Here is a 288,358-nt window from a genome sequence, read left to right as displayed (position 1 = left end):
ACCCAACAAATACTCACTGAGAACACATAATACTGAGCTCAAGCAGTGGGAATGAGACGTTGAGCAACATGGTCCCTGCTCTCAGCGAGCCTGGAGTCCAGGAGAGACACACAAGTCAACAGGCAATACTGAAGAGTGAGCTCTGAAGCATGAATATGATGTGGCCAGCTGGAGAGAGGGGGATGCTCAAGGAAAACTAGGCAAACAGCACCGAGAGCCGAGAGCCGGAAGGCATGGTGAATTTGGGGAAGTGCGTATGAGTAGTTCAAGCTGTAGAGTTTAGAGCTTGAGCTTGAGGAGGGGACTTTTTTTTTTTTTTTTGCTACTCCCCACACCCCCAGCTTTATTCAGATATTATTAACATATAACATATGTAAGTTAAGGTGTACAATATAATGATTAGATACATGTTTTTAAAATTTATTTATTGATTTAAGAGAGAGAGAGAGGAACATCCACTTGTTTCACTTATTCATGCAGTCATGGGTTGATTCTCCTATGTACCCTTACCAGAGATCGAACCCGCAACCTTGACATATCAAGACCATGCACTAACAAACTGAGCTACCTGGCCAGGGCTAGATGCATGTTTATATTTTAAAATGATTACCACAGTGAGGTTAGTTAACACCTTCATCTCCTCACATAATTACGATTTTGTGTGTATGAGTGTGGTGATATCACTTAAGATCTACTCTCTTAATAAATTTCAATTACATAAATACAGTATTGTTAATTATAGTCATTATGCTGTACAATAGATCCCCAGACCTTATTTATCTTATGGCTGGGAGCTTGTGCCCTTTGATCAGACACCTCCCATTTTCTCTACCCGCAGCCCCTGGCCACCACCATTCTGCTCTCTATTTCTATGAATTCAGCTCTTTTAGATTATGCAAATAAATGAGAACATACAGTATTTATCTTTCTCTGTGGAACTTATTTCACCGAACAGAATGCCCTCAAGGTCCATCCACGCTGTCACAAATAGCAGGATTGAGGAGAGGAGTTGGCACAGACAAGGTTGGCAAGATAAGCAAAGGTCCAATAATGAAAAGCCATATCATCCATGTGGAGAAGACTGAGTATCAACATGAATGCAGTGGAGGTAGGTTGGATGAAGTGGGCACTGAAACTTTAAGCCATGGAGTGACAAGATCAGATGTGTCCTTTAGATTTAGAAACGCCATTCTGACCCTGTATGCACCATGGATGACAAGAAGTTCTGATCAGAGGTAGTGAGATCAGTAGGAGGCAATGTCATTCTGGATGGAGATCATGGGGCCTGAGCTAGTGGGTGTGGACAAGGGTGAATCAATTAGAAAAAAAATTTAGAAGGCAGTATTTGGTGATTTGATGGATAGAGACAGTAGAGTAGAATGAAGAATGTGGAATGAAGACCAGGCTTTTGGAAAGTAGGGCCAATTACTTAGATGGACATCATCTAGGAGCAATGAGAAGATAGGGGGAAATGAGGAGAGCTTGAGTCCCACAGGCACAGTTCAAGAGAAAGAATAGCTTACTGCTGCAGTAGGATCAAGTACTACTACGTTGGAAGTCATGGGCTGGATGTGGCAACAGGAGTATTTCAGTGACCTTGGAGAGAACCATACCGGTGGAGTGATGGGTGAAGAGGCACTGGGGTGGTGGTGAGTTTAGGTGTGAATGAAAACTATGGAAACAGGAATATTGAGCATAGGTCGCATTTTTCAAGACAGAAAAGTTGAAAGGAAGGCCTGGTGAAGAGAGGGCCTGAAGATAGGTGAGCCTTGAGCATGTTTAAATGTTGATGGGTAGAAACAAAGAAGTTGAAGATAGAGAAGGGATCGCAGATGGGAGAGTGGGGGGAGGGGAGAGGGGGGAGCCCCCTAGGGAAGGAGGTGGCTTAATGGGAGCACAGGAGAAAGAAGAGGGATCCCTTTTTGTCATGGCAAAGAAAGGGGAGTTCCTGGGAGTTGAGGTATCAAGATGTCTTATTAGGAAAAAACAGAAAGCTGTTTTGTCCTGAAGTGAAATGCCTGATCGCTCCAGAATGAGAAAGAAGACTGTGTAGGACGCAACTGCAGTGGACATAGAAAGTTATAAGTTCTGCAAAGGGAATTTTATTCGTCACGGTCAAAGCTGGCTCAGGTTTGACGGATTTATTTATATGATTTTCAAAAAGAGCTTTAGTATCAAGTATACTGATGCAAAACTAGAATTTGCTTTTCCACTGTTAAAATGAGAAAAGTATCGTCCTGGCCAGTTTGGCTCAGCAGTTGAGCATCCCCCTGCGGACCAGAGAGTCCCAGGTTCAGTTCCCGCTAGGGGCATGTACCAAGAGAGAGAGAGAGAGAGAGAGAGAGAGAGAGAGAGAGAGAGAGAGAGAGAGAAGTATTGGTCTGTCCTTAGCTTTGTGTTTGGTAGATAATGGTTCCCTAATGATAGCCAAGGCCCAGTCCCTGGAACCTGTGAAATATGTTAAAATTTACATGGTAGAAGGAACTTTGCAGATGTGATGAAGTTAAGGACCTAGAGATGGGGGAGATTATCCTGGACCATTTGCTGGGCTCCAGGCAGTCACCAGAGTCCTTATAAGAAGGAGGCAAGTGTTTCAGAACGAGAAAAAGGTGATATGACAATGGAAACAAAGAGATTGGAATATCCTTCACTTTGGCTTTGAAGGTGGAGAAAGGAGCCAGGAGCCAGGAATGAAAAGGGCCTCTAGATGCTGGAAAGGGAGGAAATGGATTCTCTCCCAAAGCCTCCAAACTGAACCAGCTTTGCTACACCTTAACTTGAACACAGTGAGACTAATTTTGAGTTTATGATCTCCAACACTAGATGATCATACATTTTTGTTGTTTTAAGCTCTTGAATTCATGGTAATTTGTTAGAGCAGCAATAGGAAGTAAATACAAGGTTGTAAAGGTTATTCTGACCTCTCTGCAGCCTAGATAACAAAGATCCTTCTAAGGTTCATGCTGACTTTATTACATCCTTGGTTATTTAAGAGAACAAAGTTTTCTCACTTGGAAAAAGCTAAGAGCCCTGGCCAGTTTGGCTCAGCGGTTGAGTGGACCAGAGTCCTGGGTTTGGTTCCCACTAGGGGCACGCACCACACACACACACACACACACACACACACACACACACACAGCTAAGATTCTTTACAATCATGTTATCACCTTTGTTATTTTAAAAATTGTTTGTTATCACTTTAAGGCAAGTATTGCTTCTCAGAAACTCATGATTCTACCTTATTCAGACGTTCAACTCTCCTGACACCTTTTGATATTTTGCCTTCCTCAAATTGATCCTTAATAATACCTTTTGTACCTAAAACTGTCTCTGAGATTTCCCAAAGGAATAAAACCACACAGGATTTGTTCTTTCATCTCGTGCAAAGAGAAATGCTAGGAAATAATGAGATGTATTTGATGATTACTATTGATGAGTTGCAAGGACAGACTTGTTAAGTCAGGAGACATGTTGCCTAGCTCTCCCTGGTTAAAAAGGTAAAATGCAATGACATTCTGTTTCAGGAACTGTGCCATATGGGAATCCTAGAGATTTCTCACTGCTGCACCTGAGTATAGGCAACCACAGGCGGTGTTGTCAGTCATAATTTCAGCTATTTCCTTTTTAAAACTTTTTATTGAATTTATTGGGCTGACATTAGTTAATAAAATTATATAGGGTTCAGGTATACAGTTCCATATACATTATCTGTGTATTATACTGTGTGTTCACCACCCAAAGTCAAGTCTCCTTCCATCACCGTTAATCCCCCATATACTCTTGTCTACCTCCCCTGACTCCCCTTTTTCTCTGGTAATCAGAGAGTTTTTTTCAGGTATTTCTTAAAATGGTAACTCGGTTACAACTTTTTTTTTAATTCCTCACCCAAGGATACTTTTCTAGTCATCATCAGATAGAGTGGGAGGGAGGAAGAGAGAGAGAGACAGAGAGAAACATCGATATGATAGAACCACATCGACTGGTTGCCTCACGCACAGCCAGACCAGGGCTAGGAATGAACTGCAGCCTAGGTACGTGCCCTTGATCGGAATCGAACCCATCACTCACTGGTCCGCGGGCTGACACTCTACCCACGGAGCACATCTCCCCTGTCTCCTGTACTCCGGAAGTCCCTACAGAATGGCGCAGGGCCTTGTTTAGGGGCTGTTGAATGCAGCCACTGGCCAGTTGCTGGTGTCCGATCATGCTGGTGGTTCTAAGAGTGCTTAACTACATGTTTTCCCCCAGAATGGAGGAGCTTCCTGAAGTTAGGATGGCCTTGGCTGGCTCCTGTTATTTGGGCTCATATGTAAGCTCTTTATTTTGTTGAGTGGTTGCTGAGACTAACCGAAAACTCCAATCATTCAAAGTCAAGTGCCCACCCTGAGGCCAAGACTATGTTTTCTTGTCTCTTAGAGTTGTTTCCAGCTGCCGTGGTCTCTCTTCAAGGCTCACTGATGCCAATGAGTTCATCCCTCCAAGCCTTCCAGCCCCTTTTACTGCCATTCGTATTCTGAGAGTTAGCTTTGAGCAGAACTAGATATTTAAAAAAATAAGCCCAAGAGCAAAAGTCGTCTAGCAACATGGTGGCCCCACGTACGTGGTTGGAGGCTCCAAAGCCAGGGGACCAGGGTGGGCTGACTTAGGATAGGCTGGATGAGGGCAGAAGAAGGCAGGTCCATGGTTTCCTGGGGATTTTTGCTCATTTTGGGGGTCCAAGCAATTCCCTCCCCCCTTTTTTTGGTACATGCCCCTGGCGGGAACCAACCTGGGACTCTCTGGTCCGCCGGCTGATGCTCCAACCACTGAGCCAAACCGGCCAGGGCATATTCCTTTTATTTTGAGGAAGTCCATTGAGAAGTTGGTGATGTGAAGGTTAGTTTTTGAATACTCACAATAATCAGAGAGTTTTCATTGTTCCTGGTGTTATAGGGTATGTCACTTAACTGCATGAACCTGGTCAAGTCAACTTCAAGTATTTTCGATGTATATCTGGGGGAGGGGACAACATGTGTTGTAAAGGCAGGGTCCAGGAAATAACCAAAGGTCAGGATGCCAGCTGTGCATGGCTTCACATCTGGCCGGGAAACCTTGGAAGATCACACCTGTGAGTCCTCAGCATCCACATGGGTGGGTGAGAACTCGGAGGATCACCAAATACCTGGACTGGTCCAAGCAAGTCCAGAGGTTTTCTCTGCAGGCCCACAGGCCCACAGGCCCACATCTGAACTGTTCGTCCTCAGATGGTCCTGCCTTAAGAATGGACTGGCTCCTCTGAGTTGGCTCCGTGAGTTGAAAATGATCAGAGGCGAGTAGTGGTCTCTTATTGTGATGGTCCTGAGCAAGGGCCACCAAAGCAGGGTCTGGGCCCTGGGGAGCAAAAATAGACCTGAGGGTTTGATGGTTAAAAGTATTTACCTGGGGTTTGTGCAAATATGCTGCACAGTTAGATCCCACGTACCCTTCCAGATGGGCTTCCCTAGGGTGGCCCCAGCCCGAATTCTGGGAAGTCCTGTGTTAGCTGCAGCTCCCAGTTTTCCTTCATTACAAAGACAGCAGTCCCAGTGGATGTGGTAAAAAAATGTGCTAATTCCCTACAGTAAGTTTCTTCCAGATTGTCATGGCTGAAAGACCTGACTTCAAAAAAGGAACATACCCGTTTAGCCATGCCTCTGGTATCGTTACCATTGTAACCAGCCAGCTAATATTAAACTAGGAAGAGAGCGCCTGGTCAGTGTGGCTCAGTGGATTGAGCAATGTCCCATGGACTGAGAGGTCTGGGTTTGATTCCCGGTCAGGGCCCATGCCTGGTTGCTGGCTCCATCCCCAGTAGGGGGCGTGCAGGAGGCAGCAGATTGATGTTTCTCTCTCACATCGATGTTTCTATCTCTCCCTTCTCTCTCTCTCTCTCTAAAAAAACCAATAAAAACATATTTTAAAAAATACTGCAAGTGCACGAAATCTTGGAAGGGTAAAATCCCCCCGACAGAGGAATTCTCCCTCTCAGCGCTTGCGTTCCCTTCTCACCTGTTCCGTGACCCGCGCTAGCCTGCCACGTGGTCCTACAAGTCCGCATGGCCACGTGGACCCCACACACGGACTGCAGCTGGGAACACAAGCTAAGCTAGTCCCATGCTGCACTGTGCTGGACCTCGATGTGGAGAGGAAACTGGGCACTGGCTTTAATCCCAGCTCCATGAAGACAGAATGGGACTTCTCCCGCGGCAGGACACAGGGAGATGGGACCTTGGAAACTCAGAGGTTTAATCCCACAGAAATAAAGCTTTCCATGATACCTCCTCCTCCCGTGGGGGCCTCAGGAAATTCTTATTCCCGTGGCGCCCCAGAGCTCCACTTCCACCAGCAACAGGTGGGGACACGGAGAGGACACCGCCAATAACAGCGTGATCTGGGTGGAGGATGTCCATCGGAAGAGTGTTGGTTGTGGGAAACAGATAAGGTTCCATGTCCAAGTATCCAAATAAGTCTGAGACCGAGGGTTTCCAGTGAGGGGGGCCAGGAGTGGTGGGGCTTCCGGCAGGGGTTACAGAGAGCAGCCGAGGAGCCTGTGGGCATGTTCTTTGCAGCAGTGGGCCCCCGATGGCAGGGACCCCTCTGTGCTGCCTTTCTTCGGCCGTGTTCTTGTCAGTGGGCCAGACTGCACAAGGCTCTTCGACACCCTGCAATCTGCTGCGACAAAGATCCCAGTTACCAGCAATTCTCCAGCTAGCCAGATCCTTTCTGCCCTCAGGGTGGAAGGCTGGGTCTTGGTTCCTGGTGAGTGATGTCATAGGAGCTGGGAGGAGATAGCTAGAGAGGGGCATCAATCAAACTGAGGAATGTGCCACGGTTCTCTTGGCTAGTGGGAGCATGTGTGTGTGTGTGTGTGGGGGGGGCATGAATGTGCATAAATGTGAGGGAGGTAAAGTGAGAGTTAGCCTATAACACTTGTTTCGGAAACCCTGACCCACCCCAGACAGTGTGCGCTGGACTGGTCAGGAAGGCAGGAAGATTTAGAGCTCTATTAATCTGGTATCTTCTGGCCAGTTCATCCCCTACCCTCAAAATTGGATTGAGCCTGCCAGGAGGGACGACCTTCAGTACAGGCATACCCGACTTCCCCCTGACAGGCAACCGGGGACCTCTGTCAGGGTGAGCACTTGCTTACCTTCTGGAAGAAGAAGGATTTAGGGGTCAGGGCCACCAGGGAATGGGAATGAGGCACCAGGACCACACTCAAACAGTGGCCTTGGCTAGAATCCAGCCTTTTCAAGATTCTGCTACAGTGGAAGAGAGCCCTGGGAAGCTGCCACCCACTGCTTCCAGAAAGGATTGTCCAGACCTAAAATGGTACAGAAGATGGGCTTTCTCCAGTTCAGGTGTGGACAGCATGCCATGGCACATGCCCAGACTGAATGTAGGTGATAGCACCTGGATTGTAGGTGATGGCACCTGGCTGCCACTTGCCAGCAGAGACCCCAAGAAGGAGCTGCAGTATCTCCAGCTATCTTTGGATAGATGCAGAAGAGATTATCTGTATTGCCACAGTGTCTGAGGAACAGAACACAAGGCACACAAAGTGCGCTGGAGATGACCCAGATCAAATTCATCAAGCTGAAACTTAACTTCTTCCAGGCTGGGGATCCATGTGACTAGTCACAATCTCAGTGCAGCTTCTGCAAACCCCGGTGCACCCAGCCCCACTGATTCCACATTCCCAGCATGCTCTGCTAGCCACCCCTAGGACCATTCACATCAGTTTCCAGTCCCTTCTCCAACCAGCCCAGGATAGGGACTGGCTATGCTGTAAACAAAGTTTCAAATTAAAGAGATAAAAGTTACTTTCAAAAATGTATAAAATACAAACAATGTAACTTTTTTTTTTTTTTTGAGAGAGAGAGAGAGAGAGAGAGAGAGAGAGAGAGGAAGGGAAAGACAGAAACATCCATGTGTGAGAGAAACATGTATTGGCTGCATTCTGCACGTCCCCTACTGGGAATGGAGCCCACAACCTGGGCATGTGCCCTGACCAGGAATGAAACGAGACCTCCCAGTCCATGGGATGATGCTCAATCCACTGAGCCCCACTGGCCAGGCAATGATATAACATTTTTATTAGCAGTGTCTATAGTCTGTAGATCTGAATTTATCACAGGTGTTCAGTGGCCCAAGTCTATTTTATGGTGATTACACCACAAATCACACCAGAGCACAGGCTAGGTTATGAATAGATGAGATATCTCTAAAAACAAAATCCCATCCCACTCACCAATAATTGTTGCATGTCCCTGATGAAAATTACTAAGCAAACTAACCCTAACACTATGGGATGTTTTTAATTAAAATTACATTACAACCAGCCCAATTTCTACCTCAGCTTTCAAATGTAAGTTCCATCACTGACTGCTTTAACAAAAATTATTTCTAAAGAAGTCATCTTGATTAAATTAAAGGACAAATTACATCATGGAAAATATTTATAAACACGGTGCTATTTGCCAAGCTATCTTACGATCAAAGACTCAGTTCTGCATTTTTGTATGATCTGCATTTTTAAAATGTAAATCTGCTATACAACTCTATACCTTCACTTAGCAGAACTGGCCACACTTATCCAATCAGCTACTGAATTACATACAAAACAGCATTTTTACAATTGCTCTCTTCTGCCATAGAATTAAGATGACAATTGGCAATTCTACTCCCAAAGCAATTCGTTAATAATTCCCTTCCCTTAAAATAATGAATGTGGGAGTCACTGCTTTCCTAAGTTTCTTTGTAAGCTTATTATTATTATTATTTTTTTGTCCTTACCCAAGGACATTTTTCCTTTTTTTTTTTTGTTGTTCAGATAGAGTGGGAGGGAGAGAGGAAAAGAGAGAGAGAAACATCAGCGTGAAGGGGACACGTTGAGTGGCTGCCACCCGCATGACCAACCAGTGCCTGGGAAAAACCGCAACTGAAGCACGTGCCCTTAGCAGGAACTGAACTCAGGTCTCTCTGGACCGCAGGCTGTCGCTCTAACCGCTGAGCCAAACCGGCCAGGGCTGTAAGCTTATTCTTTAACGTCCTTCCCTGATTCTTATCATCCCAATCTGCAAAACCATAAACATCTGACATCCTGCAGAACTTCTTCAGATCAATACAGATCAAACCCTGATTTTCCTTTAAATATTACCCCACTCCATTAAGAAATGAAATCCTGGTGGGGGGGGGAGGTAAATAGTGATGGGGGAAAAAAAGGAAGAAATGAATTTTTTTAATAGAAAGCATTTCAAGAACCAAACTAAGTATTAAACTCAAGTACAAATGCCCAGCTACACACTAAGACAATTCTAACAAAACTGATACAATTCAAATTGGGCGAATCACTTGCGGTAGGAATAGGGGTGGGGGTGAGGATGGCCTGGATTCTAAACCAGAGATAAATTTTGACATTCTTTCCAAATCTACTCCCATGTACCTGACAGAGTTCCTTCATTTCTTTAAAAATCAGTGGGGAGCTGTGCCCCGAAAGTCTCTATCTTTCCAACTTCCAACGTTATACTAATCCAAGTTCACGGTTTCTCAACTCTTCTGGTCTCTGGTTCTCTGAGGCGAAGGGTTGTTTGTTGTCCTGGATGGTCTTTGCTCCTTGCTGAGTCATTCACCAGGCCTGATCTCTCCTCCGGGCTCTCTGCCTTTCCCCGGCTCGGAGCCAGCATCTCTTATAGTTCAATTTCGATGGTACAGTTCCAGTGAGGTCATCGATTCATATGGTTGCCTTTCATTTATCTTCTCTCTGCGTTCTCTCTCCCCACCCTTCCACGCCCCCTCATCCAGCCTTTATTCCAGTCCCATCTGCAAAACTAGGACACTTCACCCAACGAGTCTTGCAAGATGCTTCCTAAAGCCCATAATGACAGTGGTACAGAGTCCAAGGGTAGAAATCAAACGATTCGCAAAGACCTGAAGACTGGTTCTTTTTTATATCATGAAATAATATGTTTAAAATAGCAAGAACATGTTTGAGATTCTACTATGCGCAGGTCCTATGCCAGAAGCATTACCTTTGTTAGTAGTTGGTCCTAAAACAGAAAGGAAATACTGTGTTTTATTGACTATCAGACATCGGACATCGTATGATTCATTGTTACATATTGTAACATTAAGGGAAAAAAACACCCTATAAACTATATTGTAACCTGCCATTGATTACGAATTGCACCCTCATTTCAGAGATGTTAAAATGGGAAAAGAAAGTGCGTCTTCGAACCAATGGCAAGGAATTAATTTTGCAGACCAGGAAGCCTAAGTTCGGGGAAGCCCGGTCACTGTGGCTGCGACCAGAGCCAGTGAGAGGCAGGGCTGGGCTTCGATGCTTCCAGAGCCCGCTGCCTCTCGGAGGTTTGAAGCCTTGTTTTCCCGAGCAGTTCCTTTTCCCTTGCCTGCCTGTTCTCAGGAACCTGTTTCTGAGCCCTCTGTCCTGGAAAACAGGTCGTCCCCTTTCAACGACCAGACAGCTAAGAGCTGAAACAACTGCCTTTTAAAGACGGCTCCCCCCTGGTGGCGCCTAATTACAGAGCCTGCACACTCTGCTGTGCTGCTACTTTATGTGTGCGGTGACAGGGTCTGAGGGGAAGGAGTGGGTGCTGGTGATGGCTCCGCAGCTCGCCCCTCTCCCCCACAGCTCCCCGCTCCCCGACTTCTTCCCCAAAGCAGCCCAGGGAGGGCCACTGGGCTTGCAAGTGAATTAATAAGTGCTGGGTTAGGGAGCTAGTTGCTGCTGGGGAAATCTACCCAGACACCTTCTCCTATCAGGTCTTTCTCTTCGAGTTGCCCCCGCCCTGGCCGGTTTGGCTCAGTGGTTAGAGCATTGGCCCTTGGACCGGAGAGTCCTGGGTTCGGTTTCCGCTAGGGCCACGTACCTCAGTTGCAGTTTGTCCCTGGCCCAGTTGGGGTCATGTGGGCGGCAACCACTTGATGTGTCTCTCTCACATTGATGTTTTTCTCTCTCTCTTCCTGCCTCTCTCCCTCCTGCTCTATCTGAAGATAAATGCAAAAAAAAAAGAGCTGCCCCTCTGATTGCGAACTCAACTTTGCCCCTTAGACTTCGGAGTTTTGTCCCCTCTGAATTGATGTTGTGTGTCTCTGGAGGTGAACTTTCGATTGCTGAGCCCTCTTGGCCACTTACTCAGTTCATTCATTTGGTGATTCAGTCAATATTTAGCGAACCCCTACTACACACAGGTATGCTGAAGATGACCGACAAACCAACACACACACACACACACACACACACAGTTTCTTCTCTCATGGGGTTCATAGCCTATGGAGGACAGATGCTATCAAAGAGGCTTTTACATAAATGTAAAATGACAATTGTGATAAGAGGTTCTCCGGAAGAGCTGTGGCAGAGATGGGCAGCACTTACCAAATATTCTGTGTGCTACATCCTCCCCACCCCCTTATAGTTCTGGGGGCCTTGTGATTAATATTGGCTAAGGACCTTGAGTGGATGTGATGTGGGTCACCTCCAGGGAAAGAACTAACGAGCTGCTGTGTCTCTTTCAACCCTCTTTGCTCTGCTTTGATGACCCCGGGCACCACGTGGATGGTGCAGCTCTGAGATGAATGTGGGCCACCCAACCCACATTGAACTTGACATTCAGGGGAAATAAACCTCTGCTGTGCTTGCTCATTGAGGCCTCCGGTTTGACTTGGTAGCTGCTGGTATTTTATTACCTTAACTAATGCAGAATTACTTCCTATGAGGGAAAGCAGGAAAAGAACGGACTAGGCAAAGGGCCAGGGAAGGCATCCTCATCCTTAGGAAAGTGATGTGTAGGCCAAGGTCCAAAGGAAGAGTGGGCGTTGACTTGGAGAACAGTACAGGGAGGAGCATTCTAGTCTATTCACATAGACTGACAGCTTATGTAAAGGCCCTGTGGTTAGAGGGTGTGTTTGATGGAATGGACAAAGGGCAGAGGAACGGGAGGAGCTCAGCCACCCACTATCTGGCTGATCTAAGACAAAACCTGACCTCCTGCTCACACACTGGGACACCTCTGGACTGCCATGGGTTTGAAATAGGGACGACTTTGCCCTCCCATCTCCTCGGCGCCCCGCAGCCAGTTAGTGGTCACCAGGGCAGTGTCTCGCCCATGGTTTGCCTCTGTACTGCCGTCTATACTGCTCACAGGACCAGGGAGCCCTGGGGCGGGGTGCGAGCAGGAGTCCTGGGAAGCTCTGACCCAGTGTTGCTGGGGATAGAACCAGAATGCGAGGGAAGCCCGAGGGGAGCTGGCGAGAGGGTCCGCGTTGAATGAGAGGACCGGGGTGGAGACAACAGGGCACGGAGAAGGGGCTTGGGGTGGGGCCCCGAGGCCTGTGAAGGTCACATGGGACCTGAGCTCCCTCCTGTGAGTTTCCACCGGGCCGCGCCTTCCTCTCGTGAACAAGGCAGTGTGATGGGCAAGCTGGTTCGCCCAGTTCATGTTTCTCAGGTGCCCAGAGGCCTAAGGGGGTGTGGGAGGCTGGGCAGCTCCTGCTCGCACCCAGACGGGTGCTGCGGTCCTCCCCTGCGCCACCTTTGTCTGACCGCAGCTGCCTCTGCGAAATCCCCGTGTGCAGCCCAGCCTGTCACACTCCTGCTCAGAGCCCGGCCAGCGGCTCCGCTTTGAGCACCAAGGAAACTCGGGTCCGGAGTCCAAGGTCCTCCAAGCGCTGGCCTCTGACCACCTTCTCATCGCTCCCCTTCACAGTCCTGCCCTCAGCTGGACCGAACAACGGTCCCGCCCCCCAGTGGCCTGAGTCTCAACCCCTTGGGACAGGGCAAGATTGCTGTCCTGGCGCAGAGGACCTCTTGCAGCAGAGCTCATCTTCGCCTGACCAATGTCCAGTTCCCCCTTCTTCCTTGAATTTGGTTCCGCGCAGCAGTGAGCCCAGCTCGGGGTCCAGCTCTGTCGCAGCAGCCTTGTCCTCATCCTCTTGCATTCAGGAAAGGCCGTGTGTCTCACTTAGTTCTCTCAAGGAGACCGAAGCGGGAATCTGCTGGGGGTAAGGAAATGCTTCCTGGAAAAAGCACTTGTTTCCTGATATCAGGGGACGTACATGGCTGGTATCATCTCCTTCCTTGGCTGTGGGTGTGATGGCTGGAGCAGGGGCAGCAGCCATCTTTGCACCATGAGGAAATAGATGACAGTGGCCATCCTGTCTTCAAAGGTGATTGAACTATTACCAATATCTGTCTACTCCGGACTTCTTATTATGTGTACTCCTTGCTCATGTCTCCGCTGTAGTCATTTTCTGTCTCTTGCAGCTGAATGTCATTCTCACCTGATACTCCTATCCAGGAGCCTAGCCTCGGATTTCGTTCTTCAGTGCCAGTGACTCTTACCACTGCTCCGTTTCAGCACCAGATCACATTTCAATCCTAGCCCTTGTTGTCACCTTGGACTATTCCTTGCCTGAAATATCGGGTAAAACTGCTAATTTTCTGACCCTAGCTCAGATGCTTCCCGTTCCTGGGTTGACCGTGGAAGAGCGCTTTTCGTTTAGAATTGGAAAGTTATTCTGGACTCTCTTTGGAAAGGGTCAGGATCCGCAGGTACGCGCTCATTTACATTTCTTTCCAGTGCTTGTCCTGGGCTGAGCCCTGCGACACCTGCCATCATCCTGCTTTTCCTGTTTCACACAGACCTGCCCACCTTCCCTGCCCCCAGGATGAGGCATCCCTCCTCAGGGTCACATCAGCCCCTCCCAAGTGCACTGAGTGTGTTCCCTCTGATGCCTCCAGGACTTACTCCACCTCCTTTTACCTCCCTTCCCCCAGAAACATGCTCAAGCTTCCCCCTCCTGCGAAGCACCATCCTTGGATCCTGTGTCCCCCCTCTCCCCCGCCATGCTCTCCTCCCCTCCCTTTGCTCTGAGCTTGGTAACAGAGCCACCTTCACTGGGACATTCTATCCCTCACCGCTGAATCGCTCCCACCCCACAGCATTCTGTCCCCACCGCTCCACTGCAACTGTTTCAGAGTCTCCAGTGACTTCCAGATCATCAAACGACCTGGGTACATTTCCGTCCTTATCTTTCTGGACCGCTTCACTGATCTGACACGGGGCCACTCTCATTTTTGAGACTTCCCATGTCCTGGGCTCCCGAGACAGCCTCTCACCTGGTGTTCCCTCTACGCATCCACTGGTCCTTCTGAGACTCCTTGATGGAGGCTGGGGTCTCGAGGTCCCAGGCTTGCTCTCGGGGTCTCTGCTCAGCACAGTGCTCTTCTCTCTCACTCCGCCTCAACTCTCCGAGACATATAGTCGCCCTGACACTGCACCTGAGGTTTCAGATGTTTTCCATTACCTATGGAATCAATCTGTAGCTGCTCCATGAACATTGCCACGTGGCTGGAACCCACCACCAAGTCCAAGTTTGTCCACATGACGTACGTGCCTTTGGGTCTTGGCGCCTGCTCTTTCTTCAGTCTTACTCCCTGTCGAGTCATCCCCGACTCCCAGGGCCTCCCAGGGCACGCCACGATGCCTCATACCTCGCCTTGGGATACATGCAGCCTGCACTGCCTTCCGCTCCTTGTTTCTCAGCTCATCTTACTCATCCTCGGTGCTCACCTTAGGTGTCGTCTCTCTTTGCCAGGAAGCTCTACCTGTCTGGTGTCCTCAGGCAGAGCCACATGCCCCTCTTCCAGGCATGCCTCAACCACAAGTGTATCTCAGCACAGTATCTCAAACAGCCAGACCCAGCCTCTCTCTGTCTCTCCGTCCCTCTCTCTTTCCCTTTCTCTGTCTCTCTTCACCTGTCCATCTCTCTGTCTCTGTCTCGTGAAGGCTCTACCCCTCTGCCCTTTGCACCCGCCCCACCCTCCCTTGGCAGTGGGGGTAGCTTCCCTTCCCACTGGCACTGACTCCAGCCCTATGTTAGTCATTTCCCTGCTGCGGTTCCCAAGCGCCAGCTTCCAGGCGGCAGCAGCACCTTTGGGACTCTGGGACTCACTCCACATCCCTGGGAGAAAGTGACTGGACCCCCTTGGATCAGAGATGACCCATGGGCAAATTAGGGGTGGGGGTAGGAGAGGGATCTCTCGGAACACTGGGTTCTTATCTGAGCTGTGGCCCGGAAGAAAAGGATTCTTATCCCTAGTATAACTGATTAAGAAAAATAAATCATGAAATGAAACTTCTGGAAAACAGTACTCAAGCTGACCCTTCTTCCCCGTGCCCAGAGCCAGCCTCCTTGAGTGGACTGTGGTTCTTACTCTCTGGGCAGGGTTGTCTTCTAGGACATCTGGCTGTTAGCGCTGCATTGGGATTCATACGTTCATAAAAATATCAGAATTTTGCATTCATTAATTCTTTGCCCGAAGTCCCCTTCTTTAAGGAACAGTATTGGCTCGAGGCCCAGATTGGTTTCGAGAAGACCTGGGCAGCAGGGGTTGCTGGGGCGGCCCTGGAGTCCTGTGGACGCCCTGCCTTGACTTTCCTGGACCCTCACTACTTGGAGACCGGTGGGTCTCTGGGGAGGCAGAGGTGTGGGTTTGGACACTCACGGGATCTCCGGGCCCCCAGGGGGCAGGTGGCCATGCATGCGGCAGCCCTGGTGGAGAAGGTCCCTCGGTCAGTACCCAGCTGGTCCTGGGGTCCAAAGAGAAACACACCAAATGCCTGCCTTCAGGAGCACCTTGTGAAAGAGACACTCACAGAAACGCTCTCCCCCCGGCTCGTTGCCTTTGCTGCTTCATTTAATCCTCACAGGACTTCGCATGGGACCGTGCCATGTGGTTTATTTTACTTATTTTCGGTCTCCCTTCCACATGCTGTAGAAAGCAGAGTCCATAAAGGCAGGGCTTTTTGGGTTTCTTTTGTCATTGCTGCATCCCAAGGATCTCGGACGGGTGCATCGCGGGCACTTGAGTGTTTGTCGAAGGAATGGGTGCAATACCAGGAGTCAGGTGTGTGTAGGGTGTTGGAGAAGTTTAGTCCAAACCGGAAATTTGGAGATGGCTTTCTGCAGCTGGCGTGCCCAAGCTGCGTCTCTAAGCATCAGCCAGGTGAACCCGGGTTGAAGAAGAAAGATGGCACCTCAGGCAGACTCAAAAGGAAGGAGCAGCCTGGCACACGCTTGGGCTGGCGGCCCTCAGTGCAGGAAGCCTGCTGGGCGTGGCTGAGGGCGGGGCCCAGGCAGGCAGGTACCGATCAGATGAAGTAGAGCTGAATGAAGTTCCAGGCGTCCCGGTGTTGGGACTCAGTGCAGGACCAAGAGGGGGCCATGGTGTGTGATGGCCTCTCCCAGGAACCGAAGAGCTAAGCCCTTCTGTAGTCAATCACACTGGACCACAGAGCTGGGGACACTTTGGTACATGTGAGAGGCTCAGGATCTTGGTCAGCTGAGGGACAGAAGGGACCAGGACCTGGCGACAAGCCCCACAGATGGCACAGGATTCCAAATGTCAGGGGGACAGAGAAGGGGTGGAGGCTTCAATCGACGCCTCGCTTTGGCTCCATGGCTGCTGGAAGGGCCCCGCACAGAAGAAGGCTTCCTTGTTCTCACCGGGGAGGGTGCCGCTGCTCTGATTTCAGCCGAGGGGCCCACCCTCGGCCTCCCGCGGTCTGCATGCTCTCTTTACACTGTCTTGCTCAGCTTTGGTCTCCGAAAGCCACTCTGGGAGAAGCTGGGTCAGTCCCAGGCTGAGCCCCACATCCTAAGCTTTGCTGTTGAACCTGGGCCCTGAGTCCCGCTGCAACCTGTTCTCGTGGGCGAGTTCCCCTTGGAGGCCCCTCCCGCCACCAGTCCTCATTTGAGACAGTCTCATTTCATCAGAGATGCTCTTTGGTGCTGAAGTTCAAAGGCCCAGGGCCAGGGTGTGGGTTGCTTTTGTTCGGGGAGGCTCCTTAGCCTCTATACAAATGTGCCCACCTGTTCCAGGCCAGCTCAGTAGAGCGAGAGGACAGAGAGGTGACCTCAAACACTATGGCCCCTACATTCCTGGAGACCAATGCCTTCGGCAGCATCGCATCCCTGATTGCCCCGCCAGCTGCCCTGGGGCAGAGGCCCCGCTGCGTAGGCCTGGAGTTTGTACTTGGTTCTACCTTTAGTGCGTTGTTTATACCTCCCGCCCCCTGTACCCCCACCTCTTTCCTGGGAAGCTCCCAATCTAGACGGACAGCTCCTTCAGAGTCTAGTCCATGATCCCAGGAACCAAGGGTGGCTCAGCCAGAGCTCAGAGGTGGGGTGGGCCTCGCCTCAGGTCGGTGCAGCTGTGGCTGCATCCCAGCCAGGTCCGGACAGCCTCCCCCAGAAGCCTGGGTAGGGCGCAGGGCTGAGGTGGGGTGGGGAGAGGGGGAGACGTGTCCTCTACTCGCCGCCTGCTCTTGTTTGCATCCTATAGGCCTCCCACTAATTGGGACAACTTTGGACTGCTTTGTCCCCCTCCCCTCTCTCTCTGCTCACTATTTCCTGGGCTTGGGGGGGGAGGGGAGGGGGGGCGCAGCTCTCCCTTTGCTTCCAAAAGGATGGGGAGAGAGCATTTTGTTAAAAGTTAGCTTGGGGTGGAGGGGAGAAAGTCATTTAGAATGACTTTTTAAGGCCGTAGTCTGATATACAAGGCTCATTTATTTTTTGCTATAGAAGTTAAATAGCCCCTAGCTATTTTTTTTTCCTTTTTAATTTAATTTCTGTAACAAATTCTAAAGTTTCCCCAGGCAGACAAATGGAGCACAGACTAAGGTGAAAATTCAAGGTCTCATTAATCTTTTTCAAACCCACTGCCCACTTTCTATTCATTCCTTCCTTGTGTACAAAGTTCTTGCTCAAAAAAAAAAAAAGTTGCGTTTGGCTGTTGGGGGAAGAACTAAGCTCTTCGCGTCCTTCTTCGTATTTCTGGACGATGAATGAGACATGAAGAAATCTGCTGGGGGTAGCCTTTGTTCTCCCATCTCAAGTTCCACCACCCCCACCCATTTCTGGCCTCCCTTGTGTTCCACACAGCTGTCCTACATACGACAGAAGAATGTGGGGTCTCTGTCTCCGGTCGTCTGCTGTGGAAAATGTTCCCCGGGGGGACAACGCCAGGATCGCAGACACAACTCGAGCAGTGGGCAGCACGCTCCCTGCGGTTGTCAAGGGGACACAAATGGGCAGGGCTCAAAGCTCCCCTCACTCTGTCATCTGGACTTTTGCTTGAGGGATGATGAAGGAGAAACAAGTCACATTTCTGCATACCTGCTGTGTTCCTCTGAGTGTGTCTGGGCACCTGTTGTTTGACATCCAGGGAGGAGGCTGGCCGAGTGCCTTGCTCTGTGGGATGCCCCGCCCTCCAGCCTCCCCCATGTGTGGGACCCCGTGCAGCTCCCTTGCCCGTCTTTGACATCTAGTGGTAAAAAATCTGAGACCTGTTCCTGAGTGACCCATTCAGATCCCGCCTCTGTTTTACTTACTTGTTGTGCTACTTTGGTGAATCGTTCTGAGCCTCAATTTCCATATCCGTAGATTGGGGTTACACTAGTACTCACATCCCAGGGCTTGGTGGAGATGAGATGAGACTGTGTTTCAAGGGGCTTAACTCAGTGCCTGGCACCCATGCGTCAGGGATGCTGTGGTGATTCTGATGTTCACCTGCCCCGAATCTAAAACCAACTGGCTGAGAGCTGAGCTGCAGGGTTAGTGGGGGCGGGGGGAGGTCTTGGGCTCTGGCTGAGAAATAAGACTAACCCATGGGGGGAAATAGGGGACAAATTAAGAGCCAAATTGGAATACTGGCCAGAAATATATGAGGGATTTATATAAGAAGAAAAACTGGGAGGACCTGGGTGGCTAAGGAGGTCTGGTCTCAGAGTAGCTGGAGCTGGTGACCAGTGGACCAGAGGGACCTCCTTTGATTAAATAAAGGCCATTCTTGTTCTTCTTCTTTTTTAAGTTTGAAGCGGTAAAGGCCATTCTTGCAAGGCCAAGTTAGGGCGGTGCGTGCTGAGCCCCGTGCACGCTGAGCCCCGTGCAGGCCCGGGGACGGGCCCTGAAGACGGCACTGCCCCAGGGCAGTTCGCACTTGGTGTTATGAAGCACCGACTCTCTGCTAAGCCCACGTCTGTGGAACAGCTCCAGCTTCACAAGACATCGTTCGCGAAGGAGAAACGTATGACTTGCAGGCTGCTGTTAGACACACACCTGGAGGCTTCCGGGGCAGGTGTCTGGCAGAGCTGAGACACTCTCTTGTTTTTCTGTGATGAGAACCCAGTGTAGAAGTTTCTCGGAACACAGCTAGGTGTGGTTCGGTACAGCTGTCCTCTGTAACCCCTGACCCTCCCTTATTTTGCTAGCCTTGCAAAACTTCTTTATTTAGAAAATAATATTAGGTACAACTTTTATTTATTTATTTTTAATTCAAATCCCCACGCAGGCTGGTTTTGTGGTTATGTAGGAGAACAGATGACTCTTAGGAGATGCAGCTGAAGCCTTTAGGGCTGATGGCTCGTGATGTCTGGAAGCACCACTGAATGTTTCAATCCAGGGAGGCAGAGAATGAGGCAAACTGTTCACACCTGTGGACTCGGACGGAGGGCTCGTGACTGACTGCTGTCCTGTTCTTTCCGTTGTGTTCTGTGTTTGGAAACTCTGATGAAAGGGTGAGGACAACCTGCTGAGCTACGAGAGAGAAAATGAGGTAAGAACAGCCTTGCCCTCCTGGCTGGTGGCTTTGGGCTCTGGTCTGGGGCACTTCCCTTTCCTGTCCGATGCCGGAGTTTCCTTGCCACACCCGGTTCTTCAAAACTGGGCACCCCGTTGCTCGCCACAGCCTCCGGTCTCTGCTCTCGGCCTTGGGACCACCTCTCGGCCTCTGGCTGACTTTGTCCTCAGCCTGCTGGACTTTCTGAGGACCCCCGGACCCTGCCCGACTGCCGGGGCAACAGAGAAGCCGCCAGAGGAGGCTGAGGGGTGGAGAGCCTCTCCCCTCCGGTCTCTGGATGTGGGTTCTTTCAGGGACAGGTTGAGAATTTCCGAGCCAGCACCTGTCAGTCCCAAGTCTTGGACAGCGAGCTGAGAGTGGGGGCCGGGGATCAGCCCCTCTCCTTGGTCGTCGGTGGTGGTGGTGAGGGCTGGGGCGTGAGGAGGCAGGTCCTGTGGAGGAACTAGGTTTGCCCTGGACTTAGACATTTGTGCCTTGTTGATGCGTTTCAAGGGTGCCTTAAACTTCGCCCTTTTGACCTTATCTGCTAACTTTAGACCTACCCTCCACGGACCCTGTGACGGCACGGCACTGTGTAAGCAAGTGCTTGTTCAGCCGCCCGTTCATTCCACCCGGCTGACCGAGTGCTAATTTGGGGCCTGTGCCAGGGACAAGGGCTCCACTGTGCCTTCCGGCAACAGTTGCCCCAGACGCTGGGGGAGAACGGCTCTTTTTGGGAGGTAGTGGTCAGGGCAGGTTTCCGCAGGGGGTGGCACCGGGCAGGGGTAAAAGAGGGGTTGAAGCGAGACAGAGGAAGGTGCTTTCTTAGGGTGTAGGCGTGGGGGACACCATGAGTGAAGGCACCATCTGACCAGTGTGCATTCTCTGGGTGGATGGAGATTAGTGGGCCTCGGTCAGGCTGAGAAACACCTAAAATTAGCGCCACCAGCTGGGCCTGGGCTACGAGGGACTCCTCCTTATCCCCCTGGCCTCCTCAGGTTTCAGAGAGCACGAGTGTGTGCAGGGACAGCGTGCTGTGCCCGGGTCACAGCAGGCAGAATAGGTCACCCGGGGCCAGGCTGAGCGGGGTGCAGTGCCCAGCCAGAACGGGTCTCCCGTGGGGGCTGCCCAGTGCTGCAGGGCCTGCCCGAGGGAAGGGGCAGCCCCTGTCCTTTCCCTCTCCTCAGCGGCACTTCCTCTTTCGTCTCCTTGTTCCCCTTCCAGGGCCGCAGGCCCTGCCGTGTGGGGAGGAGCAGGCCAGAGCGCTGTCTGGGCTGGACTGCACGGGGCAAGCCCGACCAGGGGGCAGAGGCCTGGACGGGCAACTTTCTGGGGCCCTGAGGGAGCAACCAGAACACCTCATCCTCACGCACCGTATCCTGTGCCAACCTCCTTTCTGACCTTGTGGGCAATTCCCTCTATTAGTCACCACCAGCCAAGAGCGAATGCTGTTGTTTGGGAGACTGATCTTCCTTAGAAGGCTCTGGAGCCGATCTGGGCAGATCAGAAGCAGAGTGTGGCATGGCATGAGTTGGGGGATGTGGGAAGTCGGTGGTCCAGTCTGGTGCTGGTGGCATAGTGGGGGCTGGGCAGCTGGGCAACCTTCTGGTGTCTCCACTGCTTTCCCAGGACTTGCCCCTCCCCACATCAGACTTCTACCACATGGTTCCTCCTAGGGCTGAATCGTGTCCCCTCCCAGTTCATTTGTTGAAGTCCGAAACCCCAGTGCCTCTGAAAATAGTCTTTAAAAAATAATTATGAAAAAAAAAGGTTATTATGTTGCCCTGGCTGGTGTGCCCAATTTGGTTGGAGTGCTGTCCCATGTACCAAAAGGTGGTGGGTTCGATTCCCGGTCACGGCACATACCCAGGTTGTGGGTTCCATCCCGTGTCGAGTCACACGCCGAGGCAATCGATCGATGTTTCTCTCTCTTTCACCCTTTCTCTCTATCAAATCAATAAAAACATAAAAATGAAATGAAAAGGTAATTCGGTTAAGAACGAGGGTGGCCCTGACTCAATGGGACTGGTGTCCTTGAAGGAAGAGGCGACCAGGACGCAGACACACACAGGGTCACTGGAGCGAGCACACAGGGCGAAGACACCACCTGCACGCCAAGGGGAGAGCCTCGAAGAAACCTACCCGGCCACCTGGACCTGGGCTCGCAGCCTCCAGACCGAGGGAGTCAGGTGGGCCGTCCTTGGTGTTGCTGCGGTGGCCCTGGCCGACTGACACAGCCCCCCACCCCGGGTGCCTGCTGTGCCCTCCTCTCTCATCTCCCTCCTCTCTGGGTCTTTTCTCCTGGCGACCCATCCTAGCTCTCACCTGGCTCTAAATTTGCAAATGCCACCCCGTCCTGAAGGCTCCTTATCTCTGCTCTGCCAGAAGCTTCTGGAGAAGGAGGTGTGACTGAGCAGGGGCCGGAGGGCCCAGGAGGGCTTCCTAAGGAGGCGTGAGCAAGCCTCCCCGCCCTCTCACGGACCCTTCGCCCTGAGCGAACAGGATTTTTAATTTGTTGAGTTAGTTGCCAACATTTAAAATGGGGAAAGTTTACATAAAATTACAATTCCTGGCCTCTCCTGAAATAGTAAAAGATAGGGCCTTCATTTAGGGTGAGCAGCCATCTCGGTTTGCCCGGCACCCTCACAATTTCAGCACTTTCTGGACTTCTGGACTCTAGAACTAGAGACTAGATCCCCGCCGCAGTGCTTTGCCAGGGCCGCCCTAGTAAACTCGCCCAGACCCGATCAGTCCCTTGGCTTTGGTGGCTCAGACTCTCAGCTGGCCCGCCCAGCCCCAGGAGACACCTGCATTTTCTTTCACCTGCAGTAAATCCCCCAGGAGTTAAGCCAGATGTTGACAGGATCGTTCTAGGTGTCCTGGGAAGGCTGGAGGGAGATTGGTCCCAGACCCCAGGTCAATAGCACTGGGGGTCCTTGAGCAACAAGGACCCCACTACTCCACAGCAGCCAGAGGGAGTAGCCAGGCCTGGTGTGGGGGCTCTAGGTGGGGCACCTGGGTTGGCTTCGGCTTGCCGAAGATTCCCCCACCCCGAAGGGGCACTGGGTGTTGAGGATGGGGGGACACACCCAGTGAGCTTGGACAATAAAGAATCCAGGGATGACCTTGACATGCAAAAGATATAGGCGTCACAAAGCCTCCTGGGTTCTGATGAAAGGAAGAGGAGGTCCCAGCGTGGAGGGAAATGGAAATCTAGGCCAGCCCTTCAAAACAGGGTCAGCCTCAAAATCCACTTGCTTTAAGGGCGATAAAGAGAGTGTGTTCTTTACCCCCATTATTCAGATAAGGAAAGTGAGGGCTGAAATAGTTCAGTCTCCCAAGCTCACACCTTTAGGAAGTAGCAGAACCAAACCACCCCCAGCCTTGGCCCCTGGAGCAGCTGCTTCAATGAGGTCATCCAGCCCTCCTCCCCCCCCCCCCCGTCACGGCCCCTGTGAACCCTGTCATTCTGTCGGGCCCCTGTCCTCACCTCTGCCCTCCTCATCCTCAGCCTGGCTTTAGGGTGAAGATTTCACTCTGATTCTCTCATGTCTCTCAAAGTGCTTTTAAATATATATATATATATATATATATATATATATATATATATATTTTATCCTCACCTGAGGACATTTTTCCATATTTTGTTCAGATAGAGTGGGAGGGAGAGAGAGAGAGAAACATTGATGTGAAAGGGACACATCGAGTGGTTACCATCTGCACGATCCAACCAGGGCCGGGGACAAACTGCAACCAAAGTACGTGCCCTTAGCGGGAACCGAACCCAGGTCTCTCTGGACTGCAGGCCGACGCTCTAACCATTGAGCCAAACCAGCCAGGGCTCAAAGTGGTTTTAAGAAAGAGAGTCTGAGGAATGTGCCTAGTCATCAAACACAGAGGTTAACAAGACAATGACCCCAATGCCCATTCCTAAGGCCTCGTGTTCATTCATTCATTCATTCATTCATTCACTCACTCATTCTGTTTATTCACTCAACACATATGGTTGAATACCAGTTCTAGGTGTCCGAGAGCCTGGGAACTGGCACCAGGCAAACTGCTCAGCCGTTACCTCGCTTACCCAACCTAAACTCCCTCCCTGTTTCAGGAACTGTTTGCCCCAAACTCATAGATCAACTCCTGTCCCATTCTCCTGTCCTAGTCCAGGAACTGTTTGCTCCAGGACAATAGACTCACATTCCAGGGGCCCCCATGCGTAGCCCCTCAGGACCTAACCCTAACAACAAGTTCCCGCTGCCACAGGCGCAGACATAAAAATCACAAACCCCAGCATCGGGCGCGGCTTCTCGGACTCGACCCCCCGAGTCTGTGAACCCGCCCAGAGTGTACCCAATAAAGCCTGATTTCTGCTTATTCGGCTGTTTGGCTCTCTGGTTTCTTCCCACCTCCCACCGGCGGCACCTGGCTACCTTACACTAGGCACTGGGGGTATAGCAGTGGAGAAAATAGATCTGGTCCCTCCCTCCAGGAGCTGGTAACTGTTTTAGGCGGTGACCCTTGTGTGAAGAGAAAGCAGGTTGGACAGCAGGCTGGGGAGCAGTGTCTGGTAACAGTTAACACAGGAGGTCAGAGAGTCTCTCAGGTTGGTGTTACCAAGGTCTGAAGGGGTGAGGGAGTCACCCGGTGCTCTGGGTGAGATTTCAGAGCAGGAGCCCACCCCTGGAGTGGTGGTGTGGTGCTGAGGTCCTCAGGAGTCACGTGGTGGTGGTGGTGGTGGTGGTGGTGGTGGTGGTCATGCAGGCAGGAGGGGCTGTCAGATCGGATGTGGGGGAAGCAGGAGAGGAAGAGGCCTTGAGGAGGACTCCCCGGTCGGTCACGGTTTGAGTCCCTTGCAGAATGCAGGAGCGGCTGACTGAGAAGCGGCTGGTGGAATCGAGTTTGCTTTGGGATGTGCTAAATTCAAGATGCCCACCAGGCATGCAGGTGGAAGCTTCGATGAGGACCGGGGAGGACGCGCCACCTCCAGTTTCCGCCTTTGGGCTCATTGGGCGATGGTGCTGCGGGGCGAGGGCAGGCTTTCTGTCCCCCTGTTCTGCTTGCTGCCTTCATCCTCTCCTTTACTTGCCTTAGCCCTCAGGCTTTGGATTTGAGGGTCCTGAGGATGCTCCACAGCCCCCACCCTGTCAATCCTGGGTGGAGGGTCGGGGTTGGGGTCGCGGTCGGGGCAGTAGAACCTGGAAGGATAGTCATTCTTAACACGCAACCCAGTGTCCAGCTTCACTTCTCTTTGGCAGAGTGCGTGTGTGTGTGTGTGTGTGTGTGTGGACCTCCGAGAAGCAGCGATGAGGGGCAGTTGCCTCCCCTGCTCCCATGGTACCATGCTCATAGGTCAGAGAGACTCAGGGCCAAGTGGATGAGAGAGATAAGAGCACCAGAGTCTCTGTGAAGATGGAGGCTTCAGACGCTAGTCCACAGAGGCCCAGTGTGTGTGAGTGAGACAGTGCATTGCTAAGGAAGGGAAAAAATCTGCCTGCCACCGGCCGGCCTACACCATGCACTTCCTCCAGACCCACAGCCCAGGCGCTGCCCTTTTCTGCTGTGGACTCTCCTGCCAGTCGTGGGGCTCTTGCTGCTGGTGGGGGTGGTCCCGCACCAGGCTCTGACCCCAGTGCTGGCCTTGCCAGGGTCTGAGCATCACCTACTCCGTTATACTGAGCTCTGCTCAGGGCGGTGTGCTAGGCCCCTGCCCAATGTCTAGCCCCCCTTCATCCTATTAGCAGGGCCCAGTTTTGGGGGGATAGCAATGTGCCCAGCTAGAATACTTCCTAGGATCCTTTGTAACTAGTGGTGGCCGAGTTGATCCAGTTCTGCCCAAAGTCAGAGGGTACATATTGAAAAAGGAACTGACTCAATTGGCGTGTTCATCAGCCCTTTATCTCTGATCACTGACCTCACCCCTTCCTCTTCCTACCTTACTGGAAGGCAGTCTGAATGCCTGGAGGTGCAGCAGCCACCTCTCCACCGGGAGGATAAAAGGCAGGAGCTGAGTGTGCTGGAGGAGGAAGCTAGAAGGAGTCTGGATCTTGGTCAATAGACACGTCAGCCCTGGACTGCCTACTCTGACCTTATTTTTCTGCATGAGATAAAAAAGTTCCTTTTTTGTTGAAACCCCCATTACTTTAGTTTTCAGTTACTTGCAGTTATACATAGTCTTAACTGATATACAGCCCATCCCTCTGAGATCTCAGCACCTGCCCCAGCCAGCCTCAGAGCAGCCCTGCCTTGGATAGGCATGCCTGGACCGGGCCCTCACCACACAGAGGCCATGGCCCAGAGGAGTGCCGTGTGGAAGCACAGGCTCAGAGAGGTTAAGTCACTTGCCCCATAACACACAGCTAGTAAAGAGCAGAGTCAATGGTCAAAGTCAGATCTTCTGTCTCAGGGGCACCATTTTCTCCTCTGACACTAGAGTGGGTGGGGATTGGCAGAGGTGTGGGGGTTCACAGCCCAAAGAATCCATTGTGATTCTCTAGGAATAATAATCATAAATAATGCATCACCTTGCTGAAGGCTTTGTTAAATGTTGCTTCAGTGAGGCCTACCCTGACCACCGTATCCAAAGTTTCAACCCCTGCCCTGGCTGGTTTGGCTCAGCAGTTAGAGTGTCAGCCCATGGACCAGAGTCCCGGGTTCGGTTCCCGCTCAGGGCACGTACCTCGGTTGCAGTTTGTCCCCAGCCCTTGTTGGGGTCATGTGGGTGTCAGCTACTTGATGTGTCTCTCTCATGTCCATGTTTCTCTCTCTCTCTTCCTCCCTCTTTCCCTCCTGCTGTATCTGATGATAAAAATGCAAAAATGTCCTCCGGTGAGGATAAAACACACACACAAAAACAACAACAAAGTTTCGACCCCTGTCTCCTGATGCCCCTTATCTTGCTCTATTTTTTCCTCCCATAGAACTGTTCACTTTCTAGCATACCACACGATTGCATCGCAGTGTGATGTTTGCCACACTCTCCACCCCCCCCCCCCGGATTAAGGGTCTCAATCTGCTTTGTTTATTAATGAATTCTAAGAGCCTAGACTAATGCTGGCATGAAGAAGGTATTTGTTGAATTAAATTAAACAGCACCCGGCCAGTATGGCTCAGTGGGTGAGAGTCAACCCAGGCACCAAGAGGTTACCAGTTTGATTCCAGGTCAGGGCACATGCCCAAGTTGTGGGCCTGATCCCCAGTGGCGGGGCGGGGGGGGGGGGGGGGAATGCAGAAGGTGGCCAATCAGTGTTCTCTCTCATCGATGTTTCTATATCTTTCTCCCTCTCCCTTTCTCTCTAAAAAAAAAAAAAAAAAAAAAAAAATCAATGAAAAAAGAAAAATCAATAAAGTGGTTTTTTGTTTTTTTTTTTTGTTTTTTTTTTTTTTAAATTAAACAGGGATTTTTTTTTTCTGAGCACCAACTTTATGGGCTGAATTGTGTATTCCCCAAACTCATGTTGAAGTCCTAAATCCCAGCACCTCAGCACTGTACTTGGAGATAGGGCCATTAAAGAGGTAATTACAATAAAATGAGATCACGGGGGTGGGCCCTAATCTAATCTGACTGGTGTCTTTATAAGAAGAGATTGGGACATAGACAGAGTGGACAGACCACGTGGAGAACACACGAGGGTGGATGGCCAACTACAAGCCAAGGGGAGAGAGGCCGCAGGAGAAATCTATCCTGCCAAGACCTTCATCTCAGACTTGTAGCTTCCAGAGTCATGAGAAAACACATTTCTGTAGTTTAAGCCACCCAGGCCGAGGTCCTTGGTTACGACAGCCCTAGCCGACTAATGCAGCGACGATGGCTGGCTTAGTTTGAAGGGTTTTGTACGGGTTGTCTCATTTGATCTTAACCACAACGCTGAGATAATACTTACATTTCAGATGCGGAAACTGAGGCTCAGGAAGCGATGCTCAGGGAGCCTGGGGAAGGCTGTACTTGCGGTGCGAGGCCTCCTGAGGCTGGGTAGAGAGCTTCAGCGCTGACCCACCAGGGACCTGTCTTTATTAGGAGTTCCACGGGAAATCAGGCCTGTCCCCCACCCTGCCCACTCATACCCACCCCTAAATGGTTCTACGCTGGACTTGTTGTACCCCAACCTGCTGTACTAGCAGCTTTGTGCGGAGCCTGGTGAGCTGAGACGTTGCCTGGTACAACCCAAAGCGACAAGTCTCCGTGATGCGATTTCAGACATTGAGGCCAACGGAGGGAGGAGAGGTCAGGCAGCTTCAGGCAAGAAGAGTTTCTTCAGTGACCCTCAAAGCACTTTGTCCTTGTGCATTGACCTGGGACCTGCCCAGAGAGGCAAATTCTCCAAGACGAGGTGTGAGGAGTCCATTGGTTCTGTAGCTACCAGGCGTAGTCAGGACAACAGCAGAGGCTAATATTTACTGAGGTCCTCCCAGGTGCCAAGCCTTGTCCTAAGGGCATCATGCTGAGTTTCTCCTCTAGGCAGATCTGTAAGATGGACATTGATATTATCACCATTTTACAGATGGGAAAACCGAGGCTTAGAGAGCTCAGGTGATTTGACCTCCCAGCCAGTAGGTGGTGAGTCTGACCCCAGTGCTGTTTCTCTTCATCATTAACAGACCCTGCCTCATGCTACCTTAGGCTGTAGTTGGTCAGGCATGTTCCCCACACCCCAGGTGCTGGGAGAAAATTAGGAAGGAAGCTGGTGGGGAAGGGGAAGGAAACCGCCAACCAGTGTAACAGAGATCCGACCTCCGGAATACGTGGTCAGTTACCCCTTCCCTTCTCCCTCCCCCACCGACTGCCTCTCCCTGGGAGCTGAGATTGTCCCCTCTGTTTGAGTCCGCCCTCTTCAAGGCCACCCCGTTCATCCCAGCCTGGTTCATGAGGGAGGCGAAGGAGCCCCTGACACCAGTTATTTGTCACGGGTCAATCCACAGCAGAGGAGGGAGAGGAAATTTCCAGGCCCTTCCTGGAGGAACAAGGGCACAGTCTGAAAGTGGCCTGTGGGCACTGGGTGACAAATTGCCTAAGATCTGCTCTCAGGACCACTTCCCTCTGGCCAGGGCCACTTCCTGTCCTCATTAGGGACAGTGTGGGGCTGTTTCCCTTCTGTGCTGAAAACCCCCAAGGAGGTGCCCTCTGACCATCCCCCGAGCTTTGGGAGTCTGGCTGGGAGCCTCCTCCTTCCCCTGCTGGCTTCACAGACACTCTGAGCTCAGACTCCGTAAGGTGAGCCAACAAGCCCTTCCCCACGCCCTCCCCAGGGCCACCTCTCCCCTGTGCCAGTGTGTCCAAGCCAGGTGCCGATGGCACGTCCCCCATATCTTGTGTCTTCCGTGTGTGGGGGTGCGGGGGTCGGGGTGTGATGGGGAGGGTACATGTTCCCAGGAATACCACTTGTGCCTATTAGTGGGCCTGCCCCTGTCACGTGCCCAGGTGGCCGGTAGGAAGGTGGTTGGCATAGGAAGAGGGCAGTGATGTCAGTAGGCTGGGCATGGAGGTGGGTGGGCTGGGTGGCCTTGGTGGGAAGCCAGAGGACGTGAGGAGGCTGCCCCAGGCCACGCCCACCCCCCCGAATCTGAGGAAGTGGCAGGGCCCCAGCTCTGAACTCACAGCCACAAGCAGGCACAGGCCTCTGACTGCACATCCGGGGCCCCTTGGGCTGATGGAGGGGGTCAGTGGGGAGGGCAGCTTGTCGTGTGTCCTGGTACCGCTCTCACCTCCTGACCACACTGATCCTACTTACGGGCTGGTTTCTGGGCTCTTCTGAAAAAAATTAGTGACTGTCTTCCCTCTGAACTTCCCTCCAACCTCCAACCCCTCTGAACCCCTACCTTACTTATCAGACACCCAACACCTTGTTTCTCATTTTCTGGATGACTCTGCAGTTCTAGAAGTTAGGACCTACTGTGTTCTTCTTTTTATTACAATCCTCACCAGAGGAAATTTTTCCATTTATCTTCAGATAGAGTGGAAGGGAGAGAGAGAGAGAGGGAGACCCATGTGAAAGAGACACATCGACTGGTTGCCTCCTGCATGGCCAGAGACTGAACCGAAACCGAGGTACGTGCCCTTGACTGGAATCGAACCCAGGCCAATGCTCTAACCGCTGAGCCACACCGGCCAGGGCAACACCTGCCGTGTTCTGAGAAATGCTTTCTGTCTCCCTGGGAAGTGGTGACACAGGCCTTGTGACTCCAGGGGACGCCTCTGGCAACCTGCAGCTGACGGCGGTGGTACGAGAGGACCCACGGCCCGGAGTAGGTTTGCTAGGCAGGTGTGGGTTACTGAGACAGCTGTGGGCGCTTCGAGAAAGCTGCGTGGGCAGGGGGCACGGGGGGAAGTGGGCGGGGGCTGGGAGGGGAGCCTGGGTGTATTTCTGACAGGGTGGGGGAGTGGAGAGGGGAGATGGGAAACCAGGGGCAGGTGGGTGGGGGAGCTCCAGGGCTGGCAGCAGAAGCCAGGCTAGAGTTGGGGGACCCACCAGGCCAGGCAGAGCTGGTCTCAATGGGAGCCGGAGAGGGGCAGGTTTCCGAGGTGCGGCCACGGCTCCCCGGGACATACCTGCGGCAGCCTCAGAAAGGCCCGCTTGGTGCGGGTGCTGTTTGCTCCACATCAAGGCTGTCGAGGGGTCACTGGAGGCCTGGGGGAAGCAGGGGGCCTGAGCCTTTGTGTGCATGACAGGTGTGCAGGTCAGGTGTGCAGGTCAGGTGTGCAGGTCGGGTGTGCAGGTCAGGTGTGCAGGTCAGGTGTGCAGGTCAGGTGTGCAGGTCGGGCGGTGTCAGAGGTCGGAGGAGGAGGCGCTTCATGGCGGAAGAGGACATTGCTGCGGCAGGGCCTGGGGCTGCAATGGGAGCTATACCTGGAGGGGCTGGTGGCCAGGGGAAGGAGGCCCAGCAGGCCCAGGGGAGGGTCCTGTGGGGCGCCGGGCACCTGGTCACCACGGGGCTGTGGCAGAAAACCGCGGTTTGGACACAATGTCCACCGAGAGGGCAGCCACCTCAGTTCGGAGAGCAGAGGTTACTGCTCCCCCATTGCTCTCTTTGGGGGACCTCCACCCGGCAGAAGGGCCAGTTTTTTCCCTTCACGAAGTAGCTCCTACCAGAGGCCCAGCAAGAATGTGCAGGAGGGGAAGGTGAACAAGGCAGACCCCTTCACCCCAACAGGAAGCCGAGAGGCCCTTGCACCCGGAGAAGCAGAGACAAGGGCTGGGCTCTGAAGCCACTGAGCAAGCGGCCCTGAGCCGGGCCTTGAGGCTGTGGGGCCACTGCAGGGAGCACGGGGGCAGGATGGGGCAGGAATGCGGGAGGAGTGTCAGGGAAATGACAACAGATCACAGTGATCGGAGTAGGAACCGTATCTCTGGTCACTCTGGGCATGAAACCTGCTCGCAGTGCCGGCTCTGTCCTGGCGTCGAGCCAGCGCTCAGCACCAGTAGCTGTCAGCACGGCGGCCGGCCTCCAGCGAACTGTGAGAGGTGCCTTGAGGTTTGCGTGTCAGCCTATCTTGGAGCCAAATTAGAGGCTATTGCACCCTTTCTGCCCCAGTCCCTTCCCTGTCCCTACGGGCAGGGCTGGACCCAGTGGACACAGCCCTCGCCGGCCCTGTGCTCAGAGCCGAGACCCTGTGCGATGGCCGGGCAGCCCCACTGCCTTGCACCCGCCGCTCCGTGGACGCCCCACATCCGCCCCACCCGCCGCAGTGGAGTAGCTGAATTTTCACTTCGCCTGGGTGTTCCCACAGGGAGAAAGCAGGAGACTACGCTCAGGGACACAAGTTCCCTCGAGACCTGAGGGCCGCTCTGGGGAGCTACCTTCACTACTCCGTGAGGGATCCGGGTGTCATTTCAGTTACTAAAGTGTGCAAATCAAAAAAGAAGTTTTAAAATAATTTTTATTGCCCGGCTGGTGTGGCTCAGTGGTTGAGTGGCAGCCTATGCACCAAGAGGTCGCTGGTTTGATTCCCAGTCAGGGTACCTGTGGGGGTTCTGGGCTCAATCCCTGGTGGGGGGGCATGCAGGATCCATGTTGATGTTTCTCTGTCTCTCATCAATGTTTCTCTCTCTCTCTCCCTCTCCCTTCCTCTCTAAAAAAATTAATTAAAAAATAATTTGTATTATTTATTTATTTTTATTAATACTCACCTGAGGATATTTTCCATCGTTTCTTAGAGAGAGTGGAAGGGAAGGAGGGGGAGAGAGAGAGAGAAACACCCATGTGAAAGAGACACATTAATTGGCTGCTTCCTGCGTGACCCCTGACCCAGGCTGGGGATGGAACCTGCAATCCAGGTACATGTCCTTGACTGGGAATTGAACCTGAGACCTGTCAGTCTGCAGGCCAATGCTCTAGCCACCGAGCAACACCAGCCAGGGCCAAAAAAAGAGTTTCATAATCCTACAGCTCAATCTCCATCTTGAGCCCCTGCCTGCCTCATGGCAGATAATGTGGCCAATTCCAGGAAATTCATTTCTGTGATCTCCCTCCCCTACAGTCCAATTGATGCTTGACTTGTTCTGTTCTCCTCCGCCTCACTTCTCTAGAAGAATCCACATTGGGGTGCCTCTCTAAAGGGTCCAGACACAGGGGAGGGGGGAGCGATGGGTCCTTGGGGGGGCATCCTTAAGCTGGCCTGCACGCTGTCCTTTGTCTTGCAATGAGCGTTTGTCCCCCAGCCTTTGTGGAGATGCATTCTCAGCACGTCGCAGGAGGCAGAAGAGGACAGCCACTGAGCACGTGTGTTGGGGTGCTGGGGGCTTCAGTCTATCAAAGAGTCACTTCCTCCTTGCAAGTGGCAAACCACAAGATCTTGCCTAGAGAACCAGGAGAAGGGTGGCTAGGCAGTCATGTATCTGTCCACCTTCCAGCTCCTTCCTCAAAAGTGGAGAGGGACCCGAAGAGGCCAGGCTGGAGGAGCACAGCAGTGAGTCTTTGGATATGCAAAGCAGGTTGGTGGTGGAAAGTAAGGAGCCTGGAATTGCCCTGCGTAACAAAGTGGGAGAAATAGTTTTGGAGTCCGGGGTGGATCAGGGCCTTAGCAAATGGAGGGAGGGGGGAGTCTAGAGTAACTGCTGGCTGAATGGTCAAAGGGTCTGTAGGAATAGGGATGCCTACTTCGTCACTGAGCGAGGTGGGCTGTCTGTCTGCTCAAACTTTCAGTAAAGTAGGCTGACTCAAATTGGAGTTCACCCTGGAAATGGAAGGGAAGTTCTTCTATTCCCCAAATCAAACTCCCACCCCCTTGCCCTGGGGGAGGCCCTGGGGGAGGCCCTGGGGGAGGCAGCCACACTTACCGCATGTCTGCGATCCTGGTGTGCCCAGCAGTGATCAGTGGCCCCAAAGTTCTGGGAAAGGGGTCACCTTTGAGCAGCAGGATCATGTGGACGGACCTGGGGTATGGTGGGGCCCACTCCCACCCTCCTCTGTGAACACACCTGGCCCTTAATCAGCAGCCCAGGGGGTTTTTATGTATGCCAACAGCCTCTCAAGGAAAACTTGCTCCCAAGCTGGTCCGGCACAGAACTATTCTGTGTGATGCCATTAACAATTTCCCTCTCAGAAGAAACCAGCATTCTTGACGAAATGCATAAACAAGCACATTTCTGATGAACTTTAACCAAATGAAGACCAGGGGGAAGCCAGAGCCCGGCCGCCCAGCTGCCCATAGAAAGGAGCAGCGGACAGGCCTGTGTTAGGCGAGGAGCCGGGCAGACTCCTCTTTCCCTGCTCCTTCCGCACAGAGGGACTATCACATCCTCAAATGCCCTAAAATAACAATGAAATATGTGGCAGAGGGTCCACTTGAGTCTAAGCTGCGTCTCCAACAGAAGCGGACTCATCGCGACCTGTATGATCAGATGGGTCTTGGAGGGGAGCTGGACACAAGGAGCCTGGCCCGCGGTTTCCTCGCCCATGCGTCTGATGGTTGCCCTGTGCCGCGCCCAGGCTGTGTTGATGCGGTAAGATTTGGAAGAGTAGAAGACAGCTTGCAAGTTTGCCATTATTATCAGCATCAAATAATCTTCAGGCAGGAAAAGCTCAGGATGCAGTTTCTACACTGGTCTTCCCAACATAGGCTTTTTGTTTTATCCTCACCCGAGGACATTTTTTTTTTGCATTTATCTTCAGATAGAGCGGGATGGAGAGAGGGAAGAAGAGAAAGAGAGAAACATTGATGTAAGAGAGACACATCAACTGGTTGCCACCTACCAGTTGCTTTATATAAACGCCCCCAACTGGGGCTGGGGACAAACTGCTACCGAGGTACGTGCTCTTAGCAGGAACCGAAACTGGGTCTCTCTGGTCTGCGGGCCGACGCTCTAACCGCTGAGCCAAACCAGCCAGGGTGACAGGCTTTTTAAAAAATGATTTTGAGAGGGAGAGAGAGGGGGAGAGAGGAGGAGGAGAGAGAGAGAGAGAGATTGATTTGTTGTTCCCTTTATTCATGCATTCATTGATTGCTTCTTGTATGCACCCTGACGGGATCAAACCCACACAACTTGGTATATGGGGACAATGCTCTAATCAACTGAGCTACCCAGCGAGGGCCTAGGCCTTGTTTTTAATGGCACTTTTTCAATCACCCACCTTCAAACTACATCCCACCCTGTGCATTTTTCTGCAGCTATGCTTGCTCCCCTGAAGCCCCGTGAAGAGCACGGCTTCCTTCCCTGCGCCATAGCTTCCGCCTGTCCTGGGGTCCTACCCGGGCTCCCCCACATGCAGACCAGCACGGGCACTTCAGTTTTCAGCAAAGCCGAGGCCCCCGGAGCTGGGGGTAGAAGAAAACATGAGTCGGCTTCCCGGCCCATGGCTGTCCCTACCCAGCCTCTCCCCACCCCCAGCGCAGGCACAACAACGTCTGTCTGTCTGCTGATTATGGGATAGCTCATGGCTGTCAGGTCGGCTTGAATAAGCTCTTTTGTCCCAGAGAATTTTCCCATGTCAAACATTTAGTCTGTTGTGTTATGGGTCAGTGAGCAAGGAGATAAGTCTGAATTGTTAAATAACCTTGTGAACACATGACGTCTGTCTGAAAGGCAATCAGACATCTGTCACACTGCCCCATCTTTCCAGACACTTTCTTGAAAAAGAAAAATTGTTATTTTATGTTTTACATCCTAAAGAAAGACATGTTCTTTTAAAAGCTCAAATACTACAGAAATATATTCTTTGGAAGATGAAAGTTCCTCATAAATTTGCATCCTCCTCCCCCCTCCCCCAATGCCAGAAAACTATTGCTAATGCTTTGGTATATGTTGCTCAGATTTTCTCCTCTGCCCCTGCTAACACAGACAACATTATCATCATCATCACACTTATCATCGTTACCGTAAATATTGGTTTGCTACTCGGTTTTCAACTTCACATATCTTAACATTGTTTCATTTTTTAAACACTTGTACAGTGTTTGTAGTGTGTATAAATAGTCATTTATGTAATGAGTTTCCTATTAATAGATACTTGGAGTTCAACCCCTTTCAACATAGTTTTTGCTTTATATAAATAGTACTCACACATCTGTTTTTGTATACTTGTGAGTGTTTCTGTGAGTATAGAATACATTTCTAGAAGCAGAAATGCAGGGTCAAAGATACAAAACACTTAAAATGTAGTAGGCGTTGCCAAATTGACGGAACCAAGCATTGTTAGGTTTCAGTTTGTAGATTTCTTATTGATTTTCTTTTTAGAGAGGGACAAGGAAGAGAGAGATGGAAACGTTGATATGAGACAGAAACATCAATCCGCTGCCTTCTGCACAACCCCAACTGGGCCAGGGATTGAACCTGCAACCTAGGTATGTGCCCTCGACTGGGAATCGAATCCCTGACCCTTCCGACTGTGGGCTGATGCTCTATCACTGAGTCAAACTGGCCAGGGCCAATTGCACCATTTTAATTTCCCACCAGCAAAGTATGAGGGGTCCAGTTTTGCCACACCCACACCAACACTTGTAACTGTCTTTTGGATCACAGTCATCCAGTGGGTACGAAGTGGTATCCCATTGTAGCTCTGATTTGCTTTTCTCTGATGGCTAATGTAGTTGAGCATCTTTTCATGTGCTTATTGGCCATTTGTAGATCTTCTCTGGAGAAAAGTCTGCTCCCCATTTTAAAATTGGGTTGTCTTTTATTGAGGAGTTATAAGCATTTTTTAAATATTTTAGATATTAGCCCTGGCTGGTTTGGCTCAGTGGTTGGAGTGTCGGCCTGTGGACCAGAGAATCCGGGGTTTGGTTCCACTAAGGGCATACACCTCGGTTGCAGTTTGTCCCCGGCTCCAAGTTGGGGTCATGTGGGTGGCAACCACTTGTTGCATCTCTCTCACATTGATGTTTCTCTCTCTCTTCCCCCCTTTCTCCCTCCTACTCTATCTGAAGATAAATGCAAAAATGTCCTCAGGTGAGGATAAAAAAAATAAAAAATTAAAAAAAAACCAAAGAAAATCTTAAAAATATAATAAATATTTTAGATATTAGACCCTTATCCCAGATAAGAATTGCAGATATTTTCTCCCATTCTGGGGTTAAGTTGGGTTTTCAAGCGATCACTCTGGTTACTATTCGGACAGCAGATTGTGGGGGGTGGGGAGAGCTGAAACCTGGGGAACAGACAGGCTAATGCAGTCATCCAGACAGGAGATGGTGGTCAGGATAGCTGCTGACTCTCAAAGGTATAAGGCAGAGCCTGGCATCGGCTCTAAAGTCTCTCTGGTCCGGCTGTGGCATTACCTTTGGCTGTCCCCGGCTCTGGCTTGTTTTCTGCCTGCAGCTTTGCTCACCCTGATTTCAGTTTATGTCCACGTCCCATTTTCCCTTCACTTTCCTCAGGTATTAATTTCATCTTTCCAAATGGCAGGAAGTTTTGTGAATCAGCACACTTCCCCTCTGTGATGAGCACAAGCCATGGGAAGATAAAGAGGTGGTAGATGGGGAGATGGGTGCCCAGACTCACAGAAGCTGGGTCCCACTCCTCCTCATGCCTGCCCTTCCCCAACCATGTGGTCTGCTTTCTGGTTCCCTCTTGGACTCCCAGTTGCCATGATGCCCTGGGAGCCAAGGCGAGTGCAATGGAGAGGGGTGCAATAGAGAGCTTTAGGGACAGTGCAGAGGTTCCTGGAAACACAGACACTCCATTCCTTCTTAGTCTCTGGAGCCGCACTTCTGAATCTGCCTGCCACTGCGCTCGATGGGCACGAGTCAAGACATGGGTGCCCCACTCTCCTCTCTGGGTGCTAAGAGTCAGGGCTGCAAGGGTTGCTGGATACAAATCTGTATGGAAGAATCAAATTAGCCCTGGCCAGTTTGGCTCAGTGGTTAGAGTGTTGGCCCGCACCAGAGAGTCCCAAGTTCGGTTCCCTCTAAGGGCACGTACCTTGGTTACAGTTTGTCCTCGGCCCCAGTTGGGGTCATGTGGGTGGCAGTCAGTCGATGTGTCTCTCTCACATTGATATTTCTCTCTCTCTCTCTCTTCTTCCCTCTCTCCTTTCTGTTCTATCTGAAGATAAATGCAAAAATGTCCTTGGGTGAGGATAAAAAAAAAAAAAAAGAATCAATGAATTTTATACTCTAGAAAAAAATTAATAGAAATTAAAAATTAAATTAGTATCATGAACCACTAGGGGTGGGAGTAGGGAGAGACAAGCGAAGAGTCTTGGGCACAAAATTTAAGAAGGTATTCTCTCTCTCCCTCTCTTGCCTCACCCTAGTTGTGGCTTCAAGAAATTATCAGAAAGTATCACATAGCAAAGAACAAGTCTAATAAAAGATGTCAAGATTTCTACAGCGAAAACCCTGAACGTTTCTGAGACAATTTAAAGAAAGCCAAATAGCCCTGGCCAGTTTGGCTCAGCGGTTAGAGCGTCGGCCTGTGGTCCGGAGAGACCCGGGTTCGGTTCCCGCTAAGGGCACGTACCTCGGTTGCAGTTTGTCCCCGGCCCTGGTTGGTCGTGCGGGTGGCAACCACTCGATGTGTCCCTTCACATCGATGTTTCCCTCTCTCTCTCTTCCTCTCTCTCCCTCCCACTCTATCTGTACAAAAAAATGGAAAAATATCCTCGGGTGAGGATAAAAAAAAACACAAACAAACAAACAAAAAAGAAAGCCAAATAAGTGAAGAGCTACACATGGTTTATAGATTGGAAGACTATAAAAATATTGTTATGAACTAAATACGTCATTTCTTCCTAAATTAACCTAGAGATTCAGGGCAATTCCAGTAAATATCCTAGTTGGTTATTTTGTGATAATAGAGAAGATGATTCTGAAATGTGTATGGAAATTCAAATGATTTAGAATAGCCAATGCAATTCTGAATAAGAGCAAAGTTGGAGGATTTATACTACCAGATTTCAAGATTTACTCCAAAGCTGCAGTAAGTAAGACAGTCTGCTAGCAATGCAAGAATAGACAAATAGACTGATGGAACAGAAGCAAAACTGTCCTCACATACGGGACCTGAATTTATGATAAAAGCTCTATGGCAAGTCAGTAAGGGACGAATGTTTTTTCAGTAAATGATGCAGGTCAATTGAACATTCATACTGACCCCCTACTTCACACAATATACACAAATTAACTTGGGATGGATCCTAGTCCTAAATGTGAACGTTAAAACAGGAAGCTTGACTGTTGTAGTGGCTGTAACACTGAACTTGTGAAAAGTTGGTCTGCTTCATGACAATTCATCCAGCTGTATATTTGTTTTATATCTTTTAATCTATGAATTATACTTCACAATAAAATTTATTTTAAAAGCAAACATGTCAGAACTGTACATGAAAATGATTGAACGGTACTGTGTGTAAATTACACTTTGATAAGAAAGTATAAAAACAAAGTAAGTAAGGCTATTGGGCTGTTGGGAGCTAGCTACCCTGACATAAATCAGCCACCAACCCCAACTCTGTGAACTGTGCATCATGCAACATGTGCCCCCTGTGCAATTCATTCTGAGCCAAGGGCATCATGGGAGGAAGTGGAAAGTTCGGTAGGCAGGAAAAAGTCAGAACAGTTATGTGATCAGTATCTGACTCTATTTAGATTTAGTTTCAAGATGTGATGAACATGCAGAAAAGAATGGAAAACCCCACTACCCCCAGTCCTCAGGTTTTAGGCAGGAAACTTTATTTTGAGTAAAAACCAGAATGCCTGGGTGATTCACGTACTGAATGGACAAGCAGGGAGAAATTGTTTTTTCTCCCAATGCTACCTCCAACCTGCTCTTTGAAATCAGCTTATCTTTTCCTGCTGTGTTGCTTTGGGTCTCCCCAGAAACAGACCCTTAGGCACGAATTTGAGTGCAAGCAGTTTAGATGGAGGCAACCCAGGTCACACAGGTAGGGGAGTGAGGATGTGAGGTAGGAAAGGGAACATGAGCCCAAATCCCAAGAAACCCCAAACACTAATTCGAAAGAATATATGCACCCCATGTTCATTGCAGCAGTATTGACAATAGCTAAGTTATGGAAGCAACCCAAAGTGCTCATCAATAGACGAGTGGATAAACAAGCTGTGATACATCTACCCAATGGGATATTGCTTGGCTGTAAAAAGGATGAAATCTTACATTTTGTGACAGCATGGATGGACTGAAAGGGTATCATGCTAAGTGAATTAAGTCAGTTAGAGAAAGACAAAACCATATGATTTCACGCATATGTGGGAATCTAACGAACAAAACAAACAAAATAGAAACAGACTCACAGATACAGAAAACGGACTGACAGCTGTTAGAGGGGAGAGGGGTTGGGGGGGGCTGGGTGAAAAAGGTGCAGGGATTAAGCAGAACAAATTGGTAGTTGCAGAACAGCCACAGAGATGTAAATTACAGCCTCAGGAATATAGTCAAAAAATTGTTATAACTATGTACGGGGCCAGGTGGGTATTGGAAACATTGGGTGGACCACTCTGTAAAGTACACGATCTTCTAACCACTATTTTGTACATCTGAATTTAACATGGAATAATATTGAATGTAAGCTGTAACTGAAAAAAATATATATAAAGAGAAAAAGCAAAGCGAGTTTTCAGCATCGCAGAGCTGTCCCCACTGGGGGCTAGGGAGCTGCGGTACTTGACCGCCACCTCCACTCCCTCATTGGTGGAGGACAGTTTCCCCACACCTGAGCTCGGCAGTACTTCCCGTTTGCCTTGCTCCAGGGTTGGGCAGATATGAGCCCTTAGCCAGAGTCGCAGGTATCCTCAAAACACATCAGTGCCAAGGGGTATGGGCACGACCGTGTCTGCTAAAACTGCTTAGAATCTGGGAGGGCTCACTTTCCCAGGCTCCTTTAGTCACAAGAAAAGATTCCTTTTAACGATCAGAAAAAGTCTGATCTGCACGAATACTTGATATTTGATTGTACTCAAATCCTCTCTCCTACTTCAGCTGGCTCTGCCTTAGACTGGGGACCAGCAAGAAAATGGTCTGGCCCTGGCCAGCTTGGCTCAGCTGTTAGAGCATCGGCCTGCGGTCCTGAGAGACGGGGGTTCGGTTCCCGCTAAGGGCACGTACCTCGGTTGCAGTTTGTCCCCGGCCCTGGTCGGTTGTGCGGGTGGCAGCCACTCGATGTGTCCCTTTCACATCGATGTTTCTCTCTCTCTCTCTGTTCCTCTCTCTCCCTCCCACTCTACCTGAACAAAAAATGGAAAAATGTCCTCGGGTGAGGATAAAAAAAAAAAAAAGAAAATGGCCTGATTTTCTTTCTGACTCATCTTTTTCCTCCTCTGCTCCTTGCTCTCTCTGGTCTCTGCAGGGCTAGACTGGGCAGGGGAGGGGAGGTAAGGGGCAGACAGGCTTTGCTTGACTGATTGCGTTGTAAGTTGGCCCTGGTGTTCTCTGCATTAGGCAGAGGCCCAGCTACTGCACTCTTTTCTCTGGGAACACTTTTTGGGGGGTTCTTCAGGGATGCTACCATTGCTTATCTTGCACCTACAGCTGCCCTGAAGTGGGCAATGACTCCTCCTGCTGGCCAACTGATTACCAGCACAGGGTTCCCCTTTCTGCTTTGATTCTTTCCCCTGCTGGGCAGAGTTTCCCTCAAAAAGACCTGTCTGGCTCCCTCCAGCAAGCCCACTTCTGGCCAGTGGGGGATGCAGTCATCCTTGTCCCACCAGGCTCTCAAAGAGAAGGCCATTCCCACTCCAGTCGTGCCGTTTCTTTTGGCTTCCAGAATCTTACAACTCGCAGCCTTCGGGTTCTGTGGGTGTGGTTCCAGCCTCGAGTCCTTCGTATCTCATCTCCACGGGGTTCTCTTCAAGCCCTTCTCACTGGCTTGAGATGGTGCATACTGCTTTGTGATACCAGCCTGTCAGCTAGGAAGCTTTGGGTCACAAGGAATGCCACATCCAAGTTCACCTGGCGAAAACTATAAAGCCTGTAACTGTAGGATTGGGGTGTTTCAGGGCAGACTGTCTAGTGCTTTAAAGATATCTCTAAGGACCCGGGGTCTTTGCATTTCTCTGTTCTGTTGCTTGCCGGTTGGCTGTCTCTGAAGATGGGGGAGACACCCAGCCTTCGTGTTTTCTAGTTTACATCCAGTGGTCTACACCCCTCTCTGGAGATCCCTCTGTTCAACTGTTCTAAGCAAGAAGCCTGCGAGCCACTCTGATTGGCCCAGTTTAAGATACATGTCCATCCCTGAACCAATGACTTACGGGTGAGGGATAGGACGACGCTGATTGGCTAAGCCAGTCAGGGTCTGGCCCGGTAACGGAGGCCAGTCACTTCCTCTGTGGTACAGGGATCTCCTGCTTTCCAGAAGTTCTCATTATGCAACTTCACTTTTACGAAAGACCCACATTAGTACTACCTGTTTTGGGGAATAGAAAGAAATCTGAAGACGATTTTCATCTTGACACACACACACACAAAAGATACCACCACACTAACGCAGGTTTTTCTAAAAGCAAAGTGACGTAATGTGAACTTTGGGAAAGTGGTGGATACTCTTCACTGTACACCGCGTGGGCTGGTGAAAGGCCTCATGGGCACGTCCTACCTTCCGACAGTAGGGAAACCTGTAAATGGTGAGTGTGCAGAAGGCGTACATACACAAATGAAAATCTGTATATTGTTAGAAAGATGGAAATGGATGCTGAGTAGACAACCGTATCAGTTTTCTTTGGCTGTCGTAACCAAGTACCCAAACCTGGCTGCGTAAAACAACAGAGATGTGTTGTCTCCCAGCTCTGAAGACTAGAAGTCTGAAAGCATGATGCTGGCGGGGCCAGGCTCTCTCTGATGCTCTCTCTCTCTCTCTGATAGAGGCCACTCCTTCCTTACCTCTTCTAGCTTCTGATGTTTATGGCTATCTTGGAGATCCTGGCTTGTCCACGCACCACTAGTCACATGGCCGTCTCCTGTGCGTCTCCACTTGGTTCTCTCTCCGTGCGTGTCTATGGTCACCAGATGTTCTCTTACCCAGACACCAGCCGTATTGGATTAAGGGCCCACCCTGCCTCTGTATGACCTCATTTTAGCAAATCTGCCATGACACTCTTTCCAAATAAAGTCACAATTCTGAGATACTAGGGATTAGGACTTTAACATATCTTTTTGGGGGACACGACTCAACAATAAACGTAACAACAACAAACATCTGCTGAAAATTATTGTCATAGCTTATTTTGTGCATGAGTTAATTTGATCATATAACTTATCCATCACACTTGAATCCCAAATTAAATTTATTTCTTATAAACAGTTTCATTTAAAGAAAAAACAAAGAAACATTGACCTTCTCTGAAATTATTCGAAGGAATATGTTATCTATTCTGAAAACGAATTTCAAAGAGGAATATCAAAACTATTTTTATCTGGACAGCAGCATTAGAATATAGATGAAACCTCCCAAGGAGAGTTTGGTGAACACTTACTCACTTGGACGAACATCTTCTGGTGAGTTTGGGGACCAGTCACTCTCACTGTCCTCCTCTTAGAAACTTAGAGGAACCTAGAAAAAGCTCAGAAGAAAATCTCAGTGGAGTGATCTCTTCAGCTGCTCATATTCCAAGTTATTCCTTTACTGATCTGTCTCTCAGTGGTTACTCTTATGTCTTATATATATCCTGCTCTTTCTCTCATATACCTGTCTGTCATCCATCTATCTATCTATCATCTATCTATCTATCTATCTATCTATCTATCTATCTATCTATCTATCATCTCTTATCGATTATCTACCTATCATCTGTATTTCTATCTATACATATTTAACTTTTTTTTTTTATCCTCACCTGAGGACATTGTTTTTTTTTTTTTTCCATTTTTTGTTCAGATAGAGTGGGAGGGAGAGAGAAGAAGAGAGAGAGAGAAACATCGACGTGACAGGGACACATCGAGTGGCTGCCACCCGCACGACCAACCAGGGCCGGGGACAAACTGCAACCGAGGTACATGCCCTTAGCAGGAACCAAACCCGGGTCTCTCTGGACTGCAGGCCGACTCTCTAACCGCTGAGCCAAACTGGCCAGGGCCATATTTAAATTTTTAATTGCACAAATAAATCATGTTTACTGTAGGTCAGTGGGTAAGGTGAGGGGCATGATTTTGGCAATGTCTGGAGACAATTTGATTGTCATAATTGGGGGGATGTTATTGGCATCTAGTGGGTAAAGGCCAGTGAGGCTGCTAAACATCCTACAAGACACAGAACAACCTCTACCATAAAGAATTATCTGGCCCAGCCCCGCCGGTGTGGCTCAGTGGTTGAGCGTCAACCCATGCACCAAGAGGTTCGATTACCGGTCAAGGCACATGCCCAGGTTGTGGGCCCAGTCCCCAGTGGGGGGCATGCAGGAGGCCACCAATTGATGTTCTCTCTCATCAATGTTTCCATCTCTCTCTACCTCTCCCTTCCTCTCTCTCTCTAAAATCAATAAAGAAAAAAAAATTATCTGGCCCCAAATGTCAATAATGCTAAGGCTGAGAAATGCTGCTGTAGAAGAATAAAACATTCAAAGAACACTCAAATGGAAAAACAATTACCGCTAGGGATTTCCACAATTAACATTTTGGCCAAGTTCTTCCAGATGATTTTTTATCCTCACCTGAGGACATTTTTTTGTTTTTTGTTCAGATAGAGTGGGAGGAAGAGACAGGAAGAGAGAGAGAGAGAAACATCGACATGAAAATGACACGTCGAGTGGTTGCCACCCACACGACCCAACTAGGGCCGGGGACAAACTGCAACTGAGGTATGCGCCCTTAGCGGGAACCAAACCGGAATCTCTCTGGACCGCAGGCCGATACTCTAACAGCTGAGCCAAACCAGCCAGGGCGTTCCAGATGTTTTTTTTATGCACAAATACACACACACACACACACACACACACACACACACACACGGAAATAATACAGATGTATAAAGAAAGAAATGTGATCATCATGCCCATGATGTTTAGTAATGTGATTAAAAAAATACGTTTTTATTGATTTAGAGAGAGAAAGGGAGAGAGAGATAGAAATGTCGATATGAGAGAGAAACATTGATTGGCTGCCTCCTACATAACCCCCAATGGGGATAGAGCCCGCAACCTGGGCATGTGCCCTGACTGGGAATCGAATCAGTGACCTCTTGGTCCATGAGTTGATGCTCAGCCACTGAGCCACACCAGCTAGATGTAACTTGACTTTTTTCTCACTTAATAATAGTGCTCCATGTCACTAATTTCATATCTATCACATCATGTTTTTCTAAATAAACAAAGTTTTTGAAAAACAAAAGTATTACATTCATGTGGCTCAAAAGAAAATTTGCAAAAATTTGTAAAGTAAGAACAATGTTCTTTCAGAGTAGTGAAGTATTTTTTAGTAAATGCGAATTCTTAAAAATAACTCACAAATTGGATTATGCGATAACACGTGTATATTTTGCTTTCATCACTTAATGATATATCCTAGGGCAATTTACATATTGACACATATAGATCCACCCCATGCTTATACTGGTGCTTAGCATGAGTTATTACCTATTGATGACAAGTTGGCTCTTTCCATATTTGTGCTGTCACAACCAGTGATGAATGGATATTTCTATACCACTTTTCAGTAGATTCCTGGGAGTGTACCCCAAATAATTGGAATTGGTGAATCAAAGGATATGCACTAAGATTTTTGGTAGCTATTGCAAAATTACTCTCCAAAACGTTTGTCTCATTTATATTTTCACTATTGCTCTCCCCATAGCCACACCAATAAAATATTTAAATTTTGCAAATCTGATTTAATAAAAATGGTATCTAGTTGTTTCCATTTGTGTTTCTTTAACTATTAGTAAAGTTGTACATTTTTTAATGCTTAATGGCTGTTTATTTCCCCCTATCAAATAGTCCTTTTTTTTTTTTATCCTCACCTGAGGACATTTTCCCATTTTTTGTTCAGACAGAGCAGAGGGGGAGAGAGAGGAAGAGAAAGAGAGAGAGAAACATCAATGTGAGAGAGACATATTGATTGGTTGCCTCCTGCACTACCCTGACCAGGGCTGGGGATTGAACCACAACCAAGGTATGTGCACTTGACCAGAATCGAACACACGACTCTTTGATCTGCAGGCCGACGCTCTAACCACTGAGACAAATCAGCCAGGGCAATTTTATTTCTATTTTTTTTCTTTATTGTTTTTAGAGAGAGAGAAAGGGAGAGAGAGAGAGATAGAAATATTGATGAGAGCCCTGGCCAGTTTAGCTCAGCAGTTAGAGCATTGACCCATGGGCCAGAGATTCCCGGGTTCGGTTCCCTCTAAGGGCACGTACCCTGGTTGCAGTTTGTACCTGCCCTGGTTGGGGTTATGTGGGTGGCAACCAGTAGATGTGTCTCTCTCACACTGATGTTTCTCTCTCTCTCTTCCCCACCCCTCTCTCCCTCCCACTCTATTTGAAGATAAATGCAAAAAGTGTCCTCAGGTGAGGACAAAAAAAAAAAAAGAAATATCAATGAGAGAAAACGTCAACTGGCCGCATCCTACATGCCCCCACTGGGGATTTGGTCCACAACCTGGGCATGTGCCCTGAAGTGTGTGGGTTCTTAACTTCATGTAGGAAAGATTTCACAACATGAGTCTAGGTGATTTTGAGAGTACATTTATTAAAGCTGGGGACAGTGAAAAAAAGGAAGGACTTAGAATAGAAGAAACAATAGGAGAGGGAATAGGTAGGGCTACTTGGTCCTCTAGAAATGGTGTAGGAAAGAAATGAGCCACACAGGACTGTATGGACTCAACTGAGAAGTAAAAGTCAGAATGACAGAGGCGAGCCAAGGCAGGCTGCGTTTAACTCACTGAAAAGTTAGAAAAAAGGGGGCCTTGGAGACAGGTCCATGGGGTTAGCCCAGAATGAGCTGCCACTTTCCATTGCTCTCCTGGCTACAAGTCTCATGGGTGCCCTTAGAGTTTGGGAGAAAGAGAACAGGAAGTACATGCCTGAGAAAATGAGGGGTGTGAGCTCCAAGGAGAGCATGCACTGGCTTCCTTTATCTTGAGGGTTTTTGTTTTCTAAAGGCGGCAATTTTAGGATAGGTCTCAGGAAAGGATCTCAATAGAATATTTATCAGCTTTCCAGGTGTGCTGTTCAGTATGCTGATTCATAAAAATGAAAGTGTAAGGGGTCTGGGCCATTCTCTGGTCAGTTTCACCTTCAAAGAATGTCACGGAGGAGGGACCAGGACCAAGGCAGGTCAGCCCTTGCAGAGTCTGGAATGTGTAAATCATTTGCTCCTAAGTGTCCTTGGATAGGGAAGATAAGACCTTGGGATTTATTAGCTGGCTGTAAACTACTCCACCAGTTTGTTCAGCTATCTGTCTCAGCTTCCTCATTCCACTTGCCAAGGAATTTTCTTAGCTTCTTACTATCCTGCCTCATGTCCACTGTTCTTGTGCATCTAGGTTAACACATTTTTTTAAAAAAAATATTTTATTTATTTATTTTTTTATCCTCACCAGAGGACATTTTTTGTTCAGATAGAGTGTGTGTGTGTGGCGGGGAGAGAGAGAGAGAGAGAGAGAGAAACATCGACATGAAAGGGACACATCGAGTGGTCGCCACCCGCACGACTCAACCAGGGTCGGGACAAACCGCAACCCGGGTCTCTCTGGACCACAGGCCGATGCTCTAACCACTGAGCCAAACTGGCCAGGGCCAGGTTAACACATTTTTGAAATGCCAGCAGTAATGCCCCTTGAAGGGGGTAATCAACCCCAAAGAGAACACATAATCTTGTTAACTATCCAATCCACATCTTGCTTTTTCCCAGCTCCAGGTACACCCCCTCCTTAAATTCAAATGCATAAAATAAGCTGTGAAACTGTTATTCTCCAGAACATTTGAGAACTTGCTCCCCAGCATATGTGTCAGTTTGGTTCAAATACACTTACAAAAATTCTCTCCAGGTTTGGCTGCTTCTTACATTGACAATGGCATCGAGAAGTAGCTGCCCCTGTGCCTCTGCAGGTGCCACTGCCTTTGCCCTGTGTTGTGATTCCCAAGATCATGCCAACAACGTGGCTCAGACTTGCAAAGTGGATACTTAATGCATTTGACATTGTGAAGTTATATGGGTATTCTTTTTTCTAATCCTCACCCGAGGATATTTTCCGTTAATTTTCAGATAGAGTCGGGGGGAGGGAGGGAGGAAAAGAGAGAGAGAAAAGCATTATATGAGAGAGACACATTGGTTGGTTACCTCCCGCAAAAGAACAACCAGGGCCAGGGATCGAACTGCAACTGAGGTACATGCCCTTGACCAGAATCCAACCCACGGCTCTTTGTTCTGCAGATGGACGCTCTAATCGCTGAGCCCAACTGGCTGGGGCTATCTGGCATTCCTTTTTATGGTTAGATGCCTTTTTAATCCAAAATATAGAGACAGAGTTGTATTTCAGAAGTCTCACTACTGTGTGTGCTGGCGAGGACATGGCTCGAAGCCTCTAAAGGTGGTGACTGCAGAGACCAGCAGTGAGGACAGGGGAGCGTCGGGCACAGAAAGAAGGCAGAGAAACAAATGCTGCCAGAGTAGAGGGGACAGATGGGGCTTCCGGGCATTTACCAGAAACAAGTCCACCGGGAGCAAGAGGGAGAAGCTGAGATTAAAGGGAGGCAGGGAAAAACTGGGACAGATGAATGATCCCGGGAAAGGAGAGACAGCAGTCTGTGCCTTCCCTGCCTGATCGAGTTCCCCAGCCCCGCGGGCGCTGGCTGGGCTGTAGGCAGGAGGACTTGGAAACTCTGAGCAGGACTGTCCCCAGGGATAATCCAAGCAGGGTGGATGCGGTGAGCACAGGGCGCTGCCACCTCCTCCCACGTTGGGCGGGTTCTGGAACACCCTTCAGTTTCTCAGAGTTCCCAGCAGGACGGAGCTCAGAAGTCCTCTGCCCCAGGAGCAGGCCATGGGTTGGTGTATTTTCCCTCCCTCATCCCACATGTGTGTCCTAGTCTGTCTCTCAGATGAATGCCTTGTCCCCAGGTCCTTGCCTCACTCCCAAGCAGGGGATGCAAAAACTTACCTGCACCTATTTTAGGTTTTAAACTGGGGCTCTTTCACAATAGATTAACAAGAGGAAAACTGCTTACTGACTCATGCAGCGAACACCACGTGGTGAGAGGTAACTCCAGCAGGTGGCTTAGAACCCTGGTTTATTAGCTTCTTCAACGAAGAGCAAAAATCTGCAGAGAAATGACAGCACAAAGGAAAGTAGTTTTCCGCTTCTGAGGTGGCTACTGCGGGAAGGTAATGTACAGGAGGCAGCTGATGGGCAGGTTCCTCTGGTGCAGATAAGAATCTGGGTTGATAAGAGTCTGTCTCTGGTACACGAGAATTTATATCCTGCCTGTAGGCAGAAAGGGGGAGGGCAGACAGACCTTTACCTATGTTTGCTGCTTTTTAATTACCTTCAGCTCAAAATAATTTTTATGTCAAAGACACGTAGGGGTTCAGAACAAGTCACCTAAAACGAGCCTCTTTTGAGATGTGGATAATTTTGAGGTAAAGGCAACTGAGACCCGTGGGCTCGAGACCCCTCCCCCTAAATGATTTAAATTAGGGACCTCGCCCATAATGATACTTATCACCAGAAATGACTTTCTATGACCTGTACAGGGCAGGGTAAACTACTAACTACTAAACGTTTGCTCTTCTTATCATTCTGTAATGACTTTCCTCCCCGCTGAAGTGCCAAGGCATCTTCCGCATCCTTAGCTCGGAATGTCATATAGACCTTGTGGATGAAAAAGGGGTCCTAAGGAAAGTCTCCTCACAGGGTGATCTGATGATAATTTCCTAGCTGGAGGTCATGGTGGGTAGTCATGCCCCAGGCATATAACTCTTTTAGTAAAATGTCTATCTTTTCCTTAAGTAAGCCTTGGCCACCGTTTGTATGCATCTAGGTTAACACACCTTGAAAATGCCAGAGTAATTCTTTTAAAAAGTAGTTTTTCTTACCCTGGCTAGTTTGCTCAACAGTTAGAGCATTGGCCCTGAGGACCGATGAGTCTTGGGATTGGTTCTGGTCAGGGGCACGTACCTCGATTGCAGGTCGTCTCCGGCTCTGATAGGGGTCTTGAGGGAGGCTGGCAATAGATGTGTCTCTCTCATGTCAATGTTTATCTCTCTCCCTCTCTCTCCCTTCCTCCTGCTCTATCTGAAGACGAATGGGTGAGGATAAAAAATAAAATAAAGTAAAATTCTCTTTTAAAAAAATAATTTCTGTATTAATTTTTAGAGAGAGAGAGATAGAGACATTGCTAAGAGAGAACATGGATTGGCTGCCTCCTGCATGCCCCCCACTGGGGATCAGGCCTACAACCTGGGCATGTGCCCTGACTGGGAATCTAAATGGCAACCTCTTGGTGCCTGGGTCAACGCTCAACAACTGAGCCACACCAGCCGGGCCAGAGTAATCCTTTCTTGAAGCTTCAAGAAATCAATTAAAATATGTTTTCTATTTGTTCTAACTAATTTTATAGCTCACTTTTTTTCTCTTAATGTTTTATTTATGTATTCATTCATTCATTTATTTATTTGTTAATCCTCACCTGAAGATATTATTTCCATTGATTTTTTTAGAGAGAGTGGATGTGAGGGAAGGTGGGACACACACACACACACACACACACACACACACACACACACATCTATGGGAGAGAGACACATTGATTGGTTGCTTCTCATATGTGCCCCGACTGGGGCGGGGGATTGAACTCGCAATCCTTCATTGCTAAGGGCCAATGTTCCAACCACTGGGCCACACCAGCCAGGGCTGGCATTTTTTTTCTAATTGTGTGTGCAAAATAACAATTTAGAAGTATCAAAGAATCCTCATCTCAGCCATCTTGGTATTAATAGGAGGCTGACTATCCCAGGCCTCCGAGGCATAATTTCCCATGCTAATTTTAGTTTTCCTTTGAGATCTGTAGAGTCTGAACAAGCTTCTAGGGAAAACTAGCCTTCACGTGCCGTCTCTGGACGAGCCAAACGCTGTGGAAATCCCTATAGGGCTGCTTCATGCTCTGCAGGGAATTTTCCCTCCGGCAACCCCTCAAAGATTCCTAGTCATCTAAAAATACCCGAGCAAGGACCAGCAAGAGCTTCCCGAAGCCACCAGAACCACGATGCTCCCCAAGCACGGGTCCCTCTCTCGGGGTGCCCTCCCTTCCCAAAGAACTCTCCCCCAGGGCTCCCACTGGCTTCTCCGGACGGGTTGCATTACTGCCCTGGACGCCTCACAGAGCCCATCTCCACCCTCCGGACTGGGATCTGCAGCAACTGTCCTCAGCATTGGCTCTCGGGCCGGGGAAGCAAGTGTCCTTCCTCTTCTGGAGCTAAAGAGAGTTCTGTCTCTCATTTAACCTGCACAGATTTTGTTCAGAGACCTACCCAATTAAAAACGGAAATGAAAAGCAGCCAGTTACCCTTCCTCAACCCTGTCTCCCTGGGGAGATTTTCTACCCAATGCGAAGTAGGGGCTGGCGGGGCATGGTGGGCCCATGCTGGTACCTGGCACTCGGTCTGGGTTCGCGTCCAGGTTTCCAGGGTGGTCCTGGTGGGCTGATTACGCCAAGTAAATGTATGAAATTCTTTCAAGGTTTTATTTGAGCCAAACTGATGACAACGCTGGGAAGCAAGATTTCAGATTCTCCCCAGAATGACGGTTTGTAGTCCTTTTGCACATTTGGAACCGCGAAGGGAAGGAAGCTTGACCAGGGTGAGTGAGAGCTGGTGAGAACTGGATTACAGGACAGTTCACCGGATTGTGTGCTCTCTCGAGGGTGGCCATGCTCCAGGGGGCTGATTATCCTGCCATTTCGAAGGTGTGCGCAGGAAGAGTGCGCAGCGCTTGTTCAAACAAAGATAAACCTTTTACTAAAAAAGTTATAAGCCTGGGGGGTGATTACCCTCCATGACCTGCCCAGTTAGGAATCTGTGATCAGATGGCTCCGTGAGATTACTGTTATGGACTTGTCAGTTTTATTATGTGTGTGACTCTTTTGGTCCACAGTTAGCAGGAGAAAATATTTGTAAAACTAGTTTCTTGGGCTTAATGACTCTTGGTTGTTTGGTGTGAGTGCTCATGGTTTTGTTGATTTTGTTTTTCTCTGTCTCTATGTGGCATCTCTCCTTTTGTCTCGTTAGGCCTGAGAACTTGGTCTTTCTGATCAAAACCTGTCGATAAAGTTCAATGGAGGCTGTAGTTAAGAATGTAAAAATTGATGGAATTAAGATAAAAATGTACTGAATTGGTAAAGGCTTTAGAGGAAGTGGCTGTATCTCTTTTACCTGATTGTATTGTGGAGCAGATGCTGGGGAACATTCCCTTGACTAAGATTGTAAACAGAAAACAAATCCACCCTTTAGGCAATATTAATTGAAATGCTAAAGAAAAAAATAAATAGCTTCACTGAAAGATAAAAAGTATCTACAACAGAAGACTATAAAACTGACTTTACTCCTTACAGGTGATTGTTCTTGGATATCTTTCACTCCTTGGTCCAAGGTCAAGTAATATTTATAAATTTGCTAATGTAAAAGACAGTTCGTAATTGTTTACTTCTTAGTTTTTATTAGAATTTAAGGTTTTTAAAGGTTAAAAATTCTAATAGATTCTACTGGAAATAATAAAAAGTGGTAACTGTAGGTAAGAACAGTAGGGTGTGTTTTTAGCTGAGAAAAGTTTCGAGAGGAGTGAAGATGCATTTTTGCTAAGGCAAATGAGAGTAACTGTGTTTAAACTAGAACTTATGGTTCCCAAGGGCAAACTAAGGGTACACAGAAAGTGGGAGAGAAAAGTTCACCTGTGTAATCAAACTGACTACAACTAAAGTGTTATTAGTAGGGTTTTAAAATTAATCTTTAAGATCAGTGGTATGCTGTGTAAAGCTAACACTTGCTTTTCTTTTATCTACTGAAAGATGTTTCTTTTCTAGTCATCTGCTGAGAAAGCCATGATTCTGCATTTAATCAAAATACTTTGTGTGTGTGCGTGTTTTGTTGTCTTGATAGGGCCCTTGATTACTTAAGAAAACGGAGCCTCTTCAACAGGAAGAGCTAAGTTTTGCAAACAGTTAGTTATTTGTCTTTGGAATCTTTTATTGTTACTTTGGTAAAATTAAGTATTTAATAATGACATGATCCCATTTTGTCAAATGTCCAAATCTTTTGATCTATTTTGACAAACTTCCCCCAAATTCAAATTACAAATAAAATCTTTTTTGACCTGGAAATCACTTTGAGCTATTCCAGAGGACCCATGGAACACCTCAGAATATTTGTTTTCTCTCCTTACAAAAGAGATATAAAACCAGTTGGGTTTATTAGATGTGTTAAATTGCACGGGAAGAATCGTCCAATCACTGGAGGCTGCCCAGTGAGGAGGATGAACTTCCAGGGTATACTATTGTATGGGGAAACAATGGTTGTAAATTAAATGAAGAGCTGGGGCAATGGGAAACTCAAGATGGCCATCTGTTTCTTCCAAGCTTCCTGGCAACACCCCCTCGCCCCCCTCCCCCTTTTGTGCGTTCCTTCATCCACCATAGTTCATTTGAGCTGGACTTCATCCCACTGACACTCAGTATGGCTTATCGAGATGTTCTCATTGTGGTATGTTTTCTGGACGGGCAGAAGCCTCCCCCTGCCACAAGGCCGATGACCTCACCGTGGCAAAGAAACTGTCAGAAAATGTGTTTCCCACTTGGGGTCTGCCTTCCACTATCTCCAGTGACTGAGTCGCCCGCTTCACTGAGCAGATCATGTGAGCCTTGATGAGCAGCCCTGCAAACCGATCGGAAGGATCACAGACCCATCGCCCCCAGACACCAGGCAAGGTGGAGGGAACTCATGCAAGCACTGGGTTGGAGGCAGTGGAGGGGAGTTCTCTCAGGTCCCGAGCCTGGAACATCTCCATTGTCCTTCTGCACGGGGCTCCAGCTGGCAGGATTATTGCTACTCTCCTTTCTTTCTCCCCCATCATCTGCTTCTTTATAAAAAAAATTTTTTCTTTATTTATTTTAGATAGGCAGGAAGGGAGAGGGAGAGAGAGATAGAAACATTGATGAGGAAGAACATTGATTGACTGCCTCCTGCATGTCCCCCACTGGGGACCAGGCCCACCACCTGGGCATGTGCCCTGACCGGGAATCGAACCAGCGACCTCTTGGTGCAGGGGTCGATGCTCAACCCATGAGCCACACCGGCCGGGCACCATCAGCTGCTTCTTTAGAAAGCGAATGTCTTCCTCCAATTCATGTCTTTTCAGACCCACCAAACTAAGCTTGGAGACCATCTTTCCATAGCCAAAACCTCACGCATGTATTCCCTTACGCCAAAGAACACCTCTCTCCTCCGCGTCTTCTAACCCTTCCGAGCGTCGCAAGGCCCCGGGAGAAACCCTGCACTTTTTCTTTGTCCCATGGGCAGGGTTAACTTTGTCGGCAGGGTTGCTGCTCTGCACCCCACCTCCCCACTCCTCCCCAACAACCCCACACATCTCAGAAGGCAAAATGAGTTCAGTGAAGCTATTTTTTCTTCACTGTAAAAAAGTCTTTTCTCAAATAAAGCAAGAGTGTACACAGGTAGAGAAAGACACTTGCAGAACCATCCCTGGGGATCACACTGAAATGATCCGACAGTTTTGACTGCAGGTGTCTCTGGTCCGCATGGCTGTCCTAGGTATTACCCGGAGTGTTCTCGAACTCAAGGCTTCAGAAAGACAACAAAAGAATGAATGGACTTGGAGATGCCGAAGATGAACTTCTGATTCCTCCTCCTGAGTGAGAACTTCCCTGAGCAGGGCTCTGGAAATTTCCACGTCTCTGGTCCCACCTGGATTTCTCTTTGGTTCTGTTCCAGTTCAGCTAGTTCTGCTTGTGTGTCCCACCCGGAGTGTCCCGCTGTGTTCCGCCCTGTGCAGCTGCTCCCCCTACTGGGGACTCTGATTCCACGGCAGGGTCGGCTGGTCTCTGCACCTGTACCTGCTCAACGCGGCAGAGATGAAGTGTTTTGCTCAGTGTGCTCTGCAAAAAGACCAGTTGTTTATAACTTTGAAACTGATTTCCCCCCTCTTTGTTCCTTTTTTGAAAACCATAAGTAAATACAACCTATTCACCCCCCTCCCCAGTGGATTACTTTGGGGTCAGCTGGGCAGAAGAGACCTCGTGACACACAGGTAAGGAAGATGCTACCCAGGGACACTTCACATGGGGCGGGGCAGTGGAACATCGTGGTCCGCAGTTAACTTCAAAAAGCCATATGGGCCCGGCCGGTGTGGCTCAGTGGTTGAGTGTCGACCTGTGCACCAAGAGGTCACCGGTTTGATTCCTTGTCAGGACACATGTCCAGGTTGTGGGCTGGATTACCCGGTAAAGGCATGCAAGAGGCAGCCAATTGGTGTTCTCTCTCATCAATGTTTCCATCTCTGTCTCCCTCTCCCTGCCTCTCTCTCTCTAAAATCAATAAAGAAAAAGAGAAAAAAAAGCCAAACGTTTGAAAGAAGTCACAATATTTGTTCAGTAAAACATTTAGGCTTTATGAAGGGCTCTCGGTGAGCATGCGGAGGAGGAACATATTCCTTTGTTCTTGGGATTTTACCTTTCAGGACTTGTGACACGGAGATCTTTTGTTTACGGGGCTGCTTTCCTCTTCACAAGGCGGGAAACGGGCACTGCTCCCGCTGCTTGGTTGCCCCCGGTGGATGCTCTCTGTAGGTATTATTTCCTGGGGCCACAGCCACGATGCCATCTTAGTTCTGGTTGTCAGTTTGACAAGAGCCACCTTGTCCTCTGCATGGGACCCTCACGAACACACACAGTTTGGGTTCTGTCTGCCAACGGCACAGGCCTCAGATGAAGCTCCCACTGGCAGGGAAGGCCCTCTTTTTAAATTTTTTTTTAAAAATTAATTTTAGAGAGGAAGGGAGAGGGAGAGAGAGAGAGAGAGATAGAAACATCGAAGAGAGAGATCATTGATTGGCCGCCTCTTGCATGGCCTCCACTGGGGATTTGGCCCACAACCTGGGCATGTGCCCTGACTGGGAATTGAACCGGTGACCTCTTGATGCGTGGGTCGACACTGAGCCACACCAGCCGGGGGAGGGCCCTCTTTTTGTAGCCTCTGGCGTGGAGACACTTCAGTACACGTCACCTCCAGAGCAATGGTCAGACACTGCGTACTAACTTGTGCTCGAAAATAAGCCTGCACGGCCCTGGCCGGGTTGTTCAGTGGTTGGAGCATCGGCCTGCAGTCCAGAGAGATCCAGGTTTGGTTCCCGCTAAGGGCATGTACCTCGGTTGCAGTTTGTCCCTGGCCCTGGTTGGGTTGTGCGGGTGGCGGCCACTCAACATGTCCCTTTCAGGTCGATGTTTCTCTCTCTTCCTCCTTCCCACTCTGTCTGAACAAAAAGTGGAAAAATGTCCTCGGGTGAGGATGAAATAAAAAAGAAAATAAGCCTGCAAGGATGATGCCCTCCCAAGGGTGGTGTCCACTTACGACGCCCCACCTCAGGTCTCCCCTGAACGACAGCCACCTGCCGTGGGTATGCTCACCGTCATGCCCAGCCTTTCCTCCTCTGATCAAGCCACCTTGCAGGGGGCACTCGGAGTGCAGACCCGGGAGGGCAAGCCAGTAGCAGCCAGCAGGCTCTGCACTCTGGAGATGGCTGTTGAGGTGGGTGTCTAGGTGCCCCCTCGTGGCTCTGAAACCTCAGAGCACCCCAGCCTGTGGGGGAATCCCGAGGGCGGGCTGCCTTGTCCTCGGGGCACTTAGGCCCAGTCGAGGTCTCAGGCACCTAGGAGACTGGGCAGCTCAGAGAGGAAGCGGGAAGAGTCAAAGACACAGGGTCTCCCTCACATCTGAACTAAACCTTCTCTGTCTAGGTCATACATTCATCTATGGGCATATGAACCGCCAAACAGGAGAACCACGTCATGTACCAGTTGTTTATGTTATTTCACCCTTATCAAGAAGGAAATGATACTTCTGATTTTGATTTTGAACTATTTGGTTAGAGGGTTGAAAAGAGAGTTCTCAACTTTCCCCAGACGGACTGCACGGGATGAATTCAGAGGGGAAAAGGGGCAAAATACGTCTCAAGGGGACAGTGCAATAGCAACACTCTGTCACCTGAGGGCAGTGTAGACCACTGTAGAACCCGGACAGGGGACAGTACCTAGAGAAGCAGACGTTAAAATGCAAATTTAAAATGAAGTTTCACCTGCTAAAATTAGAATAAAAAATAACTGGGTTGCAGAGTTTGTACTCCTGATGAGAACTGACGCCTACTGTTGAAGACAGTTCCTGTAGGAGTTCCTGCCGTCAGGTCAATGATAGGGGTTGGTCTCTGGGGTGGGGGTGAGGGACAGGCACGGGGCCCTTGAAGGGCCCAGGGCAGCGGCTATTCACCAGCTGGGCCATGAGCATGTTCAGACTTTAATCATGTATATGGCTTTAGCAGAGACCGCGTTCTGGCTGAGGTCAGCCTGCAAGGCAGAGAGAGGGTGCTCGGGAAAGTGGCTGGGCTCCCAGCCAGCTGACTTCCAGTAAGAGCCCTTGTGCAAGAAGGAGGGGGCCCGCTTGGGGTTCATCTGGTGTTTACTGGGGCAAAATCCCTCTGTCTGACCTTTCTGTTGCCCAAGCGCCGCTGCTGCTTCCGTGGCTCAGCCAGGGTCCCGGGAAGGAACTGGGTCACATCAGGACTCCCTCCTCTGGGGAAGAGGGAGGAGCTAGGGACAAGCTAGGGACAAGAGTTCCTCCTTATTCTGAATCTTTTCACTTTTGTTTTCTGTTGAACCATTCAGCTCCACAGCCAAAGCTAGTTTCTCGCCAGGGTATGGCTGAGTCTAGGGAGGAGAGGAGCGGAGCCGGGGAGCCTGGCCTCAGTCCGCCGACCGACCGCCTTTGCCGCTGTGTCTTTGTACAGTCAGAACCTGCAGAGTAAGACGCTCACATTGTGGCCTGAAAAGTTTCTGATATTTGTCGTGATACTAGTTACCTACAAGATCTCACTCTCCACTGAGAGTCCCCCCGCCCCCGATTGCTTTCTGTACTTTTCTTCTGGATAAGTTTTTAGAAGAGGAATTGCTCGGCCATGTGGCATTCTGTTTACTCTTTTGAGGAGCTCCCAAGCTGTTCCCACAGTGGTTATACCACTTTACATGACTGCCGGCAATGCATGAGAATTCCAATTTCTCCACATCATCACCAATACTTGTAACAACAAAAAAAATGTTTTTATCGATTTTAGAGAGAGAGGAAAGGAGAGGGAGAGAGAGAAACATCAATCTGCTGCCTCCTGCATGCTCCCTACTGGGGATTGAGTTTGCATTTCAGGCAAATGCCTGGGACATGTGCCCCGACCGGGAATCCAACCAGTGACCTCTCAGTGCAAGGGACAACACGCAACCAACTGAGCCACACCAGCTAGGGCAATACTTGTTACTGTGTGTGTGTGCATGCTTTAAAAAATTAAAAAAAATTTATTATAGCTACCCTAGTAGGAATGAAGCGATAGCTCATTGTGGTTTTGGTTTACATTTCCATATGAGTAATAATATTGAACATCTTTTCACGTGTTTACTGGCCATTTGCATATCTTCTTTGGAAAAGCGTCTACTCAAATCCTTTGCCCATTTTTAAATTGAGTTGTTTGTGGATTTTTTTGGTTTTTAATCCTCACCTGAGGACATTTTTTCTTTTTTTCTTTTTTCTTTATTCAGCTAGAGTGGGAGGGAGAGAGAGGAAGTGAGAAAGAGAGAGAGAGAGAAGCATTTATGTGAAAGGGACACATTGAGTGGCTGCCTCCTGCACAACCGGAACCAGGGCTGGGGACAAAGTGCAACCAAGGTACGTGCCCTTGACTGGAATTGAACCACGGGCTGACGCTCTAACCACTGAGCAAAATTGGCCAGGGCTGTTTGTGATTTTGGTTGTTACTGAGTTTGGGGAGTTCTTTGTAGATGCTGAATACTAATCACTTATCAGATATATGAATTGCAAGTATTTCCTCCCATTATGTAAGTTGTCTTTTCACCTTCTTGATACTGTCTTTTGGTGTACAAAGTTTTAAATTTTGATGAAGTTGAATAATTTTTCTTTTGCTCTCTGTGCTTTTGGTGTCACATCTATGAAATCACTGCCAACTCTAGTGTCATGAAGATTTCCCCCAATGTTTTCTTCTAAAGGTTTTATGTTTTTGCATCTTCATGTTATATCTGTGATCAATTTTGAGTTAATTTTTGTATATGGGGTAAGGTATGAGTCCAGATTTATTCTTTTGCATGTGGATATTTAGTTTCTATAACATCAATGGTTGAAAAGACTCTCCTTTTCTCATAGAATGGGCTTGGCATCCTTATTGAAAATCTACTGACTATATACAGGAGGGTTTATTTGTGGTCTTTCTATTCTATTTCATTGATCCATATGTCTGTCCTTTGGTCAGTACAATACTGTTTTAAATACTGTAGTTTTGTCTACATTTCAAAGTTGGGAAGTGTAAGTCCTCTAACTTTCTTATCATTTTAAAAAATATTTTTGATTTTTTTTTGAGAGAGAGAGAGAGAGAGAGAGAGAGAGAGAGAGAGAGAGAGACTGATCTGCTGCCCACAACCTGGGCATGTGCCTTGACTGGGAATTGAACTGGCAATCTTTCGATGCATGAGATAATGCCCAACCAACTAAACCACGCTGGCCAGGGCCAATTCTCTTTTTTTTCAAAATTGTTTTGGCTACTCAGGGTCCCTTATAAATTTTAGGATCAGCTTTTCCATTTTTGTGAAAAAAGCTGTTGGAATTTTGATAAGGATTGTGATGATTCCAATTGAGTGCTTTGAGTAGTAGTGACATCTTAACAAGGTACGTCATCTAATCCCTGAACATGGGATATCTTTCTATTTACTTAGGCCTTCTTTAATTTCTTTCAGTGATGTTTTGTAGTTTTCAGCATGCAAATCTTTCAGGTTTTTTGTCTGATTTACTCCTAAGTATTTACTTCTTTTAGATGCTACTGTAGATTGAATTGCTTTCTTCTTCTTATTTTTTAATTGTTGAAGACTATCTCTGTGCTGGGGATCAGCTGGAGGAGGAAGCTTAAGTTTTTTTCAGAGCTTTTCTGAGCTTGCATCTGTCTCTGGGCATGTGCAGTGGCTCTCTAAATTCCCCTGCATGTGTGGTTCATATTGAATGTCCTAATCTTACATGGCTGGCTTCCAAAAGGGAAGAAAGGGAAAAAAGAAAAACAAAACAAACCAACAAAAACAAAGAAACCCAGGTACAGCTTCCTTTTGTTCTCTTTCTTTCTTTCTCTCTCTCTCTCTTTCTCCTTCCTTCCTTCCTTCCTTCCTTCCTTCCTTCCTTCCTTCCTTCCTTCCTTCCTTCCTTCCTTCCTTCCTTCCTTCCTTCCTTCCTTCCTGATTTATCTTTATTGTTGAATGTATTGCAGATGTTCCTCATTTTTCCTCCATTGACCCCCTCCTCCCCACTCCCTGCCCCCATCCTGCCTTTTCCCACACTTGTCTGTGTCCATTGGTTATGCATATAAGTTCTTCGGTTTATTTCTTCCCACCCCCAACCCCCTTCCCTTTGAGGTTTGTGACTCTAGCAACCATTTGTACTTCTTAATCCTTCACCTTTTTCACCCATTCCCCCAACCCCCTTCCCATCTGGCAACCAACAAAATGTTCTCTGTATCTAAGAGAATGTTTCTGTTCTGCTTCTTCATTTTGTTTTTAGATTCAATTGTTGATAGGTATATATTCATTGCCATTTTGTTTGTTCATATTTTTTATCTTTCTCTTCAAGAAGACCCTTCAACATTTTATATAATAATGGCTTGGTGGTTTTTCTTTAGCTTTTCCTTGTCTGGGAAACTTTTTATATGGCCATCGATTCTAAAGGACAGCTTTGCAGGATAGAGTAATCTTGGTTGTAGGTTCTTGGTTTTCATCACTCTGAATATTTCTTGCCACTCCCTTCTGGCCTGCAAAGTTTCTTTTTTGAGAAATCCGCTGACAGTGTTACGGGAACTCCCTTGTAGGTAACCAACTTCTTTTCTCTTGCTGCTTTTAAGATTATCTCTTTGTCTTGAACCTTTTGCATTTGGATGATGATGTATCTTGGTGTGGGCCTCTTGGGGTTCATTTTGTTTGGGACTTTCTGTGCTTCCTGGACTTGTATGTCTGTTTCCTTCACCAAGTTAGGAAAGTTTTCTGCCATTATTGTTTCAAATAGGTTTTCGATTTCTTGTTCTCTCTCTTCTCCTTCTGGCACCCTCAAGATGTGAATGTTGGCACTCTTGAAGTTGTCCCAGAGGCTACTTACACTATCCTCATTTTTTTTGGATTCTTTTTGCGGTTCTGATTGGGTGGTTTTTGCTTCCTTATATTCCAAATCAATGGTTTGCTTCTTGGCTTTACCTACTCTACTATTGAATCTGTGTAATTATTCTTTATTTCAGTTAGTGCCTCCTTCATTTCTGAATGGTCCTTTTTTATGCTCTTGAGGCCCTCACTAAGTTCACTGAGCATTCTTATAAGCAGTATTTTGAACTCAGCATCTGTTAGGTTGCTCATCTCCATTTCACTTAGTTCTTTTCCTGGAGTTTTGTTCTGTTCCTTCATTTGGGACCTGTTTCTTTGTCTCCTCATTTTGGCTGCCTCCCTGTGTTTGTTTCTATGTATTACTTAATAAGAGATATGGTCCTAGCTGAGACCAGATGTTGCTTGTTTGAAAGAATTTAGGAAAACCTGAAGCAGGATCCAAGACAGGCCAATCCTATGGTTAAGCAACTGGCACAACTTGGGTGGGCCTGAAAGTTGGGTGGGGCGGGGCCTCAGGGAGTGGGCAGGGCGGGGCTACCAGTGTGAGCCAGGTTGCTGGAGTCCCAGATATGGCGACTGTCTGCCGCCCCAGGGAAGGGCTCATCAACGGAGCAAAGGCCTCTGACAGCACCTCTGACCCGGAGAAAGCCCCCTCTCCAGCCCTGTCTCCAATGCCAAACAGCTCAGTTCTTCCCTGTATGTCTCTGGTGCCCCTCGAGCTGCCTCCCCTCCGAGCTTAGAGGGAGAGAGTCCGATAAGTCCGTGCGCGGGCCCTTTAAGGAGCTGCCTGGGGCTCCAGCCGCCTCGGCCTCCCTGAGCCTCAGTTCCCGCTGGTTTTTCCAGCCAAAAGTGATGGGGATTCTCTTCCTGGCACTGGAACCCTGAGCGGGGCACCTGGTGTGGGATGGGGACCCTCAGACCTCAGAGAGGACCCTCCCAGCCGAGGTGTCCTCCTGATTTTTATCCGCCACACGTGGGTGTGGGACCAGCCCGTCCCCTCCGCCCTCCTACCGGTCTCGATGTGGCTGCTGCTTTAATTCCGTTGTTGTAGGACTTCTTCAGCTCGAGTTCAGGCGGTTTTGAATGATGGTTGTTCTGTAGTTTAGTTGTAACTTTGATGTGGTTGTGGGAGGACGCGATACCGCGTTTACCTACCCGCCATCTTGACCGGAAGTCTCCCAAGTGCAGCTTCTTTAAATGCCTGGGAAACCACCTCAGCCAGTGCGGGTTGCAACCACGGCTGCCTATCTCTGTGCCTGTACCTCAGAGATGAAAAGCAGTGACCAGCAATCAGAAAACAGAACGCTGATATTTGGGGAATGAGTACTTTATTGTCCACCCTGGCACCAAAAAGCCATATCAGGAATTTGAACACAGTTGCCTGTCACTGGGCTGGGGGGTAGGGGATACATAACCACTACAGCACTGAAGGCTGAAATTAGCCAAAATGAACCACACGTTACCAGTCAAACTTCCTGCTCGAATTTGAAAGCATTTGATCGGAGTTCCAAAATCGTGACTTCAGACACTTGCTGCTAGTGCAGTTGTTACCTAAGTGGAGAGACGGAGTCCTGGTGCTTCCTACTTGGCCATCTTCCATGACATCGCCTCCCATTATTAAGCCTTGGATGTCTAACACCTCTTGATTTCCACTTGCCCGTTGAGCCTGTGCTCTGGCACACCAATGGCGAATCAGTGTTGGACCTGTCTCGGCAGGTGGTTTCACTTATAACTGGCACCTCTCTGAGCAAAGATTATGGCTATGTATCTCATTTGGTTTTTGCGGGGACTCAAGGGGGCCCCATAATATCCCCTTGTATGTGCTTGATTTCAGAGCCACTTAAGAGAGAGAGAAGAAATCAGGTAGCTGGAGAGCATAACATCTGTCTTATAACGAAAGAAAACTGGATTGTGAACATAGGTATGTGACAACAGTGGGGTTCCTCATACTGGGCACAATAATTAGGGACCCTCCCCAGACAGGCAAGACCAAGGCCAGCTCTTACAATAACTATACATGAAGCATCAGTCTAGATGTCTCCTCTGTTCCCCCAGGCTGGCTTCAGAGAGATAGGCAAGAAGATACCATGCCTCTTAGCTGGCTTTTCTTTTCCAGAAACATCTAAGAACTTACCTGTCATGGGGAAGAGGACAATATAGGGAGAAACCAGGCGTGTCACACTGATTGATGTCCCCCATCCTGGAAAAAAACATCAGGGGCTGGGAATAAATGTTCCTACCCGAAGTTCTCAGGCACCTACTCTTTGTTTCCAATTCTCATCTATAGGAGAAAGCCCAGGCTGTCTGTTCTTCAACCAGAGTGGTCACTGCTGCCACCACTGCCCCTTGCCTTAGAATTCAGGCCCAGGAAGGCTTCTTCTCTGAGTGATAAACTGCTGGTCTCAGCTCACACTCACCCCTCAATACAGAATCCAGAACTGAAACCATTTTTTGTGAAGTTTGCAGAGATGCTTACCTCTGAGGTGCTTTCCCAGTTTCAAATCTTCCTCTGCTTCTGAGTGTTTCAGGCTTTGAATAATCAACTCTGTCTCTGTGGGCTCAAAGTGTCATACGCCAGTCCCTTCCCACAGCCCCACAGCCGTGAAAAGATCTTGTTATGTTACATATGTCCTTCAAGATGATCCAGCAGGACTTTTTAAAGTTCAGCCTCCTTCTTAGGTTAGTTCTGCCCTCGTCTTCTCTATGTAGGTCTGACGATCAGAGCACCTTTTTTCTTCCCCACTCTTCATGTCTTGGCCACTAGACCAATACCTAGCCTCTACACCGATCTACTATTTATTTATTTATTTATTTATTTATTTATTTATTTGTTATTATTTTTAAATCCTTACCTGAGGATATTTTTCTATTTATCTTCCGATAGAGTGGGATGGAGAGAGAGGAAGAAAGAGAGAGAAACATTGATGTGAGAGGGACACATCGACTGCTTGCCTCCCATATGACCCCGACCAGGGCTGAGGATGAACCGTAACCGAGAAACGTGCCCTTGGCCGGGATCAAACCTGTGACTCACTGGACGATGGACTGACACTCTACTGCTGAGCTAAACCAGCAGGGTGCTTTTTTATTTCTTTTAAAGCCTTTTATCTTCACATACTGAGTTCTGAAGATTAAAAAAAAATGAGTGTCCATCAGTAGATGAGTGGGTAACAAAGCTGTGGTACATTTATACAATGGAGTACTATGCAGCAGTAAGAAAGAAAGATCTCTTATCCTTTGAGGTGACATGGAGGGATCTGGAGAGCATTATGCTAAGCGAAATAAGCCAATCAGAGAAAGACAAATACTGATCTCACTTATTTGTGGAATATAATGAACAAAATAAACTGATGGACAAAATAGAACCAGAGACATAGAAAGGAGTATGGTTCAGACTGACAGACCTCAGAGGAGGAAGGTGGAGGCGGGGATGGATGAGATAAACCAAAGAACTTATAAGCATGTGTGCATAACCAATGGACACAGACAATAATGCTGGGGTGGGGGGGTGGGGAGCAGAATGGGGAGGAGGGTGTCTGGGGGGGGGTAAAGGAGAAACATTTGTAACAAAAATAAATTAATAAAAATTGGAAAATTAGTTGACAACTTATTTTGTTCATTATATTCCACAAATAAGTGAGATCATATGATTGTCTTTCTCTGATTGGCTTATTTCACTCAGCATAATAGTCCCTAGGTCCTTCCATGTCATCTCAAAGTATAAGAGATCTTTCTTTCTTACAGCTGCATAGTACTCCATTGTGTAAATGTACCACAGCTTTTTTATCCACTCATCTACTAATAGACACTTGGGCTGTTTCCAGAGTTTAGCTATTGTAAAGAGTGCTGCTATGAACATAGGGGTGCATATATTCTTCCTGATTGGTGTTTCAGGCTTCTTAGGATATAGTCCAAGAAGTGGGATCACTGGGTCAAATGGCAATTCCATTTTTAATTTTTTGAGGAAACACCATATTGTTTTCCATAGTGGCTGCCTCAGCCTGTATTCCCACCAGCAGTGTACTAGAGTCCCCTTTACTCCACATCCTCACCAGCACTTGTTGTTTGATGATTTGTTGATGGCGGCCATTCTGGCAGGTGTGAGGCGATATCTCATAGTTGTTTTAATTTGCATTTCTCTGATGATTAGAGATTTTTTTTTCATATGTCTCCTGGCCACTTGTATGTCCTGTTTGAAGAAGTGTCTATTCAGGTCCTCTGCCCATTTTTAATTGCATTGTTTGTCTTCCTTTTGTTGAGTTGTATGAGTACTCTATATATTTTGGATATTAACCCCTTTTCTAGTATCCCAGAGAGTGAGTTCCCTTTTCATCTTGATGCTGGTTTCTTTGGCCTTGCAGAAGCTTTTAAGTTAGATGTAGTCCCATTTATTTGTTTTTTCCTTTGTTTCTCTTGCCCTAGGTGATGTATTAGTGAAAATCCCACTACATATGATATATGAGATTTTTTTGCCTACATTTTCTTCTAGGACATTTATAGTTTCACAGCTTACATTTCAGCCTTTTATTCATTTTGAGTTTATTCTTGTGCATGGTGTAAGTTGGTGGTGGAGTTTCATTTCTTTGCATATAGCTGTCTAACATTTATTTTCTCATTCTATTTTTTTCCGTGAGGATGTTCCCAATTGTCCAGCACAAGGAGACAATTTCCCACGAAACCCTTCTGAATCACTTCATGAAAAATAAGGTGGAGATAGCAAATGCAATAACGAAGCCATTTCCTTTCCTCGAGAGCCTCAGAGACCGCTCCTTCATCACGGAGAAAATGTACAATGTAAGAGAAGTGGGTAGAGCCCCCCATGCTACCCTTGCCTCACACTGACTTATGTTTGGCATCCTGGATTCAAAATTGAGACCTTTTTGCTTTTTATAGCAAGACTCCTTTAAGTTAGTTAAGCATCCTGTAAGGTTGAGGGTGACAGGGTAAGAAGATATCACTAAGGAGACTTATATTCTTTTTAAAAAATATGTTTTTATTGATTTTTTTAGAGAGAAAGGAAGGGAGAGAGAGATAGAAACATCAATGTGAGAGAGAAACATCTATTGGCTGCCTCCTGCACGCTCCCTGCTGGGAACTGGCCTGCAACCCAGGCATGTGCCCTGACTGGGAATCGAACTGGGACCTCTCAATCCACTGAGCCACAGCAGCTGGGCAAAGACACTCATCTTCTAATGAAGTCCTTGTCTTCTGTGGGACATGCCGGAGTGTGTGTGGGGTGGAGGGAAATGGTGATACGGCAGATGCATAGCCGTTTACACCACATAACAAAATGAAACAAAATTAAAATCATTAAAAGACTTGGGACAATATTTCATTATAACATCCACTTATCTCAAATGAAATTCTCAGGGAATTTGCGCCATTACCAATCAAATTTCAGCCTGGTTGCCGTCTCCTCCAAAGTGTTTAAATTTTATTAGGCTGTTCGGGAGTCTTGGGATTCAAGCAGATTTGATTAGTGCGTCCTCTCGGGACACAGAGAAGGAAGCCGTCTCTTTGCCGTTCTTGGTGCTATTTCCAGCAAGGGAGGACCTGCTTCCTGAAGCCTTATCTGGACTTCGCACACCCAGGGCGGCTGTGCAAAGATCCGTTCTCGAAACAGCCTAGGCAGAATGGACGTGCCCAAGTCAAGGGGAAGGCTCCATTTGTGATGTTAAGCAATTGATCAAATATCTTAGAAGTTCTAAAATATGACATGAAAATGGCCATCTGCAGCGAAAAAGCGGACCGGATATTCTATGCAATTACTCCCTCGATGTCTGTTTAACTTTAAAATGGTTACTTTATATAGTTATATATTTTTTTCCATTGCACTATTTTCAAGGACTCTAAAGAAGCCTGCCAACAGTTGGTCCCTGTAGGGAGAGTGGTCTATCATATTCTCTGCCACCTTGAGAAGACATTCCATCAGTCACTTCTACAAACGCTGTTCAGCAGGGTTCATCTGAAGGAGTACCCTGATTTAATTCAGATTCAGAAAAGCTTCAGAAATGGTAATTTCCTCTCTCCCTTTTGGGGTCCAAGTCTACTTTTTTCCTTTCCTTTTTTTTAATTTTTGTGTGTGTTAACCTTCACCTGAGGATATTTTTTCCCTGTGATTTCTAGAGAGAGTGGAAGGGAGGAATGGAGGGAAGGAGAGAGAGAGAGAAACATTGATGTGAGAGAGACACATCAATTGGTTGTCTCTGCATGACCCTGACCCAGTTGGGTATCAAACCTGCAACCCAGGTACATGCCCTTGACCAGGAATCAAACCCGAGACCCTTTGGTCTGTGGGCCGATGCTCTAACTGCTGAGCCAAACCAGCCAGGGCTCAAGTCTACATTTCATTCATTCATTCATTCACTCATTCAACAGTATTTAAGAAATGCTTACTGTGTCCCAGGCCCTGTGCTAGGCAGTGTGAATGTAAGTAACTGTGGACAACACTGCCATGTAAAGTAATCTTCCAAGTGACTACTGTGCTAGGGCCTAATTTGGGTTTCATTATGTCATTTTTCTCCCTTCTGGGAATATCTAGCCCTCTCACTGAGAACATCCCTCTCTTCTTCCCTAAGGTTTGTGCAGTTCACAGAGAATTCATATTGAGATAGCTTTCACTCCTCTCCGATTATCCTGTGGGTGATTGATTACTTTTGTAACTTTATCCAGTATCCTTAAAACCACAGAGGCTCATCACCTGTAGAATTTCAGTTTTTTTTTTCCTCTTCACTGTCCCAGGGAAAGGGACAAGCAACACGAAGTGAGAAGCCACTGAGACTCAGTGACCCGATGGCCAGGAGTCCCCCACTGAAGGACATAGATTCATGAGTGGCTCAGATGTGTAATTAGGAGGTAGTGTCCTTCATCACCTACCTGCAATCTCTAATTAATTTTTTCCTCTGTTCAGTGATCCAAGACAAATATTTTTCCTGGAAAAGTGATAGAGAAGAGACATGCAAAATGACCAGCACTCAGCCAAGCTGCGAGCGAGGTAATTATGACAAGATACAAACTTTGTTTTCTGGTTACTAAGAGGAAAAGTAGACAAAGGAACCAAAAGGAGACTGTGGTGCTGGGGAAGGAATACCGGAGGAACATGGGGCGAGTAGAGGAGTGTCGCTGTGAATCCGTTCCAAAGTGACTTGATTCCGTGTAGAATCCAAGGGTATTAGCAAGAGGTGGCAGAGAGAGACTCTCTTCCCAGTAACCCGGAGGATGAATTATGAGTTTTCATAGGAGACCGTCAGTGTGAAGCTGTGAAGGGCTAAGAACTATGGGCCCATGGTCAACATCAACCTTGATGATGGACAAAGGGACAGATTTATTTTATTTTATTTTATTTTATTTTATTTTATTTTTTTATCCTCACCCGAGGATATTTTTCCATTTTTTGTACAGATAGAGTGGGAGGGAGAGAGAGGAAGGGAGAGAGAGAGAGAGAAACATCGATGTGAAGAGACACATCGAGTGGCTGCTACCGCACGACCAACCAGGGCCGGGGACAAACTGCAACCGAAGTACGTGCCCTTAGCGGGAACCGAACCCAGGTCTCTCCGGACCGCAGGCCGACGCTCTAACCGCTGAGCCAAACCGGCCAGGGCCAAAGGGACAGATTTAAATGTGGGTGATATTATTTAGGAGCAGAAATATCTCAAAAGAAAGACAATCATATAGAAAAAAAGGAGTAAGTATAGAGGTGTGGGGAAGGGGATGTGGGCACTCAGAGGGAGAGAAAGAAAGGGAAATGAAGAGTGAGAAGGGGTAAAAACACAATAAAAACAACAATGTCACTAAGAGCTCATTTGATTGAACATCTATTCTGGTAGTTGTGGGTTTAGTGCTCATAGCTACATTGAGAGGTTAGTATTACTATGTGCCTATTATGCAGATAAGAAAACTGAAATCTAGAGAGACCATGTATGTAGTTGGCCTGGGGTCAAATAAACAAGGATGAACCTGGGCATTCTGAACCCAGAGCCTGTGTTCTTTTTTCCTTTTTAAATGGAGGTAAATTACCCAGGCAGTGTGGCTCAATTGGTTAAACATCACCCCATGCCCCAAGAGGCTGCCAGTTTGATTCCTAGTCAGGGTACATGCTGGGTTTGGGGCTGGATCCCCAGTGGGGAGGGTGGGGAAAGGAGGCAGCCAATCAATGTTTCTATCTCTCTCTTTTTTTCCCTTCCTAAAAAAAAATAATAATAATAAAAACATTAAATGGAGGTAAAATTCACATAACATAAAAGCAACCATTTAAAAGTGTACACTGTTCAGCAACCAGAACCTCTATCTAGTTGCAAAAGAAGTTCCATCCCCTCAAAAGGAAACCTCTAAGCTGTCACTTCCCATTCCCCTCTTCCCACTGCCCAAAGATATTGATAGAACTAAAAGATGTATCTCTTAGTTTCTGTGGGCTGAGTGGGGGGAATCACAGAGCAGAGGGAACAGGAATGGAGCCGGACATACAGGGTGGGGGAGGTGCGGGGGGAGAGCTGGGAAGGAAAATGAAGACATCAAGGACTGAGCTGGAGAGCATCGCTGGAAGGGAGAGAGACAAACGCGTGACAGGAGGAGCCAGGGAGACACAAGCGGCTGGCGTCTAGGACGCAGACTCAGCTTTCCTAGGTCAGAAGCAGCAATGCCCGGAGAGTGCATCCTGGCAGAAAATTGAGAAGGGGAAAGAAGAGGTAGAGCGGGGCTTGGTTGGACTCCAGGCGGGGGTCCTTGGAGTGGGAGTGTGTCTTTACAAGGAACAGTTGACTTTGGTTTCAACCTCAGGGCTCAGTATGGCCACACACTAGTCTTTCCCGGCCACTGGCTCTGGTGTTTCCTTTCCTTTGATCTCTCTTTAGTGCCTGGTAAATCCAAAGCTCTTGGAATCAAAAAATAGAGAGAGCCAGAAGAGTTGCCTAGACTACAGCTGAATGGTGGACAAGGTAACTGTGATTGAATCTACATTTCAAATAACCAGTCACCTGGTTAAGTTATGTGGAGGGAGGAGGGACACACACACACACACACACACACACACACACACACGATCTTTGGCTACTTTCTAAGGTGTGAGGGAGGCAAGCAGGCTGAGGCATGTGGAAGGCTTAGGGTACATATATATATATACCCTCAATAAATGTCTTTATTTATTTATTTTAATTCGGGAGATAATTTTATTCAAGCTATGGTAATAAGAACATCCATTAATGAGGAACATTGCAAAGGAAAGGAGGAGGCCTGGGGTTTTATAGAGGCAGGTACACAAGGAAGTTATCTTAGAGTCCTGTGGGCATCATGAGGAAGGGTGGAGATGAGACTTCTTGCGGAAACTCTGAGGTCCTTTCAGATTAGTTGGTTTGTCATTCATTTCTGAAATACAGAAGTCGGGGTGGGGGCAGATTTCTAAACTATCACTGCTGAGGTTGCACAGGGCTCCAACAAAGTGCAGCCTCATCAGTGCCCCCTTTTTTCAAGATGAATATTGTTTGTCAGAGGTAAGCATAGACCTCCCAAGTGGGATGGAGCAGGGCCTGAGAAATAGTCTCTTCAGGATTCTTGCCGATGTTGCTCCTCTAAAACTATTTGAACCATCTATTGAGAGGTGGTGGCGAAGGTCAGTTGTGTTAGGGTCCTGGACATTAGACATCTTAAAAGATGGATGCCTAAAATAGAGAATAGTACAAAAGTTGTATTAAAGTCAAGAGCCAGAGTTGAACCTTGAGAATTGGCCAGTCCAGCCCTGGCCAGTGTGGCTTAGTTGGTTGGAGTGTTGTCCCGTGCACTGAAAGGTGGTGGGTTCGATTCCTGATCAGGGCACATACTCAGGTTGTGGGCTCCATCCAAGTTGGGGCATATACAAGAGGCCATTGATTGATGTTTCTCTCTCACGTCGATGTTTTTCTCCCTGTCTCTTTAAAAATCAATGAAAAACATGTCCTTGGGTGAGGATTTAAAAAAAGAGAGAGCCCTGGCCAGTTTGGCTCAGCGGTTAGAGAGTCGGCCTTCGGTCCGGAGAGACCCGGGTTCGGTTCCCGCTAAGGGCATGTACTTCGGTTGCAGTTTGTCCCCGGCCCTGGTTGGTCGTGCGGGTGGCAGCCACTCGATGTGTCCCTTCACATCGATGTTTCTCTCTCTCTCCCTTCCTCTCTCTCCCTCCCACTCTATCTGTACAAAAAATGGAAAAATATCCTCGGGTGAGGATAAAAAAACAAAACAAAACAAAAAAAAGAGAGAGAGAGAGAGAATTAACCAGTCCAGTGCTACCAGAGGCCAGCTCCAGGGAACTGTGTAGCACCTCCCTGAGCTCCATTTTACCCAAAGGGACAGGAGATCCAAACTGTTCCAGACTGGTGGAGGGTTGGCAGGGAGATAATTTTCGTATCCCACTTATCAGAAGTTGTCATGGAAATGTGCAAATAATATGTTTGATTGTCAGATTGGCACGTGGGAAAAGACAGTTGCGGAAGGCCTTTAGGGAGAAGGTAGGGGAAGTGTTCTAGGCAGCGGTTCTCAACCTGTGGGTCACGACCTCTTTGGGGGTCGAACGACCCTTTCACACCAGTCGCCTAAGACATAACAGTAGCAAAATTACAGTTATGAAGTGGCAACAACAATAATTTTATGGTTGGGGGTCGCCACAACATGTATTAAAGGGTCCCAGCATTAGGAAGGTTGAGAACCACTGTGTGGTATGGCTGAAGCCAAAGGAGAGGCCTGTAGTGACGAGGGAGAAGGGCAGTTCATAGGAACACATGACTGGAAGAGACGAGGCAGACAGATGGCCAAGGTCAACCCTGGAGAAACAGAGACAGAGGGGAGGAAGTGAGGCAGACAGCAGAGAGGAGATAAACTGACAAGGAACAGTGACAACAGTTACATGGAGAGAGAAGCATTGGGGGCAAAGTAAATACCAAGAAAAGAGAAAGTGGGGGAGAGGCATGAAGGAACCCTGGGGACAGAGTGTTTAAGGAGGGTGAACGGAAAGTGGTATAGGTAGGTCAGTGTGGCAGGGAGAGAGGGGACATGGAAACATTTAGAATATGAGGGAGGGTCACTGGACAAGCTGCTGGTACAGGGGGTTGTCCCCTTTAACAGTGAGTTTTCAAGGTAGTGTCCCCATTTTCCAAAGCGACATTTGTAACCTGTTCAGGTGAAATAAGCCTCTCTCCAGACCGTCCACCCATTCTGTCAATATTTATAGCCAACTGACCCCAATACTAATGGCCAGACCAGATCTGTCTTCTCAGCTTATCCATCTAGGAGCCCAAAGGACACCCCACTGGGTTAGCTTTCAGGAACCTCAGACTTTGTGCTTCCAAAACGGACCTCATCATCTTCTTCCGTGAAACCACATCCTCCTCCTCCTCCTCCTCTGCCAGTTTTCTCAGGCAGGAAACTCAGCGAAGACTCCCCTCGAGCCCTTTTCTCCCTGAACCCCCACAACCCATCGGTCACCCAGGCCTGTGACTTGATCTTGGCAGTATTTTCTTTTTTTTTTTTAGTTAAAAAAATTTTTTTTTCTTTATTGATTTTAGAGAGAAAGGAAGGGGGGGAGAGAGAGAGAGAGAGAGAGAGAAACATCGATGAGAGAGAACATTGATCGACCACCTCCTGCATGCCCTCCACTGGGGCTTGGGCCCACAACCTGGGCACGTGCCCTAACTGGTAATCAACTGGTGACCCCTTGGGGCATGGGTCGATGCTCAACCACTGAGCCACACCAGCCGGGCGCTGGTGGTATTTTCAACTTGAACATTTCTCCATTGCAAACGCCGTGATGTTAACCAGATCTCCGCCAGCTGCCCCGGACTGCAGTGGGTGGAGGTTGCAGAAGCATGGGTGTGTTCACGCCACTGCCCTATCTAAACCCCACGGGCGTTCACAACTGAATAAGTCGATCTCCTTCCTGAAGCTTCCAAGGACACAGGCCACAGGATCCCTGCGGTTTCTCTAGCCTCTATTCTCTCAGTCAAGTCTCACTCATGCTGATTTCTTTTATCTGCTTGAATCGCCTTTGCCCATGCTCTGTCCTCTATTTGTGTCTATTTGCCTTCTCCTCATACTCTCCCTCATCTGGCTCCCTCATGGTTACACCACAGGTCCTCCAGAAAACCATTTTCCGTTTCTTAGATGGGACGCGTTCTTCTGTCTGTCCCCGGAGCACTTAGTACAGGCTGTGGGATAACACTCACGCTTCATCATCATAAGGTAGTTTGTGCTGTCCTGGGTAGACCATGATCTCGAGGCAGGGCCCACGTCGGTCTTGTTCTTGCTGTGTCCGCTGACCTGAGCACGGTGACTGGCACCTAATAATAAGAGCTCAGTGAATATTTGTCAGGAAATGAAAGCGCTCGTATTTCTGTGCTCTAAAGGCTGAATGTATGCTTTGGCAAACTTCACATTACTGATGTATTTATATGGAAGTTTTATCAAGTAGGTCTCAAGATTGCATTTATGTCTACATGTAGTAAGTGAGCTACCTTTGTAGAAAAGAACGCAACTTACGAATAAACACAAAGCTGAGCCAAGATGATTATTGGCTGGTGAGTAAGAATAGCAGGCAAGGGGAAAGAGCAAAAACAAAAGGTAGAATTCAAGGTCAAAAGAAAAGCACTTGAGAAACGAAGAGAGACAGACACAAATGCAGAGCCAGCCGGGAGGCAGAAGGTGAGATTCAGCACGACAGTAACCTCTCAAGGGACGTGGGGAGAGGGGAGGAAAGGGTGCCAGAGGCTCTTTGAGGGGGACAGATGAAGCGTCTTCACCAATCATTATTTATTTCAGGGGCAGAGCTATCCACATACGAAAACCGAGTAGAGTCTTGTGCTGCGGGTCTGGTGGACATGCAGAAGACAATTTCATTGCGTCATCCCCAAATGCACCAAGCGGGCCAGCAAGCAAGGCCAGCAAGTGACCAAGCCCCTGAAATAATCGGTAAGGCTGGCTAAGGGAGTCTTGTCATACGATGACACTGTGTGTGTCACTGCAGAGGTGACAGGAGGTGGCCCAGGAAGCACGAGATGGGTACAAGAGAGAGAGAGACTCTGGTGCCCCGTGCAGGGAGCTTTTACCGAAAAGTGGAGGAAAAATGGACAAGAACTGGAAACCTGGGGGGGAGACTATGTAAGAGATGTACAGAGCAGCCAGCACCAGGGCACAAGGAGACAAAAGACACCTCACCAAGTGCTGGGAGAGGACATGCGGAGGTCAGGAGGACAGAGAGGTAGGCGCCACAAGAAAGAAGCGGAGGCAGAGAAATGGGGAGAGACAGCTGGAAGGGGAAGAAGAGATGAGCAGTCAGAAAATGGGGAGCAGGACGAGACAGCTGTCCACATGGTCCTCGGTCCTCACCCAGCGTCCTTGCGAGTGACGGCAGCACAGGGACCTGCAGGCCGCAGGACTCCGCGGGAAGATGGGGACCATTTGGAGCAGGGACATTCCTAGCTGGGAGTTCTGCCAGCTGCGTCGCTCCTGGTGTCCCTTGGTTACGGGGTTTCCTGCTGGCTCCTCGGCTCCACATTGCGACACCTCAGGGGTTTTGTTCCTTTGTGCAGAGATCAGCAGCAAATCCTGTGGGCAGGAAGCCCCCCCGGGAGCCCAGGGCTCAGCACCAAGATGTGGGCCTGGCGAGGAGAGTGAGGACTGCCAGCCGGGGGCTGCAGAGGCTCAGCTGTCTGGATGCAGAGTTCCTGTTTCTTGACGTGTTTCACTTGGAGCGCACTCCACTGCCAGGGTACCCCGAGCCCAAGAACCGTCCTGGGGACTGTGGGAGGCAACGCTCCCTTTATGGAGCATGTGTGTTCATCCAGTGACATCAGAGTAGAAACAAGCTAGCATGCCCATCGTGATATAATAAAAAATATGTATTTGGCCTGTCTCTAGTTCCTGGCACAGAGCTTCGAAAATCCTTAGATTTGCCCGAGTGATAATGGTGCCATTTTTTGGTGAGTTCTCTCTCTCATTTTCCTTTTTTGCTCAATCCTCCCACCCCCGCCAGAGCTGAATAGCAACTTTACAAATCCAACCAGCCCTGCCCAGTGTGGTTCAGTTGGTTGGAGCATTGTCCTATACACCAGAAGGTGGTGAGTTCGATTCCCGGTCAGGGCATATACCCAGGTTGCGGGTTTGATCCCTGGTTGGGGCGAGAGCAGGAGGCAACCGGTCCATGTTCTCTCTCACATTGATGTTTCTTTCTCTCTCTCCCTCCCTTCATCTCTCTGAAATAATAATAATAAAAAGATAAAAATAAAAACCAACCATGTGATTAAAGGATTAGAACTTTCAACTCTATTCCTTGACCTCTGGGGAGAAAAGAGGTGAAAAATGAAGTTCAGTCACCAATGGCCACTATTTAACCAATCAATCTGACATATTGAAACCTTGATAGAATCTCTTAAGCAGCATATAGACCAGTGGAACAGAACAGAGAACCCAGAAATGGACCCAAGGCAATATGCTCAATTATATTTGACAAAGGTGGCAAGAGCATACAGTAGAGTAAAGATAGCCTCTTTAATAAATGGTGTTGCAAAAATTGGACAGCTACATACAAAAAAATGAAACTAGACCATCAACTTACACCCTACACAAGAATAAACTCAAAATGGATGAAAGACTTAAATGTGACTCGTGAATCCATAAAAATTCTAGAAAATGTAGGCAACAAAATTTCAGACATCATACGCAGCAGAATTTTCACTGATACATCACCTAAGGCAACAGAAACAAAGGAGAAAATGTACATATGAGACTACATCAAACTCAAAAGCTTCTGCACAGCAAAAGATACAATCATCAAAATGGAAAGGCAACCCACTGTATGGGAGAGCATAATTGCCAATGATACATCAGATAAGGGGTTAATTTCCAATATATATAGAGTGCTCATACAGCTCAACAAAAGAAAGATATAGAATCCAAATAAAAAATGGGCAGAGGAACTAAATAGACACCTCTCCAAACAGGACATACAAATGGCTAAGAGACATATGAAGAAATGCTCAACATCACTAATCATCAGAGAGATGCAAATTAAAACAACAATGAGATATCACCTCACCCCTCTCAGAATGGCCACCATCAACAAATCATCAAACAGCAAGTATTGTCTAGGGTGTGGAGAAAAGGGGACTCTAGTACACTGCTAGTGGGAATGTAGACTGGTGCAGCCACTATGGAAAATAATAGGTTTTTACCTCAAAAAATTAAAAATTGAACTTCCATTTGATCTAGTGATCCCACTTCTAGGAATATACCCTAAGATGCCTGAAACATCAATCAGAAAGAATATATGTACCCCCATGTTCGTAGCAGCACTATTTACAATAGCTAAGATCTGGAAACAGCCCAAATGTCCATCAGTAGATGAATGGATAAAAAAGCGGTGGTACGTACACACAATGGAATACTATGCAGCTGTAAGAAAGAAAGATCTCTTATCCTTTGAGACGACATGGAGGGACCTGGAAAGTATTATCCTAAGCAAACCAAACCAAACAGAAAGACATGTATCATATGATCTCACTTATTTATGGAATATAATGAACAGAACAGTCTGAGGAATGGGGTAGTCCTAGAGACATGGAAGTGGGGTACAGATTAACAATCCCCAGAAGAGAGGGTGCGGGGGGAGAGATAAACCACAGAATTTATATGCATGTATGCAAGAATAATCGACATGGACAACAAAGCTGGGGACAGGGCGAGGAGGGAGGGGGAATCAGGAATCAGTGGGGGAAAAAGGAGAAACATCTGTAACAAAAATAAATAAATTAATTAAAAATAAATAAATAGAAGTTACTGTACATATTAAAAAAAAAAAAAAGAATCTCCTAAACAACGGCGCTCAGGAGCCTCTGCGTTGGTGAATATACTTGTGCTGGGAGGGTGGTGTGCTGGAGATGGCATGGATGGTCTGGGCCTCCCCCCTCCCAAACCTTGCCCTGTGCATCTCTTCCCTTTGGCTGTTTCTGAGTTGTATTCTTTACAGTGTAGAAACTATAATCTTAATAGAGCACATTCCCGAATTCTGTGAGTCTTTCTAGCCAATTGTTGAACCTAAGGGAGGAAGCTCTGGGAACCCCAAATTTGTAGTGTGACAAGTAGAAATGCGGGTAGTTTGGAGACCCCATTTGTGGCTGGTGTCTCAAGTGGGGGCAATGTTGGGGGACTGAATCCTTGACCTGTGTGGTCTGTGCTAGTTCTGGGAAGTTAGTATCGGAACTAAATTTTTGGCTATTAAATGTTTGGGCCTTTATAAATTGTAGGTTGTTAATCAAATCTATTGTAAAATTCTCCAAGATTGGCAGATTAAGGTCAATCAGGTTATTAAGATAAAAGACAATGAGGCAAAATGGATGACTGCGTGACCTGATTCTTTATTTGTGATTAATTAAGGCCCAACTTTGTGAAATGACCTGTTCATTTATAGATTTTTGTCTAGTAGAGATGCAAATTATTTGTTTGGTAGAAAGATAACCCCAAAGATTATAGTTTTATTGCCTTGAAGGCCATTAACTGGTTTTGGCTCTAATTTAGGAAACTTGTTTCAGTCAACATGACTTTCCTGGCTAATTTTATAAACTTTCTGTTTTTTCAGTTCTGTGTGGGTGGGTCACACACGTTACAATTAATAAGGACACTCACTAATTAATTCAGAGAACATTAGTGACAACTACTTGGAAACAAATGTTGGAAGAGAGAACCAGGAAGCTTCTAGCTCACCCAGAACTGGGTCGGGGAAGACATGCAGACCTTGGGTTGGAGGAGTCCAGGAGTCTGAATTCAGAGCAACTCCCTGAGGCTTTTTACTTAGAGCAGCAAACACACACAAACGAATCAATGACAGTCAACTCCCACTCTTCGCATTTCCTTTACTACCTGTGTAGAGACAAGAAGTCACAAATTCATATTTAGCAGAATGAGCATTATTGATTAAATAGATGTGCTCAGATTTCGATGTAGAAATATACTCACAAATGACATATGTTTGGTGACCTAGGGACATGCCTGTTAATATGGAGGGTTTTGAATTTATACAATGATTTCCACCAATTTTATTTCCACATCTTTATCTTTTATGGAGCACAGAATGCTAAGTGTTCCTCCCTAGGGTAGTAATAGTATCATTTGCTCAAAAACCTGGAAGAGCTTAGAAGTCCTGCTATATCATTATTTTAGAAGAGAAAGGATTCAAATCAGCCACTTGCAAAATCAAGTTTCAGATTTTTTTTTTCCATTTTTTTGTTCAAATAGAATGGGAGGATGGGAGAGAGAGAAACATTGATGTGAAAGGGACACATTGAGTGGCTGCCACCCGCACGACCCAACCAGGGCCGGGGACAAACTGCAACCGAGGTACGTGCCCTTAGCGAGAACCGAACCCGGGTCTCTCTGGACCTCAGGCCGATGCTCCAACCGCTGAGCCAAACCGGCCAGGGCCAAGTTTCAGATTTTGATGGATGTCCTTCAGCAGGTTGTCTTGAGTAAATCAGCCCGAGATACTGGGACAAACAAGTCTGTAGTCTGACAGTCAGATTTATTGACTCATGGCAACAAGGGAGAGGAACATACACCAGAGGAACCATGGGAAGTTTTGCCAAACGAAGAGACAGAGTTATTATAGCTTTTGGAAAGGGATGGAGTTTATGTCAAATTAATAAGGAGCAGTGATTTGCTAGGTTCAAAGCGAGCCCCAACTGTGTGTAAAGAGGTCAAGATCAAGTGTGCGTCAGGAAGTGGGCTCAAGGTCCTGTTTGCTAAAAGAAAACGTGGCACGTTGTGTTCAGAAATCCCTTATCAGATGCTCTGCAACTGGATTAAAAATCAAGGTTCCATCTCTATCAAAACAACAGACCCGCCCTGGCCGGTTTGGCTCAGCGGTTAGAGCGTCGGCCTGCGGTCCAGAGAGACCCGGGTTCGGTTCCCGCTAGGGGCGCATACCTCGGTTGCAGTTTGTCCCCGGCCCTGGTTGGTCTTGTGTCCCTTCATGTCGATGTTTCTCTCTCTCTCTCCCTCCCACTCTATCTGTACAAAAAATGGAAAAATATCCTCGGGTGAGGATAAAAAAACAAAAAAACAAAACAACAACAACAGACCCTCCAAGCAGGCATGAGATGCTTTATTCTTGTTGACATTTCAAACAGTGAGTTTCTGATAGTGTGTGCCTGTCAATGATCAAGTTCCTCAGTGAGGAAGGAAGCAGTAGTCATTCAAAGAAGGGTTGTTAGGACACGTGACAGACGCAGCAAGTTCTTAGGAAAAATGTTGTTTCCTATTAACTCTGTGGCTCGCTTTTGCCGATCTGTCTTTCCAGCCTCATGAATGGTAGGGCTGATATTTGCTTTCTCAGACCCAGATAATTTCTACTTTCCCAACATCATTGAGTATAGGGTAGTTTATCAAAGGATTTTGCAAACAATAAATAAATGAATAAAAAATCTCATATTAACTTTACAACAAGCATGTGATTCGAAGCAGTATGATGTTGATAGCCCTGTGTTATACAGGAGGACCCCAAGGCAGGTACATGTTTAAGGTTATCCCCTTTTCTCTTTTCTGCTAAATGGAGGATTGAAGAGCTAGAATTACCATCCTTGATTTCTAGAACTGAGTCCCACCGCTGTCTATTTTCTTGAGAAAGGTAGAGAGAAATGGTCCAATACATCTCAATCCTGACTGCGAATTGTGTGACGTGTCAAGACTTGCCATGTTATAACGTACAAATTACTGTTTCCTCTCATTGGGCTATCGATCTTGTGGATATTAGAAATATGTCTGCTCTGGACTTGAGGGTTAGGAAAAAAGATATGTCCAAATCAGGAGTCTTGATATACAAATGAGACTTAAAAATTTTTTTTCTACTAAACATTAAATCTAATTGTTTTTTAGATCATTCACAAATAACATGATACATTTTGAAGAGTCCAGATTAATCTTTTTTTAGCTAGTTAGGATAGGTTATCTACTAGATGAAATAGACCCTGAACATTTGTAATGGCTAACAGAAAAATTGTTTCTTGATGGTGGGAACAATCTATGGTATTTCAGGCCATGAGTAGGAGGAGGCGTATTGGGAGAGAGGACAGGGTGGCTGTGCCCCACCTTATCACTCAGAGACCCAGGATGCTGAAGGCGACGTCATCTTCAGCACATACCTTCCAAGACTGGTGGATGCGAGACAGAGTGAGAGTCTGATAGATGCACAGAGACAAGCAGGAAGAGTGAGAAGCAGTGACAGTAAGATGTAGGAAAGTGGAAAGTGAGACAGAGCAGAACTGCTAATTTCCAGTAACCTTTTGTGTCTCTGGCAAGAGCACAGCAGCAACATGAACCCGCGGAGGTGAGATGCTTCTGAGAGTCTCACCGCGGTAGCCTCAGGTGGGCATAGTCCTGCCCCCGAGTTTCTGGACCTTCCCTGGTCATCCCAGTCCTCAGAGTAGGTGATTTCCTTTTCTGCTGGCTCCTTGGGCACCCACTAGGATCTCTAAGGGATTTCATTTCTCTGTTCAGAGGTCAGTTCTCTGGAAGTGAATAATAGAGACGATCCTTACAAAGCCTGTAGCTCAGCACCAAGAAGTGGTCCAGATGAGGAACCAAATGTCCATCAATAGGTGCTTAAAGCCAGAGCTATTGTCTCCTGATTCATTTCACTCTGATCACCATCCATGTTATCTGGGTATTTGGGGAAATAACAGTAGACTATAAATAACTATAAGTTCGTGTTTAGCAGTATTATGGTCACGATGGTACTGGAGTCTCTTTATCTCATTGTCAGCTTGAACCCCTGTTCAAGAGCCCATGACTGGGCTGGCATTCCCCTCAGATCCACAGGTGATCTGGTAAAAGGCTTGAGGTCCCTGTGGGGAAAAGGTTGGGAGTTATTCGTTGTACATATTTGTGCTGCTCAGAGTCTTCCAAGGCTGTGACTAATTCAGATAGAAAAACTGGGTGAGTGATGTCAGTTTCCCTTTGTGGTAGTGGACATACACTTTCTTCTTGGAGCACAGTGGTTATGTTGCCAGCGATGCCCACGAATCAGGGTGTCCTCATTGCCACTCTACCTTTCTGCCCAGGATGGTGATTTTGTCTCCCTTGCCTCTCCGTTGGTTATGTGGTGCTAGCTGGCCTTACCCTGCTGTAATCCTATCAGCCCCATTCCTACCAGGCTGTTTGATTACATGGAGCCGTTTCTTAGTGTCAACTCCAGTTTACAGAGGACAGGAGAAAGTGAGGCTCTCACAAACGCCAGCACCCCCATCAATGCATTTCCTGTTGCTTGAGTGAAAAGACTGTCCTTGGGGCTCATACAGGTAACAAAGCCATGTGGCATGTTTTCTGGCCTCATATAATATCTCTAATTTAACACTGCTACCTCCCTGACCCCTTCTTCAATACTATCCTGAGACATTTAGGGAATTTCCACCTCATTTACTAACTGCTGTCCTTTGGCCAAGCTCAGGGAGCCAACTCGGTTATAGATAGGGCCAGTTCCAGATGCCCTTACAGGACCTTACACCCCGATTTAGAGGAGAGGGCCTCCATGACAACAAAGTCTCCACTGTTCAATTTTGTATTCTCCTTTTCGGGTCTAACACCCTAAAATTCCACTCCTGTAAGTGTGTTCTGTTGTGTTCAGTACCAAATAAGCCAGGACTTGCTGGCTTACGTAGTGGCAATAAACCACACCCAGTTCCACTGGCTACACAAAGAGGTTTACTTCTTGCTTACTCAAAGCCCACAGTGCATCCAGGAGCCCCTCTGGGGTGGTAGTAAGTAACGGTCCCAACTGTTTCAATCTTTGGTCATCCAAAACCAGGCTTCCATAATCACTGTGGCAGAAGAGAGGGGACATGGAAAATTCTTATTGCTCTTTCATGAATCAGTTTGCGAATGACTCATGCCATCTCTCATCATAGTCCCTTGGTAAGTGTATTAGTCACTTGGCCCTGTCTAATACAAGGAGATGGAAAATTCTTGAGGGTATATGTAATATTTGGTGATTACAATGGTCTCTGCCACAAATAAAAAAATGGTAGGAAAACACCAATTCTAGATAATGATGCAACAGCGAAGCCACATCACTGAATTCTCTTAACCCAACAAAGCCAACAAACAGGAGTTGCAAGGAAAAAAAAAAGGTCAAAATTTAAACTGTAAATCTAAATGAAAAATATAATTTTATTAGGAGCCAAAGGATTGAAAATAAAATATGCTATGGGAGAGAGCTTCAAGGATAAAATATTTTGCTTGGTTTGTGATGGAATGTATCCATTTCTCTACATAACTGTAGTTCCAGAAAGTTTATTTTCTGGCAGGATCTCAGGACATTTTTCCTATATAGGTGACCATCCTTTTTCAGTCATAACAGCAATAAAGGGAGACAGAACTTCAGACACGTTTGTTTCGGAATCATCCCTGAATAATTCCATCAATTGTAGTAACCTTTTTTTTTTTTCCTCCTCTCGCTAAATCTACCATGAGACAGAAATTATATCTAACACCTAAACATCTTCTGTTAGACAGGTCATTATGGTGTTTCAGGCCCCTAGAATTAGCTGAAGATTCTTGTTCAATAACCCTTTAAGGACATGGGAATTTCCCTTTGTCCAGCACAGCATTAACTTGGAAAGCAGACATTGGTCTCTGGGAAGGGTTCGGAAATGTTCAGCCTTGGTTTTCATGGCCCCCATTTGCTCTGGTTTCCATCAGCTAGCGGGCCAGACAACGGGAATTGCTGCCTTGTACTTGAATGAGCACTTTGAACACGGAACCCCTACTATGTGTAGCCACAATGACACATTCATGTGTCTCAGACATGGTTTTAAATACTTTACATTCATAAATTCATGTAATCTTCAAAATTTTCTATTCCAATAACTAAATTTCATTCCTGGATGGTGACATGGGGTGTTGGAGACTCAACTTTGGCGCCGGCCTAGAGACAGTAATTTCAGAGGCTGAGGTACTTCCTCAGAGGGTGTAGTGTGTACTCTGAGCCAGCTACCAATATATGGTGCTCTGAATATTTCGTGTCGGAGAACCTGTCAAGCAAAGCTAAAATACTGGGCTGGTGAAGAAATGATCCACCCTTTTAATATTCAGTTACTTTATTACTTACACAGACAAGAAGAACAAAGGTACCAGCTTCCCACATCCTCTGTCCCACAGGGTGGCCCCAAAACAGAGGGGGTGTGGGTGCCCTATGGTGCATGGTCCACATGCCTGCTGCAGCTAAGCAGGTGTATGGCCTACAGCTGTGCCCTGCAGAGAGAACCAGGAGGCCCCATACCTCACCGGAACTTGGAAAGAAAGGAGAGAATCATGATAGCATCTGGAAGATGAGGCGATGAGTGGAAACGGCTTTGCAGCAGCTCCTCACAAGCTTCCCACGCGCCCATGTTTTGGAAAAATCACAGGGAATTCTGCCAAGACCTAAACCAGATCATCTACTTCTAGGTTTTGCCGGTGTGGGCCGTGTGGAGACGTGCCAGGATGCCCTGGCTGAGCCATTCCCCACAGAACCTAGTGTGGTCAGAGGTTTCAGTGCCAGGGTGAGGATGCTCCTGTCAGCGGTGCCAGTCAGGATTCTGACTCCATGACTTAACACTGGAAACAGTATGCATCTACTACGTGCTTCCTGATGCCACGGGGTAAAAGCAAAAAGGTATTCAGTGTGTAATCAATAACCAAACTATATAAATAGGAGTAGCTTTACCAAAACATATAAATAACAGTTTTCTTTCTTTGAAAAAGATGTTAAAACATTGATTTTTAGAGAGAGAGGAGGGGAGAGGAAGAGAGAGAAATATCAATGTGAGAGTGACGCACTGATCAGGGATCGACCCCGCAGGCTGGGCATGTGCCCTGACTGGGAATCGAACTGGCGACCTTTCATTGCACTGGACAACGACCAATCAACTGAGCCACACTGGCCAGGGCAACAGTAGTTTTCTATAACAGGAAATAACCAGTAAGAAACTGTAATGGAAAAAAGGTCACCTGCACAATAACAAGAAAAAGTATAGAATACCCGACAGTGAAAACAAAAGAAAGAAGTGAGTAAGTTCTATGTGGCGAGGAGGAGAGGAGACAACTTCACTAAGAACAAAGTAAACAGACTTCTGGTCAAGATGGTGGTGTAGGAAACCGCAGTCCTTGCCTCCTCCCACAACCACATCGAAATAACAACTAAACTACAACACAGCCATCCTTCAGAACTGCCTGACATCGAGCTGAACGGAAGTCCTACAACTATGAAATTAAAGAAGAAGCCACATCGAGATTGGTAGGAGGGCAGAGGTGGACGGGCTGGTCTCTCACCCACGTGTGGCAGATAAAAATCAGGAGGACACCTCGGCTGGGAAGGTCCTCCCTGAGGACTGAGGGGTCCCTGTCCCACACCAGGCTCCCAGCTCAGGGTTCCAGTGCCAGAAAGAGAATCCCCATAACTTCTGGCTGGAAAACTGAGGCTCAGGGAGGCTGAGGCTGCTGGAGCCCCAGGCAGCTCCTCTTAAAGGGCCGGTGCATGGACTTACTCAGACTTGCTCCCTCTGAGCTCAGAGGGGAGGCAGCTCGAGGGGCACCAGTGATATACAAGGAAGAACTGAGCTGTTCGGCCTTGGGACAAGGGCTGGAGAGGGGGCTTTCTCCCGGACAGATGTGCTAGCAGAGGCTGATGTTCATTGGTGAGCCCTTCCCTGGGGCAGGAAATGGCCACCATATCTGGGACTCCAGCGACCTGGTTCACACTGTTTGCCCCGCCCTGGTGATTTCCTGAGGCCCTGCCCCACCCAACTTTCAGGCCCACCCAAGCTGTTTCCAATGGCTTTGCCATAGAATTGGCCTGTCTGGGATCCTGCTTCAGAATTTCCTAAAGTCTCTCAAACAAGCAGCATCTGGTCTCAGCCAGGCCCATACCTCTCATTAAGTGGCCCCAGGCCTGGCACTAGAAGCAGCCAGTCTTGGTTCACAACTTGGCTTTCCCTGTACACCTCCAAGCCCAGCACAAGAAACAGCCATCAGCAGATCACTTTGTAGCTTATGCCAGGTGCCCAGATAGAACACAGGCAGTGGTTGACCTTTCCCCAGAGCCAGCACACCCAGTGGACAGCTTCAGACCACCTCGAAGCACCACCAACCAACCACCTCCACAAGGGACACACTCAATGAACGGAATCAGTGAATACCAGAGCCCTGCTGAAGTAAGTCTTGCTCTGTGTGTTGGGCCCCTACACAACTGATCCTCTAAGGTAGTCAGAGGCCAGTGGTCAGTGGCACAGCCAGTCCTTGCAGCTGATCAGCCTGAGTAAATCCCTCCCATTGATGTGCCAACAGCAATCAAGACTCAATTACAACAGAGGAGTATACAGACCACACCAGGGGTGCACCTCAAGGGCCCAGCTGGAGTGATCAGGGAGGCTGTGCCACTGGATCCTACAGGACATTTACAATAATAGGCCACCCTACGAAGGCTAGGAGACATAGCAACTCTACCTAATACATAGAAACAATCACAGGGAAGCAGCCAAAATGAGGAAATAAAGAAACATGTCCCAAATAAAAGAAAAGAACAAAACTCCAGGAAAAGAATTAAACAAAACGGAGATAAACAATCAATCAGATGCAGAGTTCAAAACAATGTTATAAGGTTTCTCAAGGAACTTATTGAGAACATCAACAACATAAAAAAGGACCAGTCAGAAATGAAGGATGCACTAATTGAAATAAAGTATAATTTACAGGGAATCAATAGTAGAGTAGGTAAAGCCAAGAAGCAAATCATCAATTTGGAATATAAGGAAGCAGAAAACACCCAATCAGAACAGCAAAAAAAAAAAAAAAGAATCCCCCAAAATGAGGATAGTATAAGGAACCTCTGGGACAACTTCAAGGGTGCCAACATTCGCATCATAGGGTGCCAGAAGGAGAAGAGAGAGAACAAGACATTGAAAACCTATTTGAAACAATAATGACAGAAAACTTCCCCAACTTGGTAAAGGAAACAGACAAAAAGTCCAGGAAGCACAGAGGGCCCCAAACAAGATGAACTCAAAGAGGTCCACAACAAGACACATCATCATCAAAATATCAAAGGTTAAATACAAAGAAAGAATCTTAAAAGCAGCAAGAGAAAAGCAGGTCCTTACCTACAAAGGAGCTGTCAGCTGATTTCCCAAAAGAAACTTTGCAGGCCAGAAAGGAGTGGCAAGAGATATTCAAGGTGATGAAAACCAATGACCTACAACCAAGATTACTTTATCCTGCAGAGCTATCATTTAGAATCGATGGCCATATAAAGAGTTTCCCAGACAAGAAAAAGCTAAAGGAGTTCATCACCATCAAACCAGTATTATATGAAATGTTGAAGGGTCTTCTTGAAGTAGAAGAAGAAAAATATGAACAATAAAATGGCAATTAATACATAGCTATCAACAATTGAATCTACAAACAAAATGAGCAAGCAGAGCAGAAACAGACTTCTAGATACAGAGAACTTTTTGTTGGTTGCCAGATGGGTGGGGGTTGGGAGGAAAAAGATGCATGAAAAAGATGAAGGAATTAAGAAGAACAAATTGGTTGTTAGACTGATGAAGCTCAGAGGGAAGGGGGGAGGGCGGGTGGGATGAGGTAAACCAAAGACCTTCTATGCATATATGCATAACCAATGGACACAGACAATAGTGTGGGGAAGGCAGGAGGGGGGTGAGATTGGAGAGGAGGGGGTCAATGGGAAAAAAAAAGGGAGGACATCTTCAATACATTCAACAATAAAGATGAGTTAAGAAAAAAAGAACAAAGTAAATAATTCAAGCAGATGGAAACCCACAATAAGATCCTTCACAGAAAGACACAATATTTTCTATTGTAAATTTCACTCCAAATTATTCAATAAGAGAACTGGACAAAGCAATTTTAAATTTTATTTAGAAAACATATCGGCAGGCACCATGGTCAGTGGCACCTCGGGCGCTTGACTGTGCACTTATGCCGAGGCTCTCTGAAGGGGGAGAGAGAAATGGACAAAAAAAAAAAAAAAAAAAAAAAAAAGAGTTTGGACCGAGAACTGTTCTTGCTGATTTACTGAATGGCAAAAACGTTTTTGAAATTATTCTCAAAGTTGGCCTCTAGTTGAATTCCCATCCTGATGAATTTCTGATCCTGAAAAAGACAAAAACAATAATAGCCATTGCCTTTGAGCTTAGACTCCCAAACCCCTTCACTTGGGGGTACATCTTCCAAGCCAGCTTTATCTTGATTTTGTTTAACCACATGCATTTCAGATATTCCAGACCTTCATTTTAGGCTACCCCAAATGTTAAGCGAGACTTTATCCAGTTTAGAACAGCTTACGTTCCCTGAGAGCTTGAGCGTTTCTCTTTATCTGGGACACAGAGAAGCAGCCTAATTCTTCGTCAGAAATGGATTGATTGATCTAATTTGACAAAATTCAAGTTACTGAGTTTTGCGCAGAGCACAAGTTACTTGAACAATATGATAGTCTGAAAATGTCTACGGCAAACTCACGGTGCCCCCCTTCTGCCTCCACTCGCACCCCTTGAGCCAATCCTTGTTACATTTTTGGTACGGCACTAGGGAATTTGGATGTTAAGAGATCCAAGATTTTGAAACTTGAGAAATTTGATTTGGTATCTTTCTTTAGAAGAGAGAAACACTGGCTGCCTTTAGAAAGCACGTCCGTTCCCTGTGGAAGCGACTAGGTCTGCAGTCTACTGTTCTCTGTGGGAGGAAATCTCTAACAGCGAGCGGACTCTGAGGTCCTAGGGCAATGTCTGCGGTGACACCTCTGGTTTGTTATTCTTTTCCCCTCTGCAGACCAGAGGGTTTTAGAACCCTTCCGGAATTTTTACTTGGGTGGGCTTGCAGCATGATGGGGGAGCTGTAACACTGACCTACTCAAGAAGATGAAAGGCAAAGTGACAATGGAAAGAGAATGGGAAGCGGGGGCCACCTACCTTGCAAAATGCCCTGAGGTTCTCAAAGATGAGGCGCATGTCCCGCACAAACCCCTTCACTTGGGGGTACATCTTCCAAGCCAGCTTTGTCTTGATTTTGTTTAACCACATGCAGTTCTCCTGGACCTGAGGTACCTGCTGACTCTGTGGACGGACGTGCCAAAGGGCAGGCCATTAGCAGGGGTCCAAGTCTACTTTCTTTCTTTCTTTCTTTCTTTTTTTTTTATCCTCACCCGAGGATATTTTTCCATTTTTTGTACAGATAGAGTGGGAGGGAGAGAGAGGAAGGGAGAGAGAGGGAGAAACATCGACGTGAAGGGACACATCGAGTGGCTGCCACCTGCACGACCAACCAGGGCCGGGGACAAACTGCAACCGAAGTACGTGCCCTTAGCGGGAACCGAACCCGGGTCTCTCTGGACCGCAGGCCGACGCTCTAACCGCTGAGCCAAATTGGCCAGGGCCAAGTCTACTTTCTATAGGCTCTCACTACTGTGGACTGGCTGTTTATGTCCCAGCCCTCAAACTCATATGTTGAAATCCTTACCTCCAATGTGATGGTGTTAGGAGGTGGGGCCTTTGGGAGATAATTAGGTCATGAGGGTACAGTGCTCGGGAATAAGATTGGTGCTCTTTTATTTTTATTTTTTTATTTTATTTTTTATCCTCACCTGAGAACATTTTCCCATTTTTTTGTTCAGGTAGAGTGGGAGGGAGAGAGAGGAACACAGAGAGAGAGAGAAACATCGACGTGAAAGGGACACATCGAGTGGCTGCCACCCACACGACCGACCAGGGCCGGGGACAAACTGCAACCGAGGTACGTGCCCTTAGCGGGAACCGAACCCGGGTCTCTCAGGACCGCAGGTCGACACTCTAACCGCTGAGCCAAACCGGCCAGGGCAAGATTGGTGCTCTTTTAAAGGGGACCCCAGAGAGCTTGCTCCCTGTTTCCACCATGTGAGGACACACCATGAAGTTGTCAGCCTACAATTTAGAAGAGGGCTCTCGCCAGAGTCTGACCACGCTAGCACCCAGATCTTGGACTTTCAGCTTCTAGAACCATGAGAAAAAAATTTCTGTTGCTGAAGGCACCTGGTCTGCGATACTTTATTATAGCAGCCCAAGCTGCTAAGTGCTGACTAAGCTGATTAAGACATCCATCAACAAGGCAATGCCAATGGCATCTTGTACCCATTGCATTCATATCACAAATCTGACAAATGCCAGTTTGGGGCTTTGTTGTTGTTACTTACATAATATGGTTCTGAGGCAAAAAAGGAGCTTTCTGGACAGCGATAGGCTTTCAAGAGGAGAAACACACATTTCTGCAAAAGACAGAAGAGATCTTAAGTGAAAGGCAGCTTGGAGAGAATGAACTGTTATGCCTGTCCAGACAGAACGCACAAATCCCAAACCTGTGGATTCTGAAACAAACACGGAATGAGGATTTCCTTTGGATATACATTTTGGTGCTAGGTCATGTGATCAAAGCACAGCGTCTTGCCACTGGGCACCATTCCCCCAGCTCCTGCAAGACTGTGCTTCTTCTCTCAACTGAACAGAAAGAAGGAGGCTTCAGCTTCACATTGCAACTCACCAGATACTCCTCATCCAGCATCTCCCTCTCCAGGACCTCTGATTCCTGATGACATGATTGATTTTCTGGGTTCCTTTCCTGAATAGCCCTTATCTGGCAGAAGATGCAACTCCATGGGCTCCTGAGGGCAGGATATACAGTGAGCAGAGGCAGGTTCTCCATGAAGCAGCTACCGTTCCTACAGCTGCTGAAGTCCTCTGTTCAAGAAGGACTATTGGTTTTCACCTTGAGGCCAACTTCACTCTTGGAAGCCCCTCTGCATGAGAGTCCCATTTGGGCTCAATTGCCAAAGACACCCCTCCCATTAGTAGTCTGTTGAGTTAGGTGCCATGGTGGGTGATGGAGTCTCATTCACCTCAAAACTTAAGTGAGTGTGGTAATGAGCCCTGTTGGCCACAGTTGAGTATTGGAAATAAGTACCGTAAGGACTGGAGACTTGGGCTTTGACAAACAATCAGGCCACACGAAAAATCAGGAAATCAGCACTGTTCTCTCAATTTTTCTAAATAAGCACAGAGAACATGCCACAGGTGTCCTCCCCTCTGGCATTGCCTTATCTATATCTAGAATCTGTGCTGCAGAGACTTCTTGGGAAGGAAACCTACCAACAGAGTGTCAGGTATTCTGTTTGCCCCTAGCGTCCTCTCTACCAGGCGCTCTGTGCTGCCAGGCTCTTGACAATCAGGCGGATACAACAATTCATCTTAGAGATGTCATTTAGCCTCTCTCCTGGGCCACTCCAGTCCTTTCTCAGAGGCCCGTTACAAATTAAGATGTACCGATTGTGAGTTATAAAAGTAGTCATGGGGATGTGAAAACAGTTATAAAAATAGTCACGAGGATGTACAGCATATGGAAAATAGTCAAGAACATTGTTATAATTATGTGTGGTGTCAGATGGGTACTAGACTTACTGGGGATGTCAGCAGGTAAATTATATAAATGTCTGATTAAGTTGTACATCTGAAACTAATACTATAATGTTGCATGTCCATTGTAATTGGAAAAAAAAAAAAAAGGCCTGTTACAAAGTACCCATGGTACAGGAATGGGGACTATTTGTGGGTTCAACAAAAAAGTGGACCTGTCTTCTCCCTCTGCAGATTGCCTGACTGACTACAGAGGTTTATGCCTAGTCTCTGAGGTGGCACCACTGCCTGGGAGCTACCTGAGAGCCGTTGGGTTATGTTAGATTCCATCACGGAGGCCAATGCTCTGTCCTCACGGGGATGCACACATTCCTGGTTGACATCCTCTGCCCACACCACCACTTACAGATGCCTTATCAATCTCTGTGTTAGCCTGTGTACCCTCTCCTCTGACCAAGGATACATTTTACAGCAAAGGAAATGCAGTAGTGGATTTACCCTCAGAATTCATGAGTTTTATCATAGACCCTGTCACCCAGGGTCTGCTGATTCGATAGACTGTGGGGATGGCCTTCTGAGGACTCCTCACAGCCCCAGCTTTGCCAACTTTGTGGTGTTCCCAAAGCAGGTGTCATAGGCCATCAGCCCATCCAAGGGCACGGGGAACCAAGCAGGGGAGGTGGTGGTGACACTTCTCTCTGTTCCACCTAAACACTTGAGGAGTTTTCACCTCCCACGAGTCTACTGCTGCCAGCATGGTTAAATTGCTCTGGATCATATTTCTGGATCCTGATACTTAAGGACCCTTCTCCCTCTGTATCAAGACACATAAAACCGGAGACAAACTTTGCAGGCTGAGTGTGCAAGGTGGGAAGAGCTGCACCACAAGAGGGAAGGACAAGAGGGGTCCGGGTTTCACTAACCTGTCAGGATCAATATGTTGTAAGTGGCATTTCTCATGAAAGGACTGTGGACAAGTATCACAGCAGAACAGTGTTCCTCCTTTACGGCACACCTCACAGTGATTTGAGTTTTCTGGCTAGAAGGGGAGATAATGTAAACATCACTAGGATCATTGAAACTCCAAAAAAGGTTGACACGTTGGGACTCTAGAACACACAGACTTTGCTTGTACTGATGGGACACTTGTAAATTTCTCCCCTCAAAATATTAAGGAACAACATTGAGCAGAGATCTTAGAAGAAGACATTCTGGTCTGCAGTGCAGCTCAGGAGGAAGTGGCTGTATTAGATCAGGAAAGTTTTCCTTATGAAGACCAAGATTTGGCTAGCAACAAAAAGGATGAACTAAAGATAATCTGAGAAATTTATTATTCTGCTGGAAAAATCTGGCTCAGAAATACAATGTCTTATCTGATTGTCTATGTTGTATCACCTAAATGAACTCACCAAAGAATGATTTACTGAGATATCACTGCACCCCATTTTCTCAACCACAAGTTCCCCATGAGTTGAAGGTCCCGGGAAGGAATTCCTGGACTATGGATTCTGTGCCTGGAGGGCCCCCGGGCCTGTGAGAGTACCTTTGGGTTGCAAAGACCAAGGACACAGATGACCAGGTAAATGTCAGGGAAGACCAAACTCTTCAGCTCTGGGAGCCTGGGAAAGATGCCTCATGACTCAGTTTGGCGTGTAAGGCGTAGAAGTGCCATCTCTGAATGGGCAGGAATTACGGTAATGGCAACCACTGGGTCCATGGATGACCTGGCACTTTGTTTTATATACGGAAGATGGAGGAGCCCACAAAATTGGTTGATGCTAGAATTTCCACCAATCTTAATATGTGGGATCTTCAGTCAGATTTAATTTAATTAAGTGAAGTAAAAAATTTGACAGTGTGTGCATCTAAGTATTGTGGAATCAAAAAAATATATAGTAAGAATGGTAAAAATTAGAAATAAAAATAGGAACTGGTCAAGGAATGAGCCCAGTGAGGGGTGAGAAAAATCCCATTTTTTTTTGGGGGGGGTGATAATCTATGTGGCAATAACATGTAAATCCCTACATACTAAAATTTCTATGTATGAGGGTCATGTGTCTGTGATGGAGAAATGTCCAGAGGTATTTGGCTCCTATTCTGGGACCATCTGAGCAGAAAGAGGGCTGTTTGAGGAGAACTGTGTGTGGAGGAAATGTTTCACCCAATGCGTAGGTAACAACTCTATACCTAGATGAAAACAAGTTGTCTACATAATGGGTTAGAAAGAGGAATTCATATTCTCCTGTGACAACATTGGTACAAAATAATGCACAGACTTGGGGACTGGCCCACCCAGTGATGGGTGGTTGAGACACTGGTGGGTGGTGAGGAATTGAGGAGGTGGCAGGGAGTGTCACTCCACTTCTTCCTTCTAGAAACACTATGCTTTGTTCTCTGACACCCTACTCTCTTGGAATCTACCCCCTGCCCCCCCCCCCAAAAAAAAAACTCTGCTTCTTTCTTTAAAGTTTATTACTTAGAATGTGGGAATTCCTTGGGGCTCTGTCCTACATCTCCTGTTCCTTTCACTACTCCCATGACCATGCCTACATATTTATCCCTAGACTTTGAAACATGTGTCTCTGGTCTCCTTCTGAGTCCCTAAACATCCATACCACAATTTCCATAATCTCCAGTTAGAAGTTTTTCACTGAGTCTAAAATCCACCCTGTCCCCAACCATATTCCTTATGTTCCTGTCTGGAATCTGGTTCCCTTTTAGTTCTCCATCTCACCAAGCACCCACCACCCTTCACCCAGGAGCCTGGAAGTGAACATGGATTCTGCCTTCTCTCCGTCCAGATTTCCAATCGATCACGAGTGTTGCAGATCACAATCTTTAAATATCTCATCTCATCCCTAGTGCTTCTGTGAGGTCTGCTGCTACGAGGGTGTAGAGACCCTAATCATAATACCATCATATTAGAAAGAAAAGGCCTTCTACTAGAGTTACAAACCATAACAGTCAGAATATCATCTTTGGGGCCAATGAGCTTAGGTGCATTGGACTACACCTTAATCTTTAAACTCCTTTCGTTTATAAATTTAATATAAGAAGAAGAGACACAAAAGTCACATATATGAGGAAATTTTAAGCTGCAATATGTCTCTTGCCCATGATCTCCCTTTCAAGAAGAAAACTTGTGGAATGGCTCATTAGGGACATCCTTGGGCACATCCTCACATGGGCCTGGCTTGCCCTGGCATGAAGCCTTGTAACTGTTTTTCCTTTTTTTTCATAACAGATGAGACCCATGGATGCTGACCACTATTGTTAGGCTGCTCAGTCAAGGTTTCTGAACCTTGGGTATCATTAGAATGACTTGACTTCCTTCTAGTCTGGAACAATGACTGCCTCAGCTTTTACCTCCAGTCCAGGGACAAGTGGCCATAGACAAAGCACCCAGTGTGATCCAAAGCATAATGACCTGAGAGGTAGGGATGTCACTGCCTGCTTCTCTGGGTGTCCTAGAACCACCACCCACCCCATTAGTTATTCTCTCATGTTAGACAATGAAGGTGGGATGGGCTCCATGGACTCCATAAAGAATGCACTTGCCCTGAGTACATTTCTCTGCAGGACTCATGGCAGGGTCTACACCTTGAACTCGCCAGCTTGGCCTGGCCTGTTTCTTCTGGCTGATGTATGAAACCATCTTATAGCTTCCTGCACCATGGAGTGGATGTTTGGGATTTTCCTTTCCTTCCCTTCTGCCTTCTTTAAACTGCTGATTTCCTCTCATATTTGCTCCTTACCCCTAATCCACAGGCCAGCCTTACCTATTTCCACTTCAAGACCCATCTCTAGAAACCCCATATCAAGAGCTCTGCCTCCCATACTACTAAGGAAACAGGAAGGTTTCCACTGAACAATGGAAAGGATGCTTTCATGCTGAGACACCCAACTTCAGAACCATCTACCTGGAGTAGGTGATGCATCTGTTGTTCTCTGCTCATCACACACAGCGACATGTTCCAACTGAGAGTGACCATGCTTCAGGGAAAGGCAGCAATGACACAGATAATGTACCAAGGGAAAAGACCTGGATTATTCTGGGGCTACAGGTGGGAGTTGGTACTTACATAAGGGTCAAACAAGGTCTTGTCATGAGACTTCACGACTCTCGGCTAAAAAGAAACATTGAGTGACAATGCTGAATGTGATGTTTCTATCCATCACTTATTTAAATAGCCATTTTTTAAGGGATTCAGTCCAACGTCTGTCCATTATTTTATACATATTTTTATGGAATACATATTTATAGGAGAATTAAAAGTGCCAAAGTACTACTGTTTGGTCCAATCTAGTTGCATTCCCTGTTTCTCGGACCTAAGGTGAGCCTTTGTGAAGTCATGTAGGGAGTCTGGCCCTGGTTTCCACAGGTGGAATTGTGGGGACTCCTCTGGTTCCCCTACTTTGAGAGGCCCTCAGGCACTCTTCTGTATGCACACATTAGCACACAATGAACTGTTGTTCTTGAGGAGCATGTTATTAGGAAGTGTCATCTCAGCAGAATGGCTGCTCTGAAAGAATCAAGCTGAGGACTCATCACCAACAGCCTCCTGCAACCACAGAGGCCAGAGAAGAATTCCACCACCTTCTGAACTCTTCTAGGGTGTAGCTTCCAAGATTACATGTGCTCAAGGATCCCAGTGTTGCAGCTCTTCTTCCAGAAGGTCACCCTCCTCTCCTCTCCATTCAAATCCCAAGAGGTCAACGAGGTGACATTTCAGAGGTAACTGACTACTACACACTAGACTTATGTTGCTTGTGCATATTCAATGGGATGACTTGATGTTTTTCCCTTCTGTATTCAGGCAGCCTTGGCCTTTATCTCCAGCCCAGGGTAGAGAGGTTACAGACAAATGTGACCTACAGGACAATCACCTGAGAGGTGGCCATTCACTCCCACCTCTTTGTGTGGCCTAGATTCCTCCAGCCCTACCCATTAGTTATCCTTCCATATTGGACAATGAAGTTGAAACAATCCTTGAGGTCAAGAATATTGTTTGAATCTTCTTTAATGGACATTGAGCATTTAGTACGTACTCGACAATTTTATGTTGAGCAAGTGAATAAATGAGTGTTTTACTTAGGAAAAGAAATTACATGCTAACTTCTAGGCAAACAGTAGCATGCAATAAACGATTGTTGTTGAGGAGTATATTATTTCACAAAATACTGTCATCAAAAGATATTAGTGGCCCTCTTCAGGAGCCAGTAAGCTGTCATGTGGTGCTGAGAGTGACGCTGACGTTTCCAGAAGCTCCATTAGCAAGAGAGGTTCTGAGAGACAGAGAACCACAGAGGTAGTTATGGGTCCTGAGATTTGTTCTGTTCTTCATCAAGGAGACACAGAATATAGAGGCAGCTGCAGCTTGTTGCTGAAAAGTGTTTGACTCATAAATGAGAGTAGACCCTAGTGTTTGACACTTGAGGAATGATATAGATGCTGGTCTTTAAAGTACTCACTAAACAAGTCTAATACTAGTTTCTAATTAGAAAACTCAGTGAATAAAAAGACAGACAATTTAAGCCATTCAGATAATCAGACAATATAAAGGCTTGGACCTCACGTCCCCAGTGAAAGATGGGAGTCTCATTGGCCAGCTATGTGTGATCTATCTTAGGATTCCGACAATGTCGTGAATGGCCACTTCTACCTGATGTATGTAAAAATGGTATTTCTTTCCTCCCCTTCTACTTTAAGTTCTCATTCATACTCAATCTTGAAAATGTCATCACTTTGTCCTGAATCTACATTGCATATTATTATTTGTTTGTAGCCTCCATTGCATTCATTCTTTCATAGAGGGAGAAATCAGTTTCACAGACAGAAATGAGGTCTGCCCAGCAATTCTGCTGGAGCCAAGGGACAGCATCAAAGTAAACAAATTTCCATGTCAGACCCTCCTATACACATGTACCTCCCAAAAACTTCCTCTCCAAAAGCACTATCTCCATGAAGAGCAAATAATTCCCTCTTGAAAAAGAATTCTGTGTATCTCAGTGCACATTTTGTTGGAAGGTGAAAGAGGATATAAAGGATCAGAAAAGAAACATGCTTTTGGTTGCTTATCTCCTGAAATGGTGCATGGTTTCATGTATGTCTCAAGATAGACATGGATGATGGTGAGCAAACTTTTGTTCCATCAGATTTCAATAGTTAAAAAATAGTAACCTAATTTAAAAAAATCTAGGCTTGAGATGAAGATGACCCTGTGATTTTATGAAGTGCTTTTATGTATTCCATAATCATGATTGCTTTTACAACTTTGACAGCCTTACAAAATCTGCACCTATAGCTAAAACTTATCTATGAGATCTATTTTGATACCACCTTATCTTCTCCATCTCAAGTGGTTGCTATTCAAAGAAGACCTTGCATAAAACATAATGTTCAAAGTAGTAACTCTGAAGGTACATGCAAAAAAATTGATAATTATAATTATCCAACTGAGAAACCATCAAAGAACATACTACATATGTAAAATCAGTTATGCGGTGAAAACTTGTAGAAAGTTATATAATCATTACCTTTTTTCTCCTTCCATATATTCTTGGAGGATTACATAGATGTCCATTCTGAAAAATAAGAAGATCCATGTATATGGTTAGCCTGCACTTCTGGTTTGTGAGTCTGGCATTCCAACCTCCTTCCAAATATTTCTACTTGATGTCCCACTGTCAGCTCAAATCACGGTGAGGTCTCCCTCCCCTCACCTGTACTTACTCGAGAATTCATCAGTGCTGCCCAGAAAATCACCTTTAGAACCTTTTTCCTTGTTCTGCTTTCCCCCCTAAGTTTTAAGAGGTTTTCCTTCACAATCTCTTTGACACCTCCCACCTCCTTTCTGTTCCCACAAGTGCCACTCAAACTTATGTCCTTACACCAGGACTACTGAAACAACACATGTATCCCACACCTACAGGGGGTCAGACACTCTGGACAATGTTGGGCACAGAAAGATGTGCAAACCTTAGAGAGGTCTAGAGAACACAAGGGGTCACATGGAAGGATAAGTATAAACCACTGTGAGAAGGGACTTAATAATGAGGTCCGGGGGCCCAGGGAAGGGATGACGAGGCAGGTCAGTCAGGGAATATTCAGAGAGGGTGACATAGGAGCTGAACGTGGGGGTTGACTAAAGGTTTCTTGGGTAGAAAGACAGTGAAGTCATTTCCAGGCCCCATGTTGTCTGAGATGCTGTTTTAAGTATGTCATTTCATACTTCAGGAGACTCCCTGGTTCTGCTTTATCTATGCTGTGAGTTTAAACTCATTAGCCTGGCATTAAATCCTTTCACAAACAACCCCAATTGATGGATTATGCCATCCTATCCCATGCAATCCATCTACTTCAACCCATGGAGCCACATTAGTTGTGGTCCTGGTGTTCACACCGTTCTTTCTCTGGGGTGCCTTCTGCCCTCTGCCTGCTTGTCTGACTGTAGACTATGTCTTCTTTCTTTCAAGTGCCTGAGTCCGAATGACCTTTTCCTCATTATCTGTTTTAAAAGATTATTTTCACCTCGAATGTTTTAATGCACAAAGGAGTCCTGGACTCAGACACTGTAATGTTTGAGAGCAGCAAGTGAAAAACATCATATTATAAAGTCACGTTTTATTAGAATTAGTGTTTTTAGAAACTAGAATAAGGCCAGAGAAACGGAAAGTCAACAATACGATAGATGAGGCATTGGAAGAAAGTCATGTGATAATCAACCTTCCTCTTGTTCTTGGCGGGTCTGGTAGAAATCCCTTCTGAAACGGCAATGACATTAATGCTACGAGAGGTCTTGGTGTCCACGATGTACTTTTGTACTTCTTTGACTGTTTTGAGCTTGGTGTTTCCAACTGCCTCTCAGGTATGTCCCATTGTCAACAATGCACATTCAAGATGTGTTCATGGAAAATAACTTCCCTCTCCAGCTCTGTAACATGCTGCCTCTGTTATCCAGACTCAGCTTTGAAAACTGCACCCTATCTTTTGCTCTTTTTATAAAGCCTTTCTAAGTTTTCCTCTACAATCTCTTCTATACCCACCACTTCCTTTTCATTTCCCTCAGTGCCCCTCTAGATTGTGTCTTCATACCTCACAGACTTCAGCTAATCCATTGGCTCACACCTGGTGAGATTAGATGTCAGGTTCCACCAGTGACCTTGGGCACACAAAGGTATCCCAAGCCTTTGGGGAGACAAGGGGGAGAAGCCGGCATGTAATAGGTAAGGAAAGTAGAGTGTAAACTGTGCTCTCACAGAGTGGTTTGGATTCCAGAGGTGGGGGAATATGGTAGGCTGAATAATGGCCCCCAAAGGTGTTTACATCCTAATCCAGAGAAAGGGTTCATCCTCCTTCTTCTGGCCTCAAGACCTGCACAATCATCCCAGCCCATGTATTGAACCCCATTACCCACAACTTCTTGATAAATCATGGGGAGGATTTTCATGCCATCCTTTTTATGTAAAAAGCTTTTTGTCAGAACTATTCTTCCCTTAAGACCCAGCTCAGTGCAAACTGTTCCTTGGAACTGTCCTCAACTTCAAAATCAGAAAGGACCTCCTGTCCCTAGAGACCTCGCATGGCTTCCTGCCGGTGCCTCTTGAGGAGAGGTCCTGTGGTTATGAATGTGCACCCTTCCTCCTGGTTAGGGAATGGGGCTTGCACCTTACCGTCCCTGTGGCTTTAGATGTATCTCAATAGGTACTGCTGAGCAAAGGGCATTGCATCATCATTAGAACGGAGCCAGGGAGGGCCATCTGGGGTGAGTGGCAGAAAGAGTCAGAAGGCACAGGCTCATGTGCTTCAGAGACCAGGCCCGCTTTGTGCAGGGGGCTGATATGAGGGCCAAAGGAGATAGTTTATTGATTTTTTTTTTTTTAATCCTCACCCAAGGACATTTTCCCATTTTTTGTTCAGATAGAGTGGGAGGGAGAGAGAAAGAGAGAGAAACATCGACGTGAAACGGACACATCGAGTGGTTGCCACCTGCATGACCCAACCAGGGCCGGGGACAAACTGCAACCAAGGTACATGCCCTTAGCGGGAACTGAACCAGGGTCTCTCTGGACCTCAGGCCGATGCTCTAACTGCTGAGCCAAACCAGCCAGGGCCAAAGGAGATATTTTAAAATGCAATTTATTTATATTCTCTTTCAAGAATGAATTTCAGATGGCTATAAAAATAATGATGAAATATTCTATAAGCCAGGAAACACCCATACTGTTGTATTATTTTTCTTCAATCCTCAATTGAGGATACTTTTTCTCAAATATCTTCAGATAGAGTGGGAGGGGAAGAGAGAGAGAGAGAAACATTGATGTGAGAGGGACATATCTATTGGTTGCCTTTCACATGACCCTGACCAGGGCCGGGGATGAACTGCAACTGAGGTATGTGCTCTTGGCTGGAATCGAACTCTCAATTCTTTGGTCTGCGGGCTGCTGCTCTAACCACTGAGAAAACCAGCCAGGCCAGTGTATTATTTTTAGACACATCTACTATGCTACTTTTTATTTATTTATTTTTCAAATCCTCACCTGAGTGTGTATGTGTGTGTATATATATATATATATATATTTTTTTTTTTTTACAATTATCTCCAGATAAAGCTGGGGGGAGAGAGAGAGAGAGAGAAACATTGATATGAGAGAGACACTTCAATTGGCTGCCTACCAAATGAACCCAGCCAGGGCTGGGTATTGAACTGAAACCAAGGTACGTGCCCTTGACCGAAATCAAACCTGAGACTCTTTGGTCTGTGGGCTTACACTCTAACTGTTGAGCTAATTGGCCAGGGCTATACTACTTTATTTTTAATTTTTTAAATTGATTTTGAGCGAGCGAGAGAGAGAAGCATCGATTTTTTGCTCTACTTATTTATGCATTCATTGGCTGATTCTTGTATGTGCCTTGATCAGGGATCGAACCCACAACCTTGATGTATCGGGAGGATGCTCTAACCAGATGAGCTATCTGGCCAGGGCCAATGCTATGCTGTTTTAAACATTGGCCCCAAAAGCCTAAGACCACCTCTTCTGCCCCCTCTGCTCCCAATTTAAATTAGTTTCCTGTGACCAAAGTACACAGTGGCAATTACTAGTGTCAGAGTCAAGGCTGCAATTTAATGTCTACCTTCAAAGGGGGAAGAGTTTCTGCACTTAGAGGTGATGCTGTGATAAAGGCCGGCCAAGATAACGCCGGAGTGGAATGTTAGTAATAACATGCATTGTGACCTGAGCAAGGGAGGTCATGATGGTTTTCTGAACACTGCTAGTCTGAGAGTTGGTGAATTGTGACACTCCATCCTGGATTTCAGCCCTTTGTCATTAGAATACCTGAATCAGGTGTTTCAGGGGCCATCCGCCACAGCGCACACTCAGCTTCCAATTCTTGGATTTTTCGTGATTTCCTTCAATTTCAAATTCCTTGAGGGTGAGCTTCTTTCCATCCTTCATCTTTATACACTTTGCCGAGATTCCTGTGAGACCCAGCAAGACAGGCTGAGCTCCCTTTGTTGGCAGGGAGTGACCCCAACTGTGAAAACCCCAGAACTTGGCCTCCCACCACGTGGTTCTGGGCCACCCATTTTGGACTTAGAATCAGCAACACGGGAGAGCTGAGTTCCCTCACAGGGGCCCCACCGCAACCAGAAGGCTGAGGGTAGACAGGGAATTCCTGCTATGCTCACACTTTGATCATGCAGTGAAAAGGGCAATCCTTATTATCAACATTTACTTTTAAGAAGCATTTAACTATATTCAAAAGAGAAAAAAAATGCATGTCTAAAAAAAAAAGAAAAGATCAGGATTCTTTCCCTTTCCTTCTCTGAGACTCAGGATCCAGCCGGGCTGAATTCAGAAGGGGCAGATGAGGACACACAGGTGGCAGTGTGGCAGCTGTGACCCCTGCCACATCTGTCTCAGCTTGTATAATGCTGACCATCCAGCTCATGGCAAACAATTATTTCTCATATTCTGGACTCATGGCTACTTTATGTGGAAAGTAATTATGGAAATGTTCTGTAGCAGGAAAAGTTAGTGACCATGTGCAATACAGTCACAGGGCACACATTTATACTGCTGTGCCTAAAGGACTCTGTTTTGGGAGGAGGGATCAATCATGGCAGCTGAACATTTGTGCTGTGCTTTTACAATGATAATTTGCAAATTATTTTATATCTGTTATTCTATTTTTTTTCTCATAATAATACGGTGAGGCAAGTTTTACTATTATCCCCATTTTGTGGAGGAGGAAGTTAGGGCGAGAGAGAAGAATGGCTTGGTCCAGATGAAACAGAGACTTGGTAGAGCTGAAACCTGAAGCCAGGTGTCCTGATTCTAAATCCTGTGTTCCTTCCAGTTAGCACAAGGTGGTAGAGGGAAGGCGTCTGTGAAGTTGCTGTTGGATTTCTCCAGTGTGTGTACATTTCTGCCCTGATATTGAAGCACTTGTTCTTGGATTGGATGCTGGATGGGTGTCATAGGGACCTTTTCCATGGGGGGAAAGGGGGTGGCCTGGTAGGCTAATGTTTGTGAACTTTAAAAGTATAGAAATGCCATCTTTCCTCCAGTGTATCTGGGATGCTGTGCAGAGAAGACCTAACGGAGCAGACCTGAGACAGCTGTCTTTAGAAATGTCTGCTTCCAAGGCTGGCTCTTGGCTGGCATCTGAGAACCTAGATTTTGGGAGAGGTCCCACTGTTCCCATATGGCTTATGCTGAACACCTGCTTTCCTTCTGGGAGTCTGGAATTTTGGCAGGTGTGAGGTAAAGTGTGCCAGTGTGGCTACGTCTTGATAAAAACCCCCGGGACTCCTAGGCTTAGGCAGCTTTCCTGATAGACAACACCGCACACGTGTTGTCCTAATTTGTTGCTGGGGAATCGTGTGTCCTGTGTGACTCCACTGGCAGAGGACCCTTGGAAACTGGCACCTGGTTTCCTGTGGACTTCATCCCTTGAGCCTTTTTCCTTTCTGATTTTTCTCTGTATCAATTTAATAAATCACAGCAACGAATTTGACAATATGCTGAGTCCTGTGAGTCCTCTTAGTGAATCACAGGACACCCCGACACGGGTGTCCAGCCCCTGAACAATATAATATCCACATGGGTGGTTTCCAGTTGAAAAGCATAGACCAGGAAACTCACCTTGTTTCATTTTCTCCTTATATAACATCCCCTCTGCCTGACCACAGGTCACGCGAAGTATAGGAAGTCGAAAATCGATAGTTGTATCTCTGGGAATTCTTGGAACTGCAAGGAAGCATTATTATTATTTTTATTCCATCTTTCTACAGCTGTGCCCTTTTTCCCCTTACCCATCTTGAGACCCTTCTTTTATAACGTAAAATATAATGGAGGGAGTGTCCTCATGAACTAGGTCTTTCTTTTATGGCAGGTTAGACACACAAAGATACTGTCATCCTCCATTCCCGTTCTCTGAAATCCTGCAAAGGAGACTCATGTGAAGGACCTGAGCTCCCAAGCTTGCTGGCCACGACCACCTATGGTGCAATGATTTCCCCTCTATCTCTGAGGGAGATTTCTGGCCATATTATTGCTTAATGTGAATGAAGAAAAACCCCTCAGCTTTTAGTTTGTTTCCCCATCTGAGGCACCTGTCGGGGAGCAGAGAGCAGGATGACAAGGGGACCTAGCAGGAGCAGTGGCTGCCTTCCCTCCTTGCTCTCTGCCCTGTTGCACTTCTCCGTCATGGGCCTCTCCCTGTGGCTTCCCCCTGTGAGGCCCAGAGCAGGTGATTGAGAAGAAACTTCAGAGTTTTCAGGAAGAGGGCCTCTGTACATCCTTGGGGTGGGGCACCGGGCTCTCCTTCTGTTGCAGCGGGTGTTGAAAGTCATAAAATAAACTTCAGGCTCTGGCTGGGTTTCTCAGTGGTTAGAGTGTTGGCCCACGGACCACAGAGTCGCAGGTTCGATTCCAGTCAAGGGAATGTACCTCGGTTGCAATTTGGTCCCTGGCCTGGTAGGGGTCATGTGGGAGGCAGCCAATCGATGTGTCTTTCTTACATTGATGTTTCCCTCTCTTTCTCCCTCCCTCCCACTCTATCTGAAGATAAATGGAGAAATATCCTCAGGTGAGGATTACAAAAAATTAAAAAATGAACTTCAGTAGCAGCAGCACCTGCTCCCGTCCTTTCGGCCAACACAGAGGGGCAACCACACTGGGACTTCTGTCTGGGAGGGGCCTTTCAGAGTGACTTCTATTAGCACTGGGGTGAGCCTGGGAGGCCACTCAATCGAATTCATCTGCCACTTACCCATTTACAGAGGACGAAATTGAGGCAAAAAGAAGAAATGACAAGTAAAAGTCACACAATCAAAAGAATGTTAGGAATTAGGACACAAATCTTGTATTACCACCCATGGTGACTGGTGGCTATGTGGTCAACTAAAAAGCACGTTAGTCACACACTTTATATTTTCCTCCTCAGAAGCTGTCAGTGCAGTTAAGGGAGCCTGGGAGAGGCCCACGGAGGCCTGTGCTCTCACAGATCAATGGATTAACATCAATAAAGTGGGTGTTATCAGCATCCTGTCGCATTGAAAACGACCAAGGCTGATGACTACCCTAACGTTCGTTACTGGCTCTATGAGCCAATTAAGAAATTGATTGGCCACTCAGAGAACAGAGTATAAAATAAAAATTTAGATGCTTAATTACTAAAAGTGTATCAATCACTTCTTTTCACCTCTTTTTCTGCTTCTTTTTGAAGGCCCGGTACTGACGGCTTTCATCCCTAAGGGGTAAAGAAAATAACATAAATGTCTTCTGTTCATAAAATTGCATTGCAAATAGTAGTGTTGCAGAAAAGCACCGTTCAAATGAAAACTCCTCTGGAGCCTGCCTAGCACTTCAATAGCAATATCAAGTGCCTAGATCAGGAGCTACAAACTTTTTTCTGTAAAGGACCAGATGGTAGCTATTTAAGGTCCATGACCTCTGCTGTGATGACTCAGCCATGCCGTTGTATTGTCAAAGCCTTTACAGGTACCACACAAATACAAAGAGGTGGCTGTGTTCCAATAAAACTTTATAAAACAGTCAGTGGGCTGGATTTGCTCCGTAGGCCATAGTTTGCTGAACCAAGGTCTAGATTTAGTTACAAAAATGATACTTAACTGAGATTTATCCTACATTTCTTTTACTAACATCTCCAAATTATTCCAAGTACGTTTGAAACAGTGTTTTATATCTTTCCCAACACCAAGGTGAGAAGAAAATGAAACTGGACATCTGTTGATTGCCTGTTACGTGCTAGGAACCATTCTTAGACCTTGGCTCTACTAACTTATTTCTTTGGAATAAATTTATCAAATAGGAACTAACACTATCTTCATTCAATACATGAGGAGACAACCATGTAAAAAATAAAAAATGCAAATTAAATAGAGTGTTAGAAATGTCCTTTGATAAAGACACAGAGATAAAAGACAGAAATATATGGTCTCAAGGGTAGACCTCATGGTGGACTCTACCAATCAGATAGCTGCCACAAACCTAAGCTTGCAAGTACATTTTTTGCACTAAGAATGGTGGCAAAAATAAGCAAGAACTTCCAAACTAACCCAAATGAAGGGGAAATAATAGAAATTGATGCCAAAGTTCTAAAATGCATAGGAGTAAAAATAACACAAAAGGCTGACAAAAAGATGTCTCATAAGATTGAAGCATACCCCTGACAATAACCCGAGTCTGTTCATCAGTAGCTATTATCGGCAAACATACATTCTCTTGCTCTTAGTTTCTATCTGTTTAAATCCTCCTGGGTTTAGTGGGTGAGCTAGACTCCCCTTTCATTAAAATCTTCAGGTTTTCAGACGACTTCAGGGCAAACAAACAGGAGCTCAGTGTTCTCTAGCTCAGCATGAAGACATTTGGGCGGAACACCAAATCATATATGTCGAAGTGCTGATGAGTTTTGCTTTGCAGTGGTTCTTTGTGTGTTAGCATGTTCCAGCACCTTGTCATTATCTCACACCCAGGAAATAAGATATCTGGATAAAGTAGGATTTACCTGTTCTTGGCTCTACTGTCTTAATAATACTAACATACCAAATTAACCCTTATAAATAATAATGTGATCAGAAAAATTAAAACCAATTTAAAAATAATTTTCTGAATAGTTGAGACTAATCATTATGGGCAAAAAAAGTATATCAGGGTATTTAGGTGACTTTTTGCTCCCCTCAGAATAGCAGAAGCATCGCCCTGGCCGGTTTGGCTCAGCGGTTAGAGCGTCTGCCTGCGGTCCGGAGAGACCCGGGTTCGGTTCCCGCTAAGGGCATGTACCTCGGTTGCAGTTTGTCCCCGGCCCTGGTTGGTCGTGCGGGTGGCAGCCACTCGATGTGTCCCTTTCACATTGATGTTTCCCTCTGTCTCTCTTCTTCTCTCTCCCTCCCACTCTGTCTGTACAAAAAATGGAAAAATGTCCTCGGGTGAGGATAAAAAAAAAAAAAAAGAATAGCAGAAGCATCAACATCCAAGAACAAGACAATAGGAGGAGCCTAGTACATCTATATCTTAAAGCAAGATGCTAGTCTACCTCTGATGCACAGAACATGGGAGGGGATAGTGAGGCTGGTTCTGCCAACATAAGCATTCCCTATCATCAGGTCTAGTGAGAGAAGCTACACTTCTTTGGAGAGAATTGTCAGGCACCTCTACTTAATCCAAGAGGTGTTAAAAGACTCACACAGAAGGACCGCTGTCCTTGGGGATGTCAAAGAAGAAGAGACTATTAGACTCATCCCTAAGAAATATAGAGGTGAAGGTCATAGCTAGCACATGCTGCAGAGGGAGACAGGCTGAGCTGGGAGCCAGTATGGGAATCAACGAAGAAACATGATTTCCATGGCCTGTGGGGGCCCTGTGGATGGGACCTGAACTGGGTGTTCCTGAAAGATACTCTGCCCAAGAGAACCACCTGGAGTGATGAGGTAACTGCAGCGAGGTGCAGACCTTCCAGAAGGACTGTCTGATAGCTTAATGCCCAAGAAAGTTGGCCACCATTCAGCTTCTGAGAGATAGGAACATATATTGAGTCTGCTACACTAGTAACAAATTTCTAGCTACATTTCCTCCCCCTTCCTGTTTTTCGACCAGAAAAAAAGAGTTTCGGACTGTAATTTGTCTATAATTTCACATATCTGTCTGTAGATTTGAGCCAGGGACTGGCTGGGTGGGAAGTAGAATCACGATGAGGCAGCCTAACAGGAAATAGTGTCTGTCTGATCTACCTCCCTTATTGCTCCTTCACACCAGCTTTCTTCTGGTTGAAAGGGAAGCTCGGTGGAGTGCTAAAGTCATGTGCAAATGGCAAAGGGACGAGGCTTTGCCTCTTAGAACCTTTCCAAGGTGAGGGTGGGGTGCGGCGAAGAACTGAGAATCTGACTCCATAGAAACAGATGTAAAAGTCTTAAAATGAACTTCAGAATGATGAGCTGCTGTTCCTGCCCTTCTAACCAGCACTGGAGATTAGGGGAATCCACTGAAGTCGCCTCCTGGGCTCCCTGTTCACAGTGCAGAAGAGGGAGCCGTCCATGGTGCAGAGGGAGATCCACAGGATGTTGGAGCTGACTGTGAAGCGGGGATGAGCCTTGGAGGGCAGTCAGTCTATTTATTATAGTATTACCATTTATTATTCTTTATTATCTAATTTTATTTTACCTTACAGATGAGTAAACTGGGGCAGAAGAAGGGAAGCAACAGACCTACGTCTACACGATTACCTCAGAGTGGCGGGACATGGGGAACATCAGCTATGTGAGTTTCAGTGTTTCATGGCTACTTCCACCCAACTGAAAATCCGGGTACAACTTTTGACTCTAGAGTTGGCCCTTCACACACTCAGATACAACCAATGGCGAATAGAAAACTGCATTTTCCATCTGCTGTTGGGAATCCGTGATTGGGAATGCAAAAATTGTTTTTGATCTGCATTTGGTTGAATCCCTGGATGTGAAACCTGAAAAAAATCAGTGTCTACATGGACAGGTGCAGTTCAAACGTGTGTTGTTCAAGGGTCAGCTGCATTTCCAGCCTGAACGTTATCAGGTCAGCAGAGGCAACCCTGCAGTGTCCCCGGGCCCTGGGTTCTGGTTGTAGATTTATGACCAAGTTACTCATTTGTAGTGTTATCATCTTTCAATCCCTGAGCATTTTGGAATTGCCTAAGTCTATTTCTGTACAGTTAGTAAGTCACATAAAGTGATTAGAGGAATAAGTTTGTTACTAAAAGCAAAGAATAAAGCATAAAAATTTAGACATTTAATAAAATAATAATAATAATAATAATAATAATTTACCTGTTAGTTTTCTTCTTTTCCATGGAACTCTTTTTCTCAGAGCTTGGGTTTTATATCTGCCTCTGCCTCTCACTGAAAACAAAAAAACAAAAGATACTGTGAAAAGTTGCATTGTATATAATAGTGTATTAAAAAAATTCCATTTTATTGTAACTTTCCAAGAGCCTACGGCATAAAGAAAAATATATAACCCATAGCCTTATACCTATCAAGCCCTAAATGTTTAACCTAGGTTCACCTTAGATTTCATTTTCTTTATCCTCACATTAATCCTAATTTATTTATACCCACATTAATTAAAAAAGAAATTTAAGACAGAGTTTCATTTGTAGTTTAGGGAACACTGTGAGAACTAACAGTTGATATGTGCTTATTATGTGCTAGACATGAATATAAAACACTTAGAGACTTTTACTATCCCCATCACCAATAAAGAAACTGAAACATCCTGAAATTAAAATATTTAAGTGTAGTGATTTCCTTTGATTGAAAGGTAGAAATCAATAGCAGCAATGCAAGGCCCGGCCGGTGTGGCTCAGTGGTTGAACATTGATCCATGAACCAAGAGGTCACCGCTTCAATTCCCAGTCAGGGCACATGCCCAGGTTGTGGGCCTGATCCCCAGTAGGGGGCATGCAGGAGGCAGCTAATCTATGTTCTCTCTCATCGATGTTTCTATCTCTCTCTCCCTTTCCCTTCCTCTCTCTCTAAAATCAATAAAGAAAAAAAAATAGCAGCAATGCAAGAATTTGGATTGTCTAGAGATGCATGATGGTAAGCTGCCTAGATGAAACACTAACCATTGTCTTAGCCTGGAATAAAGGACTTTGGGCTGAAAATATAGTAAAAGTGACCACATGGGTTTGGACAAAAAATTAAGATAAGAGAAACTAACCAAGAGAATATTACCCAAGGAGAATTTGTTCAAAGAAATTCAAAGGATTAAAAAATGTACAAATAAAGAAAATATTCCTCAGTTGAAAAAAAAAGGATTTCAAGCCCTAGAAAGTCTTAGGGGTAAACATATTGAAGAAGAATTGATTGAAACTCTTAGGTGAACATGTTCTCAGACTCAGCAGGTGATTTGGTGTGCAGGTAGACCTCCTAAGTGCCATGTTCATACATAGTACTCTCCAAGGCAGAACCATGAAGTGATCTTCCTTCCTTCCTTCCTTCCTTCCTTCCTTCCTTCCTTCCTTCCTTCCTTCCTTCCTTCCTTCCTTCTCTCTCTCTCTCTCTCGTTCTATCTATGGTGGGACTACAATTTGAGCTTACTCAGCAATAGACATCTCCGACAAACACATTTGCTATGTGTCCCTCTGTGTCTTTCTCTGGTACTGTTGAGTTTGCCTTCCATCAAAACTGTTGAGGCCATATAAATTAAAGGTATAAAAATAGTTTAGTTCAGCTTCCCAGAGCTCTCCTTCCTGGCAGATTCGGAGTGTCAGAACTACTGATAATATAGAACCACTGGACTTTTATTTAAAATTGTTCTTTGTGAATTTTCTTGCTTAATTACCCCGCAGAAGTAGAGTGGCTGTACTTGGGTTCGCTGTTCAAAAACAATCGACACCACAGACTTCCTATAGAAGTTGAGTAAGGTGCTCTCTCATCATCAAGGCAAGTGAGAAGGCTTCAGCCTCAAAGTAATTGATTTATGTCTCCAGGAATTTGAAGGTGGAAGAGAAATTTAAAAACTTAAGCCTAGAATGTCTAGAGAGGATGTTGGGAGCCAGCTACTCGTTCACTGACAGCAGGGCCATAAAGAGGCACGGTTCTCATGGGTCTCTCTGGGGAAGGGAGGAGTTCAGTTAGTCCTCCTAAGAGATACTCTTTCTAGGAGAACCATTTAGATGAATGAGGCGTGAGCCTCCTCAGAACTGGGAGACGAGGAGGGAAGTGGTGAGCAGGCAGCTGGAGTTCTTGCATAAGGAGAACTGCAGATGAGAAATTATCTCTGAAGAGGAAGTCTCTGAAGAACCCTCAAATATGGCTCGTGCATCCACCATATCTGGGAGACATAAAGGATATATCCTAAGAGGCCCATTTCTGCTCCTTACTACTTCCTTCTCTCCTCCCTGCCTAAACTCGACTTAGCTAAAAGCAACAGATATTGATTGGAATTAGAGAAGAAATGTGGATGAGAGAAGAGGTTGGCCTCATCCAACTTCCTCACTACATATTTTCCAGTTTTAATATAGCAGCTCAGGGTGTTTACTATTGAATGAGAATATGTAATGCTGCTGACAGGGACTAGCACAGTTCTGGGGTTTATTTAAGACATCAGCCTGGGGCAGAAAAGGACTATTTGAGACAATATGTTTCAAAAGGAAACAGGAGAAAAGGCAAATGTAATTTGTGATTAGACTACCATTTCCAATTATTTTATTTCATTTTATTTATTTTTTATTTATTTTATTTTTTATTTATCTTCACCAGAGGATGTTTTTCCATTTTTTGTTCAGACAGAGTGGGAGGGAGAGAGAGGAAGAGAAAGAGAGAAACATCGACGTGAAAGGGACACATTGAGGGGCTGCCACTCGCACGACCAACAAGAGCTGGGACAAACTGCAACCGAGGTACATGCCCTTAGCGGGAACCGAACCCGGGTCTCTCTGGACCGCAGGCCGACGCTCTAACCGCTGAGCCAAACCGGCCAGGGCTCATTTTATTTTATTATTTTTAAAGCTGGAACTGGAACCCAAGTAGCCTAGATCCAGTGCCCAGGTTCTAACTCCTTTTATTTTTATTATTTTTATTATTTTTTAAATCCTCACCTGAGGACATTTTTCCATATTTTGTTCAGATAGAGTGGGAGGGAGGGAGGGGGGAGAGAGAGAGAGAGAGAGAGAGAGAGAGAGAGAGAGAGAGAGAGAGAGACATCAACGTGAAAGGGACACATCGAGTGGCTGCCACCTGCACAACCCAATCAGAGTCGGGGATAAACTGCAACCGAGGTACGTGCCCTTAGCGGGAACCGAACCCAGGTCTCTCTGGACCGCAGGATGATGCTCTAACCACTGAGCCAAACCGGCCAGGGCCATTTCCAATTATTTTAACAAAGCAGGTAAAATAAAGAGGTTTCACAAAAACTCAGAAGAAAAATCTTTGACCTGAGTAAGTATAACCTGGGAAGTAACCAAAATGATAAAGATAAGCATGGAGATAAAATGATAGAGATCATAGAAGTATATGCATATATTTGTGTTATATTTAAATGTTTATATTCATTATATATATATATGAAAGCTCCTCCCTTCCCCAGCGAGGCCCATGAGAATCATGGCTCTTTATGGTCTTATTATCAGTGAGCAAGTAACTGGCTCCCAACATCCTCTCTAGACTTTCCAGGTTTGAGTTTTTAAATTTCTCAGTCACCTTCAAATTCTTGGAGCCATAAATCAATTAGTTTGAGGCTGAAGCCTTCTCACTTGCCTTGAGTGAGGAGAGAGCACCTTATTCATATATATACATATATATGAATATTATGCATAGATATAAATATAGATATAAATATCTATGCAAATGTTTATATATATATACACGGTGACAGAAATACTCAGAAGAAATGGGTAGGTTCTTTCTACCACTTCTGGACTGTTTGATGAAAGAGAAACAAATTATGTGATTTAAGCTACTGTATTTTGGGGTCTCTGTTACAACAATGCAGTCTGTACTCTAGATAATCCATTAGCTATGAAGCCCACAGAAATTTGGGGGCTGCGGCAAAGAAAGGGTCTGCATTAACCTCACAGGTGTGAATCCTCACATTTATTCTTACCTCTTTGGATACTGTTCAGTTTACCTTTGCGTCTTCTCTTTCTTCCTTTGAACATAAAGCACAATAATTATTTAGAATTATAAATAGAGATTTGCAAGCTTTATATGTCAGTAACATGCAAGTATTTTATTTTTGTCTTCATTCAACTTTTGTGGGGCTACATCTCCAGTTACCAACACACCATCTTGGTTGTCACCACACTGAAGCAATAATAGCAACAAAAAACCTACTTTACACAGCACCAATTATTTACAGTATGCTTTTACATAGTCAACTGTGGTTCTCTCATATGTAAAAAGCAGCTGAAATCAGGCAGAAGCTGACAGCAAATAAGAGGGAGGGTCAAAGAGACCAAGGAACGTCTGAGCTCAGACATCACCAGCAAAGTGTACATCCTGAATTCAGAGGCGTGCCTTGAAAGCTAGCCGAGTTTGGTTCCTGAGGTTTAAGGCAAGAAGCCTCTCCATAAAAAAAGTGCAAGAGGAAGCAGCAGTGTTAATGTAGCAGCTGCAGGAAGTTATCCAGAAGATCTAGCTAAGGTAACTAATGAAGATGGCTACACTAAGCAACACATTTTCACTGTAGAAGAAATAGCCCTATCTTGAAAGATACCAATGCAGGACGTTCGTAGCTCGAGAAGAGAAGTCAGTGTCTCTTTTCAAAGCTTCAAAGAATAGTCTGACCCTCCTGTGAAGACTCTGCTCAGTTAGTCAGCTAATGATTAGACAGAAATTTCCTTAAATACCGAGAACTAATAGCTCTCCTCGCCTTTGTCAATGGGGCTCTATGCAAGTGTTAACGCATGCCGTCAACATACGGCTGGGCAGTTTACAGTTCCACCTTAGCTCCCACTTTCTGCGTGCACAGCCTCAAGGCTTGGCCAGGTGAGAGCTCAGGGCTTTCTTAGGCCTTTCCTGCGTGTGCACAGGCCTGGGAATGTGCACTTCCCTGGACATGCATGTGGCTATCTACATGGTCAGAAACATGTTGGAGTTTCATATGTATGTATGTATCTACAATCTATATATTGCATACAATATATATATGTATATGAATTTATTTGTATAATATATATTTGTATTTTAGATATTTATTTATGTATATAAACATTTCATACAATATATTTATGTAATATATATTTTATTTATAACTAATATATTTACTTAAATATAATATATATTTATCTAATAAATATTTCTATATTATATATAAACACATATATAATTAATAAATTTTATTCATACAATTATATTTTATAAATAAATAAAGTACATACAACATATTTATATATCATGGAGTATTGTGTGTGTGTGTGTGTGTATGATTGCATACATGTTTTCAGAACCCACCCATTTTCTTTGGTTAATCCTCACCCAAAGAAATTTTTGCATTGATTTTTATCTTTTGAATAATTGGATACTTTATTTAAATAAAAGCAAATTAAACAGAAAGGCTTAATCTTGGTTAATCTTTAGTTAAGAATGTGAGTGACACTTAGCTCCCTTCCACCACTGCTCCCCACACTTGCTGCCTGTCCCTGCCTCATCCATCAGGTCGGCAGGGCCACTCATCTATGGTCATTCTGCACAGTCCTCCTGGGAACATGCAGTCTAGAGGTAGCTCACCCCCTTAAGGAGATCTACGGAGAACCCTCATTAGCCAACAACATCACTATCTATGACAAAGAACCAACAATAAAAAATCATCAGTGTTCTGTTTAGTAGTTTCCTAACATTTCTTTATCCTCTCTTTTATTTTAATTTTTGCTTTAAGTAATTTATTTTATATAAACATATATTTGGATTAAACTTTTCACAAACTGGTAGAATCAATTTATTCATCTAAATTACTCATCCGACACATTCTTGGATGCATCAGTATGCAAAGGCTTAATTATTTCTAATGTAGAGTCTCTTGTTATTGGCCCCTCAGCAGCAGGAAGGACTTTCTGGGATGTTAGTACCCTTGACCTGAGGTGAGGACAGTTAGAGGAGAAAAACACCCTATGTTGTAGAAATACAACTCTAATCATTCAAAATTAGTTCTTTTCTGTTTCATCATGGTGGGAATATACAGAGGTTCCTACCTTGCATTTAACCCCTGAGGTTGCTAGACTGTAGGGCTGTGACAATAAGTACCTGTGTCACTGGGGACCATGTTGTGACCACACCCTGGGCTGTTAAAAATGGATCCTTGACTCTTTGCCTTTGGGCGAAACTTAGAGCTTGATAAAAAAGAAAGCTGTGGGTCCACCACCTGATTCGGTGGAAGTAAGGGTCACCGTGGATTGTCCTGCCATGTCCTGTAAATCTGAGCTATGGGAACGTGGTTTGCATAAGTTACCGGCATTCTAAAAAGTCTTCAGTATGGTAAATAGACACCTCTCCAAATAGGACATACAAATGGCCAAGAGACATATGAAGAAATGCTCAACATCACTAATCATCAGAGAGACGCAAATTAAAACGACAAGGTATTATCTCACACCTGTCAGAATGGCCGCCATCAACAAATCATCAAACAACAAGTGTTGGCGAGGGTGTGGAGAAAAGGGGACTCTAGTACACTGCTGGTGGGCGTGCAGACTGGTGCAGCCGCTATGGAAAACACTATGGTGTTATCTCAAATAATTAAAAATTGAACTTCCATTTGACCCAGTGATCCCACTTTTAGGAATATACCCTAAGAAGCCTGAAACACCAATCAGAAAGAATATATGTACCCCCATGTTCATAGCAGCATTATTTACAATAGCTAAGATCTGGAAAGAGCCCAAGTGTCCATCAGTAGACGAATGGATAAAAAAGCTGTGGTACATATACACAATAGAGTACTATGCAGCTGTAAGAAAGAAAGATCTCTTAACCTTTGAGACAATGTGGAGGGACCTGGAGATATTATCCTAAGTGAAACAAGCCAAGCAGAGAAAGACAAATATCACATGATCTCACTTATTCGTGGAATATAATGAACATAACAGTCTGAGGAACAGGGTAGACCCAGAGACGTGGAAGTAGGGTACAGACTGACAACCCTCAGAAGAGGGAGTGGGGAGGGGGAAGAGATAAACCACAGAACTTATATGCATGTACACATAACTAATGGACATGGACAACAAAGCTGGGGACGGGGTGGGGGAAATGGGGAGGAGGGTGTCAATGGGGAAAAAAAGGAGGAACATCTGTAACAAAAATAAATTAATTAAAAAAAAAAGTCTTTAGCATGAGCACGAGCTTGGCCAAAGTCTTTCACAATCTTGACCTTTCAACTGAAGCCTTCCACACTTCTATTTGGGAAGGACACCCCTTCCTTCCACAAATTTTCTTCTTCCTTTTATTCTGCCAAATTTCCCATGCTACTCCATTACTGATGGACAGTGTTGAAGTCTGTTTGTATATCTTCACCCAAAATGGGTACGTTGAAGGAAGACTGAATTTTAGCAGTCATTAGTATAAATGCGGTTTGATTTCCAAGGAAAGAGAAGTTGTGGAAAGCTTAGGAGTAGGAGATGGATAAGGAGAGAAGTAAGAAAGGGAGTGTGATGGGGCCATAAGGATGAGTCTGGTAGGTGGAAAGCATACAAAGAAGAGTCATCCGTATATGAAGATGAAAGGGAAAAAATGTGGAAAGTATTTTAGCAAAGCTGAGGATAATGACTGGCCTTTAGGTAGTAATCCTTATAAAATATTATATAAAATTTAGTCTTTAAAAACAGATATAATAAGGACTTCCGGTCAAGATGGCAGCATAGGTAAATATCTCCTCCTCCCACAACCACATCAAAATTACAACTGAACTACAACACAACCATCATTCAGAACCGCCTGAAATCGAGCTGAATGGAAGTCCTACAGCTAAGAAATTAAAGAAATAGCCACACTGAGACTGGTAGGAGGGGCGGAGGCACGAACGAGTTGGTCTCATGCCCACATGTGGCAGATAAAAATCAGGAGGACACTTCGGCTGGGAAGGTCCTGCCTGAGAAGTGAGGGGTCTCCATTCCTCACGAGGCCCCCAGCTCAGGGTTTCAGTACCAGGAAGAGAATCCCCATCACTTCTGGCTGGAAAACCCAGCGGGAACTGAGGCTCAGGGAGGCTGAGGCTGTGGGAGCCCCAGGCAGCTCCTCTTAAAGGGCCGGTGCATGGACTTACTCTGACTCACTCCCTCTGAGCTTAGAGGGGAGGCAGCTTGAGGAGCGCCAGATACATACAGGGAAGAACTGAGCTGTTGGGCCTCAGGACAAGGACTGGAGAGGAGTCTTACTCCTGGACAGAGTGCTGGTGGAGGCTGATGTTCCTTTGGTGAGCCCTTCCCTGGGGTGGCAGACAGCCCCCATATCTGGGACTCCAGCAACCTAGCTCACACTGTTTTCCCTGCCCTGGTGATTCCCTGAGGCCCTGCCTTATCCACTTTTAGGCCCAACCAAGCCGTTTCCAAAGGCTTTACCATAGGATTGGCCTGTCTTGGATCCTTCTTTAGTTTCCTAAAGTCTCTCAAACAAGCAGCATCTGGCCTCAGCCAGCCCCATACCTCTCATTAAGTGGCCCCAGGCCTGGCACTAGAAGCATTCAGCCTTGGTTCACGACTTGGCTTTCCCTGGACACCTCCAAGCCCAGCACAAGAAGTAGCCATTGGCAGATCACTTTGTAGCTTATGCTGGGTGGCCCCGGATAGAACACAAGCAATGGCTGACCTTGCCCCAGAGCCAGCACACCCAGCGGACAGCTTCAGACCACATCAAAAACACCAAAACCCAAGCACCTCCACAAGTAACACACTCAAGGAGTGGACTCAGTGGGTACCAGAGCCCTGCTGAAGTAAGTCTTGCTCTATGTGTTGAGCCCCTACACAACTGACCCTCCAAGGTAGTCAGATGCCAGTGGCTAGTGGGCACAGCCAGCCCTTGCAGCTGATCAGCCTGAGGAAATCCCTCCCATTGATGTACATTCAAGGGACTTAGTGAGACCTTTAATGAACTTAAGGAGACCTCCAAGGAACTTAGTGAAAACATCAACAACATTAAAAGGACCAGTCAGAAATGAAGAATGTGCTAACTGAAATAAAGAATAATTTACAGGGAATCAATAATAGAGTAGGTAAATCCAAGAAGCAAACCATTGATTTGGAATATACGGAAGCAGAAAACGCCCAACCAGAGAGCAAAAAGAAAAAGAATCCCCCCAAATGAGGATAGTGTAAGGAGCCTCTGGAACAACTTCAAGCATGCCAACATTCACATCATAGGGGTGCCAGAGGAGAAGAGAGAGAACAAGAAATTGAAAACTTATTTGAAACAATAATGACAGAAAACTTCCCTAACCTGGTGAAGGAAATGAACATACAAGTCCAGGAAGCACAGAGAGTCCCAAACAAAATGAACCCCAAGAGACCCACACCAAGACACATCATCCTCAGAATGCAAAAGCTTCAAGACAAAGAGAGAATCTTAAAAGCAGCAAGAGAAAAGCAGTCCATTACCTACAAAGGAGCTTCCATAAGACTGTCAGCCAATTTCTCAAAAGAAACTTTGTAGGCCAGAAAGGAGTGGCAAGAGGTATTCAAGGTGATGAAAAGCAAGAACCTACAACCAAGATTATTCTATCCCTCAAAGCTATCATTTAGAATTGATGGACATATCAAGAGTTTCCCAGACAAGAAAAAGCTAAAGGAGTTCATCACCACCAAACCAGTATTATATGAAATGTTGAAGGGTCTTCTTGAAGGAGAAGAACAAAAATATGAACAATAAAATGGCAATTAATACATATCTATCAACAATTGAATCTAGAAACAAAATGAGGAAGCAGAACAGAAACAGACTCATAGAGAACTTTTTGTTGCTTGCCAGATGGGTGAGGACTGGGGGATGGGTTAAAAGATGAAGGAATTAAGAAGTACAAATTGGTTGTTAGACTGATAAACCTCAAAGGGAAGGGGGGAGGGAGGAATGGATGAGATAAACCAAAGAACTTCTATACATATATGCATAGCCAATGGACACCGACAATAGTGTGGCGAAGGCAGGAGGGGGGCGGGATTGGGGAAGAGGGAGTCAAGGGGAACAAAAAGGGGGAACACCTGTAATACATTCAACAATAAAGATGAGTTAAAAAAAAAACACAAATATAATAAGAATCCTCATCCAAATACCAAAAATGTCATTCATGTCATGTATTGAGGTGACGACTAGAAATAAATCCGAAAATAAAAAGATAAGAGATCTCAAGCCGATTCAGGGTTAAACAACAAGATGGGAAACTATAGTAAAAAAATCAGTATACATTCTATATTGCTATTTTTAGGTAAGATCCTTTTCAAGCCTTTCTCTATTTTTGCCAACAAAATTGAACTCTATGGGTCTGTGTTTCTTATATGGCTAACTAATGAAATTCCAGATTTAAAAAATGTAAGTTTTCTATGAGGTATCACCTCACACCTTCCAGAATGGCTGCCATCAACAAATCATCAAACAACAAGTGCTGGTGAGAGTGTGGAAAAAAGGGGACTCTAGTACACTGCTGGTGGGAATGCAGACTGGGGCAGCCACTATGGAAAACAATATGGTGTTACCTCAAAAAATAAAAAATGGAACTGCCATTTGACCCAGTGATCCTACTTCTAGGAATATATCTTAAGAAGCCTGAAACATCAATCAGAAAGAATATATGTACTCCCATGTTCATAGCAGCACTATATACAATAGCTGAGATCTGGAAATAGCCTAAGTACCCATCAGTAGATGAGTGGATAAAAAAGCTGTGGTACATTTGCACAGTGGAATGCTATGCAGCTACAAGAAAGAAAGATCTCCTACCCTTTGAGACAACATGGAGGGACCTGGAGAGTATTATACTAAGCGAAATAAGCCAGTCAGAGAAGGACAAGTACCACATGATCTCACTTATTTGTGGAATATAATGAACAAAAGCTGATGAACAAAATAGATCCAGAGACAAGGAAGTAGGGATCAGACTGACAAACCTCAGAGGGAAGGGGGATAGGGTGGGAAGAGATAAACCAAAGGACTTTTATGCATGTATACATAGCCAATGGACACAGACAATAGTGTGGGGAAGGCAGGAGTGAGGACGGAGCAGGGAGGAGGGGTCAACGGCAGAACAAAGGGGGGGGCATCTGTAATACTTTCAACAATAAAGTTAAAAAAAATTTTTTTAAATCAATGGAAAAAATATCGTGGGGTGAGGATCCACAAAAGGAAAAAACAAAACAAAAACAAACTCATAGAAATAGAGCAGACTGGTGGTTGCGAGGGGGTGGGGAGTGAAGGTGGTCAAAGGACACAAAAGGTCCAAACTTCCAGAATAAATTCTGGGGATGTAATGTACAAAGTGCACACAGTCAACAGTAATGTGCTGTGTATGTATCTGAAAGGTGCCCAGACAGTAAATTTGAAAAGCTCTCAACATACGTATAAAAAAACCCATACCTATGTGAAGTGATGGATATGTTAAAAAAATAAATATGTAAGTTTTTGTAACAGGAAACAATGACACAGCATTCTGTGACAAGGAGTTCTATGAAGAAGTAAAACAAATGACCAAAACAAATGAAAAAAATGCTCAACTATACTAAAAATGAAAATAGTGTATGTTAAAGCATCCTTAAATAATTTAAGATTTTTTATAGCTCTGAAAAATGTTAAATGTTTTTGGCCTGGCTGGTGTAGCTCTGTGGATTGAGCACCGTCCCATGGACTGAGAGGTCCTGGTTCGATTCCCCGTCAGAGCATATGGCTGGGTTGTGGGCTTGATCCCCAGTAGGGGGCGTGCAGGAGGCAGCCAATGGATGTTTCTCCCTCACATCCATGTTTCCATCTCTCTCTCCCTAAAAAAAAAAAAAAAAGAGAGAAACTAAAAAATGTTTTTATTGTCTAGGTATGACATATTAATTTTAAAAAGCAAGAAAAGGACAAGTATGCACAGAATTAACTTATTTAGATAAATAAAACTATATTCCAGAATGTACTGATACATACATAGAAAAATTCTGGAAAGACATATACCAATGTTTATAAACCACATATACTTCAAAATCGAAATAAAAACCAACATGAAGATATGAGCATTTTGAAAAAAATAGTTACTTTAAAAGACATTTTTTTTTTGGTCTTATGAAAGGTATAGAAAATAATGATAATAAACATTTGCATTACAAAAACAGTTAATTTGTAACATAAAAATCAAGTAAATTCTTATTCACTCTTACTTCTTTTCCGACTGTGTTTTCCCAAAGTAGACTTTCTTCCAATATCCATGTTGTCTAGAAAGTAACAAGTGGTGGTCAGAGAACTGTAATTTCTTCATAAAAGTTACAAATCTAAAAAAAAATGACAAATTTTGCCTTGGTTGCTTTGGCTCAGCTGTTATAAGTGTCGGTCTACAGACCAGAGTCTCGAGTTTGATTCCTAGTCGAAGGCACATACCTTGGTGGCGGGTTCAATTCCCCGGTCCCAGTTAGGGCAGCCAATTGATGTGTCTCTCTCACATTGATGTTTTTCTCCCCCCACCCCCTCTCTCTCCCTCTCACTCTATCTGAAAAAAAAAATCAATAAAAAAATATCCTTTGGTGAGGATTAAAAAAATAAATAAAAATTACAAATCTTATGACAGTTCACATTGTGGAAGGCTTGAGTTTATAATGATGTCTGAGTGTCTAAATGAATCAGATATACAAATTTATATCTAAGGTCTTTATTTCTCTGAGACTTTGAAAAACTCTTTGTTACATATATGCATCCGTTTCCTCATTTATGAAGTGGGTAGGGAGTAAAAGTTATCCTGTTCAGGCTTTAGATTTCTTAATGAAAATGAAATAAGGTCTTATTTGTGAAAGTTAATGACTAATTGCTATATAAACCAACAGCATGCTGGAGGGCAGCCTTCAAAACTATATGTTGAGCCTAGGAATAGTTAGTTGAGGTCTTTTTCCTGACAGATAGCAGTACCATTTATTTGTCTTTTGAGGTCTTTTCAAGGTTGTGACAAGGTGACACCATTATCTATCAACAGAAGAACACTTGGATTTCTTTGCTCCATGAACAAGGGTGGAAGTAATTATACAAATCCAACATTTTGGTATTGATACGCTAATAGAGTACACAAGATACTGGTTTTTGTTTTTTAAGTCAGTGTGTTTCTACTACATCATCCATGTAAAATCAGCAGGACCCATTTTGTTAATCACGACTGTGATCATGATCTCCTGCCTCCCAGTTGTTCCCCAAAGCGTCAGGTCAAGCAAATGCAGAGCATGAGATTCTGACATGGACTAGGCCCCTTCCTTATCAAAGGGTTGTCAGAGTCAAGTGCATCAGGAAACAGAAACTCTGATTTCAGACACCTGACATCCTGCAGCCTGGGTCCTGTGACTCTCACCTTCATAACCGACCTATTCCCTGCTGGTGAGCAGCTTCACATTGTCCTTGAACCTTGATACACCAAGGATCTGCGGTATCTGCTGAATCGCCTCCACCCCAAGACCCTTGGGCGGCCTTACCCATCATGTCAGATGCTTGGGTACTTTCAGTCTTTGCTTCTTGGCCTCTTGGCACACCTTTGGATGAACACATGACACAGGGACACTCCTCATTTCCAGTTCCTTGGAGCTCTGCTCCTATGTTATGATTTGTAAAAAATTTTAATTTGCAATTTTAATTTGCATCCCCTGCCCTCCAACCATCTTCCTTTTCCCCAACATCAAAGGATGGCTCTACCTCTGAAATCTCTTTGTCTATTGTTGCTTCTCATTGTCTCTGTCCCTTCCTTTCAATCTGGTGTGTTTTTTTTTCTCTATTTTCTTTTTCTCTTTGCCCAAAATCTGCATCTTTGTTTTTTTTCTTTGTGTTTCTCCCACCCATTCGCAGACATTTCGCAGACATTTGTATTTATTTTGTGAAATGTTATTATTTTCCAGAAATACTGTTACATTGACATGTCTACACATATGTATATATAATTGTTAAAATAATTTTTGTAAACCTACCATATAAATACTCGAATAAACTAACTTTTGCCAGACAAACTTCCAGATGTCGGAAAACAGAGAGTGAACAATTCTTTCCATTTACTCAACAAATTTGTTAAACCCTTATGTGCCAGGTGCTGAGATGAACACTGATAACAATACAGGGCATAAGACTACTGAGGCATCCCTGCTTGTCAATCTTAAAAGCAACCATGACATTGACACATAAAGAAGTGAATATATTGAAAACTGAAGAATGTTAGAACACAGATTGCACAGAATACTCTGGAGGTGGTGTTGGGGAATAAGACAGGAAGAGCTAGCTTAGTCTGAGATGAGGGACCCCTCCCAGAGGAAGTATCATGGATGCAGGAGTTATCCCAATTATGGAGAAAAGGGACCAAGACAATAGTCCCAAATAAATGGAGAAGCATATGCAAAGGTCTACATTCAGCAAATGCAAGTAACCAAGAGGGATTTAGAATGTCTGAAGATGGAATAGGAAAGTTAGTGGCAATGATGACGATGGAGAAGGAGCAGGAGCCTTGAGGTAGGTGGGTCTGGGGGCCACATGAATCCTAAAAGAAAGTTAAGGACACTGGATTTTATGTAGGGTAGCAAAATGGACACATCTGCATTTTTGAAAGACCAGTTTGACTAAGTCACTTTGAATACGTTTGGTAGGAACAAGATTAGAAGCAGGGGACAAGCAGGAGCCTGTCACTCTAGTTCCAGTGAGAAGTGATATAGACAAACTTCAATGTCTACATTGATGAGAGTGATAGCACTGGGGATGGAGGTGCATGGACAGGCTGGAGACATTTAAAAGGAAGAATTAATAAGTTACAGAGGGCTATCTTGATGACTCTGAGAATATGAACTTGAAAGAATGGATAAATTAATAGTGTGTTTCAGAGCTAGAGAACACGGGAAGCAGATGCTGGTTTTAGGGGAAAAGGTGATGTGCTCAGTTTTGGAAGAGCTGAGTTTCAATCTGAAGGAATCTAAGTGGAGAAGGCTCAAGTCTTCAGGACCTTGACCAGAGGTCTTCCTGACAGTTGGACGCATGAGTTTAGAAGCTTAGAAGGCTGGGCTAGAGATGTATGTTTAGGAACCAATAGGTTGTAGATGGTGATTGAAGCCACAATGCCTGGTGACATCTCTGGTAATCTGGGTGAGTTACAGGGGCTGCTTTTGATACCTGGGGACACCATACCCTGAAAACGCACTGCTGGTGTGAATCACCCCTTGTGCAGCCATTGCTTTTGTCTCATGGTCATCTCAGATCCCGCCATTTCTTCATCTCTCTTCTCTCTCCCTTTCCTACTGCCCCCTCTTACGTTTCTCTCTCATTTTAACTTTCTTTAGTTCTTTTTGTGCCTCCTAAGTGCCTCTCCATTGATTACCCCCTGTATGTATCTCATGCCCATCTAGTTCTCTGTGCCTCTATCTCGGGACCTGGTTTTATTATTGAAATGATCCTCTCTCCACTGTCACTTCCCGTCTGTTTCTTGGCTTCTTTGCTTCCTTCTCTCAATCTTGATCTCTTGGCTGTTTTTCCAGTTGCAATCTTTGTCTTTATATTTTCTTTGTCTATGTGGGGCTTAATCTTACAAATTAGTACTTTTCTCATCACCAAGCGCCTGCCCTTTTGACATTGACCTTGATGTTGACCGCTATTTCTGTTGCCAGTTTCCTAAGAGCTTTCTGCATTGCCAGTCTGTCAGTCAGTCATGAACTTCTTCACTACATTTCTGGTAAGCTTCCGAGACGTGTCTTGAAAGTCATCCTTCTTCCCCTACAGAACCCCCTTCTGGTTAGATTTGGATTCTATGTCCACTTAGAAAAACTTGAAACTTACTCAGATACCTTTTCCTTTGATGACCCCAGCCTACCTTTTCCACTCTTCCTCCTTACATCATCTACTCAGTGTCCCCTCCTTGCATTCAGGAGCCCTGCTCTTTTTTCTCTTCCGTTTCCTCAGATGGGATGATGCCGTCCTAATCTGTGCCAAGTCTGTCTGTACATGAGTGTGTGTTCATTTGTGTGCACATAGGCGGCAATGTTTGGGGGGAGAAGTAGGGAAAAGAAGGAAGAGCTCTCTCTCTGTGCCGACAGGGAAATAAAGATAACTGATAAGTGGTATCACAATTGGCTTCTCCACCACATTCTAACAGGCTGGTATCTCTTCTGACGCTCTTCCTCTCTATTCATTTGGAGAACTTTGAATCCACAGGGCACTGAAGGGAAGTAAGAAAATGACACACAATACATGGTGACCAGGAACACACTTCAAGGTGGTCATGCTGAATTATGCTCACAGCTCAGATGCACTAAGGAAAGTCACCTACTCCAATGACTACACCTCACATACAACAGATAGTTGTCTCTTTTTCTTTCTAGCCATACCTCATTCTCTTCTTACTTCTCCGTGTTTTTCTCATTGTTCTGCCTTACACGTTTCTATCTCCACCACATTGGTTCTGAGATCTTCTCTGTCCTTAATTTATGTTTCTCTCTTTTTAAATCAATGATACTGTTAATCTGTTTATTTTTATTTCTCTGTTCATTCTTTTTAGCTTTATTATTCTAGGTGTTTTGTATATCATATAGCTGGCTCTATTCCTACCTCTTTGTTTCTTTATGATTTTCATATTTCCCTCTCTCTCAAGATACATATATATTAACATATGAATATCCACACCAATATAGGTGGTTATACATCTAACTAACTATATATATATATATATATATATATATATATATATATATAAATTGTTGTTGCTAAGTAAGTTTTCTTGTATCAGGCACCTGTGACTACACCAGGTCCCTTGTACCTCCTCTTTGGACTTTGATCATATAACATAGTTCTTATCTTCCTGCCTGTTACATACAACATTCACCCTTTTTGACCCTTATAAATTGGTACAATTTCCTCATCCTAAAATGGGGATAGCAAGAATTAGCCTGCCTAAGTCTTAAGAATTTTGTGATGACAAAGTAAAATCCTATTTGCCAACAAATAAGATTTAAAATACTTACTTTAAAATAACATGATATGATCCAATTACAATGTGATGGAAATCTGTCAAAAACTATACTAAAGTTTGAGAATGGTTGATCTGAAGCTTTTATTTCTGTCTATAATTACAAAGTAGAACCAGTTCTCTTTTACAATCACAAACGACATTAATGTGAACCAATAGAGATCTAAGATCTTAGTGTTGGTGGGCATCACAGAAGGTATTTAAAAAGATATTATAATTTTGCTATTTATTTCTTCTAAAACAGCAGTGTATAATTATATACATTTAGTCAATAGGATTCATCCTATTAAACACGAGTTTATAGTACTTTCCTTCCTCCTTCCATTTTCTAAAATGCTGAAAGGAGTTACCAGGAGTAACTGGGTATAATGTCTTCAAGGTGCTCTGAATAAAATGCATCTGGAAACAGTAGCTTTTAATTCAGATTCCTGACATTCGCAGGCCAAGGCTTGGCATCTTAATCTTCTTTACCTGACCCATTTCTTAGGGCTGAACTAGACGTTTCCTGAGGTTCTTCTCCGTTACTCAGTTCTGAAGAGTCATCACTGTTGATTCCTGCAGAAAGAAACAAAATTCTGTAACAGTCTCAGTCTGCATCCTAGGAACCAATCCATCATGGAATCGTCAAAAGGAAAGTTGGAAAAGGGAAGCTCGTGTAGTAGGGGGAGGAGCATTCCTACTGCCAGGCCACCCAGGGCCTCCATCTGACCTGTTGGTAGAGCCACCACTTTTTGTCATGGAAGGCATTCCCTTTTGTCACCATTTCTTACACTTTTTTACCCTTTCCACTTGTCTGCACACATTTCTTTTTCTACTCTGTTTTTGTTTTTTTTTTATCCAGGGGAACCGTGGAAGTAATATTTTCAAGATGTCAGAGCTTCTATCATCTGGGCCCTCAATGACTGTGTGGAGCAGAGCATCCCTCCACCCCAGTACTACTTTAGTTTTTATGTGAGTAAAGAAAAAACTCGTATTGCTTTTGTGCCATTGAACTTTTATATCGATTAGCCCAGCCCACCCAATGCAAAATGTATAATGTGTATCATCTAAAATCCCAATAAATTACTTTTTTTTATTTAAAAGATATCACCAAAAAATTGACTGAAGCTTTTATAATAAAGAAAACTATTTGTTACATCAAGAGTTTTAGGACTTCCGGTCAAGATGGCGGGTAGGTAAATGCGGTATCGCGTCCTCCCACAACCACATCAAAGTTAAAATTAAACTACAGAACAACCATCATTCAAAACCGCCTGAAATCGAGCTGAATGGAAGTCCTACGACTACGGAATTAAAGCAGCAGCCACATCGAGACTGGTAGGAGGGCGGAGGGGACGGGCTGGTCCCACACCCACGTGTGGCGGATAAAAATCAGGACACCTCGGCTGGGAAGGTCCTCTTTGAGGACTGAGGGGTCCCTGTCCCACACCAGGCGCCCTGCTCAGGGTTCCAGTGCCAGGAAGAGAATCCCCATCACTTCTGGAGGTAAAACCAGCAGGAACTGAGGCTCAGGGAGGCTGAGGAGGCTGGAACCCCAGGCAGCTCCTCTTAAAGGGCCCGAGCATGGACTTATCAGACTCTCTCCCTCTGAGCTTGGAGGGGAGGCAGCTCGAGGGGCGCCAGAGACATACAGATATGAACTGAGCTGTTTGGCACTGGAGAGGGGGCTGGAGAGGGGCTTTCTCCGGGTCAGAGGTGCTGTCAGAGGTCTTTGCTCTGTTGGTGAGCCCTTTCCTGGGGCGGCAGACAGCCCCCATATCTGGGACTCCAGCAACCTGGCTGACACTGGTAGCCCCATCTGGTGATTCCCTGAGGCCCCGCCCCACCCAAATTTCAGGCCCACCCAAGCTGTGCCAGTTGCTTAACCACAGGATTGGCCTGTCTTGAATCCTGCTTCAGGTTTTCTTAAATTCTTTCAATCAAACAGCATCTGGTCTCAGCTAGGACCATACCTCTTATTAAGTAATACATAGAAACAAACACAGGGAGGCAGCCAAAATGAGGAGACAAAGAAACAGGTCCCACATGAAAGAACAGAAAAAATCTCCATGAAAAGAACTAAGCGAAATGGAGATAAGCAACCTAACAGATGCTGAGTTCAAAATACTGCTTATAAGGATGCTCAATGAACTTAGTGAGAACCTCAGCGAACTAAGTGAGGGCCTCAAGAGCATAAAAAAGGACCAGTCAGAAATGAAGGATGCACAGTCAGAAATGAAGGAGACACTAACTGAAATAAAAAAATAATTTATATAGATTCAATAGTAGAGTAGGTAAAGCCAAGAAGCAAAATATCGATTTGGAATATAAGAAAAAAAACAACAACACCCAATCAGAACAGTAAAAAGAAAGAATCCAAAAAAATGAGGATAGTGTAAGGAACCTCTGGGACAACTTCAAGCATGCCAACACACGCATCTTGGGGGTGCCAGAAGGAGAAGAGAGAGAACAAAAAATCGAAAACCTATTTGAAACAATAATGGCAGAAAACTTCCCTAATTTGGTGAAGGAAACAGACATACAAGTCCAGGAAGCACAGAGAGTCCCAAACAAAATGAACCCCAAGAGGCCCATACCAAGACACATCATCATCCAAATGCAAAAGGTTCAAGACAAAGAGATAATTTTAAAAGCAGCAAGAGAAAAGCAGTTAGTTACCTACAAGGAAGTTCTCATAAGACTGTCAGCTGATTTCTCAAAAGAAACTTTGCAGGCCAGAAGGGAGTGGCAAGAAATATTCAGAGTGATGAAAAGCAAGAACCTACAACCAAGATTACTCTATCCTGCAAAGCTGTCATTTAGAATCGATGGCCATATAAAGACTTTCCCAGACAAGAAAAAGTTAAAAGATTTCATCACCACCAAACCGTTATTATATGAAATGTTGAAGCGTCTTTTTAAAGAAAAAGATAAAATATATAAATAAGCAAAATGGCAATGAATACATATCTATTGACAGTGGAATCTACAAAGAAAATGAACAGGCAGAACAGAAACATTCTCATAGATACAGAGAACATTTTGTTGGTTGCCAGATCAGAGGGGGTTTGGGGGAATGGGTGAAAAAAGGTGAAGAGATTAAGAACAAATTGGTTGCTGGACGGACAAATGTCAAAGAGAAGGGGGTTGGGGAGGGAGGTGTGAAGAAATAAACCAAAGAACTTATATGCATAACCAATGGACACAAACAACAGTGTGGAAAAAGGCGGGAGCGGGGCAGGAGTTTGGGGGAGGAGCTCAATGGGGGAGAAATGAGGAACATCTGTAATACATTCAACATTAAAGATTAAAAAAATAGAAAAAAAAGTTTTAATTGTTCTCACGTTTTTTCTTATTGCTCCTCATCCAAGTAGGTTGGTTTTCGATATCTGTAGAATCTAGGAGGTAAAGGAGAACACAACCAGTAATCTATAACGAAAAGAGTTAAATCTTATGACTCCTCACACTGTAGAAAAATTTAGACTATAAAGATAGGATGATGGTCATTCTTGTCTCTTCCCAGCTAAAGAAAAGAGATAGCTACCAAGTGACGCGAAGACCCATGATCCTTTAGCCCATATGTAGTATCAAAGAGGTTTTGAAAACCAACATTTTTTCATAGATTGGCAGCTAACTAATTTGGCAATGAATCTGGACTTAGCTACCATAAGGCTGTGTAAACTCTTTATCACATGTTTTCCCACAATTTGTTGTTTTGAAATATCACTATATAGGCCAATGTCATGTTGGGGGTCATCTGACAAAAGTTATAAATGGGATTTGATCGTAACAACCAGACGCTTTTCCTTCTGTCAATAAATAGAGCGTATGACCAGAGTCAGTTGAGGTTTGAACAAGTTTGTGACAAAACTGAGCCAGAGCTGACCGTCCCTCTGTCCCTGCTCTGCACAGAATGGGTGGGGAGTGGGGACAGCACTGTGTGGCCCACCACTCTGAGGGAGGACACGTCTGCGAACATGGAGTGAGACGCGCTGCCCTCCGACTGGAGCTTCCTGTGGAGCCCGAACTGTCTCCTTTCTTCACAGGTTGGAAAGTGACCACAGAGATGGAGGCGGGAATGGGCTGCAGGGCCGTGGTGTGTGCTCAGAGCAACGGGAGCGACTCAGACCCTGCGGTCCTGGAGCCTGGCGATGGCAGTCCTCACCCTCCTCGTCAGGACTTCTCTCTGCAGACCTCCAGAGCACTGGGGGCGTCTCGTCTGCGCTGGACTCCGAAGACCCTTCCCGACTTCTCCCTGCGGAAGAGCAAATGGCCCTTGGAGGTCTGTGTGTGAGCAGGACCCGGGGAGGGAGAGTTGGGAAGCTCTGAAAACCCAGGGCTAGAATGTCCCTCCCTCAGACCTCCGCCACCTGCCTTTCGTGTTCACCTGACCTGTAGGTCGGTGCTATCCCTCCTGTCCCCTGAGCCTGGGCTAAGGTACTTCACCCCCGGGGGCCTCTCTGCTTTCTCTTGGACCTCTGTTTCCTTACCCCAGATTCTCTTTCTCCTGTTACTCGTCTCTTTATGGATTTGTTGCTGTTGGATCTGTATTCACACTTATTTTTAGCTCTGCTCCTCTCCTAGGGATGTCTTAGAAATGTGGTGTGGAAGAAGGCGAATCTCCCACTTGACTGTTTCCCAGAACGACTTTGCAAAATAGAGCCCCACCCTCCCCCATCTAATACTCCTAGGGCTGTTTACTGGAGAAAAAAATTAAATTCTATTGTGTCTGAGTCTTTGACTTCTTTGTGTTTATATGTTACCATTAGCCTAACTTATACAAAGGTTAAAATCCAAACTGGTCAAAATTAAAGCAAATTTATATTTTACTTTGAAGGACATAAAAAAGGTTAGAATTAATATTTTGTAGGACATATTGTTCACTTATGACTATGAAGAGTTCTTATTTATTCTTACCAGTTTTCCAAAGTCTTTTCCTGCACACAGGTGATTTTCTGAAATCCACAGGCTCTGAAAATAGGAGGAAAGAAACAGCTATCTGTACACAAAAGTCTTAAAAATTCTACGATAATATTGATGTTGAGATGATCATTTTTCATCTTTTCTTTTTTTTTATCCTCACCCAAGGACATTTTTCCATTTTTTGTTCAGATAGACTGGGAGGGAGAGAGAGAGAGAGAGAGAGAGAAACATCAACGTGAAAGGGACACATCGAGTGTTTGCCACCTGCACAACCCAACCAGGGCAGGGGACAAACTGCAACCGAGGTACATGCCCTTAGCAGGAACTGAACCCAGGTCTCTCTGGACCGCAGGCTGACGCTCTATCTGCTGAGCCAAACCAGCCAGGGTCATTTTCATCTTTTCTTAAACTGAATCAAGTTCTGGTGCCCAGGCTCATAATGCTGGGTTCCTGTCTGGCTCTGCTTTCTACTCTCCTTTAAACTTTATTACCTCTGGTTTCTCCACTCTAATGCTGGGATAACCTAGTTATCCTATCTCCCTATTAATGTTTTTGTAAAAACAAAATGAGCTTTTATTTATAAAAGCCCTGTGAAAAATCACAATGTAAGTTCATGATTTAACTATCTTTTGGGTTCAAGAGTAGTTGCGCTGAAGTTATTTCTATGTCAATAATTAAATAGCAGCACAAATTATTCTTTGAAGTCTTTCTAAATTGGGGACTAATGACAATATTGTCAACAAATACAGAAGTACCGTGATGATGCAGTATAAAATATAAAGCATGTTGGTAGAAACTAAGCATATTACCTCAACTCTTTAGCATTAATAGATTCGATAGTGTGTAGTAAAAAAGACTGTCATGTACTAGTGTATTATTGGTACATTTGCAATATATCAATTGATTGAAATTGATATATCAATTGATTGGGCTTATCCAGTTAAACAAAAGTTGACAATGTCTTTTTGCCCTCTTTCATATTCCAATAGGGTCAAAGAAGTTAAGTGCAGAAAATGGTGTGCTGCAAGTAATCAAGTCAATGAATATAGAGAATGTCTGAATAAGATTCATCAGGAAACAGAGCTCTGGATTTAGACTCTGGATATTTTTTCCAGGAATGCAATCCTAATATTCTTACGTGCTGCAGTGTTGGGTGCTGAGCAGGTGGCTTCTTGGGTATCTCCTTCCTCGTCTGATTGTAAGTAGTGAAGGTTATAATTGATCACTGCAAAAACAAATAGGATTCTTTAGGTGTCTCAGTGTAACCAAGGGACTGATGCAGCAGGAAGTCCCCTAATACAACTTGAAAAATCTTGAAAACCCATGTATACCACAGCCTATACACAGGCACTTGGTTTGCCCTTCGAAGTCACCTACCAGAGCAGAGACAAGTCACTGGCAAGGGGCCCCTCTGCTCTCTTTGAATCTTACCCTCCAGCACTTCTCTCTCTTTCTCCTCTTACCCCTTCTGTCATCATTTCACACTTCCTCCTCTGCTGTTTCTTTGTGGGGAAATCTTGTGTTAAAGGCAGAGAGCCTCCTGCACACCCTGGTGTCCACTGAACTGTCAACAAAGCTGGGAACTAATCTTCTCTTGTGTCTGAGACCTACAGACCTATACTGGGACCACCTTTTAGAGCAGTTTGCCTACACTAAGACACAAGTTAGAACGTGTACTTCCTAGAAACTGAAGCAAATTTACATTTTACTTTGATAGATCTAGTGAGCAACTGAAAGAACATGTTATTTGAAATACTGATCTTTTGTAACATCAAGACCAGGTTACATTTTTATTTGTTCTTAGGCCTTTTCCTAGTGTGTTTTCCTATACAGGCATGTGCCCAATATCCTCTGAGAAAGTTGAAGGGAAAACCAGTCACCAATCTGTGCACTAAAGAGCCACAGAGCTTAGGACCAGTCATGCTGCCCATGGGATTGAGGGAACAACATTTTGTCAACCACTCTGAGCTCTGATTTTACAAAAAATAAAAAATAAAACAGAATCCAGGACAGTAGCTTTGTCTTTCTCTTAATCTCCAGGGGACTTTGTAGATGACCCGGAAAGATTTATGTGATTGTATCTTCTCATCTGGAAACAAGGACACCAATATCTGTCCTGCTTACTCTTCAGGGTTGTTGTAAAGGAAAAAGTAAGATACTATTTGCAAAAGTCCTTTGAAAAATCACTCTATATGTCATGACTTGCTGGAGAACTCTGTCAAAAATAACACTTTGGGTTTCAGAAACCTATCTTAAGTCTTTATTTCTTCTAACACTGGAGAGTTGGATGAATTGTCTTCAGATATGATTCAAAGTCTGTAATCAGATGACAACATGACCTAACGAAACATTAGGTTTCTGTTCTCTATAGAAATTACCATAGAAATCCAACACTTTATAGGTGTTAGTTTTAAAATAAACTTATCACCGTGCTAGCTCATTTCTACTATACAATCAATATAGGGTCCATATGTTGACTAATAGGACCCATCAATAGATGTCATCCTCAAAAATATGTATATGTTTATTTAATAACTCTTTCTATCTAAATCTATCTATCTATCTATCTATCTATCTATCTATCTATCATCTATCTATCTATCTATCTATCTATCTATCTATCTATCTATCAATCATGATTTCTTCCTATCTATCTATCTATCTATCTATCTATCTATCTATCTATCTATCTATCTATCATGATTTCTTCCTGCATTTCCCCCCAAAATCAAAGTAAAATAAATGCAGAGAATGGGATTCCAGGATAAACTGGATCCATGGTACAGAATGAACTCAGAACTGATGCCTCAGGAAACAGTAGCTCTTAATTCAGGTCCCAGCAGCCCAAGCCTTGTGCTCCCACCTCCTTACCAGGACTCCTTCTTTGTTCCTCAGTGGGGCTTTTGGGTTGTTCATCTTCATCACTGCTGATCACTGCACAGAGGAGAAAAACTGCTTAGTGTCTCAGGGTGGGTTCAAGGAGCCCATGGATGGGAAACCCCATACCAAGAGCACCAGAAGACCTAGAAACTAAGTTAACTCAGGTGCCCCTGGTCTGTGCCTGATGCGTGTGACCTGCAGGTTGCTCCAGGTCCTACCCAGAGGTGGTGGATTCCATGCACAGCGGGCAGCTTGCCCACCTGCAGCGCCCTTCTTACCCACACGCACCCCACCTCCTACCTCCATCCTCGGTCCGCCTCCGATCCCCACCCTCGTTCTACCTCTTCTTTCATTCTCATTTTACTTCTTCACTTTCTGCTCAGCTCAGCCTATTTCCCCTAATTATGCCTGTCTTTCTGGGGATGGTATCTCTTTCTATCTCTCTTTCTCTTCATGTCTTCTTTCTCCATTTCTCTCAGAAGTATCTTGGCTCTCTGATTTTTTAAAAAAGGGATTTTTCTCTTCTCTTCATCTCCTATCACCATAATTTACTCTCTTGGTTTAGAAATAGTCTCTCAGACATCAATACTTACATCTGCAATTGCAGGCTTTGGGTATTTTTTTCAGTTCCTGGGAACCCTTTTCTGCCCAAATCACTGCTAAGGTGCTGGCTCCCTCCTCTCTTGCCTCCATCCAAGGTCACCTGGATCTCCTCAGTGGACCCTGAGGACGTGTTCCAGACCCTTTCCCAGTATCATCCCACATTCTTTCAGTCAGTCTTACCTATTATGTCAGATGCCTGGCTACATTTAGTCCTTGTTTGGGTTTGCTTTTCAACTTCTGAATTAAAATATGGCTTTTCCTTCTTTATATCCACCAGATATACTGAACAGGAATTTATTTTCATTTCGTGGCAAGGTAGCTGTGATCCTGGACAAAATTGTAACAAATGAAGAACTTTATTTGACTCCCCAGAAGGGAGTGAGCACTACAACCAACAAGCCTTCTTCCTGTGATCTCACTGCAGGGGGAGCTCCCCTGACACCCTTCTTTCCTGCTGCTCAACTCGGTCCTTTCTTCGTGTCTCTCTTAACTCTGGGTTTTTAAAAAATTTACTTTCTTTTTACCTAATCTTCTCATTCTTTGATATTTTTTTTTTTTTACTTTTCAAAAATAAAAACCATAATTGAAGTACACATACATGGATAAAAATGGGTAAATCAAATATTTTGAATTATTACAGAGGAGGTACATTTGAGTAACCATCACTTTGGTCAAGTAATAGATTACTAACACCCCAGAATCCCCTTAGTGATGCCTGCCACTAGCTGTCCCACTGATCTTGCTCAAGTCATCCATCACTTTGACTTTGAACATCATGGATGATTAATTTTATCAGTTCTGAAATTTATATAAATTTGTGTAAATGGAATCATGCCTTCTCTCTCTGCCTCTCTTCCATTTGGCTGTGGGGATATGACTTCCTTTCTCAACATTACATGTGTTATAGTCATCTGTATTGATTTTCCATATTCATTTTCACTGCTGCATAGTATTCCATTATAAAAATTATCCATTAAAAAATAAAACCATTGGAGGATTATATCAAAGTGTTTTCCAAAAATATATGTAAAGGCAGAGATGTAGTTATGAGAGCTTGGAAAATTCAAGTAACTAAAAGGCGTTTGTTCAGAGGGAAGGTGACATGAAGGGTGGGTAAGTGTCCTTTAATCTCCGCAGCACGCAGTGTGGACCTAATGCCGAGGGCTACAAGATGGTATTGGGTTTTAGACAGTAGAGTCATATGTCCTTGTTTGAATTTTTGAAAGGCCCTTAGAGCTGAAGTGCAGAGAATAGATCTGAGGGGAGCAAGAGATGAGGAAGGAGCCCAGCCAGAGACTGTTCCTCTCTTGAAGTGAGAAGTGATCTGGATTAGAGTGACTGTGCTGGGGGTGGAAAAAAATGGACAGGTTGGAGATTTTTTTAAGGTTAGAATCGACAGAAGTGGCATATAGAATCATGGTTGTTTTAATCCACTAAGTTTTGGGACTGTTTGTCACTCAGCAGTAGCTAGCTGACACAGCCTCCCAGAGAGATGTCCATTAGCTGTCCCCATAAAGATCTGTAGACACTTGGTGGAATGAGCCTAGGTGACACGTCTGGGCTGCAGATGTGTGTTTAGAAATCAACAGATCACAGATGGTGCCTGAAGCCATGGAAAGGATGAGATGGCTGGAAAGAGGCCATTTTTAAAAAATTTATTTTTTTTAATTGAATTCATTGGGGTGACACTGGTTCATAAAACCATACAGGTTTCTAGTGTAAAACTCAACAAAACATTTTCCTCAGATAGAGGATGGATCAGATACCAAACTGATAAAAATAGATATTACACCTGATCAGAAGGCCGAGAAGCCATAGAAGGCCTGTTTTTATCTGAGAGGGGTCCAGGGCCACTCTGATCACTGTGGACACCTTACTTCTTTGTGGTATTTGAACAGCCCCCTGTGCCTTTTCTTCTGTGGCTGTCTCTCAAAGAGGACAATGTCTTGATTTGTCTGCTCTCTCTGTTTATTTGGTCCACTCTCTACCAGTTCTTTTTTTAAAACATGTTTTTTATTGATTTTTTTTTTGTTGTTGTTGTTGTTAGAGAGAGAGGAAGGGAGAGACAAATAGAAACATTGATGTGAGAGAGAAGCATTGATCAGCTGCCTCCTGCACGCCCCCTACTGGGGATCGAGCCCACAACCTGAGCATGTGTCCTGAGCGGGAATCAAACCGGGACCTCTCAGTCCATGGGACAATGTTCAATCCACTGAGCCACACCAGCCAGGCTCTACCAGCTTTTTTATTCAGTCTTTTTTATGCACGTCTTTACTCAGTTCTACGTAGTTCTCTTTGTCCCCTCTCCCCCTTTCCTATGTACTGGTATTTATTTCCTTCTGTATGTGTCTTTCTTCATTCTGTTTTCCTCCACAGTTTTATAACTTTTCCTCAGGGCCCAGCAGGGTCTAGGGTGACGCAAATGAGGTGCCCAGGACACAAGAAAGTGCTGAGAGTGAGATTCTCCTTATCCATGCCCGAGGGTCTCCCTCCTCAGTCTAGACCTGGCCCTGCTCTCCCCTCCTGGATTCATCAGTTCACCCGCCCTCTGTCACGGCTCGCACTTTCTTCCGTCCTAGCCCATTTCCTAGTAATGTGACCCCTGTATGCCTCTTCTGCGCCAGTTTCATCTTTCCATGTATTTTCCTCATCTCCAGCATTCAGAACATCACCAAAGTCGCCCCCCTGCGCTTTTGTTCACTGCACCAAGTCCCTCCACCTGCCACTTCATTCTACAGGTCCTTCACCCAGGCTTCCTCTCCTGAAAAACTACCCAGCAGCATCGCCATGACTTCTATGTTTCTGTTACAACTTCTCAAAAACAAAATGTAAGTTATTTCTTTTCACCAACTCCACAACATGGCACAGTCTGGATTCCACGTCAATTTAGGTAAACTCTATCTTACTCTTGCACATTACTGTCTGGTGTTCCCAGTCCACCTTCTCCATAGTCTCTCTCCCTGGTCTCTTCTACCTGTTAAAAGTGGCCAGAAGCTGTGCACAAGTGTGTGTCTTGGGTACTGTTTAGGTGGGTGGGGGAGATGGTTACTAAGGGAGAACAAAGAACAGCCTTTGCTCTCCTAGAAAAACAACGATATACTTAAATGACTGGTAAGGTAGGTAATAATTACTTTCTTCATTAGAGGGCCATGGGTTGGGTGTCTCCATTCTTGCATTTCCATTATTTCCTTGGGTGCGTATGTGGTTGCAGGACCCTGAAATAAAATAGACAACAGCTGAGGTCCTACAGAGCCTTGCTCTGCCTATTACCATGTTGTTGTACCTCCCTGGCTTCTTTTTTCTTCTCCTGTCCTGCTTAGAGCCTGACTGCACATATTGTCACCTCGACCCACGAAGGTGTTTGTGCTTCACTGGTTCCACGGCCAATCTCTCCCTGGCTTATTCTGACTTTTGTTTCTGTCTGTCTTCCCCAGTGAGGCTCTGTAGTTCTTCACTTTTTGCCTCTGAGTATTTCTCTCTTTCCTTCTCCAGGTCTCTCCTATAAATATATCAGTCTCGCCCTGGCCGGTTTGGCTCAGCGGTTAGAGCGTCAGCCTGTGGTCCGGAGAGACCCGGGTTCGGTTCCCGCTAAGGGCACTTACTTCGGTTGCAGTTTGTCCCCAGCCCTGGTTGGTCGTGCGGTGGCAGCCACTCGATGTGTCCCTTTCACATCGATGTTTCTCTCTCTCTGTCTCTTCCTCTCTCTCCCTCCCACTCTATCTGTACAAAAAAATGGAAAAATGTCCTCGGGTGAGGATAAAACAAAACAAAACAAAACAAATATATCAGTCTCCATTTCTGCACTCTGTGCATCTGTGAGATTTCCCTCTTTGTTAATAGATGTCTCCTTGAATTGTGCCTACTTCACTCTGCCCCCTGCAAGTACCCCGTGGCCCCTCCATACTCACCAAGCCCAGCCACCCAGTCTTACCTGCTGGCTCACACTCTTGGGCACATTGTTCATTTGCTTGGTGGCTTTCTAGTGCATCGTTGTTATCACTGGTTGTACCTGTTTCATTCATATTTATCTGCTGTGTTTCACGGAGGTGTTCTGAGAGTCCATTTTCAGGCGGGGCTGTACCTAAACCATGTTTTGATTCATAGATATTTTATTTGCTTCCACCATCAGTCAGGGTCCAACAGGAAAATACAAAGCTCTATAAGCTTGTGGAGCAGAAGGAAATTAACCCAGGGGATTAGTTATACAGCTGCTGGGAGAGCTGAGAAGTCCAGATGGAGAAATGTGGCCACCTGAACAACAGTCAACAGGAAGCTGTGGGAGGGACCAAGGGTGAGCTCATGTGCCAAGGTCACTGGCTAGGCAGAGGCTGGACCATGGCTGGCCTGCTTGGTGGGAGGTAGTCATGGGGGATGCATCTACTGCCAGAATTGCTGCCCAAGACAGTGACGGGGAAAACCTGGCTTCCCCCTTGGTCCCTCTCTCCAGTCTCTTGCTGGTGTCTCCCAGGTTAGGAGCCCAGCAGGAAGCAATGACAAGGCAGCTGGCAAGCGAGGCTGCAAGGGTTTGTGGCCAGAGACAGAGGGCAGAGCGAAGCAGGAAATGATCAGGCACGAATCCCTGAGTACACCACCCAGGAGCATCACAGCCCCTTTCCCGTGGTGAACTTCTCTGCTCATTATTGATTCCATCGACCCATCCTACTCTGTTCCCACCAACCTCAATAGTGTATGAAAAAATATTTTTTTTTAGTGCAGTTTGGATTTTTTTCATTTAGTGCTATTTTCTAAGCAAAGGAATTTATGTACAGTATGATTTAAAAATAATTCTTCTAATTTTAATGTAGAATGTGGATCCTGGCATATTTTTATACCACATCCATAGTTCCTTAGAGCCTCCTCTTGGGTTGTGGGCACGTAACACAGCCCTTCCCTCGCCTGTGCATGCCAGTCAACCATCCCTGCTTGTTTTGCATCATTTGGGTTGTAGGTTGAAATTTCTTTCTTTATATATACCTTGTTCCTCATCAGTGAGATGCTCTGGGGTTTCATTTCCAGGCAGGGTTGCTCCCAGAACACATTGTGAGTTATACTGTCATTGCCTCCTCCCCCCACACCCTACACACACCAAATCCCTTCTCTGCTCATTACTCGTCACAATTCCTTTCTCTCCCCTCTTCCTGTTCCCACCAATTGCACTGATGGGTACATGGCTAATAGGGATTCATACATTTAAAAATATATTTTTAATTCAACTTTTTGAGTAAATGTAATTTGCTAAAAGTATAACTATGCTTTCAAAAGTCACTCTGCAAGTTTGTCGTTTATAAAAATGTGTTGCTAATCTGGCTCCTCCTTTCTTACGTATCACATCCCGCTGGAAGCTGCCCTGTAACGCGTCCGTGTGCGGGAAGTTCCGGTCTCTTCCACGTCACCATCTCCAGAGGAGGGTCATGTGACAGGCAGGGGGCTCACAGACTAGTGTGCTGCAGGGTGGGCATCCTGAGGTCCTCTATTTATTTTCCTGGGTCCTAGGTTGGTATCACTCTTATCACTGCTTTTGCAAATATCCCAAAGTTCACCGTAGTGGTGAAAAGCTTAGACTCTGGCACCAGATACAAGTAGTAATAACACAAATTCAGCACAGGAATATTAACAAATGCGAGGCACACTGCCGAAGTACCAGGCATGACTGTGAAGGCTTTACAGGACGACACTCGTTTAAAATCCATCCCCTGTGAAGCAGATGCTATTAGCACCTCCATTTTTTAGATACTGGAAGTGAGGGAAAAGAGGGGGAGTCACTCCCCCAAAGTCACAGGACAGAGTTTGAAGCCAGCCGTGGTCACCAGACCTCCTGCTCTGACGCCGCCCTGTGGCAGGGTTCATTCCCAGTCTCAGTGGCTGCACTTGCACCAGCAGCCCAAGTCTCCAAGCTGATTCTCTGTGCTCTGAGATACGTGCATGATACGCCATCACTTTATTTTATTATTTTTAAAATCCTCACCCGAGGACATATTTATTGATTTTAGGCAGAAGAAGGGAGAGAGAGAGAGAAACCTCGATGTGAGAGAGGAACACTGATTTGTTGCCTCCTGTATGCGCCCCAACTGGGGACAAAACACAAAACCTAGGTATGTGCCCTGACTGGAAATCGAACCCTTGACCTTTCCAAGTACAGGATGACACTCCAACCAACTGAGCCACACCAGCCAGGGTGATATACCATCATCTTAAGTGTTTGATAAGATTACACAAAATATTGTCTGTATTGCTGTAAGGAATATTGTGGTTGATCAGAAAAATGAACTCTTTATGGTTGTCTTAAATGTATAATATTTTAAATAATTTAATAACATTATTAAGATTAATATAGCTCAAGGGAAGGTTAAGAGTTGTAAACAGTGGTTATTGGTGGCTTAAGTGCCAAAGTGTTGTCCTGGAGGCTGGTCAGGTGTTTGGCGGGCAGCTCTAGGCCTGCCGCCCTGGAGATGATGGGAAAAGGTTTGCACCAGAGGCACATGGTGTCCGTGGTCCTGTGTGAGACCCAACAGCAGAGAGACCCTGGCCCAGGAGGAACACACTTATCTCCCCTACCCCGCCACTCTCTCTGCGGTGCTGGCCACCGCTGGACATGACGTCAAAGCAAGGCTACAGCCAGCGTCAAGCAGGACAGAGGCTAACAAGGGAGGCCAGGTGCATGGGGAATGGGTCCCCGCCCAGGCGGTCAGGAGCTGGCAGCACGTCCATGAAAGGCGTATGGAAGCAGCGACCCTCCCAGGCAACCAGGAAAACGAAGACTCTTATCTAAATCCCTGGAGGAACTGGAGACTCAAAGGCTGACTACTCTGGGCGATCAGCACTAAAAAGAAGCAGCCCTCACACCACGACACCTGCCAGAATGGGGCAAGCAGAGCAAAGGACCACAGAATAGCCAACAGGAACAGACCATCACTCTCTGAGGGATGAGGGAAGATCCAGGTCAGGCTTTGACATGAGTGTTCACCAGTTCCTGGGGGAAGAAATGAGAAGAAGTTTATTTCATAAATTGAAGTTTATTTCAGAAATGCCAATCTCCTCTAATCCCCTTTTAATCTTTATAACGTAGGACTTGGGTCCCCCCCCCCCCCCCAAGGTATCAACACAAATCTCATCTGGACCTGGAGGATCCCACCTGACTCTTGCCATCAGACCCAAGTCCCTCTTTGGGCTGACAGGGCCGTGGCCAGTCCCTCTCACTGAGCATGTTCCATGAGCACCTGGGGTAACTGGCGAGGGCTTTTCATGCCACCCATTGCCATAGTGAACCTGTTTGTGTCCCCAGAACTGCCCCAAATGGTGGCCTTGCCGTAGTTCCTACAAAGTCCTGGTGCTTCATCCCAACCACCTACACACCACACCTCCCTCCGCATGACTGTTTCTCTGTCTCATTGACCTTTTTATGAGGTTCAGTGTCTGATTCTCCTGCACGTCCTCCAGATCCTGGTATTCTCCTTTCTTACGTTTCTCTCTGCATGTATTTCCCTGTTTTTGTTTCATCTTCTATCTTTTCCACGAGATTATCTGGGTGTGTAGAGGGTAAGAATACTAGCTGTACCCTGGCCGGTTTGGCTCAGGGGTTAGAGCGTCAGCCCACAGACCAGAGCCTCAGGTTTGATTCTGGTCAGGGCATGTACCTTGGTTGTGGTTTGTCCCCAGCCCTGGTCAGGGTCGTGTGGGAGGCAACAGATCGATGTGTCTTTCTTACGTCAATATTTCTTTCTCTCTCTCTCTCCCCTTCCCACTCTATAAAAAAAAAAAAGAAAAAGAAAAAGAAAAGAAAAGAAAAGAAAAAATACTAGCTGTGAGTTCAGGATGCTTGGGTTTATCTTGCTAATTTGACCCACGCCAACTACATACGTGGTCTCTGTAGACTTCAGTCTCCTTTTCTGCAAATGGGCAGATAGTGATACTTCCCCTCAAGGGCAGCTATGAGCCCTAAGCCCACACCTACCAGAGTAAAGGTCCAGTAAGTGAGCTCTTAATAATATGGCTATTTTTACTGTGTCCTTTACCCCTTTCTCCTATCTTTCATTTCCCCTCCTTCTTCCTCTCTCTCTCAAAATACCCACACCCCCCCCCTCCACATCTTACCACTTCCTCTCTTCTCTCCCTACATGACTGCCCATCTCCTTGAATATTCCTGCTCTTGAACAGCACCCCCACATTTAATCAGTCCCTTCTACGGTCATTATCAAGGACTTCCTCTGTGATGTTGACCTTGGGCCCTTAGTTCCCAGCTCTGCACAGCTATTACCTCCAGGCCAGCATTCTCTTTAAATCTGGTTTCCAGACACACTGAGTTCCTATTCCTCTGTCTTGGTTGTTGGGTCAACAGTCTAGTCATAGTTCTTCCTCCAGGATCAGTCCCTGGTCAGACACCACACACACCCCTCCCTGCCTTCTCCATGCTGCTTAACAATTCTTCCCTGATTCCCAAACTCCACTCAGGACTCGGGGCCCCATCTCCTTTTCTCCTAGAGATGAGAATTGGTTTTTATATGTTTGTAATCACCTTGTTCAAGTGTTAGTTGGGTGTTAGGGCTCTCCAAATGTTCTTCTCCATCACTTTCTTGGTGACAAAGTTTCTCATGGACTGCTGAGAAGATGGAGAAAGAAGATGTTTAGAGATTTCCATCAGAGACCAGGAACATCATGTCAAATGCACACATTTAGGAATTTCTAGCCCTTGGGTTACTCAGAGCTCATTGGGTTCCCATCCTTATGGAAAAATTTCCCATCAATGCTGGGACAGAAAAACACACACAAACCAACAAGAAACTCTATATTTCCCACACAGAAAGGAGCCACTCAAATGTCAGGAATAAAGAATTGTGAAAACACAGTGAGCCTGTTACTCATGTAAAAAAAAGTTTATATGGATGAGAAAGAAAACATCAAAGTAAATAGTGAAAGTGAAGTGTGTTTTCTGAACTGTTTCAGCTGTAATGAAGAAACAGAAGGCCACCTCAACAGAAGGACTAGGATCCTAGAGAGATCCGTATGTATAAAAGAAAGAGCACAATAGTTTTAAGGTGAGAATGGAGAAGAGAAGTTAGGGTTTAATTGGGTCAGGGAGGATGAGTATTTCCCAAAGAGACAGGTCAAAGGACACTGGTGGAATCAGACAGACCTCTCAGGAACAAAGGACAGACACTGAAGCTGCAAGCAGGGAATGAATCCTGCAGCACTGGAGGACGTCCCCAGATGCCTGGACCAGGGGTGTGGGAGGCTGCTGGTGAGGAGGGGATAGAGCACTAACCCAGGACCCCTGCATGTAGATGACCCAGAAAATGTAAGGAGGAAGGACATAAACCAAGAAGTCCAGGTGTGGGTGTCCATGGGGAGTCTAGGGAGGACAAGGCACCATGGAAGGAGGTGAAAGCTACCCCAGGCCAATGACGGAAGCTCCTCCTGGGACCATGTCCATTGGTTGGTCGATGGATAAGACTGTGGAACCACGAATGCTTTGTCATCCCAGGACATGGCTACAAATCCCGGCAAAATCAGGTGGAAGATTGGAGGAGAACATAGGGTTAAAAGCTCAGAAATGGTGAAGGTGACCTGTGTGCAGGTGTTCCAATGAGGAGTATAGGTTGATCTTTGCACAGATGAAGGTTGGGTCTGGGCAGCAGGAGAGGCTGTCACACTCTGGATCATAACCCTTAGCTTCTTGAATTTTGGGTTGTTGACCTGCAGCTCCCATGGCCAACAGAAAATGGGAGGTGGCAGTTGCGACCTTCCTCAGGGTCAGGTGGGCAGCTGCAGTTGTAGGTGTGGGTCACCTCAGAATGGGGAGCCCTGTAAAATGAGGCATGTGATTTGGGCCTGGGGAGGGAAGTTCCTGTAGTACATGAAGAGGAGCAGAGTCCCTAAGATGTAGGTAGTAAAGGTAGCTGCCATCCTCTTCTTACCCATGTCTTGGGACATCTGGTTACAATGATAATATTGACTTGAAATCTGTGACTAGGTATTCAACTTCCTTTATTCTTTTTCTGACTAAATGACTTGTTGTAGAAATGACTTTGTTCTTCATTAGATGAGATTACGATGGACACAAGTCAATAAGCCACATGCTTCATCCCAGCTTTAAATTTTTTCCTTGCTTATAAACCTGTTAGTATCTCTTTATTGCCTACCTATAAACCTCACATTGCTTAGCTTTATATACTAAACTTTTCCAAATCATCTTAAAACTTATTTCTCTTGAATTAGCTCCCACAGTCTGCTTCTCACTCTCTGATGGAGCCAAATCAAATCTGTCCTTGTTTTGCAGACACACTAGTCCTTTTCACACTATGTCTAATCCCTCTTCAGGACATAGAACCATTTTTCTTGTACTATCTCTACCTCTTATCTGGAGAACTTCACTGAGATTCCATTGGAATAAAAAGTTCACTTAGGCAAGTAAATGATCTATCTATCTATCTATCTATCTATCTATCTATCTATCTATCTATCATCTATCTCTCTCTCTATCATCTATCTATCTATATACAGTAGAGCATTCTCTTAACTGGGTGACATTAAAAAGTATAAGTTATGCCTTCTCAGAAAAATTTGAGAATCACAGCTGCAGTTTTATATAGCATCAAAAATAGTCACTGGCTGAGCAATAGGTTTTGTGATTCTACGATTAATGTGTGTTTCACCCATTGTGGAGAAAGTTAATAAAACCATTTCTCCTTCTTTAAGAGCACATTTGACTTAGGGTTAATTTTCTTGCTCATTACTCTGGACACCTGATAAAGCTGGCCTCTCTTCTGTGTTACTAGGCAAACACGGTGTTTAGGGTGAAAAATGACCTGTGACTGTAGGTAGATAAGTTATGTGTGTACTAGGAAGGACTATATGTAAACTATAAGTCATTTATGATCTTTCAATGTAGTGCCTCTTACACCTTGGCTCTCTTTTGTGGGGTCCCTGAAAGTTATGATTTCAGAGTCGTTACATGAGACATCGACTCCCCTGGGCATGGCGTGGTTAAATTAGAGTGGATCCCACCACTAAACTGTCACTCAAGGCAGGCAGTGGTCAGCTTGGTGGGCTGCTGTGTGGACAGCTGCAAGGGGTCACAAAGAAGAGCAGCAACTGATGCTGCCCCGTTGGGATGCTGTGTTTCCTGTCATTTGTCCTTCTAAGTAAATCTGATGCCACTGTGGCTCTGGTTGTCCTATGATCAAGATGCCTAGTTAAGCAGACCTGCAGGTGGGTTTGTACTGTAGCTATTATGCCATAGGCCTTGAGGAGGGTCATGATACATCTGTTCTTTTAACTGCTATATCCCCACCGCCCAGCCCAGCATGTTGGGCACATGGTAGAGCTAAATATATACTTGTCAAAAAAAAAAAAGGTTATCCCTGTTCATCAAGAGGTAAGTAGTAAATCTCATTACCATTTTCAAAGCCTTTATAAATGATATTTAAGTCGGGGTATTCCTGTTTATTGGCCTCGCTGAACAGTGCTTCCAGAAGGGGCAGGTCAAATGTCTTCTCCAGTACACTGAGAACATTGTACACTACTCTCTGTACAGGGACCAGGTTCCTACAAGATTCTTTACAATCCTGAAAAGACAATAAATGGAGAAAAATGTAATTACAGACTTCCAAGTTACAGAAGAGCCCCAGAAAGTGATTTTGTTGTTAATGTGTTAAAATTTCCCTACATAGGAATTTTTTTTCATGTAAAGTTTTAGAGTTTCTAGGTAATTGTAGGGCTACTAAGTGATTGTAACACTATAAACCTCACTTACGTTATACATTTTTTCGGTGATGAGTTCACGGTCACGAAGAACCTCAAGGAAAGGAAATTCCTTTTTTATTGCTCTTGAAATATCGACCTTATGTCTTTTGAAGTGATGGAATACAATATCATAGACAATTCTGTCATCTATGCTCTGGTCTTCTCTGGACATCCTAGGGAGAAAGGGTACCACGTGAAAATGGTCTTCAAGAGTCTGAGACGTTTGTAGAGGCTGTAAGATTTTATAAATGAAGGATAGGTTGTGAAGAACCCACATGTAGAAAGTAATTGGTCCTGAGTAGAGAGGAAAATAAGTGGAATGAAGGCAATAAACAAAGATTTAAAGAAAGAACCTTGTGGAAGTTAAGAAAGACTTAAAAGTAGAACTGAGAAAGTCAGTTCCCAATTGAAGCCACTGTAAAGGTATCTTCACATATCTGGAATTTTTTAATTAAAAAAATTTAAATTTATACAAAATCGAAATGGAGTAAACAGGTCATCTACAGAGAAATAAAAAGAATGAATAACAAAAGGATCTAACCTTGAACATGCATCTTAATTAACAACTAATAGAAAATAAATCTCAGAAAAAAAAACAAGTTGTCCCCTCTCTGACCAATGGCAGTTAAGAGAAATACCACCCTGTATGATAGAACTGGTTCATAAGTGAAAAGATGTGGTTTGATAATGATATGATACAGTATAAATGGAATATTTCACAAGAAATGTTACCATTTCTTCTGGGACTTCTGCTTTGTGTTAATATAAATCTATCTCTGCTTTGTTATATATGGGGAATTTTTTATGCATCTGAATGTCAGAAATCACTGTTGTTTCTGGTGAAAGTAATTGTAAACCTGAGTCTGTAATTCTGGTTCTTACTTGATAATTTTATTACTATAATAATGTTTTTTTTTCGATCCTCACCTGAGGATACTTTTCCATTTATCTTCAGATAGAGTGGGAGGGAAGAAAGAAGGGAGAGAGACAGAGAGAGAGACAGAGAGAGAGACAGAGAGAGACATCACTGTGAGAGAGACTCATCGATTGGTTGCTTCCTGCTCAACCCCAACCAGGACTGAGGACTGAACCACAACCGAGGTAATTGCCCTTAATGAGATTTGAACCCATGGCTCTCTGGTCTGTGGGCCGATGCTCTAACCACTGAGCAAAACCGGCCAGGGCTGATAGTAATATTTTAATCAACATCTTGTATTCCTTAACGTTATGAAGACTCATATTTTGTCAAACCAGAAAATAATTATTGGCCCCTCCCACTACCAACACACATATATATGCACCAGGGAATAATGATATCACATTATTGTGTCAAATTCCTGCAACAAAATTTTCTGGTTAAGGATGGGAGATTGAAGAGAAGCATTTGTCTTCTCTTTTATTGAGAATCGTACTAAAATGATAATAAAGGAACTGGGTTTACAGTGACAAAGGGAATGGTGGAGACAATGAGTGAATGAGAGATTTCAACAAAAATCTATGATACAAAATGTGGTCAGAGGAGCAGTAATTGCTATTGTAGGTGGAGGATGCTCTCAGTGGTCAGGAAAGCAACTATGTGCCCTGTGGAATATTGAAGGTGGTGGAGATTGAAGAGAGACATGGTGCTGAACAATGACCTGTCATTTGTAAAATGAAGAATAGAACAGTGCACCCTGTACCCCTCAACCCACAAGCTGACCACTTCGAGCCGGGCAGCCTCTCAGGGGCAAACATTGCCGTCCTTCATCACCATATGTTCCTGTTGCCTGTTACTGGATTTCATCTATGGAATGATTCATCATCTATGCTTATGTGTCTGACTTCTTTTGCTCATTATCCATGTTATTAGATAATTAGAAATTTGTTCCTTTTTACTGTAGAGGGTATTCTGTTGTGTGTTTCTACCACAGTCTGTTTATTCATTTTCCTGTTGAACATTTGGGTTGATTCTAGTTTGGGACTAGTGTAAATAAAGCTGCTGTTCTTTTTGTGGTGAGATGTTTTCACTTCTCCTGGGGAAACAGCTAAGATTGGAATTGCTAGGTCATTGTGTAGAAGTATGCTTAACCATTACAAAATCTGCCAAATTGTTTTCAAAATCTATTAAATATAGCCTTTGTCATTTTAGCCATCTAATGTGTGATGTGGTATCTCATATAGTTTTAATTTGTTTTTCTTTTTTTTTAAATCCTCACTCGAGGATATTTTTACATTAATCCGCAGATGGAGCTGGAGGGAGTCAGAGGGAGGGAGAGAGAGAGAGAAAAATCGACGTGAGAGAGACACATCAATTGGCTGCCACCCGCACAACCCCAATGGGGGTCATGGGTGAACTGCAGCTGAGGTACGTGCCCTTGGCTGGAATTGAACCCGGGACTCTTCGATCTGTGGGCGATGCTCTTACCACTGAGGCACATTGGCCAGGGAAAATTTGTATTTCTTTAATGACTAATTATATTGGTCACATTTTCTTTAAAAATTTTTTTTCTTTATTGATTTTAGAGAGAGAGAAAATGAGAGGGAGAGAGAGATAGAAACATCAATGACAGAGAACATTGATTGGCCACTGGGGGATCAGGCCTACAATCTGGGCATGTGTCCTGACCGGGAATTGAACTGGCAACCTCTTGGTGCATGGGTCAACACTTAACCACTAAGCCACACCAGCCAGACTTGATCACATTTTCATATCCTTATTGGCAATTCATATATCTTCTTTTGTGAAGTGTCTGTTCTAGCCTTTGGCCCTTTTAGATTATTGTGTCTTTTGATGAGGAGAACTTTTTTGATGAAGCCAAATCTATTTTTTTTTTTTTGTGGTTAATAACTTTAGTGTACTAGGAAATCTTTGCCTACCCACAGTTAATGAAAATATTGAAAAAGCCATTTACATATAAGCATGGGTATATTTCTGGATTTTCTCTTCTGTACCATTGCTCTATTTGTCTATCCTAATGTCAATAGCATATTGGCTTGAATACTACAGGTTATAGAAAGTCTTGAGGTCAATTAGGGAAAGGTTATGTTGGCTTTTCTGTCTTTTGATTTCCACGTATCTTTTATTTATTTATTTTCATTGAAGTATTTATAGAGGGCACTGTTTTTTTGTTTTTTAATATTATTTTGTATTGATTTCAGGTATACATCACAGCAGTTAGACTATTATATACTTTATAACATGTTCCCCCAGATAGTTCCAGTACCCACTTGACACCGTATCTTTTAAAGTCAATTTGTCGATTTCTACAAAAAAAGCTTTTTGGATTTTTATAACCTTTTGCATTCTGAATCTATAAATTTGGTGGGAACTGACATCTTAATATTAAATCCAATTGGTTTATGTTGTATAAGCTCTCCATTTATTTAGTTTTCCTTAATTTTACCTAGTTTTCAGTACAGAAGTCATGTACATCTTTCTTTAAACTTATTACTTAAAATAAAAGTGTTGAGCTGAGTGGTAAAGAAAATTTAAGTTAAATGATCTCTTTAAATGTGAAAAATTTGAACTATATGGTTTCAAATTCAACACTAAAAATACAAAAATATAGATTACAAAATGATTTGAAAAATGAAAGTAATCACTGGTTGAGGGAAATCAGACTTCGTAAAACATTCGAAACACTAAAAATAAAAAGAAAACAACTTGCATTTTTAGAGATAAAAACAAGGAAAATAATAGGAATCTAAAAGTGAAAACAGAAAAAAAGAAGTATAATATATATTATTTAAAACACTAAATAAAAATGAAAAGTGATAATACTGGAAGGCATAGGATCAAAAATAGAATTCAAAAAGAGACACAGGGAAGAAAAAGTGACACGATTTGTTAAAATCAAAGATAGGCTTGGGGAAGAGCGTGGGTGTATGACAGAGTGTGAGTGGATGTGCAGGTGGACGACCAAACCCGAGCAGTGCAGAGCCCGGAGCAGAAGGTCCCTGTGCTGTGGATGGAGCAGCCGGCTACCCCAGTAAGCTGCCCTTCAGGGCGCTTCTCCCTGCACCACGGGGAGGTCCCAGCATTTTGGAAGATCCCCAGTCTTCCCTGGGAGGAGGCAGTGGGAGCAGCTAGGGCCCAGCAACCTGAGCCCACCAGCACACCTGGCACCATCGGACCAGTGGACACTGTGTCAACACAGACCAGTGCACAGTAGTGGAGCTGTCAAGGTGCCGTCCCAGAAGCTGCGAACAGCCTGGAGCCCAGAACCACCCCCCATAGTAGCAGCCTGATCAGAGTTGAGATATACCCCAGCAACAGAGGCTGGGGAGCAGACAGCCATCCCCAGGCAACAGAAGCACAGACCAGCACATGAGACCCATCCCCTAAAACTACAGCTGAGCAGGAGTTGAGCCCCACGGGGCAGCAGCACTCCCCAGCCGTCAGCAGCGGGACCTGGGGCTCCACAGAGGCCTGTGTAGTCCAGCGGCCCACAAGAGCAGTGGGAAGCCAGGGCCCTAAAGAGACTGGTGTGATCCAGCTGCCCGCCCGCTGGCACTGCAGGGTGCAGGGGCACCAGAGAGGCCTGTGCGACCCAGCAGAGACTTTGCAATCCAGTTACCCTTGGGACCTGCAGGGTGCTGAAGCACCAGAGAGTCCTGTGCGACCCAGCAGGGACTGTGCACTCTAGATACCCACAGGAGCTGTGGGGTGATAAAACACCAGGAGGCCTGTGCTACCCAGCAGCGACTGTGCCATCCAGTTACCCATGGGACCTGCAGGGTGCTGAAACACCAGAGAGGCCTGTGAGACCTAGCAGCCCATAACATAGGCATACAGCCGGTTCCCCAAAGGGATTGTGCGATCCAGTTACCAGCTGGACCTGCAGAGTGTGGGGGTACCAGGAAGGCTTGTGTGACCCAGATGCACACAAGATAGGTTTAGAGGATGTGAAAATGGAGGCGGAGTGAACAGAAGCTACATGGACAATCTCCCAGGACCAAATGGGAATTACAACTAAAATAAAGACAAATCCTCAGAAAAAAGCAACAGAAAAGCAGCAGGACAGGACCATATAACCAGAGACACTGGTAGGATCTGCGGAGGCGCGAGAGGGTGGTGGGCTGGGAGCCCACAGACAGCAGTAGTCTTAGCTGTGAGCAGTGCCCTTGGGGAATAAAGACCAAGCCTGCTCCAAAGCACAGAGAGCTGAGATAGAGTGTTAAAATAGCCACAGCCACTCACCTGGGGGCTACGGCAGAAGGTGGGCAGACTGGGCTGGAACTCTGTGGAGACACCCTGGATTTGGAGGGCACTCAGAGTTTTTGCTGAGTTGCAGCCACAAAGGACGGTGTCCAGTGTGCTCCTTCCCAGAGCTGTGGGGTAAAGCAGCAGCACCCCCCTCCCCCGAGTCAGCCTTTCCCAGGTGAGGCAATGAAATGCAAATTGAGGCTTATTAATAACCAACATCTATCCCACCCTCTGGAAATCCTCTTATGCAGAACACCAGGGCTACATTCCAAGGCACTGAGTAACTGAGACTACAAGCCACCAGGAAAAAGCCAGAGGATAACGGAACTTTCCTGGGCTTGTAAACCTACTCAGAAAAGTAAGACTTGGCAGTAGTGTTTAACATGGGCCCACCCAGGCACATCTAAACCCGGTAGAGGGAGCCACAAACAGCAGAACACCAACACCCATAGGGAAAATTTGGCAGGCTCCAAAACCCACTGAGATAACCAAAATGGTGAAACAAAGAAACAAACCCCAAATGAAAGAACAAGAGAACTCTATCAAAAAGGAGATCAATAAAATGCAGCTAAGCAAATTATCAGAGGTAGAGAGCCATGATCCCGAGGAAGCTCAACAGCATGAGTAAGGACATCAGCACCATGAGTAAAGATATAGAAACACTGAAAACCAACCAAGTGGAAATGAAGAATGACGGAGTAAAAATTAAGAACACATTGGAAGGACTATCCAGCAGAGTAGAGGAAGCTGAGGACCAGATCAGTGAATTAGAAGACAGGGTAGAAAAAAATCAACCAATCAGAAAACCAAAAGGAAAAAACAATTAAAAAACAGGAAGACAGCTTAAGAGAACTGTGGGACAACTGGAAACATAATAACATTCGCATCATAGGAGTCCCCGAAGAGGAAGAAAGTGGGCAAGAGTTAGAGAATATATTTGAAGAAATAGTGACAGAAAACTTTCCTAACTTGGTAAAGAAAGAAGGCATTCAAGTTCAAGAAGCACAGAGAGCCCCAAGTAAGAAGAACCCAAACAAGCTGACACCAAGACACATAGTAATTAAAATGCCAAAAATTAAAGACAAAGAGAGAATCCTAAAGGCAGCAAGAGATAAGCAACAGGTTACCTACAAAGGAAACCACATAAGGCTCTCAGCTAACTTCTCAACAGACACTACAGGCCAGAAGGGAGTGGCATGAAGTAATCAAGGTCATGAAAAACAAGGATCTGAATCCAAGACTACTCTATCCAGCAAGGCTATCATTCAAAATAGAAGGTCAAATAAAGAGCTTTCCAGACAAAAAAAGGCTAAGGGAATACATTAACACCAAACCAGCACTGCAAGATATGCTAAAAGGACTGCTGTAATTAGTAAAAGAAATAGGAAGAAAAATAGAACCATACTAAACAAAAATGGCAATAAATAAGTACATATCAATTATCACCTTAAATGTGAATGGTTTGAATGCTCTGATAAAAAGACACAGAGTAGCTGACTGGATAAGAAAGCATGACTCACATATATGTTGTTTACAAGAGACCCACCTCATAACAAAAGACTCACATAGGTTGAAAGTGAAGGGATGGAAAAAAATCTTTCAAGCAAATGGAAAGGAAAAAAAGCTGGGGTAGCAATACTCATATCTGATAAAATAGTTTTCAAAATGAAGGCCATAACTAGAGACAAAGAAAGCCAGTACATAATATTGAAAGGATCTATCCAACAGGAAGATATAACCTTGGTAAACATATATGAACCTAATTTAGGAGCACCAACATATATTAAAAATCTTTTGGAGGACTTCAAAGGAGAAATCAACAGCAATACAATCATAGCAGGGGACTTCAATACCCCGCTGACATCACTGGATAGATCTAGACAAAAAATTAACAAGGAAACACAGGCTAAATGAAGTGCTAAATCAATTGGATTTAATAGATATTTACAGAAAATTACACCCCAAAACCGCAAAATTCACATTCTTCTCAAGTGCACATGGGACATTCTCAAAGATAGACCACATGTTAGGACACAAAGCAAGTCTCTACAAGTTCAAGAAGATTGAAATCATATCAAGCATCTTCTCAGATCACAATGGCATGCAACTAGAAATCAACTGCAACAAGAACATGCAAAAACATTTGAAACATGAAGGCTAAATAGCATGTTATTGAACAATGAATGGGTTACCATGGAGATCAAGGAAGAATTAAAAACTTCCTGGAAACCAATGAAAGTGAACACACAACAACACAAAATCTATGGGATGCGGTGAAAGCAGTGCTGAGAGGGAAGCTCATAGCACTACCGGCCTACCTCAAGAAGCAAGAAAAATTTCTAATAGACTATCTAACCTCACAACTTAAAGAACTAAAAAGCAAACAAATAGAAAACCCCAGAGCAAGTAGAAGGAAGGAAATAGTAAAGATCAGAACAGAAATAAATGACATGGAGACCAGAAAAAAAAACAAACAAAAAAACAATTCAAAGGATCAATGAAACAAAGAGCTGGTTCTTTGAAAAGATAAACATGATTGATGGACCCTTAGCTAGACTCACCAAGAAACAAAGAGACAGAACCTAAATACTCAAAATCAGAAATGAAAGAGGAGAAATAATAACTGACACCACAGAAATACAAAGGATTGTTAAATATTATGAACAATTATACAGCAACAAATTCAACAATCTAAGCCAAGTGGACAATTTCTAGAAACACTTAGTCTCCAAAACTGAACCAGGAAGAGATAGAAAACTTGAACAGACCAATAACAACAAAAGGAATTGAAGATGTAATCAAGACTTCACTGGGGAATTTTACTGAACATTCAAAGAAGAACTAATACGCATTCTCCTCAAACTATTTCAAAAAATTCAAGAAGAAGGAAGACTTCCAAACTTATTCTATGAGGCCAGAATAATTCTAATTTTAAAACCAGAAAAAGACACTACAAAGAAAGAAAACTACAGACCAATACTGCTGATGAACATAGATGCCAAAATCCTGAACAAAATACTAGCAAATCAAATCCAGCAATACATCAAAAATATTATTCACCATGACCAAGTGGGAATCATCCCAGGGATGCAAAGCTGGTACAATATTCCCAAATCAATAAATGTGATACACCACATAAAAAAATGAAAGATAAAAATCATATGATCATATCAATAGACGCTAAAAAGCATTTGACAAAATCCAGCACCCATTTCTGATAAAAATGCTCAGCAATCTGGGAATAGAGAGATTATATCTCAACATCATAAAGGCCATATATGAAAGACCTACAGCCAACATCATACTCAATGGGCAAAAATTAAAAGCAGCCCTGGCCGGTTTGGCTCAGCGGTTAGAGCGTCGGCCTGCGGTCCGGAGAGACCTGGGTTCGGTTCCCACTAAGGGCACGTACTTCGGTTGCAGTTTGTCTCCGGCCCTGGTTGGTTGTGTGGTGGCAGCCACTCGATGAGTCCCTTTCACATCGATGTTTCTCTCTCTATATCTCTTCCTCTCTCCCTCCCACTCTATCTGTACAAAAAATGGAAAAATGTCCTCGGGTGAGGATAAAAAAAAAAAAATTAAAAGCATTTTCCTTAAGAACAGGAACAAGACAAGGATGGCGACTTTTGCCACTCTTATTTAACATAGTATTGGAAGTCTTAGCCCCAGCAATCAGACAGGAAGAAAAAATAAAAGGGATCCAAATTGGAAAAGAGGAAGTGAAACTGTCATTATTCACAGATGACATGATACTATACGTAGAAAACCCCAAAGACTCCATCAAAAATTTACTAGAGTCAATAAATGAATTTGGAAAAGTAGCAGGATACAAAATTAATGTCAAGAAATTGATGGCATTCTTATACACCAATGATGAAATCACAGAAAGAGAAACCAGAAAAAAAATCCCATTTACCATCCCAGCAAAAAAATTAAGATACCTAGGAATAAACTTAACCTAAGAAATAAAGGACCTATTCACAAAAAACTTCAGGTCATTGAAAAAAGAAATAGGGGAAGATACAAAAAGTGGAAGCACATAACTTGTTCATGGATTGGAAGAATTAACATCATTAAAATGTCCATATTACCCAAAGCAATCTATAGATTCAATGCAATCCCCATCAAAATACCAATGACATACTTCACAGAACTAGAACAAATACTTCAAAAATTCATATGGAACCAAACAAGACCTCGAATAGCCACAGAAATCTTGAAAAAGAAGAACGAAGTTGGAGGTTTCACATTACCAGATTTCAGGTTATACTACAAAACCACTGTACTCAAAACAGCCTGGTACTGGCACAAGAACAGACATATAGACCAGTGGAACAGAACAGAGAACCCAGAAATGGACCCAAGACAATATGCTCAATTATATTTGACAAAAGTGGCAAGAGCATACAATGGAGAAAGACAGCCTCTTTAATAAATGGTGTTGGGAAAATTGGACAGCTACATGCAAAAAACTGAAACTAGACCATCAACTTACACCATACACAAGAATAAACTCAAAATGGACAAAAGACTTAAATGTGACTCATGAATCCATCAAAATCCTAGAAGAAAATGTAGGCAACAAAATTTCAGACCTCATATGCAGAATTTTCACTGATACATCACCTAAGGCAACAGAAACAAAGGAGTAAATGACCACATGGGGCCACATCAAACTCAAAAGCTTCTGCACAGCAAAAGATACAATCATCAAAATGGAAAGGCAACACACTGTATGAGAGAGCATAATTGCCAATGATATATCAGATAAGGGGTTAATGTCCAATATATACAGAGTGCTCATACAACTCAACAAAAGGAAAACAAAGAACCCACTTAAAAAATGGGCAGAGGAATGAAATAATCAACTCTCCAAACAGGACATACAAATGGCTAAGAGACATATGAAGAAATGCTCAACATCATTAATCATCAGAGAAATGCAAATTAAAACAACAATGAGGTATCACCTCACACCTTGCAGAATGGCTGCCAGCAACAAATCATCAAACAACAAGTGTTGGCGAGGGTCTGGAGAAAAGGGGACTCTAGTACCCTGCTGGTGGGAATGCAGACTGGTGCAACCACTATGGAAAACAATATGGTGTTACCTCAAAAAATTAAAAATTAAACTGCCATTTGACCCAGTGATCCCTCTTCTAGGATTATACCCTAAGAAGCTTGAAACACCAATCAGAAAGAATGTATGTACCACCAAGTTCATAGTAGCACTATTTACAAAAGCTAAGATCTGGAAACAGCCCAAATGTCCATCAGTAGACGAATGGATAAAAAAGCGGTGGTACATATACACAATGGAGTACTATGCAGCTGTAAGAAAAAAAGATCTCTTATCCTTTGAGATAACATGGAGGGACCTGGAAAGTATTATCCTAAGTGAAACAATCCAAACAGAGAAAGACAAGTATCATATGATCTCACTTATTTGTGGAATATAATGAACACAACAGTCTGAGGAATGGGGTAGTCCCAGAGACGTGGAAGTGGGGTACAGACTAACAATCCCCAGAAGAGGGGGTACGAGGGGAGAGATAAACCACAGAATTTATATGCATGTGTGCATGAACAATGGACATGGACAACAAAGCTGGGGACAGGGCAGGGAGGGATGGAGAGGCGGGAATCAGTGGGGGAAAAAGGAGAAACAACTGTAACAAAAATAAATTAATTAATTAAAATAATAAAATAAAATCAAAGATAGGCAGGTAAAGGTATTCAAATGTAAACAAGACAAATAGTAAGAATATTAATTTCCACATCAAAGTAAATCCAAGAAACAAATAATGGGGCACATTTTTTATGAATATTAAAAAACAATTCACTTCTTGTTTTTGATTCTTGACATATGCTATAAATGATAAAAATATATAGGCTATAGAGAAATTAGGAAGAATGATTTATTATCTAATCTTATGACCTAGAAAAATAGAGACATAATTTTTACAGTGTCCTTGAAATGTATATCAGTATGACTTATAATCTTGGTCACAAAAATGTCTCAGTAAGTTATAATCAGTAGAAGCTAAATAGGTTGCATGTTAAAGGAAATATACCACCCAGAAATTTTGTGAAATGATACAAAAAGTATGGTGTTGGGTCAAAGATGAAATAAAACTTGTGGTTAGAGACTATTTAAAAAAAAAAGAAAAAGCAAAATAATGAAGTGAGCCAGAGTAATGATAGTTCAACATTAGGAAATCTCTTTATATAATTCATTACAGCAAAAAACAAAAGGAGAACAAAGTATATAAATATACCACAAAATGGTTTTAAAACAAAATTTAATAAGACCCAAGAGCTATTTTTATTAAAAAACTATATAACACAGATGCTACTACAACATAAAGTTTCCAATAACAAGTATTACAGTAAACATTGAAATGATAAAGTCAAAATAGAAAAAAAAGACAGGGATGCCTATCATTACCATCATTTTATATATATATATGAAGTTTTAGCTAATGCAATAGGATAAAGTATGGAGTCATTTGTATAAATACTAAAATAAAATATATGTCCTATGGTTATCTATATATAAACACAAAAGACCTAATTAAAATCCATAGAAAAGGAATTTACCAATATGCATGAATAAAAGAATAAGTATATAAAACTTACAGATTTTATTTGGAACAATATAAACTAAAAAGAAATGAAATAATATTTCAGACATGATAACAATTACACACACATATATTTATAAACATCTGAAAGGTATGGACCTATATGAAGAAAACTATTACAGGAAGTTAAATAAGATCTAAATAAATAGAGATATACAAGGCACTCCCAATTAAAAAAACAGTAATTTAAGAACATCAGTTTTTCTGAAGTTATTGTATAAATGTGAAGCATTTGCAACTTGTAATCCACTGAAACTTGATAAAGTACTATAAAAACTTACATGAGAGAATATGAGTCCAGTCAAGAAAAATATAAAAATAAAGTAGATGAAGACTTAATAGACTTAAATGTAAAAAGCAATATAGTGTTAACAGACAACAGAGAAAAACGTTTTTAACACATATGACTAAGGGTCAGTATATCTGGTATACAAAGACTCCAGCCTATTTACAAAATATGACACATAATTTCAAAGAAAATGGACCTGTACAGTCACTTAGAGGAAAGAAAATGAAAATGTCCAATAAACATATATGAATACATACAAACGAAAACATCAATGAGAAACCACTTCTCACCCATCAGATTGGCAAACAACTTCGTAAGTGACAGTGCAGCAAGGGAGAAGATTCAGAGAAGCAGACATTCCTTGCTGGAGTGAGCCTGAATTGCTGAAGCCTTTACGGAAAAGGTCTGGCAAGATCTACTAAGTTTTAAGATACGCTACATATTGACCTAGCAGCCAGTCCCTCTTCTGGAACCCAGTCTATGGAAATAAAAACACCAATATGCATGTCACAGAAACTAGAGCTCCAGAACTTCCAGAGGCTCCCCATTTCTGCCTGAAGAAAAACAAGTTCTTCCAGTACTCAAAGGGCCCAAAATAGTCCAGCCCTTCTCCCCTCTCCCCTAGCTCACTTCCTCTGGCCAAACCTGCCTCTTTGCTGTTTCTTGACTGCACCAGGCCCATTTTAGCCCTAGAAACTTGGTCCTGGCTGTCTTCTCTGCATACTGCGTTCCTTGTCCAGATACCCATGTAGTGAACTAACCGCTTCCTCTCCTTAAGGCCCTTGTTCATGTCGCTTCTCCATGAGACCTGCTTCGACCAATTGAATTAAAATCACCACAGCTCCATGCTCTTCTTACGCTCCCAAGCCCCAATTCTAGCTGTGTTTGCCATGAGTTTACCATTCCCTAATATACTAAATTACTTACTTACTCATTCTATTTAATGTTTATTGTCTTATTCATTGTCTGTCTTCTCTCAAAAAGATCTATGCTATAAGCTCAGAGATTGTGTCTGTTCTGTCCCTTGAATTTTTTGAGTATCTGATACACACAAAGTGACAATAAATATTTGTTGGCTAGATGCCCATAAATACGAAAACTTTTATTGAAGCATTGTTTTTTTTTTATATAGCCAAATATAACAATAACAATGTAACACTGATCCTTCACTCAGCTAAGTGGTTGAGTAAATTACGGTAAATCCATACGGCTGGATAGGTAGTTATTTACTTCTAATATTTGAATGGAAGGGCATAGTTTCATACTAATATATTGTGATTCCATTTTTATATAAATCAAAGTCATTAAAGTCTTTTATTTGTGTGTAAATGTTGGGAAAGGGATGGAATGCTAGACCCCAGGCTGTTAACACTGACTTAGTGAAGAGCGTCAGGATTTCACCCAGCTTCCTTTTATCATTTTTGATAACATCAGCGGAAGTAGAAAAAATAGGGCCAAAGTAACAACACTTTAGAATAAATATATTTAATACCTTTATAGCTTATAAGATAATATTGGTTCTATAAAGTAATTAACTGGGAAATTTAGAAATTTAAAAGTTGAGTTTTCTAATTAAAAAAAATAAGGTAGGGCCCTGGCCAGTTTGGCTCAGTGGTTAGATCATTGGCCAACAGACCAAAGGATTGTGAGTTTGATAGTTTGATTCCCAGTCAAGGGCACATACCTTGCCCAGCTGGTGTGGCTCAGTGGATGAATGTCAACCCTATGCTCCAAGAGGTCACTGGTTCAATTCCAGGTCAGGGCACATGCCCAGGCCCCAGTAGGGGAGTGCAAGAGGCAGGTGATCTATGTTTCTACCTCTCTCTCCCTCTACCTTCCTCTCTCTCCAAAAAAAATCAATAAAAATGAAAAAAATAGGGCATATACCTGGGTGGCAGGTTCAATCCCAGGCTCCTTTTGAAATGTGTAGGAGGCAACCAAATGATGTGTCTCTCTTGCATCAATGTTTCTCTCTCCCCCTTTTTCTCCTTCCTTTCCACTCTATTTAAAAATCAATGGAAAAATATCCTTGGGTGAGGATTAACAACAACAAAATAAATAAATAGATAAAATAAAATAAATGAAGGTAGAAAAAAGAATAAAATAATTAGGAATAAACATAACAAATGGAGCGCAAATCTTAATATGCTGAAAACTTCAAAACATTGCTAAGAAAAATAAAGTATCAAAATAAATAGAGAGACATCCAGTCAGGATGGCGGTGTAGGTAACTCGGTATCCCCTCCTCCCACAACCACGTCTAAATGACAACTAAACTACAACACAACCATCATTCAGAACCGCCTGACATCAAGCTGAATGGAAGTCCTACAACTATGGAATTAAAGCAGCCACATAGAGACCAGTAGGAGGGGCAGAGGCAGATGGGCTGGTCCCACACCCACGTGTGGCAGATAAAAATCAGGAGAACACCTCAGCTGGGAAGGTCTTCCCTGAGAAGTGAGAGGTCCCCGTTCCACACCAGGCCCCCAGCTCGGGTTCCATTTCCAGGAAGAGAAGTCCCCATCATTTCTGGCTATAAAACCAGTGGGAACTTAGGCTGAGGGAGGCCAAGACTGCAGGAGCCCCAGGCAGCTCCTCTTAAAGGGCCTGCACATGGACTTACTCGGACTTGCTCCCTCTAAGCTTGGAGGGGAGGCAGGTAGAGGGGGGCCAGAGACATACAGGGAAGAACGTAGCTGTTTGGCCTTGGGACGAGGGCTGGAGAGGCCGCCCTATGAGCCTAGGAGACATAGCAACTCTACCTAATACATAGAAACAATCACAGGGAAGCAGCCATAATGAGGAGACAAAGAAACATGCCCCAAATGAAAGAAAAGAACAAAACTCTAGGAAAAGAACTAAACAAAATGGAGATCTGCAATTAATGAGATGCAGAATTAGAAACACAGATTATAAGGTTGATCCAGGAACTTACTGAGACATTCAAGGAACTTAGTGAGACCTTCAGGGAACTTAAGGAGACCTCCAAGGAACTTAGTGAGAACATCAACAACATAAAAAAGGACCAGTCAGAAATGAAGGATGCACTAACTGAAATAAAGAATAATTTACAAGGAATCAATAGTAGAGGAGGTAAAGCCAAGAAGCAAGTCATTGATTTGGAATATAAGGAAGCAAAAAGCACCCAATCAGAACAGCAAAAAGAAAAAAGAATCCCAAAAAATGAGGATAGTATAAGAGCCTCTGGGACAACTTCAAGCATGCCAACATTCACATCATAGGGGTGCCAGAAGGAGAAGAGAGAGAACAAGAAATTGAAAACCTATTTGAAAAAATAATGATAAAAACTTCCCTAACTCGGTGAAGGAAACAGACATACAAGTCCAGGAAGCACAGAGAGTCCCAACCAAGATGAACGAACCCAAAGAGGCCCACACCAAGACTCATCATCATAAAAATGCCCAAGAAAGAATTATTTATTTATTTTTTTATCCTCACATGAGGACATTTTTTTGCATTCATCTTCAGATAGAGCAGGAGGAAAGAGGGAGAAAGAGAAAGAGAGAAACACTGATGTAAAAGAGACACATTGAGTGGTTGCCACCCACAGGACCCCAACCGGGGCCAGGGACAAACTGCAACCAAGGTACATTCACTTAGCGGGAACCAAACCCAGGACTCTCCGGTTTGCAGGCTGACACTCTAACTGCTGAGCCAAACTGGCCAGGGCCATAGAGAGAATCTTAAAAGCAGCAAGAGAAAAGCAGTTTGTTACCTACAAAGGAGCTCCCATTAGACTGCCAGCTTATTTCTCAAAAGAAACTTTGCAGGCCAGAAAGGAGTGGCAAGAAGTATTCAAGGTGATGAAAAGCAACGACCTACAACCAAGATTACTCTATCCTGCAAAGCTATCATTTAGAATCAATGGACGTATCAAGAGTTTCCCAGACAAGAAAAGCTAAAGGAGTTCATCACCACCAGACCAGTATTATATGAAATGTTGAAGGAGAAGAACAAAAAATATGAACAATAAAATGTCAATTAGTACATATCTATCAATAACTGAATCTAGAAACAAAATGAGGAAGCAGAACAGAAACAGACTCATAGATATTGAGAACTTTTTATTGCTTGCCAGATGGGCAAGGGTTAGGGGGGTGGGTGAAATAGATGAAGGAATTAAGAAGTACAAACTGGTTGTTAGACTGATGAACCTCAAAGGGAAGGGGGGAGGGAGGGCAGGATGAGATAAACCAAAGAACTTCTATGCATATATGCATAAGCAATGGACACCGATCATAGTGTGGGGAAGGCTGGAGGAGCACGGGATTGGGGAGGAGGGGGGTCAATGGGGAAAAAAGGGGAACGTCTGTAATACATTCAATAATAAAGATGAGTTAAAAAATAAATAAAAATGGAGCTGTTTTGCCCTAGCCAGTTTGGCTCAGCGGTTAGAGAGAGTCCCGCTGACCAGAGAGTGCCAGGTTTGGTTACCGATAAGGGCACATACCTCAGTCGCAGTTTGTCCCTGGCCCCAGTTGGTGTGGGTGGCAACCACTCAGTTTGTCTCTCTCACATTGATGTTTCTCTCTCTCTCTCTCTCTCTCTCTCTCTCTTCCCCCCCTCCCCCCATTTCCCCTCCCACTCTATCTGAAGATAAATGCAAAAGTGTCCTCGGTGAGGATTAGGAAAAATAAAATGGAGCTGTTTTTATGACTTAGTGATTCCACTTCTGGGAATATATCCAAAGAAACCTGAAATACTAGTTCAAAAAAATATATGCACCCCCATGTTCATTTCAGCGTTATTTACAATAGCCAAGATCTGGAAACACCCAAGTGTCCATCAGTAGATGAGTGGATAAAACAGCTGGGGTATATTTACATAATGGAATACCGCTCAGTTATAAAAAGAAGGAAATCTTACCCTTTGCCACAGCGTGGATGGACTCGGAGAGCATTATGCTAAGTGAAATAAGCCAGTCAGAGAAAGACAAGTACCATGTGATTTCAATCACATGTGGAATCTAATGAACAAAATTAAACTAACACACAACATAAACATAGACTCATAGATAAAGAACAAACCAACAGGGTTTCAGCGCTGGGTGAAAAAGACAAAGGGATTAAGCAAAAAAAAAGAACCAACAAATTCACAGACATAGACAACAGCATGGTGATTACCAGAGGGAAAGGGGCGGGGAGGTAGACGAGGGTATGGGGCGGATAAATGGCAGTCAAAGACTTGACTTGAGGTGGTGAGCACACAATACAGCTGATGTGTTAGAGAACTGTCACCTGAAACCTACATAATTTTCTAACCGATGTCACACCAATCAATTAAATTAAAAGGTAAAAAAAAAAATGCTTTCGGTTACACCTGGCAGATTGAACACATCCGCATTTATCCATGTTCCCTTGGAAACCCCACTAAATTACCCCATGGAGAGTCTGCTGCAGAAAGCAGCAGGGGTAGACGAACACCCAACACCAGATGTCAAGCACACATTTTGGAAGATGGACGTAAAAGTGGTGGCTGATCTCACACCGTGAAAGAATAAGGAACCTAATTGGACCCCTGTCTTACACCATCTACAAAAATCAACTCAAAATGGAATAAAGACTTAAACGTAAGACCTGAAACTATAATGTAATATACAGCATGGGGCCCTGGCTGGTTTGGCTCAGTGGTTAGAGCGTCGGCCTGCGGTCCGGAGAGACCCGGGTTCGGTTCCCGCTAAGGGCATGTACCTCGGTTGCAGTTTGTCCCCGGCCCTGGTTGGTCGTGCGGGTGGCAGCCACTAGATGTGTCCCTTCACGTCGATGTTTCTCTCTCTCTCTCTCCTTCCTCTCTCTCCCTCCCAGTCTATCTGAACAAAAAATGAAAAAATGTCCTCGGGTGAGGATTTAAAAGAAAAAAAAAAATATATACAGCATGGGCACTATAGTTGATAATACTGTATTGCATACTTGAAAATTGCTAAAAGAGTCGATCTTAAAAGTTTCCATCACAGAAAATTTTTTTATAACTATTTATGGTGATGGAGGTTAACTAGATTTATTGTGGCAATTGTTTCTCAAAATATATAAACATTGAATCATTATGGTGTACACCCGACACGGATATAATGTTGTATAGCAATTATATCAAAATTTTAAAAATCTATCAATTAAAAAAAACTAAACATATTCTTTCTACACAATCTAGGGAGTGTGCCCCTTGGTATTTACCCCAAAAGAATAAAAAAATTAAGTCCATACACACACCTGCACATGGGTATTTATAGTAGCTTTATTTGCAACTGCCAAAATGTGGAAGCAACCAAGATGTCCTCTAAACGATAAACTGGTAAATAATCTGAGGCATATTCAGACAATGGAATATTATTTAGTGCCAAAAAGAAATGACCTATCAAGCCATGAAAGAACAAGGAAGAATTTTAATACATGTTACTAAGTGAAAGTGGCCAATCTGATAGGTTGCAGAGTGTTTGAGGCCAACTATATGACATTCTCAAAAAGGCAAAACTATAGAGACAGTAAAAAGATCAGTGGTTGCCAGGGGTTAGGAAGAGGGATGAACAGGCAGAGTACAGAACATTTTTAGAACAGAAAAACTACTCTGTCTGACACTATAATGGTGGAAACATGTCATTACACATTTGTTCAAACCCCTAGAATGTACAACAAAAGTGAACCCTAATGTAATCTATGAACTTTGGGTGAAGTGATATGTCAGCATGGGTTCGTAGTTGGGACAAATGTACCACTCTGGTGGAGCAGGCCACGCATGTTTGGGCAAGAGGGTGTAGGGGAAGTCTCTGCTTTCTACTCAAGTTTGCTCTGAAAAGTAAAGTTTATTTTAAACATGTTTTTAAAAACTAACCTGAATCTGTGTAAATTTTTGACATTGTTCTTGGCAATAATTTCTTGGATTTGACACCAAAAGCACAGGCAACAAAATAAAAAATAGACAAGTTTGACTATATCAAACTAAAAAGTTCTGCACAGCAAAGAAACCACCAACAGAACTAAAAGGTATCTTTTTATTTTATTTTAAAAATATGTTTTTATTGCTTTTACAGAGAGAGGAAGGGAGGGGGAGAGAGAGAGAGAAACATCAATGTGAGAGAGAGACATTGATTGGTTGTTACCTGTATGCACCCCAACCAGAGATCAAACCGCAACCTGGGTATGTGTCCTGACCGGATTGAACTGACAACCTTTGGCATGTGGGATGACACTCAACCAAGTGAACCACACTGGCCAGGGCCTGAAAGGCATCTTATAGAATGGGAGAAAATACTGGTAACCATCTATCTGATAAGGGGTTAATATCCAAAGTATTTAGGAATATATCCTACAATTCAACAACAATGAAAAACAAAACAAACATAAAATTCCTCAATTAAGAAAATGAGCAAAGGACTTGAATAGACATTTCCCCAAGAAGACATAAAAATTGCTGTCAGGTATAAAAAGGTGTTCAGCATCAGTAACCATGAGAAAAATGCAGATCAGAACCACAATGAGATACCACCTGACACTATTAGAATGGCTTTTATTAAACAAAAAGATAAAAAGTGTTGGCAAGGATGTGGAGAAATTGGAACCCTTGGACCCTTTTAGAGGAAAATAGTGATGTAGCACTATAGAAAACAGTATAAAAATTCCTCAAAAAATTAAAAACACAACTACTATATGATATAGTATTCTCACTTTGGGGTATTTATTTATTTTTTTCCTTTATTGATTTTAGAGAGAGAGGAAGGAAGAGGAAGAAAGAGATAGAAACATCGATGAGAGAGAACATCAATCAGCTGCATGCTCCTCACTGGGGGTCGGGCCCATAACCTGGGCATGTGCCCTGTCTGGGAATCAAACTGGTGAACTCTTGGTGCATGGGTCAATGCTCAACCACTGAGCCACACCAGCCAGGCATATTTAATTTTATGAATTAAAACCAGGGTCTGGAAGAGATAGCTGTACCTCTAGGTTCACATCAATATCATTCACATTTGCCAAAATATGAAAACAACCCAAATGTTCATTGACAGATGAACGAAGGAAATGTAGAACATGCTTATGGAATATTACTCAGCCTTGAAAAAGAAGACATGCCTTCCATTTGCAACAACACGGATGAACTAGAGAACATTTTGCTAAGTCACAGAAGGATAAATACTGCATGATTCCACTCACATGAGGTATCCAAAACAGTCAAACTTGTTCTGGCCAGTTTAGCTCAGCAGTTAGAGTATCAGTTCATAGACCAAAGAGTCTCAGTTTAGATTCCAGGCAAGGACATGTACTTCAGTTGCAGGTTGGTCCTGGTCCTGGTTGGGGTCATGCAGGAGACAACTAATTGATGTATCTCTCTCACATTGATGCTTCTCTCTCTCTCTCTCTCTCTCTCTCTCTCTCTCTCTTTCCCCCTCCTACTCTATCTGAAGATAAATGGAAAAGTATCCTTGGACGAGGATTAAAACAGACAGACAAACAAACAAACAAAAACCCAAAACAAAACAGTCAAACTCATAGAAGTAGAGAACAGAATGGTGGTTGCCAGGAACTGGGGAGAGGAAGATAGGAAATTGTTTTTCAGTGGGTATAAAGTTTCAGTTATGAAAGATGAGTAAGTTCTAGAGATCTACTGTAACACATAGCACCAATAGCTAACATGAAAACATTTTTTGAGATGATAAATATATTTAGTATCTTGATTGTGGTGATGGTATCATGAATGTATAGATATGTCTAATCCCATGAAGATGTATACATTAAATGTGTACAATTTTTTGTATTTAAATTATGGCTCAATACATCTTTTAAAAATTATAATTGCTTACACAGGAGGAAACTAGCAAGAGGCAAGTCAATTTAGGTTTCGGAATTGTGAAAGGTCTCAGGAATCAGAGGCACCATTACTTCAGAAGACAGTGTGGGAGATGAAAAGCAAAACTGGCGTAATAAAGCTCACCAGCCACCTGGGGGCATCCCTTCATTACACAGCGCCCTCGTCGGCTGTTCACGTCTCATTCCTAATGTGGACGGACACCCAGCGGATGCCTGATGGAATCTTTGAGGACAAACAAATAATGCAGGAACTGAGAAAAAAAATGAACTCTTAAAAGAACTTTGGAAGAAACAGATGAAATTAAAAAATTATCATCCTCAGTAATAAAGAGAAAATATTAGATTCATTAAGGAAGAGGATAACATCAAAAAGGAGAAACATAAAAAAGCTTTTAGAAATTAAAAACATGATAGCCACCCAGTTGGTGTGGGTCGGTGGGTTGAGCATCGTCCCATGGACTGAGAGGTCCCGGTTCGATTCCCGGTCAGGGCACATGCCCAAGTTTTGGGCTCGATCCCCAGTCTGGGGCGTGCAGGAGGCAGCCAATCTATGTATCTCTCATACTGATGTTTCAATCTCTCTCTCCCTTTATCTCTCTCAAAAAAAAAAAAACATATAAAAAATTTAAAAATCTTATAGCAAAAAATTGTTAAAGATTGCCAAGAAAATGCAAAAATAGAAAGCTTGTAAAAGATCAGTCTAGGAGACCTAATATCCAACTACCAGGAATTCCAAAAAGATAGAAGAGAGAGGCAGAAGAAAATAAATTATCAAAGAAATATTAAAAGCAAAATTGTGTGAATTCAAATAAATTACTTTCCATTTGAACGCGCTCTAGAGTATCCGGAACAATGAATAAACCCTCCACACCAAAGCAAATCATCATGTCAGAAATCAAGTGATTAAAGAACCAGGAAGTCTCAGAGTCAAAACAGGTGACATATGAAGAAAGAATAAATCAGAATGACAGCAGACTTCTCATTAGCAATACTGGAAAGTGCAAAAAAATGTACTAAATTCATTCCCAGAATAGGCCCTTCTCCTTACCAAATTTTCATGCAAGTGTGAAGATAAAAATAATCATTAAGCCTGGCCAGTGTGGCTCAGTGGTTGAGTGTTGTCCCATAGACTGAGAGGACCCGGTTTGATTACTGGTCAGGGCACATGCCCAGGTTGCAGGCTTGATCCCTGGTGAGGGGCATGCAGGAGGCAGCTGATTGATGTTTCTCCCTGACATCGATGCCCACAGACCGAAGGGTCACGGGTTCGATTCCCAGTTAAGGGCACATACCTGGGTTGAAGGTTTGATCCCCACCCCTGGTCGGGGTCGTGTGGGAGGCAGCTGGTTGATGTGTCTCTCTTACATAGATATTTTCCTCTCTCTCCCTCTCTCCCTCCCTCCCATCCACTCTATCTGTATCTAAAAATGAATGGAAAAATATCCTCGGGTGAGGATTAATAACAACAACAAAAATACATGAACAATCTTAAAAATATATGCATACCTTCTATTAACTTCTATTCAGGAGGATGGACACTGTGCTACCTCAAAACGAGGGAGTAAAGCAAGAAAGAGGAATACATGTAATTAAATCAGGATGCAAACTGAAAGAGGTCAGCCATGGAGGCCTAAAGGAACAAGAACGACTTAGAGCAGGAGAATGAAGGGTTCCAAGAAGATGAACAGAACTGATACATTGCCTAACACCACCATATTGAGAAGACTTGTATAGTTCTGTAGAGTGTTTGGGAAGAATTGGTAATGAGGACACAATAAATCCAAGTATATATGTGTGTGTGTGCATGTATGTATACACACACATATAGGCTTGGATTCATGTATCAAGGCAATAATTATATATGGGAAGGTGTTACACAGAAAAGAAATGCAACTGTAATATAGTGCATGATTTAGCTATAAGGAAATTTAGATAGTCACAATAATGATAACACTGACTACCAGTTAACCTCAATTATGATGTATTGCACAAATGAAAGGGGAATAAGAAGAGTGTTATGAGAGAAATCTGCTTCTTCTGCAGTGTTATGTGACTAGATCAATGCCTTAAAAAATCACAAAATAGCTATACTAGCATATCATTTTAAATGATAGAACTATATGCCACAGGGAAGTGCTAAATAAAAGATTAAAAAAACATCAGGTAAGGAGGAAGGAAAAAAAGACTACTAGTTTACTTTTTTTTAAAATCCTCACCAAAGGATATTTTTCCATTGATTTTTAGATAGAGTGGGAGGAAGGGGGGGGAGGGAGAAAGAGAGAGAGAGAGAAAGAGAAAGAGAGAGACATCGACGTGAGAGAGACACATCGATTGGTTGCCTACCTGCATGACCCCAACCATGGCTGGGGATTGAACTTGCAACTGAGGTACATACTCTTGACTGGGAATTGAACCCAGGACTCTTCGGTCTATGGGCCAACACTCTTAACTGCTGAGCAAAATTGGCCAGGACTGCTGGTTTTCTTAAAGGCCTTGCTCATTATTTGATATGTTAAAATATCAAATACAAAATAATCAATCAAATATATATATTACTCTGATAAAATTAACAACCAAATTACTAAAAACATATAAATATAATTTACTCTGGATTAAACCAATTAATGGAGAAAAATTATATGATCATCTCAAAAGATTCTTCAGTTTAAGGACAATCCAGTCACTTGGGCACTGATTTCCATCACTCTCCCCTACTCACGCACAATCAATACAGAAACCGTCCCTCTCACTCTTGCCTCATCAACTTTTCCTTTCCTATTGGAGTATCCTGTAAACATACAGCACACTTAAAAATTTGTGAATCTAGCCACTGTAATCAAAACAGCCTGATACAGGCACATAGATCAATGGCACACAGAACAGGCAGATAGATCAATGGAACAGAACAGAGAACCCAGAAATGGACCCAAGGTAATATGCTCAATTAATATTTGACAAAGGTGGCAAGAGCATACAATTGAGTAAAGAGAGCCTCTTCCATAAATGGTGTTGGGAAAATTAGATAGCTACATGCAAAAAAATGAAGCTAGACCACCAACTTATACCATACACATGAATAAACTCAAAATGGATAAAAGACTTAAACATGACTCGTGAACCCATAAAAATCCTAGAAGAAAATGTAGGCAACAAAATTTCAGACAGCAGAATTTTCATTGATACAATGCTAAGGCATGAGAAACAAGGGAGAAAATGAACACATGGGACTACATCAAACTAAAAAGCTTCTGGACAGCAAAACAAACAACCATCAAAATGGAAAGGCAACCCACTCTATGGGAGAGCATAATTACTAACGATACATCAGATAAGGGGTTAATTTCCAAAATATATAAAGTACTCATATAACTCAACAAAAGGAAGACAAAGAACCCAATTAAAAAATGGGCATAAGACCTAAAGAGACACCTCTCCAAACAGGACCTACAAATGGCCAAGAGACATATGAAAAAATGTTCAACGTCGCTAATCATCAGAGAGATGCAAATTAAAACAACAATGAGCCCTGGCCAGTTTGGCTCAGTGGTTGGAGCGTCAGCCTGCGGTACAGAGACCCGGGTTCGGTTCCCGCTAAGGGCACATACCTCGGTTGCAGTTTGTCCCCGGCCCTGGTTGGTCATGCGGGTGGCAGCCACTCGATGTGTCCCTTCACATCGATGTTTCTCTCTCTCTCTTCCTCTCTCTCCCTCCCGCTCTATCTGAACAAAAAATGGAAAAATGTCCTCGGGTGAGGATAAAAAAAACAAAAACAAAAAAACAACAACAATGAGGTTTCACCTCACGCCCGTCAGAATGGCTGCCACCAACAAATCATCAAACTACAAGTGCTGGCGAGGGTGTGGAGAAAAGGGTACTCTAGTACACTGCTGGTGGGAATGCAGACTGGTGCAGCCACTATGGAAAACACTGTGGTGTTACCTCAAGAAGTTAAAAATTGAAATACCATTTGACCCAGTGATCCCACTTTTAGGAATATGAACCCTGAAATACCAATTAGAAAGAATATATGTACCCCCATGTTCATAGCAGCACTATTTACAATTGCTAAGATCTGGAAACAGCTCAAGTGTCCATCAGTAGACGAATGGATAAAAAAGCGGTGGTACATATACACAATGGAATACTATGCAGCTGTAAGAAAGAAAGATCTCTTACCCTTTGATTGGACATGGAGGGACCTAGAGAGTATTATCCTAAGTGAAACAAGCCAATCAGAGAAAGACAAATGTCACATGATCTTACTTATTTGTGGAATATAATGAACAAAAAAACCCAGAGACATAGAAGTAGGGTTCAGACTGACAAACCTCAGAAGAGGGAGTGGAGGGTAGAGGGAAGAGATCAACTACAGAACTTATATGAATAACCAATGGACATAGACAACAGATGGGGAGTGGGTGGATCAGGAGGCGGGTGTCAATGGGGGAAAAAGGAGAAACATCTGCAACAAAAATAATAAAAATAATTTTTAAAAAATTTGTAAATCTCCCTACATCCCATCCCCAGTCAAATGACCTTTACTTTTCTGATTCCCTTTTGAATTGTCTATGTTCACTGTCTTGACTTTTCACTTCTTAATGTCTCTTAAACCCATTCAAGTTTTATCCTGACCAATACTATGATATGTAGTACTCTAGGTTTATGTCTTACCTGACCGTCACACTGTTAAGTCCAAAGGCCAGTTCTCAGTCCTCCACTTCCTCCATCCTGCAGCCTCAACGATGTTGTCATTTCCTTCTTCCACCTGGAAATGCTTTCTTCAGTTGGCTTCTAGATGCCATGATTTGTCGTCTTCCTGCCACCTTGGCTACTCCTCTTTCTACCCATGCTGGACTGCCTCAGGCCCTGCCTCTAACCTCTTCTCTATCTGTGCTCCTTCTCTATGAAATCCATCGAGTCTTAAGGCTTTGAATACCAGCCACACATGGACAATTCCTAATGGGCTCACTAACTTATATCTCTTCCCTGGATTCCTGATTTATATTCAACCATCTTCACTTTGATGACACTGGTAGACTTTTTACATTTAGCCAGGTAAGAACTGATCACTGATCTTTGAGTCACCTCTTGAGAACTGCTCATTCTTCAGTTTTTTTCAAATATAGGATGTAGCAAATACATATAACACTTGCTAAATGCTAAACACTATCCAAGCACTTACATGTATTAACTCAGTGAATCCTGACAGAACCTATGAGGTACAAGCTCTTATTACCCATGTTACAGAAGAAGAAATGGAGGCACAGAGGCATTAAGGAATTTTCTCTAGATCACATAACTATTATAAAACAGAATGAGGCTTTGGCTTGGAGTCTAGGCAAATGATAACTTTATCCTTCAATCTCCTTGGCCAATATTTTTGGAGTCTTCTATGACACCTCTCCTCTTACACCTAGCATTTTATCCATATTCAATTGTCCTCATCTCTACCATAGACATTATGTACAGTATTCCACCCCTGTTCTGTATATTCACCTGGTGCTGGTCACCATCATCTCTTCCCTAGTCTGTTACAATAACTACTAACTTGTCTCCCTCTTCCACCCTTGTTATACTGCAGCTGTTCTCCAAATACAAAACATAAGCAAAAGAGATATTTTAGAAACTAATACCAGATTATTTCACTCTACTGAAACTCTCCAAGGACTCACCATTTCATTTCAAAGCAATCTAAAGTCCTGACCATAACCTACCAAATGACCTCTCTCTTGGTAACTTGCTCTTCAGCCTTATTTCTTACCACTCTTCTAAGACACTGTCCTGGGGCATCCTGACCCCCTCACTTTATCCAGACTCTCCAAGCAGGTTTCTATCCCTGACTTTCCATTGGCTGTTGCCTCTGCTTAACACATTTCTTCACGAATTCGCATGGTGCTTTTCCTCAATTGATGCAGGACTCTCATCAAATATTAGCCTCTTAGAAAGCCCTCCCAGGACATCCTGTCTAAAACAGGACTCACTCCCATTGCACTCTGTCCATGGACCCCATAGGGTTTGTTCCTCCATAGCTTACCACTTTTTGCCATTACATTATATATTTATTTATTCTTCTGTTTATTGTTTGTCTTCCTCTATTAGGGCTGGGATTTGATTCCCTTGTCTCTACCGTTATATCTCAACATCGAATCAAGTGCCGGGCACGTGGTGTTGGGAAATATTTGAGAATGAATGAATGAAGTATTAGAATAATAGGAGAACATGGTTAGAATTCTGAGCATAGGAAAAGCATTCTTAAAAAAGAGAGGAGGCCCTGGCCAGTTTTGCTCAGTGGTTAGAGAATCGGCCTGCGGTCCAGAGAGACCCGGGTTCCATTCCTGCTAAGGGCGCGTACTTCGGTTGCAGTTTGTCCCTGGCCCTGGTTGGTCGTGCAGGTGGCAGCCACTCAATGTGTCCCTTTCACGTCAATGTTTCTCTCTCTCTCTCTCTCTTCCTCTCTCTCCCTCCCACTCTATCTGAACAAAAAATGGAAAAATGTCCTCGGGCGAAGATAAAAAAAAAAAAAAAAGAGGAGGATAACATTGGCAAATTGGAATACATACACTTTTTTAAAAAGGTAATTTTTGGATAAGGTGGAAAAGTAAAATTAGACTAAAGATGAACCATGCTTAGTACCTATATAAGTAATCTATCAAAAAATTCATCAGAGGATAGGATGGGATAGTTTGGGGTAGGACAGAAGTCCAGTCTAGACAATTAGAACTGCTAGATGGAACACCAAACAAACAAACAGACAACAACAACAAAACCCCAAACTATTTGAACAGGGATTAGACAGTTACAGAGCGACGGAGACTTCAGAGGCTGAGGATTCTTAAGACAGGAGAACTTCGGGACCTGAGGAGCTATACTTGTTCTTTTCCTTTCGGGTATTTGCTGATGCTGGGAGCAGAGGCTGAGAGTCCAGGCCACGGAATGCTGCTCTGAGCAGGGAAAACAGAGGAGCTTGTGATGGTCCTGTGGGGCTGGAGACTTGAAGGGCCCCAATACACAGTCAGTTCTCCCTCCCAAGACATTTGGTAAAGTTGTTCAGATCAGGAGGCTGGAGAACTGAGTCAAAAAATGTCCGAGAAGCTGAGCAGAAAAACCTGCAGAAATGCCCACCACGCAGAGATGGCAATGCCAATATGATAGGTCCAGAGGACCGAAGGGAGAGAGACGAAAGCCCTGAAGGATGCAGTGATCGGACTACGAGATCTGCAGGCCCCTTGTCCCCTGAGAGCACTTGTCAGTTTTGGACATAGCTATAGGCTGAGGATCTGAACTTAACCGAAGACAGAACACTGTGGCCAGAGGACAAAGATCTAACAGAACTTTTGATGGTCTTGTGTGGTGGGAGGGCAAAATTAGAAAATAAAAAAAAACGTGGTTGGCTTGCTCCTCAAAAACTTTTCTCAGTTCTAAGGCTGCATGAAGCAGGACACAAAAGACTTGATGAAGCGTTTGAAAAGCAGAACAACTTGAATGCAGTCTCTCAGTTGAAAGCCCTGGATGTTGATCCCATCTGGGATCAGGGCAAACCAGAGGTATTATTAAATCTTACCAAGAACGCAAATCCATTTGGACTCATTTCCTGCCCTGATTTGCTTCAGGTAACCCACTTCACTACTTTACTTGCCTCGCAGAGGAAAGGGAGGTGTGTGTGTGTGTGTGTCTGTGTGTGTGTGGAACCCTCATGAAGAAAATGACATCTGGAGGTTCTGTGTCTTATGTACACAATGTCTGGCATTCAATAACAACTTATATGTCAAAAGACAGAACTAAGGGATGAAACCAAGAGAAAATAGATAATAAGAGCAGATGCACAGATGATCCAGAGACTGTAGATTGTACTATAGTTAGCACGCGCATGCGCGCGCGCGCACACACACACACACACACACACACACCACTATGATTAAAATGCACAAGAAAATGTATGAAAAAGTAGAAAAATAGAGAAGGTTGAACAATTCCACCAGAGAACTGGAACTCACAAATAAGAACTGAATGGACATTTTAGACCTAAAAAATATAATTGCTTAAATTAAATTCAGTGGAAAGATTTAACAGAAGATTGGATAGAGAAAAAAGACAAAATTAGTGAAATGGCAGACTAGAAGACACAGATTAATACAATATATCCAACCAAAGTACAGACATTTTAAAAATGGAAACATCCAGAAAAACATATAAAGAATATGTGAGGAAGAGCTAATAGGTCTCATTTGGGGAAGAACAGAAGAAATATTTGAAGAGATAATGACTAAGAATTTCCCAAAATGGATAAAAGACATCAACTCACGAACTCAAGGAAGTCTAAAAACCCCAATGGGATCATTCCAAAACAAAAACAATTAAGTCCCACCCCCTGCCAAAAAAACAATAGATTCTAGACTCATTACAGTATAATCACTAAGAGAAAAATATCAGAAACAGAGAAAAACATCATCAGTCGTGGCAAAACCTCAAGCCATAAACTTTGAAAAATGATAGTTAATCAATCATTCAATCAATCAATGACCATACATTTCTGGGTTTAAAAAATTCTCAATACCCTTCAACCCTCAAATGCAGTATGGCTTTCTGTTGAAAAAACTGAAACGTTTGGAAAAGCATTTAAATGTTATTAATCATTGAAGTGATGAAAATGCTGTAAGAATTTATTATGCAAAAGTAAAGGGGAAGTAAAATCCAGGAAGTTATGTGAACCCAGAAGCCGTTTTTGGCTTCAGGGAATTTGCTGATTTCAGGGAACCAGGGTTTGACAACATTAATGTGTGACAGGGACAGAAATAAAGTCTAGGGTCCACATGGTGTGGAAGGTCTAACGGGGAGTCCAGACGATGGTCATCAATCACAGTGAGAATAAAGGAGAGGCCCAGGCCTGGAATTGCATTCCCAGTAAGCCACTCTCTTCCTGGCCAGTTTTGCTCAGTGGTTAGAGCATCAGCCAGTGGACCAAAGAGTCGTAGGTTCGATTTCTGTCAAGGGCACGCAGCTTGGTTGTGGTTCGGTTCCCAGCCCTGGTTGGAGTCATGCAGAGGGCAACCAATTGATATGTCTCTCACATCGATGCTTCTCTCCTCCTCCCACTCTATCTGAAGATAAATAGAGAAATATCCTCGGGTGAGGATTAAAAACAAAACCTACTCTCAGACCCCAACCTGTGTTAGTTGCCCAGATGGGCTGTGTCCTCAGACACCTGGGTGTAGAAACGGCAATACTTTCCGAAGGTTTCATGTCACTGCTGACCTAAATTTCACCCATAAGTGATTTTTTCAAGTAGAATTGAGTATGCAGTAAAGTACCCCACCAGAAAAATATAAGCAAACTAACCCTTGTGAGTAAAGTGTGGGAGGGCAAAAATAGCCATTTTTTCATGGAGAAGCCTGCAAACACGGCTTTAATCAAGGAAAACTGCCCAGGTGATAAGTCAGGTTGACATTTCCCCTGATACGATGTGATGAGAAGGGCACTTCTCAGGGTATTCTTTTATAAAACCATAACCCAAGTCTAATTACAAGGAAAACATAAAGATGAATCCATATTGAAAGACAGTCTACAAAATGCCTGACTGGTACTTTCACACTGTGAAGGAGAAACAAGGAGAAGCTGAGAAACAGACAGAAGAGAACATGTGACAGGAAGACAAGGCCACGTGGTCCCTGGAGTGTATCTTAGCACAGAATAAGGACTTGAGTGGAAGAACCGGTGACGTGTAACAAGTCTGGTTTGCAGTGAGCTGTCACCTCACACCTGCCAGAATGGTATCTTCAAGGAATCAACAAACAACAAGTGTTGGCGAGGGCGTGGAGAAGAGGAAACCCTTGTGCACTGCTGGTGGGAATGCAGACTGGTGCAGACACTGTGGAAAACAATTTGGTGTTTCCTCAAAAAATTGCAAAACGAAACTGCCATTTGACCCAGTGATCTCACTTCTAGGAATATACCCTAAGAAGCCTGAAACTCCAATCTGAAAGAATATATGTACCCCTGTGTTCATAGCAGCACTACTTACAACAGCTGAGACCTGGAAATAGCCCAAGTGTCCATCAGTAGACAAATGGATACAAAAGCTGTGGTACATATACACAATGGAGTACTATGCAGCTGTAAGAAAGAAAGATCTCTTATCCGTTGAGGCGACATGGAGGGACCTGGAGAGTAATATGCTAAACAAAATAAGCCAGTCAGAGAAAGATAAGTATCACATGATCTCACTTCTTTGTGGAATATAATGAACAAAATAAGCTGACAAACAAAATAGATCCAGAGACATGGGAATAGGGAACAGACTGACAAACTCAGAGGAGAGGGGTCGGGGGGTGTGGGAAGAGATAAACCAAGGAACTTATATGTACATATGCTAACCCAAAGGACACAGACAACAGTGAGGTGAAGGTGGAAGGCCAGGGAGGAGGGTGTCCATGAGGGAAAAAAGGAAGGACATCTGTAATACTTTCAACAATAACGATCCAAAAAAAGAAATAAGAAGAATCATTTTGTAGAAACAAAACTGTCATTATAAATACATTATGTAAATTAATATATATAAAAGAATTTGGCAAAGTTTTAATTTATTTTTATATCTTAACAAGCAGCTAGAAAGCTAATTTACATTATGTAGACTTACTAGCCTAAAGATATCCTCTATGAATAATCTAGCAGAAGTATATGACCTCTCAGGAAAAAAGATCCATTCGATCAGAAAACAGTTCTAATCAATAGTATACACATACCATATTAATGAGGTAGAGGACACGATATTATAAAGATGTCAGTTCTCTTGAATCCAGAGATTCATTATAATTCCCAACAAGGTTTTGACAAGCCGATTTGGAGCTTCCAAGGGACAGGACACTGAAGGAGGAAGGAGGACGGGAAGGCGCACTCTACCAGATGTCAAGAGCTCCTGTGACGCCGTCCTCACTAGGACAGTGGGTCAGCCCAAGGAGAGGCTGGCGGGCCAGCAGCAGGGGAGGAGAAGAACAGACCCTGCACGCGTGGCCCTGGCTCATGGAGAGGGCAGCACCGCAGGGCAGAGTGGAAGAGGATGCTTCACCAAACACGGTGCCTCAGAAAAACCAGCAAGAAAAACGGTAGTTCCTTCAAACAGTACATCAGACGCCAAGAAATTCCGGCTCAGATAAGACAGGAAATGTGAAAAAAACCTGCACCCGCTGACGACTGTGCACACGGGGGAGGGCGCGCTGCCAGGGCTGGGAAACCAGGGTGGGCACCCGGGAGAGAGAAGCAACAGGGACCAGCCCGCAGAGGGGTCAGTGTGTAGGAATCCCGAGGGGGCGGAAGTGTCCCCAGGGCGCTCAAAGTCACACCAACCCTTAATAAATAAGTAGAGCAGCCGTGTGCAGCTGGGCTGATAGAATAGAATGTGGTTTCAAGTTCAACTTAAGTAAAATTTTTAAAAAATGGGGTCTGTGACCATTAAAAAAAAAAAGAGCTCTCAGAGCTAGTGAAAAAAAAGTGAAACACCCCCTCAAAACAAACACAATCAATTTAAAAAAATAAGAAACAAACAAACAAACAATTAAAAATTGCCATAGAAAAGGGGTTTGAGACAACCATTATGAACAATGAAAGGCAAAAGAGAATATCTCTTAGGGACGAATGAAGTTGCGAAGGCTGAAGCTGCACCCATGAAAGAATAGTTTTACCCCAGATTACAAAAGAATATGTCTTTGAAGGCAGCAGAGAAGAAATGTGCCCTGAAGTTGAGGTGGAATTGGGCCTGCTACCTAAAGAACGTGAGAACTGTGGTTGAAGACGGTGTGCATGGAATTCACCGGCGGCTTCCTGCATCGCTTTTATTTATTTGTGATAAAAAGGGTGCATCTATCTTATCAAATCCATCCTACAATAAGTCTATACTTCAAATTTCAAGCTTTAATAGGTAGAAGTCACCATAAACAGAAAGTAAATTTATAACTTTCAGAATATTTAGCAAACTCTCCTGTGTCATCAAAGAAACTACAATCACCTGAACTGACGGCATTGGGAATAAACAAGCCAGCAACCCACCGAAGAGGCAATCTACATGGCCAATAAACATAGGCACTTGCCCTGGCCCCTTTGGCTCAGCGGTTACCCCCACCCCCCCGACCACAGAGAGTCCCAGGTTCGGTTCCCACTAAGGGCATGTAGCTTGGTTGCAGTTTTTCCCCAGCCCCTGTTGGCATAGTGTGGGTGGCAACCACTCAATGTGTCTCTCTCACATTGATGTTTCTCTCTCTCTCTTCCTCCCTCTCTCCCTTCCACTCTATCTGAAGATAAATGCAAAAATGTCCTTAGGTGAGGATAAAAAAACCCTACAAAAACCTGTTCACTGCCCACATCATCAGAAAATGCAAATCAACTACATGAATCTGTTTATCTAGAACCTTTGTAAAAAATGGGTGTTGAGAGAAGATTCATCTCATTCATTACTGTTAGGAGAATAGATTGGTTCAACTACTTAAAGGGAGAGTAAATACTAGTTCTCTTTGCCTCCACAATTTGATTTTTTGGTTATTGACACAAGACAAATTCATGTATATGTGCAAAAAAGAAATATATCATTATTGTTATCATAGCTTGTTGAAATGACCTAAATGTCTGTCAATGGAAGAGAATGGTTTTAAAAAGTATAGAATATTGATTCCATGGAGTAGTATGCAGCTGTTAAAAAGAACGAGGGAGATCTATATGTTTTCAAAGATCTGTAATGTTTTCATTACTAAAATAAAAATGCAAAATAGCATATACAATATAATCCCCTTTATTACAAAATAAGACACAAATTATGTATTTAGGAAGAAGAATCGTACGTGTAAATGTGGAGAGAGACATGGAAGGCTGAGCCCACAAACTCAGCAGGACCAGGACCGAGAGCTTCAGGCAGGTGGGAAGGGAACGAGACTTCTTCCCTGTACACACTTTCATTCATTTGAAACTTTATGAACAAGACTGTAAAATGTAATTCTTTTGTATTAAAAAAGTTAAACATATTAAGTAATGTTATTTCTGACCTATTACTAGAGAGAAAGTTAGGATTTCTGGCCTTTTCCTCATCAGAGGTATAACCCATTACAGAGAAGAAAAGCAAAGTACAGATGAAAACACTCAGCCTGCACTAGCCTTTGGCATCTCAGTCCTTCCTCTTCCTTTCACTCCCGTAGGTCCCAGATCCCTGGAGGAGGACTCCAGACCCTCAGCCACAGATGGAGGTAAGCCCAGTGCTGACCCATCCCCAGGTCAGCTGTGAGACCCAGATTTGAAAGTCAGATGTTCACCCTAAATTGTATATTTTCTAAAGTACCCTCTTTGAAACCATCCAGGTGAAGGTAGAGGGGCCTGAGGGAAAGAGAGGGTTCAGAGGTCATGAGAAAACAACAGATCGCTGTCTCGGAGCGTCAGGAAGGACAGCCCAGCCAGACGGGCTGCCAGAGGAGCAGTGGCTGTCAGTCCTGGGCTGTGGCAGCTGCACTCACACCAGCACCTGCCCCCCTGCAGTTTAAAGGTCTGGTTTCCTCACTGTGCATTCCTGCATTTCCTTATGGTGCTCGAGAGTGTTCTTACAGAGCAGGACAAAGGTCAAAGTTTAGATAACTGTGTAATGACAGACCCTGGAGCAGCCGCTCATCCAGAGAGGAAGAGAAAGCACAGAGACTGACCTGGTGCTGGGGTCGCTGCCTCCAGTGGCCATCGTCCTTCCCTGGGCCCTTCCGGGGCCCTTCCTGGGCCTGGGGCCTGGCCTTCGATCCCTCCGGTGTCCCAAGCCGGGGAACAGTGTGGTTGCTCTGCCCCGAGCAGGAAGTGTGTAAACTCAGCCAGGGAGGGCTCCACCCATATGGGGAAAAGAGAAGTGAAAGTAACTTTCTGAGTGTGAGACACTGTCTCCCTCCTCCTGCCGCTCCATGGTGGTTCTCAGCCATCAGGACATGTGGCAGCAGGAATGAAGGACAAGAAGGGGCAGACAGTAAGGACCTGGAGGACCCCAGGGGAGGAGCAAGGCCAGCCTCCAGGAACCCCCTCCTTTACAAACAAGGAAGTAGCCCGAGCTACGGCCCTGGAGACCTGGAAGCAGGGAGGCAGCCACCAGAAGGGACTGGGGGCGGAGGAGGCTCCAAGGGGACGGGCTTCCTTAGCTTCACCAGGAGCAGCTTCCAATCACATGTCACTAGTGGGCTGAGTCTCCAGCCTGGGAGACCCCGTGGGGACAGAGGTTTGTCGCTGGGACAGGCAGAGTCCCAGAGCTGAGCATTCACGGCAGGAGGAAGCAGCAGCAGCAGCAGCAGCCACTGGGCCAGAGGATGAAGACCCGGCACCTCTGTGGCTGCAGAAACGGACAGGGGGCACCTGGGAACTAGGTGGGAACACTCAGGCCCCACGCCAATGTCCCCTTCTAGGAGGTGGCCCATCAGTCAGCAGGACTCTGGTCCCCCTGCCCTCCCTTCTCCCTGGAGAGACTCACTCAGGCTGTGAGTTCTGTGAATGGTGAGTCTGCTCCCTGGTGGGTCCCCCTGGGCTCACCCTGCTGGAGAGCCAGGGCTCTGTGCTCCTGGGAGCTCAGGTGCACAGGGACAACGGCCTGGGGCGTGTGGGCTGGGGTTGGCTGGAGCAGCCTGGGGCCTTGAGGCCAAGTCCAGTTCTGGAGTTCTGACTGAAGAAATCATTTTTTGTTTTTTTTGGCACACATCTAAGTCATGTCCCCTGATTCAGCTTTTATCAGGAAGAAAGATGGTATTTTGCTCCCTATCTGTCTCATGTTTTTGCCTGTCAGTTGGTTAGGAATTCAGGTGGTGGGAAAGCGTGCACTTTTTTTTTGGGGGGGGGGGTGTTGGGTGGGAACTACAAACATCGTAAAAGGAGTCAAGCACCTGGGTGTATGTCTTGCTCCTTGTGCCCTGGATAGGTAAAGAGATGGGCAGTCATACCCCTGCAGTTGCATGTTTGTGTAGACTTCATGGCACTTGGTGGCAATATTTCAGCTTCTAGGGACTGGGGTGAGGTGGAGTCCCCTTATTCCACCTAGCAGAACCCTAGTGACTTGACTCAGTGGTGCTACAGCTGTGGGTTCCTGTCTTCCTACAAAGTTGGTAAGAATCCAGAGGTATTTTTGGAGGTGAATATGACTGTTTCTATAGAGAAGGCAGTGAACCCTTGGAAGAGGGGGTGAGAAGAGGCATCTGGGCAGAAGAAGAGGTTACGAGGTGAGGGTTGTAGGGAGTGCAGAAGAGAAGGGGACCCTAGGGGAGCACAGTAAGTCTATCTGAGCCACGCCTAGAAGGTCTAGTGCTATGCATGAGAAACACCCCTGAGGAAGCCCACAGTCCTTGTGCTGGCCAAGGAGGAAGGAGGCTGGTGCAGGGCCACATGCCCGGTCCCAATCCACAGTTGCCACCGTCACCACAACACTTCATCTGGAGCTCTGGGCTTCCCCTTAGGGCAAGTTAGTGACGGGCATCCACAACAGAACAAGGACGGATTTCCCTGGCACACTGGTTACTGCTGGACAGCACCACACTCCCTGCACACCAGCTCATGCCGCTCTCCCATGACCACCCAGCCCCAGACGCACCATGTGGACACAAACCAACGAAGGAGCCTGTTACTGCCTTCACATTTCTCGTTTTAGGACCCCAGTGCCATTACCAGGGGCTGGGCAGCCCTTTCCTCCCAGACTTGACTCCAGACACGTCTGCACTTCCCCCTAGTGGTCGTGCGTGGTATTACCCTTTCCTTAGAACTGGGTTTTGTTGCTTGTTCAGAGAAACTGAAACGAAAATCCCTCTGCCCTCAGGATTGTGTCTATCCAAAGCCCTCTAAAATGGAAGCGCCATTATTTCTATCTACATAAAGGTGAAACGACTTAAGTATTGGTTTCTGAGATCATTTTGATATTCGGCAGTTCGTGAGCACAAAATCGAGCTTATCACCGGGACAGAGAAGTCTGGGTTTAACATTCAGGGGGTTCCTGAAACTGTGGCCCCTTCCATGCCCTCGCAGCCCCTCTGTTTCCCAGAGAGCGTCATTCTATGCTGTAGCCCCAGGGTGACCCCGCTCTCTCCATCTTCCTGGACACAGAACTTTTCCACCCTGCTCCTCCTCGCCAGCTTCCCAGGTTGCACATGAGAATCACCGGAGGTCCCTCCCAGGCGTGCTGACTGTACTCAATGGTGAGCAACTTAAAGCAATTACAATTATTATTATAAAAAACAAACTTGTTTTCTTTATTGAACTTTAGAGAGAGGAAGGGAGAGGGAGAGAGAGAAACATGGATGAGAGAGAACATCGATTGGCCGCCTCCTGCATGCCCACCCCTGGGGATCCGGCCCACAACCTGGGCATATGCCCTGACCAGGAATCGAACCGGCGACCTCTTGGTGCATGGGTCAACGCTCAACCACTGAGCCACACTGGCCGGGCCAGTTAAAATTATTAAACAAGTTTCAAAAATGAATGGCATAGAATGAATGATTAAGAGAAAATGTGAGACTTCGAAGAGGTTGTGGGTTTCATGCACACTTCAAGCAATGCCTGCCACACCCAACCCCGTCTCCCTGGGGGATCATACCCTCCCCCGCCATTAGAGTTCTCTGCCTCCTGGAGGATTGGACCTGAGTATCCTAGCTTCACCTAACGCTGCCTGATTCAGATGCCCAATGGCTTGACTGAAAAAAAAAAGGGCTGACCTTTTACCGGTTTCACCAAGTTTAACATTCTGGGAATCTTGGTGGACTCTCCATATGTTTCAGAATGAGTCCCCAGTGGACTTGCTATCACTGGCAGATGTGGGACCAGGTATTTCCATATCAGACTTGCCCCATAAGAAAAAACCAAGGCTCTAGGAGTTATCCCTGTCCTCAGGAAGGGGGAGAAATGTTTCTTGGGAGTTACCTTGACCTGCTGTCTCCCAATAAGTCCCAGAGTGTCAGCTGGGTTGGGCACCACCAGCAGCGGGGATGTACCAGGGAAGGAGGCAGTGAATGAACAGGAAGCCTTTGCAGAGTCTCCACTCCTAATATTTCTGCAAGTCCCCTCCTTCATCCATTACTAATCGTGGTGATCTGGAGTGCTTCCCTAGACTGTCCTGGACCTTAGGACAGTCAGGTGACGTGTGTGCAGCAAGAAAAGATGTGCACTTGGTGGCTCATTCTGATCATCTCCACTCAGCACACAGAAGAAGCCCGCTGGGCAGTGGCCTTTGCTTCTTTTGTCTTGTAAGTGGGTGCTTCTGTCCAGGGGAGCATCCACAGGAGGGTCCTCGGAGTTGCTGAACAGTGGAGATGGACTGTGCAGCTTCACGAAGACTCAGTGGTTATGAGACAGGCGGTGGAATGTCATAAGGAGGCTCCACCATGGGTAAAGGATAAATTAAACTGTCCCTGCACAGAGGGACTCAGAGGGTACACACACAAAGGGATGCACACAGGACTTGGCATTTCAAGTATATTTTTAGTGTAAGCAATAACATAGACGGAGCCACTTAAAACGGAGCCCGAACTGCCATGCCGGGGGAAATGCCGGGGGGTCTGATACCTCAGTTCCCTGGAATGTTCGAACAGGGCAAACTAACCTCTGGACCGGGACTAGGCAACCTTGTGTCCAAAAGAACGCTTTGGAAAATAACAATAAAGCAGTTATTATGACGACTAGACTGATGGCTACTGGACCGAAAATTAAAAATACTGTTTAGAATTAACATCACGATGTTATGTTATCTGCACCCAAAGAAATGCCTGTGTTCTATTGATGTAATTATTTCCCTTCCCTTTCTCATCAATACCCATTGCCTGTTTCCGAATTGGAACATTATTTGTGCTTCTGCCTAAAGTAATGCTTCCCGAACAGCTATTCTTATTGATTTCAATAGATGTTTGTTTTCTGTCACCTGAAAAGGCCTTTTTATTTTTAATTAACGCTAGCAAGGCCCTTGCACACCTGCCGACCGTTGTCCAGAGGTGATGTACAGGGAAGGGGTGGGGGCTGCTTTGCCCACTGGAGCTCTTGCTTGGCACTGTTGTGGCTGGGGAGAGAGCTGAGATGGATCACCTTGGGCAGTCCCAGTGCACCTGTGCCCAGGGCAGAGCAAGTCCTGCACAGAGGAAGAAGTGGGCCTTCTTAGACCATCAGCTATGACAACTCTGGCCCAGGGCAAACCCAAATATGTGCTCTCCTTAGGGCATGTCATGCACTTTTCCCCTGCCCGGTGCACACGTGTCTCACATGTACACATGTTGGGCCCGTGAGGCGGGGTGGCATCCTGGAGGGTCCCAGCACACTAGCACAGGAGAACCACATGGGACTGGCCAGGTCATAAAGCGGCCCTGGGAACACAGAGATGTGACGCTGGCTCTCCACCAGGTTCTCCTGGACATCCTGTGTCTCACCTTGGCATGCGGATTGTCAGGCACAGGTGGCCGCTAGTGTCTCCAGGTACAATGGCTTTATAGACAGGACCGCAACCAGCACGGCTGTGCTGGTTTCTCAAGACAATGACAATGAAGTTGACAGCTCACCCATCTTTTTATCTTGAGGATAAAGGGAATAGAGGGAAAGTTCCCTGGACATCAGATGCCGTCCCCCAGCTACTAACCGTTTGAGAATAACCAGTGCCATCTAGTAGATGGCACCCTCCCCCCACAGAGAAGGAAGACCTCTGCCCACCCCAGGGGTGCCATCTATAGCCTATGAAACTCCCTCCTATAAATAATTCTAGGGGGAATTCAGCCTGCCGAACATGGAGCCATGGTGAGTGATGGGTTCACTTATACCGAGGGGCCTGGGTTCCAGGCTGAGCTGTGATGACAATAATGATTTCCTGGAGCTGTGCCTGCACACACCGAATACTGGAAATTGTGTCCGCACACTCTGGGGTGTTTGGGCAGGTTGGGCCTGCGGTTACCACTTGCCATCGACAATAATGTAATATGGGAGCCCGGGGGCTATCTCGTATTTCCTGAGTTCGCAAAAGTAAAGAGAACCAGCTAGCTCCTGTGCATACTCAGACTGCAGGCAGTGGCAGAGACTTGGCAAAAAACTTCGAGAGCTGACATGTCTGTAGGCATGCAGAGTGCATCTGCCATGGTCTCAGTCACCTTTCTCGGAGACCCTGAGGAGTGGTCACAGACACCAGACAAGCCAGAAGCTGGGGCTGTGTCTACATACAGCTAAGACCTGTGCTCCTGAGACCTCAAGGCTGGGGTCCTGAAATCTCCCTCCCCATCCAGACACAGGAAACGGTGGGTGAACACTTGGAGGTGGGGGATACAAAACATGGTCCCACCCACCTCCTACAGCTCTGGTGGAATGAATTCAAGGTGTCAGACAGGTGACTCAGCACAGGAGCCACCCCTGTCCTGGAACACTCCACACCCTAGTTCCCGGCTAAGGGATCAGTGAGGTTACCACTTATGAACACAGAACACACTTCTTTTTTTCCAAAACTTTAAAAATCCTAACCCGAGGGTATGTTTTTTTCCCCCACATTGATTTTAAAGAGAGAGGAAGGGAGAGAGAAAAACATCCATCAGTTGCCTCCCATATTCGCCCTGAGCAGGGATTGACCCCACAGCCAAGGTATGTGCCCTGACTGGTAATTGAACCCGAAACCTTTTTGCAGCACGAGATAATCCTCCAACCAACCAAGCCACCGGGCGGAGCAGAACACACTGTTCTGTAGGAACCAGTCGAGACTCTTTATGTCTCACACACCACGGGCTCAGGGGGAAACCGGGATGAACATTTCAGGGGAGAAAATTCTCGTTTTGATGGAATTCAGAAGAAACAAGCGGTTTGATGTTCCGAAAACGCTGTCAGGCCCGCAGCCCTGAGCAGAAGCGCTCGCAGGGTCTGCCCAGGTTCTGATGAGCTCATGGTGCCGCGGAGCCCCTGTTCTACCTGGTTTGCTCTGGGCGGCAGCAGAAATTACACTCAGACTGAGTGTGTCTTCGCCAGCAGTGGATTCAACCAGGTTGGCTGTGGGAATTTTACAAGCCCGGAGTACACGGGGTACTATTGCTTAATGAGCAAAATAAAAGAAACAACACACTCCAAGCAAGTGGCAGGCGAACCGCACCACGTTCCAGGCGGAGGGAGGTGAAGGAATAAAGTTCGAACCGAACCGAATACGAGGAGTACCTTTTTCATTCCGGGAAGCACTCGAGTTGGCCAGTAACCAAGTCGATTTCTAGCTGCCGCGGCAAAAGTAAAAGTCCTCTGTTGCTAGAGCGCGTTGCTAGGGAACAAAGAGGCCGGCGTTGGTAGGCGGGCTGAGCTCCGTCCTGGGGCCTTTGCGCTGGCACAGCGCCGCTGCCTGCGAGGAGGGCGGGGGCGCCAGCAGTGGAAGCCGCCGGGGGATTTGGGGAGTTTTTAGGTTCGCAAACAGTTGCCTCGTGTCTCCTCACAAACTCTCGCTATTTATAGTCTCGGTGTCCCCTGGCCAGAGTTGCTTCTCCACATGTTCTTATTGATAAGGCTCCCGAAGGGACCTGCAGCTGCTGACTGCTTATCAATGACCACAGGCGTAGAATGATGACATCCTGGCGTGACTTAACCTCGTGCATACATCAAAGCAACTTTCTTTTTGTCTTTGTTGTAAGCAAGTGGGTTTAAACAACGTCAGTAATACGCGAATGGATTTGAACTCAATACACAGCAACAGCTGTGTCCAGGCAGGGCCTAGAATTACTAACGTGCAGCTCATTGGCGATTCTCACCAGAATCAGAACAGAACCAGCTCACCATTTCCATGGCTCCTGTCAGATTTCACACCCTGTCTCCTCTGCAGCTCAGACCTCGGTTCAGATGCCGGGAGGGTTTATACAAAGAGTTTGGGGTCCCTCTCTGTGGCTTTCCCTTTTCGGAAATTTCCCCCTCACTCCCCAGAAAGCCTGGGGGCGCTGGGCTTCTTCCCTGGCTCTGCTAACCAAAGTTTTGGCCACTCTCAGAGCCGCGCAGTAATAAGCAGAAAACTTTCTGCTCCGACTGCTTTCTCAGAGTTTCAGCTTTCCTCCAGAGTCCTCAGTTTTCGTTCACTTTCCAGAAGCCTCAGGCTGTTGCTCTTTGAATACTGTCCAGTTTCTAGCTGTTTTCTGCAAGAGGTTGGTTGCTAGGAGCTCACTCCGTGGATCAGAAACAGACCTCTCCACCCCCACTGGAAAGATGCAGACCAGCCCTGCCTCTGGCTTCTCAGACCCCAGTGGTTCTGGTGCCCTGAGCCCTGCCCACCGAGGAGGAGACAGGACTGTGCCGGGGGTCAAAGGCACGCCAGCCAGGCCACATGCACCTGTACTTCTGTGCTCACGGGAGCACAAGCACACACCTGCTTAGAGTGGGCTTGTTTCGTAACAAAATACCAGAACAAATAACGTACCTAGAAAAAAAAGACATAGTTTATTCTAGAGTTAGTACTTAAAAACCATGTATACATGTGAGACATGTAAGTTATTGCCCAGAAGCCTAAGAATATGTACCTTTGTTAAAGGAAGAGATGACATGATGGTTATCAGGTTGTTGTTTTAAACATTTTTTTTCCTTTATTGTTTAGAGAGAAAGGAGGGGAAAGGGAGAGAGAGAGAGGGAGATATTTATAGGAGAGAACACTGATGGGCCGCCTCCTGCATGCCCCTCATTGGGGGTTTGGCCCACAACTTGGGCATGTGCTCTGATCGGAAATTGAACTAGTGACCTCTTGGTGCATGGGTCGATGCTCAACCACTGAGCCACACCGGCCAGGGCAGTTTGGTGTTTATTTTAAGGTTTTATTTACACAGCCTTCTCTCTGCCTCCTTCCTGTTCTGTAACTCCCTGTGCCTATAACTAGGGAAGGAAGGACACTCAACTGTGTGTCTATAAGGGAGAGTTTGACCTATCAGGAAACGAAACACAGACAGAGTTCAGCTCCTGAGCTCTGATCTGGGCCCTTGTGAAGCCTCACAGGATGTCTCCCCAACCAGGAGAATCCCTGTCCCTTTTTCCCAGATAGAAGGCGCTTCTCTCCAGCAAAGCAGAGGAGGGTGTGTGCTGATGCCCAGAGGAGCCACTCTGGAAGGTTCGGGCCAACGGGTGGTTACCAAGAGCCTCAGGACCTTGGGAGCTCCAGGTCCTCCTGCAGCCACACTCCCCCAGGTAAGACCACAGCTGAGCTCCCCAGCATCTCAGCAAACAGCCTACATCTAAGACCAGGTTAACGGGACAAATAGGTATGACAGCTTAGTGGCCTTCCCTGCTCTTGGCTGTTCAGTGGGGTGGGGTGGACATTCTGCCTTCTAGTATGATGACCAACTCAGCCTTTATCTCCATAGCATGGGGCAACTGGGCCACAGTCAACCTGTTCCATTAAGGAAGCCCTAGGCCCTGCAGCTCCTCTGACTGGCCTGGGACTGCCCCATTCTTCCCCTTAGACAGCAGGGCCCACCTCTGAGGTTCCTCTGGGTGCGTGTCACCTGTCAGTCATGTTTTCCCTGGACATTTAGCCTCCTCTCCCCTATTCCAAACACGCTTTTATGTGCAGGAGTGGAGGGGCCATTAATCCAGATGCTGGCCCTTCAGCAAACCTGGCCAGCCAGACTCTCTTTGGGAAGCTGGGCTCTTCACTGAAGTTTGTTAAGTTAAAAAAAAGAAAAGGGAAAATACTTGTTCAGTGGCACATTGCTCTGCAAGTATTTTCTCCGTGTATAGATTGCCTTTTCATTTAGTTGATTATTTGTTGTTGTGTAGAAGTTTTTTAGTTTGATGTAGTCTCAATTGATTATTTTTTGCTTTTGTTGCCATAAATATAAAGTCATTGTCAAGATCAATGTCAAGGAACTTTTCCCTATGTTTTCTTCTACGAGTTTTATGGTTTCAGGTCTTACATTTAAGTCTTTAATCCGTTTTGAGTTGACTTTTGTTAGTAGTGTAAGATGGGGTCCAGTTTCATTCTTTTGCATATGAATATCTACTTTTCCCAGCATCATTCATTTGAGAGGCTATCCTTTCCCCATTATTCTGGCTCCATTATCAAGTTAACTACATATACATGGATCTATTTCTGGGCTCTCAATTCTTTTCCATTTGTGTTTGTGCTGTTTTTATGCTAGTACCATACTGTTTTGATTACCATGGCTTTGTAATATAGTTTGAATCAGGAAAAGTGATGCCTACAGCTTTTTTTTTGCATTCCCAGGATTCCTTTGACTATTCAGGATCTTTTGTGGTTCCACAGGATTTTAGGATTTATTTATTTTTATTTCTGTAAAAATATCCCTGGAATTGCCCTGACTGGTTTGGCTCGGTGGTTAGAGCATCGGCCTGCGGTCCATAGAGACCCGGGTTCGGTTCCCGCTAAGGGCATGTACCTCGGTTGCAGTTTGTCCCCGGCCCTGGTTGGGTTGTGCGGGTGGCAGCCACTCGATGTGTCCCTTTCACGTCGATGTTTCTCTCTCTCTCTCTCTCTCTCTCTCTCTCCTCCTCCCACTCTATCTGAACAAAAAACAAAACAAACAAAAAAAAACAAAATATCCCTGGAATCGTGATAGGGATTGCATTTCAATGTATTTGTGAATTTTCTAGCTTTCTTCTTGTTGCTGATTTCTAGTTTTATAACATTGTGGTTGGAAAAGACACAATATAATTTTTAACTTCTTTTTTTTATACTCACCTGAGGACATTTTTCCTTTTGTTGTTGTTGTTCAGATAGAGTGGGAGGGAAAGAGAGGAAGAGAGAGAGAAACATCGATGTGAAAGGAATACATTGAGTGGCTGCCACCCACACGACCCAACCAAGGCTGGGGACAAACTGCAATCGAGGTACGTGCCCTTAGCGGGAACCAAACCCAGGTCTCTTGGGACCGCAGGCTGACGTGCTAACCATTGAGCAAAATTGGCCAGGGCAATTTTTAACTTCATGAGTGTTTTGAGATTTATTTGTTACCTAACGTATGATTTACCCTAGAAAATGTTTGTGTGTTTGAGGAAAATGTGTATTCTGTTATTGTTGGATGAAATCTTCCATATATGCCTGTTAGGTTCATTTGAGGTACAGTGTTGTTCAAACCTGCTGTTTTCTTATTAATTCTCTGTCTGAATGATTTAGCCATTGTTGATAGTGGGGTTTTAAGGTTCTCCACTATTACTGTATGGCTGTTTATTTCTTCTTTTAGTCTTTAATATTTGCTCTGTATACTTAGGTCTTCTGATGTTAGGCACATAAATATTTACAACCATTATATCTTCTTGATGAATTGATGATTTATATAATTCTATAATAGCCTTCTTTGTCTGTTTTGATCATTTTTAGTTTAAAGTAAATTTTTATGATATACCTTACCCTGCTTTCTATGGTTACCATTTGTTTGAAATATCTTTTCCCAACTCTTCACTATCGGTCTGGGTGTTCTTAAAGCTAAAAGGCCAGTCTCCTGTAGGCAGCATATATTTGGATCTTGTTTTTAAATCCACTCGCCATTCTATGTCTTTTGATTAGAGACATTAATATATTTACATTAATTATGATAGGTAAAAACTTACTGTTGCCCTTTTGTTAATTATTTTCTTACTGCTTTGTACATGCTTTAGTCCTTGCTTTCTCTCTCACTGTATTCCTTTGTGATTTGATGACTTGTGGCAGTATACATTGACTCTTTTATCACAATCTTTTGTGTATGTACTACAGGTTTTCCCCTTGTTGTTAGCATGAAGCTTACATAAAATAACTTATGTTCATAATTTTTCTTTTAAGCTGATAACAACTTAAATTTGATAGTACAAATAAACTTTATACTTACTTCTCACTCATATTTAAAATTATTTTTATTATTTACTTATTTTATAAAATTTATCTTCATTATTGAAAATATTACAGGACTACCAAAATGGCGGCAGAGTGAATGGAAGCTACACAGACCATCTTCCAGGACCAAACTGGAATTACAATTAAAATAAAGACAAATCGTCAGGAAAAAGCAGCAGAAAAGCAGCTTGCGAGGACCATATAACCAGGGACACTGACTCAATCCTGGTAGAATTGTGGAGGCGTGAGAGGGGGGCTGGGAGCCCATGGACAGCAGTGGCCTTAGCTGTGAGCAGTGCCCTCAGGGTTAAACTCCCAAGTAGCTCCACAGCGCAGAGCTGGGACAGAGCACTAGAATAGCCACAGGCACTCACCTTGGGCTCTGGCAGAGGGAGGGCAACTGGACTGGAACTGTGTGGGGACACACGGGATTTGGAGGGGGCTCAGAGTTTTTGCTGAGTTGTTGCCATGCAGGACAGTGGACATCTTACTCCTTCCCAGGGCTCTGGGGAGAGGCGGTGGCCCCTCCCTTAGAGATTCAACCCTACCCATGGGCCATTGAAATGCAAATTGAGGCTCATTAACAACCAGCATCTGCCCCACCCTTGGGAAATCCCCTTACTCTGAACTCCTAAGGGAGTTGTTCATTCAACTGAGAACCCAAGGCTCTTCAAGTAACCATGATTGCACTCTGCCCAGGAAAGTAAAACTGCCAGTGGTGTTTAATGTGGGTCCACCCATGCTCATCCAAACCCAGGAGAGGAAGCCATAAATAGCAGAATTCCAACACTCACAGGACAAATTTTGCAGCTCCGAAGCCCACTGTGATAGCCAAAATGGTGAAAAAACAAACAAACAAACAAAAAAAGCGCCAAATGAAAGAATAAGAGACCTCTACCAAAGATGAAATAAATGAGGAGCAGTTAAGCAAGTTAACAGAGCTAGAATTCAGAGCCATGATCTTGAGGAAGCTCAACAGCATGAGTAAGGACATCAACACCATGAGTCAAGACATAGAAAAGTTGAAGATCAACCAATTGGAAATTAAAAACCACCAAAAAGAAATGAAGAATGACATAGCAGAAATAAAGAACACATTGGAAGGTCTAAACAGCAGAGTAGAGGAAGCTGAGGACTGAATCAGTGAATTAGAAGACAGGGTAGAAAAAATGAACCAATAAGAAAACCAAAAGGAAAAAACTATTAAAAACAGGAAGACACCGTAAGAGAACTGTGGGACAACTGAAAATGTAATAATATTCACATCATAGGAGTCCCGGAAGAAGAAAAAAATGAGCAAGAATTAGAGAATATATTTGAAGAAATAGTGACAAAAATCTTCCCTAATTTGGTGAAAAAGAAGGCATTCAAATTCAAGAAGCACAGAAAGCCCCAAGTAAGAATCCAAACAGGCCCACACCAAGACACATAGTAATTAAAATGCCAAAAATTAAAGACAAAGAGAGAATCCTAAAAGCAGCAAGAAAGAAGCAACAGGTTACCTACAAAGAAACCCCCATAAGGCTCTCAGCTGACTTCTCAACAGAAACACTACAGGCCAGAAGGGAATAGCAAGAGATAATCAAGGTCATGAAAAACAAGGATCTGAATCCAAGACTACTCAACCCAGCAAGGCTATCATTCAAAATAGAAGGTCAAATAAGGAGTTTTCCAGACAAAAAAAAATGCTAAGGGAATACATTAGCAATAAACCAGCACTGCAAGAAATGTTAAAAGGACTGCTGTAAATAGTAGAAGAAATAGGAATAAAAATATAACCACACTAAACAAAAATGGCAATAAATAAGTACATATCAATTATCACCTTAAATGTAAATGGATTGAATGCTCCAATAAAAAGACACAGAGTAGCTGATTGGATAAGAAAGCATGACTCATTTATATGTTGTTTACAAGAGACCCACCTCACAACAAAAAACTCACATAGGTTGAAAGTAAAGGGATGAAAAAAAATCTTCCAAGCAAACAGAAAGGAAAAAAAGCTGGGGTAGCAATACTCATATCTGATAAAATAGATTTCAAAATGAAGGCCATAACTAGAAACAAAGAAGGCCACTGCATAATATTGAAAGGATCTATCCAACAGGAAGATATAACCTTGATAAACATATATGCACCCCATATAGGAGCACCAAAATATATTAAAAATCTTCTGGAGGACTTCAAAGGAGAAATTGATAGCAATACAATCATAGCAGGGGACTTCAACACCCCGCTGACATCACTGGATAGATCCTCTAGACAAAAAAGTAGCAAGGAAACAGAGACTCTAAATGAAGCACTAGACCAAATGGATTTAATTGATATCTACACAGAATTACACACCAAAACTACAGAATCCACATTCTTCTCAAGTGCACATGGGACATTCTCAAAGATAGACCACATGTTAGGATACAAACTAAGTCTCTACATATTCAAGAAGATTGAAATCATATCAAGCATCTTCTCAGATGACAATGGCATGAAACTAGAAATCAATTGCAACAAGAACATGCAAAGACATTAGAAAACATGGAGGCTAAATAGCATGTTATTGAACAATGAATAGGTTACTGAGGAGATCAAGGAAGAAATTAAAAATTTCCTGGAAACCAATGAAAGTGAACACACAACAACACAAAATCTATGTGATGCAGTGAAAGCAGTTCTGAGAGGGAAGTTCATAGCACTACAGGCCTACTTCAAGAAACAAGAAAAATTTCTAGTAGATTATCTAACCTCACAACATAAACAACTAGAAGGCAAACAAAAAGAAAACCCCAGAGCAAGTAGAAGGAAGGAAATAGTAAAGATCAGAGCAGAAATAAATGACATGGAGACAATAAAAACAAAACAAAAACAATTCAAAGGATCAATGAAACAAAGAGTTGGTTTTTCCTAAAGATAAACAAGATTGATGGATACTTAGCTAGACTCACCAAGAAATAAAGAGAGAGAACCCAAATACACAAAATAAGAAATGAAAGAGGAGAAGTAACAGCTGACACCACAGAAATACAAAAGATTGTTAACAACTACTATGAACAATTATATGGCAACAAATTCGACAATCTAAGCGAAATGGACAAATTTCTTGAAACACACAGTCTCACAAAACTGGACTGGGAAGAGATAGAAAACTTGAACAGACCAATAACAACAAAAGAAATTGAAGAGGTAATCAAGACTCTCCCAGCAAACAATAGCCCACGCCCGGATGGTTTCACAGGGGAGTTTTACCGAACATTCAGAAAAGAACTAAAACCTGTTCTCCTCAAAATATTTCAAGAAATTCAAGAAGAAGGAAGACTTCCAAACATGTTCTATGAGGCCAGCATAATTCTAATTCCAAAACCAGAAAAAACACTACAAAGAAAGAAAACTACAGGCCAATATCCCTGATGAACATAGATGCCAAAATCCTGAACAAAATACTAGCAAATTGGATCCAGAAATACATCAAAAGAATTATTCACCATGACAAAGTGGGATTCATCCCAGGGATGCAAGGCTGGTACAATATACACAAATCAATAAATGTGATATACCACATAAATAAAATGAAGAATAAAAACCACATGATTATATCAATAGATGCTGAAAAAGCCTTCGACAAAATCCAGCATCCATTTCTGATAAAAACGCTCAGCAATGTGGGAATAGAGGGATCATATCTAGACATAATAAAGGCCATATATGAAAGACCTATAGCCAACACCATACTCAAGGGGCAGAAACTAAAAGCATTTCCCTTAAGAACAGCAACAAGTCAGGGATGTCCACTTTCACCACTCTTATTTAACATAGTACTGGAAGTCTTAGCCACAGCAATCAGACATGAAGAAAAAATAATAGGCATCCAAATTGGAAAGGAGGAAGTGAAGCTGTCATTATTTGCAGATGACATGATACTAATGTAGAAAACCCTAAAGACTCCATCAAAAATCTACTAGACTTAATAAATGAATTTGGCAAAGTAGCAGGATACAAAATTAACACCAAGAAATCAATGGCGTTTTTATAAACCAATGATGAACTCATGGAAAGAGAAACTGAAAAAACAATTCCATTTACCATCGTGGTAAAAAATTAAGATACCTAGGAATAAATTTAACCAAAGAAGTAAAGGACCTATTTTCAGAAAACTACAGGTCATTGAAAAAAGCAATAGAGAAGGACATGAAAAAAGTGGAAGCACATACCTTGTTCATGGATTGGAAGAATTAACATCATTAAAATGTCCATATTACCCAAAGCAATTTATAGATTCAGTGCAATCTCCATATATTACAGAACTAGAACAAATACTTCAAAAGTTTACATGGAACCAAGAGAGACCCCGAATAGCCACAGCAATCTTGAAAAAGAAGGACAAAGTAGGTGGAATCACAATACCAGATATCAGGTTATAATACAAATCTACTGTAATCAAAACAGCCTGGTACTGGCCCAAGAACAGGCATGTAGACCAGTGGATCAAAATAGAGAACCCGTAAATGGACCCAAGACATTATGCTCAATTAATATTTGACAAAGGAGGCAAAAGCATTCAATGGAGTAAAGACAGCCTCTTTAATAAATGGTGCTGGGGAAATTCGACAGCTACATGCAAAAAAAATGAAACTAGACCATCAACTTACACCATACACAAGAATAAACTCAAAATAGATAAAAGTCTTAAATGTGACCTGTGAATCCATAAAAATCCTAGAAGAAAATGTAGGCAACAAAATTTCAGATATCACATGCAGCAGAATTTTCACTGATATATCATCTAAGGCAACAGAAACAAAGGAAAAAATGAACACATAGAACTACAAACTAAAAAGCTTCTTCACATCAAAAGAAACAACTATAAAAATGGAAAGGCAACCCACTGTATGGGAGAGCATCATTCCCAATGATATATCAGATAAAGGGTTAATTTCCAACTTATACAGAGTACTCATACAACTCAACAGAAGGAACCCAATTAAAAAATGGGCAGAGGAGCTGAATAGACACCTCTCCAAACAGGATATACAAATGGCCAAGAGACGTGAAGAAATGCTCAACATCACTAATCATCGGAGAGATGCAAATTAAAATGACTATGAGGTATCACTTCACACCTGTCAGACTGGCCACCATCAACAAATCATCAAACAAGTGTTGGCAAGGGTGTGGAGAAAAGGGGACTCTAGTACACTGCTGGTGGGAATGCAGACTGGTGCAGCCACTATGGAAAATACCATGGTGTTACCTCAAAAAATTAAAAATTGAATTGCCATTTGAGCCAGTGATCCCACTTTTAAGAATATACCCTAAGAAGCCTGAAACATCAATCAGAAAGAATGTATGTACCCCCATGTTCATAGCAACACTATTTACAATAGCTAAGATCTGGAAACAGCCTAAGTGTCCATCAGTAGACAAATGGATAAGAAAGCAGTGGTACATATACACAATGGAGTACTATGCAGCTGTAAGACAGAAAGATCTCTTAACCTTTGAGACAACATGGAGGGACCTGGAAAGTATTATCCTAAGTGAAACAAGCCAAGCAGAAAAAGACAAATACCACATGATTTCACTTATTTGTGGAATATAATGAACATAACAGTCTGAGGAATAGGGTAGACCCAGAGACATGGAAGTAGGGTAAGATTGACAACACTCAGAAGAGGGGGTGGTGGGGGGAGAGAAGAGATAAACCACAGAATTTATATTTATGTACACTAATCAATGGACATAGACAACAAAGCCCGGGACGGGGTGGGGTGGATGGGGAGGAGGGTGTCAATGGAGTAAAAAAGGAGAAACATCTGTAACAAAAATAAAATAAATAAATGAAAAAAAAAAAATATAATAAACCAGTAAACATAAAAAAAAAGAGAAAGTATTACAAATGTTTCTCCTTTTTAACCCCATTGACCTCCTCCACTCCTCTTCAGACAACCCCTCCACCCAGGCCTTCATCACATTATTGTCCATTTCCATGGGTATGCATATAAATTCTTTGGTTAATCTCTTCCTGATATTTGAGATTATTGATGTCATAATTTACATCTTTTTAACATTGTGTATCCAATAATGAATTATTACAGTTATGGATATTTTTAATGTATTGTTTTTTAACTTTTAAATTGTAGTTATAATGAAATATATAACACCATTACAATATCAGAGAATCTGACTTCAACTGTATGTTTACAATCATAGGGATTTTTACTCATTCATGTTTTTATTATGCTAATTAACATCTTTTTTATTTTAGCTTGAAGAAGGCCCTTTAATATTTCTTATAAGGCAGGTCTACTGGTGTTGAACTCCCTCAGCTTTTGTTCATTTGGGGAAGTTTATTTCTTCTTCATTTCCAAAGGACAGCTTTACTGGGAACTATTCTTGGTTGACAATTTTATCTTTTAATATTTTGAATATATCATTCATCTTTCTCCTACCTGAAAAGTTTTTGTTGAGAAAGCCACTGATAGTCTTATGGGGACTTTCATGCATGTGATAAGTCACTTTTTTCTTGCTGCTTTAAAAATTCTCTCTTTGTCTTTGACTTTGAAAGTTTATATAAAATTGTCTGTGTAGCCCTTTTTAGTTTCTACCAATTGGGTCCAGCGGGTTTTGTGAAGCTGAAAGTCCATTTTGCTTCCCAAACATGGAAAGTTTTCAACCATTGTTGATTTAAAAAGACGTTCTGTTCATTTCTTTTACTTTTCTGTTTCTGGAATTCCCATAATGCATATGTGATTTTCTTAATAATGTCTCACAAATACTGTAGACATTCTTCACTCTTGTTTGGCTCCTCTGACTAAATGATTTTAAATAACCTATCTTCTAGTTCACTGATTTTTTTCTTTCACTTGACTGGGTCTGCTGTAAAGCTCTCTATTAAATTTTTCAGTTCAGTTATGGTATTCTTTAGGTCTAGGATTTTTTTTTATAGTTTCTTTTTTGGTGAACTGCTCATTTTGTTATTTTTTTTCTTTCCATTTTATTTAGTTGTATGTCCAGAGGTTCTTGTGGTTCACTGAACTTCTTTAGGAAGATACTTCTAAATTATTTGTCAGACAATTTATAGATCCCCATTTTTTTAGGGGTAGTTCTTAGAGTTTATTAGGTTTTTGTTTTTGTAGTGCAATATTTATGAACCTTCATGATCTTTGATTTCTTGTGTTGGTATCAGTGCATATAAATAAGCAGTTTCTTCTTCCAGACTTTACAGGTTCACTGCATCAGGAAAATGCCTTCATCAGTCAGCTCAGGTTGGAATACAGACAGAAGATCTGCTGCCATCCATGGGAAGGTGGGACATGTTATCAGGGTCTCAGTTGCAAAGGCCACTGCCTGTGCTCTTAGGTTGGTGGTTGGATGCTGGCTGAGCTCTGGAGCTTGATGGTTCCACTTGTTGATCTCTGTAATCACCTCTTGTTGGGTGAGGTTTCAGGCTGTGTTTCATGATATGGTGGTGCGACTGGTTGGATTCTGCAAATGGTCAGTGTAACAGGCTGGGCTCTGCAATAGCTCTGGTTGGGTGTAGTTTCAGGTTATGTTCCCTAGCCTGATGGTGTCTCTGGCTGGATTTCATGTTCAGTTGGGGCTACTGGAAGGTGTTCACAGTCACACTGGGTCTTAGATTGTGATCTGAGTTCCAGTAAGTCCACTGGCTGTTCCCTGAATTTGGCAGGGCTACTGTAGCCAAATTCAGGGCTACTGTAGGGTGGGCTTCACAATAACTTAAATTGTGCTCTGCTGTTGGACATGGTTACTGGCCAGGTTCTCTGATTGGGATGATCTGTCCAGCTGCATCCTGCAATTGGGTGAGGATAGAAACTATTCCACAGTTGGGCATGGTTACTCTCCCAGCTCCCTCATTGTGTGGGGCTACAGGCTATGCTTTATGTTTGTGTGGGATCACTGGTTAGGCTCCCTGAATGGGTGAGGTCACAGATTGTGCAAGTCAATTGGACAGGGCCATAGGCTAAGCTCAGCTCTTAGATTTATACACCTGGCTCCTTGGATTAGCTGAACCATAGGCTTGTCACCATGGCTGCCTGAGTTATCTGGCCAAGACTTTTAAATGGCTAGGACTGGAGCTACATTCAGCAGTTTTTTCTCTGGTTAAGCAAGGTACTAAACAGGCCCCTTGGTTGATGTGGTCTGACTGGAAATCCAAATCAGGTAAAACTGCCAATTGAGCTCTCTAGGCAGATGGAACCTCTGGCTTGGTCCTTAGAAGACCAGACCTACTAGTTGGGATCTCCCCTTAGGGACTGCTACAAGCAAGAATGCAGTCCATCAAGGTCTGAGTGTTGGGGGCTATAAGCATCACCTTTGCTCAAGTTTCTAGTAGTCATCTAGTAGGCAGACATCACCTAACTTTTGCTTAAGCCAGACTACTGAATCATATGGAGATGTAAAGGGGATTATAAGCCTTGCATCCTTACATCTTTGCCGGTGGCAACAACCTCTGTATTCCCTCCTTCCCCAGAAACACAATATTGCTTTTAACTTATTGATTTCACCATGGAAAACTTCAGTTTCAGAGCCTTCCATTCCTAGGACAGTCATTGTTATTTTAAAGGTTAAGGAACAAAAGGTTAAAAAATCAGTTTGACCTACTGTTATATGTGTCCTGATTATACATTTAGGAACTTGGGAAATGACTGGTTGGTGGCTCCATGGATTGAATGGACTCATCTTTAGATGGACATCAGCTCACCTCCATACAGTCTATTTTAACAGGGGCCATTATGGTGATTTGGGTATCCAGGTGTCAACTCAGACAGTGTACCAATAACCTTTAAAATTTCTGTGTATTTTTCTTTGTCTTGCATGTGGTTACTTGAATAAATGGCCAGAGGTCCCTTTGGTGAAGAACTCAGGGAATTACTTCTGTGTACATTCGAATGATCCTTTCCTATAAGTATGCACCCTCTTTTCCATCCACAGCTTCTGGGTCAAGAATTGGCAGAGGTCTTCAAAGTGGGCAAGGAATATTGACTTTTCATTGAAGTAGCACTTCAACCATCTGATCATCTATGTATAATCTCTTTTAATGACATATATGAAGCAATATTCTTGTTGGCTGCTCATTGTCTTGCCTGCAAGAACACCATCTTCTGGTAGCTATTTTTTTATACATATGTGGGCCAGGGTCCCTGGTTGTCATTGCTGCTCATTACAAAAATTTCTCATCTTGCTATGACAGTTAATGCTGCCTTTTAGCTTCACTTATTCTGGAGTCCTATCATTTCATTTGCTGCTAGGGAATCCAGCTCTGTAAATCATTCTTGTATTATTCCAACCTACAGAGGACAGTCCCACTGAGCATCTCAAGGGAGCAGCTGTCCTCTAAACAGTACATTTCTTATTGCCTTGTTAAGGTGGTGTCTCTGAGGCCTCCTGAAGACACAGTCACCTGGTGGATGGGTTTTCCAGTTGTAGAGAGTAGAGCCATGCCATCTTCCCAAGGCTTTTGGATCCCCCCACCCTTTTTTTAGTTGTCAGCCCTGACAAGTCTGATATTTCTTCTTCTACTTCATCTAGTGTGCACTGTACTTTATACAGCAAGCCTCTAGGAGCCACGCAGGTGTATATTAGAATCATTGCCTTTGGACCTTGCCAGGCTGATTCAACTCTATGACCCAGGAGAGTGTGCCTGTATCAGCATCCCCACCCCCGGTTTTACATTCTAACCTTGTTTTTCTGGGATCCACTCCCACATACAATCTCGTAGCACCTGCTGGTATATGTTGTTTTAGTCCTACACCTCTACTGGGGTAAACCATCTCTTCTAGTTCATCTAGCATATTTCTAGTTTGGTTGTGCTGAGAGAACTCTGCATAATCTTAATTCAGGCAAGGTGGGGTGTAGGGCAGGGGTCTGTCTACCAACAGGGCAGGGATTTGCAGGCCAATGGGTTCAGGAGAATCTAGGTTCAGAGTTCTCGGTGCATCTACTTAGAAATCCCCATTCTGAGTTTCAGGGCTTCATGCTTTCTTTATCAGGCCCTTGACTTTGAAATCAGAGGCTTCCCTCAGCTTAGAATTCAGTCTTCCCTGAAATTCTGTCATTCTTAAAATTAGGGCCTGTGCCAGGCCTTCCTTACTGTCTGCCTTCTAGCTGCAGGTGATAATTAAGATATGTAAGCCTGCCATGTACTCTTTTGATCCCATTAGTGGAGTTTAGAAATAGCCACCTAAATATACAGTTCTTACAATTACTATTTTTTTCTTTGTAAATGCTAGACAATTGCATCAAGAGAGTCTACCTCCTCCCCCATATGTCATTCAGTTTCCTACAGGTGAATGTTTTTGCAACTGCACTGTTTCAGTACCCCAGGGACTATCAATATTCTGCATCTGGCTAGACAGTGATCCAACTCAGAAGTCCATGCTTAGGACTGGCTTGCTAAGACCATTATATTAAGTTGGGTTCCCTAAAAGCAAAGCCTGAGATAAAGTCTCTTAAGTAAGTGATTTATTGTGAGAATTCTCTCAGGAGGAGGAAGAATAAGGGAAGCAGGGATGCATGGTGGGAAAAGCTAAGCAAGGGAGTGGTTATAGCTGCAGATAGCTCTGGCCTGATTCCTTGGGGAGCACAGGAACGTGAATCACTCCGCATGGTTGGTTCAACCTTGGTGCAGGCCAAAGAGATGGAACTTCAGGTGAGTCAGGCTCTATTATGTCCAAAGCAATACACTGGGGAGAGGTGGCATAAGCAGCTGAGCTGGGGGATGAGAAATCTGCATGAAAGCGGGATTTTCCGGGGTCCCAACAGCGTCCACTACAGCAGTGAACTGTTCAGATTTGGTTTCTGAATAGCGAAGACTGCTTTAAAATCCTTCTTAAATTCATCCTCTGTTAGGTCTGTGTCATTGCACTGGAAAAGAGAAACAGGTGAAAATAATGACACTCATCGATGTCATTAGCCTGCTTGCAACTGAAAATGATCAGGACTCTTGTCTTAAACACCGACGTTACATGATCCAGATTAAGCTTAAAACTCATGCAGCTAAGGGTAACTTTTGCTTCCTAAGAGCACGATTACATCTTGTTGTCTAAACAGAAATGGGAAATCATTACTACACTGAGGACTCTTCCTCATTTGCTTTGAGTTGTTTCTTTTAGTGACAATTAGGAAGTAATCTAGTCTTAGTAACCGTCAGATATTACAGACATCTAAGTCCAACCAGTGATCTTCCTTTTACATTGTTTCTCTTATTCCCCTCTGGTGACATATTCTGTGGCTCATTTACAAGCAAATGAATTTGCACTTGGGGACTTCTGAGAGGTCTGATCGAATATATTTGGAGACAGATAAGAAGAACAACATGGTTTAGGACTGAATTTTCTCCTAAGGTTTGGAGCAGGGAGGACGCAACTGTTCTCCACGGGCACCTGTCGCCTTTGAAGGGAGGAAGGAGCTCTCAGGGGCCTGGCGTCTGGTTGCAGGGACACCTCCTGACTCACTCTTACTCTGTCTGGTGAACTTAAATCCTCAATTAAAAACTCACTTTCTGAACCCTTGCTTACACAGGCTTGTCTTCGGATGAGGGAAACTACAATTTCGCAGGAGCAGGAAATGAGGGTAGAGTGACTCAATGGACAGAGAAGGAAATGGCAGCAGGGAGAGCCACTTACCCTGGGGTCCTGAAAAATGTGGTTCATGTCCCGCACAAACACCTCCACTTGCTGGTACTGTCCCTCAATGAGATTCTTCTTGATGTTGTCCAACATCCTAAGTTTCTTTAGGCATCGAGAAGCCTGTTCAAACTGGTGAAAAATACGTCAATAGAGCATTACTGACTCTATTGACACATCAATGTCTGCTGCCCGTGGATTCCCATGGAACCCAGGGAAGCAGAGGGCGCATATAATGCAGCTCGGGCTCTGCCTCCCATGGGCTCCAGCTCCCAGGTCCCACAAGAGCCCGTGTCAGGTCAGGTAACATCATGGTGGCCTGTAATCATGGTTTGTTGTCATTACTTACATAATTTTCATGAGGAATATTCGGAAAAACGTTGCTCTCTAATTGCTGATAGACCTTTAAGAGGATGAAGTCACATTTCTGCAAAAGAAGGAGGCTGTGAATAAAAGCTGCTTGAAGAGAATGAGCCCTTATGCATGTGCGGACATGACCACACCAGTCTTCTGGAAGTTTCCCCAAACAGGTATTGCTCTTAGACACTAACATGTAATAACAGTTTTCTTCTGCAGACACGTTCTGGTGTTTTCAGTGTGGTTGAGGCATGGTCAGAAGAGCAGGCACCATTGGACACCCCCCACCCCCCATGACTGTTTGACTTCCCACACATGAGCAGAAACACAAAGGAGAGAGGTCTTGGGCTCAAATCCAACTCACCAACTTCTCCTCACTCCCCATCAGCCTCCCGAGGATCTCAGATTCCTTGTAATACTTCTGACTTTTTGGACCCATTTGTATTGTGCAGAAGGTACATCTCCAAGGGTTCCTGAGATGTCAGATGTAAGTGAGCAAAGCAAAGCCCCAGAAAAGCCACCATTCCTATGGCTGCCACTGTTTTCCTTTCAGGAATAGCCGATGGGCACAGCTGGAGTTGAAGAGGACACCCCACAGATTCTCTAGGACTCTCATGTGATCACCCTCCTCCCACCAATGGTAGCAGCAGGGGTTCTGTGGGTGGAAGGTGGTGTCAGCGTGAGTGGTGGGCTCTTCTTTCCCCACCTGAGCTGCTGGGAGCACAAGGGGCCCTGCCCTCCAGGACAGAGTGTCAGAGGCTGGGCCTTAACCCCTGGGGACCTTGGGCCTCCATTAGTCTGTCGAGAACATGGTAAAATGAGGGAATCAGTCCATGTTTCCTGCCTTTTCTGAATAAGCATAGAACACAAACATCTGGCATGTCCATTCCTGTGAACAGGAGTCTACGGGTAAGTCCTGGTAAGGACAGTAGCGGTATGTAGGCGCAGGACCCAGCCACCAGTCTCAGCCTCCCAGAGGAGAGAGCAGAACATTGCCCTCCAGCTGACAGTGTCTTTAAACAGCTCCCGGGATCAGACCCCATACCGCCAACCCTGCTCTTTCCCCATCAGGACATGAGGAGGGTTCTGCAGGGGGAGTGTGCAGGGCAGGAGAGGATCCCTAGAAGGAGAGAAAGGACAGCATCCCACAAACCTCTCCGACTCCACAGGCGGAAGGTGACAGTTCCCATGAAAGAAGCCCAAACAAGCGATGCAGCAGTAGAGCTTCCCTTCATCCTGGCAGATCCGGCATTTTTCTGAGTTTTCCTGCCAGAAGGTAAAACAATGTCTGTATCCCCAGTGAGACCCCGAAGATCAGCGTGGTGGGAATCTAGAACTCGTTGCCTTTGTGCGAACCTGTAAGGACACTCGGTGCCCCACCCTGAGCTATGGACAAAGGCATGGAGTGGAGGTTTCGGATAAAGAATTCTTGGTTTGCAGTCAAGTTCAAGAGGAGTGGCCTGTGTGACCGGAAGGGTTTTCCCTATGAAACCCGAGATTCTATGGCTGACAGGGAACTAAACCCGACATTCAAGGGTGGGCTGGGTTACACATGGTCCCCTGACAAGGCGCATTGTTCAGCTGTGGGACCTTATCCAGAGGATCTTGCTACGTAACCCTGCCCATTCTGGAATATCAGGTGAAGGTTAGTTAAACAAGCCAGTCATAACCTTCCACAGAATCCAAGGGGCCATCTCACCCTCCACAGCCCTGGTTGTTCTCTCTGTTCCTGGCAACCTTGGTGAGGCCTGCACGGCTAGCACTGCCCTCCTTCCTTGGTCTGGGAGTATATGTGACTAATAACCACCTGTCCATCCATCTGCCCCGTGACAGGAGCCATTATTTGGCATCTCCCAAACTGTCCAGAGGACATCTTCCCTCATCAGTGGGGTGAAGAGGAGGTGATTAAAACAGAAAACTGCGGCCAGTGTGGCTCAGTGGATTGAGCACTGTCCTATGGACTGAGGGGTCCTGGTTCAATTCCCGGTCAGGGCACATGCCCAAGTTGCGAGCTCAGTCTCCAGTAGGGGGCATGCAGGAGGCAGTTGATCAATGCTTCTCTCTCTTTTTCTAAATACTTTTTTTCTTCATTGATTTTAGAGAGAGAGGAAGAGAGAGTGAGAGAGAAACATCTATGAGAGAAAATATAGATTGGCCACCTCCTGCATCCCCTCTGGGGATTTAGCCCACAACTGGGCATGTGCCTTGACCGGTTTTCAAACCAGCGACCTCTTGGTGCATGAGTTGATGCTCAACCAGCCGGGCCAATGTTTCTCTTTCAAATCGATGTTTCTATCTCTCTTACTTCCTCTCTTTCTAAAAAAAAAAAAAAAAAAATCAATAAAAGCATTTAAACAAAAAAACACTGAAAACCAATTTTTTAAAAAAAATGATGAAGATCAACATTTACATATGAATCAGGAACTATATTTCCTCTGGTTCTGTCTTCTCGGAGAATTGAGACAGTTTGAGAACATCATGGGAGTAGTTCTATCCCAGATAGAAACATCCTGTCTATCCCATGGTGTACTGAAGAAATGTCTACCCCCGTGTGACCATCTGAAGTGACACATATGAGACTGACTTGGGGACTGGCCCACCCATTGATGAGTACTGGGTGGAGGGAAAGTGGTCCACTGAGGAGCAGGAGGAGGCAGGGATGACAATGTCCACCTTTCTCTGCCATGACCATTTCTGCTCTCTCCAAACATGTGAGGTCTGCACCATCTCTCCTGGGTTTACTCCATCAGCCTCACTGCTGTATCTCTTTCCTTTGTCCTCCTTCTCTTCCTCTAACGTTCAGACAGACTCTCTCATGGTTCCATTAAATCATTCTCAAAGCTGCAGTTACTCACTATGTCCCAGCTCCCAGATGTCCAGCCTGTCCTGTGCATTCATGCACACCCTACGCTCACCCAGCATCTCCCCCTGGGCCTTTAAAGCACACCCCAAACTCATCTGGTCAAAACGTAGCATGTTCTCCTGTCCTCACACCCACTACATGTTTGTTCTTGGTGCTTCCATTTCATTAAACGTACACCGTTGAACACAAACCTGAGAATTCATCCTGGTTCTATACTCTCCCTCGTATCCCCGATCCTATCTATCCCCACTCCTTCTCACAGTAATTTTTAAACTTCTTGTGTTAGTTCCATTGTCCCTGCAGGGTCCACTGTGTACAGGGTTGCTAAGACCCTAACGAATGGTTCCACCTTAATACATAGAGAAAAGTTCTCTGTTTCTCAAAGTCTGTATTATATCTCGGCTAACAACACACAAAGGTTAGAAATGTCCTTCCTGAAGCCATTGGACAGAGTGATTTAAAACATAGTTATGTTATGTCTTTTCAGGTAGAAAGTAATAAAAGATGAAAAGTTACTAATTAACAATTATTTTGAATCTTATTCTGGACTTTTGGATGAAAATTCTTGTGTGGGGCAATTTAGGTTCTGGTCATTTTCTTTTGCTTTTAAAAATGGTCATGTATGAGAAATATCAAAAATGATAAACATCTTGCCAAGGGCTCCCACTCAGTGTTCTGGAAGAATACTGAATCCCATCCCCAATGTGGACTGAGACTGTTCTAACATGGAGGTCTAAGGCCATTTTCCTTCTTCTTACTGTAGGGACCCACACATTCCCTTAATTGTTCTTCAGAAATTGGTGACCCTCTTCTCAGAAGAACAAGGAAATAACATATGTAACCAATACAAAATAATTTTGTGTCCCTAATCATTTAATCAAGACTAGGTTCTTATGTCTTTGTTTCTTCGCCAGCTGCACATTTGAATTGTGTGAGGAAAGTATATAAAATAATAATGTCCTGGCCCCAATGTCAGAGATTCCAAATCATTTGTCTGGGTAGGGCATGGGTATTGGTATTCTTCTTAAGTCACAGAATGAGTAAGTTAGTGTAAAAATCATTTGGAAACATTTTAACAATTCTAATGTCCAAGTCATCTCAGAATAATTTAATCAACATTTGTCTAGGGTGGGTTTTAGACTATGTTATTTTCCAAAGGTCTGGTGATTACAGTGTGCAGTCTGAGTTGAGATTTAGCCTGAACAAGTCAATGATGAATTAGCCTGTAATATCTATCCTATGAAAGATTACTATCAGGAGTGAGGACACCCTTGCTGGGACAGTTGTCTTCTCCTCTCCATGGACTCTTGATCATGAGTAGTATGACATGACCCTCTGGGTCTCCTCTATCATTCAGAGTCCTGGGAACCATACAGTATCCCAGAGATAACTCTACCACCTCCTATAGCTCTTCTGGGGCACCACCCCAAAGTTGAAACAAATCTAAGGTCCTTAGGCCTACAGTTCTTTTTCCAGAGATGGCATCTGGCTGACTTTTCACAGGAAACTGACTACTGGGCACTACACTTACATTGTTTTTGTATATTCAATAGAATGACTTGGATTCCTTCCCTTCAGGCAGCCTCAGCTTTGATCTCTACCCAGTCCAGTGAGGTCATAGACAAGTGTGATCCACTGGAAAATGACCTGAGAAATGCTCTTGTCACTGTCTGCCTTTCTGGGTAGCCTAGAATCCCATGCTCCCCAGTTATTCTTCATGGCAGACAATGAAGTTGAAACAATACTTGATGTCAAGGATATTATTTCAATCTTCTTCAATGCACATTGGGTATTTTTTATGAGCTCAATAATTATATGTTAAATGAGTAAATAAATGAGTATTGTTTCACTTAGGAAAAGAGATTACATGCTATATATTTAGCAAATATTAACATACAATAAATGATTGCCTGGCTAAGTATATCAGGTCATTTGACAACACAGCAATTGTCACCAGAAAGTACAAGTGGCCCTCATCTGGAGACAGGAAGCTGTCTTGTGGTGCCAAGAATGACACTGAAATTTCCAGAAACCAGGAAACTTTATCAGCAAGACAAGTTCTGGGTGGCAGAGAGGATCCACTGAGGTAGTACTGGGTCCTGACTCTGACTCACTTCTGTTCTTGATCAAGGACGCACAAGATAGAGGGGCAAGTGAGCCTTGTTTCTGCAAAGTGTTGCACCCATGGATAAGGAAAGGACCTGTGGGTTGGAAGTTGCTCACTCTTTTAGATAATCCAGATTAACTCTAGACACGTGGAGAGTGGCAGAGGCACTGTTCTTTAAAGAGTCACAGAATAGGTGAAACAATCATTTCTCTTCAGTAAACCTACAGGGTGAAATGTCCCAAGCCCTGGCCGTTAAAAGAACCAGAACTTCAGAAATGTAAAGGCCTGAACTTCTCACTCCCAGTGGAAGATCAAGTTTCAGTGGCCAGCTACGTATAACCTATTACAGAATTTTCACTTTTCCTTCTCCTCAAGTTCTCATTCATACTCAGTCTTGGAGAAACTCTCACTTACTCCTGAAACTATGCTTGCTGCCTCCATGGCCTTTTTTCCACAGGGGATGAAAAACTTCCACAGGTAGAAAGGAGGCCTGCCCCACCCATAGGGGGAGCCAAAGGGGCAGCATCAAAGTGAACAATTTTCCAAGTTAGAGCCTCATGTAAGATACGTCCATCGCCCAAGAGCCCCCTCCCCAACAGCACCATCCTCATGAAGAATAGGCCAATTGTTTCTGCTTGAGGAAGCATTTTGCATGTCTGTGTGTATGTTTTATTGAAGAGGATGTGAAAATCAGAAAAAATATGTTTTTCATTGCCTATTTTATGACAAAGTATATGGTTTGCTATATGTTTCAAGATAGACTTCATACTAGACCTGGTTCATCTGGATGATGGTGAGCAAATTTTTGCTCCATCAGATTTCATTAAAGTTAGAAAATAGTAACCTTTTTGAAAAAAAAAATCTGGGATTGAGTTGAAGATAACTCTGTGACCTTATTAAGAAATGCTTTTATGTACTCTGTAATTATGTTTGCTCTTACAACTTGGACATCTGCATCTATAGCGAAAACTCAGGTATGGGATTACTTTTGATGGCCCCTTATTATCCTCCTCTCAAATGATTTACCATTCAAAGAGGACCTTGCATACAACCTAATGTCCATTGGAGAAAATCTGAAGGCACATGCAAAATATATTAATTAAATAAAATAAAGGCAGGGGAGAGGAGAATAGGAAATAATGTTAATTATACAACTGAGAACACATAAAAGACATGCTGTGCATGTAAAACCAGTTATGTAATGAGAACTTGTATAAAGTGATAATCACCGCTTTTCCTCTACCGGCTGCTCTTGGAGGTGGAGGTAGTGTTCCTTCCTGAAAAATAAAAAGATCCAAGTGTATGGTTGGTTGACCTTATTTCATGTTTTGTGAGTCTGGCATTTCTAACCTCCTCATAAATATTTCTTCTTGGATGTCCCACTGTCAACTGAAACCAAACTGAGATCTCCCTCTTCTCACCTGTACTTATTTGAGAATTCATCACTGCTACCCAGAAAACCACCTTTAGAACACGTTTCCTTGCTCTTCTGCTTTTCCCCTATGTTTTAAGAGGTTTTCCTTCACAATCTCTTTGACACCTCTCACCTCCTTTCTATTCCCACAAGTGCCACTCAAGGTTATGTCCTCACGCTAGGGCAATTCAACCAACACTTGTATCCCACACCGACAGGGTGTCAGACACTCTGGACAGTGTTGGGCACACACACATGTGCAAACTCTAGAGGCAGAAAAAGAACAAGAAATTGTGTGAAGGGATAAATATAAACCAGTGTGAGAAGGGACTTAATAGTGGGGCCCAGGGAAGGGATGACGAGGCAGGTCAGTCAGGGAATATTCAGAGAGGGTGACATTGGAGCTGAACATGGGGGTTGACTAAAGGCTTCTTGGGCAGGAAGACAGTGAAGTCATTTGCAGGCCCCATGTCTGAGATGCTGTTTTAAGTATGTCATTTCATACCTCAGGAGACTCCCTGGTTCTGCTTTATCTATGCTATGAGTTTGAACTCATTAGCCTGGCATTAAATCCTTCCACAAATAACCCCAACTGATGGATTATGCCATCCTATCAGATGCAATCCTCTACTTTAACCCACGGAGCCACGTTAGTTGTGGTTCACATTATTCTTTCTCTCGAGTGCCTTCAGCCCACATGTGTGACTGTAGACCATCTTCTCTCTTTTAGTGCACAAAGTTGTCCGCAAGCACCTGTCAGCATGACCCTTCCCTCATCCAAGCTCCTGCATCTCCCTGGAAGGAGCTTCTTTGAGAAATTGTTGAGCTGCTTTGTACTGAGACAGGAGGGACGGACAACTCTGCCTTAGAAAAGGATAAGTTCAAGGACCTCAGGGCTCTAGCTATAACTTAACGTATATTTGGTGAGAAAATAGCAATATTTGACTACAACAACAAAAAGGCCTCTCCCCTGTCCCAACACTGGAATACCATTATCAGCTTTTTTAGGGGTATCCCATCGCAGCGCAGACTGTTCTTCCAATTATTTGCATTTTCGTAGCCTCCTCTGATTTCCAGTTCCCTGAGGCTGAACCAGTTTCCATCATCGCTTCTTATGCACTTCATCGTGACTCCTGTAAGACGGGGTAAGTTGATACTGAGACCTCTTTGTCCTCAGAGCTCAGACGTTGACCTCCTACCACATTGTGCCTGAAGCCATCCAATTTGGGTTCAAGATCAATAGCAGGAAAGTCTGGCCTAGTCTTTATACTTGAGAATCCTCAAACCCAACATGTAAGTCCCCTCCAAGGAGATTTCTTGCTTTGCATTGAAATCTCAAGTGGGGACCGTGTTGCTCACAATGGCACCAAAGCCACATCCTATGCCCTGTATTGTGGGAGACATTTTGCATGGCGTCAATTTTGTTATAATCTGCTCTGCCATCGCCTGCCCCAAAGCAGGATATCTCTGCATTCTGCATTTCTTTATCTCTGTATTTTGCATTTCTTTAAGTAACCATTTACTCATCAGCCAGTCTTTACTGACCTTTTGTTCCTTTTGTACTATTTCCTAGAATTGCTTCGGGCAAGCCTGGTGCTTGGCAACAGGCACTTCTTGCCCTATATATTGTATGAATTACCCCTGAATAAACGAGACTTGATCAGAACCCTGTCTTGTCTCCATGTCTCGTGTCTCTTGTCCCTCCTCATCCTCACTCCCCCTCTAGAGTCCTCGTTGCTCGACCTGCGGGACGGGTCAAGTGGCGCCCAACGTGGGGCTCCAGCACGGGGGAACGACGTGGGAACCTGCTACGTCTGCACCCCTCGGGTAAGTGAACGGCGATTATGGGTCAAGCATTGAGCCAAGATAAGGCGTTCGTTGAAGGACTAAAAAAGGCTACAAAGGCACGAGGAGTAAAGGTGAAAATTAAGCATTTGTGTCAGTATTTTGATTATATTAAAGAAGTTTGTCCTTGGTTTGGAACAGAGGGAATTATAGATCAAAAATGATGGAAAATAGTTGGTGATGCTCTTAGAGTTTACTATAAGACTTATGGACCCGAGAAGGTCTCGGTAACTGCTTTTTCTTATTGGAATTTAATGGATGAGATTCTGTCTCAGAGACATTCTGATCCTCTCGTTGCCAATATAGTAGAAAATGGTGAGGGTATATTACAGAAAAAAAAAGCGGGGGGGAATGAAAATGAAAGTAAAGAATGTGAAGACCTCATGTCATTCAATAGTGATAATGAGGAAGAAAAGAACGAGCCCACTCGGAATAAAATTATGCCTAAAAACCACCCATGAGGGGAGCTGTCCCCAAAATCCCTCCCCGCTTGCAATTTGTACCAGAGCTAGATGATTTAGAGGCTTTTCCAGTAACAGAAACAGTGGACGCGCAAGGACAGGCTTGGCGCCACCATAGTGGGTTTGATTTTAAATTAATAAAGGAGTTAAAGACTGCTGTAGCACAATACGGAGCCACAGCCCCGTATACTACGGCAATTTTAGAATCAGTAGCCGAGAATTGGCTTACGCCTGGGGATTGGCAAACACTAGCCCGAGCGACACTTGCTGGAGGAGACTATCTCCTATGGAAATCAGAATATGTAGAGAACTGCAGAGACATTGCTAAACGCAATGTGCAGGTTGGTAATGGATGGAATTTCGATATGCTAATAGGAGAAGGAAATTATGCCAATAGTGATGCCCAAATGCAATATGATGCAGGCCTTTTTGCCCAAATTCAGACAGCAGGCACTAGAGCATGGAGGAAGCTGCCCACCAAAGGCGACATGAGCTCCTCCCTTACTAACATTAAACAAGGACCTGATGAGCCTTTTGCAGATTTTGTTCACCGCTTAATTACTGCAGCAGGCAGAATTTTCGGTAATGCAGACGCCGGTACAGATTTTGTTAAACAATTGGCTTTTGAAAACGCTAATGCTGCCTGTCAAGCCGCTATTAGACCTTATAAGAAAAAGACTGATTTAACTGGCTATATTCGCCTATGCTCTGATATTGGGGCTGCCTATCAACAGGGCCTTGCCATGGCTGCCGCCTTGCAAGGGTATACAGTCAGACAATTCTTAACCCAACAAAACAATAGTAAATGTTTTAACTGTGGGGAAACTGGCCATTTCACAAGGAATTGTAAAGGAAATCCCACTAATAACTCAAAAACTCAGACTCCAGGAGTTTGCCCTAGATGTAAAAGGGGGAAACATTGGGCTAATGAATGTAGGTCTAAAAAGGATGTTCAGGGTAACGAACTATCCCCGATGCAGGGAAACGGGTACAGGGGCCAGCCCCAGGCCCCCAAACCCAAACAAATCTTTGGGGCAGTCAGTTTTGTTCCAACAAACAACAATCCATTTCAAACCTCCTCAGAGCCACCACAGGAAGCGCAGGATTGGACCTCAGTTCCACCACCTATACAGTATTAACTCCTGAAATGGGAGTTCAGGCCCTTCCTACTGGAATTTTTGGCCCTCTGCCTGAAAACACATTTGGACTAATAATAGGACGTAGCAGCTCAACAATGAATGGACTACAAGTCCTTCCAGGAGTCATAGACAATGACTATTCCGGAGAAATTAAGGTTATGATGTCATCCCCCAAAAATATTAATACTGTCATCATAGGACAAAGATTCGCTCAATTGCTGCTCCTGCCTTTGATGCCCACCACAAATAGGGCAGTATCAGGACAAAGAGGTGATCAAGGCTTTGGGTCATCAGACGTTTACTGGGCAGAGGTCATATCAGCACAAAAACCCATTATGTCTCTCTGGTTAAATGGTAAGAAATTTTCAGGGCTTATAGATACAGGGGCTGATGTCACAATAATTAAAAAGAAAGACTGGCCTACAGCTTGGCCCTTAGACGCAACTCTGACTCACCTAAAAGGAATAGGGCAAAGTCAAAACCCAGAGAGAAATTCAAAGTTATTAACTTGGAAACATCAGAAATGTAACCAGGGCACCATACAACCATATGTTATAGCTAGATTGCCTATAAATGTTTGGGGTAGAGACCTCTTATCCCAATTAGGATTAATAATGGGAAGCCCGAATGCTGTTATTACTACCCAAATGTTGAAAACCGAATATCTACCAGGCCAAGGGCTGGGAAAAAATAATACGGGTATAACAGAACCCATAGAGCTCTCCCCAAAGACTGATAGGGCAGGATTAGACCATTTTCCATAGGGGCCATTGACACTCCTGTGACCCATGCAGAAAAGATCACGTGGCTATCTGAGGAGCCGGTGTGGGTTGATCAATGGCCTCTAACAGCAGAAAAACTGATGGCTGCACAACAGCTGGTACAGGAGCAGCTTGATGCTGGCCACATTGTCCCTAGTAACTCCCCTTGGAATACTCCTATTTTTGTCATTAAAAAGAAATCTGGTAAATGGCAGCTATTGCAAGACTTAAGAGCTGTAAATAAGACTATGGCACTAATGGGAGCCTTACAGCCAGGACTTCCCCCATCTGTTGCCATACCTTTGGGTTATTTCAAAGTCATTGTTGATCTAAAGGATTGTTTTTTCACGATTCCTCTGTATGCAGATGATCAGAGGCGATCTGCATTCAGCTTACCAGCTATAAATTTCAAAGCGCCTATGAAAACATTCCAATGGCGTGTTCTGCCACCGGGAATGGCTAATAGCCCTACCCTATGCCAATCCTTTGTGGCCTCAGCCTTACAATCAGTTAGAGACAATTGGCCAAATATGTACATTATACATTACATGGATGATATCCTCATAGCCCTAAAAGAGGGGAGCGAGGTTTTGAAATGCTATGAGATGATGCGCATTGCCTTAGGAGACAAAGGCCTGGAAATAGCCCCTGACAAGGTCCAACTCGTAGACCCTTATACATATCTTGGTTTTCAAATGCGAGGGTCCCTAATTTCCTGTCAAAAATTAGAACTAAAATTAGACAAGCTTAAAACCCTAAATGACTTCCAAAAATTGCTAGGGGACATTAATTGGCTTATGCCCTATTTAAAAATCAGTAAAGGAGAACTTAAACCCCTGTATGATATACTGCAGGGAGATGCCAACCCTACTTCTCCCCGTGAACTTACCTTGGAAGGAAAACAGGCTATACGCAAAGTCGAACAGGCTATCCATTCTCAAACAACCACCTTTATGGATTACACTAAGACTTTAAAGTTTATTATTTGTAAGACTGCTCTCTCCCCTACCGCTGTTTTCTGGCAAGACAGCGCCCTTAATGTGGATTCACTTGCCTGCCACATCTAAAAAGGTCATTGAGCCATATTATCAGTTTCCAATCTCATTACGATGAGTAGGGAACAAGCTAGGCAAATTGTTAAAAACTGCTTAAATATCATAGATACCTTTAGTGGATTCATTTATGCCTCCTTCCAAACTGGTGAAGCCACAAAACATGTGATCAGTCACATGCTAACCACATTTACAGTTCTGGGATGCCCACAGCAATTGAAAACCGATAACGGCCCAGGCTATACAAGTTCAGCCTTCTCCCAATTTTGCAAACGCCTCAATATTCAACACATAACAGGTATACCTTACAACCCTCAGGGCCAAGGGATTGTAGAGAGAGCACATCTGTCTTTAAAGATCACCATTAATAAAATAAAAAAGGGGGAATGGTACCCCACAAGGGGGTCACCCAGAAATATTCTCTCTCATGCCTTATTTATCTTCAATTTTTTAAATTTGGACACTGATGGGCAATCTGCTGCTAATCGCTTTTGGCATACAGAAACTCAAAAACAATTTGCCTCAGTGTTGTGGAAAGATCCGCTAACCAACTCTTGGCATGGCCCAGACCCAGTCCTCATCTGGGGCCGAGGTTCTGTATGCATTTACTCTAAGAAAATGAAATCTGCCAGGTGGCTACCAGAGCGTTTGGTTAAACAGATTGATCAAGTTAAAGGAATAACAGATAACCATATAGATAACTCCAGGGATGAAAATTCGCCCTGAGAGGCCTTTTTTCTTTTCAGGAATGGACCGGAAGGCTGAAATCTTACTGCAGGGATACTACTGCATCTTTGCCTGCTTGTGGAAGGAGGTTTGGGGCCTCCTCCACAGCCTGACCAGCTTCTGAGGACCTTGTTTGGCCCCCCATGTGACTGCCTTGCAGGAATGCTGCTGCTTAAAAGAACTTTTCAATAACCCCCCTTTGGAGCAGGCTAAATGGGGTGCCCTCTGTTGGGCCCCTTACTAGGCCTTTTCACTCAATGAGGTGATGGCTTTTATCAAGCAGCAGACAGATGCCATTGAGTTGCAATCTATACAGGTCCATTATCATAGACTTGAAATGGCCGACATAAAGCTCACTCTAGCTGTGAGTCAGTAAGCTATGACTATGCCCGAGATGGCAAATAGTGAGTCTCAAAAACCTCGTCATCTTGGTGCGCTGGACTGGATAGCCAGAGACGGGCAACTGGAACTCACACGCGTGGCCAACCACCACCTAAGACAGGAACAAGGCCTTATGCTGCCTTGCTTTCCAATGACGGGTAAGGACAGGTTGGCACCGTGTGCAAGTTTCCTGACCTAAGACAGGCACAGTCCCCTCAAGGTATTATTTCGGCCTTAAAAAATTAAAGAAAAGGGGGACCTGTGGGAGACATTTTGCATGGCGTCAATTTTGTTATAATCTGCTCTGCCATCGCCTGCCCCAAAGCAGGATATCTCTGCATTCTGCATTTCTTTATCTCTGTATTTTGCATTTCTTTAAGTAACCATTTACTCATCAGCCAGTCTTTACTGACCTTTTGTTCCTTTTGTACTATTTCCTAGAATTGCTTCGGGCAAGCCTGGTGCTTGGCAACAGGCACTTCTTGCCCTATATATTGTATGAATTACCCCTGAATAAACGAGACTTGATCAGAACCCTGTCTTGTCTCCATGTCTCGTGTCTCTTGTCCCTCCTCATCCTCACTCCCCCTCTAGAGTCTTCCTTGCTCGACCTGCGGGACGGGTCACTGTATCACAAAAATTTTCTTGCATTTCAGTGGCATTATTGAGCAGATATTTTTCTGTCCCTGAAATCATGGAGAGCTGGCTTTAAAGTCATTGTGAAATAGGTTTCAGTGGAAAGTGTAACTTAAACATAAAAAATAGTTATGTACTTAACAACATTAGTCATTAGAGAAAAGGAAATCAAAACTTCGTTGAGATAATTCATCTTGCTCAGTAAGATGGCTGTAATGAAAAAGACATAATAACAAGTGATGGTGAGAATGCAGAGAAGTTGGACACCTCAGAATTCCTGGTGGGGATGTAACCTGGAGAAATACTGTGGAAAATAGTTTGTTTTTTCCTCAATAAATTAAACGTAGGATTACCATATAATCCTGTGATTCCGCTACAGAGTATGTAGCAAAAAGAATTAAAAAAAAATAGGACCAGAAAGCTTTACACAAAATAGCATTATCCATAATAGCTAAAGAGTGAGAAAACCTAAACTTATAAATGCAATATTGTATATCCATACCATGGACTATTATATTATTTGACAATAAAAAAGAATAATGTATAATACATGGTACTATATGTGTGAACCTTGAAAATACCATGCTGAGCAAAAGAATCAGTCACAGAAAGGCACATGTTATATCAGTCAATTGATATGAAATGCTTACAATAGGCCAGTTTATAGATCATAACATGGATTAGTGGTTGCTTAGGGCTGGGTGGTGGGTGGGCACTGACTGCTGAAAGACCTGGGGTTTCCATAGTGGGGGACAAAAGTGTTCTAAAATTAGATTGTGATGAATGTTTTATAATTTTGTGAATAAACAAAATAAACAAACAATAAAACTCAACAGTGAATTCTACACTCTAAGTGGTGAATTATATGATATGAGAGTTATAACTCAGTAAAGCTGTTTAAAAATAGTTATGATCCAAACATTTATTTATATTAATTGGTGTTCACAGAGGCATATTGTAAATAATCCGATATGAAGTTCATTATAATAGACAATTATTGGAGAGCTTTATAATGTTAAAATCACAAAATATTCTATGTTCATTGTGTAAATTAACTCTCAAAATCACACCACAAAGCAGGTTTTTAATTATTACCCATTTCTTAGATGAGAAGTTTCAGACCCAGAAAGGTCCCCATCTGTACTTGGTCAGTCTTGGCAGAGCTGAGGCTGGGACTCAGGTTTTCTGATTCAAAATTCTCTGATCTTCTCGCTACATCAAACACCCTGTCCTGGTGATGACTTTCAGCAGGGGTATAGAATATAAGGTGGACTCTGAAGGCTTCTTCCCTGTTATATCTGATTCGTAGTAAAATATGCCATCTTTTTCACCCATACACTGACATTCCCTGTGGTTCCTTGGGCATCCTCATGGACACTTCCATGTGGGAGGAGCACTTACTATGCACCATTTCTTAATATATGAAAACATCATCTTTAGGGATCCCTACCTCCTCTCAAGCCAAACTGGGGCCCCAATTTCTTGAATGATGGGTAATTCACATGGGTAATACCAATCACATGGGTGATTTCTTCATATAACTATTGCAAATTAAAGTAGACCTTGAAACCTACCTCGTTCCAATTTTCTCTTAATTAACATCCCCGATGATTTCCCACAGGTCACAGGAAGTATTTCATCATGAAAATTCACACTCTTATTGGTGCTATGCTTTGTCCCTGAAAGAGAAGATTCTTCATTCTATCTCATTTTACAGTTGTCCATGTACTACTTCCTCCCATGTTGAGGTAGTTTCTATAAAGACATAGGGGTACTTAGGAAACTTTATTCCACACATCTCTAGAGTGCCAAAGTCTTTTTTCAGTGGCATTTTTGATGCATAACCAGAGTGTCTACCTTGATTTTATGTCTCAAATCTCACAGCAAACAGAATGCTTTACCAGAGACACCAGTCATCAATAAAAGTGTCTTAACTCCCAGTCCAGTCACCCCCTCCCCCAGATTCTTACATGACAAGGAAACACAGGGCTGCTGTCATGTGCTGCAGGAAGCTCCCCAGCTCTGCTATTTCCCTGCAGTCAGGTAGCTGGAGACAAAGTCAGAGACTGTGCATGTGGCTCCTAGTTTGAGCTCCGACGCAGTGAGCAAGAGGATAATGGTGGGGTAACCTAACAGAGACGGTGTCTGCCTGCTACTTGTGTTCTCTGCTTTGCTCCATTTCCCCCCACATCAGCTCTCTCCAGAGATGAAAGAGGAGCTCAGGAAACTCTAGAACCATCTGCAAATTGCATGGCTGGCTGGACCATCTGAGTCTGACAATGGTGTGTCCTTTATTAAAAGCTATTTCCACCCTGACCGGTTTGGCTCAGCGGTTAGAGTAAGATTCAACTCAGGGATGCAAGGATGGTGCAGTATTCGCAAATCAATAAATGTGATAGACCACCCAAACAAAATGTAAGATAAAAACCCTATGATCATATCAATAGATGCTGAAAAAGCAATTCGACAAAATTTAGCACCCATTTCTGATAAAAACGCTCAGCAATGTGGAAGTAGAGGGAATATATCTTGACATAATAATAGCCATATATGAAAAACCTACAGCCAACATCATACTCAATGGGCAAAACTAAAAGCATTTCCCTTAAGAACAGAGACAAGACAGGGATGCCCACTTTTGCCACTCTTATTTAACATAGTATTGGAAATCTTAGCCACAGCAATGAGACATGAAGAAAAAATAAAAGGGATCCATACTGGAAAGGAGGAAGTGAAACTGTTATTATTTGCAGATGACATGGTATTATACATAGAAAACCCTAAAGACTCCATCAAAAATTTACAAGATTTAATAAAATAATTTGGCAAAGTAGCAGGATACAAAATTAACATGAAGAAATTGATGACATTTTTATACACCAATAATGAACTCACAGAAGGAGAAACTAAAAAAACAATCCCACTTATCATTATGGCAAAAAAATTGAGATTCCTAGAAATAAACTTAACCTAAGAAGTAAAGGACCTATTTGCAGAAAACTACAGGACACTCAAAAAAGAAATAGAGGAAGATATAAAAAAAAGTAGAAGCATATACCTTGTTCATGGATTGGAAGAATTAACATTATTAAAATGTCCATACTACCCAAAGCAATCTATAAATCGAATGCAATATTAAAATACCAACAACATATTTCACAGAACTAGAACAAATACTCCAAAAGTTTATATGGAACCCAAACAGACCCTGAATAGCCACAATAATCTTAAAAAAGGACAATACCAGATATCAGGCTATACTACAAAGCTACTGTAATCAAAACACCTGGTGCTGGCACAAGAACAGGCATATAAATCAACGAAACAGAGACCCCAGAAATTGACCCAAGACACTATGCTCTATTAATATTTGGAAAGGTGGCAATAGTATACAATGGAGCAAAGACAGCCTTTTTAATAAATGGTGTTGGGAATATTGGAAAAAATGCTACATGCAAAAAAATGAAACTATACCACCAACTTACACCATACACAAGAATAAACACAAAATGGATAAAATACTTAAATGTGACTCTTGAATCCATAAAATCTAGAAGAAAATGTAGGCAACAAAATTTTAGACATCACATGCAACAGAATTTTCACCGATACAACGTATAAGGCAAGAGGAATAAAAAGGAAAGAATTAATAAATGGTACTACATCAAACTAAAAAGTTTCTGCACAGAAATAGAAACAACCATCAAAATGGAAAGGGAACCCACTATATGGGAGAGCATAATTGCCAATATTACATCAGATAAGAGGTTACTTTCTAAAATATATAGAGTACTCATTCAACTCAACAGAAAGAAGACAAAGAACTCAATTAAAAAAATGGGCCCTGGCCGGTTTGGCTCAGCGGTTAGAGCGTCGGCCTGCCGTCCGGAGAGACCCGGGTTTGGTTCCCGCTAAGGGCGCGTACTTCGGTTGCAGTTTGTCCCCGGCCCTGGTTGGTCGTGCGGGTGGCAGCCACTCGATGTGTCCCTTCACGTCGATGTTTCTCTCTCTCTCCTTCCTCTCTCTCCCTCCCACTCTATCTGTACAAAAAATGGAAAATATCCTCGGGTGAGGAAAAAAAAAAAAAAATGGGCAGAGGACCTAAATAGACATCTCTCCAAACAGGACATACCAATGGCCAAGAGACATATGAAAGAATGTTCAACATCACTAATCATCAGAGAGATGCAAATTAAAACGACTATGCGGTATCATCTCATACTTGTCAGAATGGCAGCCATCGACAAATCATCAAACAACTGCTGGCCAGGGTGTGGAGAAAAGGGGACTCTAGTACTACTGGTGGGAATACAGCCTGGTGTAGCCACTATGGAAAACAATATTGTGTTTCCTCAAAAAATTAAAAAACGGAACTGCCATTTGACCAGTGTCCCCACTACTAAGATTATATACTAAGAAGCCTGAAACACCAATCAGAAAGAATATATGCACCCCTATGTTCATAGCAGTGCTATCTACAATAGCTAAGATCTGGAAACAGCCGAAGTGTCCATCAGTAGATGAGTGAACAAAAAAGCTGTGATACATGTACACAATGGAGTAATATGCAAATGTAAGAAAGAAAAATCTCTTACCCTTTGAGGTGACATGGAGTGACCTGGAGAGTATTATGCTAAGCAACATAAGCCAATCAGAGAAAGACAAATATCACATGATCTCACTTATTTGTGGAATGTAATGAACAAAACAAGCTGATGAACAAAATAGACCCAGAGACATAGAAGTAGGGTTCAGACTGACAAACCTCAGAGAAGGGGGTGGGGGTGGGGGAGGGAAGAGATAAATCAAAGAATTTATATGCATGTATATATAACCAATGGTCATAGACAACAATGCCGTGAGGGGTGGAGAACGGGAATGGGAGAAGGTGTCAATGGGGGAAAAAGGAGAAACATCTGTAACAAAAATAAATCAATTAATAGAAAATAAATTATATATTGTATGAATTCATTTATATGGCATTCCAAAAAAAAAAAACAAAACACCAAACTACAGTGATAAAAACATATCAGCTGCTGTCAAGACCTCGAATGTGCAAAGAGGGACACAAGTGGACCTTTGTGGATGATGGTTCCATGTCATGATCATGATGGTATTTACAAAACTACACACTTTTGTTAAAGTCTGAATTCTATTGCATATAAACGATTTCTAAGCAAATCTGACAAGAAAAGTGAAAACACACAATCTATACAAAGAAAACTATAAAATTTTATTGAAGAACAAAAAAGGTGACATGAATAAATGCATAGGCCATTCTCCTTGAAAAAGTTTTAATTCTACCCAAATTAATCTTAAATTCATTGCATTTTTAAATTCCCAAAAGAATTGGGGAAGTTTTAGGAGAAAATCTTGAGTCTAAACCCATGTAAGTTCAGCATTCCTGAACTTCTGAAATCTTTGTCTTCTCTGTTTCTCCTCAATGTATCTTTTCTTTTTTTGCAACAGAAAATATGAGTTGGAAAAGCAAATTTTACTTCAAACCTTTGTAATTAAGCCAATTTCGTACTGAATTATAACCAGACCGTTGTTTCAGAGTAGACTGCTGTTCACAGGTCCGGGAATACAGGGAAAGACACATTAAAGGATATTTTAGCTCATGAGAAAAAAGCGTGTTGGGGGTATTTCTTGTAATTACTATCTCACATCATACTCACAGAGGTGACTGCTGTGTGAACTAGAGATTCTTAAGGTCACTCACGTTCCCTGCTCCCCTCCTCCACCTTCAAAGCCAGCAATGCTGCTTCTCTCTGACCATTCTTCCATAGTCACTGTTCCCTCTCTTCACAGCCAAGAGAGGCTCTGCACTGTTCAAGGGCTATGGGAGTATATTGGATCACCCAGGCAATCCAGGATAATCCCCCCCCCCCCCCATTTTAAGGTTCCTAGTTGAATTAAATCTGCAAAGTGCACTTGCCATGTAAAATAATAGATTACAGGCTCTAGGGATTAGGACACGAATGTCTTTGAGAAACAATCCAAATTATAAATGATATTATCAATAATAATAATGATGAAACTCTGGCATTTAAAAACTCATTCTCACATCAAAAGCAAGTGAAATCTTACTCTTACTTTTTTTTTTTTTGGTCTTTTCTAAAGCAGAGCTGTTTCCAAGATCCACGGTACCTAGAAAAACAAAAACAGGTGGTGGTGAAAAAAAGAGAAATGAATAAATAAAAGTTGCAGATTTTAGCATGATTTATATTGCAGAAGTCTTGAGTTTACAAGGGTGTTAGATTTACTGTTTCTTTCTTCTAAAGGAACTGAAAACCCTACTAAATTGAGAAGTAGGACTTTTGGGTCTGGGTCTTCCTTTACTTCATAACGGCACTTTAAAAAATACTCTCAAATACCTTTGTGCTCAGAGGTAGAAATAGGTGTCATATCCTGTTTAGATCTTACAATCTTTATGAGGAAGTTTGTACAGAACTTTTTTGACACCACATCGACCTGTGACATGCTGGAGGACAGACATCCGTCAACAGTTTGTGCCGGGTTAAGAATAGCTGACTTGCCATTTTCCTCCTATCAGTTTAGTGGCAGAATCAGTTGTCTTTTGAGGCCTCGCTAAGATTGTGACAAAAGGACACTATTACCTAGGAGCAAATGAACCCTTGGCTCTCGTGGGTTCCACAGAACATGGCAGTGATAGAGATGGAAATGGCTGTATAAAAACAAGGCTTTATTAAATGTTTCTATTACAGTGGCTATTATTAATGATTCATTCAATGATGTAGTAAGCTAGATACTTCCATTTTAGGAGTGTATTTCTACTACATTTTCCATGATAAACAACAGGGCTCATTCTGTGAAGTACAACTTTATAATAATCTCTTGCCTCCCTGCTGTTCCCCAAAGAGTCAGACCAAACAAAGAGAATGGGACCTGCCATGAACTGGACCCACTTTTGGTCAAAATGTGCTCAGAGTCAAGTGCAGCAGAAAACAGGAACTCTTCTCTCTCTTCCTCCTCCTACCCCTTCTATTGTCACTTCACACGTCCTCCATGTGCCATTCCTCCTGTCTGAAGGCTGAGAAATGATCTCGTGTCTGAGCCAGAGACCTATTTCAAGACCGTTGGTTAGAGCCCTTTGCCTACACTGAGACACAAGTCAGAATGTGCACTCTCTAAACACTGGAGCAAACTTACATTTTACATGGATAGATGGAGTGAGGCATTACGACAAATATATTATTTACAATATTGTACTTTCATAATGTCAAGATGAAGTAACATTTTCACTTGTTTGTAGGTCATTTCTTAGTGTACTTTCCCAATTAGGCATGTTTCCAATATTCTCTGAGAAAGTAGGCAGGGAAAACCCATCGGCACTCTGTACACTAAAGAGCTGCAGAGCTTAGGACCACTCATGCTGCCCAGGGGATTGAGGAAACAACATTTTTTTTTTTTAATTTTAATTTTGTTACAGATGTTTCTCCTTTTTTACCCCATTGACACCCTCCTCCCATTCCCCCCACCCCGTCCCCAGCTTTGTTGTCCATGTGCATTGGTTATGTGTCCATGCATATAAGTTTTGTGGTTTATCTCTTCCCTCCCCCCACCACTCCGTCTTCTGAGGGTTGTCAGTCTGTACCCTACTGAGGAAACAACATTTTAATAACCATTTTGAGCTCCCGTTTTACAAAGGAAATAACCCAGAATCCAGGAAGCTAGTCTTGTCTTTCCCTTTGTCTCCGTGAGACTTTGTGGAAGACCTTGAAACATTTATGTGATTGTGTTTTCTCATCCAGAAACAAGGACAACAATATCCATCCTGCATACTCCTCAGGGTTGTTGTAAAGGAAAAAGTAAGACACTAATTTGGAAAGGTCCCTTGAAAAGTCACTCTGTATGTCATGACTTGCTGGAGAACTCTGTCAAAAACAACAATTTGGGTATCAAAATACCTTATCCTTATCCATTTCTGCTAACACTAGATAGCTAGAGGAATTGACCCTTGACACTATTCAAAGTTTGTGATTAGATGACAATATGACCTTCCAATAAAGAAATATTTAGTCTTCTCTTTACAAATAATTGTCTAAATCCAACACTTTCTAGTCATATCAATTAGTGAATTTTAAAACAAAATCATTACTTTGCTAGCCTATTTTTACTATATAATCAGTATTTGCATGCAAATATTAATAGGACCCATCAATAAATAACCTCATCTTCAAAACATATCAATATAATCATTTCTTATTGCTTTGCACATCCCCAAACGGTCAAGTCAAATGTAGGGAACAGGATTCCAGGGTAAACTGGGTCCATGGTACAGAACGAACTCAGAATTGATGCCTCAGCAAACAGTAGCTCTTCATTCAGCTTCCTGCAGCCCAAGCCTTGTGCTCCCACCTCCTTACCCATGCTCCTTTTCAACGCTGAGGTGCAGGCTTTGGGGAGCTTGTCTCCATCATTGGATTCTGTAGAGTCCTCACTGATGTTCACTGCACAGAGGAGAAAAAATGCTTAGTGTCTCAGGGTGGGGCTAAGGAGCCCATGGACAGGAAACCCCATGACAAGAGCACCAGGAAGACCAAGAGCTAAGTTAACTCAGGTCCCCTGGTCTGTGCCTGATGCGTGTGACCCGCAGGTTGCTCCAGGTCCTACCCAGAGGTGGTGGATTCCATGCACAGCGGGCAGCTTGCCCACCTGCAGCGCCCTTCTTACCCACACGCACCCCACCTCCTACCTCCATCCTCGGTCGGCCTCCGATCCCCGCCCTCGTTCTACCTCTTCTTTCATTCTCATTTTACTCCCTCCCTTTTCTATTGGCTTGAGGAATTTCCACTAATATGCCTGGTGATGGTATCACTTTATAAGTCTCCTTGTCTGCATGGTTTATTTTTCTCTCTTCTAATGAATATCTGGGTTCTTCCTTCTTCTTCTCATTCTTTAACTCCTACGCCTGTCTCTTCCCCCTCTTGCATAGAAATAGTCTCTCTGACATCGATACTTCAACCAACCATTTCTGCTTTTGTGTGTTTTTCCAATTGCTGGGAATATTTTTTTCTGCTGAACTCTCTGCATAGGCGCTGGTTCTGACCCCTTTCTACCTCTAATCAAGGCCACCAGGACTGTGCCCATGGGCCCTGATGGTATGACCCAGACCCTAGCCTGGGTCCAGGATTCATATCACACATTCTCTCAGTGAGCTTGCCTATTGTGGCAGATGCCTGGTCACCATCAGTCCTTGCGTGGGCCTGCTATTCAGCCCCTGAACTTGAAGGTGGCTTTTCCTTCTTTAGATCCACCTGCTGTACAGAGCAAGAATTGATTTGGTTTTCATGGTGGAGTAGCTCTGCTCCTGGACAAAATTGTAATGAATGAAGTATTTCATTTGTCTCCCCTAAGGGAGTGAGCACCCCCACTACAATCAATAAGCCATTCTCCCTGTAATTCCACTGTGGGGAAGCTCCCCTACCCCTGCCCTTCCCTGCTTTCAACACTGTCCTTCCTTCACGCCTCTCTTAACTCCAGGTTTTTGTTTTTATTTTTGTTTCTACTTTTCAGAGAAGAGGCCTGTGTTATCTGAGAGGGTTCCAGGCCCATTTTTATTTTGTGGACACCTTACCTGCTCAATGGTATTAGGAACACCCCTTTAGGCCTTGTTTGTGGGGACTCCCTCCTCCAGTTAGACAATGATGTGTCTTCTCTCTCTCTGCCTGGTCCACTCTCTACCAGCTCTTCATTCATTGTCCTGGACTCATTCTCGACATAGTTCTCTTTGTGTCTCCCTCCCATTTTTTCTACTTATTGGTATTCATTTCCCTCTGCAGTTTTCTCTCTTCATACTTGTTTTCTCTAGGATTTTTTTTTTTTTAATCAGTGTTGCCAGGGCCCAGCATGGTATAGAGTGAAGCAAAGTAGGCGCCCAGGACACCAGAAGGAATTGAGAGGGAGCTCGTCCTTACATGTGTCCCACGGTCTCCCTGCCTCCCCGTGGACCTGGCCCTGCTGCCCCACCTGATTTTTCAGTTAATCATTTCTCTGTTTTGGTTCCTACTTTCTCCTGTCCTATTTGTGTTTCTTAGTAATTATTGTGACCTGTGAATGCCTCTTCCAGTCAATTTTTTCTTTATCTTTCCTCTATCTTCAGCATCTCTATCAGATCAAAGTTCTGCCCTTGTGACTTTATCCACAACACTGAGTCCCTCCACCTGCCAGTTCCCCTTCACATTCATCAAACCCAGGCACTCAGTCTCACCTGCTGGCTCAAACTCTTGGGCACATTGCTCATTTGTTTGTTGGCTTTCTAGTACACTGTTGTCATCACTGGTTGTACCTGTTTCATTAACATTTATGTTGTGTTTCACGGAGGGGCTTTGAGAGTCCATTTTCAGGCGGGGCTGTACCTAAACCATGTTTTGATTCACAGATATTTTATCTGCCCCCTGCATCAATCATGGTCCAATAGGAAAATACAAAGCTCTATAAGCTTGTGGAGCAGAAGAAATTTAACCCAGGGGATTAGTTATACAGCTGCTGGGAGAGCTGAGAAGTCCAGATGGAGAAATGTGGCCACCTGAACAACAGTCAACAGGAAGCTGTGGGAGGGACCAAGGGTGAGCTCATGTGCCAAGGTCACTGGCTAGGTAGAGGCTGGACCATGGCTGGCCTGCTTGGTGGGAGGTAGTCATGGGGGATGCATCTACTGCCTGAATTGCTGCCCAAGACAGTGACGGGGAGGACCCTGCGTCTGCCTTGGTCCCTCTCTCCGATCTCTTGCTGGTGTCTCTCAGGTTAGGAGCCCAGCAGGAAGCAATGACAAGGCAGCTGGCAAGCGAGGCTGCAAAGGTTTGTGGCCAGAGACAGAGGGCAGAGTGAAGCAGGAAATGATCAGGCACGAATCCCTGAGTACACCACCCAGGAGCATCACAGCCCCTTTCCCGTGGTGAACTTCCCTGCTCATTATTGATTCCATCCAAACTACTCTGTTCCCACCAACCTCAATTGTGTATGAATGGATAAATACCTTTAGATTTTTCATTTGTACTGTTTTTCTAAGCAAAGCAATTTATACGTAAAGATGATTTAAAAATAAATTCCCACCATTTTTGTACAGAACCTGGACCCTGGTGTATGTTTGATTCTACATCCTCAGTTCCTTGGGTGAGGGCATGTGACACAGCTCTTCCCTCCCCCATGCATGTCAGTCAAGCATCCCTGCTGAATCAGACTCTTGGACACATTTATTGGTGGTTTGTTGCATCATTTGGGTTCCAACGTCATTGCCTTCTGCCCCCACAACCCGCACAATGCACACACACACACACACACACACACACACACACACTGAATCCCTTGTCTGCTCATTACTTGTCACAATTCCTTCCTCTCACCCCTCTTGACTCCACCAATTGCACTGGTAGAGGAACTCCTAAGAATATAGATTGATGCATGTTGGATATTTTATATTCTTAAATGTTAACTTTTTGACTAAATGTGAAAGGTTTTCTTTCTTTTATTAAAATGTATCACTAATTTAGAACATCTTTTCTTAAACAACACAGCCCAGTGGAAGCTGTATAAGAATTCCTTCCATGATGTTTTTAGAGAGGCCCATCTGGACTTGGTGGAACCCACTGACTCTTGCTATCAGCTGCACCCCTGGCCACCTCATCAGGCCATCTCACTGAGAGCATCCAGAGTCACTCCATAACTGGTGAGGGCTTTTCTTGTCACCCATGGCCATGGGGAACCTGTTTTTGTCCTTAAAGCTACCTCTGACTGGTGGCCTTAACTAATTCCTACAAGGTCATGTCTCCCGGTCCCCACCCCCCTTCACACAACACCTCCCTCTGACTGTCTGTTTCTCTGTCTCATTGGCTTTTTCATGAGGTTCAGTGTCTGATTCTCCTGCACTTCATCCAGCTTCTTTCTGCATTATTCCCTCTGCATATATTTTTCTACTCTTAACTCAAGTTTCTGTCTTTTTCATGAGATTGTCTTGGTGTATACAAGATTAAGAACACAGGCTCTGGGTTCAGAATGCCTAGGTTCACCCAGTTTGTATGGCCCCAGGCCAACTACATACATGGTCTCTGTAGACTTCAGTCTCCTGTCCTGCAAGTGGGTAGATAGTGATACTACCCCCTGCCAAGGACAGCTGTGAACCCTAAGGCCACACCTGCCAGAGTAAATGCCCAGTAAGTGAGCTCTTAATAATATGGCTGTTGTCCTGGTGTCCTTTACCCCTTTCTGCTGTCTTTCGTTTCCCCTCCATCTTCCTCTCTCTCTCAAAATACCCACATCCCTCTACCACATCTTAACCACTTCCTCTCTTCTCTCCCTACATGACTGCCCTTGAACAGCACCCCCACATTTAATCAGTCCTTCTACTATCATCATCCAGGATCTCCTCTGTGATGTTGACCTTGAGCCCTTAGTTCCCAGCTCTGCACAGCTTCACGCTGATCTTCTCCTACAGGGTCTCTCCAAACCACAATGACCTCAGGTCAGCATTCGGCTTAAATCTGGCTTCAGACACATTGGGTTCCTGTTCCTCTGTCTTGGTTATCGGGCCAACGGTCTCTTGTCACAGCTCCTCCTCCAGCATCAGTCCCTGGTCAGACATCACACACACGCCTCCCTGGCTCCTCCATGCTCCTCAACAGTTCTTCCCTGATTCCCAAACTCCACTCGGGACTCGGGGCCCCACCTCCCTTTCTCCCTTCCTCTTAGCGGATGAGAATCTGTTTTTATCTGGTCACAATTACCTTGTTCAAGGCCATCAGGCCTATCTTCCTCTTCTTTCTCATCTTTTTCTAGGTGTAAGTCTAGGTCTGGTATCACTGAAGAGAGAAGAAGTAGACAACTAGAAATCTCCACCAAGAATAGTGACATAATCTCAATTTACACAATTAGAAATTTATATCCCTGGGGTCACTCATTGCACAGTGGGTCCCACTCCTGATGGTCAAGTTCCCCCTTCATCCCTGGGACAGAAAAGAGAGTGCCCAACAAAGGAGCCCCTGTGCTTCCAATATAGAAAACCCCTCAAATGTCAGGATAAAGGGGTTGTGACAACATCGTGACCTTGTAACTCATGTAAAACAATTCAGCTTGCCAGGAAAGGAGTCCAGGGAGGAGAGGGAGGAAAGTAGTGAGCTCATATGCCTCAGGACTGATGGCAGGTTACCTCCTGGGGCAATAAACCTGTACTTATAAACTTTGTAGACCTGAACTATCTCCTTACTGTGTGGTAAATAATATCAAATCCTTAGCTTCAGAAGCCAGATCTTCCAAAATCTTTTTTTTTTCCATACGTATCCCCCCCCCTTTTTTTAAAAATCCTCACCCGAGGACACGTTTGCATTTATCTTCAGATAGAGCAGGAGGGAGAGAGGGAGGAAGAGGGAGAGAGAAACATCGATGTGAGAGAGACACATCGACTGGCTGCCACCCACATGACCCCAACCGGGGCTGGGGACAAACTGCAACCGAGGTATGAGCCCTTAGCGGGGACCAAACCCAGGCCTCTCTGGTCCATGGGCTGATGCTCTAACCGCTGAGCCAAATCGGCCAGGGCTAGAATAAAAAATTTTCTAAGCAAGTCAAACAAAAATTACTGACGGACATCCTTACTGAGAACCAACAAAAAAATATAAAATCATGCCTTCTCAGGAAAGAGGTAGAGAATCAAACCTGTAGTTCTGCATAGTATCAAAAAACATTTCTGGCAGAGCAATTGGTTTTGTGATTATGTGATTGTTGATCACACCTGTTGTGGAGAATGAGCTAAAACCATTTCTCCTTCTTCAAGAGCAAATTTCACCTTGAGTTGATTTTCTTGCTCATTACCCTGGGAACCTGGTGAAGGTGGCCTCTCTTCTGTGTTAGTAGGTGGACACTGAGATTGGAGTTAAAAATGACCAGTGACTGACTGTAGGTAGGTAAATTGCATGTGGCCTGGGAGGGACTAGATGTGAATAAGCTGGTTTTGTTTCCTCCAAGGTGGTGACTCTTGTCACTCAGCTGTCCCTCATGGGGTCTCTGAAACTGAGGACTACTGAGTTATTACATGATATATTGACTCCCCTAGGCATCATGTGGCTGAATCAGGGTGCATCCTGCACCCACAGCTAAGCTGTCTTGAGGTGGGTAGTAGTCAACTTGGTGGACTACTATGAAGACCCCTGCGAAGGGTCCCAGAGAAAAGGAGCACCTAACACTGCCCGGGTGGAATGCTGTTTGCTCTCATTTGTCTTTCTGAGTAATTCTGCCACTGTGGGTCTGATAGTCCTTTGAGTCAAGACACCTAGTTAAGCACACCTGCAGGTAGGTGTTTGTAGTGTAGCAATTTTATCATAAGCTTTGAAAGGCTCATGATATGTCTGTTTTCTTAACTGCTATATCCTCACTACCCAGGCTTGTGTATGACACATGGTAGAAATTCAATATATACCTGTGGGAAAAAATTAGCCCTGGACATAAAAAAAAGAACATAATAAATCCAATTACCTTTTGTGAACATTTTATAAATTCGATTTAAACCAGGATATTTCTTCATGATGACATCGCTAAACAATGTTCCCAGAAAGGATAGGTCAAATGTCTTCTCTACTTCGTTGAGAACCTTGTATATGACTCTTTGTTTAGAATCCGACATTTTAAAAGATTCTTCAGACTCCTTGTAAAAAAATGAATGTGGAAAATATAAATACAGACTTCCAAGTTACAGAAGAGCCCTAAAAGTGATTTTTATTGTTAATGCATTACAATTTCCCAAGATAGTTATCTTCTCATGGACAGCTTCAGAATTTTTCCATATTTATATGGCTACTAGTGAAACACATTAATCCATCCTTGAAAATTTCCGTTTGTGAATCTGATTTCCTCACCTTCATTTACATTAGAAGAAGGCGAAATTATGAAGAACAAATTGGGTTCAAAGTTAAGTCATGGGTAGTCCATTCAGAGCCTGGTCAAATGTTTTAGGAAGAGACTTAGTAGGTGATGAGCAGCTGTTCTATTTACTGGACAACCCTTGTCCCTTCCCCAGGGCTGACTTGGTCTGGAAGTTTCTGTGAACTTTGCCACAAAGAAAGCCTATGCATAGGAATACAGAAGACTTGCATCTCTGTATCTCCACCTACATCTTTTGCTAAAATGAACCTAAATTCCAAGACTCTCGGAGTATCAAAAGAAAAGAATAAAAAGAAAAAGAAAGAAAGGAAACTGAAAACTATTGGAGAAAGAATAGTAAATGGTGATACTAAATGCTTTTAGTATATACATTTACAAATTTATCCTAACAAGACATTAATTCTCTGTGGATTTTAATGTTCTCAGACCTCCGTATTTATTTATTTATTTATTTATTTATTTATTTATTTATTTAAATCCTCACCTAAAGATATTCTTCCATTTATCATCAGATAGAGTGGAAGGGGAGAGAGAGAGAGAGAGAGAGAGAGAGAGAGAGAGAAACATCGATGTGACAGACACATCGACTGGCTGCCTCCTACATGACCCCAGCCCACAACTGAAGTACCTGACATTGAATGGAATTGATTTCTTAGCTCTTTGGTCCATGGGCCTACGCTCCAACCACTGAGCCAAACAGGCCAGGGCATCAGATCTCAGTATTTAATTGATGATCATTGGAATGAAATGTTGTGTCAATTATTATTTCATTAAACAATATAATTAAAATTATTTATCCATTCATTAAAATTACTGTTAATTCCTGGTTTATGCTATATTGTATATGTAATTCCCACAAGGCATTACATGTCTATGTAGCTTCAGATCCAGACTATCACCAGGGCTATTCACCCCACTCCAGGGGGCACCACAGAGCACTGTTCCTTCATTTGGGAGCTGGAGTGTCTCTAGTAATGCCTGCCTCTCTCCCTTCCGACCTCATAAGAACACTTACAGCAGTACTTCAGAGGGTCCCCACCTGTAGGAGACTCTCAGTTGCCTAGTTGTGCTCTGATGTTTGGCTCCAGGACATCAATGTATAACTTAGTTTGCAAGCTGCTTTACCAGATTGAGACATAATAAACCTCACTTACTTTGTATATTTCATTGGTGATGAATCCATGGTCACGGAGACATTCAAGGAAAGGAAATGTTGTGTTTATTGCATCAGAAATCGCCACCTTATATTTTTTGAAGAGGCTGAGTGCAATGTCACAGATTCTCTTGTTTTCTGAAGACATCCTAGAGAGAAAGAACACCATGATAAAATGGTTATCAAGATTTTGATATGTTCCTGGCCAGTGTGGCTCAGTGGTTGAGCATTGACCCATGCACCAAGAGGTCACCAGTTTGATTCCAGGTCAGGGCACATGCCCAGGCTGTGGGCCAAATCCCCAGTGGGGGGCATCCAAGAGGCAGCCAGTCAATGTTCTCTCTCATCGATGTTTCTATTTCTGTCTCCTTCTCCCTTCCTTTCTCTCTCAAATCAATAAAGAAAAAGAATTAAAAGGAAAAAAAGAGATTTTGATATGCTGTAACATAAGAAGGATAGGCTGTGAAGAACCAACACATATAAAATAAGTGGTCCTGAGTAGAGATTAAAACACATAGAATTGAAGCACTAGACAAGGCTATAATAAAATGAAGCATGGCGGATTAGAAAGACATACATAGTATTGAAAAATGCCAGTCTGTCATGATCAAAGCCACTGAAAAGTTATTTTGTCCCAAAGCTGGAATTAAAAAAAATTTTTTTTCTTCTTTGTTGATTCTAGAAGAGAGAGGAAGGGAGAGGGAGAGAGAGATAGAAACAGTGATGAGAGAGAACATCAATTGGCCACCTCCTGCATGCCCCCCACTGGGGATTTGGCCCACAACCCAGGCAAGTGTCCTGACTGGGAATACAAAGGGCAACCTCCTGATGAATGGGTTGATGCTCAACCAGTGTACCACACCAGCTGGCTGGGCAAAGCTTGAATTTTTTATGCAAAAATTTTAATTGTATAAAAGTGAGATGTAGTGCATTATGTAGAATCTCATATAGTTCTACTTTGTATTTCTTTAATGACTAATGATGTTGAACACAATTTCATATTCTTATTGGAAATTCACACAACACTGATGTAGCAATTTATTTTTCTTTTTCAGTTGGGCAAATGTACCACAGTAGTGTAAGGACAGAACATCACAGGAAATGAAACTGGGTATGCAGTATGTGGAAACTTCTGTCTTATCTTTGCAACTTCTCTGTAAATATAAAATTATTCCAAAATTAAAAGTTTATTTAAAAAATCATTTGAGAGTGAGAACAGCAGAAAAAGTGAAAAACAGGGCCAGGAACACCTCACACACTGAAAATATTAGATGCCAAATGTAAAACTTCTTTACTCTGTGCAATTTTCCATATTCAAAAAGGAAAGCTAGCCCTGGCCGGTTTGGCTCAGCGGTTAGAGGGTTGGCCTGCAGTCTACAGAGACCCGGGTTCGGTTCCCGCTAAGGGCATGTACTTCGGCTGCAGTTTGTCCCCGGCCCTGGTCAGGTCGTGCGGGTGGCGGCCACTCGATGTGTCCCTTTCACGTCGATGTTTCTCTCTCTCTCTCTCTCTTCCTCTCTCTCCCTCCCACTCTATCTGAACAAAATATGGAAAAATGTCCTCGGGTGAGGATAAAAAAAAAAAAAAAAAAAGGAAAGCTGTAGCAAACATCATCCATAATAGTACAATAAGAAAAGCTTTCTCTTTGGATTGGGCTCAAGATACAGATGATGGCTATCTTTACTCATATTCATTGTAATACTGGAAGTCATGGCCAACATAATAAAGCAAGAAAAAGAAATAATAAATGTAAAGCATGTGAAGAAACAAAATTGTCATTATGTAGGCATATGTAAATTTATGTATATTACCATATAAGTTATTAAAATCAGAGAGTGGCAAAGTTTTAATTTATTTTTATATCTTAGTAGCAGGCAGCTAGAAAGTTGATTTTATTTTTATTTGATTTTATTATTTTTATTTTTTTCTCTTAATCCTCACCCAAGGATATACTTAAAAAGAGGAAGGGGGAGAGAGAGAGAGAGAGAGAGAGAGAGAGAGAAACATTATTGGGATCAAACCTGCAACCTAGGTATGTGACCTGACCAGGAATTGGACCTGCTCCCTTTTGGTTTACGGGATGACAGTCCAACCAACTGAGTCACTTGGTGAGGGCGAAATTTTGATTTTAAATTATGCAGATTTAAGAGCATAATGGATCTATAAATAAGTCTAGCAGAATGAGTATAAAACCTCTAGGAAGAAAGCTATAATTTTCAGAAAAATACATATTTTTAAAAAATATTTTTTCTTTATTGATATTACTTTATTCCCTTTATTGATTTTAGAAAGAGAGGAAGGGAGAGGGAGAGAGAGAGAGAGAAACATTGATGAAAAGAACATCAATTGGCTGCCTCCTGCATGCCCCCCACTGGGGTTAGGCCCACAACCTGAGCATATGCCCTGATAGGGAATCAAACCGGTGACCTCTTGGTGCATGGGTCGATGTTAACCAGTAAGCCACACCAGCCGGGTTAGAAAATACTTTTAATAAATAATATGCATATACAATATTAATGAGGTAGAAGACACAATATTATAAAGATGTCAACTCTCTTCTAATCAATCTATAGATTCATAACAATTCGAAATAAATCCCAACAAGGTTTTGACAAGCCGATTTGGAGCTTCCAAGGGACAGGACACTGAAGAAGGAAGGAGGATGGGAAGGCGCACTCTACCAGATGTCAAGAGCTCCTGTGACGCCGTCCTCTCTAGGACAGTGGGTCAGCCCAAGGAGAGGCTCGCGGGCCAGCAGCAGGGGAGGAGAAGAACAGACCCTGCACGCGTGGCCCCTGGCTCATGGAGAGGGCAGCACCGCAGGGCAGAGTGGAAGAGGATGCTTCACCAAACACGGTGCCTCAGAAAAACCAGCAAGAAAAACGGTAGTTCCTTCAAACAGTACATCAGACGCCAAGAAATCCGGCTCAGATAAGACAGGAAATGTGAAAAAAACCTGCACCCGCTGACGACTGTGCACGCGGGGGAGGGCGCGCTGCCAGGGCTGGGAAACCAGGGTGGGCACCCGGGAGAGAGAAGCAACAGGGACCAGCCCGCAGAGGGGTCAGTGTGTAGGAATCCCGAGGGGGCGGAAGTGTCCCCAGGGCGCTCAACGTCACACCAACCCTAAATAAACAAGTAGAGCAGCCGTGTGCAGCTGGGCTGATAGAATAGAATGTGGTTTAAGTTGAGGTTGCAGAGCTGTTGAAGAAAATTAAGACACCCTTTCAAAAATAAACACAATTCTTTCAAATTAGAATTTATAAGAAACAAAAAAGCTAAAATCAAAATAATGGCAAAGGAGAAAAAATTTGACACCACCATTTGAACACAGAATAAAACAACTAAAGGGATGAAAGTATTAAGGGGCAGATAAAGCTGTGAAAGATAAAGTTACATCAGTGAAAGAATAATTTTGCCCAAAATTTGGAAAATAAAAAGTTTTCACACATATTGAAAAAGAAACTATTCCTGAAATAGAAGTAGAATGAAATCTGCCACCGTAAAGAATACAAAAACTATGTTTAAATAGTTTGCATGGAGTTCACCAGTAACTTTCTGCATTGATTTTATTTATTGATAATAACCAGGGTGTATCTATCTTATAAAATCAATACTATAAGTCTATACTCTAAAATTCAAGTTTTAATACAATAGAAATCACCATAAATAAGGTAAAGACAAGAAAAGTATATTTATAAAGTTTAGACTATGTAGTGAACTCTCTCTTATCATTAAAAAAGGGACAATCATCTCACCTGATAACACTGGCCAAAAGTAAACCAGAAAAGAACAGAAATAGGCAATTTAAATGGCCAATAGGCAGGAAAACCTGTTCAATCTCTCATGCAAATGAACTGCATTCATCTCTTTATTTAGCACCTTTTTAAAGTCTGGTGTGGGGAGATGGGTCATCAGCTAATGTTAGGAAAATATAGTAATTCCGCCATAAAAAAAGGCAATTTGGTAGAATGTATAAACAAGTAGCATTATTACTCTCAATAATTTCACATTTTGGTTTTTGAAACTAGATAAATACTTGGATACATGCAAAAACATGAACTATAAGAGCATTATTGTAGCTTGTTGGTAAAACTGAACAACTGAAAACAACATTGATGTCAGTTAATAGACAGGAGAAAGTTTTCAAAATTATGGTGTATGGATCCCATGCAGCAGTGTGTAGTCATTAGAAAGAATTAGACAGCCCTGACCAGTTTGGCTCGGTGGTTAGAGCACCAGCCAGCGGACCAGAGAGTCCTGGGTTTGATTCTGGCCTAGGGCACATGCCTCGGTTGCAGATCGCTCCTGGCCCTGGTTGGGGTCAAGCCAGAGGCAACCAATCGATGTGTCTCTGTCACATCCATGTTTTTCACTCTCTCTCTCTTGCTCCCTTCCTCCTGCTTTACCTGAAGATAAATGAAAAAATATCCTCAGGTGAGGATTTAAAAAAAAGAATGAGATAGATCCATATGTTGATTCAAATGAAAAGATTTCTAGCTTTTTCCTTGTCAGAGATAGAAGCCATTCCAGAGCAGAAACTCAAAGTACAAAACAAAAATACTCAGCCTGCACTAGTCTTTGGTGTCTTGGTCCTTCCTCTTCCTTTTATTCCCTTAAATCAAGATCCCTGGAGGAAGCCCGGCCAGAGTGGCTCAGTGGTTGAGCGTAATCCTGTGCACCAAAAGGTTGCCAGTCCAGTTTGATTCCCAGTCAGGGCGCATACCTGGGTTGCATGTTTGATCCCCCGTTCAGGCATGTACAAAATGCAACCGATTGATGTTTCTCTCTCTCTCTGTCTGTCTGTCTCTGTCGCTCCTGTCCTCTCTCTAAGAATGTCCTCCAGTGAAGATGAAAGAAAAAACAAACAGAAAACAGAGATGGGAATAAGCCTGGAGCTGACCCATTCCCAGGTCAGGTACAAGACCAAGGGAGCCAGGTTTGAAAATAGGTCATGTGTTTACCCTGAATTTTATATTTTCTAATGTACCTTCTTTGAAACTGATAACATTGTAACTAACCAAGTTCTTAATAACAGGAAAGCAGGAAAAGGAAGTCCAAATATTATAGTTATGTCATTTGTGCAGCTTTGCCAGGAAGCTGCAGTTCAACACTCACCAGGACTATTCCCCACAGATCGCTGGGGGAAAGGACAGGTCAGGGAGGAGATGGAGTAACATGGGGAAGGTACTTGCCTGTCAGTCACCTCTCGGAAGAGGTCATTGGCCAGAATGGGCATGGCCACTGCAAGGGGTGGGATATTTAATCCCCTAAACAAAGGAGGTTGCTTTCGTGGTGTGTGGCGCCTGACTCTCGCCTTGGCGGGGCTCTCTTGCTCCTCCTTCCTGGCATTCGTTCACATGTCTCATGGGCATGTGGGCCCCACACACAATGGACTAACGGGCTGCAACTAGCCTGATGCTGAACTGGCCCTGCTGCAACGTGGAACGTAAACTCAAGACTCTGGCCTCGCTTGTAGCTTCACTGGAGCCCCAGCTACACTTGTTCTATGACTGGAATGGGACTTTGGAAACCCAGGGATGTAATTCCATGCGATTGAGAATCACTCATCCTCCCATGTGAGCCTCAGAAAATTCTTTTTCTTGAGATATTGTAAGGGCCACATCCCCAGCACCCAGTGGGGAAGAGGAAACCCCAATTTTTCTGATAACAAAATGACCTAGGTGAAGGCAGAGGGGGCCTGAGGGAAAGAGAGGGTTCAGAGGTCATGAGAAAACAACAGATCGCTGTCTCCGAGCGTCAGGAAGGACAGCCCAGCCAGACGGGCCACCAGATAGGCCGTGGCTATCAGTCCTGGGGCTGTGGCAGCTGCATTCACACCAGCACTTGTCCCTCTGCAGTTTAAATTTTTTTTTTATCTTCACCCGAGGACATTTTTGCATTTATCTTCAGATAGAGTGGGAGGGAGAGAGGGATAAAGAGAGAGAGAGAAAAACATCGATGTGAGAGAGACACATGGGCTGGTTGCCACCCACACGATCCCAACTGGGGCGGGGACAAACTGCAACCGAGGAACATGCCCTTAGCGGGAACGAACCCAGGACTTTCTGGTTTCCGGGAGGATGCTCTAACCGCTGAGCCAACTGGCCAAGGTTGCCCCTCTGCAGTTTAAAGGTCCTGTTTCCAACTGTGCATTCCTGCATTTCCTTATGGTGCCCAAGGGTGATCTTATAAAGCAGGAAGAAGGTCAAGGCTTAGACAATTGTCTAATGACAGGCAGTAGCAGCATTTCATCCAGAGAGAAAGTTAAAGGAAGGGAGACAGAGACTGACCTGGTACTGGGGTCGCTGCCGCCATGGTCCATGGTCCAGTCTTGGGTTCTTCCTGGGCCCGGAGCCCAGCCGTCCACCCCCCAGTCTCTGGCCTGGGACTACTGCAGCTGCCCAGCCTTGAGCAGGAAATCTGTGAACCCAGCCGGGGAGGGCTCCACCCAGATAGGGAAATGAGAATTGAAAGTAACTGCCCTGTGCTGTCTCCTCCCTCCTATAGCCCCACGGTGGTTCTCAGCCATCAGATTGTGGCAGCAGAAATGGAGGACAAGGAGGGACAGTCAGGACCTGGAGGCCAGGGCCAGCAGGGCCAGCTCCCAGGGTCCACTCATTTGTGCAAAGACACCAGAAACATCTGTGATTCCCGCTGTCCCGGCTGCCCCAACCTTCCACGAGGGCGGGCGGGGAGCTCCACGTTGCCCTTGGCTTCGGGGAAAAGAGGGAACAAAGAACTTCAGCTCTTCACCCAGGTCCGTGTCTGGACACGGGCTGGAGAAGCAGACATTCTCTAGAGCAATGGTTCCCACATTCGTCCCCCAAATCCAACTTCCTCCAGCTGTGAAGAAGGGTTCTCGCCCGATTACATTGAAGCTACAGGGGAAAGTTTTATCCTCTTTCCCCATATGTTCTTTCTTTCCCCCAAAAGAGTGAATATCAATCCTTGGGACAGATTCTAGGACACTGATGAGGACATCTGTACCTGTGGGCAGGTCTCAGTGTGTCTCAGGTGCCACATACAGAGGGATCGACTCCTCCCCACCCCGCCCCGACTAGTAAGCTGAGCCTCTGTAGGACACAGCCGTCCTGTGCTCTGGACCTCTGTGGTGGTTGGGGTCCAGACAAGGTCTGGCACAGATGACACCGGCCTTTTCTTTTTTTTTAATCCTCACCTGAGGACATTTTTCGATATTTTGTTCAGATAGAGTGGGAGGGAGAGAGAGAGAGAGAAACATTGATGTGAAAGGGACACAGTGAGTGGTTGCCACCCACATGACCCAACCAGAGCCAGGGACAAACTGCAACCGAGGTACGTGTGCCCTTAGCGGGAACCGAACCTGGTCTCTCCGGACCGCAGGCCGACGCTCTAACCGCTGAGCCAAACTGGCCAGGGCAACACCGGCCTTTTCTAGTGTCCCCTCTCTCCCCTGTCCCGGGACAGCAAGCAGACTAGGCCACCACCATGCTGGGTGTTGGCATAAATGTGCCAGCTTTTCAGCTTTTCCTGGGTTTGCTTAGAGTCACTAATCACCATGTGAATTAGAGGCTGATGGCTGTTGGCGGGCTGGGAAATCCACAGGGGCTGGCCTCCCGGGGGGGAGGGCTGGGAAATCCACAGGGGCTGGCCTCCCGGGGGGAGGGCTGGGAAATCCACAGAGGCCGACCTCCCCGGTGGACACTCCCGCACCAGGGCTGCCCCGTTCCTGTGGGATCAGAGAGAGCTGGGCAGACTCCATTCTGCGAACCGCAGTGATTTCTGTGGGAACAGGACGCCTCTGTGGAGGAAGCAAAGATTTTTGATCCAGAAACAATGTCTGACCCACTGGGTAAGGAACCGGACAAGGTCACCTTCAGAAGCAAGTTGAATCCCTAACAATCTGCTGGACTGATATGAAGGAAAGAAGGGAGGGCCTGGGCATTGTCCACGGTGACCAGGAGCACTGACAACAGGGACCTTTTTTTTTTTTTTTTTTAAACTATGTTTTTATTGATTTTTTAGAGAGAGAAACATTGATCGGCTGCCTCCTGCACGCCGCTGCCAGGGGTTGATCCCACAACCAAGGCCTGTGTCCTGACTGGGTATTGAACCATGACCTCTCAGTCCGTAGGATGGCACTGAACCCACTGAGCCACACTGGCCGGGCAGCAGGGAACATTTGTACTTTCAGGAGGTAGCCTGAGCTACGGTGCCTAGAAATTTGGAAAATAGGAGAGGCAGGGACTGAAGAGGGACAGGGGGCGGAGGACGTGCCAAGGAGACAGCCTTCCTTAGCTTTACCAGGAGCAGCTCCTGATACTGGTGTAATAACCTGGTTGCTGATGAATAGGAAGGGAATAAAGGAAGGCTAGATAATATGGACATACCATTTATACGGATTTGCCAGAAAGCTGCAGTTGAAAACTCTCTAGGTCTGCTCCCCAGAGATTGATGGGGGAAGAGACTGGACAAAGGCAGTTGAGATGCATGTCCAGTAGTAAGGTCTGGCTGACATGGGAAGGTGCTTACCTGTCAGTCATGCCTTGGAACGGGTGATTGGCCAGAATAGGCATGAATGCTGCACGCATGGGGAGGTTTGATGCTCAAGGTCCTGAACAAAGGGTATTCTCCCTCTTGACTCTCTTCTGGCTTGTGGAGTTCTCATGCTCCTGCAGTCACCCATGTGGCTCATGGCCACGTGGACCCCCCACATAATGGACTAATGGACTGTGATTAGCCCGATGCTACACGAGACTCAACTCCACAATAGAATGGAAACTCTGGACACTGGTTTTGCTTCTAGCTCTGCTGTGTGGTTGATTGGAGCAGCCTGAGACTTTGTGGCTAAGCCCAGTTCTGGAGTTCAGATTTAGGAATTCTTTTTTGGCACGTCCCCTGATCCAGCTTTACTAGGATGAAAGCTGGGAATTTGATCCTCATCTGTCTTACCTTCTGCTTGGCAGTTTTTTGGGGAATGTCCTTGTTTTAAATATTTTTTAAAATTTAATTTTACATAGAGAAGAAAGGAGAGGGAGAGATAGAAACATGGATGAGAGAGAGACATTATTCCATTTCCTCCTGCATGCCCCCTACTGGGGATCGAGCCCGTAACCCAGGCATGTGCCCTGACAGGAAGTTGAACTGGTGGCCTCCTGGTGAACTAGATGACACTCAGTCCACTGAGCCACACCGGCCAGCCATGTCTATCATGTCATTAGAACTCATGTCAGGATACTTGGGGAGACTGTATACACTTTCTTCCTTTGGGGATGTCCCCCTTCATCACCAGTGAGCATGGTTGCCCTGACTGCTTCCTGGCTCTGCTAATCCAGAAAAAAAAAGAACTTTCTACCAAAGTTTGAGCCACTCACACAAGCCTGTGGCTGCTCTCAGTGTTAGGAGACAGGAAACAAGAAACATCTCGTGCTGGCTGCTTGTGAGGTTCACTTCACCTCCAGTCACCCAGCTTCTTCTCTTTGTAAGCTACCGGTTGGGTAGGAGCTCACTCCGTGGGTCAGAAACAGACCTGTCCACCCCCACTCGAAATATGCAGCCCAGCCCACCCACTCCAGGCCCAGCCCTGCCTCTGGCTTCTCAGACCCCAGTGGTTCCGGCGCCCTGAGCCCTGCCCACCAAGGAGGAGACATATGACTGTGCCGGGCGTCAGAGGCACACCTGTTAGAAGATACGCCAGCCAGGCCACATGCACCTTATACTTCTGTGCTCACGGGAGCACAAACACACACCTGCTTAGAGTGGGCTTGTTTCATAACAAAATAACAGAATAAATAATGTACCTAGAGAAAATACATGGTTTATTCTAGAATTTCAGTTGAAGTTAATACTTCAAAACCATCTATATGTATGAGACATAAAAATTGTTGCCGAAAATCTTCAGAATATATTTTTCTTTGTTAAAGGAGGAGGTTGCGTTACGGTTGTTGAATTTGGTTTTTGTTTCAAGGACTTATTCCTGAAGCATCTCTTTCCAAGGAATTTGGGCCCCAGCTTCCACCTCTTCCTGCTCTAAATTCCCTGTGCCTGTAACCAAGGGAGAAAGAGCACCCAACTGTGTGCAGTTGAGAGTTCAGGTCATGTTTTTACAATGTTACTTACATTCCTTCTATTTTAGCTTGAAGAACGCCCTTGATCATTTCTATAAGGCAGTTCTAGTGGTGATAACTCCCTCAGCTTCCATTTTCTTCTGATAAGTCTACTTCTCCTGTAATTCTATAGGACAGCTTTGCTGAGTACTAATCTTTGTTAACGATTATTTTCTTTCAGTATTTTCAACGTATCATCCACTCTCTCTCGGCCTGCAAAGTGTTTATTGAGTCATAAGCTGATAGTCTGGTGGGGGCTCCGTTGTATGTGACATAATTTCTTTTTTTTTTTTTTTTTGCTGAATTTCTAATTTTGTTCACTCAGTGTTTTCTAATTTAATTTTGCTGTCTCTATGGTGTTGTCTTGTTTACTGAACAGCAAACACATTCTTGAAATTCTGCTCGAATTTTTTCTCCAGTATAATTCCCAAGCAGAAGTCATTGCACTGGAAAAAAAAAAAAAAGACAAAATAATGACACTTCTTATCAGTGTTATCAGACACCTTGCAATTTGAGTGTGATCATAGCTCTTGCCTAAAACACCTTAATTACATTAACCAGGCGAAGATTAAAAACTCATGGGGCTAAGAGTAATTTCTATGTCCTAAGTGCATAAGTGCATGATTATTTACTGTTAACTAGGCAAAAATGAAAAATCATTACCATGCTTGGGGACTCTTACTACTTGGTTCGGGCTGTTTACTTTAGTGATCATTAGAAAAGTAATAATGTTTGTAACCATCCAATATTACAGACGTCTGAGTTCAGTCAGCAATTTTCCTTTCACGTTCTCTCTCCTGTTCCCCCTGGTGACTCCTGTTACCTATATGTTCATTTATCTGCCAAGGAGCCTGGAGTTTGAAATTCCTCCGAAGTCTGATTGAGAATATTTGGGGAGGGGTAAGAAGCACAATATAACTATATTTCGTGATTCTCTTACCCCTTTGTCTGGAACAGGGGGGCAAAGGGCTCTCAATGGACGCGCCTCACCTTTGAGGAGAGGGATGAACCCCCAGAGGCTTGAAGGTTGTGTTGCAGGGACACCTAATGACTTACTGTTACGCTCTCTGTTGAATTTTAAGTCACCCACTTTTAGAACTCTTGCTTGTATAGGCTTGAGACGGGATGAGATAAACTATAAAATTTCCCTACACTGAAAAGTGAGGGCAGAGCGACTCAATGGAGAGAAAATAGAGTGGAAACAGGGAACGTTACGTACCCTTCTAGATGCCAGGTGGTCCTGAAAGACGTGGTGCACGGCCTGCATAAACCCCCCCACTTTGGGGTAACCCCGTTCACATAGCTTCGTCTTAATTTCCTTCAACTTCCTAAGATCATTCATGCATCTCTGGTGAAAAAAAAACATTGAGAGAATTTCTGACAGAGCGCAATGCCTGCCTTCTGTGGGTCCCTGTACAATGCAGCCGAAATATGAGCTAATGATCACAGCAGCTCATGCCCTCCCTCCTGTGGGCTTCGGTCCCAGATCCCACAAGAGCCTGTGTCAAGGCTGGGTCACTTTGTGGTGGCCGATAGTCATAGTTTTGCAACTGTTACTCACAGAATTATGCGGCATCATCTCGATGCCACGCTCTGAATAGGTCTTCAAGAGGAGGAACTCACATTTCTGTAAGAGAAAAGGATTTGAATAAAAAGAAGCGTAGAGAGAATGGGCCCATGTGCATGCCCAGGCAGAGGCATGGTCACACTTATTTTCCAGAAGTTTCCTCAAACAGGTGTGACTCAAGGAAATAGACATGTAATGGCTGAGGTTTTTTTTGTTTTTTGTTTTCTTTTTTCTGCAAATAGGTCTGGGGAGTTTTCAGCTGTTGAGACCTGGTCAGAAGAGTAGACACGCTTTGACGCCCTACCCCTCAACTGTTGGCTTCTCATGTGTCAGCAGAAAGGAGACCCTGGGGTTGGAATCGGACTCACCAGCTGTTCCTCAGGCCCCATCTGCCTCTCCAGAACCTCGGGTTCCCTGAGACACTGCCGGCTTCCTGAGGTCTCACTCATCCTGCAGAAGGTGCAACTCCACGGGCTCCTGACAGGGGGCATGAGTGAGCAGGGCAAAGCCCAGAAACAGCCAGTCTTCCTACGGCTGCCCCTGTTCTCCTTTCAGGAATGACCAGTGGGCACAGTCGGGGGATGAAGGGGACACTCCCCAGTCTCCAGGACCCCCTGCTGGGGTCTGATCTGATGACCCTCTTCCACTGAGGGTAGAGGCAGAGGTTTTGTGGGTAGAAGATGGTGTCAGGGTGAGTGGTGGGCTCTCCTGTCTGAGGGGCTGGGAGCACAAGGACCCCTGCCTACCAGGCCTGAGTGTTGGTGACTGGGCCTTAACCCCTGGGCGCCCTGAGCCTCAATCAACCAGTTGAGACATGGCAAAAAATCCATGTTTCTTGCCTTTTCTGAATAATCACAGAACATAACTACTGGTATTTCCATTCCTGTGAACAGGAGTCTACGGGTAAGTCCTGGAAAGGACAGTAGCGGTATGTAGGCAAAGGACCCAGCCACCAGCCTCAGCCTCCCAGAGGAGAGAGCAGAACATTGCCCTCCAGCTGACAGTGTCTTTAAACAGCTCCCAGGATCAGACTGCTGGACCCCAAACCGCTGACTGTGCTCTTTCCCCATCAGGACATAAGGAGGGGTTCTGGAGAGGGAGTGTGCAGGGCAGGAGGGGGGGGTCCCTAAAAGAGAAAGGGCAGCATCTCACAAACCTTTCAGTTTCCACAGGTGGAATGTGACAGTCCTCATGAAAGTATCTCAAACAAGTATCACAGCGGAAGAGATTTGCTCCATACAGGCAGATGTCACATAGCTCTGAATTTTCCCACTAGGAGGTAAAACAATGTATTCCCAGTGAGACCCCAGAAGACTACAACATGAGAATCTAAAATGCACAACCTTCTGTGAACCTGGAAGAACACACATGAATCCGGAACCATCAGAAACTACATTTGACCATGGTTGCTTTCCTTCTGCCTTCTGAGAAAATTGAGAGAGGTTGAGAATGTCTTTGGAATAGTTCTATCCCAGATAGAAACATCCTGTCTATCCCATGGTCTACTGAAGAAATGTCTACCACCGTGTGACCATCTGAAGTGACACAAATGAGACTGACTTGGGGACTGGCCCACCCATTGATGAGTACTGGGTGGAGGGAAAGTGGTCCACTGAGGAGCAGGAGGAGGCAGGGATGACAACGTCCACCTTTCTCTGCCATGACCATTTCTGCTCTCTCCAAACATGTGAGGTCTGCACCATCCTCTCCTGGGTTTACTCCATCAGCCTCACTGCTGTATCTCTGTCCTTTGTCCTCCTTCTCTTCCTCTAACGTTCAGACAGACTCTCTCATGGTTCCATCTATCCTATCTATCCCCACTCCTTCTCATAGTAATTGTGAAGTTTCTTGTGTTAGTTCCATTGTCCCTGCAGGGTCCATTGCATACAGGGTTGCTAAGACCCTAACGAATGGTTCCACCTTAATACATAGAGAAAAGTTCTCTGTTTCTCAAAGTCTGTATTATATCTCGGCTAACAACACACAAAAATCAGAAATGTCCTTCCTGAAGCCATTGGACAGAGTGATTTTGAATGTAGTTATTTTATGTCTTTTCATGTAGAAAGTAATAAAAAATGAAGAGTTACTAATTAACAATTATTTTGAATCTTGTTCTGGCCTTTGGGTGAAAATTCTTGTGTGGGGCAAATTTAGGTTCAGGTCATCACTTTTGCTATTAAAAATGGTCATATACAAGAAAGATAAAACTGAGAAACATCTTGCCAAGAGCTCCCACTCAGTGTTCTGGAAGAATACTGAATCCCATCCCCAATGTGGACGAAGACTGGTCTAACATGGAGGCTTAAGGCCATATTCCTTCTTCTCACTGTAGGGACCCACACATTCCCATCGTCGTTCTCCAGAAAGTGGTGACCCTCATCCCAGAAGAACAAGAAATAACATATGTAACCAATGCAGAATAATCTTGTATTCCTAATCTTTAACCATGTTTAGAACCCTTTTCTCTTTGACTCTTTGTTTTTTAGCCTGGCTGCACATTTTAATTGTATGAGGAGAATATATAAAATAATCCTGGCACCAACATCAGAGATTCTGAATCCAGTGGTCTGGGTTGAGGCACAAACACCGGTATTCTTCTTAAGCTAGAGAATGAGTAACTTGTGTAACAGAATCATCTATGAAGTTTTAAACAATTATAATGTTCATGTAATAGTTCTCATTGATTATATCGGAATTTTATTGAGTGTGTGATCAAAGGTCTTCAGGTGATTCCAGTACAGCCTAATTGAGTTTCAGCCTGAGCAAGTGTGGTTATTAATGTGTGAGGATAGTGTAAGTCAACGATAAATTGGCCTGTAATATTTATCTTAGGAAATATTACTATCAGGAGTGAAGGTAATCTTGCTGAAACACTTGCTTTCTCCTCCCCATGGACTCTTGACCATGAGTAGTATGACATGACCCTCTGGGTCTCCATCTGTCATTCAGGGTCCTGGGAACAATGCAAGTGTCCCAGACAAGAACTCTACCACCTGCTGTAGCTCTTCTGGGGCGCTGCCTTAAAGATAATATGAATCCAGGGTCCTCCACATTGCAATTTTACTTCCAGAAGGCCATCCTCATCTTCTTTCCATCCATATACCAAGATGGCATCTGGCTGACTTTTCACAGGAAACTGACTACTGGGTACTACACTTATATTGCTTTTGTATAGTCAATAGAATGCCTTGGCTTCCTTCCTTTCAGGCAACCTCAGTTTTTATTTCTGCTCAGGGCAGAGAGGTCATAGACAAGTGTGATCCACTGGAAAATGACCTGAGAAATGCTCATGTCGCTGTCTGCCTCTTTGGGTAGCCTAGAATCCCCTACTCCCAAGTTACTTTTCCATGGTACACAATGAAGTTGAAACAATACTTGAAGTCAGGGATATTATTTCAATCTTCTTTAATGGACACTGGGCATTTTTTTTTTCACTCAATAATTGTATGCTGAATGAGTAGATAAGTATTGTTTCATTTAGGAAAGGAAATTGCAATGCTAACTCTTAAGCAAATATTAACATACAAAAAAATTATTGTTTGGCTAAATATTTTAGATTATTTTACAACACAGCAGCTGTCGCCGGAAAGTATAAGTAGACCTTTTCAGGAGACACTGTTGTGTAGTGTCAAATGTGACAATGAAGTTTCTCAAAACTGGGGGCTCCATCAGCAAGAGAAGTTCTGGAAGACACAGAGAACCCATTGAGGTAGTATTGGGTCCTGAGATCTGCCACTTTGGCTAACTTCTATTCTTGATCAAGGACACAAAAGATATAGGGGCAAATGAGCTTGTTGCTGCAAAGTGTTGCACCCATGGATAAGGAAAGGACCTGTGGGTTGGAAGTTGCTCGCTCTTTCAGGTAATCCAGATTGAGTAACTCTAGACACAAGGAGAGTGGTAGAGACATTGCTGTTTAAAGTAGTCACTGAATAAAGTAGGTTAAAAATATTTTATCTTTAGTAAACTCAGTGGATGATACTTCCAAAGACCCAGAACATCAGATAATCTAAAGGCCTGGACCTCACATTTCCAGTGTTAGTTGAAGTCTCAGTGGCCAGCTCTATAAACTCATTGTAGAATTCTGTGGAATCCCTGGACAGAATTTCTACCTGAAGTGTAGGAGAGTTGTACTTCTCATCTTCCCTTCCTTCCCAAGTCTCATTCATACCCAGTCTTGAAAAAACTATCACCTGGTGCTGAATCTGCCCTGTGCATTATGTATTTTGTGTGTTGCCTCCATAGCCTTCTTCCATAGAGGGTAAACCACTTTCATAGGTAGAAAGGAGGCCTGCATATCCCCTGAGGTACAGCCAAAGGGGTGACATCAAAGTAAATAATTTTCCAGGTCAGCCCCTCATGTAAGATACATTGATCTTCAAGAGTAACCTGTGCAAAAGCACCATCCTCACGAAAGGCAAATACTTTGCAACTGATGAAGAATTTTGTACATTTTATTACATAGAAGAGGGTGTAAAAAATATGAACAAGATCTGGGATTGAGTTGAAGATCCTGTGACCTTATTAAGAAATTATAATCATGTTTGCCTTACGTTTGACACCCTTACAACATCTGCATCTATAGCTAAAACTCTTCTATGAGGCTATTTGGATGGTTCCTTATTATCCCAATCTCAGATGGCGTACCATTCACTGATGACCTTGCATACCCAAAGTTAAAAGTAGCATCTCTGAAAGCACATGCAAAAAACCAAAAAATAGCTGGGAGGAGTAGAAGAGGAAAATTAAGGATAATCACACAATCGAGAAACCATAAAAGAGATGTACATATAAAGCCAGTTATGTAATAAGAACTTGTATAAAGTGATAATCACCTCTCTTCTTCTACCATAAACTCTTGGAAGTGTAGGTAGTATTCCTTTCTGAAAGATAAAAAGATCCAAGTATATGGTCAACCTGCATTCATGTTTTGTGAGTCTGGCATTCCAACCTTGTCATAAATATTTCTTATATGCTCACTGTCAGCTCAAACCAAGGTGAGGTCTCCCTCTCCACACCTTATTTGAGAATTCATCAGTGCTACCCAGAAAATCACCTTTAGGACACTTTCCTTGATCTTTTGTTTTTTTCCTAAATATTAAGAGATTTTCCTTCATAATCTCTTTGGCACCGCTCACCTCCTTTCTATTTCACAAGTGCCACTCAAGCTTACATCTTCACACCAGGACTATTCAACCAGCACACATGGATCCCACACCTACAGGGTGTTAGACACTCTGGACAGTGTTGGGCACACAAAGATGTGCAAACCCTAGACGTAGAAAGAACAGGGATTGTGTGAAGGGATAACTATAAACCAAAGTGAGAAGGACCTTAATAGTGGATTCCAGGGCCCCAGGGAAGGGAAGACAAGGCAAGTCAGTCGGAATATTCAGAGAGGGTGACATTGGGTAGTTGGGCAACTCTCCCCTAGAAAAGGATAAAGTCAGGGACCTCAGGTCTCTAGCCATAACTCACCATATATTTGATGAGAAAATAGTGACCTTATCTTTGCAACAAAAGAAGGCCTATCCCAGTCCCATCACTTGAATACCTTAATGAGGTTTCGTAGGGTTTTCCCACCGCAGTACACCTTTCTCTTCCAATCCCCTGATCTTTGATAGCCTGCTGTGACTTGAAATTCAATGGGGTTGAACCAATTTCCATCCTGGGTTTTTATACACTTCATTGTGGTTCCTGTAAGATGGGGGTACATTGATCCTGAACCCTCTTTGTTATCAGAGCTCAGACATTGGCCTCCCATCACACTGGATCTGCAATCACCCAATTTGGGCTCAAGATCTCTAGCAGAAGAGTCTGGCTTCCCCTCTCAGACTTCAGAATCCCCAGACCCAGCCTGTAAATCCCCTCCAAGGAGATTTCCTGCTTTGTGCACACATTTCTTTGATCTTCATGCAACAACAACAACAAAAAAATGGGTCATTAGCATCAAAATCAACATTATAAAAGTATTCCAAAACCAGCTGTAAGGAAAAGCAAGTGGTTCAAAACAATGTGAGGATTTCAATTTGTTATTTTGGGAGATGGAGAATAGGCCAGACTCTCAGGTGGCCTGGGGCAATGAGGAGGCAGAAACCCAAATGGGACTGAGTTCTCAGGTGAGGCTCTGCTGCTCAGAATGGCACCATGGTAACATCTCTGCCCCGTATTACACCATTCTTTTCATCTAGGTTTAATGGCATTATTGAACAGAGATTTTCCCATGCCTGAAATCATGGATTAAAATCATTGTGAAATATTCAGTGGAAATTTTAAGTTATACATAAAAGATATTCATAACAACATTAGTTATTAGAGAAATGGAAATCAAAATCACAATGTGATACTACATTACGTGCATTAGGATGGCCATAATAAAAAAGACAAGTGTTAGTGAGAATGTAAAGAAATTGGAGCCCTGAGACTTTGCTGGTGGGAATATAAACTGGTGCAATACTGTGGAAAATAGTTTGGTTTTCCTCAATAAGTTCAACATAGAATTACCACATAATCTAGCAATTCTACTCCTCGGTATATTCCCAAAAGACTTGAAAAAAAATACGCTCACACAAAAACTTCACATCAATGCTCAAAACAGCACTATTTTTAATAGCCAAAGGGATAGATATATCTATACCATGAAATATGTTATTTGGCAGCAATAAGCAGGAAATATAATACATCATACTACATGGGTGAATCTTAAAAACATTATGCTGGGTGAAAGAACCAGTCATAGAAAGGCACATGTTATATGAGTTAATTGATATGAAATGCTTAAAATAAGCAAGTTTATAGATCAGAAAATAGATTGGTGGTTGCTTAGGTCTGGGCATTGGGGTGAGGGGGGAATGAGCATTGACTACTGAGAGACATGGCATTGCCTTTATTAAGGGACAAAAACGTTCAACAATTAGATGGTGATGGTGGTGGCATAATCTCATGAACATACAAAAGGAACAAACAATGATATAAGTGGTGAATTGTCTGATATGTGAGTTACATCTCAGTAAAGCTGTTTAAAAAATAGTTATGATTTAAACATTGATGTTAATTGGTATTCACTAGTCATTTAAGAGACATCTCATACTAAGTTCATTATCATAGACAATTATTGCAAAGCTTTATAATTTAAAAATCACAAAACATTTTATATTGATGATGTGAATTGACTCCGAAAGTCACATCAGATTATTATCCCATTTTTAGATGAGAAATTTCAGGCTCAGGAAGATTTCTTTATTCAGCCACTCTTGGCACAGCTAAGGCCGGGACTCAGGTTTCTGACTGTAAATTCTGTGATCTCACGACCTCAAACACCCTGCCCTGGTGATGATGACCCAGAAAGGGTATAGGATAAGAAGGTGGATGGTCAAAGGCCTCTTTCCTTTTATATCTGATAAATATAGACTGATGTTCCTGCAGGTCTCCTTGGTTCCGTGGGCATCCTCATGGACACTGCCACGTGGGAGTGAGCACGGAATATGCACCATGTCTGAAAGTATGGAAATCTCACCTTAGGGGTCCCTTCCTACTTTCAGGCCTCAGCGGGGCCGTCATTCCTTGAATGATGGGTAATTCCATGCTTTTTATGATTTCTTCATATAGGAATTATAAATTAAACTGAACCATCAAACCCACCTTGTTCCAATCTCTTCATGTATAATATGCCTTTTATGTCACCACAGGTCACGGGAAGTACGTCAGAGCTAAAATCCACATTTTCTTCTTCATGCTTTCTTTTTCCTGAAAGAGAAGTGTCTTCATTCTATCTCATTTTACAACGGTCCATGGACAACTTCCTCCTCTATTGAGGTAGTTTCTATAAAGACATAGGGGTACTTAGGAAACTTTATTCCACACATCTCCAGAGTGCCAAAGTCTTTTTTCAGTGGCATTGTTGATGCATAACCAGAGTGAGTACCTTGATTTTATGTCTCAAATTTCACAGCAAATAGAGTGCTTTACCAGAGACACCAGGCATCAATAAAATTGTCTTAACTCCCAGTCCAGTCACCCCCTCCCCCAGCTTCTTACATGACAAGGAAACACAGGGCTGCTGTCATGTGCTGCAGGAAGCTCCCCAGCTCTGCTATTTCCCTGCAGTCAGGTAGCTGGAGACAAAGTCGGAGACTGTGCCTGTGGCTCCCAGTTTGAGCTCCGACGCAGTGAGCAAGAGGATAATGGTGGGGTAACCTAACGGAGACGGTGTCTGCCTGCTACTTGTGTTCTCTGCTTTGCTCCATTTCCCCCCACATCAGCTCTCTCCAGAGATGAAAGAGGAGCTCAGGAAACTCTAGAACCATCTGCAAATTGCATGGCTGGCTGGACCATCTGAGTCTGACAATGGTGTGTCCTTTATTAAAAGCTATTCCCAATACACTGATCATCCAACTCTATGACCTCATTTCCTCTGTCCACACTCTTTTCTATTATAGCACTTTGGTCAGTAAAGTTAGCTGTGCCCAGTGAAGGCAGAAAGGGATCAGCTTCTTCCTGCATTGTGATCAGGACAAAAGTGGTGGGAGATTAATGGCGTTGTATAGACCAATTCTGATAGTCTGGATTCTGTTCTGAGCATTGCTGATACCACTGCCTTGTTCTGCCCCACTCTTCAGAGGGCCTAGAGCAGTGGTCCCGACCTCCTGAGGCCGCGACCCTTCAATACAGCTCCTCATGTGGCGACCCCCAACCTAAAATTATTTTTGTTGCTACTTCAAAACTGTGATTTTGCTTCTGTTATGTCTTAGGCAACCCCTGTGAAAGGGCCGTTGGACCCCCAAAGGGGTCGCGACTCACAGGTTGAGAACCCCTGGCCTAAAGGATTCAGTTTAATTTTAGTTACGTTTTGGAAATGCCTTTGCCCTGCTTGTGTCTGACCCTTCTGGATGAGATGTCTGAGTGACAATAGGAGATTATTGGAAAGACAGATGAAGTGACCGCCAGCGGTATGTACACGCAGATTTTTGTGAAGGCAGTGAAGGAAGAGCAGAGATCCAGACACCTGAGGAGGAAACACCTAGGAGGCATGAAAATGGAGAGGCATTAATGATTTCTGTCTTTCAGAACTGCCCCGAGGCGTCCTTCCAGAAGGACACCGCCTTGGTCCAGCTCCTCCACCACACAGATGCTGAGTATGTTGCCCTGCATCAGATACAAAAACACAGGGGCTGGTGTCAGCGTCTGCTCATCACATGCAGAGTATCTCTGGACATTGTCCCCACACTGATCCTTAGTTATTGGTGGAGGATTGTGGGAAGACAAGTATCATCTGGTTGGTGTCATGGACACAGAGGGCAGATTGGATGGACTGGCCCCAGGCTGTGTTCCTTTCCCATCCTGCCTCGTCAAGGACTAGACACAATGAACAGAAACGACTCTAAGACTTATAACTGGCCAGTGGCCCACATTGGAGGCAATGTCCCCCTTCCCCCTGGATGATGAGTATTTCCTTACAGACCTCAATGTAAATACTACCCTTTCATGGGCACTGTATTCACTTGCCTCTCTGATAGAAACATGGTGACTTGTACCTCAGAGGTGCCCACGGGAGACCTGAAACAAGTATGGTTTAGGAAATCTGTCCAATGCTGAAGGAAACAAATCGAATGTGCTGGGTCTCAGCCTCCACTGGTGAAATTAATCATGGTGGCCCTGGCCGGTTTGGCTCGGCGGTTAGAGCGTCGGCCTGCGGTCCAGAGAGGCCCGGGTTCAGTTCCCGCTAAGGGCATGTACCTCGGGTGCAGTTTGTCCCCGGCCCTGGTTGGTCGTGCGGGTGGCAGCCACTCGATGTGTCCCTTTCACGTCGATGTTTCTCTCTCTCTCTCTCTTCCTCTCTCCCTCCCACTCTACCTGAACAAAAAATGGAAAAAATGTCCTCGGGTGAGGATAAAAAAAAAAAGAAATTAATCATGGTGGCTGGTGGAGTGGTGTTCCTCTGGGGAAATTTACAGACGCCACTGTGTGAGGTGAATTTGTTGGGAGGCAATTTTCTGTGGCATTTCCACATGCCTCAGAGTACATTTTCAAGGATTTTTAAATAACAAACATCCTTGGAAGCTGGAGTTAATGTTCCTGACCAGTATAAAATAGAGGACATTTCCCTCCTGAAGTATTTCAGGATGGTCGAGTCTCCCTCCTCTCTCCAGAAGACATTTCCTTAAGTTCCAGGGTGATGGTTGTATTCTGTATCTTGATAAAGATTTGAATTTTACATGAGAATGCCTTAATCGTAACTGATAATATTTGTGCATCTCATTACAAATTTTATCTGAAAAGGCAAAGAAATGTACTGCAAAAACAGTGAATCTAGTTAATACTATGCATGCTGAAGTGTTTGGAGGAAAGTGTACCGATGTCTGCAGCTTTGAAATGTTTCAAACTTGGCCCAGCCAGTGTGGCTCAGTGGTTGAACATCGACCCATGTATCAAGAGGTCACCGGTTCAATTCCCAGTCAGGGTACATGCCCAGGTTATGGGCCAAATCCCCGGTGGGGGGCATGCAGGAGGCGACCAACAGATGTTCTTTCTCATTGATGTTTCTCTCTCTCTCCTTCTCTTTTACTCTCTCTCTAAAATTAATAAAGAAACAAAATGTTTTAAACTTATAGGATGGTTAGTGGATGGATAGGGAAATGGATAGATGGCCTGAAATGAGATAAAGTAAGCACAGTACATGTTAATTGTGAACCGATAAGAAGGTATTTTGATGTATATGCTAACATTTTTCAAGTTTTCAGTAGCCTTAAAATCTTCATGATTCGACAGTTGACAAATAAGATGTCATCAAGAAAAGAAAGCTTATTAACCAAAAATTGCATTTAAAATACTAAAAAAAATTCATCAGCCGCACAGTAGATTCTAAGACAATGTAGTAATCATATTAGTATACGGAGGAGAATTAAACGTTGACCTAGAATTTTTAAAATATGTTTTTATTGATATTGTAGAGATTAAAACATCGATCAGCTGCCTCCTACAGGTTTCCTACTGGGGATTGATCCTGCAACCTGGGCCTGTGCCCTGACCGGGAATCAAACCCAGACCTCAGTCCAAGGGACAATCAATGCTCAACCCAGTAAGCCACACCATCCAGGCTGACATAGAATTTTAAATCTTGATAAAAAATTAAAAAAAAGATTTCAAAATGAAGGCTTATTTGCACTTAGAACACTTGGAAGATTTGCCACTTAGACACCCTCACTAAAAGAACCAGGCATTAATTCCACTTGACAAAAAGTAAAACCAAAGGACAGAAAAAATGATGAGTGTATAAAATGATGAAAACTAATCATATAAAGGTAAAATATTCATTTGTTGTTTGTTTTTTGGTCTTATGGAAGGTGGTAGTTCTCTGTTGTGGCTGTAATGTTGTGGTTTCCCATTTATGTAATGTATTCCCATACATTTTGTGGCCTAAAGCAACATAAAATGTTGTTAAAGGTCAGAAATCTGACACAAATCTTACAAAAACCACGGTGCCCACAGGGCTTTGTTCTTTTCTGGAGGCTATCATAAGAAATAATCCATTTTTACCTTTCCCAGTTCTAAGAGCCCACATCTCTTGACTCACTGCCTTCTGCTTTCATTTCTTTAAAAAAATTTCTTTTCTTTATTGACTATAGAGGAAGGGAGAGAGAGGGAGATAGAAACATCGATGAGAGAGAATATAGATTGGCCACCTGCTGCATGCCCCCACTGGGGATCAGGCCCACAACCTGGGCATGTGCCCTGACTGGGAACCAGCGACCTCTTGGTGCCTGGGTTGATGCTCAGTCACTGAGCCACACCAGCCGGGCTGCTTTCATTTCAAAGACAGCCATATTACATCTCTCTGATCCTTATTCCTCAGACACAAATCCCTCTCTGCACAGCAGGAAAGTTTTTTTGATTTTAAGCATCTATATAATTTAATGATTTAATTGGGACCACCTAGATTATCCAGTATAATCCCCTCATCTCAAGACCATTAACATTCCCCCATATAAAGAAACAGATTGCAGGTTCCAAGGATTAGACATGGATGTCGCTGTTTTGGTTGGTATAAAATTCTCAAGAACCTTATGGGTCTCCCACATGTGTCATGAGGACTTGCTCCATTACACAAGAAGCTCCTCCACAAATCTTTCCTATATAATCATGTATCTATTTTTGGCTTCTGCCGAGATGGCTGAGGGGATCTATGAGACACATACTTAATCTCATCAAATATCCTTTCTGTGACAATACTCTGACCTTCCATTGCTTCTGTGGCTCTAGTAAAATGCCATACAGACACATTCTTGGTCACTGCAGAGTGAATCTTAATTTTAGCATCTTTTGCAACCTGAGTAAACTAAGAACAATCCGAATCAAATCTTGATTCCTCTTTGTTGAGCAGTTCTCCCTTCAGTTGATCCAGTTCTTCTCACCTTTTACTGTGAGCAGCAAAACAAAAACAAAAACAAAAACCAACAAAAAACCCCAGCTGCATCTTTATCACTTAGAAACCTCCTTAGTGTAGGTCCAGAAAGTTCTGCTTTCCCCATATCTGCAGGACAGGATTTGGCTATGCATTCTGTCACTACATAATAAGGATCCTCTTCCTCCAGTTTCCAAAAATTTGTTCCTTATTTCCTTCTGAGCCCTCATCAGTCACACCTTTAACCTCCATGTTTGTGCATATTTGTGCTGTTCAATATGCTTTATTTATGTATTGTTTTAAACAACACAAGTGTTCTCTCCCATGTTCCTCCCTCCTGAGTCCTCACTAAGTCTTCAGAATCCACATTTCTACCAACTGTTCAAGGCAACCTAGGCTTTTTTTTTTCAATCATTCTCCTTAAAATTCTTCCAGCCTTTGCCCATGGACCAAAGCCATTATCACATTTTTAGGAATGTTTTATAGCCAAAACCCACTTTTGAAAAACAAAGTCTGTATTATTTCCATATTGCTGACATAACCATTTACTATAAATAGTGGCTTAAAACAACACAAATGTATTATCTTACAATTAATGTCAGTTAGAATTCTGACATGACCTCACTGGACTTAAGTCAAGTTTTTAGTGACCTTCATTCCTTTGTGGAGGCTGTAGGGGACAATGTGTTTCCTTGATTTTCCTAATTCCTAATGTCACGCACATTCCCAATTCCCTTCCTCTATGCACAGAACCAGCAATGTTGCTTCTCTCTGACCATTCTTCCACAGTTACTTCTCCCTCTGTTCACAACCAAAGAAGGCTCTCCACTTTTCAAGGGCTATGGGAGTATATTGGGTCACCCAGGCAATCCAGGATAATTTCCCCCATTTTGAGATTCCCAGTTGAATTAAATCTGCAAAGTGAAGCATTTGACAAAATCCAGCACCCATTTCTGATAAAAACGCTCAGCAATCTGGGAATTAGAGGGATCATCTCTCAACATAATAAAGGCCATATATAAAAAACCTACAGCCAACATCATACTTAATGGGCAAAAACTGAAAGCATTTCCCTTAAGAACAGGAACAAGACAGGGATGCCCACTTTTGCCACTCTTATTTAACATAGTACTGGAAGTCTTAGCCATAGCAATTAGACATGAAGAAAAAATAAAAAGGATCCAAATTGGAAAGAAGGAAGTGAAACTGTCATTATTTGCAGATGACATAATATTGTACATAGAAAACCCTAAAGACACCATAAAAATATACTATACTTAATAAATAAATTTGGCAAAGTGGCAAGATACAAATTAACGTTAAGAAATTGACGGTATTCCTATACACCAACAAAGAACTCACAGAGAGAAAAACTAAAAAAAAAAAAAATCCCATCTACCATCATGGCAAAAAAATTAAGATACCTAGGTATAAACTTAACCAAAGAAGTAAAGAACCACTTCACAGAAAACTATAGGTCATTGAGAAAAGAAATAGAGGAAGATATAAAAAAAGTGGAAGCACATACCTTGTTCATGGATTGGAAGAATTAACATCATCAAAATCTATACTACCCAAAGCAATCTAAAGATTCAACGCAATCCCCATAAAAATACCAATGACATATTTCACAGAACTAGAACTAATACTTAAAAAGTTTATATGGACCCAAAAAAGACCCCAAATAGCCACAACAATATTGAAAAAGAAGAACAAAGTAGGAGGGAATCACAATATCAGATATCAGGGTATACTATAAAGCCACTGTAATCAAAACAGCCTGGTACTGGCACAAGAACAAGCAGATAGATCAATGGAACAGAAGAGAACCCAGAAATTGACCCAAGACAATATGCTCAATTAGTATTTGACAAAGGTGGCAAGAGCATACAGTGGAGTCAAGATAGCCTCTTCAACAAATGGCGTTGGGAAAATTGGACAGCTACATGCTCAAAATAATAAAGCTAGACCACCAACTTACACCATTCACAAGAATAAACTCAACATGGATAAAAGACTTAAATGTGACTTGTGAATCCATAAAATTCCTAGAAGAAAATGTAGGCAAAAAAATTTCAGACATCATACACAGCAGAATTTTCACTGATACAACACTTAAGGCAAGAGAAACAAAGGAAAAAATTAACACATGGGACTACATCAAACAAAAGAGCTCTTCACAGCAAAAGAAACAACCATCAAAATGGAAAGGGAACCCACTATATGGGAGATCATAACTGCCAATGATACGTCAGATGAGTACTCACTTCAAAATATATAGAGTACTCACGCAACTCAACAAAAAAAAGACAAAGAACTCAATTAAAAAGTGGGCAGAGGGCCTAAAGAGACACCTCCCCAAACAGAACATACAAATGGCCAAGAGACATATGAAAAAGTGCTCAACATCACTAATCATCAGAGAGATGCAAATTAAAACAACTATGAGGTATCGCTTCACACCTGTCAGAATGGCTGCCATCAACAAATCATCAAACAACAAGTGCTGGCGAGGGTATGGAGAAAAGAGGACTTTAGTACACTGCTGGTGGGAATGCAGACTGGTGCAGCCACTATGGAAAACACTATGGTGTTACCTCAAAAAATTAAACATTGAACTGCCATTTGATCCAGTGATCCCACTTTACAAATATACCCTAAGAAGCCTGAAACACCAATCAGAAAGAATATATGTACCCCCATGTTCGTAGCAGCACTATTTACAATAGCTAAGATCTGGAAATAGCCCATGTGTCCTTCAGTAGATTAGTGGATGAAAAAGCATTGGTACATATACACAATGGAATACTATTCAGCAGTAAGAAAGAAAGAGGTCTTATCCTTTGAAACGACATGGAGGGACCTGGAGAGTATTATGCTAAGCGAAACAAGTCAAGCAGAGAAAGATAAATATCACATGATCTCACTTATTTGTGGAATATAATGAACAAAACAAGCTGGTGAACAAAATAGACCCAGAGACATAAAAGTAGGGTATGGACTAACAAACCTCAGAAGAGGGGATAGTGGGGGCTGGGTGGGAGAGATAAACCACAGAACTTATATGTATGCATAACCAATGAACATAGACAACAAAGTTGGGGATGGGGCGGGGGTGGAAGGATTGTGAGGAGGGTTTCAATGGGGGAAAAAGGAGAAACATCTGTAACAAAAATAAATTAATAAAAATAATTAATAAAATAAATCAATCTGCAAAGTGCACTTGCCATGTAAGATAACAGGTTACAGGATTAGGGGATTAGGACATGAGAAGCAATCCAAATGAAAAATAATGTTATAAATAATAATAATGATGAGACTCTGGTATTTTAAAACTATTTTCTCATATCAAAAGCAAGTAAAATTTTATTCACTCTTACTTATTTTTTTCTTGGCCTTTCCTAAAGTAGAGTTGTTTCCAAGATCCATGGTACCTAGGGAAAAAAAACAGGTGGTGGTGAGAAAACAGAAATTAGTAAATAAAAGTTGCAGATCTTAGGATGATTTATATTGCAGAAGGCTTGAGTTTATTAAGATGTTTGATCTCTTGTTTCTCTCTTTCTTCTAAATGAACTAAAAACCTACTGAACTGAGAAGTAGGAGTCCAGTATTGGACTGAGATGTGTAAAGGTCATTAAAAACTCATAGATGCAGAGAACAAACTGATAGTTCTCCAACTTGGAATGGGAGAAACAACAGTTATCTGTCCTAACTTTTATGTAAACATAAATAGATATCTTTTTTGCAAAGACATCTTTAAATATCACAATATAGGCTAATGTTATATTGGGGGTCATCTGTCAAAAGCTATCAATAAAATTTGATAGTAATAACTGGAAGCTTTTCCTTCTGTCAATAATTAGAGAATAGAGTGTATTGAATTTTGAACAGGTTTATGAAAAATTTGACCAGTAGCTGACCTCCCCTCTATCTCTGCTCTGTAGAGAATAGGAGGTGAGTGGGGACATCACTGTGACCCACTACTCTGAGGGACGACACGTCTGAGAACATGGAGTGAGACACAATGCCGTCCGACTAGAGCTATCTTGTTAAGCTTGAATTTATAGTGATTTCTTTCTTTGTAGTTTTATTTATTTTATTTTTTATTTTTATTGAGGTGACATTGATTAACAAAATTATACAGGTTTCAGGTATACAATTCTACAATACATCATCTCTATATTGTATTGTGTGCTCACCACCTCAAGTAGAGTCTTCTTCCATCATCTCCCCCCTCCACTTTCCCTCTGGTAATCACCATGTTATCTGCGTCTATGTATGAGATTCTTTTTTCTTTTCTTAATTTCTTTACCTTTTCATCCAGTCCCCCAAACGTTCCTCCCCCTTGACACCACTCAGTTTGTTCCCTGTACCTATGAGTCTGTTTCTGTTTTGTTTGTTAGTTTATTTTATTCTTTGCAGTTTTCAAAATGGCATTAGATCAAGGTAGGAACAGGCTGCCGGGCCTTGGTGTGTGTTCAGGGAACTCAGACTCCTGACGTCCTGGAGCCAAACAACGGTAGTCCTTACCCTTCTTATTAGGATCACTTTTCGGAGTGCAGCTAAAGGCTCCTGGATGCTTCACCTCTGCACAGAATCTTGAAGCCCCTTTAAGACTTCTCGCAGAGCTACAGGCTCCTGAATGTCCTTCAAGACGTCTTCCGGCAGAGGTACAGGCTCCTGAATCCCCTTCAAGACTTCTTCCGGCAGAGCTACAGGCTCCTGAATGTCCTTCAAGACTTCTTCCTGCAGAGCTACAGGCTCCTGAATGTCCTTCAAGACTTCTTCCTGCAGAGCTACAGGCTCCTGAAGCCCCTTCAAGACTTCTTCCTGCAGAGCTACAGGCTCCTGAAGCCCCTTCAAGACTTCTTCCTGCAGAGCTACAGGCTCCTGAATGTCCTTCAAGACTTCTTCCTGCAGAGCTACAGGCTCCTGAAGCCCCTTCAAGATTTCTCCCTGCAGAAGGAACAGATGTTTCTTGAAGGTCTCGTTGCATGACAAAGTAACCAACAGAGTAAAAACTTGGGAAGCTCTGAAAATCCAGGGCTAGAATATCCCTCTCTCAGATCTTTATGATCTGCCTTTTGTATTCACTCGATATGTAGGTCAGTATTTTATCCCACACTCTACCCTAAGCCTGGGACTAAGATATTTCTCTCTCAATGCGCTTCTCTGCTTTCTTTTTTATTTTAAAGAGTGTTCTTTATTGATTTAGAGAGAGAGGAAGGAAGAGAAACATCATTGGCTGCCTCCTGCACGCCCCCTACTGGAGATCGAGCCCACATCCTGGGCATGTGCCCTGATCAGGAATCAAACTGGTGACCTCTTGGTGCATGGGAAGATGCTCAACCAACTGACCTACACGGCCAGAGCTTCTTTGCTTTCTTTTGGCTCTCTGTATTTTGCACTGCATTCTTTTTCTTCTTTTACATGGGACTTTATGGATTTGTGTTCTGGTCTGTAATTGTATTAATTATTAGCTCTGCCTCGCTTCCAATGTGTTCTTAGAAATCTGGTATTGAAGAAGGTAGATCTTTTACTTGGCTGCTTCACAAAATAACTTTGTGAAATAGAGACTCTCCCCTCTACTTTTAAAACCCTTTGGAAATCACGGGCAAGGGGCCCCTTGCTCTGTGTGAACCTTACCTTCCTACACTTCTCTCTCTTCCTTCTCTTACCCTTCTATTGTCATTTTACACTTCTTCCATCTGCTGTTTCTTTGTGGGGATATCTTGGAATCCTTGTGTTGAGAAGCTTGCTGATAGAGAGCCTTCTCTACCCTTTGGTGCCCCTTGAAATAATCTTCTGTTGTGTCTGAGCTCAACACAGGACCACTTTCCCGAGCACTTTGCTTACACTAAGACACAAGTCAGAATGTGTACTCTCTAAAAACTAAAGCAAACGTACCTTTACATTAATAGATATAGTGAGCTATTAGAACAAAAGTATTATTTATAATATTGCTCTTTTGTAACATCAACACCAGGTAACATTGTTATGTTTTTAGGTCTTTTCCTAGTGTGATTTCCTAAATAGACATGTTTCCAATATTCTCTGAGAAAGTAGGCAGGGAAAACCCATCAGCACTCTGTACACTAAAGAGCTGCAGAGCTTAGGACCACTCATGCTGCCCAGGGGATTGAGGAAACAACCATTTTGAGCTCCTGTTTTACAAAGGAAATAACCCAGAATCCAGGAAGCTAGTCTTGTCTTTCCCTTTATCTCTGTGAGACTTTGTGGAAGACCTTGAAATGTTTATGTGATTGTGTTTTCTCATCCAGAAACAAGGACAACAATATCCATCCTGCGTACTCCTCAGGGTTGTTGTAAAGGAAAAAGTAAGACACTAATTTGCAAAGGTCCCTTGAATAGTCACTCTGTATGTCATGACTTGCTGGAGAACTCTGTCAAAAACAACACACTGGGTTTCAGAAACCTATCCTACGGCTTTATTTCTGCTAACACTAGAGCGTTGGATGACTTGTCTTCAGACCTGATTCAAAGTCTGCGATCAGATGACAATATGACCTTCCAATAAAGGAACATTAGGTTTCTATTCTCTAAATAAATTACTGTATAAATCCAACACTTTATAGTCATAGAATTAATTTTTAAACAAATTCATTACTTTGCTAGTCTATTTCTACCATATAATCAATAGATGAGTGCAAAGGTTGATAAATAGGACCTATGAATTAATAGGTCCTCTTCAAAAAATATAAATATAATGATTTCTTATTTTCTTGTACATCCCAGAAGGTCAAATAAAATAAAATCAGAGAATGGGATTCCAGGATAAACTGGATGCATGGTACAGAATGAACTCAGAACTGATGCCTCAGGAAACAGTAGCTCTTAATTTAGGTCCCTGCAGCCCAAGCCTTGTGCTCCCACCTCCTTACCAGGACTCCTTCTTTGTTCCCCAGTGAAAGCTTTGGTGGGCTCATCTTCATCACTGCTGATCACTGCAGAGAAGAAAAAAACCACTTAGTGTTTCAGGGTGGGGCCAAGGACCCCATGGATAGCTAACCCCATAACAAGAGCACTTGGAAGACCTAGAAACTAAGTTAACTCAGGTCCCCCTGGTCTGTGCCTGATGTGTGTGACCCTCAGGTTGCTCCAGGTCCTACCCAGAGGTGGTGGATTTCATGCACAGCGGGCAGCTTGCCCATCCTGCAGCGCCCTTCTTACCCACACTCATCATACCTCCTACCTCCATCCTTTGTCTGCTTCAGATCCCCGCCCTCGTTCTACCTCTTCTTTCATTCTTTTTTTTTTTTGTATCATTCCAAGCATATCTAAATATTTATTGAGCTGGAAAGATGGATCAGAGAGAAGTATACATACATAAAGCCTAATTTCAAAAATGGAATCAAACTCTGTATTTTAAATTAATAAATTGATTAATTGAAATTATTGGGATGACATTAGTTTATTGATTTCAAGTGCACAACTCAATGATACATCATCTGCACACTGCATCATAGAATGCCCTTGACCCCAAGCAAAGTCTCTTTCTTCACTTTCCTCTAGGTGCAGCTCATTTTTGCTAATTATGCCTTGTTTCTGGCAAAATATCTCTTTATACTACCTCTCCTTGTCTTCATGTATGTTTTTTTTCATCTCCTTTCTTGAATATCTGGGCTCTCTGAAATTTTTCCCTTTTGTTTAACTTTTATCCCAATACCTTCCTCTCTTTGAATACAGAAAAATACTCTCTGACATCAATACTTACACCAACCATTTCTGGTTTTGATAATTTTCCAATTACTGGGGACATTTTTCTGCTGATTTCTGTGCACAAGGTGGTGGTTCCCTCCCCATCCTAGCTCTAACAAAGCCACCAGGACTGTGTCCCACATCCTTGCCCGGGTCCAGGATTCACATCACAGATTCTCTCAGACAGCCTTGCCTATTGCAGCAGACGCTCGGTCACCATCAATCCTTGCGTGGGCCTGCCATTCAACCCCTGAATTTACAAATGGCTTTTCCTTTTTTAGATTCATCAGATCTCCAGGACGGGAATTGATTTGGTTTACATGGTGGAAGAGCTCCTCTCCTAGACAAAATTATGATAAGTGAAAAACTACATTAGTTTTCCCTAAGGGAGTGAGCACCCCACTACAATCAAAAAGCCATTCTCTCTGTAATTCCACTGGTGGGGGAAGCTCCCCCCACCCCTGCCCTTTCCAACTGCTCAACTCTGGCCTTCCTTTGTGCCTCTCTTAACTCTGGGTTTTGGTTTTAATTTCCTGGGGAGAGGCCTATTTTTATCTGAGAGGGTTCCAGGGCCATTTTTATTTTGTGGACACCTTACCTGCTCAATGGTATTAGGAACACCCCTTTCGGCCTTGTTTGTGGTGACTCCCTCCTCCAGTTAGACAATGATGTGTCTTCTCTCTCTCTGCCTGGTCCACTCTCTACCAGCTCTTCATTCATTGTCCTGGACTCATTCTCGACATAGTTCTCTTTGTGTCTCCCTCCCATTTTTTCTACTTATTGGTATTCATTTCCCTCTGCATTTTTCTCTCTTCATACTTGTTTTCTCTACATTTTTTTTTTTTATCAGTGTTGTCAGGGCCCAACATGGTATAGAGTGAAGCAAAGTAGGCGCCCAGGACACAAGAAGGCACCGAGAGGGAGCTCCTCCTTACATGTGTCCCAGGGTCTCCCTGCCTCCCCGTGGACCTGGCCCTGCTGCCCCACCTGATTTTTCAGTTTATCCATTCTCAGTTATGGCTCCTACTTTCTCCTGTTCTATATCTGTTTCTTAGTAATTCACGTGACCTGTGAATGCCTCTTCTGTATCAGTCTTGTTTTCTTTATATTTTCTTCATTACTAGCATTTCAGTCATCACCACAGTCTGCCCTGAGACTCTACCCACAACACTGAGTCCCTCCCCCTGCCAGTTCCCCTTCACACTCATCAAGCCAGGCACTCAGTCTTACCTGCTGGCTCAGACTCTTGGGCACATTGTTCATTTGCTTGTTGGGTTTCTAGTACACTCTTGTCATCACTGGTTGTAGATATTGTTTCATTCCCATTTATCAGTTGTGTTTCATGGAGCAGTTCTGCGAATTCATTTTCAGGTGGGGCTATACCTAAACCACATTGTGATTCATAGATATATTATCTGCCCCCTGCATCAATCAGGGTCCAACAGAAAAATGCAAAGCTCTATAAGCTTGTGGAGCAGAGAGGATTTAACCCAGGGGATTAGTTATACAGCTGATGGGAGAGCTGAGAAGTCCAGATGGAGAAATGTGGCCACCTGAACAACAGTCAACAGGAAGCGGTGGGAGGGAATTAGGGTGAGCTCATGTGCCAAGGTCACTAGCTAGGCAGAGGCTGGACCATGGCTGGCCTGCTTGGTGGGGGGTAGAGTCATGGGAGATGTAGATGCTGCCTGAATTGCTGCTCAAGACAGTGACGGGGAAAACCTGGCTTCTCCCTTGGTTCCTCTCTCCAATCTCTTGCTGGTGTCTCCCAGGTTAGGAGCCCAGCAGGAAGCAATAGCAAGGGAGTTGATGAGCAAGACCGCAGGGGTCTGTTTTCAGAGACAGAGGGCAGAGCGGGGCAGGAAATTATAAGGAATGAATCTCTGGGTAAGCCACACAGGAGCAGCACACCCCCTTCCTCATGGCGAACTTCTTCGCTCATCATTGATTCCATCGACCCCTCCTACTCTCTTTCCACCAACTTCCATAGTGTATAAATTGATAAATATTTTTTGCAGTGAAGCTTGGATTTTTTCATTTAATGCTATTTTTCGAATAATAGAAATTTATGTAAAGGTGATTTTTAAGAATTAACTCCCACAGTTTTAACATAGCACCTGGGCCCTGGTGCACGTTTTCTGCCACATCCACAGTTCCTCGGAGCTTCTCTTGGGGGCACCAAGTGCATTTTAGAATGAGAGGAACGACCCTTCCTGGCACCCCAGTGTATGAAGACGCTGTTAGGTGAGTCCTTGGAGAAGTTGTAGATGCCAGAATGAACAATTCTGGGCAGTCCGTACTAAAGGGAAGCAGCCCGCCCACCACAGCACAAGATGGAATGGGACAAGATTAGCAAACAATCACAGAACAGTCAACAGCAACACACCATTGTAATCTGAGGGATCTTGGTAGAGCCAGGTCAGGCTTGGCAACAGTTTTTTAACAGTTCCTGGGGGAAGAAATCAGAACTTTATTTCAGATATTGTAGTATGGGCTGTGACATTCTCCCCTAATCCCTTTATAATCTTTATAATGTAGGACTTGAGGACACCCTCCCCCCAGGTATCAACACAGAGTTGCACTCCTGGCTTGAGTCAGGCCCTCTCGCTGAGATCATCCATGAGTCACATGGAACCGGCAATGGCTTTCCTTGTCACCACAGCCATCGGGAACCTGTGTTTGTCCCCAGTGCTACCCGTGACTGTTACCTGGCTTCTACCCCCCTTCACCACACCTCCCTCTGCAGGTCTGTTTCTCTGCCTCGCTGGCCTTTTCATCAGGATTCTGTTTCTGATCCTCCTGCACTTCCTCCAGCTCTTGGTAATCCTCTTTCTAGGATCTTTCTCTGCATATGTTTCCCTACATTTGTCTCAAGTTTCTGTCTTTTCCATGAGATCATCTGGGCATGCAGAGGGTTAAGAACACAGGCTTTGGGTTCAGAATGCCAAGGGTCATCCTGCTTATATGTCCCCAGTCTAACTACATACGTGGTCTCTATTGCCTTCAGTCTCCTGTTCTGCAAATGGGTAGATAGTGATACTTGTTGCCAAGGACAGCTGTGAGCCCTGAGCCCACACCTGCCAGAGTAAATGTCAAGTAAGTGAGCTCTTAATAATATGGCTGTTGTTCTTGTGTCCTTTACCCCTTTCTGGTGTCTTTCATTTCCCTCCTTCTTCCTCTCTCTCAAAATACCCACATCCCCTCCACACATCTTACCACTTCCTCTCTTCTCTCCCCATGTGACCTACATGACTGCCGTCTCCCTGAATACTCCTGCTCTTGACAGCACCCCCACACTTAAATCAGTCCTTCTACCGTTATCATCCAGGATCTCCTCTGTGATGTTGACCTTGAGCCCTTAGTTCCCAGCTCTGCACAGCTTCACGCTGATCTTCTCCTACAGGGTCTCTCCAAACCACAATGACCTCAGGTCAGCATTCTGCTTAAATCTGGTTTCAGACACATTGGGTTCCTGTTCCTCTGTCTTGGTTATTGGGCCAAGAATCTCTTGTCATAGCTCCTCCTCCAGCATCAGTCCCTGGTCAGACATCACACACACCCCTCCCTGGCTCCTCCATGCTCCTCAACAGTTCTTCCCTGATTCCCAAACTCCACTCGGGACTCGGGGCCCCACCTCCCTTTCTCCCTTCCTCTTAGCAGATGAGAATCTGTTTTTATCTGGTCGCAATCACCTTGTTCAAGGCTCAGTTGGACATCAGGCCTCTGTTCCATTTCACATTCTGGGGATAATTCAAGGTCTGGTATCGCTGAAGAGAAAAGAAGACAACTAGAGACCTCCACTGAGAATAACAACATCATCTCAAGTTACATGTTTAGGAATCTCCATCCCTGGGGTCACTCATTGCTCAGTGAGTCCCAGTCCTGATGGGCAAGTTCTCCCTTCATTCCTGGGACAGAAAAGAGGATGCCCAACAAAGGAGCCCGTGCGCTTCCCCCACAGAAAGTGCCTCGAATGTCAGGATAAAGGGGTTGTGGCAACATCATGAGCTCGTTACTCATGTAAAAAATTCATCTGGCCAAGAAAGCATTTATCAACATAAATAATGTATTATTTATTTTGATATGTGTTTGCTGAAATGTTCGAACTGTGAGGAAAAACAGAGATCCAATAGAGGTTTCCATGCAATAAGGGGAAGAAATCACAAAGCTCTAAACTTGTGGTTGGACAAGAGAAGGCATCTGCCTACGTGAGGCCAGGGGGACGAGTGCTCCCCAAAGAGACAAACAAGAGGACATGGGAGCAACTAGACAGATGTCCCAGGGGGACCCAGATCCCAGGACAGAGGAAGGACACTTCCTGTAGCTGCAAGCAGGGAATGAACGTCCTGGCACTGGAGGACGTCCCAAGAGGCCTGGACCAGGGCCCTGGGAGGCTCCAAAGAGGGAAGAACATGGCACCAGCCACGGACCCTGTATGTGGTAACCCAGCAAACATATGGAGGAAGGAAATAAACAAAATCCTTGGGGTAGGTCTCCTCAGGGAGTCTAGGGAAGAGAGAGAGGAGAGCAGTGAGCCCTAATACCTCAGGGCTGATGTACCTCCTGGGGCCATAAACCTGTGCTTATGGACCCCATAGACCTGTACTATCTCCTTACTGTGTGGTAAACAATGTCAAATCCTTAGATTAAGAAGCCAGATCTTCCAAAGTTCTTTTTTTTCCCCATATGTGTCCCTTTTGAATCAAACCTGCACAGTCTGCTTCTCACTGTGAGAGTAATCTAATTTGTCCTTATTCTGCAGACACACAAACCAGTTAATGGTCTATGCTTCTTCCCCTATCATCTGCCATCCTCAGTTCATATAGTCGTTTCCTTGTGAACTCTCTATTGTTATTTGGAGACCTTTTTGAGACCAAAACTATATAGAATACAACATTTTCTAGGCAAGTCAAACAAAAATTATTGAAGGACATCTCCTTTACTGAGAATCAACAAAAAGGTATAAAATCACCTGTCCAGTGTGACTCAGTGGTTGAGCATTGACCCATGCACCAAGAGGTTGCCAGTTCCATCCTCATTTAGGGCACATGCCCAGGTTGTGGGCCCTATCCCCAGTGGGGGGCATGCAGGAGGCGGCCAGTCAATGTTCTCTCTCATTGATGTTTCTATCTCTCTCTCCCTCTTTCTTCCTCTCTCTAAAATCAATAAAGAAGAAAAAAAGAATAAAATCACGCCTTCTCAGGAAAGAAGTAAAGAATCAAAACTGTAGTTCTGCATAGTATCCAAAAACATCTCTGGCAGAACAATTGGTTTGGCGAGTATGTGATTGTCTATCACACCTGTTGTGGAGAATCAGTTAAAACCATTTCTCCTTCAAGAGCAAATTTCACCTTGAGTTATTTTTCTTGCTTTTTACTCTGGAAACCTGATGAAGGTGCCTCTCTTCTGTGTTAGTAGGCAGGCACTGAAATCAGAGTTAAAAATGACCACTGACGGTAGGTGGTAAATTGCATGTGGCCTGGGAAGGACTAGATGTGAACAACAAACTGTTTTTGCTTCTTCCAAGGTGGTGACTCTTGTCACTCAGCTGTCCCTCATGAGGTCTCTGAAACTGATGACTACTGAGTTATTACATGATATATTGACTCCTCTAGGCATCGTGTGGCTAAATCAGGGTGCATCCTGCACCCACAGCTAAGTTGTCATTTGAATGTGCATAGTAGTCAACTTGGTGGCCTGCTGTGAAGACCCCTGCAAAGGGTCCCACAGAAAAGGAGCACCTAACACTGCCCTGTTGGAATGCTGTTTGCTGTCATTTGTCCTTCTGAGTAAAGCTCATGCCACTGTGGCTCTGGTTGTCCTGCGACTCTAAATGCCCAGATATGGAAACCTACATGTGGGAGCAGTATTGCCATTACATCATAAGCTTTGGAGACTCATGATATCTCTGTTTTGTTAACTGCTACATCCTCACTGCCCAGCATGGTGTGTAAACATGGAAGGAACTCAGTGTATACCTGTGGGAAAAAACCGGCCCCAGACATCAATAAGTAGGCAATAAATCCAATTACCTGTTTTGAAGATTCTATAAATGTTATATAAATCTGGGTATTTCTTCATGATGACCTTGCTGAACAATGCTCTCAGAAGGGATAGGTCAAATGTCTTCTCCAGTTCAGTGAGAACATCATATATGACTTCTTGTATACCATATCGTTTCGTAAGACACTGTAGAGAGTCCTTAAAAATAGTGAATAGGGAAAATATAAGTATAGACTTTCCAGTTACGAGAGACATAGAAAGGGATTTTATTGTTAATGTAGTATGATTTCCTGACATCGGTACATTCTCATATAAAGTTTTAGAATTTCTCTATATTTGTATGGCTACGAAGTGGAACAACTAATACCCATTAGTGAATCTGATCTCCTCACCCTTGTTTACATGAATGGAAGAGGAAGTAATTATGAAGAACAAAATTGAGTCCAAGTTAAGTGATGTAGTCCATTCAGAGCCTAGCCAAATGTTTCAGGAATAGACTTTGTGGGTGATGAGCAGCTGTTCTATTCACTAGACAACCCTTGGCCCTTCCCCAGGACAGGCTTGGCCTGGCATTTTCTGTGAACTTTGCCATAAAGAAGCCTGTGCACAGGGAAAGAGACAACCTGCATCTCTGTATCTCCACCTATATCTTTTGTTAAAATTAACCTAAATCCCCAAACTCCAGAAATACCAAAAGAAAAGGAAACTGAAAACTGTTGGAGAAAGAACAGCAAGCATCTACTTTCAAATTTGTCCTAACAAGACATTAATTTTCTGTGGATTTTAATGTTCTCAGATCTAAGTATTTAAATTGATGTTCATTGGTATCAAATGTTGTGTCAATTGTTATTTCATTAAACAATAGCATTAAAATTATTCATATATTCATTAAAATTACTTTTAACTCCTGGTTTATGCTATATTGAACATGTAATTTCCATCAGGCATATCTATGTATTACACTCACTTCAGATTCAGCCTATCTCCAGGGCTATTCACCTGACTCCAGGGGTCACCACAGAGTACTGTTCCTGTAGTTAGGACCTGGACTGTCTCTAGTAATGTCTGCTTCTCCTTTTCCTTAGGATCTCATAAGAACACTTGAGAGGGTCTCCACCCGTAGGAGACTCTCAGTTGCCTATTTGTGCTCTGATGATTGGTTCCTGGACATCAGAGCATAACTTAGTGGGGGGCTTCTTTACCAGACTGAGACACTGAGACATAGTAAACCTCACTTACTTTGTATATTTCATTGGTGATGAATCCATGATCATTAAAATATTCAAGGAAAGGAAATGTTGTGTTTATAGAGTCAGAAATCTCCACCTTATGTTTTTTGAAGAGGCTACGTGCAATGTCACAGATACTCTTATTTTCTATAGACATCCTAGGGAGAAAGAACACCATGATAAAATGGTTATCAAGATTTTGATATGCTGTAACATTTATATATGAAAGATAGACTGTGAAGGACCAACACATATAACCTAAGTGGTCCTCAGTAGAGATTACAACACAGTTTGAAGTAGTAGACTATAAAACAAAGCATGGTGGATTAGAAAGATGTACCTAATATTGAAAAATTTCAGTCTGTCATGATCAAAGACACTGTAAAGTTATTTTGCCCCAAACATAGCTGGAATTTTTTATGCAAACATTTTAATTTGTATAAAAGTAAGTTGGAGCAAACAGGTCATCCAGAGAGGAGTAAGAAACAATGGACTAACAGTAGAATCTAAGCTTAAAATGCATCTTAATTAACAACTAAAAGAAATTAAATCTCAAAAAGAAAAAAGGCACAATTGGATATTTTACCCAAATGACTCATATATATATATTTGTTGTTTACAAGAGACTCACCTCAGAACAAAAGACTCAAATAGGCCGAAAGTGAAGGGATGGAAAAAGTCTTCCAAGCAATCAGACAGGAAAAAAGAGCTAGGATAACAATACTCATACCCAATAAAACAGACTTCAAAATGAAGGCCATAACTAGAGACAATGAAGGCTGCTACATAATATTGAAAGAATCTATCCAACAGAAAGCTATAACCTTGGTAAACATATATGCACCCAACATAGGAGCACCAAAATATATTTAAAACTTCTGGAGGACTTCAAAGGAGAAATTGACAGTAATACAATCAAAGCAGGGGACTTCAACAACCCACTGACATCACTTGATAAGATCCTCTAGACAAAAAATTAACAAGAATACAGAAACTCTAAATGATGCACTACATCAAATGGATTTCATAGCTATCTACAGATAATTACATAGAAAATTGCAGAATTCACATTTTTCACAAGTGCACATGGGACATTCTCAAAGATAGACCACATGTTAGGACACAAACCATGTCTCTATAAATTCAAGAAGATTGAAATTATATCAAGCATTTTCTCAGATCACAATAGCATAAAACTAGAAATCAATCACAACAAAAACATCCCAAACATTTAAACACATGGAGGCTCAATAACATGAAATTAAATAGTGAATGGATTACCAAGGAGATCAAGGAAAAAATTAAAAACTTCCTGGAAACCAGTGAAAATGAACACACAACAACACAAAATGTATGGGGTGCAGCAAAAGTCGTCCTGAGAGGAAAGTTCATAGCACTACAAACCTACCTTAAGAAACAAGAAAAATGTATAATAGACTATCTAACCTCGCAACTTAAAGAACTAGGAAGCAAACAAAAATAAAAACCCAGAGCAAGTATGAAAAAAGAAATTGTAAAGGTCAGAGCAGAAATAAACAACATAGACTCTAAAAAAAAGAATTCAGACCCTTTCCGGTGGTGGGGTTGTGCAATCCTAAAGTGCATTCTTGACTCCACCCTCCTCCCTGGCTTTACACGCCCCCTTCAAAAGAACAACCAATCACCACCTCGATCCACGTTGCTTTGGAAAGTCTTATCACCACCCTCCTGCCTCCCAGCAAGCAGTGCGAAGGACTGGGCCTCTTCCTCTTTGTGGCATCCGGGTTTCTTGCCCCAGCCATTCAGTCTGTGGTGAAGAGTCAGAGCGACCAGAACTGTTGAGAGCGGCAGGTAGAAGCGCCACCCTAGCGGCCAGGACTCCGGACTGTGGCGGCTAGTGATACTGAAAGAGATGGACTAGCCCCAGAAAAGACAACCCAGATAGAGATAAGAAAAAAAGAGCAGTCAGATGTATCTGTTTCTCCTAGAGCCTCGAAACATCATTATTCAAGATCACCATCAAGGTCAAGAGAAAGAAAACGAAAGTCAGATGATGAAGGAAGAAAACACAAGAGCTGGAGCAGAAGCAAAGAGGCAAGAAGTCATGAATCCAAAGATAAATCCTCTAAGAAACACAAGTCTGAGGAACATAATGACAAAGAACATTCTTCTGATAAAGGAAGAGAGCGATTAAATTCATCTGAAAATGGTGAGGACAGACACAAATGCAAAGAAAGAAAATCATCAAGAGGCAGAAGTCACTCAAGATCTAGATCTCGTGAAAGGCGTCATCGTTGTAGAAGCAGGGACCGGAAGAAATCTCTATCCCGAAGTAAGGAGTGGAGAAAATCACGATCCAGAAGCAGGGAAAGAAAAAATCGGATCCGCTCTCGTTCCCGCTCCAGATCAAGACACAGGCAGGCATAGGAGTAGAAGCCGGAGTAGGACAAGGAGTAGAAGTCGAGATAGAAAGAAGAGAATGGAAAAATCAAGAAGATTTAGCAGAAGTTAAAGTAGAACACCTAGTCCACCACCCTTCAGAGGCAGAAACACAGCAATGGATGCACAAGAAGCTCTAGCTAGGAGGTTGGAAAGGGCAAAGAAGTTACAAGAACAACGAGAAAAGGAAATGGTTGAAAAACAGAAACAACAAGACATAGCTGTAGCAACTGCAGCTACTGGAGGTTCTGTTCTCAATGTTGAGGCCCTATTGGCATCAGGAACGCAAGTAACTCCTCAGATAGCTATGGCAGCTCAGTTGGCAACCCTGCAGGCTAAAGCTTTAGCAGAGACTGGGATAGCTGTACCTAGCTATTATAACCCAGCAGCTGTGAATCCAGTGAAATTTGCTGAATAAGAGAAAATAAGGAAAATGCTTTGGCAAGGCAAGAAAGAAGGGGACAAATCCCAGTCTGCTGAAATATGGGAAAAATAGAATTTTGGAAACAAGGACCAAAACATCAAATTTAGGAAATTAATGGGTATTAAGAGTGAAGATGACGCTGGATGTAGCTCAGTTGATGAAGAAATTTACAGGACTTTGAAGCAACACAAAGAAGTATTTCGAAATCTAGATGCTCAATATGGGATGGCAAGGTCAGAGACCCACACACAAAGAGGAATGGGATTGGGTTTCACTTCATCAATGCGAGGAATGGATGCAGTTTGAAAAAGATCTCACTTAATGTTTGGAACTTTCTAGACTTCTGGTCTGCTGTCAGGTCCTTGTTCACCAAACAGCTAGAATTCTAGCTTGCATGGGTGTTGCATTGACTTTAATTTATTGAAAAATAACAATTTTTTGTAAATATCAGATCAGTGATACTGGTGTTAGTGTTGTAATTAGGTTAAACCCACTTCCATTAAACTTGACAGGACTATAGAAGGACAATATATTTTAGTTCATGAATTCTTTCAAAATATATCAAAGCTGTAGGTGGGATAAAATTGCATACATGGATTTTTTTTCGTGTCCGCTGTCTTGTGTACTTTTGTACTTAACCTTGTACAGTTATTTTCATCTCTTGAAACATTGAAAGAAATGTTAATGTAGATGTTCTTTAGAAGATCTGGCTATTTGGTACACACCAGCATAAATAAGCTGGGTTTTGGTTTTCTCAAAAAAAAAAAAAAATTCAAAAGATCAATGAAACAAAGAGCTGGTTCTTTGAAAAGATAAACAAGATTGATGGACCCTTAGCTAGACTCACCGAGAAATAAAGACAGAGGACCCAAATATACAAAATCCAAAATGAAAGAGGAGAAGTAACAACAGACACCACAGAAATACAAAGGATTGTTAACAAATACTATGAACAATTATATGCCAACAAATTGGACAATCTAGGCAAAATGGAAGAATTTCTTGTCTAGGATCCTGTTTCAGAGTTTCCTAAAATCTTTCAAACAAGCAGTATTTGGTCTCAGCGAGCCACATATCTTCTGTTAAGTGGCTCCAGGACTGGCACTAGAAGCAACCAGCCATGGTTCACAACTTGGCTTTTCCTGGGCACCTCCAAGCCCAGCACAAGAAGCAGCCATCTGCAGATCACTTTGTAGCTTATGCCAAGTGGCCCTAGATAGAACACAGGCAGTGGCTAACCTTGTCCCAGGGCCAGCACACCCATTGGACAGCTTCAGACCACATCAAAACACTACCACACAACCACCTCCAAAAGTGATACACTGAATGAGTGGACTCAGTGGGTACCACAGCTCTGATGAAGTGAGTCTTAGTCTGTGTGGTGGGTGCCTACACAGTTGATCCTCCAAGGTAGTCAAAAGCCAGTGATCAGTGGGCATAGCCAGTTCTTGCAGCTTATCAGCCTGAGTAAATTCTTCCCACTGATGTGCCAACAGCAATCAAGACTCAATTACAACAGAAGGGTGTATAGTCCACACTATGGGTGCAGCTCGAGGGCCCAGCTGGGGTGATCAGGGAGACTGTGCCACTGGATCCTATAGGACACCTACAACAATGGGCTACCCTACGAAGCCTAGAAGAAATAACAATTCTACCTAATACATAGAAACATCACAGGGAAGCAGCCAAAATGAAGAGACAAAGAAACATGTCCCAGATGAAAGAAAAGAACAAAACTCCAGAAAAAGACTTAAACAAAATGGAGATAAGCAATCAATCAGATGTAGAGTTCAAAACACTGTTATAAGGTTGCACAAGGAACTTGGTGAGACATTCAAGAAACTTAGTGAGACCTTCAAGAAACTCAAGGAGACCTCTGAGGAACTTAGTGAGAACATTAACAACATAAAAAAGAACCAGTCTGAAATGAAGGAGACACTAACTGAAATAAAGAATAATTTACAGTGAATCAATAGTAGGGTAGGTAAAGCCAAGAAGCAAACCATCGATTTGGAATATAAGGAAGCAAAAGACAGCCAATCAGAACAACAAAAAGAAAAAAGAATCCAAAAAAATGAGGATAGTGTAAGGAGCCTCTGGGACGATTTCAAGTATGCCAACATTTGGTCTCATCATAGGGGTCCAGAAGGAGAAGAGAGAGAACAAGAAATTGAAAACCTATTTGAAACAATAATGACAGAAAACTTTCCTAACTTGGTGAGGAAGACAGACATATAAGTCCAGGAAGCACAGAGATTCCCAAACAAGTTGAACTCAAAGAGGTCCACACCAAGACACATCATCATCAAAATGCCAAAGGTTAAAGACAAAGAGAGAATCTTTTTTTATTATTATTATCCTCGCTTGAGGACATTTTTCCATTTTTTTGTTCAGGTAGAGTAGGAGGGGGAGAGAGAAACAGAGAGAGAGAAACATTGACGTGAAAGGAACACATCGAGTGGCTGCGCCTTTAGCGGGAACCGAACCCGGGTCTCTCAGGACCGCAGGCCAACGCTCTAACCGCTGAGCCAAACCGGCCAGGGCCAAAGAGAGAATCTTAAAAGCAGGAGAAAAGTGGATTGTAACCTACAAAGGAGCTTCCATAAGACTGTCAGCTTATTTCTCTAAAGAAACTTTGCAGGCCAGAAAGGAGTGGTAATAGATATTCAAGATGATGAAAAGCAACAACCTACAACCAAGATTACTCTGTCCTGCAATGCTATTATTCAGAATAAATTGATGTATCAAGAGTTTCCCAGACAAGAAAATGCTAAAAGAGTTCACCACCAGTATACCAGTACTATATGAAACGTTGAAGGGTCTGTGAAAAAGAAGAACAAAAATATGAACAATAAAATGGCAATTAATACATATCTATCAACAATTGAATCTACAAACAAAGTGAGCAAGCAGAACAGAAACAGACTCATATATACAGAAAACTTTTTGTTGTTTGTCAGATGGGTGGAGCTGGGAGGATTGGTGAAAAAGAAAAAGGAATTAAGAAGTACAAATTGGTTGAACCTCAAAAAAAAGGGTGTAGGGAAGATGGCATGAGATAAACCATAGAACTTCTATGCAGATATGCATAACCAATGGACACTGACAATTGTGTGGGGAAGGCATGAGAATGGCAGTATTGGGGAGAAGGTTGTCAATGGAGAAAAGAAGGAGGGACATCTGTAATACATTCAACAATAAAGATGAGTTAAAAAAATAAATGTGACACACCACATAAACAAAATGAAAGATAAAAATCATATGATCTAATCTATAGATGCTGAAAAAACATTTGACAAAATCCAGCACCCATTTTTAATAAAGACATTCAGCAATGTGGGAATAGAGGGATCATATCTCAACATAATAAAAGCCATGTATAAGAAACTTACAGCCAACATCATACTCAATGGGAAAAAACTAAAAGCATTTCCCTTAAGAACAGGAATAAGACAGAGATGCCCGCTTTTACCACTCTTATTTGACATAGTACTGGAAGTTTTAGCCACAGCAATTAGACATGAAGAAAAAAATAAAAAGGATCCAAATTGGAAAGAAGGAAGTGAAACTGTCATTATTTGCAGATGACATGATATTGTACATAAAAAACCCTAAAGCCTCCATCAAAAATATATTATACTTAATAAATAAATTTGGCAAAGTACCATGGTACAAAATTAATGTTAAGAAATTGACGGCATTCTTATACACCAACAATGAACTCACAGAAATAGAAACTAAAAAAACAAACAAACAAACAAAAATCCCATTTACCATTGAGGGAAAAAAATTAAGATACCTAGGAATAAACCTAATCAAAAGGTCAAGAACCTCTTCACAGAAAACTGTAAGACATTGAAAAAAGAAATGGAAAAATATATTAAAAAAGTGGAAACATGTCCCTTATTTAAGAATTAGCCTCATTAAATTGTCCATACTAACCAAAACGATCTATAGAGTCAATGCAATCCCATCAAAATACCAATAACATATTTCACAGAACTAGAACAAATACTCCAAGAGCTCATATGGAACCCAAAAAGACCCTGAATAGCCACAGCAATCTTGAAAAAGAAGGACAAAGTAAGAGGGACCACAATGCCAGATATCAGGGTATACTCAAAGCCACTGTAATCAAAACAGCCTGGTACTGGCACAAGAACAAGCAGATAGATCAATGGAATAGAACAGAGAATCCAGAAATTGACCCAAGACAATATACTCAATTAATATTTGACAAAGGTGGCAAGAGAATATAGTGGAGTCAAGACAGACTCTTCAACACATGGTGTTGGGAAAATTGGACAGCTACATGCACAAAAATAAAGCTAGACCACCAACTTACACTATACACAAGAATAAACTCAAAATGGATAAAAGACTTAAGTGTGACTTGTGAATCCATAAAAAGTGTAGACAAAAATGTAGGGAACAGAATTTAAGACATCACACAAAGCAGAATTTTCACTGATACAATGCCTAAAGCAAGAGAAACAAAGAAAAAAATGAACACACGGGACTACATTAACGTAAAAAGCTTCTGCACTGCAAAAGAAACAACCATCAAAATGGAAAGGGAGCTCACTATTTGGGAGAGCATAATTGTTAGTGATACATCAGATAAGGAGTTATTTCCAAAATATATAGAGTACTCATACAACTTAACAAAAGGAAGACAAAGAACTCAATTAAAAAGTGGGCAGAGAACCTAAATAGACACCTCTCCAAACAGTACATACAAGTAGTCAAGAGACATATAAAAATGTTTCGTCACTAATCATCAGAGAGAAGCAAATTAAAACGATGATGAGATATCACCTCACACCTACCAGAATGGTTGCCATCAACAAATCATCAAACAACAAGTGCTGGCCAGGGTGTGGAGAAAAGGGGACTCTAGGACACTGCTGGTGGAAATGCAGACTGGTACAGCCACTATGGATAACAATATGGTGTTACCTAAAAAAGTTAAAAATTCAACTGCCATTTGACCCAGTGATCCCACTTCTAGAAATAGACCCTAAGAAACCTGAAACGCCAATCAGAAAGAATATATGTACTCCTATGTTCACAGCAGCACTATTTACAATAGCTAAAGTCTGGAAACAGCGTAAGTGTCCATCAATAGATGAGTGGATAAAAAGCAGTCGTACATATACACAGTGGAATACTATGTAGCTGTAAGAAAGAAAGACCTATTATCCTTTGAGATGACATGGAGGGACCTGGAGAATATTATCCTAAGCGAACCAAGCCAATCAGAAAAAGACAAATATCACATGATCTCACTTATTTGTGGAATATAATGAACAAAACAAATTGATTAACACAAAAGACCCAGAGACAAAGAAGTAGGGTACACACTGACAAACCTCAGAAGAGGGGGTTGGGGGAGAGGGAAGAGATAAACTACAGAAGTTATATGCATGTATGAGTAACCAATGGACATAGACAACCACACTGGGGATGGGGCGGGTGTAGGGGGATCAGGAGGAGGGTGTCAATGGGGGGGAAAAGGAGAAACATCTGTAGCAAAAATAAATGCATAGAAATAATTTTTAAAAATATGCTGGAATCATTAGTAAAGAATAATAAATATCTCCTCATATTTTTTACTTAAAAAACAACAACAAACAAAAACCATACCAAGTTTATTGGAATTCTGATGAGAACTGCAGCTTCTTCCTCTGAGAGATAACATGGTACTATCTAGGAACATTCACTTAAAAGTTTACTTCGTGCAGGTTAATAATTCGGAAAGTGTTGTGTGTGTGTACTGGTATTGAACAAATAAGTTAAAGGAAGGCAGATGGTGGGAACCAGGTTTCTCACTATTGGAAGGGAAATTATGTATAATTAAGAGAGAAGGGTGTATGAAAGGCAGACACATCGGTATGAACTCATGTTTAGAATAATGTACAGACAGGCAGATAAACAATTATAAATGGGTTAGTGTACATACTGTCAAATTCAGAAGTAGCAAAATGTAAATCACCAAATTTAAAAAGCAGTATTTAGTAAGAGTTTATTATGCATGTAAGAACAGTTGGTGAACTGGGAGTTCTCAAACCAACAGTAAAATTATGTTGAGCGATATTGTTATAAGATGACTTATATAAGAATGTAGGGGTTGTTTATTCTTTGCAGTGATTGGTTATAACATTTGTTTACCTAATGATAAAGGATTGGTTGACAGTGGTTACCTCATGCCAATATTGGGAACTAGCTTAAGCTTCATTTCTGATTTTCAGAGCCATTTACAAGAAGTGGCTCAAGTTAAGTTTTGTCTGTTTTTCAGAATAAACTAAATTAAGTTAAAAAAAAAAAACACAGAAAAAAAAACACACACTACATGTAAATGAAGCAATGATGATATTGGTAGATACAGGATCAAAAATGAAATTCAAAGGAGACATAAGGAAGACAAAGTGCCACAAAAGTTGTTAAAATCAAAGATAGGTAAGTTACGGTAAGCAACATTAACAACAAAAATAATGATGTTCATACCCATGTAATAGAAAATTCAAAAAAATGGAACAAATATTTTATGGATATTGAAAAACATTCCCGTCTAGTATTTAACTTTTCATATAAGCAAAACTTATCATACAGGCTCTGGAGAAATTAGTAAGAAAAACATATTACTTAATCTTGTTTCCTTAAAATAGAGAACACACAATTTTTCCAGTACTTTCAAAATGTATATCAATGCATCATAATATTGGTCACAAAAGAAATCTCAGAAAGTGATCATTGGTAGGAGCTAAACAGGCTGCATGTGAAAAAACAACAGAAAAACAAAAGCACCCAAATATTTTATGAAACAAAACAGAAAGCACTCTGTTGGGTAAAAGAAATAGCCCTTGCCGTTAGGGGCTGTTTTGTAAAAGTGGAAGAATAGAAGGAAAATAGTGCAATGGGGCTGAGTAACGATGGTCAAACACTAGGAAACCTCTTCCTGAAATTTATTGAAACAATAAATAAAAACAGTAAAAGGATTTAATTATATCCATAAATTAATTTAAAAAGAACTTTGGGTACACCTAGCAGCTATTTTTAGAAGAACTATATAAAATAAATGGAAGCTGGCACAATATAAATCTCCCCAAATAGCAAATACTACAGTAAACATTGAAATGACGAAGCCTTTCAAAGAATACAACAGTGATGCCTACCATTACCATGAGAACATGCATTCATTGGTGTAAATACTAAAATTAGATGCATTATATGATATATGATTGTATATGGAGAAACGATAGAGACCTAAATAAACTCCCTAAGTACTAGAGAAATAATTTGCTAATGAGCATAAATAAAAAAAGGTACATAAAACTAACAGATTTTATTGCAATAACATATATTGAAAAGAAATACAATACTTCAAACACAATAAGTAAATGTATAGAAACATCTAAAAGTTATGAACCTATATGAAAGACACTAGAATGTCTTATTGAAGAAAATTAAACAAGAACTAAATAAATGGAGATATAGAAGGTGACTCCAATTAGGAAAACAGCAATTTTAAAGTGTCAATCCTTCTGAAATTGCTGTAACATTGTGGTGCACTTGCAATTTGTAATCCCACAGAAACTGGATAAGGCAATTTATAAATTTATATGAATAAATGTCTGAATCAAGCAAAGAAAGATATTTTTAAAAGTAAGTAGAGGAAGCCTGGCCCATGTAGCTCAGTGGATTGAACATCGTCTCATGGACTGAGAGGTCCCGGTTTGATTCCTGGTCAGGGCACATGCCCGGGTTTCGGGCTGGTCATCAGTGGGGATTGTGCAGGAGGCAGCTGATTGATGTATCTCTCTTACATCAATGTTTCTATCTCTCTCTTCTTTCCTTTCTCTCAAAAAACCAATAAAAACATATTCTTAAGAAAGTAAGTGGAGGAAGAGTTAATAGGTTGAAATGTTAAAATTCAGTAAGATTAAAAGAATGTAGAAAAATATTTTCAGCACACATGTCTAAGGGTTAATATATCTAATATACAAAGACAGCCTATTTACAAAGTATGACATATAATTCCAAAGAAAAGGGACCTGAGCAGTCACTTAGAGAAGAGAAAATTAATATGTCTAGTAAACATATGAATATATACAAACTAAAACATCAATGAGAAACCATTTCTCACCCATTAGATTGGCAAAAATTATTTCATGTGACAATGCAATGAGGGGGAAGATTCAGAGAAGCAGACATTCATTGCTGGTGTGAGCAAGAATTGCAATTGCTGGTCCAATGTAAAAGTGAAAATAGCATTAAAAATACATATTATAAATTATATGTATATATTTGTATATATATTATAAATAGATGTGTGTGTGTGTGTGTGTGTATCCTAAGAAGTCTGAAACACCATTTGGAAAGAATACATGCACCCCTATGTTCATAGCAGCACCATTTACAATAGCTAAGATCTGGAAATAGCCCAAGTGCCCATCAGTAGATGAGTGGATAAAAAAACTGTGATACATTTACACAATAGGATACTATACAGCTGTAAGAAAGAGAGACCACTTACCCTTTGAGGCAATACGGAAGGACCTGGAAAATATTATCCTAAGTGAAATCAGCCAGTCAGAGAAAGACAAGTACTACATGATCTCACTTATTTGTGGAATATAATGAACAAAATAAGCTGATGATCAAAATAGATCCAGAGACATTGAAGTAGGGAACAGACTGAAACCTCAAAGGGAATAGGAATGGGGGGGGGGGAGAGATAAACCAAAGAACTCACATGTATTTATGCATAAACAATGGACAATAGTGTGGGGAAGGCAGCAGGAGGATAGGAGCTGAGTGGAGGGGTCAATGGGGTCAAACGGGAACATCTGTAATACTTTCAACAATAAAGATAAATATATGCATATTCATATATATATCTTTGTGAAAATATGAATGTATATATATATCTTAGATAAAATATTTGTGACTTTGGATTAGACATAAGGTAGCTATAACACTGAAAGGTGATCCATAAGAGAGAGAGAGAAGAAAACCCACATACATTAGAACAAAGAATATTTAATCTTTTGTGCTTCAAAAGACTCCATGAAGAAAATGAAAAAACTAGTCACGGAGTACAGAATGAGAAATCTGGGCTTGGTCAAGGACAAGGAGTTCTGCGGGGAGCAAGGAAGATAGATAAACTTGTGAGGGTCATGCAGGGCTGGAGCGAGGCACCTCAACACAGTCAGTTGCCCCCTCAGGATACACAGTCAAGTTTTCAGGCCTAGAAGCTAAAGAAACTATGTCAAAAGTGTCTGAAAAGCAGAGTAGAATGAAGGTCACCGTTCAGAAATGGCAGTGACAGCTGCGGTGAGGTAGAGAGAAGATAGAGTTGAAAGCGGTGAAGTCAGTCACACGTGCTGTGAAAGCAGGTGTCAGTTCCAGACACAGCCAGGGACTGGTGACCTGGACTTGATACAGGCAGAGGATTTTGCCTGGGGATGAAGAAACTAACAGAATCAACATTGAAAAAAATTAGTAATAACGAGAAACCATAAGAACTAATAAAAATTAAATCACTGTCATAGAAGAAAGGTTTGAGACAGCCCTTAGGAAGAAAAGGGAAAAGCTAAAGAGATGATTTATTAGGGAAGGATAAAGCTGTGAAGGCTAAAGGTGCACCCATGGAAGAATAGTTTTGTTCCACAATTTAAAAAGAATACATTTGATGTAGTCCCTTGTGTTCATTTTTTTCCTTTGTTTCTGTTGCCTTAGGTGTATCGGTGAAAATTCTGCTGCATATGATATCTGAAATTTTGTTGCCTACATTTTCTTCTAGGATTTTTATGGATTCATGGGTCACATTTAAGTCTTTTATCCATTTTTAGTTTATTCTTGTGTATGGTGTAAGTTGATGGTCTAGTTTCATTTTTTTGCATGTAGCTGTCCAATTTTCCCAATACCATTTATTGAAGAGGCTGTCTTTACTCCACTGTGTGCTCTTTCCACCTTTGTCAAATATTAATTGAGTATAATGTCTTGGGTCCATTTCTGGGTTCTCAGTTCTGTTCCACTAGTCTATATGCCTGTTCTTGTGCCAGTACCAGGCTGTTTTGATTATACTGGCTTTGTAGTATAACCTGATATCTGGTATTGTGATCCCACCTACTTTGTCCTCCTTTTGCAGGATTGCTGTGGGTATTGTGGTCTTTTTTGGTTCCATATGAACTTTTGAAGTATTTGTTCTAGTTCTGTGAAATATGTCGTTGGTATTTTGATGTGGATTTCATTGAATATATAGATTGCTTTGGGTAGTATGGACATTTTAATGATGTTAATTCTTCCAACCCATGAACAAGGTATGTGCTTCCACTTTTTTATGTCTTCCTCTATTTTTTTTTTCAATGTCCTGTACTTTTCTGCAAATTGATCCTTTACTTCTTTGGTTAAGTTCATTCCTAGGCATCTTATCTTCTTTGCCGCTATAGTAAATGGGATTGTTTTATTAGTTTCTCTTTCTGTGAGTTCATCATTGGTGTATAAGAATGCTGTTGATTTCTTGATGTTAATTTTGTATCCTGCTACTTTGCCAAATTCATTTATTAAGTCTAGTAGATTTTTGATGGAGTCTTTAGGGTTTTATATGTATAATATCATGTCATCTGCAAATAATGACAGTTTCACTTCCTCCTTTCCAATTTGGATTCCTTATATTTTTTCTTCATGTCTGATTGCTGTGACTATGACTTCCAGTACTATCTAAATAAGAGTGGAAAAAGTGGGCATCCCTGTCTTGTTCCTGTTCTTAAGGGAAATGCTTTTAGTTTCTGCCCATTTAGTATGGTGTTGGCTGTAGGTCTTTCATATATGGCCTTTATTATGTCAAGATATGATCCTTCTATTCCGAGATTGCTAAGCGTTTTTATCAGAAATGGATGTTGGATTTTGTTGAATGCTTTCTCAGCATCTATTGATATGATCATGTGGTTTTTATTCTTCATTTTATTTGTGTGGTGTATCACATTTATTGATTTGCAAATATTGTACCACCCTTGCATCCTTGAGATGCATCCCACTTGGTCATGCTGAATAATCAAACTAAAAAGCTTCTGCACAGCAAAAGAAACAACCATCAAAATGGAAAGGCAACCCACTGTATGGGAGACTATCATTGACAATGATACATCAGATAAGGGGTTAATTTCCAAAATATAAAGAGTGCTCATACAACTCAACAAAAGGAAGACAAAGAACCTAATTAAAAAATGGGCAGAGGAACTAAATAGACACCTCTCCAAACAGGACATACAAATGGCTAAGAGACATATGAAGAAATGCTCTGCATCACTAATCATCAGAGAGATGCAAATTAAAACAACAGTGAGGTATCACCTCACACCTGTCAGAATGGCTGCCATCAACAAATCATCAAACAAGTGTTGGTGAAGCTGTGGATAAAAGGGGACTCTGGTACACTGCTGGTGGGAATGCAGACTGGTGAAGTTACTATGGAAAACAATATGGTGTTCTCTCAAAAAATTAAAAAATTCAGCTGCCATTTGACCCAGTGATCTCACTTCTAGGGATATACCCTAAGAAGCCTGAAACTCCAATCAGAAAGAATATGTGTACCCCCATGTTCATAGCAGGAATATTTACAATAGCTAATGTCCATCAGTAGACGAATGAATAAAAAAGCTGTGGTACATATACACAATGGAGTACTATGCCGCCGTAAGAAAGAAAGATCTCTTAACCTTTGAGACAACGAGGAGGGACCTGGAAAGTATTATGCTAAGCGAAACAAGCCAAGCAGAAAAAGACAAATACCACATGATCTCACTTATTTGTGGAATATAATGAACATAACAGTCTGAGGAATAAGGTAGACCCAGAGACATGAAAGTAGGGTACAGACTGACAACCTTCAGAAGAGGGGGTGGTGGGGGTGGGAAGAGATAAACACAGAAGTTATATGCATGTATGCATAAGCAATGGACATGGAGAACAAAGCTGGGAACTGGGGGGGGGGATGGAGAGGAGGGTGTCAATGGGGTAAAAAAGGAGAAACATCTGTAACAAAGATAAAATTTAAAAATAAATAAGTAAATTAAATAAATAAATAAATAAATAAATATATAAATAAATAAATAGAACACGTTTGACAGCAGAGGAGAAAGTTTCCCTGAAGCCCAGGGAGAAGGAATCCGCCACCTGAGGAACATGGGAACTGTGGTTAAAGACGGTGCAGGTGGAGTTCCCGAGCAGCTTCTGCATCACTTATGTATTTGGAATAACAAGGGTGCGTTTATCTTATCAAATCAATACGATAATAAGTTTTTACTCTACGTGTGAAAGCTTCAATACGATGGAAGTCACCATAAAAAAATGAAAAGGTAAGAACATACATTTATGAAGTTCAGACTAGGTAGCAAACTCTCATTTATCATTAAAGAAAGGACAATCACCTCAACTGATTACATTGGCCAAAATAAACCAGCATTCGACAGATGAGGCAATTTAAATAGCCAATAAACACAAAAACCCATTCAACCTCCCATGTTATCAGAGAAAGAAAATTAACAGGATGTATCCCTCCATCCCACACCCTGTTGAAGCCCAGGTGTGGAGAGTGGTCGGAGAAGACAGTGGTTCAGCAGTAGGAAGGCAATCTGGTAGGCTATATAAAAAATTAAATGTTAGTAATCTTTGCCTCAATAATTTCACCTCTTGATTTTTGACACAAGAGACGTACTTGTATATATGCAAAACATAAATAAAATATAACCGTTATTATGGCAGTTTGTTGGTAACAGTGAACAATTGAAACAACACGAATGTTTTATATGGAACATAATTTTAAAATTTTGGCCTATCAATTCCATGGAGTAATAAGAATGAGGTGGATCTATATGTTTATTAACATGAAAAGACCTCTAATAATTCACACATTCTATTTTTTTCAATGTAAAATCCAAAATAGCATATACAATATAGTCTCACTCATTAAAAAACAAGACATAAAGTACTATTCAGGAAAATAAGTTATATGTGTAAATGCAGAGAAAGAGACATAAAACACTATGCCCACAACACTCAACCAGGACTGGGACTGGAAGCTGCCAAGGGTGGGTGGGTGGGGAATAGGACCATGTCATTGGAAATTTTATGGTCAAGAATGTCTAATGTATTTTGTTTGTATTAAAAACAAAACATGGGGGGATGGGTGAAAAACATGAAGGAATTAAGAAGTACAAATTGGTTGTTAGACTGATGAACCTCAAAGGGAAGGGGGGAGGGAGGGCGGGATGATACAAACCAAAGACCTTCTATGCATTTGTGCATAACCAATGGACACAGACAGTAGTGTGGGGAAGGCAGGAGGGGGTGGGATTGGGAAGAAGGGAGTCCATGGGAAAAAAAGAGGGAACATCTGTAATATATTCAACAATAAACATGAGTTGAAAAAAAATTTAAAAAAAAAAGTCTAACAACCATACGAAGTAATGTTATTTCTGACCCATTACTAGAGAGAAAGGTAGGATTTTTGGCCTTTTCCTCATCAGAGGTATAACCCCCTACAGAGCAGAAAATCAGTACAGATGAAAACACTCAGCCTGCACTAGTCTTTGTGTTTTTATTTTGTTTTGTTTTTAATTATTTTAATTAATTAATTTTTGTTACAGATGTTTCTCCTTTCTACCCCCATTGACAAGTTCCTCCCAATTCCCCCCACCTCGGCCCCATCCCCAGCTTTGTTGTCTAAGTCCATTGGTTATGCATACATGCATATAAGTTCTGTGGTTTATCTCCCCCCCTCTTCTGAGGTTTGTCAGACTGTACCCTACTTCTATGTCTCTGGGGGCACTAGCCTTTGGCATCTCGGTCCTTCCTCTTCCTTTCACTCCCTTAGGTCCCAGATCCCTGGAGGAAGACCCCAGACCCCCAGCCACAGATGGAGATAAGCCCAGTGCTGACCCATCCCCAGGTCAGCTGTGAGACCAAGGCACCCAGATTTGAAAGTCAGATGTTCACCCTAAATTGTATATTTTCTAAAGTACCCTCTTTGAAACCATCCAGGTGAAGGTAGAGGGTTCTGAGGGAAAGAGAGGGTTCAGAGGTCATGAGAAAACAACAGATCGCTGTCTCGAGCATCAGGAAGGACAGCCCAGCCAGACGGGCTGCCAGAGGAGCAGTGGCTGTCAGCCCTGGGCTGTGGCAGCTGCACTCACACCAGCACCTGCCCCCCTGCAGTTTAAAGGTCCGGTTTCCTCACTGTGCATTCCTGCATTTCCTTATGGTGCCCGAGAGTGTTCTTACAGAGCAGGATGAAGGTCAAGGTTTAGATAACTGTAATGACAGACCCTGGAGCAGCCGCTCATTCAGAGAGGAAGTTAAAGGAGGGGAGACAGAAACTGACCTGGTGCTGAGGTCGCTGCCCCCAGCGGCTATCGTCCTGTCCTGGGCACTGCCTGGACTTCTGATCTCTCCAGTGTGTGTCCGCAGCCTGGGACCAGTGTGGCTGCCCAGTGCTGAGCAGGAAGTCTGTGAATCCACTCAGCCAGGGAGGGCTCCACCCAAATGGGGAAACAGAAGTGAAAGTACCTTCTCCAGTGTTGTCAGACACTGTCCCCCCAGGCTGTGTCCTCTCCTGTCCTGCCCATGAAGGACTAGACACGATGCACAGAACAGAAACTCTAAGGTTTAGAGGTGGTCGGGGCCCACCTTACCCACGGCTGGTATATTCCCCTTAGGAATCTCAGCCACTGTAAATGCCTCTCTTTCTTCTTTTTATTTATTTTTTATTTTTAACTTTTTGATTAATTTATTTTTGTTACAGATGTTTCTCATTTCGTCCCACTGACACCCTTGTTCCGATCCCCCTGCCACCTGCCGTCTTCAGCATTGTTGTCTATGCCCATGGTTACGTATACATGCAAATAAATTCTGTGGTTTATCTCTTCTTCCCCCCCCCAACCCCTTAATTTGAGGTTTGTCCGTCTGTACCCTACTTCTATGTCTCTGGGTCTATTTTGTTCATTAATTTGTTTTGTTCTTTATATTCCACAAATAAGTGAGATCATGTGATATTTGTCTTTCTCTGATTGGCTTGTTTCACTTAGGATAATATTCTACAGGTCCTTCCATGTCGTCTCAAAGGATAAGAGATCTTTCTTTCTTACAGCTACATAGTACTCCATTGTGTATACAGATTACAGCTTTTTTTATTCACTCATCTACAGATGGACACTTGGGCTGTTTCCAGATCTTAG

General features: G+C 43.7%; 4 protein-coding genes and 1 pseudogene across 15 annotated transcripts; 2 read left to right on the top strand and 3 right to left on the bottom strand.

Moving 5' to 3' along the window:
- Positions 1 to 57,941: 57,941 nt before the first annotated feature.
- Positions 57,942 to 106,588, top strand: LOC118625333 (nuclear body protein SP140-like protein). Of its 3 annotated transcripts, XM_036254216.1 has the most exons (7): positions 57,942 to 57,960; positions 62,269 to 62,355; positions 65,069 to 65,228; positions 66,280 to 66,448; positions 67,345 to 67,428; positions 73,212 to 73,361; positions 73,982 to 74,530. In XM_036254216.1, the coding sequence occupies exons 3-7, from the start codon at positions 65,070 to 65,072 to the stop codon at positions 74,125 to 74,127; spliced, it is 708 nt and encodes a 235-aa protein (XP_036110109.1). In that variant the 5' UTR covers positions 57,942 to 57,960; positions 62,269 to 62,355; position 65,069; the 3' UTR covers positions 74,128 to 74,530. The 3 variants fall into 3 exon arrangements, with proteins under 3 accessions (XP_036110109.1, XP_036110111.1, XP_036110110.1); XM_036254218.1 differs by lacking the exons at positions 57,942 to 57,960; positions 73,982 to 74,530 and adding an exon at positions 106,566 to 106,588 and having other exon boundaries at positions 62,232 to 62,355; XM_036254217.1 differs by lacking the exon at positions 57,942 to 57,960 and having other exon boundaries at positions 62,232 to 62,355; positions 74,310 to 74,527.
- SP100 (SP100 nuclear antigen) lies at positions 77,250 to 178,889 on the bottom strand. Of its 10 annotated transcripts, none has more exons than XM_036254195.1 (29): positions 178,741 to 178,886; positions 165,195 to 165,293; positions 144,144 to 144,306; positions 143,787 to 143,955; positions 140,907 to 140,987; positions 139,302 to 139,364; positions 136,326 to 136,475; positions 135,526 to 135,609; positions 132,575 to 132,721; positions 131,783 to 131,845; positions 130,050 to 130,136; positions 128,906 to 128,959; positions 128,154 to 128,243; positions 127,333 to 127,386; positions 124,481 to 124,564; positions 120,495 to 120,611; positions 119,205 to 119,258; positions 110,978 to 111,022; positions 107,197 to 107,268; positions 103,581 to 103,628; positions 102,020 to 102,124; positions 100,208 to 100,350; positions 96,407 to 96,454; positions 93,952 to 93,996; positions 90,793 to 90,908; positions 89,001 to 89,121; positions 88,657 to 88,728; positions 87,401 to 87,544; positions 86,480 to 86,585 (listed from the first exon to the last, which is right to left on the bottom strand). In XM_036254195.1, the coding sequence occupies exons 1-29, from the start codon at positions 178,770 to 178,772 to the stop codon at positions 86,505 to 86,507; spliced, it is 2,631 nt and encodes an 876-aa protein (XP_036110088.1). In that variant the 5' UTR covers positions 178,773 to 178,886; the 3' UTR covers positions 86,480 to 86,504. The 10 variants fall into 10 exon arrangements, 9 of the variants coding, with proteins under 9 accessions (XP_036110094.1, XP_036110088.1, XP_036110087.1 ...); XM_036254194.1 differs by having other exon boundaries at positions 140,907 to 140,990; positions 178,741 to 178,885; XM_036254199.1 differs by having other exon boundaries at positions 120,495 to 120,551; positions 140,907 to 140,990; positions 178,741 to 178,885.
- Positions 178,890 to 200,225: 21,336 nt separating this feature from the next.
- On the bottom strand, positions 200,226 to 237,694 carry LOC118625330 (nuclear body protein SP140-like protein). The gene is made up of 14 exons (XM_036254213.1): positions 237,565 to 237,694; positions 231,273 to 231,420; positions 229,714 to 229,882; positions 227,970 to 228,044; positions 223,614 to 223,697; positions 221,320 to 221,373; positions 216,798 to 216,902; positions 209,213 to 209,355; positions 208,038 to 208,085; positions 202,992 to 203,104; positions 202,203 to 202,311; positions 201,831 to 201,908; positions 201,482 to 201,613; positions 200,226 to 200,720 (listed from the first exon to the last, which is right to left on the bottom strand). Exons 1-14 carry the CDS (start codon positions 237,594 to 237,596, stop codon positions 200,625 to 200,627), a joined length of 1,386 nt encoding a protein of 461 aa, XP_036110106.1. The 5' UTR covers positions 237,597 to 237,694; the 3' UTR covers positions 200,226 to 200,624.
- Positions 237,695 to 241,057: 3,363 nt separating this feature from the next.
- Positions 241,058 to 287,652, bottom strand: LOC118625328 (nuclear body protein SP140-like protein). The gene is made up of 18 exons (XM_036254210.1): positions 287,506 to 287,652; positions 270,288 to 270,435; positions 269,078 to 269,246; positions 266,738 to 266,812; positions 265,432 to 265,494; positions 264,276 to 264,428; positions 263,239 to 263,385; positions 262,229 to 262,291; positions 259,857 to 260,282; positions 258,707 to 258,760; positions 250,568 to 250,672; positions 248,481 to 248,623; positions 247,762 to 247,809; positions 244,083 to 244,198; positions 243,295 to 243,403; positions 242,921 to 242,986; positions 242,579 to 242,707; positions 241,058 to 241,805 (listed from the first exon to the last, which is right to left on the bottom strand). Exons 2-18 carry the CDS (start codon positions 270,432 to 270,434, stop codon positions 241,728 to 241,730), a joined length of 2,091 nt encoding a protein of 696 aa, XP_036110103.1. The 5' UTR covers position 270,435; positions 287,506 to 287,652; the 3' UTR covers positions 241,058 to 241,727.
- On the top strand, positions 270,644 to 273,425 carry LOC118625063 (annotated as a pseudogene).
- Positions 287,653 to 288,358: the final 706 nt, after the last annotated feature.

Source organism: Molossus molossus, unplaced genomic scaffold (assembly GCF_014108415.1).
Source record: "Molossus molossus isolate mMolMol1 unplaced genomic scaffold, mMolMol1.p scaffold_m16_p_11, whole genome shotgun sequence".
Lineage (NCBI taxonomy): Eukaryota > Metazoa > Chordata > Mammalia > Chiroptera > Molossidae > Molossus > Molossus molossus.
This window is presented reverse-complemented; position numbering and strand designations above follow the sequence as displayed.

Coding starts and splice junctions, on each gene's coding strand:
- LOC118625333 (XM_036254216.1), top strand. CDS start 65,070: ATGTTCCCAATTGTCCAGCACAAGGAGACAATTTCCCACGAAACCCTT. Junction 66,449..67,344: donor TCAGAAAAGCTTCAGAAATG/GTAATTTCCTCT, acceptor TCCTCTGTTCAG/TGATCCAAGACAAATATTTT. Junction 67,429..73,211: donor TCAGCCAAGCTGCGAGCGAG/GTAATTATGACA, acceptor TATTTATTTCAG/GGGCAGAGCTATCCACATAC.
- SP100 (XM_036254194.1), bottom strand. CDS start 178,772: ATGGCCACTGGAGGCAGCGACCCCAGCACCAG. Junction 130,137..131,782: donor GGAACAAAGAAGGAGTCCTG/GTAAGGAGGTGG, acceptor TTGTTTTTGCAG/TGATCAATTATAACCTTCAC. Junction 127,387..128,153: donor GAGAAGTCCTGACGAGGAGG/GTGAGGACTGCC, acceptor TTTACCTCCTAG/ATTCTACAGATATCGAAAAC.
- LOC118625330 (XM_036254213.1), bottom strand. CDS start 237,596: ATGGACCATGGCGGCAGCGACCCCAGTACCAG. Junction 209,356..216,797: donor TAAGAGAAAATTGGAACGAG/GTAGGTTTCAAG, acceptor CCCGTCTTACAG/GAGTCACGATGAAGTGCATA. Junction 201,909..202,202: donor TGGGGAGTGAGGAGAAGTTG/GTGAGTTGGATT, acceptor CTTCTTTTGCAG/AAATGTGACTTCATCCTCTT.
- LOC118625328 (XM_036254210.1), bottom strand. CDS start 270,434: ATGTCTATAGAAAATAAGAGTATCTGTGACATTGCACGTAGCCTCTTC. Junction 262,292..263,238: donor CCGAGCGTCTGCTGCAATAG/GCAAGGCTGTCT, acceptor TCTTCTCTGCAG/TGATCAGCAGTGATGAAGAT. Junction 241,806..242,578: donor ACCACCTGGCATCTAGAAGG/GTACGTAACGTT, acceptor TTTTTTTTCCAG/TGCAATGACTTCTGCTTGGG.